The following is a 288,358-nucleotide window of genomic DNA, read 5'->3' on the forward strand; positions in this document are numbered from 1 at the left end:
TAACATTTATTATTAGGGGCATACTGCCTACCATTAAAAGGATCAATGGATTATTTCATTTTTATATCAGAGATCCTGATTAAGAGTACCTCTTCCCTTTTGTAGTTTTTGGGGAGTACAAAGCAAAAGACAGAACAGGATAGATAAAATAATGGAGTTGAGGACAGTATAATTGACTACAGAGCTGAGGCACAGGGAACAAAATGACTGGTTGAAAGTTTGGTAATGATGGGCAAACAATGACCCCTTCCTTCCAACCTGAGACATTATTTGAGAACAGATACAAGACAGTGGGTCAGACATTTGGACAACAAACCAGATGTCCTTGAAGGATGGTTTTGTGTTCACACATATTCCCCCAAGGTCAACTAAATTACTTGAGGCAAGATTAAATCAGTGATTAGCAGGGTTTTTAAACTTAACCTATCATAGACCATTAAATAGAGACAAAGAACCATGACTTAAGTAGTTACAGGATAAAAGCAATTAATTGTAAAAAGGATCAATAAATAAGTGATACAAGATCAACCTTCATTTTAATTCTGATTATTTGTAGATTCAGGTTTAATATCATAAAATGAAAACTGGATTTAGAGTCTAAATCCCATCTCCTACAGTCTATCTGTAGGAACTTGGACAAGTCACCTCCCTATGCTTGCCAGTTTCCTCAAGTGTAAAAAAAACTAAAAAAAAAAGTTAGCACCTATTTCCCAGATTGTTGGGAGATCAAATGAAATAATATTTAGAAAGTGCTCAATACTTTATAGTGCTGACACATAGTAGGCACTTTATAAATATTAGCAATGATTGCATTTACAGTGTGGTTACTATTATCACCACCAATAGGTGCTAAGCCTCTCCATAATTTGTCCAGTTATTCTTTACAAAGTAGGTCCTGTTTGTTGCAGATGCTATATATGAAGTGTTTTCATCATAGAAAAACTCAGGGTTATTTCACAAAGAAACTTTGAAGTAGGCTCTTTGAGTTTCTAATTGGAAATTTGGATAGAAAGGAGTTTTAGTAGGTTATAGCATGATCCTTTTATATTCAAATAGTTGTACAACTCATTTTGTCCTTATCCAAATTGGCAGCATATCGATGTTGATGTTTGTCCTTCATTCTCAGAGAAAACCATGGCCTCAGGGAGGTGATGTCATGACAAGCACATGAATTAGATTTGAGTGAGGGCTAAGTTACCAGCTTCACTTTCTTCTCCAGTGGCTCGTTTTAAGGGGAACCCTATAAATTCTTCAGTGATGCTTTAAGTAGTAAAAAGAACATTAAAGTTGGAGTCTAGAACACCCAGGTTTGAATTTTGGCTCTGTTGCTTGTAAAACTTTTGGGTTAAATCTTTTAACCTCAGTTTTCCCATAGGTAAAATGAAGGGGCTCATAGGATCATACATTTAGAACTATAAAGAAACTCAAAGTTCATATAGTCTAACCCTCTTATTTTACAGATGAGAAAACTAACGACCATGGGGGTTCAGTGACTTGCTCAGGGTCACATAGCTAGCAAGTAATAGATTATAAGTGACATCATCTGATTCTAAATCCAGTCTCCCCCCTCCCCCAGTATATTGCTTCTTCAGTGGATTAGAAGACTGCAGGCAAGGGATTTCACCTCTCTGGACCTCCGTTCGATCACTCATAAAATGAAGGAAGTGGTCTAGTTTCCTTACAATGCTAAATCTATTATCCTATGAATCCAAATCCAGTGGTGGGAATTTCAAACACCATAACAGGCAAATGGGGGAGATGGATTAGGTTCTTATTATACCTTGTAAGGGACCACCTACTCATTGGACTAGTCATTATTATAATGGCATTTGGGGAGAGACATCTCAGAGAGAGAGTGAGGAGAGAGCAGGAGTGGAAGCAGGAACGAGCTTCTGCAAGCAGCATATCTCCAAATCTTTGTATCTATTATCACCACCACTTTCCCTCTAATTTTCTCTTCAGCTTGTAGAGATTCTCAGAAGGGTGGGGAGCATCAGAGTCATCTTGGAGAATGACTTGCGTTCTTAGTATGTCCAGTCAGCACATTTATAATCAGCTCCAGGAATCACAAGATTCAGCTCCAGGAATCACAAGATTCAGGGAAAATCAAAAAGCTGTTTCTCATTGGTAATCGGTTCCCCCTTTGGGGGAAGGGAATCAGGAAGGAGGGTGAAAGGCTATAGCCTGATGAGAAACAGAAGAGAAATGAGTTTAGAAGATGGCAAAAAGCAACTGAAGAGGTAAGCTTCCAATCTAATGACAGTGTCAGAGTAGCCTCATTAGAAATTTGAAATTTGGAGTTCTTATGTCCAAAGGGCAACAAAAATGAGCACACCCTTTGATCCAGCAATGGCACTACTGGGTCTATACCCTGAAGAGATGAGGAAAAAGGGTAAAAACATCACTTGTACAAAAATATTCATAGCAGCCCTGTTTGTAGTGGCAATAAATTGGAAATCAAGTAAATGTCCTTCAATTGGGGAATGGCTTAGCAAACTGTGATATATGTATGTCATGGAACACTATTGTTCTATTAGAAACCAGGAGGGATGGGAATTCAGGGAAGCCTGGAGGGATTTGCATGAACTGATGCTGAGTGAGATGAACAGAACCAGAAAAACACTGTACACCCTAACAGCAACGTGGGGGAGATGATCAACCTTGATGGACTTGCTCATTCCATCAGTGCAACAGTCAGGGACAATTTTAGGCTGTCTGCAAAGGAGAGTGCCATCTGTATCCAGATAAAGAGCCATGTTTGGACAAAGTTCAAGGACTATTCCCTTTAATCAAAAAAAATATCTTATTGTCTGATCTTGTTATCTCGTATACTTTTTGTTTCTTCCTTAAGGATATGATTTCTCTCTCATCACACTCAATTTGGATCAATGTACAACATGAAAACAAAGTATAGACTGACAGATTGCTTTCCATGGGGTGGGGTGGGGGGAGGGAAGTAAGATTGGGGGAAAAATTGTAAAACTCAAATAAAAGCTTTAATTAAAAAATGAAGGAAAAAAAAAGAAATTTGGAGTTCTGATGTCTTTGAAGACCTGAAGTAGACTGATAAGGAAGTAATGCGAAAGAAGCATGTACAGGGGAAACAGTACAGGAAAAGAGATGAGTTCAAATTCTGGCTCCTATACTTACTCACTGAGAGGTTATTTTCTCGTCTGTAATATGAGAAAAGGTGGCACAATGGATAAAGAACCTAGTCAGGAAGACCAGAGTTCATATGGACATATAATAGCTGTATGACCCTGGTTAAATCACTTGACCCTGTTTGACTGTTTCTACCATGAGCTGGAGAAAGAAATGGCAAACTGTTCCAATATCTCTGCCAAAACACCAAATGGGTTTCATTAGGAATCAGAAATGACTGAAACAACTAAACAACAACAAAAACATAAGAAAAGTAATACTGACATACTACTTTTTGGAATTATTGTGAAGAAAGCACTCTTTGTACATCTCAAAATGTCATTTAGAAATGTGTTACTATTAAGATCTGATCCCAAACCTCATGAGCAAGGTACTTCAGCTCTCTACACTTCAGCTTCTTCACTTAAAAAATGAATGGGTTAGGCCTGATGGTTGCCATGATGCCTTCCAGTACAATGATCTTATTAAGGTTACTTGAGTCTCATTCCCATTGCTTAGATTTCTGCTCCTACTTTCCCTAGTGTTTTATATTTTGTAGATGGTGTGCATTACTTCTATTCTTAGTATACCTTGCAAACATGTCAGTCATCCTAATAACTTCTGCTACATGTGTGGAAAATTTACTTTTAAACCTCAGAGAGGAAACTTTAATCCTCTATATAAGAAAACCTATAAGCTCAATTGTGGTTATAAGATAAGTGATCAGGATAAGACTTGGGTCCCTCACCTGTGTTAGTGCTACTTATGTTAGTCTTCTAGATGGTTGAATATGTGGCTTTACTCATTAGTAGTTCAAATTAGTAATTCCATTAGTAATTCCAATTACTTAGAGAGAAAAATATTTAACATTTCTATTTTTGAAAATAAATATATCAGGGATTTTTAAAATTTAATTTAATGTTGTTTTTTTTTTTTTAGTTTTTGTAAGGCAATGGAGTTAAGTGGCTTGCCCAAGGCCACACAGCTAAATAATTATTAAGTGTCTGAGGCCAGAGTTGAACTCAGGTACTCCTCACTCCAGGGCTGGTGCTCTATCCACTGCAACACCTAGCCACCCCGATTGCCTTTAATTTCAACATATACAATATTCAAATTTGCTTAGCTGTAAGACCTATTTTAAATAGGCAAGAACTAGCTATACTGAAACCATAAGAAATCTGGAATTTGGGATAAAGAGGATAAATTTAAAGGCTTGATATGATAAATTCAGAATGACAGGATAAGAGCTGGTAACCTACCATTTGAAGCAATCTTTCCTTCAGATCCATATTTAATAATTAAAATATGTCTAAATGCTTTTGTTTCTATTTTTAATTTATCCCAAAATCAAGCTGATATTTTAGTTTCTACACTATAAGAGTGATTCAAAATTATATTTAAAATGTGAAACTTTTCCTGAGAACTATTGAGTATGAGTAGTGAATATTCTTAGAATTTCTGTGGGGATCTGAAACTGATTTTTTTGTTTGAATTATAACTTGAACATACCAAATATTGATTTTTTTTGTGAATGGAACAGCATATACAGAAAAAAACGCAAACGTGTTTAAAAAAACACTCACCTCAAAGAATAGAGCTGATTTCAGGAAATAAAAATGTGGTAAACCAAACATTGGTTAGTCCTAAAAAAAATTTCTTTACCACCATTGCACTTTAAACTTGGTGAAAATTTTTGTCAAAAATGATGAATCAAAATGATCCAGTTTTTTTAATCAGAAAAATAACTTTTCAAGGATAAATGTACATTCATGTGAACTATGCATAAAATATATTATGTTATCAGACATTGGTTCTTATGTGATTTTCAACATTAAATTTGTGGGTCTTCAAATAGAGGAAGTGAGAGATGTATATTTTGTAGAGATGTATATTTTGAAGAAGTTTAATGAAAGCAAATGAGTTAAATTGAAATTATTTTTTAAAGTGATCAAAAACTTTTTTTCCCCTTGGAAGGGAAGACTACAAAAGAAAATTTCCATGATGTTCTCAAATTTTTCAAAGTTTTGTTATCTAATATATTTCCCAAAGATCTGTTCCCTTCCTGAGATTCACATTAGCACTTTTTTTCTGAAAAACCTGTGTCCTCTCAGTGGTAAGCACTGGGAACACTTTCATCAAGAAATCTCTACAATTGAAAAGCAATGCCAGAGTGTCTTCTAATTAGGGTTGGTAATTAGGAGGAGCTAGGTGGCTCAATGGATAAAGCACTGCTCTTGGAGTCAGGAGGACAGGAGTTCAAATTGAACTTCAGTCACTTGACCCTTCTAGCTATGTGACATTGGACAAGTCATTAACCTTGATTGCTTTGCATTCAAGGCCAAATTCAGTCATCTTTATTGCTATCTGACCACTAGCCCTAGGGGAAAAAAGTGAGGCTGGTGGCTTAGCACCCCATCATTCAAATCTAATTCATGTGCTTGTCACGGCATCACCTCCCATGATGTTATGATCTTCTTCGAGAATGAAGGCTAAACATTAATATTAGAAATAATGTTGGGATAAAAACCAACAGTAAATCACCAGTACCTACATTTTAAAAAAGCTAAATGGACATAATTTTGTTTTGTTTATAAATTTTATTTTTATAATATAAATACTATAAATAATATAAAACAATTCAAATTTGCTGCTGAGTTCTCTCCTTCTAAAGGCTTCCCTAGCTCTATGTTCAGGTGTGCTGATGGGCACAATCTTTCTCTAAAGAGAAGTGTCAGGGTATTTTTCTTCTATTTTTTGCCTCTTTATTTCTATGGCCTAAAGCTTCAGGAAGATTCACTTAAAGCCAAAGTTTGGCTCATGTCTAAAGTTTCCCCAAAAGAAAATAGAAAGGTATTCAATATGCATTGTAGATCAAGTATAGGACAGCTATTCATTTACCCCACAGAAAAGAAATGCTAAGAACACAAAAGACTATAGGCATGAATTGACAAAGACTTAAACACAAAGCAGTAACTTAGAACTGCTATTATACTCTACTGGGAGATTAATATTTAAAATATCAAACCATGAAGTATTTTGTGAGATCTTTGAATTAGCATTTCACCTTCACCTTGTCACTATACTGTCCATACAGCTACTTGAAGATCCATGCCTTTTGGCAAGCCAGGTCATGGTTGCAGTCATTCCTCCTGTTGGTTATATTCTACCAACATAGAAGAATCATCACAGAACCTCTTATAGTATAGATGGTACTGACTAAAGGGCCTAGCATCCACGAGATATCACCATTCAGGTCTATCTATTCTCAGAGAAAGAAAGGCAAAGCAGAAGAGATAGACCGAGAGGGCTAAGAAAGTAGACTCAGGTCATACTTGGGTTCCTTTGAAGATAAAATACTCACCTAGTGTGGAGAAGGAAAATCCCAGAAAATTACATGACATCTTCAGAAGAGAAAAAGAGACCTCCAGGTAATGGACAGTCAAATATTTCAAGTTTACTAGTAAGTAAGCAATCCTCTAGGATGCATCTTTGAGAAAATAGTTCCTCCAGGTCACAATTTACCACTCCCACACAGAATGATGAAGGGAAGAAAAGGTTGCAGGTAGAGCTCAACCAGAAACCTTTGGTTGTAAATGTTTATTTATCAAGGAGTTCACGTGAAAAGGGCCAACATGTCAATGGAAGGTCAAGGGCAGCACCTGTGGTATTGTAAGGATTTCAAGCATGTTCCATGCTTGTAGCCAGAGCTAATGGGAGAAGGATCACCTGGATTATGCCTGTTACATATAAAACTTTGATTCCCATGAACATGATTCAAGATAGACTAAATTTGAAGCCAGAATGGAAATTTGAAATCAGCACAAAAAAGGATTGACCTGTTTTATGAGTGTGTGTGTGGGAATCTGTTTTTCTTTTTGTTCTATAATGGAATAAGATTAGAACATTCTCAATTAAAACATACTAGATTAAGTTTTTTTTTTTCCAAATTGGGACAAAAAGGAAAGTTAGTATTTTCCCAGTTCAAGTATATTGACACTTTTACCATTTATTCTCTGTCAAGATATTAAGAAACACTCTTTTCTCCAGAGCTAAGGCCCAGTCAGCAGGCTTGCCCTGAACTGGACATAACACCACAATCCTTTGCATTTGCCTTCTGGATGATCTCACCTTCTAGAAAAATCACAGTTACTGTATTGCTTTGACCAGCACCAGGTGTCTTCTGAGCTCAAACACTGGTTATGTTCTCAGGTTAGAGGTTGGTTTGACCCAAGTTCATCACCAATGAGTTAACAAGTATTTATTAAATCCTACTACATGGTAGGTACTATAAAAGGTGCTAGGGACACAAATATAAGAAATGAGTCATTCTTCCCAAAGAGCTTACATTCTCATGGAAAAAAAATACAAATAGAAAAAATGTTTATGTATACATATACATATGAATATATATGAGCATGAAATTAATATTTATATGTATGCAATTATATTTAAAGCAATCAAGCAATTAACATTTATTAAGTGTCTCATAGTCCTTTTTGTCCACCCCCTCTATGGTTCACCAGTTTTGTACTTGGAGATCAAACTTTCTGTTCAGCTCTGGTTGTTTCTTTTTTTTTTTTAGGTTTTTGCAAGGCAAATGGGGTTAAGTGGCTTGCCCAAGACCACACAGCTAGGTAATTATTAAGTGTCTGAGGCCAAATTTGAACTCAGGTCCTCCTGACTCCAGGGCTGTTGCTCTATCCACTGTGCCACTTAGTTGCCCCAAGCTCTGGTTGTTTCAATAGGAAAGTTTGAAAGTTCCCTGTTTCATTGAAAGTCCATCCTTTCCCCTGAAAGAGGATGTTCATTTCTGCTGAGTAGTTGATCCTCAGTTGTAAACCAAGATCTTTTGCCTTCCAGCATATCATATTCCAAGCCCTAGGAGCCCTTAATGTAGATGCTGCTGGATCCTGTGTAATCCTGACTACAGAGCCACAGTAATTGAATAATTTTCTTCTAATTTTTTTTTGGTACAGTTTTATTTCTTCCTGGGTTCTCACAAAGTCATCAGCTTCTTTTAGTTCCATTCTGCATTTGAAGGAGTTATTTTCTTCAGAGAGCTTTTTTATCTCCTTCTCCAGCTGGCCAATTCTGCTTTTTTAATGCATTCTTCTCCCCATTTGCCTTTTGTTTTGCTTTTTTCATTTTGCCCAAACTGGTTTTTAACATATTTTCTTCAGTATTTTTTTGTATTTATTTCTCCAAGTTGCTGACTTGGTTTTCATGATTTGTCTGCATTACTCTCATTTCTCCTCCCAATTGTTCCTCTACTTCTCTTAATTGCTTTTCAAAATCTTTTTTGAGCTCATCCATAGTCTGAGCCCATTTTTCTATTTCTCTTGGAGAAATGAGTGTGTGTGGGGGAATCTGTTTTTGTATACAGAAGCTTTGATTTTGTCATCTTCTGAATCTTCCATAGGACCAAAGTAATTTTTTATGGTCATATTCTTCTTTTTCTGTTGTTTGCTCATTTCCTCAGTTTATGACTGATTTACCACACTTCCAAGGCTTTGGGGGGTTTGGGGGACAATCCACAGGGATTTTAATTCCTCCAAGGTCTTATGAGCCTCCAGGACCCTCCCACATCTGCCCTGGAGCTGTGAGGATGGTCCCTGCTTGGCTATGGTAGTGTGGAAGCCCAAACTGCAAACCTGGATCTGAGTGTGGGCAAACAACTGAGTCCTGCTCCAAGGAGAGCAGAGAGATTTCTGCAATCTCCCCTGACCCCCTTACCATCTATGGTGTGAGAGTTCTGGACATGCTGGATGGCTCTACAGACTCCCGCTCCAGGTTCTCAGCACAGGGCTGCTCTGAGGCCAGAATTCTCTCACCACCCCTTCCAGCTGTTTCCAATGATTAAAATGCCCCCTCTACTACAGATCCAGGCATCCAGCCCAGTTGTGCTGTGCTGTGGCTGTGGTTGTGACTGTGGCTGTGGCTGTGCTGTGGCTTTTTCCAACCCCAGTTCCTGGTGGAACAGATCTGTTGTCTGTTCTAAACTGTCTTGGACTAGGAAATTGTATTACTCAGTCTTTCTGTGGGTTCTGCCCCTCTAGATTTTGTTTAGAGTCATAATTTGATGGCTTTTGGAGTTTTTTGGCGAATAAGTTTCTGGGAAATCCTGCCTTCACACTGCCATCTTGGCTCTGCCCCCAAGAAAGTATTTCTTGAATTGTTAATTGGTCCATGGTGTCACTCTTTATACCTAAATCCTGTATCCATTTTGACCTTATTTTGGTATAGGTTGTGAGATGTGGGTCTATGTCTAGCTTTTGTCAATGCATTTTCCAGTTTTTCTAACAGTTTTTTGTCAAAAGTGAGTTCTTTTCCCAGAAGTTAATGTTGTTGGGTTTGTTAAACAATAGATTACCATAGTCATTTAATGCTTTATTTTTTTCACCTATTCTAGTCTATAGATCCATTACTCTATTTTTTTTTTTTTTAGGTTTTTGCAAGGCAAATGGGGTTAAGTGGCTTGCCTAAGGCCACACAGCTAGGTAATTATTAAGTGCCTGAGACTGGATTTGAACCCAGGTACTCCTGACTCCAGGGCTGGTGCTTTATCCACTGCGCCACCTAGTTGCCCCCCATTACTCTATTTCTTAACCAGTACCAGGCAGTTTTGATGTCTATCACTTTATAATATAGTTTTAGATCTGGCACAGCTAGGCCACCTTCCTTTGTGGTTTTTTTTTTCATCAATTCCCTTCATATTTTTGTCTTTTTGTTGCTTAGATGAATTTTGTTATTATTTTTTTCTACTTTAGTAAAATAAGTTTCTGGCATGTCATTGAATAAATAATTTAATTTGGGCAGACTTGTCATTTTTATTACATTAGCTCAACCTAACCAATAACAGTTGACACTTTTCTAGTTATTTACATCTGACTTTATTTATGGGAAAAAGTATTTTGTAATTGTATTCATACTGTTTCTGGGTTTGTTTTGGGAGTTGGATTCCCAAATATTTGATGTTGTCTGCAGTTACTTTATCTGTGTTTTCTTTTGGCAAGGTAATGGGTTTAAGTGACTTGCCCAAGGTCACACAGCTAGCTAATTATTAAGGGTCTGAGGCTGGATTTGAATTCAGGTCCTTCTGACTCCAGGGCCAGTGCTCTATCCACTGCACCACCTAGCTGCCCCTACAGTTATTTTATTTATTTATTTATTTTTCAGAAAGATTTTATTTATTTTGAATTTTACAATTTCCCCCCAATCTTGCTTCCCCCCAACCCAAGGCAGTCTGTTAATCTTTACATTGTTTCCATGGTACCTGCAGTTACTTTAAATGGAATTTCCCTTTTTTTATCTCTTGCCTTTGAACTTTGTTGTTCATTTATATAGAAATGCTAATGATTTATGTGGGTTTATATTGTGTCCTGTTGCTTTGCTGAAGTTGTTAATTATTTCAAGTAGTTTTTAGCTGAATTTCTAGGGTTGTCTAAGCATACCATCATTTCATCTGCAAAGAGGGAAAGTTTTGCTTCCTCCTTGACAATTCTAATTCCTTTAATTTTTTTCCTTTTCTTACTGCTAAAGTTAACATTTCTAATATTATAATGAATAATAGTGGTAACAATGGACATCCTTGTTTCACCTCTGATATTATTAGAAATGCTCCTAGTTTATTCTCATTGCATATAATGTTTACTGGTTATTTTAGATAGATACTGCTTATTATTTTAAGAAAAGCTCCATTTATTCCTCTACTATTTTGTCAAGACTTTTTCAGCATCTATTGAGATAATCATGTGATTTTTGTTGGCTTTGTTATTGATATGTTCAATTATGGTGATTATTTTCCTAATATTGAACCATACCTACCTACCTGGGATAAATCCTTCCTGATCATGGTATATTATCCTGGTAATATCTTGTTGAAATCTCTTTGCTAAATCTTTATTTAAAATTGTTGCAACAATGTTCATTAGGAAGATTGGTCTATAATTTTCTTTGTTTTGGCTCTTCCTGGTTTAGGTATCAGCACTATATTGATGTCATATAAAGTATTACACAGAACTTCTCCTATTTTTAAAAATAGTTTATGGAGAATTGGAATTAATTGTTCCTTAAATGTTTGAGAGAATTTCCTTGTAAATCCACCTGGACCTGGAGGTTTTTTGGGGGGGGAGTTTATTGATGATTTCTTCAATATTTTTTTGAAATGAGGTTATTTAAGTATTTTATTTCCTCTTCTGTTAATTTGGGTAAGTTATGTCTTTTGTAAATGTTGTTTTTTTTGTTGTTTTGTTTTAGGTTTTTGCAAGGCAAATGGGGTTAAGTGGCTTGCCCAAGGCCACACAGCTAGGTAATTATTAAGTGTCTGAGACTGGATTTGAACCTAGGTACTCCTGACTCCAGGGCCGGTGCTTTATCCACTGTGCCACCTAGCTGCCCCCTATTTTTGTAAATATTCATCCATTTTACTCAGGTTGTCAATTTTATTGTCATACGGTTGAAAAAAATAGTTCTGAAACATCTTTTTAATTTCCATTTCATTGTTAGTGAGTTCAGCCTTTTCATTTTTGATACTCATAATTTGGTAATATTTCTTTTTTTTAAAATCAGATTAACCAAAGGTTTATCTATTTTATTGTTCTTTTTTCATAAAATCAACTCTTAGTTTTATATATTAGATCAATGGCTTTCTTACTTTTAATTTTATTAATCTCTTCTTTGTTTTTCAGAATTTCTAGTTTGGAATTTAATTTGTTCTTTTTCTGGGTTTTTTAGTTGCATGTCCAATTCATTGATCTCCTCTTTCTCTATTTTATTCATATAAGCATTTAGAGTTATAAAATTTCCTCTAAAAATTGCTTTGCCTGCCTCCCATAAATTTTGGTATGAGATCTCATTGTTGTTATTTTCTTGGATGAAATGGTTGATTATTTCTGTGACTTGTTTGATCCACTCTTTCTTTAAAATTAGATTATCTAGTTTCCAATTAATTTTTTCTTTATCTTTCCATGGCCCTCTATTACATGTAATTTTTATTTTATCATGATCTGAAAAGCATGCATTTATTATTTCTTCCTTTCTTCATTTGATTGTAAGGATTTTTATGCCCAAGTACATGGTCAGTTTGGATATAGGTGTCATGTACTACAGAGAAAAAGGTATATTCTTTTCTATCACCTTTCAGTTTTCACCTGAGCTCTATCTTATCTAAGTTTTCTAAGATTTTATTCACATTCTTAACTTCCTTCTTGTTAATTTTGTGGTTAGATTTATCTAATTCTGAAAGAGGGAGATTAAGGCGTCCCACTATTATAATTTTGCTGTCTGTGTCCTTGTAATTTGTTCAGTTTCTCCTGTAAGAATTTGGATGCTATATCACTTGGTGCATATATATGTTTAATAATGATATAATTTCATTGCCTATATGGTACCTTTTAAGAAGATGTAGCTTCCTTTCTTATTCATTTTAAAGTCATCTAGTTTTGCTTTGGCTTTGTCTGAGATCAGGATTGCTACCCCTGATTCTTTTATTTCCACTGAAGCATAATATATTTTGCTTTAGCCTTTTACCTTTATCTTGTGTGTATCTCTCTACTTTAAATGTGTTTTTTGCAAACAACATATTCTGTTTTTAATCCATTCTGCTATCTGCTTCCATTTTACAGGAAAGTTTATCCCATTCACATTTACAGTTAAAATGACTAATTCTCTATTTCCCTCTATACTATCTCCATTTATACTTTCCTCTTATTCTTCCTCACTAATATTTTGCTCCCTTTCCCCTTTAACTTTTCTTTTAAATTTTAACTTATAGTTTACTTTTATTTTTATCCTTTGCCTTCCCTTTTATCAGTTCCTCCCTTTTGGGGATTTTCCTTGACAAATTCACTGAAGTAGTTTGCCATTTCCTTCTCTAGTTCATTTTGCAGATGAGGGAACAGATGAGATGAGGGAACAGATGCAAGCAAGGTTAAGTGACTTGTCCAGGGTCACAAAGCTAGAAAGTGTCTGAGGCTGGATTTGAATTTAGGAAGATGAGTTCAGTGTTCTAATCATTGTACCACCTAGCTGCTACATGAGCGATGCACAAAAAATATTAATGGCAGCCTGATGAAGAATGGATTGGCAAATATTTGATGGCTCTCATGTGGGAAAAGAATTAGACTTATTCTTATTAACCCTAGAGGTAAAAACTAGGAGCAGTGGGTGGAAGATGAGACCAATTTAGGATTGATGTAAATGAAAACCTCTAATAATTAGAGCATTACAAAAGAAGATTGACCTATACCAGAGAGAGTGGGTCAACCTCTAAAAATTTTTGGACACAGACTGGATAATCACTATGTGGGTATGTTGTAAAGGTATTTCTTGCTTTGAGATTCTGTTAGTTATAACCTGCACATTATATTTCATTCACTATACTTTAAGATTGAGAGTAGAAGGGGAGCTCAGAAGTCAAATCCAACATCTCATTTTATAGATGAGGAAACTGAGGCCAAGAAAAACTAAAAGGTAGTAAGCATCAGAGGTAGGATTTGAACCCACAAAACCTGACTCCAGAGTCTTTGTGCTTTTCAGTATACCATATTGCTTCCTGGCTAGCATAGTTTTAATGAACTTGAATTGTGTTGTCAATTTGTTATTCAAAAATAAGCTTGCAACTGCATCTTTATTCCTGAATTAAAAGACTAATAATATAAAGAATAGTTAAAATGCCATAAAATAATAAATCATTGACTCCTCTTTCTCTATTTTATTCATAAAAGCATTCATTTATTTATAAGCATTTCTTAGATCACAGGCCTAAAGAAGGAGGAATAGTAGCCCTTTTTCCTAATCCAATTTAGTTCATGTATACCTAACTATCATTGAACAGAATCCACTCCAGAAACAGAACTACTCTTTCCAAAGATACAGGCTCTAAAGATTAAGAAGCCAATGGAAACAGGTTGCTCTCCTCTGTGTGGTAGGGGAGCAGGATGTCTTCTCCCAGAAGCAGAGCCCTGACATCGGCCATTTGGATGCTTCCATTTTATGTAATTTGAGCATGCACAATAAAGCTCTGTTGCACACACATCAACTCTATACAATTGTTATACCATTTTAGAGATGGGAAGGAGAAGACTCAGAGTTATTTATGGAGTAATTACCCAAAATGTGTAGTGGTTAGTTGATTGGTTCTTGTCTTTCATTATTGAAGAAGACCACTTTCCAAGGTTCTTCCCACTAAGTTATACTAGGTTTATATATATACATTTATATATATACATAGGTTCACTATATGAATCTAAGAAACATACATTTTGGCAGTTTATTAATTTAGACAGAGGTGCTTAGGGTACCACATGAAGTTCAATTTAGTTTAAAATCACCCATCTGTGAGAGTGTGAGGACCAAAAAACGGCAACAGATATATAATTCCTCTTTAGGGATTCTATAATCCTTTTCCTCTTCCAGAAATATAACTTTTTATCACCAGAAGGCCTAAGCTAAAAGGGAGAGAAAGTACAAGCCTCATACCACTCTACTGACTATGTGGAGCTCAATGAATGAATATGGTTCCTTGAGGATGGATATCAAATATATCATGGCACTTGGAAATTTTCTTATTTGGAGGGATATCCTAAGCTCATTCCCCTTTAAGAGAGAGTATTATATAAATTCTGATTTTATGAGAATGCTGTATGCTTTTAAGGAAAGGGAGAATTGTACGTCTCAGTGGTGTTTTGGTAAATGCTTATAAAAGCGCTCTTTGGGAAAAAATATTCAAGACATACTTTTAATCAACAAAACAATAAATCAAACCCTGTTGTATAGCATTTGCCAATTTTTGAGGTATAAAGGCTCACAATGAGAATTTAACAATTGACTCTCTGGTTCAAGCTGGCTCCAGCACACCCTTGATACATCTGATCCAAGGATTGAAGTTGTCTTAATTGGCCTGAACATCCCTTAATCAAGGCCTCAGGCATAAGAGGGGATATGAAACTGATGGGGAGGGAGGGAGGAAGAGTCAAGAAAAGGGTCATGTTTTCCGGGTGTGGTGGGTGTGTTTTTTCTCTTCCGCTATTGTTATCATTGTGGTAAGAACGTTATGGTAGTTGAATACCCGGGAGAGGAAGCCCTGGAACTTCCTGTTGTCTTACTTTGCAAAAGTGTAATTCTGAAAAAAGGGAAGAAAAGAATAAAAAAAGGGAAACTCCTCTGGTTTGGGGAAGCCAGCCTCTACCCTGGAGATCTGTCAAAACTGCCTTGTTCCTGGAGGTTAAGGAGAAGGGAGATAGTTGGGAAGGGGACTGTATTTCTCAGAAAAATGGGAAATGGGAAAGTTAATTAAATTTAGGACTGGAGTCCTAAAATACTCAAGTCAAATATGATCTTTGAAATAATTTTGATTTAAATTTATATAGTGCTCTGTGGTTTGCCAAGAACCTTGGTCTTGCTAAGACATCACTTTTAGCAGATCATACCCCTGCTCAAAATTTACCAGTGATTCCCCATTATCTACTAAATCAAGTCTAAACTTGACTTTCAAGATCTCTGAAGATATCCTGGAGTCTCCCTACTTATTATGTTTTATTTCTTAGTTTTGTTGTTTTTTAGTTGTTTTTGACTCTTCTTGACCCCATTTAGAGTTTTCTTGGCAGAGATGAGAGTGGTTTGTCATTTCCTTCTCTAGCTCATTTTGCAGATGAGGGAACTGAGATAAACAAGATTAAGTGTCCAGGATCACACAGCTGGTTAGCATCTGAGGTATTTGAATTCAGGTCTTCTTGACTACAGGCCCAATGCTCTATCCACTGTGCCACCTAGCTGCCCCAATTTATTTCTCACTACTTGCCAAAATAAATCTTTCTCTCTAGTTTCCTCACTATCCCCTATTATATCAATCCTCACTTCTCTGCCTGTACTCATGCTGTTTGAATAGCTTGGAATGTTTCTGGCACTCATTTCTACCTAGCGACATCCTGTTTTTGAGTCAAAATCTTTCCTTGTATTCTGTTCATACTATATGCTTTTCCTGGATTCTATAGAAAGGACAATCTCTGTCCCTTGTTTGTTTGTTTCTGCCTTGTTAGGAAGTAATGATGGTAATGAATTGGTGAGAAAAAGAAGAAAGGAAGAGGAGGCCAAGAAACTAGATTTCAAGTTTTAAACTAATGATCAAACTGAACCAATGGACAAAGGTAATGCTTATAACTATTTTGGCTTTCTCCAGGCAAGCAAGGCACACTGAGAATAAAATATCAAGGAGAAAGCTATCACTAAATATGTTAAAAGACATTGGCTTTCTGAAAACAGAATTCAATAACAAGAGTTCACTTAAACCTATAAACATCTCTTCAATAACAATCCTAATGTACATTTGTGGAACAACAAAAAACCAGAACATAATAGATTTGGAATATTTTCTGACAAAATTCATATGATGTTATGAAAACACAAGGCCTGATATCCTGAAATATCTATAGAAAACACTTTGGGGCAGCTAGGTGGTATACAAAGTATAGGCCTTGAAATCAGGAAGACCTGAAATCAAATGTGGTTTCAGATATTTGCTAACTATGTGAACCTGGACAGGTCACTTAACCCTGATTGCCTAAAAAAGAAAAAAAAAATATGAACCACTTCCTTGCCAAAAAGGAAAAAAAAAATTTTTAATTAAAGTTTTAAAATTTGTCTTTTAATTTAAAATTTTGTCTTCAAAACAGTTATTTCTCCTGTGACAAAGAAAAGCAATTAAGCAAAAACATCAGATACAGATAAATAAATAAGTCAGGGTTCATAATCTTATCATTTCTTCCTTTACATCTCTTAAATAAAGAGGAAGAGGTCTAATAGAGTTTATCAGAGCACATCATAAATGAGTAAAAAAAAATCCATAAAACTACTTCTGGAAAGAGGAGATCTCACTTCTCCAAACAAGAAGAAGGGCCAATAATGGGTTGGAATGACTGAAAGTGTCACATTGCTGATGCTTCACTCTTTGGGCAGATGCAACTTCCTTATATGGAGAGGTTGAGGACCCTGCTTCCAGTTGAGTCATCATGACATGTCATGGTGGTATCTTGGAGACACTGTGGAGCATGGTTAGCCATTCTATAATTGGTTCCCATCTTGTAGCTGAAATTGGATGTATTTTCATAAAAACTGAGTCAACATCATTCTAACCCCTTTACCTCATGTTCATTGTAGCTGAGCTCTGGTGATAGGACTTTTTCACTCATAACATCTGAAAGACAATGCTGTCTTGGGGTGCTCTCCCCTTTGAGTCCATATTGGTCTGTGAAAGGACTTTGGTCCTTGACTTTGTGTTTGTTCTTTTCTATACTAGGTGAAGGGAACACATTTTCCAATATCACAAGTTTCAAATTCACAGGAATTTGGAAGCTTCCCTCCAGGCCAGGAATTTCAGTGATCTCAGTCTCAATTAATTGGACCCTGTCCAGTTGAAATTGAAAGAGGACTTATCTGGCAGTCAGGTCACATCTGGACATGAATCTTATAGGACCAAGTTGTAATAACTAAGTTGATTCTCAAAGTAATGGAGAGCAATGTTTGTATATTTGTTCTTGCTATATCTTTGAATTAAATATCCCTTTGTTAGAGAAAATTAGTATGAAATGATTAGACAGAACTGAAACTTGTCACTAAGGGTGGGGAGAACATAATCAGTGGAGGTTTAAATATAGGAGAGAGGAGAGCATATCCACTGTCAAAAAGCTGACTACTACAAGAGATGGTGCATCCTCCCAGAAACAGTAGTTGGTGCTATGCTTCTCAGTTCTCTTGCCTTGGATCTCTTGGCTGCTTTGTACTTGTATCACCGGGTCAAAGAGTTATGTACATTTTAATGACTTTTGGCATGTGATTCCAAATTGCTTTCCAGAATGACAACTAAAACACAGCTCCAACAGTGCAATAAATGAACCTCTCCTGCATAGTATAGTTCCTAGTCTATCAAGTAACATTTTCCTTTTCTACTATCTTTGCAAATTTGGTGAGAATTAAGGAAGAACCTCAGAACTTTTAAAAGTAATATTTTAAAATATTAACTCATCATGAAAACTAAAAGGTTATACAATATATTCTACTTAAAATGCTTGAATTAACTTTCTTCAGAGTAACTGGGTGGTACAGTGAATAAATTACTGGGCCTGAAGTGAAGAAGATTCATTTTCCCATGTTCAAATTTGGCCTCAGACACTTGCTAACTGTGTTACTCTGGGTGACCTGAAGAATAAAATGCTAGATTTATCTTTGTCAAGTGAACCCCATACACAGTCAGGAAGAATTAGACCTCAAAAACAATTAAACAATAAAGTTTCTTTTGTTGAAGAAGAAAGTTTTCAAAAAAAAATTGAACTGGTAGTTTTAGTATAGAATAAATAATAGAGTTCTACTAACATGCAAGGTCTTGGTCCAAAACTGTGTTAACATGGTGTCATCTCATCTAAAATCTAAAAGAAGACTATAGCAGTCATACATCACATTGGCCACCAAAGACCACATGCTGTCTATAAGTCAGTTATTACAAGTGATAGATCATCTACTCAGAAATAGCAACTGGTACTATGTACCTTGGCTCTACTGAGAGAGGTATCTGATAGGAATGCCACTCCATTTATGTCTTGCTGATCATTGAGGAACAGGAGAATGGAACCTACTCATTTACATATCCACAGGGAATATCAGGACCAGATGCTGACATTCCTCACCAGGACTATTTTCTCATTTCTGGTTGTCTTAGTGCATGGAGGTCAACTTGTTTGGTAGTCTTGAGACTGACTGCTATTACAGAATATTTTCACATAAAGATCATGGAACCCAACTAACAGCCTCTGTTGTAGTTTTGGGTATTTTATTCTGTTATGTGCAATAATCAGAATATGATAAACTAATTAATGTTTGTATCTTCTTCATATAGGTCTCACCTTAATGCTCCATATCAATGCTCCTATTTCCTAATGGTACACCTAATAAAGGCCCAACAAGGCAGCCAACAAAATATTTTATTGGAGTTTCCAGAGATCAAGAAACTTATCTACCCCAAAATGTCACTCAAGTTTCCTAATTATGACTCCAGATTGACATTAAAATCTGATTTATCCTCCAATAGGTTGTGGATAATTCTATTCATCTTTAGTTCTAATATTTTTGTAAATACTGCAAAATGCCCCATGAAGGCTGGATAATCCTAGTCTTAGGCATGGATAAATTCTTTCATTTTGGCATCAGAATGTCAGTTCTCTAACATGTTGATTAAGGGTTAGAGTGGGTCTCCATCAACACATCTCTCTTCTGTTTTAATGAGTGGCCATTTTCATATTTGTGAGTGGATTTAGAACAGCTCCGATATTTTATTAGTATGTGCATCAATTGCTGGTATATATATGGTTACTTGAGAATCATAAATAAATAGATGTTTAGCCTTCCCCACCACTTTCTCATTCTAATATTTATTCTTTACTTTGTAACTCGGTTTGTTGTAACTCAGCTAGTCATACCAGCTTTTGAGGTACTTTACATATAGAACTTCCATCTTGGAGCCTATTTTACCTGTATTTCTTTTTTTTTTAGGTTTTTTTTACAAGGCAAGTGGGGTTAAGTGGCTTGTCCAAGGTCACACAGCTAGGTAATTATTAAGTGTCTGAGGTCAGATTTGAACCCAGGTACTCCTGACTCTAGGGCTGGTGCTCTATCCACTTTGCCACCTAGCCACCCTTCGCCTGTATTTCTTATCTGTCAGGGTTGGTCCTTAAAGATGCTATATAAAGTCCTATAGTTCAATACGCTAGTTTTATACATGAAGACACAGAGACCCTGGGAGGTTATCATATAATATCATAAGAAATAAATAGTAGGGTCAGAATTTGAACTCAGGTGTTCTACTTGAACATCTAGAGCTTATTTCAAGATAACATGCTACCTGTTGAAGTTTTGTTTTTCATTGTTACAGTTAGGATGATGTCTTTTCATACCTGGACTATCCCCTAACTGTTAGATATCCTCTTCCATCTCTCAAATGATACTGCTCAAGCTGTAGCTAGAACTCAGAGGCTTCAGGGGTTTTGCCCAGAGATGAATGTAAATGGGGATTTCCCTCAGGAATGCTTAGGGTATTTCCCTGATCATAGACTGAGTTTATCTATAAACCTTAATATATAGAATTATTCTCCCCACACTTTTATTGTCGCAAATACTAATGAATCTTCTCTTTTAGCTCCCTTCTTTCCTTTAGCATTTTAAGCTAAGTAGAATTTCAAGGGATTTGTACCCAGACATTATGTTTATAGGCTAAGTTCCGATATGGGTTTCCTGTGCCAATTAGCCTGCTAATGGTAGAATATAATAGGCTTGAACCAAATTTTAGAATATCCACCTTCAGCCAAGTCATTTGGAAGGAAAATAAATTTCTTGCCACATACCACATCATCCAATATAATCTAGTTTAATGGTTTTCAGTCTTGATGTTAACTCAAAGTCCCAAGAATTAACTATCAGTTTATGTTTTAAAATAACTTCCTGGAGGAATTAAATAAGACAAATGGTCTGGGAATGGTTTTAGTTATGTTTTGATGAGCTTTAAAGAAGAAATAAAAGAGAAGGAAAAGAGAATACTCTAGGCTAGAAAGGAGGGGGAATATGGGGATAATATGTTTTGAGCAAGTAGTTTATTCATACAAAGAAAGGGTAGGGGAAATCTTTAACCTTTGAACCTCACTTTGAACCAGTCAGTGGAGGAAAGGACACACACACACACACAAACACACGCACACACACACATTCTCACACATAGTTTGTTGTATATATACATTGAACTCAACTGGGGGATGAGGAAAGAAGAGAATAAGGAGGGAATTTTGAGGGAGGGATTAGTTATAAGCAAAACAGACTCAAGTTTAAAAGAAGCAGGATTGTAAATAGTTTTTTAAAACAAGGAAAAAACAAAGGGTAAGAGCCTGTGATTGGGATCTGGATGGGGGAAGAGAAAAGAGGGAAACAGAAGCTAATTGTAAAAGACATAGACCATAGTGGTGATGAGCACATGCCTTTCCTACCATCTTTTTCTTTGAAAAGACAGTATGAAGAGCAAAGAGAGGAGAACATATTAATAGAATGAAGAGGGAAAATGATCCATTAAAAACAAGAAAATCTTTAAAAATATTTTTTTTCTAAGGAACATATCTCATACATAGGCAGAATATGGGTTTTCTAGTTAGAATAATTTGAGCAGTACCCCTTTGTACACAATAATCTCCCCCATCTAGATGCTCTAGTGCCTAAACTTTTACCATTAGGGATTCATTCTTTGATTTGATATTACCCTCTCCAGGCATCCTATTTAAAAAACACAGATATATCTGGGAAAACCATAACCAGTAGTAACCAAAGAAAATGGAATTTTAGGTTCTCAACTCAATTTTTCTTCATCTCTTGTGTCTGAAAAGTTCTTATTAAAAATAAACTTAAAACTCTTTATTCATAGTCTTTCTTTTTATAGAGGTAGATGTGTAGGTCGTCTACTGATTGTATTTGTCCTATGATTCCACAGAGTACTGAGCAAGAGTTGAAAAAGCAAGGCTATTTGCTACTGGTTAAAACTATATAGGAAAGTATGCACCAGAAATTGTTTCATAAACAATTAAGTAACAAATTTCATCAGAACAAACTTTTCTCTTATGGAACCATCTTGGGTTCTGACCAATTGTTTATCTAGTCCAGTAATTTGATTTTATAAAGGAAGAAATAGATCCAGAGAAATGAAGGATTTACACAAAATGTCAAAATTTTGTAGTGGCAGTTTATGGACTAGAACCTACCTTTCCTAACTCCCAAATTTGACATTCTCTTTTGCTACACCACGTTGCTTCTAATCTTCCCTGACTGATTTATCTCTATCTTCCCTTCAAAAATTACCTATTTTCCCTGCCTTCCTCCATTTTTAGTTCCTAATTCTGTTTTGCATCCTCTTCTCTTTAAAAGCCTACCAAGAATTCTCCCTGGTTTCTGCTTAACTTTCATTTTATACTTACTAGTCTTTTCCCCTTTTCCTATTTGTATCACTGGAGTTCCATTACCCTGTCATAAATGTACTTGAGAGAAAAGGGAAAGTTTCAGAAGCTTTTGTTAGTGTTGCAGCTGTTAACTTTCATATAATACAGTCATTGACCTGCCCTTTGGAATATTCTGAGACTAAGACTTCAAATAATTTGGAGAATAATTGAATACACAAGACTCTTTCTAGGTACATGTACAACATGGCCATGTAAATATAGACAAATAGGAAAAGTCATTCAGCTAACTACCCAACCCAGAGCTGTACTGTTCTGCCACAAAGAAGAAGGGGGAGGGAATAAACATTTATTTTATGCTTATTAATCTGCTATGTGAGATACTCTGTGCTAAGCACTTTACAGATATCTTATTTGATCCTCACAACAGACTTTTAGGTTGAGGTAGGTGTTATTATAATTATAATTTTTACAGTTGAGGAAATTGGGTTTGAAAGACTTGTTCAGGATCACACAGCTAGTGAGGGCCTGAAGTCACATTTGAATTGAGGTCTTCCTAATTCCCACCCCAGCACTCTATCCATTGTACTACCTAGCTGCCAACAAGGTCTCACCTGTCTCTTTTTTGCCCTTTCCCCTATCAAGGCATTCAAATGTATACCTATAGTATAGGGGCAGAGAAATGGAAATCCAGCCTAGACAAACGAGCTATTTCTACTCTTAAAAGTAGCTTAGGAGTTGGAGACTGAAGCCCTTGTTTAAGGACACTGGAAGCTGCTACTTTCCTGGTCCCATAGTTGAATTACCCTGTCTCTTTGTGAGCATCTTCCACCCCCCTACCAAGACAACTTCTTTACCCTTCTATGACCTAGAAAATGGTGTTATCTGACCTCCACACATGTACCTGGGGGGAAGAATATGGACAATCTTTCTGTAATTGGTATGCAGTGTGAAAAGATCACTGGTCTTGACAAGAGAGACATGGATCCAAATCCCTCCTCTGCATTTAATAATCATGAACAAATCTGAGATCTAGTTTTCTTATCTGTAAAAGGGGTATAAGAATACTTGCAGTACCTGCCCCTATAAGGAACAAATGAGATGACAGCTATAAAATGCTTTTACTATGCTATGTAAATGTCAACTATTATCACCATCTACCATTGGCTGTTGTTGCTTGGATACCCTAGAGATAGTCATTCTTTGTGACTAAAAGCATATACCCCATGCTTTAATGGCCAAATGAGACAATATTTGTAAAGTATTAGCATTGTTCCTGTCACATAGTAGGAGTATAATAAATTTTTGTTGATTGATTGGCTTGTCAATCAGTATTCCTCACAGAGCTTGAAAATGTCTAGCTAGGGAGATTCAAATCCAGGTCTTTGTGACTTGGGGGTCAGTGCTCCATTTTTTATGCCCAATTAATGAAGCCACCTCCCTACCTTGACCTAAGACAGAAGCTTGAATTGAAAGTCATTTTGATGAGTAACTGAGTTGTATGAGCAAGATCCCTTGGACTGAAATTAGACACTTGATCAGCCCTTTTCTCCAACTTACCCTATCTTAAGGTTTAGGTGCCATAGTAGAATATTGGGAAGAATTGAATCCTTATTGTTATGAACTAAATGAATTACCCTGAGCTCCACTTGGGATACCAGGGTTGCGACAGCCAATCCATTGATGTTCAAAGGCTATGTTCAAGGTTATATTGATCACTGCTAAAACTTCCCAGCCTGAGTGATTTCCCTCCACTGAAATGTCATTGGAATGGTTTCCTCTTGTCTTATAGTGGAAAGAACCAAGGATTTTTAATCAGAGAACTTTAGTTCAAATTCTAGCCTTTGGCATTTACAAACTGCATAACCTCAGGCAAGTTACTTTCCCATTTGGAGACCCAATTTTTCTTCAATAAAACTAAGAACTTGATAGGAGAATATTGCATGCATTAATAGCAACACTGTGTGATGACCAACAATGATGGACTTAGCTCCTCTCAGCAGTTCTGTGATCAAGGACAATCCTAATGGACTTGGGATGAAAAATGCCAACCACATCTAGAGAAAAAACTATGGAGTCTGAATGTAGACCAAAGAATACTATGTTCACTTTTTTTTTTTTAGTTTTTGCTAGGCAGTGGGGTTAAGTGACTTGCCCAAGGCCACACAGCTAGGTAATTATTAAATGTCTGAGGCTGTATTTGAACTCAGGTACTCCTGACTGCAAGGCCAGTGTTCGATCCACTGTGCCACCTAGCAGCCCCCTATGTTCACTTTTTAAAATTTCTTTCATATTTCTTCTTTCTCATGGATTTTTCCCTTTTGTTCTGATTCTTCTTTCATAACATGACTAATACAGAAATATATTAAACATGATTGCACATGTATTATCTATATCAGATTACTTGCTATTAAGGGAGAGAGGAAGGGTGGGGAAAGGAGGGAGGTAGAAAAATGTGAAACTCAAAAGCTACAAAACAATGAATATTGAAAACTCTTTGCATGTAATTGGAAAAAATAAAATAAAAATTTATAGTTTAAAAAAAGGCATTGGACTAAATGTGCCTTAAAGCTCTAAATCCTGTGATCCTCTGAACTCTCCTCTTAGGGGATCTCCCTGAACCTACTGTCCTTATAGAATGAAAAACAATAGCAGACTTAAGGCATCAATAATGTACCACAACCAAGGTTATGGGTGAAAACAAAATGGTCCCCTATACAGGTTGCATCATAAGCAAATCAACTACTCCCTACCATTCTATTTTTTTTTTTTTTTAGATTTTTCAAGGCAATGGGGTTAAGTGGCTTGCCCAAGGCCACACAGCTAGGTAGTTATTAAGTGTCTGAGGTTGGATTTGAACTCAGGTACTCCTGACTCCAAGGCCAGTGCTCTATCCACTGCGCCACCTAGCCACCCTACTCCCTATTCTTCTTAAAACTGTTCACCCAGGGGCGGCTAGGTGGTGCAGTGGATAAGTACCGGCCCTGGAGTCAGGAGTACCTGAGTTCAAATCTAGCTTCAGACACTTAATTACCTAGCTGTGTGTGGCCTTGGACAAGCCACTTAACCCCACTGCCTTGCAAAAAAACAAACAAAAACAAAACTGTTCACCCATCCAACAGATCTTCTAGGATTTATTGGGGGGAAAGCATGGAGAGCATGAAGGAAAAAAGGTAGAATACATTGAACTTATTTCAAGGTCTCACAAAAATTGCCTTTCAATATCATTGATTCAAGTATGTTTGAAATAATAGAAAAGGCATAGTCAAGAATGTAGTGATGAGAGTCATTGCTCTCTAGCTCTTTGGTGTAGTCTAAGACCTCACTTAGTTCACAAGACAGCTCTGCTCAACAACAGTATGATGTGACAAAGTCTACACACTTACCTGCTATTTCTATTTTGGCAAGTAGGAAAGAGGATAGAGGTAAGAACTATTAAGAGCCCTCTTGTTTCAACAAAAGATACTTTCTAATAAATATCCCAAACCCATTATATAGTAGTATATTTCCTAAACTGATAATATAGTTAACACTCTTGAAGTTTGATTGCTATTACTTTCATCTGGGTTGAAGAGGAGACAACATGTACATTTGGAAGAGTGTAGAAATAGTCTAAACATGTAGAAAGTTGAGAAAACTGGGGGACAGGATAAGGGAAGGACTTTTAGAGAGGGGTGTGTGGATTGGAATTTGGGAGAAGGGGAGAGAATGAGGGGACTTTTGGAGGGGTGTGAAGATTGAGATTGGGTCACTAGGGAGGGAGTGGGGAACTCTTAGAGGGGTGGTTGAAGGGGGAGAGTGAGAGGGTAGAGGGAGAAGGCAAGGTAATAAGGGTAAGTAAAAAGAGAGCCTGAAAAAAAATACAATAATAAATAAAACTAAGATGGAGGGAAATTCACAAATAGTAATTCTAACTTTGAATGTGATTAGACTGTTCATAGCAGTTCTCTTTATGATGGCAAAGAGTTGGAAACTGCAGGGATTCCCATCAATTGGAGAATGACTGAACAAATTGTGCTGGAATACTACTGTTCAATAAGAAATGATGAGCTCCATGATCTTAGAAAGGCATGGAAAGATGCATAAAATGATGAGGAGTGAGTGAAATGAGCAAAATCAAGCAAACATTGTATAAAGTAACATCAATACTGTTTTAAGAACAACTTTGAAGGAATAAGTCATTTTGACTATTATAAAGGCCCAAATTAACCATAAAACTCATCTGAAGAAAGACACTATCTGCATTCAAAGAAAGAACTGATAAATAGAAGCATATAGAATAATTTTACATATATGTATAGCCCATTTGTGTCTAATAATAGCCATCCCTAAGGCTGGGGTTGGGGTGGGGGAGGGAAGAAAAAATTTACATGATAATTTTATTACATATTTAAAAGAAATAGCAAGTTTTACATAATAGATTTGTAGTTTTATGTGTATTCATTCATCTCATTTATTATAGTATGTTATGGTAATGCTTATTTTATTCCATAAATTCAAAATACAATAAATTAAAAAAAAGAAATTTAATTATTAACATAAAGGATGAGTATCTTTGTATTTGACCCAATATCACTCATTGTATTCGATCCAAATGGTTTGCATCCTAATATTTAGAATATATTGCTGTGTGAAATATTTTAAAATTTAAAATGTCATAGTGCTTGTGGTTTTTGGGTCTAATGTCCTAGTGGATTTCTTTTATTTTACATCTTCACATATTTCCATATTTCTCTAAAGTCTTTATATTTGGCATTACTTATTGTACTATTCCATTACATTCACACACCATGGCTTTCTCAGACTCTTGCTGACATTTCTATTATGAGCACTGGCACTGTAATGTTACCCTGTGCCCCCTATATTCTTCTCTTTTTGTCTTGGTGACTATTTCTTAGTCTCCCTCTGTTTGTCTTTCTCTCTATCTCTGTCTCTCAAGGACTTTGCCACCATGACTAGACAGATAGATGCTTCTCATCCTGAAGCATCCCTTTGCCTCTGTAGCCCCTTCTCTCATTGGGGAGCTCCTCCTAGAACCTCCATTGAAGAGAGACTCAGGACAGCCTTTTTTTTTTTTTTAAGGTTTTGCAAGGCAAATGGGGTTAAGTGGCTTGCCCAAGGCCACACAGCTAGGTAATTATTAAGTGTCTGAGGCTGGATTTGAACTCAGGTACTCCTGACTCCAAGGCCGGTGCTCTATCCACTGCACCACCCAGCTGCCCCGGGGACAGCCATTCGTCATTCCTCTTCTAGCTCTGACTCTCTAGACTTCACCACTATGCTATGTATGCTATCCACACAGGTGCTTTCTCCCACTTTTCAGCTCCTTTAAATGATGTCTTCTCCATTAGAAAGTGAGCTTCTACAGGCAGTTTTCAGATGAAGAAATTAAAGCAATTTCTAGTTATATAAAATATTCTAAATCATTATTGATTAGGGAACAGAAATTTAAAATGACTCATACCTATCAAATTGGCTAAAATGACAAAAAAGGAAAATGATCAAAGTTGGAGGGGATGTGGGAAAAGAGGAAACCAATGCCTTTTTGGTGGAGTTGTGTACTGACCTAACCATTCTGTTTTTTTTTTTGTTTGTTTTTTTGCAAGATAATGGGGTTAAGTGACTTGCCCAAGGTCACACAGGTAATTATTAAGTGATTGAGGTAGGATTTGAATTCAGGTCCTCCTGACTTCAGGGCCAGTGCTCTATCCACTTCACCACCTAGCTGCCACCAATCTAACCATTCTGGAGAGCAATTTGGAACCATGTTCAAAGGACAATAAAACTGAATACCTTTTGATTAATCAATATCACTACTAGGTCTATATCCCAAAGAGATAATAAAAAGGGGGAAAATGACCCACATGTTCAAAAATATTTATAATAACTCTTTTGAAGTAGTAAAGTATTGGAAATTAAGAGGATGCCCATGAGTTGGAGTGTGGATGAACAAATTATGGTATATGACTATAATGGAGTGCTATTGTTCTGTAAGAAATCTTGAGCAGGCGGACTTCGGAAAAACCTGGAAAGACTTGCATGAACTGATGCTGAGTGAAGTGAGCAGAACCAAGAGAACAATGTACACATTAACAGTAGTATTGTATGGTGACTAGGTGGTGCAGTGGATAGAACACCGGCTCTGGAGTCAGGAGGCCCTGAGTTCAAATTTGACCTCAGACACTTAATAATTACCTAGCTGTGTGGCCTTGGGCAAGCCACTTAACCCCATTGCATCGCAAAAAAAAAAAAAAAACTAAAAAAAAGATGAACAGTAATATGGTGATCTGGTCAACTATGATCGATGTAGCTCCCCTCTGCAGTTCAGTGATTAAGGAAACTCCTAAAAGCTTTATGATAGAGAATGCCATCCACATCCAGAGGAAAAAACTATATAGTCTGAATGCAGAGCAAAACATATTATGTTCACGTTTAAAAACTTTGTTTTTTCTTTCTTGTGGTTCCCCCTCCCCTTAGTTCTTTTTTTCACCACATGACTAATATGAAAATATGTTAAACATGAGTGTACATCTACAACTTAGATTGTTCACTGCCATGGGGAAGGTGGAAGAGAGCTTGGTAGAAAAATATAGAACTCAAGAACTTATAAAAAAAGATAAATGTTGAAACCTATCTTTGCAGGTAATTGGGAAAATAAAATAACATTAAGGAAAATAAAATAAAACAAAAGGTGAGTTTTTTGAGGGTAGGAACTTTCTGCATGTATTAGTATTTCTAGCACTTAGCACAGTAGCTGGCACATAATAAGTGCTTTATGAAGTCTTAGTTTTATGCAATAAATGCATAAGAGAAATGCAAGCAAAATCCTAGAGGAGGATATCCTCAGTATCACTGTATAGAAGAGTGTTCTCTCCTGCACAGGAGCTCCTGCTTTATATTGACACTAGAGGTGAAAAGGTAGATATGACAGACAATGCTCATATGTTTCACCTTGCAGGGAAAATTGGAATAACAATGCAAAGAGCACTTTGTGACTATTACCAGATCATACTCCCTTGCAAATTCATGGACATAGCTTGTTTGGATACCTTTATTCCTAGTCTTCCTTTCAGTTAGGATTCTACATGTTATGAAAATTCCACCAAACAAGTCATAATTTATTTTTTATTGACATTTTATTTTTCCAGTTACATGCTGTGCTAGTTATTCTACATTCATTCATTTGCAAATTCCTAAATTACACATTTTTCTACCATTCTTCCTTCTCTTCCCTTTCCTCTTGGTAGCAAACAGTCTGATAAAAGTTGTACATGTACACTTGTATTTAACATATTTTCACATTAGTTATTTTGTGTAAGAGGAATTAGTACTAAGGGGAAAGGAAAAAATATGATAGGAAAGAAAAACATAAGAGAAGTTTTTAAAAAGTGAACACACTATACATTCAGATTCCATAGTCCCCCTGCCCCCCCCGCCGTGTGTCTATCCATAATTGGTCTCCCAGGATTGTCCTTGATCTCTAAACTGCTGAGAGGTGTTACATCCATCACAGTTGATCAACTCAGAATGTTGTTAATGTTTACAGTCTTGGTTCTGCTCCCTTTACTCAGCATCAGTTCATGTAATTCTAAAGAACAACCACTCATAGTTTTTTAGATAACAATAGTACTTCATCACATTCATATATCATAATTTATTCATTCATTTCCCTGTTGATGGGCATCCCCTCAACTTTCAATTCTTTGCCATTACAAAAAGAACTGTTATAACTCCCCAAACATTACAATTTTTGGTTTCTAATGGTTTAATGGTTTTGTTTTCTAATTGTATTGGTATTGCTGGGTCAAAGGGTATGATCAGTTTTATTGTTCTTTGGGCATAGTTCCATTCTCCAGAATGGTTGGATCATTTCACAACTCCACTAACAATTCCTTAATGTCCAATTTTCTCATATCTTCTCTAACATTGATCATTTTTCTTTTTTGTCATCTTAGTCAATCTGATAAGTGTGAGGTGGTACCTCATGGTTGTTTTAATTTGCATTTCTCTAGTTAAGAACGATTTGGAGCAATTTTTCATTTGCCAATATATATAGCTTTAATTTTTTCATCTGAAAATTGCCTGTTTATATACTTTGGGGGTATGCAAGTCATAATTTATTAAAATAGATTCTATCCTTTTCCCCATGAGATTCTTGTCTCCTCAATTTGGCATAATCCAAAAGGATTGTATATACTCACTTTAATTATAGATTAGAGTTCACTTGCTGAATGGAATCAGAGTAAAAGATATAACTTTGAAACTCTCAAGTTTCTGAATCAACCAAGAAGGTCTGAAAGAGTAAGGTCCCTCTTGCTACAAGGACTCCTGTTAAGATCTGTGTTTCTAATTCATTTTTTTTTCAGCATCTGGGAGCTGATGCTCTCAGAGATCTTTTATAGAGGTCCATTCCCCCCTTACCCCATACATATCATAGTTTAAGAGAATCATTTCCTTGAGTTTCTAGTGGCAATGTCAAGGGAAACATTCATTTGTTAGGTGACCACCAGGAGAAAGCCTTTTGCTTCTGATAATTGAGCAGGGGAACCAACTCACCCATAGTTCCAAGATAAGGAGTGATCTTCATCTTGTTGACATCTGGTAAGTCTTTCTTGCACTGCTGACATTCCCTTATACTACTGTCAGATTTAAAACTGACTACTTACCTTACAGTCAAAGCAACCCATCCTCTATACCATGAAGCAGCTCATGGTCTATGTTCCGTCTCCCTCTTCCCTTTCTTGGTACTTAAAACCTTATAGAGTTCCCTCAAGCCTTGAGAGCAGGGGGGTAAATGTTTAACAATTGTCTCTCCAGAAAAAAAAATTGAAAACAGGCATACTTTTAAGTTTAATAATCTATTAGTCAAGGAAAAACAAAATAAGATCAGAAAAAAACAGATTAAACCATATTATAAAATTCCTATTCTAGATTTTCTTCCTCTATTTATTTCTATGTCTTAAAAGTTATAATTGGTCAAATCAGTCTATGAATTATATCTTGTTTAGCATACCATATTTCCCCATGTATAAGACACTCCCATGTATAAGACACGCCTTAATTTTGGGGCCCAATATTTGAAAAAATGTATTACATAAAGTTATTGAACTCAAGTTTTATTCATCATGAAATTCAAGGACCTTCTGCTCATAGATTTCAGGCATCTTTTGGGCAAGTCTAGTGCATGGATGCATGCTTAATCCATTTCTTTTCATGAACCTGAAGCACCCATTGTGTCCTCCTTTGAAACCAAGTGACTTCTTTTTCATTAGCAATTCTTCTGGCCTCCTGCTGGAGACAGGAATTCCAATGGTCCTTTGCTCTTCAATACATCTCTTCAATTCCCTCTCAAACTCAGGCCATTTTTCTGACTTGCCTCTCATGACCTTCTTCTGCCATGGAGTTCTCAGTAGGGTTTCTTCTTCCTGTAGTCTCATATTGTTTTCTCAGTTGAAGGAGGACCAAATTGATGTTCAGCAGCTCCATTTCCACTCACTTTTGCAAACTTGTTCACTTTGAACTTGAAAATCTCTTCTGAGTCATTTCTGGGCAGAACGTGGCAAAATGTAGCCTAATATATGATGACAAATGCAAAACAATGAGCACAAAGACAACAAGTACAAAAAAGTGGGAAATGTAAGTAAAAAAAAATCTACAACCACTGTATAAGATGCTCCTGGTTTTTAGATCCCAAATTTTTTGAAAAAGATGTGTCTTATACAGGGGAAATTATAGTAGGTCCTAACATTGACACTCAGTAAGTGAGAACAACTTGAAAATAGTCAAACAGAAACTGGACCCCTGAATTTTTGCTCCTAAGGGAGAGTTTGTTTTTAGCAGAATGATTTTTTTTTTGAGAGTTGACACAAAAGTCAGAAGAAAATCTAACAAAAACCCTGCATTAACGTAACAGTTGGATTTGGTGATACCAAGAGCTAAATCACAAACCCCAAAACACAGTAAAATCTATTCATAATTTGGGTTGTCTATATGCAGATGTTGAGACATCAGGCACCACCCCCACAACTGCATGAAATTACATAGTCTTTTGTTTAATCACCTCACAACTCCACTTTCTTTCCACAGTTAAGACCCAAATAATGGTAAGAATCACCCACTATACAATGCCTGCTATTGAGAAAAAATACAAAAGCATAAAGAGAACAGTATTTTGGGAGCTCAAAACAACTGCTCAAAACAACCAAGCTCTAGTTTTTCATCTGCCTTATTACAGGCTGTGTTATTGCCTAGCAAAATTCTAATTCTGTAACAGAGAGAATAACATATGATTGGTCTTTCTGGGTACCTGAATCTTTTAACATCAATTAGAAGAGTCAGGAAGGTAAACAAAGTTGCACAAAGTTGCACAAAGTTGCACAAAGGCAAATATTGAAATAATTTCAATGAAACTTTTTGCAAATTCCAGTTCATTATTTTTGAAATTTATATTGGGGTATGGAAGTGCATACTGGTTAGTTCCGAGAAATTTATAGCTTTGTCCACCAGATATCTTCAGATGCCTTGGACAATAAAATCCATAGTCTTTTTAAACCTGTTCTAATTTTTTTTGGTGGGTTATGAGATGGGGGTAATGTCAGAAGCAACTGGAGCAGTCTCATCACAATGCTGCAATTTGCTGCATTATTCAAGGTCTTCAGGCCATGTAATCCTAGAAGTGCCAAATTAATTGCTTACAGTCAGAGTATATTTGGTTAAAAATTTGGGACAAACTATTAATTAGATACATGCAAATGAAAACACTCTGAGATACCACCTCACACTTATTAGATTGGCTAATATGACAGAAAAGGGAAATGATAAATATTGGAAGGAATGAGGGAAAACTGGGACATTAAGGCATTGTTGGTGGAGTTGTGAACTGATCCACCCATTCTGGAGAGCAGTTTGGAACTATGTCCAAAGGGCAATAAAACTGTGAATACCTTTTGATCCAGCAATACTACTACTGCCATACAGTGGTGAGTTTCTGTTTGGGGAGTGACCTTGCCTCTGACCTCCTGTGATGAATTTGCCCTCTCCATTTCCACTACAGCAATAGACTGGTCATAATGTCCTGTCAAATTAGGGGAAAATGTCATATTGTAGATCATTTTCACGTATTTGGGAATAACATTTGGTTAACAGGTCTGGAATGCTGCTATTTATAGACAATATAGTTATATATAGATATTGGTAACAAGACTAAATTGTTCAAAATGCTCTCATTATTTTATTGTCCTCTAAGACATTATTTTACTAAAATTCATTTCTTTATTTTTATCTGTGGGGAACTTTTGACTGGGCTCAGTGGCAGAGCCAGCAAGGTTACCCTGGTAGCAGTCTCTGTCACTTCCCTTGCCTTGTACTCCACAGCATCTTCTTCAGTTGGCTTCGTGGCTAATGGAAGAAATTGCTCTTTTCTGCTGATTATTAGACTATGTGATTGTAAGGAGAAGAGACAGTCAGGATGTGAGAGTGACAAAGGCAATGTGTGGTGCAGGGTGCTGGACTGATCAGGGACTCAACCTCTCTAAGCTAAATATTCACATTCAACAGAGCAGTACCCCCAAGGCAAAATTAATGCCAAGAGATTAGAGTGTCTCTCTGAGCAGCAACAGTTTGTTGCTAACTTAAAGAAAAACTGAGCCAACACACAGTTGGTAACAGTGAAGCAGAAAAGGAGTAGGCAGCTTTCAGAGATCTGGTGTACAGCCGTGCATTTGTTCATCTGGCTTAGAACACAAACCAGCACTGGTTTGATGAAAATGATGGGGAGATACAGAAGCTACTAAATGAAAAATGAGGTTTACCAGTAGGATAATTCATGCAATTCTAAGGAGGCAGCATTTAATTCCATCAATAGTAAAGTACATGCCAAGTATAGAGAGATGCAGGACTCTTGGCTCAGTAAGAAGGCACATGAAATTCAATTTTATGCCAAAACACTTTTATGATGCCCTGAAGGCCAATTATGGGTCAAAGACATATGGTGCATCTCAAGCACTCAGTGATGATGGATCCACATTGATTTATCATAGGAAAATGATCCTAGAGAGATGAATTGAATACTAGAGAGGTGGTTCTTAACAGACCATCATCCATCAATGTAGGAAAACATTGACTATTTACCTCAAGTTGAAGTCAATCAGTCCCTAGCTGAAGTTCCAACTGAAGTGGCAAAGCACCTAGTGCTGCTTCTATTCCAGCTGAGATGGCGGTGGGGGGGGGGGGGGTCCATTGTTCATCCAAAAACAGACTGAAATTTTCTAGGTTATATGGCATGAAGAGGTTACCCCTGAAGAATTCAAAGATGCCTTCATTGCCCATCTCTATAAAAGTAAAGGGAATAGATTTTTTGGTGACAATCACAGGGGTAATTTTTCTTTTAGTCACTGCTGGTAGGATTCTTGCCAGAGACCTTCTCAACAGGATGATCCTTCACCTGGAAGATGGTCACCTCTACTTCTTGGCAGTGTGGCTTCAGAAAGGGTAGAGGAACAGTGGATATGATATTTGCTGCCAGACAACTCCAGGGAAAATGTTAGGAACAGAAGTCTGTATACAATATTTGCAGATCTGACCAGGGCCTTTGATGCCATTAAATCTTGAGGGCTTGTGGAAAATCATGTCAAAATTTGGTTGCCTGGAGAAGTTCATCAGTACTGTATATCAATTTCATGACAGTGTGCGTGCCCAGGTTCTAGATGGTGGACAATGCTCTCGAGATTTCCCAGTCACTAATGGAGTGAAACAAAGATTTGCCCTTATTCCCATGCTTTTTAGCATGTTTTCAACTATGTTATCAGACTTCACTGAGGTTGAACATGGCCTCAAGGTCAGCTGCCATATGAATGACAAATTCTTCAACTTGTAAAGATTACAAAAGCCAAGACCACAGTGGAGAGAGTGTTGGTACATGATCTTCTGTTTGCAGATGACTGTGCACTCAATGCAGCCTCTGAAGCTGAGATGTAACAAAGTATGGATTGATTCTCTTCTGCTTGTGTTCATTTTGGTTTAACAATTTGGTCTAACAATTAACACCAAGAAAACCCAAGGTTCTCCCTCAGTCAGCACCACACCATCCATATGTGGAACCATCGATTACAGCAAATGGAGAAATTTTGAGTACTGTTGACAAGTTCATTTACCTTGACAGTATTGACAATGAGATTGACATTTGCATTGCCGGGCTAGCTCAGTATTTGGGAGGCTCCAAAAAAAAAAAGACTGACTATCAAACTGATGGGCTGCAGAACTGTTGTGCTGACCTCATTGCTATATGCCTGTGAAACTTGGGCAGTCTACCAGTGCCATGTCAGAAAACTGAATTTTTTCTATTTAAATTGTCTTAGGAAGATTCTGAAGATCACCTGGAAAGTGCAAGCATTCACATAGGAGTCAGAAGTGATACAGGGACACCCTGAAGGTCTCATTGAAGAGATTTAGAACTGTTGTACGTCATGGGAGAGAGTGGCACAGGACCACCCAGCATGGTGTGCCCTCATCAGTGAGGGGGCTGCACTCTATGAGGAAGGCAGAATTGAAGCAGGAGGAAGGAAATGTGACATACGTAAGTTTAGAATAAGTACCCCAGGTGTTTATGTGGACTATTTGTGCCCAACCTGTGGTAGAGCATTTAGAGCTTGTATTGTTCTGATCAGCTGTAGTTGGGTACACTGTAATTTGTCTCAAACAAAGTGATGTCATTTTAGTCTTCTTTGATAATTGAAGGACAAGAACCAAATCCAATTCACTTGGAAGTCATGATCCTCTTAGAGAATGAAGGACAAACAATAACACAGCAGGAAGGGTAGTGTTTTTAGTGCATGTAGTAGAAGGCTAACTGCAAACTCTCTTATGATAGATGGTAGGGTACCAGAAGTAGGAAAAGAAGAAAATAGATGCATAGCTAGAGAGTTGCCTCACCAGTTGCATTGACAGTAATTCCTGATAGTAATATTGCCAGAAGTAGTATTCCTTTTTAGTGTTGGGAAGGAACATCTTTCCAACTGAGAAATCACATTTTTAATGCTATATAGGGTTTCATGTTTTCTGGTACTATGATGTACTATCTGTCAGATTCCTAAACATCCTGGATTCCATTTCTAGGCAAAATCTCCCCTAGGTAGCTAATCTATATGAATTTAATAGCTTGGGGAAATAGAAAAAGTGAATTTGCAAACTTATTTTTCTTGTTCTTCTAGTTTCCAATCAGTCTGTTATGTTAATATGGGAAAGTGACACATGAGGATTCACAAATAATAGGAGTGTTTGCTGCTTGGTCTCAGTGAAGAGATATGAGAAGGCACCTCCTTTCCTTCTTTAAAAAGGTGTGGAATTATAAGTATATAATATGGTAGTGATAAATATATTTTTGATAGGTGTTTAACTTTGCTCAATTATTTTTTCCTTCATCTTTTATATTCTTTGTTAAAAAGAATAGTTCTGGTGGAAGGAGAAGGGGGATGAGAAAAGATAATGGGAAATGAAAGTGATATAAAAATAAAAGATAGCAATACAATTTTATTTTTAAAAATGAGAAACTTAATCTAGATGATCTTTACAATTCCTTCTGGGGCAAGCCATTTAACTTGCCTGGGATTCAGTTTCATCTATAAAAGGAAGGGATTGGACTAGATGATCTCTGAAATCCTTTTTAGCTCTAGCTCTTTTCTTTCTGATTTAAAATCTATGATCTTGTAATTCCACGATCATGGTAGAGAACAATGCAAAAGAAATCACAGTGGGAATCATGTTGATACCATCTGTTGAGCTGTCAGAACTAGAGGAGATCCTACCTATTAAGGAACCCTAAGAGATAATGTCTGCTCAGAGTCAGTAAGTCAATGAGGATCTCTAAATAGGTTTTTGGGAAGTAATTTGCTTATTGGTAGGTATCATTATTTTCTTTTCTTTGTATAATATAAAACATTTTGTGAACTTGGTACTTGCAGAGGAAATTACTATTAGAGCACCATGTGGGTTTCTCAAATTTTTGTGAGTGGGTGCAACAAGGCAGAGAAGTGAAAAGAATATTTTCATCCTTTCTGTCACCTCAAAGACACTGACATAGTTGTCAAATTGAGATTCATAAAGTACAGGTATAAACACATCAAGTCCCTGAAAGATGTTTCTTTGGCTTCCTATTTCAATCTAGAATAAAACACAATTCCTTCTAATTGGCATTTGAAGCCTTTTTTATCCTAACTTTCTTTCCAGGATTATATATTATTCCTCATCATCTACTATATTCTTGGTTTACTTCCTGTTCACCCCACATCCTGACTCTCCCTTCACCATGACTTTGCACTGGCTGTCACCAAGTCTAGAAGGGTCTTCTCCATGTCGTCCTCTTACAATCCTGATTCGTTCATTTGTCATGAAGCCTTTCCTGATCTCCCCAGTTCTTAGTATTCTACCCCCATCCTGAAATTTGTTGTCTATAACATGTATTGACATGTCTGTAAATGTATTGTTTTCCCCCATTTAGATCCCTTAGGGCAGAGACTTTTTCTGCCCCCTCACTTTTGTTCTCTACTGCCTAGGGCATTGCCTGGCATTCAGTAGATACTTAATAAATACTTACTTGCTTCATGAATGATGACTCAAGAATCACAAATGCTATAGGGTGGAATGATGTCCCCCTAGTTTTTTTATTATTTGAGTTAGAATGAAGGCTGCAGGAACAGTATAAGCTTTTTTTAAAAATCACAATTATTCCTGTGTGATATTCATTAGGCTCATGGGACTTCAAGCTGTAAGTGACTTTGTTGGTTATCTAGTCCAACCTTTTAGTTATAGAAACTGAGGCCCAGAGAGATAAAATGACTTGCTTTTAAGCAAGTTTGGTTACAAAGCTGAGTCCTCTGGTTTACTGTGTTGGAGGATTGCTCATCCCTTGTCTATGCTTGATCTGGACACATTAGTGACTTTTAGCTAAAAGATATCTATCAGAATCTCTCTTCTTGAGTCAATCCACTTTATGATGCAAATTTCCTCAACAGTTTCTTTCCTTTTTTGTTCCAAAGCTGGGTAATGTGGTAGAGTAGGTTCATGCTACCACAAACACAGAAACCCCCAAATGCAGATTAGTCTGTCCGGCAGATTCAGAGTTTCAAAGAAATCAGAAAAAATTCTAAATAAAACAGGCTTGTGCTTCTAACAAAAAAATGGGAATTGAAAAGAAAAAAAGGTGAAGTAACTAGCAATTTAAATAACTTACCAGAAGCTCACTTAACATTTAGTATACCATTGCTGATGGAAAGGGTTTGTCAAATGACTTTACTCATTAGTTCTGTGAATATTCAAACCAAAATATCTTTCCTTGGCCACTACTCCCTCATATATGTCATTTCCTACTACTGAAATCTAAACTCTTGAGCACAGGGACTACCTTGCTTGTATTTCTATCCCTAACACTTGGCACAATATTTACTACTTTAGTAAGTTCCTATAAAACATATTTTAATTTACCCACCCATTCATCCTTTCATTTATTTCTTATTTCCATGAGAATGAGGACTGAGAGGAGATAGAGTTAGTAAGCCTGTGTGGTCCTAGGAAAGTCCCTTAATCATTTTGAGACCCCATTAACTTATCTGTAAAAAGGAAATAATAATAATAATAATAATAATAATAATAATAATATTTGAATTCTTAAAGCACTATATATGAAAAATTTCTCCCAGTTCTCATGCAAGTACACATTTCAATAAATACTATTTACATTGCAGGTTGCTTTGCATAAAGAATGAATGAGAGTGGGCCTATAAGGGCCATCCTATATAGACTATGCCAGAGCTCCTTTGACAATTTATAGGGAAACCTTTGACTCAGTACTGTGTGGGTTTGCTGCTCTGGGTAGATGAAGCAAACCCTGAATGGTCTCTTGGTCTTGTACCCAATGATGCCTGAAGGGGACAAGGAGAGGAGCCTAGTCAAAGCTCGAAAAGGCTTCACCACTGAGTCAGGAGAAGAAGCCAATTCAGCAGACTCTCCAAGTTGCATTGAATAACTCTGGGACTTCCCCAAAGGTTAGTTTTTTCCACTTATGGCAACTGCATCCATATGACAGCTAAAGCAGGGGCATGGCTAGATGAGCTAGCCTGAGCCTTGGGGCTCCTACATTTCTTTTCTTTTTTTTTTTCCTTCTTTGTCTTTTGTAAGTGACTGTATAAGACTAAAGAAAGTCTGAGGAGGATGTCTCCAGCCTTGGAGATAATTTTGAGAGTTTGAGAGGTAAGAGTTCCTAAGTACATCAATTGGTATTGCCAGAAATAAATAAGTTGTCTCCTACATTCACTTTATTTTATTTTTTTTTTATTTTTTGCAAGGCAATGGGATTAAATGATCTGCCCAAGATCACACAGCTAGGTAATTATTAAGTGTCTGAGATCGAATTTGAATTCAGGTCCTCCTGACTCCAGGGCCGGTGCCTCTATCCACTTCACCACCTAGCTGGCCCTTCCTACATTCACTTTATTTATTTATTTATTTTTTGCAAGGCAAACGGGGTTAAGTGGCTTGCCCAAGGCCACACAGCTAGGTAATTATTAAGTGTCTGAGATCGGATTTGAACCCAGGTACTCCTGACTCCAGGGCCAGTGCTTTATCCACTACTCCACCTAGCCGCCCCCTACATTCACTTTAGAAGAAGACCACTGATGAGAAAGAAGGTAGGTCCAAACCCTGTCTTGTCCTGTTCTAGTAGCTGGCATGAATTTGGAAGGAATAGTTTGGACATGAAGAGCTGATGTAAAATATAAAATACCATTTCAGCAGTTCCTCCAAAATGCTTTCTGTGTGATAAGTATTAAGTTTTATTCTCTTTGGATATGTGAAAACATTTTTTTATGTATAGAGGAAACAAATAACTGTCCTGTACCACATGTTTATATATAGCGTTGTTCTCATTTACCTCAATGGTAAGGAATAACAAGTTCACATTTGCTTCCTCCTTTGTACACTAATATATTTTTCTACCCTCAGTTTTAAGCTACTCATTCTCCTTTCAATTCTTTTCTCCAGAACTCTTATTTCATTTAGAATTTCATTTTGTTTCATTTCTTCCAGATAGTCTTGTGATCCTTGTGGTCAGATCTTGTACCATGGCAGGTGTCACAAGACTTGGCCACAAGGAGGAGTTATCTGGTGATGGTCAGTGCTTATACCACACTTCTAGAGCACTGATCCTGGAGTCAGAAGGACCTGAGTTCAAATTCAGCCTCAGCCTATTTACCTAGCTGTGTGACTTTGGGCAAGTCACTTAACCCCATTGACTTAAAAAAAACCCAAATCCCCAAAACAAAAACAAAAATATATGGGCAGTGCTGCTATTCAACTCTACTAGGGAACAAAGCTAAAATCATGGTAGACAAAAGTATAAAACTAGAACTTCATACCATTTCTACTGAACTATAATTGGGCAGCTAGGTGGCACAGTGGATGGAGTGCTGGCCTAAGAGTCAGGAGCAGCAGAATTCAAACCTAGCCTCAGACACTTGACCAGCTGTGTGACCTTAGACAAGTCACTTAACCCTGATTGCCTTAAATCCAAGGCCGTCTCCAGTCATCCTGATTCATATCTGGCCACTGGATCCAGATGGTTCTGAAGGAGAAAGTGAGGCTGGTGACTTAGCATAGCACCCCCTCACTAAAAAAATTCTTGTGCTTGTCATGGAATCATTTCCCTAATGTCATAGTTTTCAAGATTGAAGGACAAACATCATCAGCAATCAGAACTATAATTAGTAAATGAATGTATGAGGAATCTTTACCTGGTGCCTTAATTTTTGTCTTCTGCTTTTCTGTTTTAATTTTAAGAATTAATTTCTTCCCCTCATTATTTGCAGGTCTCAGAGCAATCATCTTTTTTCTATGAACCTATAGTAAATATAAAGGAGTTTTTGGATTCATTAGATTTCACTTTGGAGGGAAGGAAAAAAAGAAAAAAGTATGAGAGGGAAGAAATTTAAGTGAACTTTTAGCTTAACCTGCTTACCCTCATTTTCTTAAGATGAGCAAGTCCTGTAGTTAGAACGCAAAATAAAGCTTAAGATATCAACTTACAGGTCTGGCATTAACCAATCAGTTTCCTATTTTACTTAATATAAATCTTTCCTTTCTACCATCTGTTCTTTGATCTGTAAATCATGTTCTTCCCTTATTTGTTCTTTAAAATTCCATTGTACCTGATCTGTTTATGTAATCAGACCCTATATAATGAATGATATTTAGGACTAACTGATTTTTGAAACAGTAAATCCTGTGCCCTGAGTATAACAAAACTGTAGTCCCCATCTCTGCATCACTGATTGTATCATTGACTGCAGTAACTAATCAAAGAATCCTCAGACACATTTTATCTCAATAACTGATGACTTCAGATGAAGTATTTTAGGTCAGATTAAAATTGAGTTTTCCAGTCCAGTAATGCCTGTACACGAGGTAGATTTTTAGGGAGGAAAAATTGACTGACCAACAATGTTGCTGAAAATTGTAGACAGGCAGATATTTTGTGCATTTGTCTGTCTGTTTTATCTCTTGCTTTTGAATAACCAGTTAGATATTAACTGTTGAACTCTAGCCACACTTATATACTGAAGAGCATGTTACTATGATTCAGAAACCAAAAGCCAGGATTTGATTGTTTTAATGGTGTAGGCTCCTCTTTTTCTAGATGAACAACCAGGCTAGGACTAGGATTTATCTGAACCTAGTGCCCCCTTACCTTATTCTTCTCAGGAAAACAAGTAAGAGATTTGTCTGACTGATTGCCTACCATTTGTAATTACTATATAGCCTTGGCTAACTTCTTAGTTTAGATTCCTGGATAGTTCTTTTTCTGGCCTCATCTGAAATAAATCTCAAGGGGGCAGTAAAATACTATCACTGAAAATATAAATCTGATATCTCAATTCTGCCTTGAGTAGTCATTGATCTTCAAGACATTCCTTGAGTTCAGGTAACTATAGTCTGGTTTTCATAATTATAGTTTGTGGCATTTGCCTGTAGATTTGGAAACTTAATTGTTCCTGATCAAATCTATTCCTTTTCTAGAGATAAACCCTTCTAGTTGTTTCTCAGCTAATCAGAAGAGCATTCCTTTCAAAGAAACCAATTTGTGTAAAACCTGGGTGTGACATCTTGTGAAAATCTCTAAACATTATTAATATCTAAAACGACATCATTGGCCCCGAGAAAGAGTCTTTGATTTTGAAACATTGCATATGCTTGTTAATTGTTGAAGCTTCATACCCAAATCAGCTCTCTTTGATGTCTGTAATTATTGGAGTTCTGATGTTAAGCTTGTCTTTTCAACAGGATTTTCCACTGACCCTTTGAGTAAACTTTCAGTGGAACATGAGTCTGAGAACAGCAAGAAGACCAGTAACTTTTTTCCTCCTGAAAATTCCAAAGCTTTCAAAAAATATACAATCACTTCTCTGTGCTTCTAATTCTAAGAAGGTAGAGAATACATAAGATAAGAAGGAAAAGATCATTTCTCCTTTGCAGAAATTTACAGCATTGTGATCTAATTAGAGACTAAATTTGTGAATGGAAGAGAAGTTTGTGAACTAAATTATGAAATTCTGAAAGATCCTAGGAGATTTTGAGGACTGCATTTGCCTTGAATTTGTTCACACAAACAGCACACCCTTCAATTTTTTCTTCTCTGGAAAATGACAGAAAATATTCATAACTTAAATAAAACTGAAGCTAGTCTCTAGTGAACAATTTTTTTTGAAATGAATAATTACAGAGATTCTGATCCTTTAATGTGAACAATTTTAATCCATTGCACATAATAGAAACATAATAAATATTGATTTATTGTTCAAGTAGTAAGCCAGTGTTTTCTTTCTTCAGGGCCCTACTCAGTGAGGGCCAATGATCCTCTTAGGAGTTTTTGTTACCTCTTTTACAAAATTCCATCCATCCTTTCCTTTATTTTTTTGGGTAGTCACCATTTTTGTGTGGTTTGGAGAGTCTATCTAGTTTGACCTGAATGAGATGATTCTTAGGCTCACAGATTTGAAGATATAATGAACTTGATTTCCTCATTTATAAAATGGAGGTAGTTATAAATTATGATACCTCTCATGAAGCCCAAATGCTAGAGAGTATACAAAGAAATATAATCCATAAGATTCTATGTAAACATATGCTATTTTTATTATATTTTTAAGTTCCATAATTTTCTGGAACTTCTTCCTGAACTAATGGTGATTTCACTCTTCTTTCTCATCTTATACATTTATTGTTGGGTTGTTTTCAGTCACATCCAACTTGTCATGACCCTAGTTGGAGTTTTCTTGGCAACAGCATTGGCATGTTCAGCCATTTCCTTTTCCATTTCTTTTTTTTTTTTTTTTGCAAGGCAAATGAGGTTAAGTGGCTCTCCCAAGGCCACACAGCTAGGTAATTATTAAGTGTCTGAGGCCAGATTTGAACTCAGGTACTTCCTGACTCTAGGGCTGGTGCTCTATCCACTGAGCAACCTAGTCACCCCTCCTTCTCCATTTCTTATGCATAGTAAATAATAGTTCTCCTGTGTATGTCTCAAAGCTTCTCACTAATTATCCTTTCTGTAGGGATGGGGGCTTGATATATGGGGGCAGTTATAGTGGGGGATATGGACCCTGACCACAGACCACATACATGGGTCCCTAAGGTCCTTCTGCTAGATGGGAAAAGATGCAGAATTTGAATCTGGGACTTTTGACACAGTCTGATGTTGTTCTTCCTACACTGAGATGATGTGGGAGCAGCAGAGACCACCAGGGAGACCCTCAAATCATGTCACAGAGGCAGCTGAACATTCCTCCCAGGAAGGAGACTGATCTGCCTACCAGGGATCCACCCTCATTCCTGAAGATCAGGAGAGCAGAGTGGGTGATATCATTTGATGCTTGACTCTCCACTTCTCTATGTCCCAGCATTCCTCCTTCTTCTTTACCCTTGTGGGCTCCCATTGTTGCTGGAATTCTGGCTAAAGGTTTCAGGGGTTCCAGCAAATATGAAAGAATTCACTTATGATCTATTCTGACTCAGAAGAAATGTTAGGGACAAAAAGGTTTTTAAGTATTGCTGTGCTTAGCAGAAGCTAAGAGAGAGGAAAATAAAGACAATTGGAAGCCATTGATCCCTAAGCAACATAAATATCCATGAGAGGATGCGCAAAAAGGAAAGCTATAGGAGTATGAGACGTTATTTAGCGGATCACACTCCCCCAGAGTGGACCACCCTCCCAAAGGAAGACAACTCTCTAATGAACAATTTTAGCAATTCTAGCAAATAATTTTACTTCTTAATTCAAATAAAGATCAAAGAGTAATCAAAATTTAATTTAACAAGATTTTTACCTTGCCACTATATATCTTCTGTTAATAATTTAACAGAACTTAATTGTCTAGGTAAATCAGAAACAAAGTTATCTTAAAGAAATTAAAATAAACTATATATTTGAAAGTTAAGAAGAAACCAAATTAGAAAAGTTTTGCCTAAACTTTAGGGTCTCAGGAATTTATTCCAGTGGGGGAATCTCTAATTAATTCCATAAGAACATCCTGGTTGGGTAAAATAGTGGAGGCTTCCTCCAAGATAGAATCAAAGGGTTTATCTTGTTGAGTAAAAGGCAGACTAAAGGCAGGTTGTATTTACACAACCTTTAACGGTTTCTTTGGCCTCTAAGGGGAGAAAGATGTTTTCTCCAACTTGCAGTTTCCATTTTGTTCAGGGAAAAGTAAAAGTTTTACAATTAATCGGTATTTTAAGAAATGTACTAATTTGCAAAAAAGGAAATGAATAAAGAAATGAAGAAAACCCGTTCTGAGAATAGACTGGAATATACGTTGGGGAAATATAAAGACAAGAGACTGAGGACATAATGAAGTATTAAATTAAGAGTGTGGAAAACCAATTTTGAAGTTTGGAGGACTTTAATAAAAATCCTCAGGGTAAAAAAGAAAAAGTTTGAGAAGCTTTTGGATATCCTTGAATAGGAAGGTTTCTATGCTTGTAATTTGTGAACCCTATTTGGAGCAATGTTTGTTAGCTTTAGCTTTGTGATCTCTTGAGTTTTGTTTCACTGATCTAGATATTTTTTTATTTTTTTTATCATGAACAAAGTCTTATTTATGTTAGCTCTTCTTTTTTGATTTCTCTATTTTTCTAATTACATGTAAAAACAATTTTTAACATTAGTTTTTTAAAATTTTAAGTTCTAAATTCTCTCTCTTTCCTCTTCCCACTGAGAAGGCAAAGAATTAGATAGTTATACATGTGCAGTCATGCAAAATATTTCCATATTAACCATATTGCAAAAGATAACACAGAGCAAAGCAAACAAATACACAACTCCAAGGAAATTAAAGTTTTAAGAAAAAGTATGCATTGATCTGCATTCAGGACACCATCCTTTATTTCTGTAAATGTGAATGGAATTTTTTCCTCATTAGTCCTTCAGAATTGTCTTGGAGCATTGTATTCCTTAGAATAGCTAAGTCATTCAGAGTTGATCACAATACAAATTGTTGTTACTATATACAATATTCTCCTTGTTCTGGGCATTTCATTTTTCATCAGATCATGTAAGTCTTTCCATGTTTTTCTGATGGCATTCCACTCACCATTTCATATAGCACAATAGCATTCATCACAATCATATACCACACTTAGTAACTTTGGACAGTTAGAAGTGCAGTGGATAGAGCATTGGTCTTGAAGTCAGGAGGACACGAGTTCAAATATAGCCTCAGACCCTTGACACTTAGCTGTGTGAACTTAGGCAAGTCACTTAACCCTGACTTTCCTGATCCTCCTTAATGCTATTTTCCCTTTTATTGTTATTTTGAGTTTATTTTGCGAGTACCTTTCTTGGACACAGTTGATTGAAGGTTGTGTCCCCCATTTGACTATGAGGAACTTAAGAGTTGGGACTATTTTTCCATTTTTTTTTACCTCCTTAGCACTTTTGAAGAGTACCTGGCTTATAGGTGCTTAATGAATACCTGCTGACTTGACTCTAGGCTGGAGACTCTTATCTCCAGTTCTGGATTGTTTTGGGGGGACCTTAAGTATTGTTCTTTCTTGACTGCCTCCCCTGTGCTTTATCCTTTAGAGTATCATTAAAGTCGACAAAGCACAAATGGTCTTGTTAGTGCCATACACTGAGTCTCCAAAAAGCCCAAGTCCATATGGCAATTCTTAGAGCCCCCCAAATATATATGGATATGTTTCTTATGTGTATGTACATGCATATGTAAATGTATATATATATATATACATAAAAATAATTTTTTTCTTTGAGGGCACAGACCTACTACAGTTGTTGTCTTCTCCCTAGACAACACATTTTGTCCAAATTCTGTTTTCTTATTCTTAGAGAACAATTTAATTTTAAAATTTTAGGTGAAAGTTTTTCAACTATTTTTGTTATCTGGCCTAAACACTTCTAGTTTCTTCCTTTTGGGATGTGATTTGATGCTAACCATATTCCTCTTCCTTTGGAAAGTCAATTTGGTGTTATACAAAAAATACTGCAATTAAGAGTCAAAAGACATGAGTTCAAATTATGTCTGAGAGACACAAGATCAAATCATGGTTCTTATGGTTCCTGGGTCACATTGAACAGTTGCTTAAATTTTATGAGCACTAGTTTTCTAAACTGTAAAATGTAATATTTATGTTGCTCACTTGGAGTTGTAAGGAAAGTATATGGTAAAAGGGTCTGGAGATGGAAATTGCCCTGTCAGCATCCTTCTTAAAATGTGCTACCAGAACTCCAAACACTATGTCTGAACAGAGACTAAACAGGGTAGAAGCCAGTGAGGCTTGAATTAAGAGATTAGACTTCTACTGAAGCAGCCTAAGGTTTATTTAGGGTTGAATGGGCAGCAGCTGACTAGTGATCAGCTAAAACCACCAAGTTTTGTATTTTGTTTTTAGAATTAATTACTGGTTTAAGGTAGGTCCTTTATGTAGAAGGTTCTCTGTACCTGGGTGAAGGATTTAGCATTTGTCTCTGTATGATTACTTTTAATCATGCTATCTACCATGTCAAGATAATTCAGAACCTCAATTCATCTTAATACCTAGTTTACTGTTTTCATCCAAGTCATTGATAGAAATCTGAAGAAGGATGGGCTTATGTAGTTAAACCAGAAACCGCATCACCAAAGACTTTTATCCAACAGAGCATTCATTGATATTTTTACATAGTTAATATTTAAACAGCTATGAATCAGCCTTATTATTCTATCATTTGGCCCACATTCTTTCATCTTAATTCCAAAGATAGAATTAGATACTGTCAAATGCTTTGCTGAAATGAAGATACAATATGACTTTGAAAATTGATCATGCCCTTTAAATTATTAATAAATACCTTTATAAAGATACAATGATCTATTTTAGACAGACTTGTCTGAATATTAGCAGAACTGGAAGATTTATTATCAATTGCAAATTCAATTTAAAGAACATTAGTTTTTTGTTTTTGTTTTTGTTAGGCCGTGGAGTTAAGTGACTTGCCCAAGGCCACACAGCTAGGCAATTATTAAGTGTCTGAGGTCGGATTTGAATTCAGGTCCTCCTGACTTCAGGGCAGGTGCTCTATACTGTACCACCTAGCCACTCCAAGAATGTTAGTTTTTACATCTTTTTTCCTAGAAGCAGAAGAATAAAAGTAGTATAAAAAGAAAGGTATCTTATTGCATGTCATTTTGTTTTCAGAGAATCCCAAGGCATAACTAACTTCAGAGGACTTGAGGGGGAAAATATGCCTCCTGCTATCTCAGCACAGAAATGGTGTGGAATGGAACATTATCAGATACAGACAATATGTGAATTTTTTGGTTTGACTGTATTTATTTGTTACAAAAGAGGGTTCTATGGGTGTGGGGATTTTCTCATTGGGAAGTGAAAGTGACATCAAGAAAAGAGCATCATGAATGACTTCATATGTATAGTATGGGTGTCATGTTTCTTGGTTTCTCAATAGATGAGGGAGGAGCTGGAGAAAGGGAGAAAATATGGAGTCCAAAATAGTTTTTTAAAATTAAATTAGGAAATAAAGTCAACTGCCCTCCAAGCTAAAGAGAAAAAAGAATAGAACAAAAAGAATGGAACATCAACAGAACATTCTAAAAAGAAAAAAGTAGATCAAAGGGAGTTAGAGGTAAAGAGACTTTGGTATCACCTAGCCCAGGTCCCCTAGTCTACAGAGGAGAAAGCGGGAGCAAGGTAGTAAAGTGGCTTGTCTAAAATCACAAAAATAGTAATGACAAAATGTCAGATAGAGAAATGCAGTGAATTTGGCATCACAAGACCTGAGTTTGAATTTTGGCTTTGTCAGTACCTGTGTGACATTATACAAGTCCCTTAGCTTCTCTGGCCTTAGTTTCTTCACCTGTTGATTGACGGGATTAGACTAGATGACCACTAAGGTACCTTTCTGTTCTAGATCCAGATTCTCCTAAGACTGGAAACTTGCTAGCGGTTTTTAACTTGGCACTTTCTAGTCTCTGGTACTTCTCTGTATATAGAAAAGATTAGTGCTGCTGGAAAACATGGCAGATTAAACAGTCAATGATTTAGAGAGGAACTCCCTTCTCCCTCCCTTTCAAACCACAGAGTCCCCCCCCCACCCCAGCTACCACCAGGGATTTTAAAAGGACAGGGAAATTGCCCTGCTTTGCCCACATTCACTGTCTATATAGTTTATTATTGTGTCTTAGGAAGAATATGGCCCATGATATTATTATTCTCTTCCCCCCCCCCCCCAATGCATTATAATCTTAGTTGCATAAGCAGCCAAAATCCATGGCTAGTATCCAATGACTAAATCCAAATTTGGTTTATTAAACTTGAATCATTTAAATCTGCTTTCCTTCCAGCTTTTGTTCTCCCTCTTAGTTCAATCTCAGCACTCATATTCAAGCAAAATTTGGAAAGATTAAAATGGCCATCTGGCTTTAAAAATGTTGTCACTTATACACTGAGAAAACTTAATACTGCCTTTAAAAAGATAATAGTTCTTTTTGTACATTGACCAACACCTGCTATTTAGGTGCTTTTTAAAATACTTTTTTTCAATTACCAAGCATTTATTTTCTTACTCTCCCACCTCACCTTCCCCCCATTGAAAAAGAAAAAATAAGAGGTCTAAAGGAGTCAGCTATTTGTCTTCTGAAGAGGGAATGAAGCAGAGTAAACAGTATTGGTTTCCCTTCTGTACCACCCTCCAGTTGGGAGAAGGTATCAGCCTGTGAAGGCAGAGAATTGATAAAGCATATGAATCATTCTAGTCTCATCAACAGACATTGCTTCTTGCAATTCAGATGGATCCTGAGGGCCTCTGGAACAGCCATCTCTGGCTCCCCAGGGTTGCTTTTCAGCATTCTTGTCATTAAGGAGTGGCAAGTTGACTCACAGCTCAACCCACACAATGGAAAAATACCCCAGTATAAGACTCTCAGCTGGGATACTATTCTGGTTCGAATATCTACCATTCTGCCAGCCTGAAGGACAAGGTCTTTGGTTTTAACCTTGCCCCCAGGAACAGAATTTCATTACATTTCTCAAAGCTAGCCCAAATGTTAATGTTGACTGGGACCAAACATCCACATCATTATGGGTCCCAGATCCCAAAGTTCTGCATACTGTTGTTTACTCTCTTCTCTGTTACATTGCCTTTCTTCTAGGATTTAGGGACACCACTTTGTTCTGATTCTCCTCTTACCTACCAGACTACTCTTTCTCAGTCTTCTTAATGATAAGAGCCCCACAGGTATCTGTCCTAGGTTCTCTTCTTTCTTTATACTACTTCCCTTGGGGAATCTTATCAGTTCCCATGGATTTAATTATCATTGTTATGCTGATGATTCTCAGATTTGTCTATTTTGCTCTAACCCCTCTGAACACCTTCAATTTTGCCTCTCTGAATGTTCTTCACACATCTCAAACTGGGTATCCAGGAGACAACTTAAATTCAACATGTCCAAAACCAGAATCATTATCTTTCCCCCTAAATCCCTTCCTTTTCCTTACTTCCTGATCACTGTAGAACACCACCATTCTTCCAGGTCCTCAGGTTTGCAACCTAGGCGTCATTCTGGACTCTTCCTATCTCTCAACCTTCATATTCAATCTGTGGATTTCATCTTTGTAAAAGCTGTAGAAAACACTACCTTTTCTCCTCTGATACATTAAATTAGAGTCAGGAAGACTGGAGTTCAAATCCAGCCTCAGACATTTCATACTTACTAGCTGTGTGACCTTGGGCAAGTCACTTAACCCTGATTGCCTCACATCCAGGGCCATCTCCAGTTGTCCTGGACCCAGATGCTCTGGAGGAGAAAGTGAGGCTGGTAATTTTGCAAATCCCCCCCCTCACTCAAATCCAGTTCATGTGCTTGTCATGGCATCACTTCCCTGATGTCATGGTCTTTTTAGAATGAAGGACAAAACATCATGCCTTTATCTCATTGTGCCTAACTACTGCCTGCTCATGGATCTGCCTACCTCAAATCTCTCTTTTCTTCAACCTATCCTCCATTTAGCCACTAAAGTGAATTTCCTTAAGAGCAAGTCTGATCATGTCTCCCCTCCAAACCCCACTCAATAAACTCCAGTAAGGCTCTCTTCCCTAATTGTCCAGTCACTTCTTACCCCCTTCAGAATCAAATACAAATTCTCCTGGAGCTTGAAACTCTTCATAACCTGCCTTCTCTTGTCTTTTCCCTCAGTGAAGCTGGCCTTCTGGCTATTCCACAGAGAACTCCATCTCTTAGCTCTGGACATTTTTTCTAGTTGTTCTCTGTCCCTGGAATACATTTCTTTAATCCCTCTGCCTCCTGGCTTCCCTGGCTACCCTGAAATCTCAGTTAAAAATCCCACTTTCTGCAGGAAGCTTTCCCCAATCCTTCTTTACTTTAGTGCTTCCCATTCTTTAATTATTTCCCATTTATCCTTTATATAGCTTGTTTGTACATATTTGTTTGCTTATTATTTCCCCAATAAAATAAAGCTCCTCGAGGGCAGGGGCTCTCTTTTGTCTCTTCTTTCACTTAGGATTGCACATAGTAGGCATTTAATAAATATTGATTAACCAAATGGCTAACATTCTTGATGATCTCTCTGATAGGGTTTTATACATAATGGTTTGATGATTTTAGTCTCCCAAAGTGATTTCTTACTGTTGTTTAATTGTATTTCCACTAAAGTTTCATTACTTTGCTTCATAATGAGGGCACAGAGGTGACCTGAGGTAATGCTGAGGGAATGTAAACTCTGGTACATACTACCAAGTTGGAGAGACTTCAAATATGTGACTCTTGATGATCTATATTATCTGTAGTAAGAGGTCTGGCCTAAGTAAGGTTGGAGATACTTATCATGAGAAGGCTGGCCATTAGGTGAGGAGTGCTTTCTGGCCCAAGGAATTAATTCATAGACAGTTCCCTAAAATGTAGAAGAATTAAGACTTGCCTAGGGAAGGGAATCATCCATTTATAAAATAGGGATCATTGAAGTATCAGGAATCCATTTAATTCTGATTGTGACTAATATATTTGTATTTTATTTTTTTTTAAAGTCAAGTTAGTCTAAAACCAAAAACTGGGCCTTCTATCAAGTAGGAGCTTTCAGAATCTTGGGGGAGGGGGTACACATTTAATATAATGGACCCCAAAATTAAGTGAGAGTGACATCTAGTGGCAATTCAGTAAACATGTTCATCTCAGTCTTGGGACGGCTCTAGCATGTCCTCTTCCAAAGGTTTGTTGAGACTGAGAATTTCCAGGGGAAACCATCCAACAAAAAACTTGCCTAATTATCTAGAACCAATATTAATACAAAACCCTTGTCTGACTCCTGCTCTCATGCCACTACTCCAGCCCATCTGCTGCTCAGATGTCAGTGATCTTTCTAAAGCCCAGGTCTGACTATGTCCCCTCCCTTTCCCATGGCTCCCCCCTCACCTGGATCAAAAGAAAAATCCTCTAGCCTTCAAAACCCTTCATAAACTGACTCCTTGCAGCCTTCTCACACACTCCTTCTATGAACTCTGGGAACCAGAGCTCCAAGCTCTAGGCATCTTTGTTCACTGTGTCTCCTCCTTGCCTCCTGACTTCTTTCAAGTCCTTGATAAACTCTCATTCTGCAAGAACTCTTTCCTTTATACTAAAGCCTCATTAACATCTCTTGCTTATTTCCAATTTATCTTTCCTATAGCTTTTTTTTTTACCTAACAGCTATTGTTATTATCAATAGCTAACATTTAAAGAGCTTTTTTTTTTTTTTGCAGGGCAATGGCGTTAAGACTTGCCTAAGTTCTCACACAGCTAGTTAATTATTGTCTGAGGTTGGATTTGAACTCAGGTCCTCCTGACTCCAGGGCTGGTGCTCTATCCACCTAGCCACCCCTGGAGCTCTTAATTATACACACAGAATATATATACTGTGTCACTAAAAACTTTACATGTATTATTTCATTTGATTTGCACAACTCTGGGAAGGAGGTGCTATTATTATCATTTCTATTTTGCAGATGGGGAAGCAACATGAGAGGTTAAATGACTTGTTCAGTGTCACACTGTGGGTGTCTGAGGCCGGATTTGAACTCAGGTCTTCTTGAGTCCAAACCCTAGGCTCTATCCACTGTGCTCCCCAGCTGTACATATTTGGATGTCCTTTCCTCCATTTGACAGTAAGTTCCTTGAGAGCAGGGACTGTTTTTAACAGGGCTACTTCTGCTGTTATATTTTCCAAAGAATCCAGAATGATCTTGGTATGTGGGAAGAAGACGCTCTGCATAGAAGAACATATGAGACAATCTTATTCTATTAAATTAAATGGTTTGTGTTCGTGTGTGATCAATAAATGATAATATTTAACTGACAGACTGATTGGATCCATGATGGTTGTGAGGGCTCGAAATTCTCGGATAAAACTGGGAACGGTTTCTTTCTGGATGCCTTTTCCCACAAATGTGCTTGTGAAAGTGAATTTTTCTGTACTTGTTGCTCTGAGATCTAAATACTGAAAAGTGTTGAATATGGAACTCAAGTCTTCGAGTGAACTTTCTTCACATCAACCACACTTCCAGTTTCTGAAAGCCACAAAATGAGCCCCAGCCCTTTCACTACATGCCTCAAAATAGTCCAGAAGCCAATGTACAAGGGTAGCAAAGTCCTTTGAGCTGCTCAGTTTCACAACCCAAAGTCATCCTTGCCTCTTCCCTGTTTCCTCTGCTTATTCAGCTCCCACAATGTCCATCTGTCCTGTCTTCCTTTTTCACAGACACTCCTCCCTGGTCACTATGCCTCTAGGCTTTCCCCCTCTCTACTCCATCCTTCAGACAACTACCAAACGGACAGATCTGACTACTCACTGCCTTGCTCAAATAGCTTGAAATACATTACGTGACAATAGTGTCCTCTAATTGCCTTTTACATTGAAGCATTGGGTAAACCTTTCTTGCTTCACTTCCCATTATTCCTCCACATTCATTCTAAGGTCCAGCCAAATTGACTTGCTATTCTTTGAATATGACAATCTATTTTTTTTTTGTCATAAGTTGCCCTAAGGGCTAGTATATTTTTCTTACTGACCACTATCTCTTGGAATCTTAATTCCCTTCAGCTTCAGATTCAAGTGCTACCTTCCAGAAAAGGTCTTTCTTTATCTCTCTAGTTCTGTTTGCCTAACTCACATCTACCATTAATTTTATGGGGACTAATAGCAATAGACCCTGTTGTAAAGAAATGCAAGCCAAGTCAGAACTTTGAGCCATTTTTCTGGCTCCCTGCCTTGATTTTCATCAAAGTTTTACAACACATTGCTTAACTCTCTTCTCCCTAATCCTCTCCCCTCTTCCTCTCCCTCCAAAGCTTAGTGCCAGCCTTGTATTTAGGATAAGTACTGTTTATAGGTAAGGAGGATATGAAGAGACGTCAGCCCATTGGTACTATGGAAAGACCACTATCTCTGGTGTGTTAGAAGTCTGGGTTCACCCCACCCCATCCTAGGCATATCACATACCTTCCTGCTTCTCTATTAAGTTGAGGGAGTTGGACCAGATTCCTTCCAACTCTAGATCTTTGTTGCTTTTATCTTGAATCTCTCCTTAACAAGCCTTCACCTTATGCCCAACTGAATGACAGAATTCTACCTGGGATTCTAATGCTGCCTTCTCTCTCCTTCCATCTTTTTCAGGTTTTGAAGATCTGGTCCTGAGTCCTAGACTCTGTGGCTCTGTGAATTCCTGATGCTTCCTGATCACCTGCCTTGAGTTCCTCACATTATTTGCTTTTTCTGGTTTTCAGGTTCTGATTATTCCCAAGCTTGCTCACCAATAAATAAACACCATCTATTGGTGGGATTGTGAAAAGAGGAAAAAAATGTTTTTCAAAGAAAAGATAATGCTAGACTGATTAGAAATGAATTGAAAGAATAGAATTGAAATAAATATTTTATTTAGTCTAATCAAGGTAATAGATGTTCTTCATCTACTTGGTCTTTTCTGTGTGGATGAATAGGTCAAGCAAGACTCCATTGACTTAATATCTCTCAGGAGAATTTGGCATCTGAAAGACTTTACTATTTATAAAGAATCTCTACTTAACTTTAACCCAAGCTGGTTCTCTTCTATCAAAAGTGGTGAAGATCTTAACCAGTTTATAGTTCTTTTTTCTTCAAATGATATGTTAACAGAATTATTAAACAAGGTTACTTCTACTGTTATATCTTCCAAGAAATCCAGAGTGATCTTAATATGTGGGTGGAAGATTCCCTGCTGTAGAAGATATAAAAGGCAAACTTTTATTCTATCAAATTGAGTGGTTTGTATTTTTATGTAATCAACAAACAGATCCCTGCACTCTACATCTTTCACTTAGTTGTGAGAAAGTAAATGTGATCCTTTGTTGAATATTGCTTAAGAGTGTGTTTAAGGGGCGGCTAGGTGGCGCAGTGGATAAAGCACCGGCCCTGGAATCAGGAGTACCTGGGTTCAAATCCAGTCTCAGACACTTGATAATTACCTAGCTGTGTGGCCTTGGGCAAGCCACTTAACCTCATATGCCTTGCAAAAAAAAAAAAAAAACAAAACCCTTAAAAATAAAAAGAGTTTGTTTATTCCCTACTAATGCTGATCCAGGATACCTTCAATTCATGATTTGAAGACTTTCATAAAAAATTTATGTAGATGTGAGAGAGGCCATAGGGTGGTAATAATTGAAGTTCTCAGATTTCATTATGCATTTCAATGAACAGTATTCTGCTGGTAAATATTTAACAATTGGTTTTCCAAAGGAAAAAAGTATGCATGATACACTTTTAAGTTTAGTCTATATTACTAATATTTTATGCATCATTTTTTGCTAATGAACAATAAAAAAATCGAGCCTTGATTTATAGCATTTGCTGATTTCCAAGACATAAATACTCACACTGAAAATTTAATAATTGACTCTTGAGAGTTGATACTGACTCTGGCGTAACTCTGGATGAACACCTTACAGAGTCTGTCCAGCTAGAAGTAGTCTGGGAAAGTCAACATTGTAGGAAAATAAGCTGAACCCAGACTTGCAACAACTAGGTAGTTAGTTGATAGAGCATTGGACTTAGAGTCAGAAAGACTCGAGTTGTACTTTTGCCTTAAGTCATTCATTAGCTATGTGACTCTGAAACTCTCTTGGCTTTAGCTTCCTCATCTGTAAAATGTAAAAATGGATATAACAGCACCTACTTAGCAGGGTTGTTTTGAGGCTCAAATAACATGCAAAATGCTTAACAAACCTTAAAGTGGTATATGAATGCTAACTATTATAATTAAAAGGATGAGAGTAGGTGACTTGTTTCTATAAATTGCAGGGCTTTTTTCTTTTTTAGTGACTTCAAGTTCCTCATTAAAGGTCTGTATTTTCAATACTGCCATCTTACTGTGTTGCTATATGGCAATGAGATGCCTTTGAAGAATTAATAAATATTATACAGAGCAATGGAGAGGCACTTGGTGGGTGGGAGCAGGTTGCAAAATGTAACAAGGAAGTCTGAAGGATGCATTGAGGAATTGTATGAATGGAAAAGATGGACTGGTAATCTTCTAGAAAGAGGGATGGATGACAGATGGATGACAGCTAGGGTAATCCACTAGTGCTTTTTTGACAATGAGAAACAAGGACAGCTTTTAGCATACTGGTTGGACCCCCTTACTTTTGGGAAATCATGGACAAGAGCCACGTACACAATGGGCAGATGTGGAAAGATGAAGATTTGCACTGTTGGAAGGCATTCCTGAGTCATTGGAAGCCAAGATACAGGGTTAAAAGTCAGACAAGGATAAAGGTACCTTCTGAACAGGTAAGAAGTGTTAGTTCTAACAAGAGTAATTCTGGGGAGACTTTTTGACATGGTGGAAATAGAAAGACTGATAGTTTTTTCAGTATATTTCATTATTTATCAGATGATTTCTTGGGGCTAACTATGTTATTAGTCTGTAATGTTTCTCAAGTGTTCCATTAAGTTTCCACATTTTATTTAATCTCTTTATCTTCTCTAGCATCTGGTATGGTACATTGTGTCAAACAATTTGTACACAGTACATATTTGATGTTTACTTGTATAAAATATTCTTAATCAGTTCATTAACTTGCCAATTTATCATTTTCAAATTTTATAGTTTACTTTTTTCTAGACACATTTGCTTTTTGGTATAAGAAACTGAACTTATTTAGTACAATTTCTAAAAGACAGACATCAAATTGAACAAAGTAATAACAAGATTGTTCATGTACATACCTCCTTTTCTTCTGTGCATTTTAAGAAATGTTTTATTGAAGCTTAAGAAATACTTGTTTCCTTCCTTCCTGCAGCATTGGAGATGTGAGTTACCCCTCTTTGCAGGTCCTCTGACTTCAGATCCCATATTCTTCCCATTGTACAATGCTGTCTCCCAAGATAGAAAGAATAAGTGGTGTTCAGCCTGGCAAGAAACAGCCTAACAGGCTGGGGAGGGGTGGGGCAGGGCTTTTTAAAGAAGAGGGACAATGGAGAAGGAAAACGTGTATATTTTTTCCTCTATCTGCTAAGAGACCTGGACTCAAGCTCTCTCAAAGACTTGCACCCCCTATGTTCCTGGGGGATTTGTTTATTGGTTAGTATTCAAATGACATTTTATTTCACAGTTTTTAGTTTTGCTTCCCTAATTGAATCTGAGAAATCCTTGAGAACCCTGTCTGTTTTATATACAAAAGCTAAGTTTTACCTTTTAAAAGAAAAATGCCTGTCTGTCATCACTGATAAAAGTGTAAGAATGAATAAGTAGGAGTTGTGACAATTTTTCTATTTCTTTAATAAATGATTATTATTATTTTCTTTAATGAAGTACTTTGAGCTGACATGTAAAAATTCATCTTCCCTAAGATCCAAACTTATGAATTGGACAGACTATTCTAGTCACTCATTTTTCACTATCTACTTTTTGTAGCGTCAAGAGTTCAGAATTGGGGGATGCCTATCTATATCAGCCTTTTCCTAACAGGCCAAGGTCCCTGATTTATCATTAGAGAACATTTGTTTGTATCTGTAGAATACCCCTGGTCATACTATACTTGGAGTAAATGATTAAGAAATACCAGTGTACACAATGAGTACTCAATAAATATTTGTGGATTGGAAAGTAACACAGTCAAATCTGTTTTGGCCCAATATGTACATTTAGTGTTCACTCTGTAACATCTGAACAATATTGTCTGAAGTCATACAGATTTCTTGGAATCCCAATACATTTTAATCTTGTTTAGTATCAGAATTCATCATCTGACTCTGCATCCCAACTACAAGACTGTAGCTGCTCATCTTGTGGGAATTCTATTTCAATATCATAGACAAAATCTGGATCATCCTTCTTTTTCTGATTCTTCTTAAAGAGTTCGTCCATAATGCTCTTCCTCTTTGCAAGTTCCTTATCATCTAGTTTGTTCAGGTCTTCCTCAGGATCAATGGATGATTCCCGCTGAATTTGTTCCATAGTTTGATCCAAGGTCTGCCCCCATAGAAAACCTTTTAGAAACGTGAACAACTTCTCTAACTGTTGCAGAGACACACCCTCAAGGTAGACCTTGTGTCTTGGGTTATACTTCAGTTGTTCAGCAGCTCTACTACAGTCTGGGAAAAAAAAATATTTACACTGTCAGTGAAGGAGAAAAGAAACAAATCCTTAACTTGTAATGGGCTACATCTAATGTGGTGTCGGTGCTACAGGCTGTGGGTTTTGATATTCTTCCCTAACCCAGGGTAGTAGAGAGGCTGCATTATGCAATGGAAGGAATGACTTGCAAGTCAAAAGCTTAGCTTTTGAGTCCCTGCTCTAACATATGCTTACAACCTGTGTGACCTCTGGCCAGTCCCCTTATCTATAAATCAGAGATAATGATACTCTAAGTTTTATGGCATTAAAGAAATATTTGATATTATTACTAGGTCTCTGAAATCAGGGAGAGGAGTGGTTTTGTCTTCAGATGTTTTGTGAATAGCATAATTGGTGTTGAATACATTTTTATTGTTGGACAGATGTCCAATTTGTCTTTCCTTCTGCTAGAGACAAGATTGAGTCATTTAGAAGGCAGGGTTAAGTACAAATTTTAGCTGGCATTGCTTAAAAGTAAAGGGTCAGTGTACTGCCTAAGAATTTATATTTTTACTATGATAATTATGTGAAAAGGCGGGAATTAATAACACTTCATTTAAAAAATTTGGATTTGTCATAGTTTGAGGTATGGGAAATCAAAATCAAGGTGAACATTGGGACATGCATTGCTCATTAAATTCTGGATTAGCAAGTTGTTAGAAATTTTTAGTTCTATAGCTTAACTTACTCCTTTGATTTTTTTTTTTCCAGACTAATTGAAAGAAGTGGGGATTGCTTAGTCTGGATGAGAAATTATGACTTTTTTTCAAATATCTGGAGAGATTAGATTTTTTTTTCTTGATCTCAGAAGGCAGAACCAGGATTAATAGAAATTAGTTGTAGGGAAGAATATTTTGACTTAATATGAGAAAAAGGTTCTTCTGAGTCCACAATGGGATTAACTAAACGTCCCATAAGGAGAAATCTTTTCCACAGACTGAATGCTGACTTGCAGGGGATTCTACGAAAGAGATTCATGATTTAGGTGCCTCTTGAGTTCCATTTCAATTCTTAAAAGTCAATTCTAACAAAGGTGAGTTAGGGTGGGGAAGATGCAACATTCGATACCTGAAAATTTGGAAAAGTTTCGGATTGGCATGATACGCTGGCGATTTTTATCCTTGGCCTCCCCTTGATAGATCAAAATGATGGCCGGAGGCTGGAATTTAATTCCACATTTCTTGGCAGTGTACATGATTCTTATCCACGGCTGTTGGGCAAATCAGAAGGAATCTGATGGAAGTATTCTAGTTAGGCGCATAATTGACTTCCTGATAAAGGAAAAGAAGATTATTTCAAATCTATTTTCTATTCAAGTAGCTGATGTTCCTCGTTCTTCCTCACTTCATAAGTTAGTTCTAGGGATTCAGGGAAACGAAGAGATTTATTATTTCCTCTTTGGAGTAGTTCAGCAAAATTTGGTGGGGGCATTTATAGTTCACCAAGAGGTGAAGGTTTCTTCAGAGAACTGGAACATTCCGTATCACCCCTAGGTTGGCTCTGGATTCCTGGGTCGACTCTGGAATCTAAGGTAACCTCCCGGAGGAGGGTTCGTTCAGCAGGTATCCCTAGCGAGGTGGTGTGCCTCAGAGTTCGGAAGGCCCGGGCTGCACGCCCGAGGCAGGTTGCACATACTGTGAGCACAAAACTCCCAATCTGTAAATGAAGGTAACAGGACCTCGTGGGAATCGTTGTGGGCCTAAGAGTGTTGGCACGGGGGCTGCACCTGTCCGGAGGTGTGTCCAGTAGCGGAGAGCAATCTAAGAGGTCCAGAACTGTCTAGGAGCTCTAGGACGGCAACCTGGAGGGTCCGGCCCCACGAGGGGGGCCCGTGCCCCGGGAGGGAGAGCGGGAGCGGAGGGCCGCGCGGGGCCGGGCGGCCCCGGGGTTACCTGGGGGTCCAGGAGGAGGTGGAGTGGGCGAGGACCGGACGCCGCGGCTCCGGCTCTCCTGCGACTGCGCGGCCGGGGCCATCACCGGGGCAACGGCGCCGGCTACGTCCCCCCGGCTCCCGGGGGCGGGGCCTCTTGGGGGCGGGGCGGAGCAGGCCGGCGCTTGCTGCCTTGGGCCACAAGTCACGTGGGTGAGGCGGGGTGGGGCCGTGTTCGCGGGAATGCGCACGCGCCGTCCTCGGCCCCTCCTCCGCCGGGCTCGCGGCTCCCTCGGGGCCTTCCCCCGGGCATGCTCCCGCCTTTCCCTTTGCCCGTCCGCTCCGGCGCCCGGGCTCCTCGCGCGGGCGCCGGGCTCCTGGCCTGGGGGGCGGCCGTGCTCCTCAGCTGCGCCGCTGCCAGCCGCTCGGGTAAAGGGAAGGCAGAGGGAGGCTTGGCCCGGAGCCCGGGGCGCCCAGTTAGCAAGGCGGGACGAGGGCTGGAGGGGCAGAGGCCCGCACCTCGGCGGCGCCGGGCCTCGGGCTGGCGCAGTGCCCGGATGTGGGTGCCGCCGGGGCGGAGGCCGGAAGGGGAAGGACGCTGTTCCGCGTCGCGCCTCTGACGTCTTCCGGGCCAGATAACAAGCCTCCCCCGACGCCCGGAGAAGCGGCACGTGCGTGCTGCCGCGCGGGCGTCCGCCGCTCTGTCAGGCTAGGATGCGGGTCCGAGCCCGAACACACCGGTCCAGCAGCTTGAGCCGAGACCCCGCACCTGGGCACACCCACAAGCCCCCCTCCCGAGCCCACCCAGGCAGCGCGCGCAATCTGGGGAGGGTGTTTTTTTTAATGCTTTAATACGATTACTGTCTGCCTGGCTAGAAATGAGGAATTTAGAGGCAGGACCCACTTCTAAATCGAACTTGCTGGGGAACACATCTGGCAATTTAAATTCCAATATTAAGTAATTGGACTTAAAAAAAAAAACCCTTTCTTTGCCCATAACATCTATTTTTCTTGCATATCTTAAAATCATAATTCCTGTGGAAACCTTTCGGTGTAGTATCGGAAGTTTGGTCTTTTTTACAGTGGAGTTTACTAAGCACGCCTCCAAGCCTGCACTCCCTAGTAAAATGAAATTGCCTCAAAAAAGCCCTGTTTTAATTTCAGTTTTGAATCTCCTTTTGCATCAAGCAAATATAATGTGAACTCTAGCTTTATGGAAAAGGAAATAGGGCTTCTTAGATTTTTAAGAGATTCACAAATTGTGAATAGGGAACTTTTCCAAAGTATTTGCAAATGTCAGTTTTGCAGTTTTGTTTTCATTTTTACAACTTTAAACAATTTTTGCCATTCATTCAATAAACTCATTTGCGTATAGAATATTGGGATAGCTAGGTTGATAAGTGGATAGATTGAGGACCTAGAGGCTGAAAGGTCTAAGTGTCGCTTCATCTTGGGCAAGTCACTTAACCTTATTTGCCTTAGTTTCTCATTTGTAAAATCAGCTACTGAAGAAAATGATAAACCACTAAAGTATCTCTGCCGAGAAAAATCCCAAATAGAGTTCTGTGGGGTGGAAATGACTGAATAACAATTGTTCCGGGGAGCTTTGTTGACTTCTTAAACTACTTTATTACCAAATTTCTTGTTACTCTTAGATTTACAAATTTATAAATCATTTTAAAACCGTCTTTTTCATTTCTTCTCACCTTTCCAAAGAACATATAGACTATTTCTATTTTTATAACTATGAAGACTGAGAAAGAAATCACCAGTATTTTCAAGGAGGTTGCTGTACCTAGAATTAGAATGAAGAGCACCTAGGTCTCTGGTTATATTTTCAAATATTTGATTGTCTTGGATTTACTAGAATTAGATGAAGTTTCTTACATTTCTCTTTAAGTAAAACTGAAAGTGTCCCAATTTTTAAAAAAAAACAAACCATATTATTTAAGGAATTCAGGATCAGATTTTCCAGAGAAGTCAGTTGAGAAATTTGTTGCAACTTTTTTTTTGATTTTTTTTTTTCAAGGCAATGGAGTTAAGTGGCTTGCCCAAGGCCACATGGCTAGGTAATTATTAGGTGTCTGAGGTCGGATTTGAACCCAGGTTCTCCTGACTCCAAGGCCAGTGCTCTGTTCACTGGGCCACCTAGCCGCCCCTGCAATTTCTTAAACAAATGTTCTTTTCAGGTCTTATTACCAAAATATATAGGGGAATCAACTTTGTCAGTTTCATAAAAGGTCTCTTTTGATTGTTTTTAGGAAAAAATGCCAATTGCTCGGAGATTATCCTCATACAAGAAATTGTGAAAGATGGCTTTCACAGGTAAGTTTTCTTAATAAATTGGTGGTCACCTGTTTCAGAACTTTGTTTTGTATAATTCTCGGATAAAGTAAATTACTAATATATTTAGGACATCTGAAATCAGGTATTCACTTGGTCTGTTGATGTATATCATTCACTGATTCCTCTGAATTGTGTTTGAGAATAGATATAGAAATAATTAATTGAGGGAAAAAAATAACATTGGTTTCAGACCGTATCATCCTCCCTATAATTTGTGTGGTACTCTTACTTAGGAAGGATATAGCAAGACATCAAGTATGACTACAAAATAGCTTTTTCAAACCACTTTTACTTCTTATGTTGTTTCTCTGTTAATTATGCTCTATTTATCCCTGTATAAGAAGGGGCACCTAGATAGCACAGGAGATAGAATGCTGTTTGGCATGTCAAGAAGATTTCTTCCCAAGTCCAAATCTGACTTCACTGTCTGTGTGACCCTGGACAAGTCACTTAACCCTGTTTTCTCAGTTTCCTCATCTGTAAAGAAGGAAATGGCAAATTACTCCAATATCTGCCAAGAAAACCTCAAATGGGTTCATGAAGAGTTATATATTACTGAAAAATAACTGAACAATAATAATTTATCCTGTATATAACATATTTGGGGACAGGGTCTTTTTGAAGAAATATTAAGAAGCAGTTCTGGGGCAGCCAGGTGGTGCAGTGGATAGAGTACAGGCACTGGAGACAGGAGACCTGAGTTCATATGTGGCCTCAGAAACTTAATAATTGCCTATGTGACCTTGGGCAAGTCACTTTTACCCCATTGCCTTAAATAAAATTTAAAAAATAAAGAAGCAGTTCTTATGTAGTATATGAAAAAGCAGGCTTTGCAGAAAAAAGGAGAAATTGAATGAATAACTGGACATTGGGAAGAGATCAACATTTAGGGACAGGAGGAAGAACATAAGATGTATGGTAACTAAAAAGTGTTAGTTGAGTTGAGGGAAACTTAGGAGAATTATTTGGGGAACATAATGGGTTTTTGAAAAAGTTATAGCATGATTGTCATAATTTGACCATTATGTGAAAAACCTTTATCCAAATAATTCATCAATATAACTTTTCTAAAGTTAGTACGGCTTAATTTTGATGACATGAAGCATAACCTATGGTTCCTAACTGAGAACTGAATGAAGATTATTTATTTTAAATTTATTTTTCTTTTAGAGACTTTCTAATAAGAGTGAAACTTGGCACAAATATTGAAAATTCACAGACCTGCAATGTTTTGATTAAATATCACCTCCCAACAGGATTATATGTGGACCCATATGAGTTGGCTTCATTACAAGAACACAATGTGACAGAGGTATAGTTATTAAGTAAATTTTGGATGTGGTTATTAGGTAATTTTTTTTTGAATATTTTACATCAGAGATGCTACAGCTTGTGGAGAAAAATAACATTGTCAGCCAGGAGATTGTCTTAATTATTTGTTCATTTTATTAACCATATCTTGAAAATATTTCAAGAATAATATCAGAATTATATATATATCAAAATATGTGCGCTTGTCAGGAATAATAAACACTTAACATGTATCTAGGTCTTTAAGAATTTATTAAGTGCTTTCCTCATAACTACCTAGAATAAAATTGTATATGAGTTTTATTTCCCTCATTTGACAAATGAGGAAACTGAGGCATGGAGTAGTTATGGAGGAAAGAAGGAAACAAGCTTAGATTAAGTGTTGATTATATGCTAGATAATGATACAAATACAATCAAAAGAATGACAATTCCTGCCCTTAATAAACTTACATTCTAATGGCTAAAGAAAAAAAAAAACACTAAAGAGAGTGGGAAAGGATGGGGTGGGAAATGTACCTGAAAAGGAAGGGTGAGAAAGCTGGAACAGGGGTGGAGGGGAATAAAAGCTGACAGGTTCCTCTACTAAATAGAAGCTCTAGGAGGAATTGTCAGTGTTGGTCCTTGTGGAGGGTCATCCCTGGAGGAATCATCCAGGCAGAGAAAGGCTACTGCAGGGTGAGGAGGCCTAACATTTTAGGATGAGTTGTCATAGAGGGGGTTTTGTTATCTAGAAATTAGGAACAGCAGGGAGAGAAAGGAGATTTAAATGACTTTGAATATCACTACTTCCTTCTTTTCCTGCAAAGTATCTCTTCCTACTATTTTAAAGAGCCATTGGCAACATATATTCTTTTGAGAGTAGGCCTAGTCCCCTCATGAGAACTAATAATACGCTAGAATATACTGCCATCCAGGAATACCAAGAAGAAGAAATCTGGGCCTTGGCTCTTCTCCCCCCCCCCCCACCCCCAGCATCAAGTTTTGACCATTTTTTTTGTTTTATCCTAAATTTGGCAAATAACAACAAACATGAACATTTCCATATGTATAAGAGAATAACCAGAAAAGAAGATTTTATATGAAATAGCATGGGTTTTTGGTTGTTTTTTTTTAATATTTACTGAATTTCCCTCCCTAGTTCCAAAACTGTGCCACTTCTGTGCCACTTTCTGAATTTCTTATCTCTTCTCTTTGTTTTCTTTAAATTCTTCATTGACACTTTTCTTTCTTTTAAAAATTTTTTTTGGATTGTTATTGTTACCCCCCTTATCCCCAGATTTTTCCTTGTAACAAGTGACAGAGTCAAGTAAAACAAATCCATATGTTGACCCCTTTTTTTTTGTTTGTTTTTTGTTTTTTTGCAAGGTTAAGTCACTTGCCCAAAATCATACATCTAAGTAATTATTAAGTGTCTAAAGCTGGTTTTGAATTCAGGTCCTCCTGACTTCAGGCAGGGCCAGTGTTCTATCCACTGAGCCACCTAACTACCCCAGTTAAATGACTTTTAAGGGTTAGATGTCTTAGAATTTCTCTAATATCATGATTCACAACCTTGTATACTTTCTCCTTAAGTTAATTTACTTCTTTATAAAAGGAATTTGTAAATCAAATGTGATTGGGAACCATCAAATTATTGATACCCAGTTATCCATATTTATTGGGATCTCTTTCCTTTGGCTTAGCTGTATCATGGTTGTGTTCCTGTTCTGAGGGGCAAAGTAACTTCATGAGAAGTAAGGTTTTGGACCCAATTTGATGGGGTGCACATATACACACATATACCTACACACTCACAAATATATAACATATGCTCATGTATGTACATGTAATATACATGTGTATGTGTTTGTAAATAACTCTATATGGAGAGAGGTTTATTTTTGTTTTACTGAGTGGTGTTTGCTCTCCTTTTGAAGTAAATCTTTGTCTTAGGTAATAAGGACCAGATGTGTAGTATGGAGTAATTCTCTTTAATTTTTGAGCATTTTGAGAAAGAAACTAAGATGGGTTCATTAGAAACAAGTTATGCCAAACTAATCTCTTTCCTCTTTTTGATAGAGTTATGAGTTTATCAGGGAATAATCCTAATGTAAACACAGGATTATAGGATCCCAGGTTGAGAACTGGAAGGGAATTTTGAAATCATGTATTTTAAACCTCTCATTTTGCAGGTGATGAGATTTATAAACCAGAGTCAAAATAATTCAGAAAGTGGTGGAGCTAGGATTCAAACTTAGGCCTTCTCATTCTAAATTCAGTCCTTTTTTTTAGTGTACTGTGGTTTCTAAATAATAACATAAAGGAAAACAACCTATAAATGTTGCTCCAAGTCCAATGGTGATCTCTAAGGTATGAAAGAATCCTTAAATGGGATTCTAACTGAGATACTTTCTTGGGAATTAAATTTTTCCAAGTTGGCCGACCTCATCTAAGGCAGCTTTCCTGGCTTTCTCTTCTAGAGTCTTGGAATTTAGGATATTTTGATTTCAGCAAGGCATTTGACAATGGACAAGATGTAAAATGTACCGTGCAGGTTCATTTATGGGAATTCTTAGTCTAACTGGACAGAAAGATTGGGGATTGAGAACAATCTGGTTTTTGCTGTTTGCTTTTTTTGCTATTTGGTTTACCTAAAAATTTGATTCTTTAAGGATTATGATATTCAATCTTTGCTCCCAAATACCTCCACTAGAAGAATATTGTTATTAAAAAGAAGAGTTTTTGTTTCTAGAAACAGACTGGGATCTTTGAAAGCTCTGGTGCTTCCCAAATGGTATCTAGCCTACTCTTTCCCTCTTACAGACATTATACTTTGTGATTTTAACACTATATTTCTAGGATAACACTAGGATTTCAAAGTTTGAGTTTTTTTGTTTTTTTAGCAGCAATTTCATCCTGTTGCCTTACACTGAGCTTGTAGTCAGCTGAAAGCTCTAGGGTTCTGTGAATTGCTCTTAGGCTAGCTCTCTTAATTTACACACACACATACTCATGAATATAACATGCACAGCACATACATGCTCTTGTATGTATATGTAACACATGTGTGTACATATGTGTGTATATATTATTGAGTTTGGTAATAATTCTAGAATTTAAGTCAAAGAACCTTGTCAAAGTCTGGCTCCAGCAGGGGCTTTTGTGGGCAAGTCACAGCTTCTCTAAATATTGATTTCCCTAAGGACCAGGGATTAACATTGAAAAAAAAATGGTCTTGTTTTACTTATATGAATTTAATGGTAATCTCTGTGTATGTAGTTCCAGATTTAGGTCTCTATTCCATTCTTCTCCACCATTGCTCCAATCTCATATTTCTGACTGTCTGAGAGGTAGCATTTTTCTATTTGACTTTTTATTTATTTTTTCTCCGTCTTCCCTCTCCTAGCTTAAAAAAGCAAACCAAACCCTTGATTAAATAGGGAATAGTTAATTAAAACAGTTTCCTGAATTGTTGATATGCAATAACATATTTCTTATCCTGCATCTTGAGTCTATCACCTCTCTATGAGGAAATAAAGATCATATTTCATCACTAGTCCACTGGAATCATGTATGATTGGTTATTTCATTTATCAGAATTCTTAATTTTTTCAAAGTTAATTGTCTTTACAATGTTGTTATTACATAATTGTTCCCCTGGTTCTTCTCATTTTATTGCATCACTTCATAGAAGTCTTCTCAGTTTTTTCAGAAACTGTCTCTTTGAACATTTCTTACGGTGCTGTAATATTCCTTTGATTTATATTTGCTTTTCTATTCCCCTATTGGTAGGTGCCTCCTTAGCTTTCAGTTCATTGCTATTCCTCTCCCTCTAAGGCAGGTGTGTCCAAAATACAACCTGGGGGCCTCATGCAACCCACAGTGAAATTTTTTGTGGCCCTCTGTGGATTTACTAAATGCTTTAGTAAAGGAGCCAATGCAGAGTTCTCACTAAAATGGCAAATCAAAATATATTATCTCCTGTTTCAATAAAAACTTTTAAAAGGAAAGTTGGGGGGCAGCTAGATTGGCACAGTGGGTAGAACATCGGCCCTGGAGTCAGGAGGACCTGAGTTCAAATCCATTCTCAGACACTTCATAATTACGTAGCTGTGTGATCTTGGATAAGTCACTTAACCCCATTGCCTTGCAATCAAAAAACCCACCAAAAATTAAATTAAAAAAAAAAGTAAAGTTGGACAGCTTGGCTATAATGTATCTAAATCTGTTAGTGGCACCAGCAGTTTTCTAGTATACAAGACTCATAACTTTAGATTTTATTTTTTTCTTCCTCTTATACATCATTAGTTGCTAAGTCCTGTGGTTTCTCCCTCCAAGATAACTTTTGTATTTGACCCCTCCTCTCTGTTTCCCCTGCAACCATGTTTATTTAGGGACATCGCTTTTTTTCTTTTAATTTTTTTCACATTGCTGCAATAATCTTGTAAAAGTAAACATGATCCCCTCTTCCCCCATAAATATAGAGAAACCTCAATAAAAATAAGAGGGAAAAAAAAGTGTACTTCAGGGATTCATCTCTTTAACAGTTCCTTGATGATTGTCTAATCCTCTCCAATATATCCACTAAACTAATTCTTGATTAATTTAATGAAATGCTCTAATACTATAATATTGCCCCCTCTATTTTCAAACTTTCATTGATTCACTTTTGCCTGCTGAATAAAGTATAATCTCCTGATCTTGGTATTCAAGTCTCTCTCTATAACCTGGTTCCTCATTCTGTTCTCCATGTTCATTCAAATGAGATTAAACTCTACCTCCTGGTTCTGCCCTTTCTAATCTCAGTATCATTGTTCATATTAGGCCTCTTGCATGGAACAGATAACACAATTCCCTTTCCCTCTTCCACTTCTGCATATTGAAATCTCTTCCTTTCCTTCAAGATGTTGCATACTCATCCTAGGGAGGAAAGGTAGGCCTATCCAGATATTCTATTGCATCTCAATATGACTATTACTTGTCTCACTATTATGCTTTAGGTCACCCACAATTTTGGTTCTTCAGAGATTCAGGTATTCTATAATTCCCATAATATATTATCTAGAAACTATTGTTATAAAAAGATAATTGTGCCAGGGAGTAGTTTCATATCAATGAAAGCAGGTATAATTTCTCAGTTACAGTCCTCTACAGGAAATTCTAGATTCAGTTCATTGTTCATCTGCAGTGCCAATCAAGATATGTGAGCTGATTGATTGACTATCCAATTTAATTTCAAAGTTTGAATATGGGCATGGGCATTTTTCACCTATTAACATTTTCCTATGGAAATTTTCAGCTGAGTGTTTTAAGTGGTTGTAGACCACTCTTCATTTAGGAGACTCCAAATATTCCCAGACTTGGTACAGTACAACATAATTTGCAATTTAAGAACATAAGGTGAACCTTATAATCTATCAGGAATTCCTCTTGCATTTGGACTTTACACAGGACATCTGCAGGCAGAGATAATTTCTGTGCTCTCTGGGTCTCTGCTTAATATTGGTTAAACTTAAGTAATAAATGTTAATAACCAGTCAATGTCTTTACCTTTATTTGTTTCCCATTTTTTTCACCAGTAGGTCTGTTGCTTAGACCTTGTTGAGGTGGCTGTACTTGAATAGTGTCTTCATCTGATCTTTTTCCTTCCTTTCAATTGGGTGCTGATTTTGACCTTTATTATAATTACTTGATGTCTGCACACATGCCCACTCTGAAATAACTTTTGTGTCAATCACTTGGCTTTTAAAGGGGAGTCCACTGAGTTATTTTTGTGATGATGTTTGACCATGTCTTGCTTCTTCTGCTTCTCTAAATAAGCTATTCATGATAGATACACAGGTGGTTTCTCACTATTCTCTAAGGCAAGTCTTTGACCTCTTTCATGTCTCCAAACCATAGTTGACAACATAATTTGGATGTCTTCTTATGTGCCACTTGGAAGCTCTTGTCAGATGCATTGTAAGATTTCTATATTTAACTAACTGCAACATATGTTGGTTTGTTAATAGTCGTTATCTTTATGGTCATCTTTTTCTTTACATTTGCTCCAACCACTGAAAGATGAGATGACTAAGTACCCCAATAAAAGATGTTCCTTTTTGTAGGTGGACTCTGACTTCCAACTTCTTTGTTGGTTTTTCTTAAAGAAGAGTCTGGTTGACCCATTTAGGTGGGACTTCTTTCAACCTTCTGATTTCATTGATACCTTCATCTGGGGATCTTGGAAGACTTTATAAAGAATGTAGTCTCTGAACTGAAATTCTTCTCTCAATTTCATTATCTCTAAAATGAGGAGGTTTGACTAGGTCAGTAGAGGGGAACATCCTGCCCATAGCTCATATAATGCCTGTGGTCTGGTGCTGCCATGGCAACCAAAGGTGAGACTTGAAATTCAGTAATCTAGGAGCTTTTTAGGGGTGAATTAGTTAAATATTTGACAAATTATAGCAGGGGAATGATGTTATAAATATCCAAATGGCCTTTGTCAGAAAAACGGTTTCCCACCCTTGGACTAGATGATCTCTTTTTCCAGGGCTAAATCCTGTGTTGGCTTGGTGTTATGTACATCTCCCCTGAGCCCTCACTATAGCTTGGCATTAGTTATAAGACACTATTATTATAATTGCCACTTAACATATCTTCGTTTATCTACTTTTTTTCATCTATTTCTCCCTCTATTACTGCTGTTGCCATCATCATCACCAGCATCATCATCATCATCATCACCACCACCATCAACACTGCCACCACTTTAAAATTTCCAAAGAACTTAATAAATATCTCATTTGCTCCACAAAACAACCTTGGGATATAGGTGCTATTAATGCTCCATTTTCTCAAATGAGAGTTATAAAAAAGTGCTAGACAAATAGTAGGCACTATTAAATGCTTATTCCCTCCCTTCCCATATTAACAGATGAGAAAACTAAGGCATGCAGAAGTTAAGAATCACACCATTAATAAGTATTTGAGGCTGGTTTTGAATTTAAGTCTTCTTGACACAAGGTTCAGCCCTCTAGCTACTGTATTACCTAGCTGCCCTGGCCTTTTTGTTGTCTAGTAGGTAAAGTTCAGACTCTCTAGAGGACTAGAAAGTAGCTCTTTCCTATCTGGCACTATACACCCTATCTTCCCAGATTTATAGCATACTCTTCTATTCCTCCACATGAATTCTATACTCTAGCCAAACTATATTTCTTGTCCACGTCCTGTACTTTCCTGATCACAAACTTTTGTATAATATCCTTTAGACCCAGAAAATCTCCTTCCTTTTCCTTTTGCCTATTGAATTTCTAACTATTCTTTTTTTTAAAGATAACTTTTTATTGACATGTTTTGTTTTTACACACCAGGATTTCTCCCAGTATCCTTCCCTTTTCCCCTTCTAGAGACCCAGTCCATGTAAAAGTTAATATTTTTAAAGGAAAAAAGGGAAGATACAGGAAAGGAAAAAAAAATCAGCAAAACTGATAATACATCAAATTCATTAAGTAATATATCAAAAAAAGTCAGAAAATGTATGTAATATTCCATACTCAGAGACTTTTCTGAAAAGGAATCAGTTAACCATCTGTTAAAATCTAATTTAGATAATATCACCAGGAAGCCTTTTTTAATCTCTCTCCTTTAGGCAGTTTAAGGAATTAGCACTTCTCTAATGTAAATTAATTTTTGTCAATTTTTTGTATTGTCTTGTATTTTTTTTTTTGGTATCAGTTATTTTTCCTTTATTTGTGAGAAAGGATCTGGTTTTATCTAATTCCAATATTGATTGCTAAACTCTATTACCATCATGAGTTACCATTTTTGTTGTGTCTCACATCATAATAATTTTTAAAAAATCCAATACAGTCTGTATACTATGTGAAAAACAGAACTAATTGCCTACACACTGACAATTGACTTCCTGATCAGGCTGACCACGGCACTTTGTCTTCTGCATGATTCCCTTATTTGCCCCTGTGAAGAACAGGAAGCTATTAGTATGACTTAATCACTTTAGCCTCCACACTATCCTTTTGTTTTTCGGGTTTTTTTTTTTTAATAGTAATAGATAGCACATAGATTTGGTAATACTGGCATATTTTCACTCTTTCAGGAAAATATTTTATTAACAAAACCAGGATACATTGATTATGTCAATGTTCATGCTCCTACTAGGATGAATTCTGGCAGCCCTCTTTTTCCAAGAACTTCCTTGGGCTGCAGTGACTTTGCATGTAGCAGCCTCAGCAAAGACTTGGACATAAGAGTCATTTTCTTTTAACTAGCCAGTCTTAATTAAATAGAGTTCATATCTTTTCCTCTGTAGATTCTAGGGTCTCACTGATTTTAAATGGAAGGAAAATTACATCCTTACTTTCATCAACCTGTAATTGAAATTTAGTAGTTTCTTCAATTATGGATGTAGGAAGTAGACCAAAGTAATATTAGACAGTAGATCATAGTAAAATTGGGCTTTAGTGACTTGTGAAAGGGGGCCATTAGAGAGAGAGAGAGAGAGACAGATAGACATATAGACACATATGCAAGATTAAGGGCCCCTACTTTAGGAGAATATAACTCCTACTGGTGTGAAGAGGTGAAGAGAAAGTTTAAATTGAAGAGGAAAATCTTATTTTTCTTTCTTAAAGTCTGAGGTATTAGGAATGGGGAGAAAGTTATATGTTGAATAGGGGGAAATATGCTAATTATTTCATTTTTCCTGCCTCTATATGAGTAGTGAGTCTTTGGGGAATTTTTTTTTCTAGATTGTTTTCTCTCTTTACAGGCAATGATAATTCAAGATACTATTGACTTAGAAGCCCCTGACTATGCAGCTGAAGAATTTGATGTCTTTGTTTATGCTAAATCAGATTCCCAGTGCTCTGAGTGCTTCAGCACGATTTTGCCTGTTCACTGCCGGTATCACCATCCTGAGGAAAAAGAAGAAAGAGCTTTTGTGATGGTGAAGAATCCAGAATTATTTGTCAGTTGTTACAATGGTAAGTATTGTTTTTAAAAAATGCCCCTAAAGTAAGATGAACAAGTGTGTCATTGAAAGAGAGGATGGACCTTTGATCTCTTTGGTACAAGGACCTACCTTTCCTTGATGGGGAAACTCACTCTACCAGTGCAGGTTGTACCTTTTTGTGCCTTAAAGTTTTAGAGGCTTGCCCAGAACACTGAAAAATTAAGTGATTTGTTCACAGCAATGAAGAGGGGGTATGTGGCTGAGGAGAACTTGAACCTAGGTCTTCATAACCTCAGTGTTAGCTCTCTAATACTGCATTCTGCCTCCTCTTATAGAGAGTCTCTCACATACTTGAATAATACAGTTAACTTTTAATTATTTTTTTAAATTGAGTTTGAGAATCTCTTTTAACTTTGTTGCTTCTCTGTGATATGAAGTAACTGAATGTAGAATGAACCAAGTGCTGATGACTGTTAAGTACTGATAATGCTGTAAAATTTGGTAACAAGTTTATGATCATCACATATTTTGTTTCACTATATAAGAATATAAAAGTTGTCAGATTGGGTCATTTTGGTGATATGCTTTCCTCTTAGATGATGACTTCAGATTGTTAGAATTGTGTCACCTGAACATCCTAATTTTCATTAAAAAATCGATTATTTAGCTATCAATATCTATGAATTTTAGTTTTTTTTGGGGGGAAATTATTGATATTTTTAGTCTAAAACCATTTAGAGTTATGAATTCCATGCCTGTAGAATCTTTTTAGACAGAAATGGTACTTTCTTATTCTAAATTTCTTTCTTTAAAACTTCACGGAGATTTGTCCCTAGTTCTAGTTCAGTGGAACTGGGTAAACAAGTTCATGTTCAGGGCAGTCAGATAGTAAAGTCAGTGAAGTGAATAGCGTGCCAGACCTGGAGTTGGGAAAACTTGAGTTCAAATCTAGTCCCAGACAGTAGCTGTGTGGCCCTGGGCATGTCACTTAACCCCTGTCTATTTCAGTTTCCTTGGTTGTAAAATGGGGATAATGATATCTCCTAGGTTGTTTTGAAGATTAAATGAGATAATATTTATGAAGTGCTTATCACTGGATCTGGCCCATAGTAAATACTTATTGATTAAGCTTGTCCCTATTTGTTCCTTTCCCTTCCCTCCCCCAGCCTTCTTATATTACATTATGAAAACATAGAATAGACTGCTCTGTTAATCATCATTAAAAAAACGAATAGGGGGTTGGCTAGGTGATGCAGTGGATAGAGCACTGGCCCTGGAGTCAGGAGTACCTGAGTACAAATCCGACCTCAGACACTTAATAATTACCTAGCTGTGTGGCCTTGGGCAAGCCGCTTAACCCCATTGCCTTGCCCCCCCCCCCAAAAAAAAAATATGAATTAAGCACCTAATGTCTGAAGCATGCCATGCTAGATGTTGGACACTAACAGAGATAATTGTAATCTACTCTGTTACATGATAAGTGCTTTTGAAAATCATAAGATGGGGCAGCTAGGTGGTGCAGTGGATAGAGCACCAGCCCTGGAGTCAGGAGGATCTGAATTCAAATTCGGCCTCAGACACTTAATAATTATCTAGCTGTGTGGCCTTGTGCAAGCCACTTAGCCCCATTGCCTTGCAAGAAAAACTGAAAAAAACTTTAAAAAAAAGGAATTGGAAAATCATAAGATGGATTGCTTTATGAAGTCTGCTATGCAAGGTTTCCATTGCAGGTTGAGATGTGTATGAAAATCAGGAGGGTTTAAATGTATGTTGGACTGATGCATATACATAAAATGCCATCCACAAACATATATTAGGTGCTTACTGTTCCAGGCACCACGAGATACAACTATAAAGATGAAATGATAGTGAAATGAAGCAACTGGTCAAAAAGACCTTTGCTAGTGTTTAAGAGATGCTGATATTCATCAGTAGCGTCACATAAAAGGTTTTCTTTCTCCTATCTTAAGTGAAGCCTTTACATATCTTGTTATTTCTCTTTTCTTAGATGTTCCTTCTCTGAACTGCTTGAAGCAGTATGTTATGGAAGCTCCTTGTTCTGTGAGAAATAAGTATATCTGTCAGTGGAACAATGTGAAGTATAAATTGGTAAGTTGATTTTTAAAAAAATGTTTATTCTTAATGCTATGATGCTTCTGTCACAGTTAGTTAGTGAAGTTTTAGGACATGACCTATGAGAGGTGATTAGTTTCTGCCTCCAGTACGGAAAACCACCTTTTAGGTTTGTCAGTGTCTCAGCCGACTCCTTTCATCTCTCCAGAATCATCTTTTCTTTCTTCCAAAATAACCAATTTCTTACCTCCAGCTGTTGATTTTTCTTCCATTCTTGGTCTCCCTTCTTCTTCTGAACTTTTAAATTTTTTATGTCTTTGTTTATAGTTCTTTATTGTTGGTGTTCAGTTATGTCTGACTTTCTTGTAATTCCATATCAGATTTTTTGGCAGAGAGACTGAAATGGTTTGTTATTTCTTCTCCAACTCATTTTATAGATGAGGAAACTGAGGCAAACAGGGTTAACTGATATACCCAGGATCACACAGCTTATAAGAGTCTGAGACTGGATTTGAACTCAGGAAGATGAGCTCTCCTAACTTCAGGCTTGCACTCTATTCACTATACTATGTGACTGCTCCAAGCTATTTCCAATTCTTTTTTAGGCCTTAATTCTGTGTAAATAGTATATGAAGCCATTTTGCATCAAAACCAAATAGGTTTAAACTTATACATGTAGCTTATAGACAGATACAAAGTGGAATTATATCACACTATTATAAGTAGCTGAGTGGATAGAGCATAGAATCTAGCAATTAGGCAATACTGACCTAAAATGGGGCGGCTAGGTGGCACAGTGGATAAAGCACTGGCCCTGGAGTCAGGAGTACCTGGGTTCAAATCCGATCCCAGACACTAAATTACCTAGCTGTGTGGCCTTGGGCAAGCCACCTAACCCCATTTGCCTTGCAAAAATCTAAAAAAAAAATACTGACTTAAAATCCAACTATAGATACTGTGTGACCTTAGGTAAGTCATTTAACCTCTATTTGTCTCAGTTTTTTTATCTGTAAAATGGAGATATCATCATCTATCTCTAAGGTCTTTATGAGGTACAAATGAGATACTATTTGTGAAGCACTTTGGGAGCCTAAAAGTTATGTAAAATCTAATGATTATTAATATTCTGATATTTGAGACATGTTAATCTTAGAGGCAGCTATCAGTAGATAGAGAATGGGGCCTGGAAGTCAGGAAGATCTGAGTTTAAATCCTGCCTCAGTCAGTTATTAGTTGCATGACCCTAGGCATGTAACTTAACCCCTATTTATCTGAGTTCTACATCTGTAAAATGGGACTAGAGAAAGAAATGGCAAATAACTCCAGTATCTTTGCCAAGAAAATCCTATAGGTCACAAAGAATTGAATGCAAGTGAACAGTGACAACAGTAGCAAAGTCATTGCTATTAGAAGTCTAGCTTTCTTACTTGGTTGATAGACAGCTTTATGCCATAGAGACGTGTTCAATATACATGTTACTCTTTTGTAGTGGAGTACCTTCTTAGAGCTAGAAAATTATTTGGGTGTTCAGGAAACTAAGATCTCTTGTTATCAAATGAATTGCTATTGACCTATAGGTGACTAAATTTTTGAATGCTACAATATTGCTGGGAAGTTATATTTGATTTATAAGTCCATAGGGAGTGGGATTAAGTTATAGTGTGATGACAAGGGTAAATTGGTAGTGGAAAGTTCTGGGAGATAATTTCACCATTTTAAAATAATGTAAAATTGGCCCTTAATACCTTATTCTTTTGGGGCAGCTAAGTGGTGCATTGGATAGAGCACCGGCCCTGGAGTCAGGAGTACCTGAGTTCAAATGTGACCTGAGACACTTAATAATTACCTAGCTGTGTGGCCTTGGCAAGCCACTTAACCCCATTGCCTAGCAAAAACTTAAAAAAAAAAACCCAAAACCTTATTCTTTTTAAGAAGTTGCTTTCCTCAGTGGATTTTTATACCTCCTTTTCCCCAATATACTTTTTAAGGAGTTGTTTTATTTCTTGCATAATTATAATTTCTTTTTCCCTATTTTTCTTCTACCTCTCTCATTTGATTTTTTTCCTCTGAGGCAATGAGGTTAAGTGAGTTGCCCAATGTAACATAGCTGGTAGGTATTAAGTGTCTGAGGTTGGATTTGAACTCAGGTCTTCTTGACTCCAGGGCCGGTGTTCTATCCACTGTGCCAACTAACTGCCCCTCTCATTTGATTTTTAAAATTCTTCCAAGAGAACTTTCTCTTTGATACTTTTTCACATTTAGACACTGTTCTCGTCTTCTGAGTTTGTGTTTTGTTCTATCCTGTTACCATAGTAGCTAACAGGGCTTTTTTGTTTGTTTTTTTGCAAATTTTTCAGCCTTTATTGTGATTTTTAAAATTGACCTCTGCTCCTGGGGCACAGGGGTACTGTTCCAAACTTCTTGTACTGGAGGCCTGGGTCTGGTCATTGACATGCTGTCATCTCACCTGTTGGGCTGAGGTTGCTAGACCTAGTCTAGGGGCCTCCCAGTCTGTCAAGCTTGACCACTAGCCTGTTGTGTTGGGGCTGGAGGCCTCTCTGCTGGCCTGCTGAGCTGGGACAGTGGGTCCTTGGTTGCTGATTTGTCCTGAAGCTAGGAACCTACCATTGGTTTTCCCATTCCTTCAGTCCTTCTAAGTTACCTTGGGCTGGAAAATTGTTTCACCCTGTCCCTTTGTGAATTCTGTCTCTCTAGAATTAGTTTTGAGGTGTGATTTAAAGTTATTTTGAGGGAAATTAGGGAGAATAAAATCATTTTTTTGCTTTTTTTCTTCTATCTTGGCTCTGCCTCTTTCCTTAATACCTTAGATGAAATTTGAAGTCAACCTATTAGTGCATATTGCATTATTTTAGATGATGTCTTTTTTTTTAAAGTCACAATGAAATTAATGACTTTATTGAGGTAGTTATGACCCTTATAGATATGATTTATTTTAACAGTGAAAAAGAATAAATTGATTTTGAATTTTATGAAGCTTTCAGGCATTGTTTAGTCCAACACATTTTACATAAATAAGGAATCTGATCTAGAGTGTTAAGTGACTCCTTCAAGGTTGCACAGATGGTAAAGCTAATTGTTATATAGATTAGATGAATACCAAATTTGTGGTGACATGAATTTAGAAATGAAGTATTTGATTAATTTTAAAAGAAAACAGACTATTTCTAATTTACCTAGCATATTTTTAGGGTTGTCTATTTCCATGAGACTTTTGAAGCTAAATTGACAATAGGAAATTAGCTATAGAGTGTATGTAGGCAGTGCTTCTGTTGAACTGGAAAATTAGTTTAGTTGCAAAAGACAACAGTCAGTTGTGAAAGTTCTTGAGTAAGATTTTTCAAGTTGGGGAAGAAAACAATAAGATAGAAGAATGATGAGAGATTTTGTAGTTTGGGTGTTAATTTGCTACTTTTATTCTTTCAGTATTTCCTAGCATAGACTTCCATTCAACTTTTATTTTATTTTTTCTCAATTGCATGTAAATACATTTTTTAACATTTAATTTTAAAAATTTTGAGTTCTATATTCTTTTTTTCCACTGCCTCTCCCCTATCTTGAGAAGGTAAGCAATTTGTTATAGATTATATATTATATTTTGCAGTTATACAAAAATTTCCCTATTAGTCGTCTAACATATATATTACTTAATGAGATTCTTGTAAAAAAGAAACAGATCTTTTTAGAGTTAGGTTACTTATATAGACCAAATAAAACCATTGTAAAAAATTGAATTTTATAAATATATTAATATTGCTTAAGGTAAATATGGTAGCTGCATTGAGATCTTGAGATTTGTTACTATTCAAACCTCAGTTATAAGGTTCCAAGAAAGCCTCCATAAATGTGACTTTAGCAGTGAGGTTGGGAACAGGAAATATAACCTTGCATCATAGAATAAGCTGTTCATCAAAAGAACTTGCATCAAACTGCACTTTTAAAATTTAGTTTGATAATTATTGGCTGAAAGAGACTCACCAGAAAAACAACAAAAAAATCAGCTGATAATCACCTTCCCCCAATTTAGAGATTAAAAGTGATTGTAAACACTCCTTTGATGAATGAGTGTTTACAGTGATCCTATTATCTTAAACTTAACTTGTCCACCCTCTCTCTCCATAGGCAAATCAGAATGCTATACTACAAGTTCCAGTGGGGCTAAGAATACATTGTCTCATCGTATGTGTCCTGACATTGCTTGTTACAGTCTTATGTTCTGGTCTCATCCTTACAGCAGTCTTCAAACATGGTCATTTCTCCCTGTGAAAATGTAATATAATGATTTGTGATAGTCTAAAATTATGGCATTCCTTTTTAAAAAATATGTTGTTTTCCATTTATATACAATAGAAGTTTCTGCCTGTCATTTTTGGGTAAGGTTTTGAACTTTACAGCCCCCCCCCCACTTTCCCTACCTCCCCCCAGAAGGCAATCTAATAAACTTTACACTGTTTCCATGCTATGCATTGATCAAAATCATATTCTTGAGGAAAAAAATAAAATATTAGAGATAGCAAAATTATGTAGTTCATAAGACAACTTAAAAAAAAACGAAGGTAGTAGTCTTTGGTCTTTGTTTTAACTCGATAATTCTTTCTCTGGATAATATTCTCCATCACAGATAAGCCTAAAATTGTCCCTTATTATTGCACTGATAGAATGAGCAAGTCCATCAAGGTTGATCGTCACCCCCATGTTGTTGTTGTTAGGGTGTACAATGTTCCTCTAGTTCTGCTCATCTTGCTTAGCACCAGTTCATGCAAGTCTTTCCAGGCTTCTCTGAATTTCCATCCCTCTTGGTTTCTCTTTGTTCAGCCATTCTCCAATTGATGGACAATCACTCAATTTCTAATTCTTTGCCACCACCAAACAGGGCTGCTATGAATATTTTTGTACAAGTGATGTTTTTACCCTTTTTCATTATCTCTTCAGGGTATAGACCCAGTAGTGGTATTGCTGAATCAAAGGGTATGCCCATTTTTATTGTCCTTTGGGTGTTATTCCAAACTGCTCTCCAGAAAGGTTGGATGAGTTCCAGCTCCACCAACAATGCATTAGTGTCCCAGATTTCCCACATCCCTTCCAACATTGATTATTGTCCTTTCTGGTCATACTGGCCAATCTGAGAGGTATGAGGTGATACCTCAGAGATGCTTTAATTTCCATGTCCCTAATCAGTAATGATTTAGAGCAATTTTTCATATGACTATGGATAGCTTTGATTTCCTCATCTGTAAATTGTATGGCATTCCTTTTAATTGATGGCATTGTATTTTAATTTTTGTGAAACCAATTTAATAAAAAAATATAGAATGGTGTTTTGTAATTTCACCCAATTTTTACTTAAGGCTGAAATTTAATGCTGAATTTGTGCTCGGTAATTTTTAAGTGTCAATATAAACAATTTAATTCTTTAAATGAATAAATTATTTTTTAAAGAATAGATCAACCACAAGACTAAATCCTTTGAGAGTAAAAAATGTCTTATTTATCTTTATTTTTTTCTATATGCAGATAGATGAATTTCTTATATTTTTGTCATTAATAATGTTTTAAAAATCAGGGAAAGCATGATAGATGAGGAACCACAATATTTCTAGTCAGACATTGATTGAGGATTAATTTTTTTTGAAAAACATTAAAAAACATCTAGAGGTTTAGGGAGAAATAAAATTAACACAAGAGATTATTATTACCAAGAGCAAAACAATATATTCATAGCATTCTATTTCTATCTTTTATTATACTGCTATCTATGGTGGGGAAGGGAAAATATTAATCGTGGGGAAAGAAAAATTAGTGAAGCTACTTAATAAACTTTAGTGTAAGAGAATTGTGAAGAACACAACTCAATCTGCTTCTTAAACTTTTTATAAAGTCAGTGCTTTCTATGAAGTCTTGTGTGTTTCAAGATTAATTTACAGATTGATTTTTTAAAAATGGAACTAGTCACTGATATATTTGGTTAAAAAATGGGAAATAAGGCTAGCAGTAGGTGAATTTCAAAATAATACTGTGAAATAAATGTGCTGCTAATGAATAAATCAGGATATATTATTTTTTAAAATGTGTTTTAATTTATTGTATTAGATATTTCCTAATCAGTTCTAAAACTTTAACATTCATTTTTTTTTTTTAAGTGTCTGAGGCTGGATTTGAGCTGAGGTACCCCTGACTCCAGGGCTGGTGCTCTATCTACTGCGCCACCTAACTGTCCCAACATTCATCTCTAAAAATTTTAAATTCCAAATTTTCTTGCTCCCTCCTGCCTGTCAGTCTTGCCCTGACAGGGAATTGATTAGGAAATATGTAATACAATAAATTAAAACACAGAACCTTATCTTGTACAATATCAGGCTGCCACACCATTTCCAAACCATTTCTGGCACATCCCCCCACCCTAATTTCTAACTCATAGGTAAATAGATGATAGGTAGATTGACAAGTAGATAGACAGATAGACGTACACATTTCTCTCTCTCTCTCTCTCTCTCTCTCTCTCTCTCTCTCTCTCTGTCTCTGTCTCTGTCTATATTTTTCTTCTGTTAGAATGTAGGTTTCCTGAGGGCAAAAATTGCAGTGCCTATCACATAGTAAATGCTTAATCAAGCATGTTTTCTTTTCAGTCTAATTCAGAATAAGAGTTCAGTTTCTGTCTTTGGCCTGATAATTGAAAAGACAACATTTTTATAGGTAAATTTTTTTAAAGAGATTTATCATTAGAAGGATAATTTTTAATTGTTAAAAAGTTATTAAACCACAAAGTTGTCCAAATAATTTTGTGACTTACTAAAGTCCTTGCTTCTAAGTACAGTATGTCTCCTGGAATAATTTTACAAGTAGAATCAAAGAACTCATTAAGTTGTAAGAGACTTAAAGATGACGTAGTCCAGCCATCACACTTCATTTTACAGATGTGGAATGCATATTAAGATAGGAAGTGACTTCTCTGGAGCCACACTTCCAAGCTAGTTATATAACCACAGAATATTACCAGTTGGGTAGGACCTTATTGATGAATTTATTTCCATTTCCTTATTGGACTCTAGCTGAGAAAATTGAGATGGAGACTAAGTGACTTGTGCAAGGTCATATAGATAAAATTATGACTAGAGCCTAATTTCAGCTCAGTGTTGAGTCTCCAAAACTGGATGTCACAAATCTTTTGTCTCTACCAGTCTCTGAAAAGCAGCCAAGTATACTATGGGCCTATCTTATTGCATTCTGATTTATTTTTCTTTTGTTCCTTTTCATTTCACTACTCCAAGTCAAATAAGGAATGAGGTGAGGATGGGGAGCTAAAAACAGTTCAGTGATCATTATACTTGATTTCGGTGTAAAAGGGAGAAGATGAGGGAAGGTGGATCCAAATTTTGAAGAAGGTGAAGTTTTAAAATCAGAAAGATTCCTCTTCACGAGTTCAAATCTGGTCTGATACCAGCAGGGTGACCCTGGAAACCAAAATGGGGTCAACAAAGAATTTACCGGACGTCGCTTAAAAAATGAAGATTTGATAGGAAAAATACGAAATCATTGTTTTGGAGGTAAAGATTTGGGTTCAGGGGGATGGTTAGGTGGTGCAGGGGATAAAGCACAGGGCCTGGAGTCAGGAGTACCTGAGTTCAAATCGGCCTCAGACACTTAATAATTACTTAGCTGTGTGGCCTTGGGCAAGCCACTTAAACCTCACTGCCTTGAAAAATCTAAAAAAAGAAAAGATTTAGGTTCCGGAGGTGGCATATCCCTGGAAGAGATGGTAACCCTTGCCAACCTTACGGCGACATCGACTGCCGGCTGAAGCGAGCGCAGACCCAGCCGGGCTGGGGTAGGCCCTTTCGGAGCCCGGGGATTGGACGAGCACGGCGCGGCCTCTCCGGACGTGCAGGAACTACAAGTCCCGGCAGGCTCTGCTCCCCGGCACGCCGTGGCCAATGGCGTTCGAGGAGCTCGGGTGGGCCGGCGGCCTGCGGGGCGCCGCGCCCGCTGACTCCGCCCCCTCCGCCGGCTCCCTCGCCCCCTCCCTCCTCCAGGGCAGTGGCCACGCGCGGCGGCGGCGGCGGTGGCGGCGGCGGTTCCGCTTCCCCTCCGGCTCCGGCGGTCGCCATTGCCCGAGGCCGCCCGCCTGCCTTCCCAGCGCCGGGGCGCACGGGCCGCGGCAGGGCCCCGGGGAGGCGGCTCTCGGCGCCCCAGCCACCCTCGCCTCCCTCGCGGCGCCCGGCCGGGGCGGCCAGCGCGGGGCCGCGGCGCGGCGGGCTCGGGAGGGAGGCGCCGATCGGGCGCGGCGCAGGGGCGGGGACGCGGCGCGCCGTGGCAGCGGGTAAGTGAGGCCGGGCCGGGCCGGGCCGCCCCTCCGCCCGGGCCCGCTCCTCGTGCGCCTCTCCTCGCCCTTCCCTGCCCTGCCCTGCCCTTCCCGCGCGGCCCCGGGCCCGGGTGTAACCCGCTCCGGAGCCCCGCCTTCTGCCGCCCGACCAGCGGGCCCCGGGCGCCCTCCCTCGCCACCCCGCGTACCCCGCCCGCTGCGCGGAGGGCACGGCGCACCCCGCCCGCTGCGCGGAGGGCACGGCGAGGCCTAGGCCAGCCGCGGGCGGGCCCCGGCCCCGGCCCCGCGGTGCGCGTCACGGCTTTCCCCCGCGGGCTCCCACTCTTCCGCTCCCAGGAGCAGGCAGCGTACTGAGGCCCGCCACAGCCCCTGCACGGTTTGTTCTTGTAGCTCGTCCAGACGGAGCGCGACCGACGTCTCTCGTTACACCGACTCAGTGCGTAGTCATTTTGCAGGCGAGTGAAGACTTGTCCCGCCTCGCCGGGTTCCGTAACTTTTGTCAGAGACTTTAACTTTTTAGAAAAGAAAAGGAAGCCCGCGTAAAAATCTGATATTACAAGACTATAGGTTTAAGGAGACACTTTTATCCTTGGCATTTTAAATTGCACTTGGCACTGTTGATGGCTTAGCAAGTTACACATTTTTTAGTCGTCCGAAGAAAAAAAACATTTCCCAAAAGAACATTGAGTTATGGTAATGTTTACACGACTGTTGCTTAATAAAGAAAACTAAGGACTGGTGAAAAATTTTTTTTCCCTTTCATCAGCAAAGTTAATTTTTACTTATTCAATATGGACCTAGCTATTGAACCCAAGGAGGTGATCCATTCGGGTGAATTCGTGTGGTCTTCTCACAGTTACTCCTGAAGACCTAAAAAATGATAAAATAGCACTTTCCCAAGCATAATAAAAATCATTAGCATTGTAGCCTGTGTTCATCTCATGATTGGCTGAACTACAATAAATAGCCGAGTCTGGGGTGTCCAACTGTTTTGCTTTTCTGGATAGGATCCTGTACAGAATTCAATACCTATTTACAAACATAAGGCAAGCCGCACTAGCACCTGCAGGTCACAGGTTGAACACACCTGGCCAAGATCTTAACTTCTTTTGTATTTTTAATTTTGGTGACCTTAGAGACACAACCATTTGTACATACGTGGTTAGTGGTTAATTTTTTGATAATGGTGGTTCTGGAGTATATGAGACGTTGGAACGGTTAGAGTTCTTTAAAATTATTTTTTTTACAGCAGTTGCATATGCAACCTCTGACTCTTATTTAGGAAATTATAAACGTAGAATTATAGCCATCTGGGATGACCTCAAAGGTCATCTAGGTTAATTCCTATATTGTGCTGATGAGGAAGTAGAAGCTTAGAAAGGTGTGTACAGTGATTTGCTTAAGGTTATTAATCTAATGAGTAGCAGAATCAGTATTTCTGACTACTTTCAGGTTTATAAGACTGGTAGTGATTTTTCTACTGTGGAATGCTATCTTGCTTCTAGATATTCCTGTCTGGTTGATACCTAGGATCCTGTGTCCAAACAACTTAGAACTCAGTGATATAACTGTTATTTGACAATTGTTTATTTTTTTTTTTTGGATTATTAGTATGTTTATGATGATTGCAGGGTCAAGCACAAGCTGCCACCAGGTAAATAATGTTCATCCTTCATTTTTGAAGACCACGGCATCAGGGAGGTTGATGCCATGACAAACACATGAATTGAAATTGAGTGAAGGGGTGCTGTGCTTAGTTACATGCCTCACATTTTCCTCCAGAACTTTCTGGGTCCAATGGAGATAAGTCTGGATGTGAGGCAGTCAGGGTTAAGTGACTTGCCCAAGGTCACACAGTAAGAGTCAGGTGTCTGAGGACAGATTAGAACTCCTGCCCTCTTGACTTCAAGGCCAGTGCTCTATCTGCTGGGTCATCTAGATGCCATGATTAGTTCAGCCAGGATACCTCATTGACGATGTTTGTCCTTCATTCTCCAAGATGCCCATGACATCAGGGAGGTGATGCCATGACAAACACATGAATTGAATTCAAGTGAGGGAACTTGTGCTAAGTCTCCAGCCTTACTTTTTCCATGGCTATCTGGGTCCAGTGGCCAGAAATGGATCTTGATGACTGGAGATGATTCTAGATGGGAGGCAATCAGGGTTAAGTGACTTGCCCAAGGTTACACAGTTGTTAAGAGTCAAGTGTCTGATCCAGATTCCACTTTTCCAACTAGCTACCCTTATCTCATTGACATGGTTAATAGAGTAGCTGACTTTTCCATTAGAAAAGTCCATTCTATTTTTTTTTTAACAACACATTTGGTTAGGATATGTAGAATTTTATATTCCTGAGTTTTAAGATTTTAGACTTTAGGTACAGTTTGGTATATTTCTCCACAGATCTTTTAGTTGTTATGTATTGATTAACCCCAATTTTAAGTAAAATGCTTAAGTAAAGCATTCATTTAATAGCTTAATAAAATGCTTCTTTTTAAAAATTTTATTTATTTAAGGCAATGGATTTAAGTGACATGCCCAAAGTCACACAATTAGGCAATTATTAAGTTTCTGAGGCCAGAATTGAACTCAGGTCCTCCAGGGCCCATGTTTTATCCACTGTACCACCTAGCTGCCCCTTCTTTTGACGCCTGAATTTATCATGGGTCACAGAATCTTGCTAGTATTTTTGTCCTTTTGGTGTCAGAAATTGTTAGATAGCTTTTCTGACTCTTAAGCAGCTTCCCTCAAATCCTTTGATCTTTTATTGGTGCTCATTTGATTCCTTCTAAGCCAATTAAAAAGAATATATTCAGGTGACTTGGCTCCAAATCTGTACTACTGCCCTACATTGTAGCATTCATCTCCCATAGTCTACATTGGAAAAAGAAAAAAAAGTCATAGGAGGTAGTGTTTCCTATCCCTTGGGTCAGAGTGAGCCTTTAAATCATATGTTCTTCAAGCATTTTGAACCACAATTTATCAAAAAAATCAAGTGTGAATAATAATGTCTTGTGATAGTTTTGTACTTTTTGCTGCATCATTTTTGTCTAATTTGATTTTTTTGCTTTTTGGGATTAAAATGAGATCTTTTGTAATTAATAAACTACAAATTCATTTGAAAGCTTTACTGAATTTCAGTAGCTATATTTTGTCTTGAATTTTCTCAGTGGATATTGATAATATAAATATTACATGTGAGCATCCATGAAATTTTCTGACATTAAAAAAAATTCCTCAGACTTGGCATGATTGGGAATTCGGTTCACTGTAGCAAACATTTAAGTGCCATCAGAATTTTGCTGTCACTCGATTGTCTTCAATTAGAAGGGAATTTAAATGTTGATTTACTTGCTAGTTTTTAAGCTTCGATTCCTCCCAACCCCTGTCCCCCAATCCACAACCCAAAAGACAAAAACCTGAAGCTGTTTTAGAGCTTGGAAGGGACTTCAGACATAATTTAATGCAAACCCTTAATTTCATGTTTAATCGTTTCCATAGCAACCAACACAATAGCCTTGATTAAGTACAAAATGCTTTCTGAAATCTTTGGAGTTAAACAACTAATCATTCTTGGATGTATCTTTTTAATAATAACTTTTTATAACAAATACAAAACACAGAAATTTTGTGAGTATTTAGAGGGGTAAGAGTGAAAATAGAATATTCCTGTGATAATTAAGATGAAAATGTTAAGCTATGGGTGGTGCTGCATTCCTGTAATCTTTGTTACTGAGGAAGCTGAATTCCGTGGATCACTTGAGTTTTGAATTCCTGTTCTAGCTTGGCTAAAGTCGTTAGAGTGGCACTAATGTGGTGAACCACCTGGGACTGCCTCAGGAAGTATAAACCAGCCCAGGTTGGAAATGGAACAAGTCAAGAAGCTCGCTTGTTGATAATAGGAGGATTAGGCCATTGATTGGTGGCAGCATTTCCATCCTGGATGGGATCTTTCCCTCATCCCCCCCCCCCCCAAAAAAATAGTTCAAAGGAAATATAAATATGATCTCTGCAATAAACATATACCAACTGGCATCATATCTGCTAAATTTTTAGACTTTTGTATTTGTTAAAATTTTAATACTCTTAAAATTTTTTAATTAGCTTTTTTTCAGTTAACAAGCAGTTTTCTTCTCTCTGCCCTTCCTGATACTTTTCCCAATTTAATACTCTTTTACACTGTGTTTTTCATGCTATCATGAGAAGGAAAGATTTTGTTGAAGTTGTACATTTGTTTCAATGGAAAAGTAAAGAAGATAACAAATGCTATTCAGCATTTTTAAAAGCATTCTTATAGTACTTAGTTGAAATAGTTTAAAAATAGTTGACAGTTTGCATTGGAAAATTGTTTCCAAATTTCATGTTAAATCTCCATATGTAAAACAAAAAAGCTGAATATTGGGTTCCAAAGTAGTCTTATCTGAGTTAGAAAATTGCTTTCATTCTTTTTGAGTTTTTCTTTGGTCCTCTCATTGAAAGGTTCTACTTTAGCTGAAGCAGCAAGGTACCCTGAGGAGAGAGATGGAGGCCTCTCTGATAGAGACAGCCGAGGACCCTGAACCACTGGATGGGCTAAAAATCCGGTTCCTGTAGCCACCCCAGTGGAGAAAGGGCAAACCATGCCATCAGCTGACCAGTGGTTACCTTCAAGATATACAAACTTACCTAGCTGAAGCAGCAAGACATCCTAAGGGAGAAACAGGAGGTAGATGTGGCAGGCAAGTCAAGCCACTCAATATTTGAACCCCCACTTCTATCTCAGATACTGATGATGATAGTCTGGGCCCCAGGTCCTTCATGTAATGTAGCTATCACTGTGGATAAGGGGCTCAAATTGTTTACCACTTTTAATACTAGCTGATGATCATCCACCACCACTTAAGGAAGATAAATCTAAGCACCCTGGAAGTTGTTTCAACCCTAGATAATGGGTCTTGCTTCCAGCCCTGCATCCAGGGAAGCAATCTCAAGAGGAGATAACATCTGTGGCTGCTGGAGCCCCATCTCTTCTCAGCAACCACAGCTACTGAAGACCAGAGAAAGAAATTATTGCCACTAAAGTTTTTGGCACTGTCAAATGAATCAGCATCAGAAATAGATATGATTTTATCAGTGGAAATGGCATTAAAGAAAGATGAATTGCTATTTGTTTTGCTTTTGTGTCTTAAGGACCATTGAATCTTTCCATCTGACTTGCTCCTGAAACATACTCTATGTGCTATTCCTTCCATTGGAAGGCTGAGTTCCTTGAGAACAGAGGCTGTTTTTCTTTTCCATGTGTATCACTACCTCTAAGCACAGTGCTTTGCAACTAACTAGGAGGTAGACACATAGAGCCTGCCTGGGCTGGGGTGGGGTGGGACAGGAAGACCTAGTTCAAATCTAGCATCAGACATTTCTTCAGGTATGGCCCTGGACAAGTCAATTTTGAATGGGGCTAATAATAGCATGTCTCTGACTTGTGAGGATCTAATGCAATGACTTGTAAAGTGTGCTTAGGATAGTGCCTGGCAAGATAGTAGGTGCTTAATAAACATTTATTTCCTTCTCTTCCTTTCCCTTTCCCTTTCTCATAAGTACTTAATCAATACTTTTTGACTTATTCACTAGACCATCACATGTCTCATTAACCAAGAAATAACTTTTAAAAATTATTTTATTAAATATTGAGACTGTGATTAGAAGAAGCTAAATTCTATACCAATGTTATGCTATAAGGCATTTTTGGAGAATTTTTCATTTGCGCTGGTCAGCATGGTTATAGGCTGTACTTAACTCATCTTGTATTATTAGTCTCTTCTTGTTTGTCTTTTCTTCTGTTGTCTTATGATCCCTTTTTTCTGTGTTTATATATATAAAGGGAATATGTCAGTTTTTTCGTCAATTTTTAGAAAAACAAAAATTCTCTTGGGGAAATGAGTGAATGTAATGTTACCCTTCTCTATTACTGTGGTGAAGGTTGGCAGTAGGACAGCTTGAGGCTTACAAAGACATTTGGGGGCGGCTAGGTGGCACAGTGGTTAAAGCACTGGCCCTCGAGTCAGGATTACCTGAGTTCAAATCCGACCTCAGACATTTAGTAATTACCTAGCTGTGTGGCCTTGGGCAGGCCACTTGCAAAAAAACCTTAAAAAAAAAGACATTTGGGAAAGTCATTTTAAAACTGATACAGAGTAAAGTCAGCAGAACTAAGAGGACTATACACACAATTATTTTAATAAAAATGTGAAGGGGGAAAAAACCCACTTCATCAAAATTCAGATCAACAGTGCCCAAGGTTGGCTTTGGAGGACTGATGATGATACACTTCACAGGCAATATAATTCAGTAGTTAGGATACTGGATTTGGAATAGATGGCCTTGCTGTTCAAATATTGATTCTGACATTTACTACCTGTGAAACTTAGACAAGTCACTTTGCCTTTATAGGCCTCAATTTCCTCATCTGTAAAAGTCAGACTTTGGACTACATGACTTTAAAAATTTTTAAATTTGGTGCGGTTAGGTGGTGCAGTAGATAGAGCACTGGCCTTGGAGTCAGGAGTACCTGAGTTCAATAATCACCTAGCTGTGTGGCCTTGGGCAAGCCATTTAACCTCATTTGCCTTGCAAAAACCTAAAAAAAATTTTTTTAAACATTTTTATCTTTTTTTAAACATAGTATTATAGTTTACACAATATCCCTTTCCTAGAGAGCTATTCCATATAGTAAATGATACTTGTTAAAGAAAAATAATAAGAAAAAATGAGTTAGCAGGATATTGAAAAAGTGAAAATGTGCAGCAGTTGTGGTCCCTCCCAACCCTTCAAAGGGATGGGATGGGCATAACTTCTCATAATATTTTCAAACCATGCTTGATCTTTTAATTTTTCAATATTCTTTTGACTGCTTCTGCTCTTCATCAGCTCATGTAGACATTTCCGTGCCTCCTTGTATCTATCCATCATATGCATAATTATATTGTTCTTGTGCCACAATTTGTTTTATTTTAAATTGGTTGTTTTCACAAAATATTTATAGCTGCACTTTTTGTTACTAGAGAAGGTAAAGTTGAAAGTAGAGCTAGAGGTGTACTAAAATTTATAAAGTGCTTTATATAGATGCTGACTATTTTAACAGTTGAGCGAAATGAGGCAGGGGGAAATTAAATGACTTGTTTTTCTTAATGTAGCTAGTAGTTACTGAGGCTTAATTTGAATTTGCATCTTCTTAATTCCTGGGAAAGCACTAGCCTGAGGGAGATTAGGGAAAGGCTTCTTGTAGTAGATAGTTTGAGCTAAACCTTGAGGGAAAGGAGCAATTCTGGGAGGCTGGGTGAGGAGAATGAATGCATTCCAAGACTGGGTGATCAGTACTAGGAGAGAGATGTCAGGTAGTATGATGAGGAGTAAAAAGGTCTATTTGGTTAGAACAGAGTGTATGTGTGTGGAGGGGAATCATGTATAAATGAATCTGGTAAAAGTGGCTTGAGGTCAGGTTGTGTAGGGCTTTAAGTGCCAAACACAAATTGTCCTTGAAAAGTTAGGGAATTTTTGTAGTTTTGAGTAGGCAAGTGACTGTAGCTATGCTTGAGAAAAGTCACTTTAGCAACTATGGGAAGGACGGACTAGAATGGTGAGATTTGAGCTTTTTAGGAGAAACTCTTGGAATTCATTGGTGGTGAAAGGTAGCTGTGTTAGTAGAGAATGGGGAAAAGTAGATAAATAAGTTACAGAGGTAGAAAGGACAAGATTAGATACTGATAAGATGAAAAGTGAGTGAAAGTGAAAAGTTAAATTTAATACTCTTGTTGCCAACCTGTGTGAATAGAAACTTGTTTGTACTTTTAGCAGAAAGAGGAACTTAAAAGAGTAGGCTTGTAGGGAAAGATGACCAGTTCTGTTTATTGGACATTTGAGTTTGAGATATCTTTAGAATATCCTTTAAAAAAATGATATTCATTTCTAAACATTAAATGATTTGGGGGGGAGTGAGACAGGATATTTAATTTTGGGAGCCATCTGTATCAAGATGATATTTAGAACTATGGGACCTAATAAGGTCACTAAAAAGAGTTCTGAGAGAAGAGAATCTGGAATTGAGACTTTGATGTCTGAGATGTCTGGTGAGCCAACAAAGGAGACTAGTTGAAAGAGAACATGGAAAGAGAGTATCCAGGGGAAGAGGGTAGTCAACTTTGTCAGATGGTATGGAGAGATAAGAAAGATGAGGATTAAAAAAAAATAATAATAATTCCTCTGTTTAGAGATCATTGTTGGGGACTGTAGAGACAGGAAGACCTGAGTTCAAATTCAATCTCAGACACTTAATATTTAGCTATATGACCTTGGGCAAGTCACTTAACTCCATTGCCTTGCAAAACAAATTAAAAAAAAGAGAGATCATTGGTAACTCCAGATTAAGTTGAGGTATGGTTTTGGAAATGACATTTTTTTTTAAAGATAATTTAGGGTCTATTTTTTTAGGAAGTTTTTATTTATTTTTAGTTTTACAATTTTTCCCCTAACCTTGCTTCCCTCCCCTTACCCCCCCCCCCCCCCCCCCCCCCCCCCCCCCGTGGTCTGTTAGTCTTTACATTGTTTCCATAGTGTGCCTTGTGATGAGAGAGATCATATTCTTAAGGAAGAAACAAAGTATGAGATATAGCAAAATTACATAATAACAGTTTTTTTAAAATTAAAAGTAATAGTCTTTGGTCTTTGTTCAAACTCCACAATTCTTTTTGTAGATACAGATGGTATTCTCCATCGCAGATACCCCCAAATTGTGCCTGATTGTTGCACTGGTGGAATGAGCAAGTCCCTTAAGATTGACCATCACTCCCATGTTGCTGTTAGGATGTACTGTTCTTCTGGTTCTGCTCATCTCGCTCAGCATCAGTTCATGCAAATCCTTCCAGACTTCCCTGAATTCCCATCCCTCCTGGTTTCTAATAGAATAACTGTGTTCTATTACATATATACCACAGTTTATTAAACCATTCCCCAATTGAAGGACTTAATTTCCACTTTGCCACCGCAAACAGGACTGCTATGAATATTTTTGTACAAGTGATGTTTTTTACCCTTTTTTTTAATCTCTTCAGGATTTAGACCCAGTAGCTGGGTATGCACATTTTTGTTGCCTTTTGGGCATAATAGAAATCACATTTCTTAAGTATTGTGAAGGGAATGAGGGAGAAGTGGAGACAAAAAGTTTTTTTTTTTCCTAGGAGGTTTATGCTAAATTGGAACCTTTAACTAGTGATGGCAAATGGTCCATTGAAGTTTTTTCTTTTTGAATGAAGGGAAATATATACATGTTTGAAGATCATAGAATGAGGAAACTGATGCATTATCTGCTTTAGAGTCAATTTTATAAAACAAGTATAAATGTTAATTTAATTTAATCCTCAATTTTTGTGAGCTAGTTAGGAGCCTTGTAACCTAGCAATTTGTCTGTGAAAGGGAAGAGGCATACAAATGTGGTAGCTTGAAGAAATGAAAAGATCAGGAGAGGGTTGGTGGTTTTTGTTTTTCTTTTTTTTAAAGGAAAGCTGGTCCTGTTTATAGGTAACAGGAAGGGAGTAGACCAGGAAAGATTGAAAGAGAGCATGATTTTAGAGGCAATCTGCTGAAAAATGGGAGGAAGAGATAGCAACAAGGTTCATGGAGAGGGTTTGGCCTCGTTGAGGAGAAGGAGGGTCACCTTTAATCTTAGTTTGGAGCAAAGGAAGACAAGCCTGGCAGATGATGCATCATGGTTTTTAAATGTAAAGGGGAGAAAAGGGAGCTCATAATTTCTCAGCTGTCTTCATGAGGAGTGAGAAGGTGTGATGTGACACTGGGAAGAAGAGAGAAGGTTTTGAATAGTTTCCATGGTTTGTGGGATGGGGGATTCATAAAAGAGACATAGTCTTGCTGTTTAGAGGGCCCAGTTGAGATTGAGGAACCAGTCAGTACAGTTGTGTGAATTTTTCCAGTTTTGTTAAGTAGCAGGAGAAAAGGGGTTAAAAGGGGTTAAAGAATAAAAGATACTGGAGAATTGAGTTAACTAAAGCTTTGAGACTGGGAAGGAAGGACAGGGAAACAAGAAGGGGCTTTGATGGGGGGGTGGTAATGAAAGGATCAGAGGAGAGGGCATGATCTACTAGGGAAATAAAAAAGGGCTTTGATAAACAAAAGATGGAAAAGGATTCTAAGAGGTGGAGGTGAGAAGGGTGCATTCAGGTATAGGAGATGACCAGTTAGAAGATACTGGAAAAGGAAGATGGAATGCTTGAATTTGGTATTTCAACCTTTTCTACAATGTATTCAGGATATGAAGGGAATAATAATGTGCAATAATTTTGGAACCAGATTCTGGGATACTTAAAATGCTACACTGAGGAGTTTGTATTTTATCTGAGAGGGATTAGGGAACTTCTGAAGCTTTGGAAGTGTGGAAGTGTGGTCAGGTCTCTGTCAAATAAGACCCAAGGGTACTGTATATTTCAAAAGGAAGGCTAGTTTAGGCAAGAAGAGATCAGGGTCTTTGCATTTTCAGATTCTATAAGAAACAATATAAACAAATAAGGGTTGAATATGAAAAGCAGTTGTCTATATTAGAGAAAGTGAGGTGAAATTGGGCCGTACTTGGTTGATGTTGGGGTTTTTAGCAGAGACATGATCTCTGCTCATTGGAATTCATTCTCTCTTTAACATTTTTGGCATGAAATCCCTTTAGTGAAAATCTGCTCAAATGTATTAAAGTTCTTCCTCTAAGTCTAAGATTTGATGACTACCAAAATAATACAGTAAAATCATTTGAGTTTGGAGTAGAGCCACTCCCCAGTAGAAAATAGGAAATCACAATAATGAATAATAAGTTGGTAATTCTTTTTAAATTTTTAATTGTTAACTCTGAAATTTGGCAAGCACCAACAAAACATTTTCACATAGAAGATTAGAAAAAAGATTGCATGTGAAACTATGCATCCTATTACATACAGTTTGGCTTTTTTTATAGTATATAAGAGTATGTTTATCTATATATGTCTACCTCTGGACTTCTGTCTCATAAGGATTTTAAAAATATTTCACTTACAGACTCTCTTTTGCACCATTATCTCACTTCTCTTTCTCCATCAAATCCCCCATCCCACCCAAAAGGCCTTTAGATATTTTTTGACCCTTATTAGCAAAACAAATTCTTTTTAAAAAATCATTTTCACTTATTGATCTCTTTTATTGTAGATTTAGCAGTGTTCTTTTTTGGTATACAAGAAAATCAGTGACAATTCCAAAGGATTTTAGATAAAAAATACCATACAGCTCTAGAGAAATCTGAATGCAGAAGGAAGCTTGCTATTTTTTTTTAACTTAATTTCATTTGGTCTATTTTCTTTCACAATGTGACTAATACAGAACTGTTTTGCATGACTACACATATGCAACCTACACTAAATAATTTGCTCTCTCAATGAAAGGGAAAGGGAGAGAATTTGGAACTCAGAATTTTAAAAAGCAAATGTTAAAAGTTGTTTTTACATGTAACTGGAAAAAAATTTTTTTTAAATCCTGTAAGACAAGGTATAACTCCATGATGTAACTTGGAATCTGAAAGCTATGGAATCTGAAATGCCTGCCAGCTTTCTGACAGTGGTTTATTTATTTATTTTTAAACTAAGTTTCTTTTGAAGCATTAATCACCATTATGGATATTCTGTGATCTAACTTTTTAAAGCAAGTTTCCCGAACATTTTTTATAATAGTTCATTCTTTTAAAATAAATCATTCTCAACTGTAATAGTCATTTTACTTAGGCTAAGAAGAACTTTGTTGTAATAAGACTTAGCACCTCGATATTTCCATTACTTTACTTGTTTATAAATTATAATTACTATGTGGGAGTGAAAAGGGGGTGTTAGAACTTTCTCCCTTTCAGGGTCAAGCCCTGAATTCTGGCCTCTCCCACTTCCTCCTCTTCCTGAGGCGTAACCCAGTCTAAACCCTGGTCCACTAAAGTCCAGAATGTTCACAGTGTTGTTTTGTGTACATGTAACTCTTATTAAAAAGTGATGGTATTGGGGGTATGGAATTTAAAGAATGTCAGAAGCAATCATTTCAGAATACGAGGTCTTTGGTTTAAGTTGCCTGATTGTGAAGTTTTCAGAACTAGCTCCTTTGCTCAATGCTCACTTGGATTTGAATGTTGTCATCAGGTATTATTTTTACTTTTGTTACATAATTTTTTTGCCTTTTTTCCAGGTGAACTATCCTTTTCCTTTGACTTTCATTGGAAATTACTTTGATGTAGTGTAACCAGTTCCTTTGTTGTTGGAATTAGTGAAACCACTTGTCTGTGTCTATTGAATCTATTTGTCCCTAGTATTTCTTTTTTTTAAATACTTTTTTTAGATGAGCTTTTTATTTTTTATTATTTTTAAAATTTTATTTATTTAATGCAGTGGGGTTAAGAGTGACTTGCCTAAGATCACACATCTAGGCAATTATTAAGTGTCTGAGGTTTATAATTCTTTTTTCTTTTACAAATTTTAATATCCTTTTTTACACGTTGCTTTCATTTCACATATCCCTTTTCCCTCCCCCACTGATAGCAATTCTGTATCTAACAAAGTTTTAGAAGGAAGGAAAACACTAATAAGCACCTATTATATGCAGTACAATAGATGTTTTATTCTTTCAGTTGTCTTTGAATTAGTCTGGTGAAGTCTGCTGCTTCTTTACCAACTTGACTTTAGTATGCATGTAAGCTTTATTGTTTTGAATTTGAAGGATACTTGTAACTTTGTATTAGAGTGGTCCAAAAGTGTATTGGGATGTTGGAGTATCTTTGGAGGTGTTAGTGAGGTTTCCTTCAGTGGATTATTTAGTGATAGTTTTGTTGGAATATTATAGAAGAGCTTCCTGTTCAGGTACATTATAGACTAGATGAAGCTCCTTTCAACTCTGCAATTCATTAATTCTGTCTAGTTTTTCCAGCTCTTCCCTTCTCAAAATACTGAGGCTCCCCTCCCTAACTTCTTTGGAAAACACAGTTCTACTCCATCCATATCTTCCTGTACCATCTGGTCATCTCTTTGAAAGCAGTGCTTTCCATAATAGATATTATTTGACAACTTTTTTTTACAGTAGTTTCTGAATTTCCACAACAAATTTCTATAACTCATATAAGTTTTGTCAGACTTTTAAAGACTGAATTTCATGATACCTTCTAGTTTAAACAAATGACAGATGGAATTCACTTCATACTCATTTAATTTTAAGAATTTTCTAAACTTTTTGCTTCTAGTCTCAGTCTCCTCCAGTCCATTCTATATCTCATTGCGAGATTAATTTTCCTAAGAAAATAATTTGCTTGGTCACAAAAGTCGGGGCGGAGCCAAGATGGCGACAAGAAAGGATTGAGTCTTAGGCAGGTGCTCCTGGCTCAAGGGCCAATGCTCTGTCCACCACCCAGCCACCCCTACTATTATTACTACTATTTTATTTTCTTTTTTTTGGTTTTTGCAGGGCAGTGGGGTTCGGGTGGCTTGCATGTCACATGGCTGGGTGATTGTTGGATGTATGGGGTGGATGTGGGCTCAGGTGCTCCTGGCTCCAGGGCTGGTGCTCCATCCATTGCGCCACCTGGCCATACCTACAATTATTACTATTTTTTTATTTTAATTTTTATCTCTCCCCTTTTCTTTATCGCTGAAGCAAGTCTATATTTGTGGGGGGGAGGGGGTATTTTGTTTACTCTTAAACAAGAATTTTTTTTAATGTAAAAAAACATTTGTACAAAATGAGAATAAATATTAAATAAAAAATATTAAAAAAGAAAATAATTTGCTCATATCATCTCCTGTTCAAATACTTTCACTGACTCCGCATTGTTAGTGTAAAGTGTTTGAGTCTCTTCCAGAGTCTGATCTCTTTTTTTTAAAATTTCATCACTTAAATCAATCTTTTGCCCTAGTCATAATGAACTACTGACTGTCTCCAAAATATATTGTAGTCATCTTGCTATGTTTTCTTTCTTCACTCCATTACTTTTGCCTTTATTGCCTGGTCTCCTTTGCCTTTCTTTGCCTATTGTGACTTTTAGCTCTCAGTTCTCAGTTCAAGCTTGTCTGACCTTTTTAAAAACTGTCTACTCTAACCCTTCATGGGAAATGCATTCTTTTTATCTCTCCCTGATTTCCAGTGACACCCATTTCAACTAATTTCATCTCAACTAATATTCATAGCAACTCTTTTTGTAGTAGCAAAGAATTGGAAATCGAGGGGATGCCTATCAACTGAGGAATGACTGAACAAATTGTGGTATAAGTATATGAAGGAACACTATTGTTCAGTAACTTATCTTTTAATTATTATGTAAGATTATTCTATCTTCTTTATGAATTGCTATAGTTTCTGTCCTGAAGGAAAACCTGTCTTGTCACACAGTATTGCAATGTGGTGTTTCCCTTCCCTTTTCTTTACCTTCTTCTATATGCCACTAGAACTGCACTTTTGAAGTTCATCAGTGATCATATATATATTTGGCTTTTTTTAATTCTAGTTTTCTTTGATTCATTTGCTGCACTGATACTTGGGCATCCCTTTTTCCTTTATATTGGGTAATAGGAAGATAACAGGTGAATCTACTACTGTTCTTTAAAAGCTACCATCAGAGTCGAGACCTGCAAGAAAGGCAGTTGGGTTGCCTGACAAGATTATTTGATCAGCTCTTTTGGTCATGCTTAAGTGACTTGAGGGCATTTCTTGTTTTTTCTTATTGATACTGCCTTATTATTTTTCCCCATTCCCTGCTTCTCTTTTTCTCTTCTACTGTTTACCTATCCCATCATCTGTCATATTTTTATCCTGGGTAATTAACTGCTGTTGCATTTTTGTTTTAATCTGTTTGGTCGTAGAATTAAAAGTGTTTAGTGTAAAAATTAGAACATAATAACAGTTCTGGGGAAAGTGTAGGTTAGAAAAATTTGGTACCCATATTTAAGTTGTTATTGTGAACTGAAAAAATAAGGTCTTAGAAGCTTTTAAAAATGTTTATTGATTTAAAATCCACTGCTATCCCAAATAACCTCTCATTATTGGATTTTGTTTTTTAGTTTTTGCAAGGTAGTAGAGTTAAATGACTTGCCCAAGGTCACACAGCTAAGCAAATATTGTGTCCAAAACTAGATTTGAACTCAGGTCCTCCTGACTCCAGGACCAGTGCTCTATCCACTGTGCCACCTAGCTGCCCCCTTCCTTCCCTCATTGTTAAAGAGAAGGATTATTAAAGTTTCTCCTAATCCATCTGACTTTTTTTTTTGAATCACTTTGGAGGAAAAGAATCTTTTTTTTTTAAGGTTTTTGCAAGGCAATGGGGTTAAGTGGCTTGCTCAAGGCCACACAGCTGGTAATTATTAAGTGTCTGAGGCCAGATTTGACCTCAGGTACTCCTGACTCCAGGGCCAGTGCTCTATCCACTGCACCACCTAGCCGCCCCCTGGAGGAAAAAGAATCTTCAACCTTAATGGTTTAGGGAAAAGTATGTTTTATGATATGTTGGATAGAAGATAAAGTTAAAATGGGTGTAGGATTTAGATGTAATAGTTTGCCTGTCAGATTTATGGAAAGTTATGACTAAAGAAGAGATAGAGAACATTATAAAAAACAAACTGGATAATTTTGATTACATTAAACTAAAAAGGTTTTGCCCAAACAAAACCATTGCAACCAAGATGAAAAGGAATGTGGTAAATTGGGAAACCATTTTTACAACTAGTGTTTTTGACAAAGGACTTTTTTTCTAATATATGTAGAGAACTGAGTCAAATTTATATAAAAAAATTCACTCCCCAGTTGATCAATGGTCAAAGGATATGCAAAGGCAATTCTTGGACAAAGAAATCAAAGCTATATATAGTCATTTGAAAAATTGCTTTAAATTATTATTGATTAGAGAAATGTAAATTAAAGCATCTCTGAGATATATTTCATACCTCTCAGATTGGCCAATATGACTAGAAAAGATAAAAATCAATGTTGAAGAAGATGTGGGAAATTTGCGACACTAATGCATTATTGGAGGAGTAGTGAACTGATTCAACTTTTCTGGAGAGCAATTTGGAATTAACCCCAAAGGGCAACAAAAACTGTTCATATCCTTTGATTCAGCAGTACCACTACTGGGTCTGTATCCTGAAGAGATCATGAAAAAGAGTAAAAATCCCACATGTTTAAAAATATTCATAGCAATGCTTTTTTTGTAGTAGCAAAGAATTGGAAATCGAGGGGATGCCCATCAACTGAGGAATGACAGAAGAAACTGTGGTATATGTATATGATGGAACACTATTGTTCTATAAGAAATCATGAGGGACAGGATTGCAGAAAAGCCTGGAAAGATTTGCATGAACTGATGCTGAGTGAAATGAGCAGGACCACAATAATATTGTGCACACTGGCAGCAACATGGGGTGATGATCACCTATGATGGACTTGTTCATTTCAGCAGTGCAGTAATCAGGGACAATTTCAGGGGACTTGAGATGGAGAATGTCATCCGTATCCAGAGAAGGAACCGTGGAATTTAAATGGAGACCATAACTTATTATTTTAAATATTTAAAAGTTGTCTTATGTATTATTTAATTTTGTTATCTAATGTCTTATTTTTGTATCTGATTCTTCTCTCGTAACACTTCAGTTTTGATCTATGTTTAGCTTGGTTGCAAATGTAGAGTCTATATCAGAATGCTTTATCAGGGGTGGGGGAGGAGAGATGGAGAAAAATTGTAAAACTCAAAACCTTACAAAAATGATTGGTAAAAACAATCTTTGTATGTATTTGGAAAAACAAAATATTTATATAAACAAAAAACACAGCTCAGCTACCACCTTCTTAAAAAAAAAAGATGTTAGGTAGCTTGAATTTTCTCATTTAACTTTTTGTTTTCTTAATTTCCCATCTGTATATTACCTTTCCTCTCCCCCACCTCATGTCTGTCATGCATTATTTACTTTGTTTGGATTCTGGTATAATTTCAACAATATGTGATTTGTTTTTTCTTTTAGTTTTACTGTATTTTTCCTTTCATTCAGCCATACCAAAGTATTAGTACTTCTTCATAGATAAGACTTTGAAAAATAAGACAATGTGATAGTGTTAAATCATTTTTTCAGACTACTTTTACATTAGCAATTCTGAAATGTCTATTAGTCTATTTGCACTGTTTGTTTTATTGTTTTCCTGTCTTAGTCCATGCGATTTAAGTCAGCTAAATAGATTAGATTAAATGGAGATAAAGTATTAGAAGGTTAACTATCCCATAACACAATTTTCTGACCTTGTAGGTTTCTTTGAGTGAATTTCTTTGAAGGCTATGCCAATTGAGTATAGTTTCTGCCTAGTTTTATTATTCTGGAAAGGATTCTGTGTAGTCTTAGTGATAGTCTACTTTCTGATGTCCAATGTAATTATGAAGAGGTTATCTACCTAGGTTGAACACTAGGTGGTTGGATTTTTTGATTTATTTTATTTTGGTTTTTTTGGACATAACTATACATGAAAACAAGTAAAAATCATCTTCAGTCTTATAGAATTCCCTTCCACTTCTGTAGTAATGATGGTGGAAAGGGGGTCAGAAAATAGTAAGAATTATATATATATATATATTTTAGACTATTGGTAAACTTTAACCTCCAGATTCTATTATTGTGAGATCTTTTCCCAGTAATTAGTGAATTGACAAAGAAAAAGGAAGACAAAGAAAAGGAAGTTGTAGTGAAATATAATGTCATAGTTTCTCTTTGGAGAAACAAATACAGGACTTGGTACTTAGTTTCATTGTGAATCGAAAGATAAGTTATATCTTTATGGTGTAAATTTGGAAATGGAATTTCATATAATATAGACAGAAGTCTTATAGATGCTTCTGTGCTCATTACTTTCTTATTAAGTTCCATGATTATTTTAAAAAGAAAGACCTCTTATAGGAAAAGACTAAGTGGATGAAAAATTCTGGATTAAACATTGTAAAAGGTTTGAACATTCATCTTCCAATATATTTTTTCAAATTACATATATATGATTGTATTACATACAATATGATTGTATTAATATATGCTATATATATTCTAAAACTTAGACAAAAGTAGAAATGTAAAAGGATGTGAATATATGAATATTTTAAAAAAGCTTATTTAATATACAATCCCCTGATATTTTGCCTCTCTGGGCAATTATATCTTAAAATGTGGGCACTCACTGCTCAAGTACTCCTGGGAAAATTCTCTCAATTCTCCCTATTACAGCTATCCCCTGTGACTGCTGCAGGTATCTTTAGAGAGTGTAGATTCTCTTGGGATGGTGGTTACTGACTAAGAGCTCTTCATACCACTTTTCATTTTAGGTGGAATTTAGTATGCAATATGTATGTTATTTTTCTTCCCAAATCTAACCTCTGTCAAACATTCCTGTTTCTGTTGAGAGCATCACAGTCCTATAAATCACCCTTTAAACTAGCCACTTCAGGGGTCATCCATGACTTTCACTCTCAATAACTTCCTATGTAAGCAGGGGTCAGATTTCTCTCCTAGCTTCTCTCTTGCCCTCATCACCTTTCCCCCTAGGACCTCCTAATTAGTTTCTTTGACTCAGACCTCTCCTCACTCCAATCCATCTTTTATATAGTATATAAAGTACAAGTCTGGCCTTATTCTATCCCTTCCCTTCCCTTCCCTTCCCCTAGCTTGTGGAGCACAACTGATAGTGCTAGACTTAGAATCAGGAAGAATTCATTTCAGATGCAGTCTCATAGATGTCCTAGCTGTGTCACCCTGAGCAAATTTCCTCAGCTTAAAAGGTGAATAATAATAGCATTACTTCATAGGTTATTGTGTGGGTCAAATGGGATCCAATGTGTAAACTACTCTCCTGGCTCATCATAGTAAGTACCTAAGAAATGTCCATTTTCTCCCACCCTTCTCATTCAAACTCTTATCTCTAGGATCAGACATAAACTCTATGGCATTTAAAGCTCTTCACAGGCTGGCTCCATCCTCCCTTGGCATGTTATTACACATTGCTCAACTTTCCACACTCTACAGTCAAACTGGCTTTCTTGCCAGTCTCTACCTAGGGTTTTGGGACAATTGTTCTAATTCTTCTTACCCTAAGAATACTGAGAAGCTTTTTAATCCTTCTCTTCACCTACTTTGAGAGAGAAACCCTTTAGATCCTCCTCTCAACTATTCTCATGGCTTCACTTTAAAAAAATCCCTTTTTTTTTTGTGAAACTTCCTTCACAGCTGTGGCTATTTTCAGGTGGCAGGGGAAGACCTGCAAGATTTCAGCGGAAAAAACAGCATTTTTCTCCTGTGCCACTCTCATTGTCACTCCTAGCATTCCTGGTTGAATAGCAGAAACAGGAAGAAAGAAATTACTTTCATTTGATCTTTGTCAGAAGTATGATTCCCTGTAAAACATTTTCCTAATTTCACTTTTGGTTTACCTTTTTGGAAAAAGTTCTTAAGTTTGTCCCTCTTCATATCACTCCCTCCCCCTTTAATTTTATCAATTGGATTTGGTTTAAATTTCAGCCTGAATATAACTTGACTCCTTAGCAGACAGCAAGCTTTACAACTTGCCTTTAGAGTCTATGGTTAAAATTTCCCAAGTACCAGGAATAGTTCTTAAAGGGACTGGTATCTATTCAGCAGTGTGTTATTTCAAACCAACATTTAAACTGAAAGTTTAATTGTTTTTTAAAAGAGAGAATTGGTTTTACTACGGGAAATAAACATATAACATGAAGAACTGAAATTTCCCTGTTTGGCAGTGGCTCATTTCAATGTTTATTGAAATCTGTACTTGTGAAGGCTGTCGTTGATGGCACATGAGAGCTTCATTCAGTTCAATTTAACAAACATTTATTAAAGGCTTGACACATAGAAATTTGGTTTTTGGATAATTTTGCTGTTGGAGTCAGAAAGTAAAGCTTAAGCATTAATTAATTCCAGGACCCCTTAGCAAATCACTTAAACTTCTCAAGACAACTCTCTAATACTTCTGTCTTTTTGAATTTTAGATTCTTTGGTAGAAGGGTAGAAGGAAACTACAGATCTTTCCATATTTGCCTATGTCCTGGGCTCATGCTAGCTGCTAGGGATGCAAAGAGGAAATGGGGGAAAAAAAGATTAGCCATAGAGTGTTGAATTCTTTAGTAGAAGGGTTGTGATTGGCATTGGACTTGTTCACATCAATTCTAAATCATGGATCTTTGAAGGCTTGAAACAAGTCTTTAAGTTTGTGATATTGGCAAAATTTTGTGGATTATTTTAGGTTTTTGCAAGGCAGTGGGGTTAAGTGACTTGCTCAAGGTCACACAGCTAGGTAATTATTAAGTGTCTGAGACCCCATTTGAACTCAGTTCCACCTGACCCTGGGCCAGTTCTTTACTCACTATACCACCTAGCTGCCCCACCCCCCATTGGCAAAGTATTAATTAATGTTAGGTGTTACTGATGCTGAGTGAGATGAGCAGAACTGGAACATTGTACACCCTAATAGCAACATGGGGTTGATGATCAAACACTTGCTCATTTCATCATGCAACAATCAGTGACAATTTTAGGGTATCTGTGACAGAGAATACTGTGTGAATATACTAAGAAAGGCAAATGTAGTCTTAGTCCTTAAGGAGCACATATTCCGCTGGGAAAGACAACATGCAAATAGGTAGCATTGGATATGGGTAAGATAATATATCTACTAAAGAGGAACTAATTTCAGAGGGAATGTATTGGGTGGGGGAACTGAGAAAAGTCTCTTGAAAAAGGTTGGATTTGAGCTATGTTTTGAAGGAAATCGGGAGGTGTAGAGATAAGGAGGGGAGGAGGTAGGAGGGTCACTGAAAAGTCATGAATTCAGGAAGAGGGTGATGGGAATATCATGTTGGAGGATAACAAGGTGGCTAATGTGGCTAGATCTTCGACTATATGGAGCAGTATAAAGAGAAAGAAGATAAAAAGAAGCTAGGTGATTTAAAGGCTTTAATTTTTAATTCTAGGGGTGATTAGGGGCTCTGAAGTTTTTTGAATTGGGGGCAGGGTTTACTTGGGCAGACCTATACTTTAAGGTCACTTTGGTAGCTGAAGAAAGAATGTACCAAAATGGGGAGCTACTTGAGATGGGGAGTCCAACTATAGAAGACTATTGTAATAATTTAAGCATGATATGATGGATACTTGTACCAGAGTAGTTACAGTTGTCGAGAGAGAGAATGGGTTATATATAAACTAGAATGGAAAAGATTTGATAACACATTGGATATGAGGAGTCAAGGATGACATTACATTGTGTACCTGAGTGAAGGGTAGTGGTACCCTCAAAAGTAATGAAAAATTGGAAAGAAAGATTTTGAAAGAAATTTAATGAATTCTATTTTAGAAATATTAAGATCTCTTTGGGACATCCAATTCCAGATGTCTACTAGGTAATTGGAGGTATGAAATTGGAGGTCAGGAAAGAGGTTAGCTGGAGCTAGATAAATAGAAATGAGAAGTGAGACAAGTGGGAGAACCAGAGATCAGTGTCTTCACAGGTTAGAGAGGAGAGAGCATCCAGGAGAATAGGATAATCAATAGTGTCAGAGGCTATAGAATGGGGAGAGGGAAAAGGCTATAATTTTAGCATTATTAAGAAATGATTGATAAATTGGGAGAGTATTTTCAATCAAATGATAATTTCAGAAGCTAGGGTGCAGATGATTTAGAAGTGGATGAGAAGAAAAGGAAGTGGAGGCACCAGTTATTGTTAGACTTCTCACAGTTTGACCATAGAGAACTGGGATGATAACTAAGTGGGATGATGGTTGGATCAAGTGAGTTTTGTAAGGGGGGGGGGGGAGAGAATAAGTGAGAAAGCAATCAGTAAACAGGGATTGAATATTTGAGAGATAATGAGAATGAACTGGTGTGATTGGGATAGAGGCAGAAATGCTGCAGGAAATGGGATAGAATAGGATCAAGTATAGATGGAGAAGGACTTGCTGGGGGCAAGAATAAAGAATATCTGTGAGATGGATGAAGTAGAAATGGTAAGGGAAATTTCTGAACAACATGAGATAAGGAAGGAGGGGAGAAGAAAGAACTTTGAACAGATAATCTCATTTTGAAGTATGGGGCAGAGATTGATTGGTGTTAGGCAAGATCCAGTTATAACATAAAATGAGAGGGAAGAGTAGTCAATACATTCTTGCTCAATGAATTATGTATGGACTTTTCCCTGAATCTCCAGTATAATATTTCCAGTTATCTTATCACCATCTGAATTTTACCTGCTGGCATCTCAAATTCTCTATATACAGATACACACTCACATCTTGAATTCATCTAGCTTTTGTTCTTGGAGCCTTTGGCTTTGATTTTTTTTTTTCCTCTTTATTTCTAAATATCAAGTGTCAATCAAAAAGCACTGATTAGTGCCAGCTATGTATAGGTTTTATAGCTATAATGAATGAAACAATTGCTCTTTAGGATACTAGGGAGTCAGGAAAGTTATGTAGAATGTGGTTTGTGTTTTTTTTCTTTTTGGCAAGGCAATGGGGTTAAGTAACCTGCTCAAGGTCACACAGCTAGATAATTATTTAGTGTCTGAGGTCAAGTTTGAACTCAGGTCCTGCTGACTCCAGGGCTGCACCACCTAGCTGCCCCAGATTTTTTTTAAAATATTATTTTAAGCAATCTTTAAGCAAATAAGGGGCAGCTAGGTGGCACAGTGGATAGAGCACCAGCCCTGGAGTCAGAAGTACCTTTGTTCAAATGTGGTCTCAGACACTTAGTAATTACCTAGCTGTGTGGCCTTGGGCAAGCCACTTAACTCCATTTCTCTTGCAGAAACCTAAAAAAAAATCTTTTCTGCCTTTCCATGGCTCTTTATTTCATGTAATTTTTATTTCATCATGTTCTGAAAAGGATACCTTTCTGTATTTGATTGTGAGATTTTTATGCCGTAGTACTTGGTCACTTTTTTGTGTAGCTTCCTTGTCCCTTTCTACCACCCAATGAGAAGATAAACAAAATGATATTAGTTATACATGTGAAACCATGCAAAACATGTATACATATTAACCAGATTGCCAAGAAAATGAGCAAAATATATTTCAATTTGCGTTTAGAGTTTCATTGTTTTTCTGAAGTTGGATAGTGGTTTTTTTCATGATAAGTCATTTGAAATTGTTTTGGGTCACTGTATTGATCAGAATAGCCAAGTGTTTCACAGTTGATGAACATTACATCACACTCAATCTCTCAGTTCTTCTCTCTGCATTTTGCATCAGTTCATATAGGTCTTTTTTTTAGTTGTTGTTTTTTGTCATTTTTTTTTGTTTTAGTTTTTGCAAAGCAATGGGGTTAAGTGGCTTGCCCAAAGCCACACAGCTAGGTAATTATTAAGTGTCTGAGGCCGGATTGGAACTCAGGTCCTCCTGACTCCAGGGCTGGTGCTCTAGTCATTTAAAGTATTTTTTCAAATGATGATAGATATCTAGTTTTCCTTTCTTCTAAAAGCTGCCTTTAATATCCTTTAATCATGTATCAATTGGGGAATGACTTGATTTTGTAAAAATTTTAACCAGTTCTCTTTTACAATTAAGAACTTTTATCAGAGAAATTATGTAAAACTTTTTTCTTAATATGCCTTGTCAATGATACTTTTTAGCAAAATGTAGTTTCTTTGATTATCTCTTTCAATTAGATCTATTTTTGTTTTTCTTTATCTGAGATCATGATTGCTGCTCTTGCCTTCTTCACTTCAGCTAAAGCATCATAGTCTCTGCTCCAGTTCTTCATTTCAACTCAGTATGTGTATTTGTGTGTCAGATATGCCTCTTGAACACAACATATCTAGACACAAATACACATGCAGAGTTGAAATATTTGCTTCCATTCTATACAGTTACTTCATCCCATTCACATTCACAGTTATAATTGCTAATTGTGCATTTTTCTGCCATGTCATTTTCTTCAGTTTATCCTTCTTTCTCCCCCCCCCCAAAAGGCTTGACTTGCTTCTGACCATTTCTTTTCTTCAGTCAAAGAATTTCCCCCATATCCCCTTTATTTCTTATCACTTTTCCTTCCTATCTCTTCATTGAGTAAGATAGATTTCTATACACAACTGGGTGTGTATATCTCTTTTTCCTCTTTGAACCAATTCTGATGAGAGTAAGATTCAAGCATTGCCTGCCCTTCCCCATTTTCCATTCTACTATGTAAGTTCTAATTTACATGCCTTCTTTATGTGAGAATAATCTATTTTTCTCATCCCCTATATTTTTATTTATTTATTTTTTTAGGAAATCATTTCAATGTGATCATCTCAAACCTGTGCACTCTTTTATGCAGAGCTTCCTCTTTACTGCTTTAGTAATGATAATGTATTTAGGAGTTAGATGTATTATCCTCCCTAACAGAATTGTAAAAACTGTCTATTGAGTCTTTTATGATTCCTTGTTTAATTTTTACCTTTTTATGTTTCTTTTGAATCTTGAGTTTTAATGTCAAAATTTCTGTTCAGCTCTTTTTTCAACAGGAATACTTGGAAGTCCACTATTTCTTTAAGTAGTCATTTCCCCTCCTGAAGGATTATAATCTGTTTTTGCTGGGTAGGTTTTTCCCTTGGTTGTAATCCTAGCCCCTTTGCCCTTTCAGAATATCATTTTAATTTCTCTCTCCTTTAATGTGGAAGCTGTTAAGTCTTGTCTGATTCTATAACTATGGTTCCACAATATTTGAATTTCTTTCTGCTTATATTTTCTCTTTGGTTTGGGAGTTTTGGAATTTGACTGTAATAATTCTAGGAGTTTTTATTTTAGGGATCTCTTTTAGGAGGTGATTGAATTCTTTCAAATTTTATTTTGTTCTCTGAATTTAAGATTTTAGGATAGTTTTCCTTGATAATTTCTGGAGATAAGGTGTCTAGGCTCTTTTTTTTTTGATAATGGTTTTCAGGTAGTTCAATCATTTTGGGGGGTGTTTTTTTTTTTTTTTGGCAAGGCAATGGGGTTAAGTGACTTGCCCAAGATCACATAGCTAGGTTTGAGGTCAGATTTGAATTCAGGTCCTCCTGACTCCAGGACTGGTGCTCTATCCACTGCACCACCTTAGCTGCCCCCAGTTCAATAATTCTTTTTTGTTGTTTTTTTGTTTTTTTAGGTTTTTGCAAGGCAAACGTGGTTAAGTGGCTTGCCCAAGGCCACACAGGTAATTATTAAGTGTCTGAGCCCGGATTTGAACCCAGGTACTCCTGACTCCAAGGCTGGTGCTTTATCCACTATGCCACCTAGCCACCCCCTCAATAATTCTTAAATTGTTTTTTTCTTTATTTGTTTTTCTAGTGAAATATTTTACATTTTCTTCTATTTTTTTCATTCTCTTCATACTTCATTTTTCTTAAAGTCTCATGGAATCATTAACTTAAGCTAATGCTGTAAAGGGTCTCTGAACTTGTCTTTTTTGAGTTCTTGGTATTTCCAGAAACAGTGAACCCAGAGCATGCAGGAGGCTCTGAATGTGTGTCAAGGGCCATGCTGACTACCCCCCCCCCCCAAAAAAAAACTACTTTGTTTAAACGAAACTGAACTTTATGTGTGTCCTTGGGAATCACGACAGTCACAAGGTATTCTCTGCAAGGCTTGTGCAACTGTGGGACCCTTATAGATAAGGAGACCATCATATCTTCATGGTCTGGCAGTTCCCAAAGGAAAAGAATGTGATTTTTGCATTGTTCTGCTCCTCTTTGGGTGCCCCTCTCCCACCTTTACTACCCCTTTCCCCTCCCATAGCATACTACTTTAGGTGGAAATTCTGAAATTTCCTTCTTCCTTTGTCCTACTGTCATAAATATACAAATTTCCATCTGAATTGTAAACTCTTTGGGTTCCACATAAACCTAGTTTTCTTCTAAGTTTTGAGACTTACCTGTGATTATCTTGTCTATTTGCTCAGTTCTAATTTTTAAGACATTTTCTTCAGTGAAGTTTTATATCTCCTTCATTTGGCCAATTTTGCTTTTCAAGGACTTTTAGTTTTCTTCAGTCACATCTTGTACCTCTTTTATTTGGCTTATTCGTCTTTTTAAGCAATTCTCAGTGGATTTCTATGCCTCTTTTACCATTTGGGCCATTTTTTTTTAAGGTGTTATTTTCTTCAGTATTTTTTGTGTGTCTTTCAATTTTTCTTTTACCACTTTTATCCCTTTCCTGAAAAGCTTCTAGGAATTCTTGCTGGCCTTGGGTCCATTTAGGACTTTTCTTTGAGGATTTGTTTTACATTGTTGTATTTGTCTAGGTTCATGCCTTGGTCTTCCCTGCCTCTGTAGTAACTTTTTTGGTTGTTGTTATTTGCTCATTTTCTCCAACCAGGAGGTAAGATTCAAGTTTTCTTTCTTAATGTTTTTGGAGTAATTTCTGAGGGCTATAGATTTTTTTTAATTGATATTTTATTTTTCTAATTACATGTTCTGAAAATTTTCAACATTCATCCACATGATATGTATATTTTTAAGTTTCATAATTTCCTTCCACCTTCTCTTCCCAACTTCCTCCCCTTGGTGGTGAATAGTCAGGTGAATATTGTATATATACACATTTGTGGTTCAGCATGTTTTTAGAGATTAGTCATTTTTTGGTATGAGGAATTAGGAGTAAGGGAAAAGAGAACTATTAGAGAAAGTTTTTAAAAAGTGAATGTAGTCATTCAGAGTCTGTAGGGGTTGTTTTGTTTTGTTTGTTTTTCTCCCTCTGGGTGGGGATAGCATTGTCCATTACAAGTCTTGTAGGGTTGCCCTTGCTCTCTGAACTGCTGAGAGGAGCTGTATCCATCCAGGTTGATCAACTCACAGTGTTTTTGTTAATGTGAACAGTGTTCTCTTGGTTCTGCTCCCTTCCCTCAGCATCAGTTAATGTAATTCATTCAAGGTAATGTTATTTGGGGATAGATTTAGTCGCTGCCCTCTTGTTTCTGCTCTGACCTTCATTTTGAAAGTGCTCTGTTCTGCAGCCATAAGTGCTAATGCTCCTTTCTGTCTTTGAGTGTAACCAATGCCCCTGCTTGATTGGGATCTACTACAAGTACTTCTCTTCATCTGGAACTGTGACCCAGAACTGCTTCTAGGCAATAAAGGTGCTAATTTAGGACTAGCTGGGTCCCATGCCTGTAAAGGATCTCATGTAATCCTGTCATCTCAGAACTGAGAACTTTCCAAAGCTGCTGCTAATGCTGCTACAGCTCCCTTCAAGGCACACCATTGGTGCTCCTGTCACCCTATATTCACACCAGTGTTACAGGCCTTATCTTAGGACTTAGTAAGTTGTTTTAACTGAGAAAAATGTTTCCCTCTGACCCTTTGCTGACTTCGGAACTTTGATTTGAGACATTATTTTAAAGTTGTTTGGAGGAGAATTTTGGAAAAATTCAGCTGGATCCTGGCTTGTTCTCTCTCCCATCTTCTGAATTTCTTTTAAAGAGAGGAATTTTATGAAATGAAGTTAAGAAGGAAGTACAGTCCAAGCATTGGGTATGGTGGTGGTGCAATGGCCTAAGTGTACACCAAAAGATGTTATCGTTTTCATGTTATTTTTTATTAATATAGTCTAATTTGTTTATAGTTTAATGTCGAACCTATTTGAATTTTTGTTATTAATTCTCTTAAGTTTCTGTAACAACTTCTTAGCTAAGTTTTTATTCAAAATTTTCATATCACTTTGGTAGAGATATATTGGTCTATAGTTGTCTTTCTTTCACTAACCTCTCAGAGAGAGGGTACCTACCTGGCTTAGGTATCTGGCCCATATTTGTCTTATAGGAATTTGTATGAATGCCATCTTGACCTATTTTTGAAAATATTTTATTTAGTAGTTAATTGTTCTTTTAATGTTTGATAGAATTCACTTGTAACTCCAATTCTAGAGTTTTTCCTTTGGGAAAAACTTAATGGCTTATGTTTTTTTGAGATTTATTAAAATTCTAAATTTTTTTTGGTCTCAGTCTCAGTTGTTTTATATTTTCTACATGTTCATACATTTCATTCAAGTCATTTTCACTATCATTAATTGGGAAAACTAGTTTCTGATAACTTTAATTTTTTAATTTTTTTATTGACAATTTTTTCCATTTTAAAAATTCAGATTATGAAATTTTTATTTTTCAAAAAATCTTTTATTTTCATTTTTAAAAAATTTTCATCTGTGAGTTGTTTGGATTTTTTTTGTCATTTTTCTACTTTTTTTTAGTTGCATCTCCAGTTCATCAGTATATTTTTTCCTCCATTTTTGCTTCTCAGTTTAGAGATATAAATTTTTTTACTTAGAATTACTTTGGCTGCTTCTCAAAAGCTTTGATATTATGTTTCATTATTGTTATTTTCTTTGAAATTATCTTTTTCACATTTAGGTCTTGGAATATATTGTTCTTTAAGACAGTGCTGTCCAACTTTGCTTTTAAAAGTTTTTATTGAAACAGGAGACGTATTTTGATTTGCCATTTTAGTGAGAGCTCTGCAGTAGCTCAACTTCATTTATTAAAGCATTTAGTAAACTCATAGGGGGCTGCATAGACTCTCGCTGCTAGCTCAGTTGCTTATGTCATTTATATGAAATTGTAATTACCTCTCCATTCCTTCTCATTTCTTCCATAATATGTTCTGGATTTTTAAATTTTGCTATCTTTTTTTTTAAACAAAACATAATAAATCTTTACCCTACCCTATTTATCTTATTTATACTTTGTCAGTAGGGCCTTTCTGTCTTCTCTCTTTTTAGACTGTAAGTACTTAATCTTAGCCTTTTCCATTTGCACCAAGTATTGACTTCTACAAGTTTTTCTTAAGTACTGTTCTTTCTCTTTCAAAGATTTTTTTCAGCCTCTGTCTTTTCAGAAATGGCTCCTTCATCTCTACTTACTGCCTTCTCTGACTTCCCTTAAGTCCCAGATAAAATTTCACCTTCCACAGGAAACCTTTGTCAACTTCTCTTATTTGCATAGAACCTGTCTATAGTGGACCCTTAATATTGACTGGATTTCAAAGAGATCTCAACCTTTTCCTTTCACTAGCCTTGCTCTCTATCCCACGTGACTTTTCAGGGAAAGAACTGACTTCATCGGGACGCTGGGCCCTTCTGATCATCTTAGTGGATTGCCATATTGACATATTGCCACAGAACCACACAAATATATCCTGCCCTGTCCTTTCTGTTTCTTAGTTTGTTAGGGGAGAGATTGTGTAGAGCTGAGCACCTTTACAGGTGCAGATACAGGGGTCCTGCTGAGTGTTCTTTGCTCCTTGGCTCTGGATGCTGGGCAGCATGCTATTATTGCACACTAAACAAATTTCTGTCTTTTGGATCTTTCTAGGCACAGGGAGGAGGTGGGGTGCTGTTTCAAGGAGGTAATAGGGTTGCTGAAGGGAGTGTGCTTGCTGGGCAGTGGGGGAGGAGATGCTAAGTTAGGGTGAGTATAATTGGCCTTTTCTGCCCTTAGTTCATAAAGTTTTTACCTTGTTTGGGTTTTTGGTGCCCTAGATCACACAGTCAGTTGAAATTGCTTTGTCTCTGGAACGTAATTTCTATTTTGCAGAGGATTGAAAGGTTCTGAGCAACCAAAAAAAATAAGAAGTCCTTTATTTTTGGTTACATGACCCAGATTTCTGTTTCTGTTGATGGAACATTTTTTGGTAGTCAAACTAATCTTATATTTTTCAGTTTTTTAAATTCAGCGGTAGAATTAAAGTTTGTTCTTCTACAAAGCAACACATGTGAAAACCTTCCTCTTTCCTGATATTTTCATCAAGTATGTTCTTCATATATGTATAGATCATTCTTTAAAATATTTTGTAAAAATAAGAACATGGGTTCATGAGTTAAGTTGTTCTGTCTTCATAATTACCTTTTACCTCTGTAATGAAAGTTTTTTATCACCTTCCAATCATTCTATCTTCATCTTTTTCATTTACAGTATCTTGAGAATAAGCCTCTAGTGTTTTTAAAATAGTTGAACAAGAATTGCTTTTATAGATATGTGGTCTGTTTCAGCTACTCTTCCTTTCTTTGTCTTTTGTGCCATTTCCATTTCTAATTTAGAATCCAATTTTTTTAATTGTTTTTTTTTAATTTTACAATTTCCCCCAGTCTCACTTCCCTTCTCCCACTCCCCCATAGAAGGCAGTTCAATCCAAAAGTCTTTACATTGTTTCCATGCTATACATTGATCAAAATTCAATATATTGAGAGAAAAATCATATCCTTAAGGAAAAAATAAAATATAAGAGATAGCAAAATTACATAATAAGATAACTTTTTTAAAATTAAAGGTAATAATCTTTGATCTATGTTTAAAATCCTACAATTCTTTCTTTGGATACAGATGGTATTCTCCATCGTAAAATTGTGCCTGATTGTTGCATGGATGGAATGAGCAAGTCTATTAAGGCTGATCATCACCCCATGTTGCTGTTAGGGTGTTCAGTGTTCTTCTGGTTCTGCTCATTTCGCTCAGCATCAGTTCATGCAAATCCTTCCAGGCTTCCCTGAATTTCCATCCCTCCTTACTTCTGTTTGTTTTTTAGTTTTTTTTTTTTGCAAGGCATTGGGGTTAAGTGCTTGCCAAAGGCCACACAGCTAGGTAATTATTAAGTGTCTGAGGCCGGATTTGAACTCAGGTCCTCCTGACTCCAGGGCCGGTGTTCCATCCACTGTGCCACCTAGATGCTTCACCCTCCTGGTTTCTAATAGAACAATAGTGTTCCATCACATACATATACCACAATTTATTCAGCCATTCCCCGACTGATGGACATTCACTCAATTTCCAATTCTTTGCTACCACAAAAAAGGGCTGCCATGAATATTTTTGTACAAGTGATGTTTTTACCTTTTTTTATGATCTCTTCAGGGTACAGACCCAGTAGTATTGCTGGATCAAAGGGATATGCACATTTTTATTACCCTTTGGGTGTAATGGAATCCAAATTTTATCAATGATTAAGTTTGCCTTTAGAAATGCTGGCATGTATTTAATTTGAGGCATGTTACCTTTTGCTCACATCTTTAAATGTTCTTGGGGTGACCTGTCTGGTCTAATTGTCACACCAAGCTTTCTATATATTCATTTTTCCCTCCACTGCTCCATTGCTTCAAATGAAGCAATATTGCTTATAACCTTCCTCTTCCATCTTCTATTCTTCTCCATAGTATTTTACAAATGAACTTAAGAGTAGGGTTTTGTATCATGTACACACTTGACATTTAACAAACGTTTAATTGATTAAACTGATGCACATCTCTTGATCATGTTTGTATTTTGAGTTGCTTCCTGGGGCTCTAAGCCTTCTTTAAGTGGTTGCTTTTATTAGTTAAGCTTACAATAAGAAACATTTCAATTTTTACTTTCTAAAAGTAACTTTTTTAATAGATCAGGTTGCATTATTAAAATTTGTCTTTTATCCTAATTTGATTCTGATTTTAACTTTGTCAAACAAATTAGTGATATACCCATACATAGCTTATTTAAGAAATTACTTATGCATTGATAACCAGTTATTTTCTATTAAGATAGTGACAGTTTCTGTGTGTATAACAGTGTTTGGTGTTTACTCACCTCCAGCACTTAGCACTGACTCAGGGCTTGGCACAATGTAGGTCTTTAGTAAACCCTTTTTTACTTGATTTGCCATGTTTAGTTCTGTAGGCATGAGATTTCTGAACAGACTGCTATCCTTTGGTGGCCTCCTTTCATAATCTTAAATCAGATTTTCTCACATGTACTGATTGTCTTTCCTTTGTAGTGAATCCCCTATTTACTTCTGGAACAGATGTTGGTTTTTAAACTGATGAGATTTTGGTTTATGCTCTTCATGAATATGACAAAATTAGACTACCAAGTATGATCTAAGCCACTATTGGGATGCCTTTTTCTAAGGAGAATTTGTTAGTTATCCTTCCTTTAAAGCTGTAGCTTTTTTATGCCCTATGATTTTATTTATAGAAAGAATAACATTGTTAAGATGGTTTTTTTTTTTTTGCAAGGCAATGAGGTTAAGTGGCTTGCCCAAGGCCACACAGCTAGGTAATTTTTAAGTGTCTAAGGTGGGATTTGAACTCAGGTACTCCTGACTCCAGGGCTGGTGTTCTATTCACTGCGTCACTTAGCTGCCCCTAAGATGGTTGGTTCTTTTGATTGAGTAATATGTTGTTTCTGGTCATTAGGTAAGACTCATCTATTTAGAGATCAGTATTTATAAGTGAACTTTAAGCGTAAAGTTTTTATTTCTTCGTGCTTTTTTTCCTGCTACCACTATAGAAACTGAACAGTAGGTTGAATGAATGTTCTGTTATCAAGAGCAAAATTTATGTAAAATGTCAGGTACTCTGAGGAATAAATAAGATCTAAGAATTTAAAATAGTCTTGGGACTATATAAAAAATATACAAAAACTTTAACAATAGAAGGTAGCACATGATTAGTGACAAAGGAGAGGTATACATGATTAATATGATCAATATGAGCTAAGACAAGTATTGTCTTTGTGCTCTTGAGTGATCAGAAAAGAGAAGACTATCCCTCAGGCATCCCGATCCTATATCTTTCCACTTGACTCAGATGACTGGAGGAGAAAGTAAGACTAGTGACTCCCCAGCTCTCTCTCTCTCATTGAATTCAAGTTCATTTGCATCTTTGGTATCCCATCTCTGATGTCATGGTCCTCTTCGAGAATGAAGTATAAACAACAACAATGGTCAGAAAATTTGAGTTGGGTGGTAAGGGATAGTTAAAGGTTTGGATAAATAGAAAGGAAAAAGTATATCTGTGGATATTGAGTATTCACATGAATATAGTAGAGGAAAAGTCGGACTGAAATATGGAAGGTTTCCTTTAAGTAGAAGAGTAGACTGAAAAACTCAATGTTAGCATTAGAATAGAAAAGGTCAGTGTAAGGATTTTAGAACCTGTCATGTGGACTCTGGAGATTCAAGTAAAAACATTTAAATAGGAGAGTAAACTATTAAGGAGGATGGTTAATACATAGGTTGCAGAAAATGTAGACAGCTTTCAGAGACTTGGTATACAACACTGTATATGCTCATTTGCAAATACTCACAAACATCAAGACTAATTTGATGAAAATGATGGGGAAATATAGAAGCTGCTAAATCAAAATCAAGAATTCCACAAGGTTTACTAGCAGGATAGTTCATCCATTTATAAGAAGGCAGCATGTAATTCTATCAAATGTAAAATACAGGGGGGCAGCTAGATGGTGCAGTGGATAGAACACCGGCCTTGGAGTCAGGAGTACCTGAGTTCAAATGTGGCCTCAGACACTTAATACTTACCTAGCTGTGTGACCTTGGGCAAGTCACTTAGCCCCATTGCGGTAAATAAATAAAACTAAAAAAAAAGTAAAGTACAAGCAGAACTTAGATGGATGTAGGACTCTTGGCTCAGTAAAAGGCAGGTGAAATTCAGTTTTATGTAGATAGTAACCATCTAAAATGCCTTTATGATTGCTGAAGGCTACTCAGTATTTATGAAATCACATTGATTAATGGCTGGGCCATGATCCCAGAGAAGGGATGTCCAAAATGTGGCCACAGTGATTTTATGTGGCCCCCTGTGGGTTTACTAAATGCTTTAGTATTAAAGAACCCTCACTAAAAAGGCAAATCAAAATATATTGTCTGTTGTTTTAATAAAAACTTTTAAAAGTAAGGTTGGACAACCCTGTCCTAGAGAGGTAAGCTGAACACTACTGTTCTTTTTTTTTAAATTTTTAATAATTTTCCCCCTAATCTTGCTTTCCTCCCCCCCACCCCCCCACTGAAGGCAGTCTGCTAGTCCCCACATTGTTTCCATGGTATATACATTGATCCAAGTTGAATTTGATGAGAAAGAAATCATATCCTTAAGGAAGAAAAATAAATTATTGTGCCTGATGTTGCGCTAATGAAATGAGCAAGTCCGTCAAGGTGGATCATCACCCCATTGGCTGCAAGGGTGCACAATGTTCCTCTGGTTCTGCTCATCTTGCTCAGCATCAGCCCATGCAAATCTCTTTGGGCTTCCCTGAACTTCCATCCCTCCTGGCCTCCAGTAGAACAACAGTGTTCCATCACATACATATACCACATTTTGTTGAGCCATTCCCCAATTGAAGGACATCTACTTAATTTCCAATTCTTTGCCACCATGAACAGAGCTGCTATAAATATTTTTGTACAAGTAATTGTTTTTTTAATACATTACTAGAATATTCTTGTTTAAGAGTAAACATAATACCCCCTCCCCCCAAAAAATATAGAACCTCATGAGAAATAAAGTAAAAGAAAGAGGAAAAAAATGGGTTTCAGTTTGTGTTCTGATACCATGAGCTCTGTCTCAGGTGGATCACATTCTTTATCATAAGTCTATCAAAAAAATTACTTCATATTTTTCCACAGTTGCTGTTGCTGCTTGTAATTCCCTCCATCCATTCCTCTTCACTACCATATATTATATTTTCTCTCTCCTTTCATTCTGTCCCTCTTCTAAAATGTACTGTAGGATAACTGAGTGGTGCAGTGAACTGATCACCAGCCCTGGGACCAAGAGGCCCTGAGCCCACATACCACCCCTGAGACCTTGCAACTACCTGGACCCGTGGTCCTAGACAGGCCACCCAATCCCAGTGCCTTGTAAGAAGTAAAAAAGAAAATGTGTTATATCTGACTATTCTCTCTTATGAGCTACCCTCTCTATCACCTACATCTTCCCCCTTTCCCCCTTCTCTCCTTTTTCTTCTAGATGTCTATACTCTGTTGAGTGTGTATGCTGTTTCCTCTCTGAGCCATTTCTGATGAGAGTGAAGGTTCCTTCATTCCCCCTCTCCTTCCCCCCCTTCCATATCATTGCTCTCTCTCTCTCTCTCTCTCTCTCTCTCTCTCTCTCTCTCTCTCTATATATATATATATATATATATATATATATATATATATATCTATCTTTTATATGAAATATCTTAGCCTATTCTTCCTCTCCTTTCTTCCTCCCAGTACATTTCCCTTTTAGCCATTGACTCCATTTTTACAACATATTATAACTTCAAATTCAGCTCTCTCCTGTGCTTGATCTATAAAAGCTCCTTCTACCTGCTGTATTAAATGAGAAAGTTCATATAAGTATCATCAGTATCATTTTTCCATGCAGGAATACATGCAGTTCATCATCATTAAGTCACTCATATTTTCCCCTTCTCCTCCACTCTCTATGCTTCACCTGAGTCCTGTATTTGAAGGTCAGACTTTCTGTTCAGTTCTGGTTGTTTCAACAGGAACATTTGAAATTCCCCTGGTTCATTGAAAGTCCATCTTTTCCCCCTGGAAGAGGATGTTCAGTTTTTCTGGGTAGTTGATTCTTGATTGCATTCCGAGCTCTTTTGCCTTCCAGAATATTATATTCCAAGCCCTACAAGCCTTTAATGAGAGTTGCTGTTAAGTCCTGTGAGACCTGTGAGATCCTGATTGCAGTTCCATGATATTTGAATTGTGTCCTTTTGGCTGCTTGTAATATTTTTTCTTTGTCTTGGGAGTTCTGGAACTTGGGTATAATATTCCTGGAATTGTTTTTTTTTTCTCTTTCTGGGGGAGATTGGTGGATTCTCTCCATTTCTATTTTTGCCCTCTGCTTCTAGGATATCAGGGCAATTTTCCTGTAGGAATTATTTTAAAATGAGGTCAGGGCTCTTTTCCTGATCATGCATGACTTTCAGGTATTCCAATAATTTTAAAATTATCTTTCCTGAATCTGTTTTCCAGATGAGTTATTTTTTATTGAGATATTTCATATTTTCTTCTAATTTTTCATTCTTTTGGTGTTGAAGTATTGTGTCTTGATTTCTCGTAAAGTCATCAGCTTCCTTTAGCTCCATTCTACATCTGAAGGATTTGTTTTCCTCAGAGAGCTTTCTTATTTCCTTTTCCATCTGGCCAATTGTGCTTTTTAAAGCATTCTTCTCCTCAATAACTTTTTGAACTGTATATCCATTTGACCTAAGCTGGTTTTTAACATGTTATTTTCTTCAGCATATTTTTTAGATTTCCTTGACTAAGCTGCTGACTTCTTTTTCATCTCTCTGGTTTCTTTAACCAATTTTTCTTGTATCTCCTTTACTTGATTTTCAGAACCTTTTTTTGAACTCTGTCATAGCCTGAGCCCAACTTCTGTTTTTCTTGGAGTCTTTAGATGGAGGAGCTTGTACTTCCTCATCTTCAGACTGAGTATTTTTGGTCCTTCTTGGGATCATGGGCAAAGTATTTCTCAGTGGTGTTCCTTTTTTTCCCTCTGTTTACTCATTTCTCCAGCCTGTGCCTGGTTTTAGTATGCTTTCTGAGCTTTTGAGTATTTTTGGGACACCTCCTCCACACACCTCCAGTGTGTGAAGTTCTGACTGCTCTCCTAGTCTGTGAATGACCACAAGTGCAGGGGGTTGGGGCCCTGTTCTATTTGGGGGTCCTAGACCACGATCAGGATCTGAATGTGGCCAGAGTCCTGTTCCAGGGATAGAGGACAGACCTTGGCAGTCTCCCTCAACTCCCTTATCTTCCATGGGCTGAGCACTCAGGGCTCAGCTGCCTGGAGGCTCCTGCTTGCTGGCTCCATGCCTGCTTCCGTTTCCTGGATCTGGGCTGCTGCTGCCGCACTGACTGCCCTGAGGACCTGGGCTTTACGCTTGCTCTGGTGGAGGTCTTCCTGCTGCTCCTCCAAGTTGTGCCTGGTGCTCCCCTGGGTGCAGGTCAGGAAACTGCTTCTGCTACAGGGAGCCCCAGCTCCCAGGCACCCTGGGGCTGTTTCCAGGAGGCTGAACTTTCTTTACTCTGGTGGGGCCACCACTCTAACCCGGTGGAGCAGAGTTTTCCCACTATTTTCCAGGTTACCATGGGTTGGAGAATTGCCTCACTGGATCTTTCTGTGGATTCTGTCTCAAAAATTTAGAGTCATAATTTTAATATTTTTGAAATATTTTGGAGAGAACACCTAGGAGAGGCTCTTCTCCTTGGCTCCACCTCCCTACCATAGTGTTCTTAACAGATCATCATCAATCAATGCAGAAACCATTGATTATTTACCTCAAGTTGAATTCAATCTAACTCTGGCTGAAGTTCCAACTAAAGAAAAGGTTTTGAGTGCCATTGGACTTCTTTCAAGTGGCAAAGCACTTGGTGCTGGTTCTATTCTAGCTGAGATCTATAAGATTGGGGGTTCATTGCACATCCAAAAGCTGACTGAAATTTTTCAGGTTATATGGCATAAAGAGGTTGTCCCCAAGGAATTCAAAGATTCCTCTGTTGTCCATCTCTATAAAGGTAAAGGGAATAGATTGTCCTGTGACAATCACAGGGATATTTCTCTTTTAATAACTGCTGGTAAGATTCTTGCCAGAGTCCTTCTCAAAAAGCTGATCCTTCCCCTGGAAGATGGTCACCTCCTGAAAGCCTGTATGGCTTCAGAAAGGGTCACAGAACAGTTGATATGGTGTTTGCTGCCTGACAACTCCAGGAAAAAATGCCAGGAACAGAACAGAGTTCTGTTTACAACATTTGTAGATCTGACCCATACCTTTGATACCATCAGTCAATAAGGGCTTATGGAAAATTATATCAAAATTTGATTGCCTGGAGAAGTTCATCAGTGTGACAATTTTATGAGTGGAGAGAGATGTTGGTGTGGGATCTTTTCTTTGTAGATGACTGCACTCAAGGCTCCCTCTGAAGCTGAGATGCAATGAATTAATGGATCATTCTCTGCTGCTTGTGCTAATTTTGGCCTAATAACACCAAAAACTCCAGGTGCTCCATCAATGAGCACCACACCATCCATATATGGAGCCATCAGTTACAGGAAATGGAGAAGTTTTGAGTACTGTGGACAAGTTCACTTACCTTGGCAGTGTTCTTGAGCTGCATGTTGACAGGTGTGTGTACACACACACACACACACACATACACGTGTCAGAGCTAGCTCAGTATTTGGGAGGCTTCAAAAGAAAGTGTGGGAGAGAAGAGGTATTAGTCTACCCACCAAACTACAGAGCTGTTACGCTGACCTCATTGCTGTATGCCTGTCAACGATTCCCATGATCATGATCTTTATACTTCTGCTAAGGCTGATTTCTTTCCCTGTTAAGCACTTCCTTCTTTCTCTCCACCTCTTGGAATGCCTGTTCTCTTTCTGAACTGGCTCAAGCACTACTTTCCACTAGAAGCCTTTCCTTATTTGCTAGTTCTCTGCCTCAGCTGTTATTAATACTTCTTGAACTACCTTGTATTCATTGTGTATCTTAAATATATTTACTTCTATATGTGTATGTGGTTGTTTCTCCAATTAGAATATAAGCTTTTAAGTGTAGAGTATTTCACTATGTATATCAAGCAGAGACTTAATAATATGTACTTATTGAATGATTGAGCTCTCCTGTGATTAAAATTTAATAACTATTTTGCTTGTTCCTCCTATTAGATGAGTATGTGAACTTGTAAACTTCTCTCTCCTTCTGGATTCTTTAGTAATAGGTCTCTTTTCGATCAAATTTTAAAACTGGCAATTTTCATGTCTTTCCAATAAGATTTTTATAGCATCTTGTTTTTGTTTTATTGTACTATTAAGAATAAGACACCAACACAGTACTTTTGTCAGCATCTTGTATAGTTCCCCATGTACAGAATATGCATGATAAATGTTTGTTGATTTTGATACTCAGGTTGCAAAACAAAAATGCAGTAATCACTCTGTTAGTATTTTCAGATTTATCCTGATTTTAAAAGAAAGTCTATAATCCTCTGAGTCATGACTCTAACTTTGAAAATAACATTGCAGCTATGTTTGATTTGACTATCAAAAAGCAAAAAAAAATGGGTAATTTTTTTCCCAATTACATGCAAAGGTAGTTTTCTACATTCATCCTTTTGTAAGCTTTTGAGTTGCACATTTTCTACTATGATTCATCCCTTCCTTCCCCCCTCCTCTTGGCAATGAATAATCTCATATAGATTATACATGTATAATTGTTAAACATATTTCCATATTAAATTATGTTGTGAAAGAAGAATCAGAACAAAAGGGGGAAACCATCAGGGGGAGAAACCATTAGCAGAAAAAACATAAAGCATAAAACAGATTTTAAAAACTGAAAATAGTATGCTTTGGTCTGCATTCAGACTCTAGTTCTTTCTCTGGATGTGGATGGCATTTTCCATCACAAGTCCTTTACAATTATCTTTGATCATTGTACTTCTGAGAAGAACTCGGTTCATCATAGTTGATCATCACACAGTGTTGCTGTTAATGTGACTGGTTCTGCTCACTACTTAGCATGTCTTTCCAGGTTTTTTGAAGGACTTTGCAAATATTTAGAATATTAAATTAATATTTTATGTTCCTTGAAGACAAGACCTTGTGTCTTATTTTTCTTCTCAAAGATGTTTGGATACTCAAACATGGTTTAATAAAATGATCTTTTTTAGGAAAACTCTTGGAGATACTTTATTTTTGATTTTACAAATTTGGAATTTTGGTTCAGGCTTTGCTATTTAGCTATCTAATTTTGGACAGTGCTTGTCTTTGAGCCTCATTTTACACACCTGTGTTGTATGGGATTTATATTTTTACTGTCCCACCCCCAATTGGCTCTTCTTGAGGGGGGAGTGGAGGTGGGAAAGAAGCCACCTGTCACTATGCCAGTGGGCCAGTATGTTAAAAGGAATTCCCTGAAGCACTTAGGAAGCTGCTAGCACTGCCAAGGCAGGAAGAAGGTCAAACAAACAGATTTTTTCAGCACATACTTGTGAACAGAAACATCCCTGGCAGGGGAAGGACATGTTGCCTTCAGGTAGAGGAGATTGGAAGCAGTTTGGAGAGAGGCAGCTAAAAAGGCCAGAACAGAATTCGAAGGGTAAATCTTCTCAGACCCTAGTAAAGGGAGTTAGGCATGACTAGAGCCTGATATCATATCTGCCCCACCTTGGAGGAGGCTCCAGGTCAGACAGGAAATTAGGCAATCCTAGGGTTTTTAGGAAAGATGTGAATGGTGAAATCACTGGAACTGTTTTGATTTTCATGATCTTGCAGCAGAGTAGGGAGATCAAAAGGTCCATCCAGTTTTCAAGCTACTTCCATCTTTAACATTTCATGATTTAACATGATCTTTTATGCATTGTGTTTAAAATTGTGTAAAAGCTCATTAAATTGAATTTCCTGATCATCTAGATTCTTTTAAGGTAGCTTTTCCTTTAGAAGCCCTTAGGATCTTAAATTGAGAGTTGGAACTCCTTAAGATAATATTCTTTCTCTTGTCTTTGCCTGTTGTCAAAGTTCCTCCCCTTCTCCATATATATATGTTACACACACACACACACACACACACACACACACAATTTTTGTAAGACATTGGGATTAAGTGTCTTGCCCAAGGTCACACAATTAGGTAATTATTAAATGTCTTGAGTTTGGATTTGAATTCAGGTCCTCCTCCATTGTGCCACCTAGCTGTTCCATCTCCCTATATTTTATAATAAACTTTTCCATCTTTCTAACACAGACCACAGGAGGCATTTTCTGAAGCCTTTCCATTGTTGGCACTTTTTTACCCTATTAGAGTTAATTTATCTTGACACTGTGTACCATGTTTTTTATTTAGTTATCTGTGTATATATTGCCCCTCTCCTCAACCCAGACAAGCTCTTTGTGGGAGGGCCTATTTCCTTTTTTTCCTTGTAGCTCCAGCACCTTATGTAATGTCTTGAACCTCTGGGCAGTGGACTTAACCTAGTTGTTACAAAATTGAATTTAGGTTTGGAAAGGTTTAGGGAATCGCTTGGGGTCATATGGATAGGAATTAGCAGAATCAAGTCTTGACTCCAAATTTATAACACTTGTGTTTCATTACACTCACCTTCTTAGACTAGTTATTACTATAATAACCTGAGCCAATAAACATTAAGGGCCTACTGTATATGCCAGGTACTATACTAAAGTGCTGGGGATGAAAATAGGAAAAAAACAAACCATGGAGCTTACAGTCTAATAAAAGACCAAACACAAAATGTTACCCAAAATCGGGGCATGGTGAAGTCAGAGGCCTCCCAAGGAAGTGCATTCAGGCTAGACATGACTAAGTAGGGGTCTCAACTTCAATGGAAGTTTGGAGCTCAGGATATCACTCTCCAATTAGAAAGGCAGAAAGAAGATGCTGCTGCTGCTGCTGATGGTAAAGATATGTCAGCAGTTAGCTTCTAGGAGTATGGTGAAGAATTCAGGCAGAAAAGTCCCAAACTAATGCAATCAAGTAAGAGATAAGAGGAATAATCAACTTCATGTAAGTGGGTGCTATGTGTCTATTTGAAATAACAATTTTTTTGGCAAGGTGAGTTGGAAAAAGGCTGAGAATTATCATTCTGTAATATTTAGCATAATACTAAGAACTACATAGACTGCAGAGCTAAATACTGGGTTCTTTATTTTTTTTTAAAGCAAAGTGGCATTGGCTTTAAGATACTGTGGCATTCTATGACCATTCTTGTGTATGTTTTTCATTGTCATTAGAGTTGAATACTATTAAATTTATTTTTCTACTGACATTTCAATGCAAATATGTATTTTTTAGCTTCAAAATCTCTTATTCAAATGTGGAGGTTGGCAAATCTGGTAGAGTCATGACAGATTAGTTAGAGCAAAATGTTGACTGAGTTCATGGAGTATGTGTTTATATTGGGTAATTTTGAGAGGAGGCTAATCCAATTATTATTCCCTGCCTTTCTCAAAGCTGTACTTTATTATACTTCTGTTTAGTTAGAGCCCTTAATCTTTCGATATCTTGGATTACTTTGGTGACTCATCAAACCTGTGGATTCCTTTCACATAATATTTTTAAATGAATAAGATATATACGGTTATAGAGAAAACCAATTATGTTGAAATGTAGTTATCCAAATATTTTAAAAACTAATTTATGATACAGTTCATATCTGACTGTGATTATGGCAATTTGAAAATAGTGGTATTTCTAAAAAGGATATTTTAAGGTAACTGAAATATGATAAATATCTTTTAAAATTATTGATAAAGTTACAGATATAGCTAATACTAGTGTCATTTGTTGCCTACAGTTATAATTGAAGAAAATTCTAAATTTCAGAGGTTAATGAAAATAAAAATAATTTTTTTCTGTTCAGTTAATACCCCCCCCCCCGGAAATTTATTTATGCATAGACTCTTTGGGCCCCTGTGAACTCCAGATTGACTCAGTTGATGTATAATGGGGCTTACTCCTTCCTACTTTTTCTATTCTTAGTAGTGTTTTATATTTTTCCAATTACATGTACAGATAGTTTTCCACACTCATTTTTGTAAAATTTTCAGTTCCAAAATTTTCCTCCCTTCCCTCCTCAAGATAGCAAACTAGCTAATACAGTTTATAAATGCATACTCATGTTAAACATATTTCCATGTTTTTCATTATTATACAAAACTACCTTTGAATTTTGGCTGTGGTTATCTTTATACAAGGTATACTAGGATAAGTGATTTGTAAAGTGAATTTAAATCATAACCAAATTCTGTCAGCACATGAATTTGGTTACTAATATGTCCTTATATAATCAAATTATCATGTCCTATAGATCAATAGATAATTTTGGCCTTGAAAAACTTCTTCTCTTAGTGAGCAGAACTAGAAAAAACATTGTACACGTTAACAGCAACATTATGTGATGATCAACTATTATGGATTTGTTCTTCTCAGCAATGGTCAGAGACCATTCTAAACAACTTGTGATGGAAAATAACATCCATATCTAGAGAAGGAACCATGGAGTCTGAATGTATACTAATACAAAGCATACTATTTTCAATTTTGAAAATTTGTTTATGCTTTTTTTCTATTTTTTTGCCCTCATGTTTTTCCCCCTTTTGTTCTGATTCTTTCAAAACATGATTAATATGAAAATGTTTAACATAGTTATACATGTTTAACCTATATTGAATTATTCATCAAGGTTAGAAAGGGAAGAGAGCAAGGGAGGAAAATGTGAAATTCAAAACCTTACAAAAAATGAATGTTGAAAACTATCTTTGCATGTAGTTGGAAGAATATATACATTATATATATATTATATATATATATACACACACACACACATATATATATATATACATATATACATATTTTTTAAAATCCCTTCATTTAATGAGGTAGTTGGTTTTTTGGGGGGGGGATAGTATTTAGGAAATCCATTTAAGTTATATTTATTCATCTCTTCAGTAAAGATCAACATTGTGTTTTATTAGAGAGAACCTAGGTTTCTGAGGAGCTGTGCAAACAAAATTCAAATAATCAAACATCTGCCATATTCCAGGCAATCTGTCAGTTGATAGAAGGAGCTGATGTAGAAGTCTTGAGTACTTGGATTCTACCTTACCTTTTGACTTAGACTAGCTATATGTCTCTCCAGACAAGTCACTTTATCTCCCAGAGCCTCAGACAATTCTCCTAAGCTTATAAATTGTCAAGAAGACTTGGACTTAAATTGAGAGAGGGGAAATTACTCTTTAATACTTGAGGATTCCTTATATATTATTGAGATAAAAGGTCTAGTTTCTATCCCCTAGCTTAACAGGTTTTCTTACCTTTATCCTAGCTTAACAGGTTTTCTTACCTTTATTCTTCTAAAGAGTATCACTGTTGTATTCTTGTGAATTCTTTTCTAATTTTGAGAGGGGGGCTAATCCAGTTATTCTGCTTTTGTGCTGCTTTTATGCCTTTATTCTATGGTACTTTCAGAGTCTGGAAAGTGTCTGTGTCATTAAGAAGCAGATTTTGGAGATATGGAATTATTGTATGATACTTTTACAAAAACTTAAATAGATTATGTTTTGATAGGGAAACAATTATTGATAAACTGATTATCCTTAATCATCTATGTGTATAATTAGATCCGTTTATCAGAGCAAAGATAAGAATTAGTAAAAAGCAAGAAGAAATGAGAAAAAGTGGAGCATACAATGAAAACTCAAACCTGAACTATTGCAACAGTTGACAAGGAAAAAATAATAGAGAATAGAAATGGCACTGACATTGATTACAGTAATTTTGTATTGATGTTTAGTGTGTCTTAATCTTCTGCAGCAAGACCAAAAGAGAATGAAGAGGGTATTTGATGGGTATGAACAGGCCACAACACATCCACACTTGAGGGATTTCCAAAGAACTAAAATAAGGTGTGTCAGTGATGGGCTGATCGTGTGGCAATATTTAGTTATTAAAAGTGAACAGACAGCCAAATTGTAACCTCCCAACGTGGAAAGAAAGTGAAGAAGTGGACTCCTAGTATATTGGGTGACATCCCTGGGGTGAACTTATTGGAGGACATGGAAGAGTCTGACAGGATGAATGTGTTGTGGTCTTCATTGTTCAAAGGAATTTCTAAATAGATGAGATCACAGATCACTTTGATCATTGGCATGATTTACAACTGAAAAAATATTATACTGTTTCCTTTTTATGATATTTTCACAAAATTTTATTCTTTTTGTTTATTTCATGGAATTTGATACTTAAAAGGAGGTCTTAGAAATTAAATTTTGGATGGAATTATTGAATAATTTCCCAGCAGTTAGGGCTGTCTAAAAGTGTTAATGGGTTACCATCACTAGAAATTTTAAAGCAGGGATTAGATGGCCCTCTTTAAGTATTTCTATGCTGGGGGCGGCTAGGTGGCATAGTGGATAAAGCACTGGCCCTGGAGTCAGGAGTGCCTGGGTTCAAATCCGGTCTCAGACACTTAATAATTACCTAGTGGGCAAGCCATTTAACCCCATTTGCCTTGCAAAAACCTAAAAAAAAAAAAACCAAAGTATTTCTATGCTGGTACAAGTTGATATATATCACTTCTGAGGTCCCTTTTGATTCTGAGACTCTGGAGATGTGAACAGTTACATCAACCTTATAGTGTTTAGAGATTCAGTTTCAGAAGAGTCATGCTAAGGTCTCTGCAACATTTGAGTTTACTGACTTGAACCAATCAACAGGCATTTATTAAGTGCTTATTATGTACCCTAGTTATTGGGAATATAAATACAAAGAGTGAAACGGGGTATTTTCAAGACAATTAAATTCAGACTTGGATATGTTTAACTTTTTTATAGTACATCTTAACTTTAAAATACCACAATCCCTGATTAGAAAGCATAGTGCCTTAGTCACAAAAATATTTTGCTTTTCAGTAGTTTGAAATCATGGATCTGAAAAGAAACTAATTTTCCTCAGATCTAAAAATTTCCCATATTAGACATCTTTCTAGAGTTTTTGATTTAGTTGTATGCATGGTGCGGCGATGTTCTAATTGATACAGGGCAGCTAGATGGCACAGTAGGTAGAACTCTGGTCCTGAAGTAAGGAGGACCTGAGTTCAAATATGGCTTCAGACACTTAATATCTGTGATCTTAGGCAAGTCACTTAACTGATTGCCTCGCATCCAGGGCTGTCTCCTGGACCCAGATGACTGCAGGAGAAAGTGAGGCTGGTGGCTTAGCACAGCAGCCCCTCACTCAAATCCAATTCATTGTCATGCTTGTCATAACATCTCCCTGATGTCATGATCTTCTTTGAAAATGAAGGACAAGGGGCGGCTAGGTGGCCCAGTGGATAGAGCACCAGCCCCAGAGTCAGGAGGACCTGGGTTCAAATCCAGCTTCAGACACTTAATAATTGCCTAGCCCTGTGGCCTTGGGCAAGCCACTTAACCCCATTTGCCTTGCAAAAAACAAACAAAAAAAAAGAATCTTAAGTGATTTATTATTTTTTTTGCAAGTCAATGGCGTTAAGTGACTTGCCCAAGGCCGCACAGCTAGGTAATTATTAAGTGTCTGAGGTCACATTTGAACCCAGTTCCTCCTGACTCCAGGGTTAGTACTCTATTCACTATACTAATCTAGCTGCCCCAAGTGATTTATTTTTAATTAACATCTATCCAAAGTATTCAAATTATACTTGTTATTCTTTATTTGACACTTGTGATAATAAATTTAGCCCAACAATGTTCAGGGTAACAGTATAATTTCCATTAGTTTAAACTGACTAGTTCTGGATACCCCTACTTTTTTTCCAGTGCTATTAGATATTTAACTATCCCCAGCCTCCTCAACTAAACAATGAAGCAATTGTTTGTATTTGAATCTTGCACTGTTGAACAATGGGCTTATTAGAAGGGTACAGTGTGTTTTGTGCAGGCTTTTTTGTTTCACCCACTTGTTTTTCACTGAAAAGTTAACTGAAAGTGAAAGGATTTGAAATAGAAATACTACTTTGCAAATGGAGACACTACTTTTGCTGTCATTTTAAACTGATAGGTAAAGGAAAATTTAAGAGCCCTACAGTATGCTTTGTATATATTTGGTTGAGATACAGGGTAACATCATATCATATCATATATCATAAAATTATATCAACTTGAAATTTATCAACTTGATAATATTATTTGATACTGTCAATAGAAGTTATGTAAAAGGTTGTAGATTTACTGGCTAAGAACTGGAATGATGGATCAGTGCAATAGATTAGGTACACAAGACAGTAGTAAGTGACCATAGTAAGCTGGTGTTTGATAAATCCCAAATCCCAGCCTTTGGCACAAATACTCACTGTTTGACAAAAACAGCTAGGAAACCTTGAAAACAGTAGGGTAGAAACAAGGTATAGATATATTTATATATACCAGGATAAGCTCAAAATGAGTCCATGATTTCGGTATAAAGGGGAATGCTATAAGCAAATTAGAAGAACAAGGAATAGTCTACTTGTTAGATCTATGAGAACAAAAGAAATCATGACCAAATGAGATGGAAAGTATTACAAAATGTAAGATTGATTATTTTGATTATATTATATTAAAAATGTTTGCATAATCAAAATCAATGAAACTAAGATTAGAAGGAATGCAGAAAGCTGGGAAACAATCTTTACAGTAAGTGTTTTTGATAAAGGCCTCATTTTTTTTAATTTTTATTTTATTTAAGACAGTGGGGTTGTGACTTGCCCAAGGTCACACGCTAGGCACTTATTAAGTGTCTGAGACCAAATTTGAACTCAAGTTTTCCTGAATCCAGGGCTGGTGCTCTATCCACTGTGACACCTAGCTGTCTCAAGACCTCATTTCTTAAAAATAGAGAGAACTGAGTCAAATTTATAAGAATACAAGTTATTCCTCAGTTGATAAATGTCAAAGAATATGAGGAGGCAGTTTTCAGATGAAGAAATCAACCCTATAGGCTTATGAGAAAGTGCTCTAAATCACTTAGAGAAATGCAAATTAAAACAACTCTGAGGTACCAACTCACATCTATCAGATTGACTGGTATGGCAAAAAGGGAAAATGATAACTGTTAGAGAAGGGGGGGGGCTAGGTGGCATAGTAGATAAAGCACCGGCCTTGGAGTCAGGAGTACCTGGGTTCAAATCCGGTCATCTAGTCTCAGACACTTAATAATTACCTAGCTGTGTGGCCTTGGGCAAGCCACTTAACCCTATTTGCCTTGCAACAAAACAAAACAGAAAAGTAGGAAGTTTGGGACACTAATGCAGTGTTGGAGGAGTTGTGAACTGAGCCAACCATTCTGGAGAGTAATTTGTACTCAAAGGGCAACCAAACTGCATATTCTTTGATCTAGAAATACCACTTTTTAAATGATCTCTTTGTGGTATTAACTATATATTCTAAAGAAATTATAAGAAAGAAAAAGGACCAACATATGCAAAAATATAGTGGCTCTTTTTGAAGTAGCAAATATTGGAAATTGAAGGGATGCCCACCAAATGGGGAATGTTTAAAAAACTGTAGCATGAATGTAATGGAATACTATTGTGCAATAAGAAATGATGAATGGGCAGATTTCAGAAAACCTGGAAAGACATGTGCAAACTGATGCAAAATGAAATGAACAGAATCAGGAAAATATTGTACACAGTATTAGCAGTATTATGTGATGATTAACTAAGAATGACTCATTTCTTCTCAGCAGCACAATGATCTAAGACAAGTACAAAAGACCTGTGAAGGAAGATGTGGATAGCATCCAGCTAAAGAACTGATGGCCTCTGAATGCAGATTGACGTGTACTTTTATCACTTTATTTTTTGTGTCTTTCTTTTGATCTGTTTCATGACTGTGACTAATAGGAAATGTTTAACATGATACCACATGTTTAACCTATGTAAAATTGCCTTCGATTTTTTTGGAGGAAGGGAGGGGAGGTTAGGGAGAAAAATTTGGAACTCAAAATCTTGTAAAAATGAATGCTAAAAATTGTCTTGATATATAATTGAGAAAAATCCTAGTTAAAAAATTATAGATTACATTATAGATTCTATAACAGAATGATAAGTCAGAGATCTAAGTCATGTAGCAGCTGTTGTTTTGTTCTTCATTCTCAAAGAGGATCATGACATCTGGGATTTGATGCCATGGCATTCAAGTGAATTGGATTTAAGTGAAGGAGGACTGTGCAAACAATCAGTTTCACTCCCCGCCCCCTCAGTGGTCATCTGGGTCCAGTGACCAGATGTGAATCAGGACATCTGGACATATCTCTGAATGCAGTAAGAGACTTTGACCTTAAACTAAGATTTAAATTAGGTCTCAGTTTGACTGAGGCAACACCCATTCAGTGATCTAGGATAGGTTAGAAAAAAAATTAAGCAAAGAATGGCCTCTTTTATCAGTCTGGGAGGGGAAGACCCTCAAGGTTTCTGTCCAGAAAAAATTAGAAGCAACTGCTATTAAAATTCATTGTGAGCCACTTTGGACCCAAACCTAGACCAAGTGGGATTTAGTCTGGGATCTATTACTGACGAGTCATTAAGAACCAGAATGATTTAGGGCTGGTAAACACCAAAATATCTTGCCTGATTTCAGAGATCAAAATTTAAATTTACACAGGTAAAGATGTGATAGACAGGTGTGGACTGAAGGAAGGAGGGAGAGACAGAGAGCCACAGTTACATTGAGTGATGAGTCAGAGGACTAAGGTCATGTAGCAGATAGTGGTAGAGGAAAAAAATATATGAAAAATTCTTCTAAATTTAAGGTTGAAAGCTTTCAACCTTAAGAAAGCTTTTTTTTTTAAATAAAATCATTTACCAGTGATGTACAATGTATACACTGCTTATTTAAGCATTAAGAAACTTGAGAAGGCTAGGCATAGTTTCTGATGACAAACAACATCCACATTTACAATTAGTTACTGAAAGACCACTATGTGCAAGAAATTGACAGGTACAGAAGCAGCTAGGTGGCCCTGGAGTCAGGAGAACCTGAGTTCAAATTTGGCCTTAGACACTTAATAATTACCTAGCTGTGTGGCTTTGGGCAAGTCACTTTACCCCAATGCCTTGCAAAAACTAAAAAAAAAAAACAGGGAAAAAAAGAAATTGACAGGTACAAAGAGAAGTAAAAGTAAAGAAATGTAAACTGTAATCTGTGCCCACAATGGGCTTCTATTTCTAGATAAGGAGAAAAAAACTTAGAAGCTAACAAAGAGGGAGGGAGGGAAGAAATGAACATCAATATTGCATCTTCTGTGTCAAGCACAGGCCTAAGCTATCCAATGAGTGCAAAGCTCAGAAAAGGGAGAGGTCACCCTTGGTCTTCAAAATAGACAATTGAGGTGAGAATTGAGCTGAACCTTGATGGATTGATAGGCTTTGGATAAATGGAAAGGAGAGAGCAGACCATACTTATCATAAAAGTGATATGAATAAAAATATGGAAATGGGAAATGATTTGTTATATTTCAGAGACAGAGCATATTTAGACCAGAAGGAGACCTTATCCACTGCAACACTCATTTTTCAATTGAGAAAACTGAGGTCATAGAGATATTAATTTGTCCAAATTACAGCATATTATAAGCAACAATAAATATGTCATTTTGGTTCGAACGAGTCTATATTGTATGGAAGTGTGAGATTAAACTGCAGAAGCAGATTTGAACCAGAATATACAGTATTCAAATGGGGAAAAAATGGATTTTCATAATTTGTAGGCAATAGGGAACCACGAATGTGATTTTATTTAGTTTAGCTATTTAGTAGTTTGTAATTTATCTGGTGGTAGTAGTATGTAGAATGGATTAGAGGAAGGAACATGTATGTAGGGGAGACTGGCAAATAAAAGAATAAAGAAATAAGAGTCTGCAACTGGGTTTAATGGCAGTGGTGTCATTGTAACATTTAGTCTCTTGATGCAAAATTAAATGTGTAAAGTAGGACAATTTATACTATAACATCAACATTGTAAAATTTTTTAAGTCTTGAGTATGTGCAGTGAACATTCGTGATTCCAGAGTACCTATGATGAAGCAACTACTTATCTCCTAACAAGTGATCATCTAATGTGTTGAATGGTGCCAAGATTTGATTTGTCTGTACTTGTTTTGAGGGTTTTGCTTTTTTTTTTTTCCTCTTTTCAGATGGGAATATGAGGCAAGGACTTAGGAGAGGGGAAAATGCTTGTTAATTGAAAAAATACAGTATAATTAAAAATAATAAAGTAAATGCACACACACACACACAAATAGCAAAGTTTTGTATTAAAACAAATGTCTATCAATTTGATCACATAAATGACTTCAGAGCCTAAATATACATATATAATACTTCCATACATGCATTTTATTAATGGGTTATTTAGATACTTATCCATGACTTAAATTTGTGTGATGATGAGATGGTGTACTTACATACTTAAAAACATGCATTTTATTTATTGGGTATTTAGTTGCTTATCTCTGACTTTAATTTGTATAATTATTTGATGGTGGTTTCTATAAGTTTTAACTGCATTGAGAAGCTAGTTAAACTTAATTTTAAAAAAGCATTATAATCAACAGAATGGAGGGCTTGAAACTTTCTGCCTGTATATTAGTTTCTACACAGTCTGGCTGACTGTGTGAGGAATGGACAGTAACAATAAGATTTTCAAACAATTGATAATAGGGCAGTTGCTAAAAGAACAGGAAGAGATATGTGAGGAACCACTGAAATATGCACATAGTTCCTCAGAATTTAGGGGACCAGGACTATTATAGTTGGATATGTTATATGTTACTCCCACTAAACTACAACCTACCCCAACTAGTTTCTTTGCCTTTGTACTGACTGTCTCATATATGAAATACATTCCTTCTCAAATCACCTCTTAGAATCCTTGACTCATTCTGTGCAATATTTTTATATGAAACTTTTCTTTCTCTTAAATGTTACATTTATTGATATTTTTCCCCCCTGAATGATCTGTTACATTAACACTATTGACCATTTTCTCCTGGATATTCTTTCCTTACTGGGCTCCCCCCCCCCCCCCAACACTATTATCTGATTCTCCAGTCTAACTGCTTTTTTTTTAGTTTTTTTTTGCAAGGCAATGGGGTTAAGTGGCTTGCCCAAGGCCGCACAGCTAGGTCCTTATTAAGTGTCTGAGGCCACATTTGAGTTCAGGTACTCTTGACTCCAGGGCTGGTGCTCTATCCACTGCAACACCTAGCTGCCCCAATCTAACTGCTTTTTCTCAATCACCTTTACTTGAATTATTATCATTCACATCAAGACCCAGTCTTAGGGCTTCTACTTCTCTCTTGACATGATCTCTTGATGACCACACTAGCTCTCCTGTGTACTTATTATTACTAAGTAGATAATTTCCAGTTATGTGTATCCAGCCCCACTCACCTGAGCTCCATTCATGTATAACCAATTGCCCATTTGGACATATTACACTAGATTTCCTGGAGACATCTCAGACTCATTGTTCCTCCAAATAGAATTCAGTATCTTTCTCCTCAGACCCACCTCTCTTCCAAACTTACCTACTTCTGTCAGCACCACTATCATTCCAGCGTAGCAGGTTTGTGACCTTGGTGTTATCCTTATTTAATTAAATAAATTTTTGCCATTTTCTTCTTTAACATCTCATCAGACCCTTTCTCTCCACAAATAAGAATAATAATAAATATAATAATAATAATACTTTAAGGTTTGCAAAACTTTTTGCATGGGTTAACTTATTTGATCCACTAACACAACTACTATACGCTTGCCTAAATTTTTTTAGCAACTTACCAGTTAGTCTTTTGCTTCAAGTCTTTCCCCATTCAGTTTACGCTGCCAAAGAAATTTTCCTTAAGTGCAGATCTGACCATATCACTGCCCAGTGATCTCTTAATTCCTCTAGAATCAAATATTATAAAGTCCTCTTTTCAACCCTCATTTTACATTACCCCTTCTTGCACACTTTGTGACTCACTCAAACTGGCTTTCTTTCTATTTTGCAAAACTTGATACTCCCATTTCCATACCTTCAACTTTATTGCCCCATGCCTGGAATTCACTTCCTCATCTGTACCTTATAGAATTTCTGCTTTTCTTGAAGTCATGTACCACCAGCTCCTTGAAGCATTTTCTGCTCTCAACTAGTGAACCCTCCCTATTCTTCATGACCTCCATCTAAGCAGAGATACTGGAGTTCTTTTCCATTTCCTTCTCTAGCTCATTTTACAGTTGAGGAAATTGAGGCAAATAGGGTGAAGTGACTTACCCAGGGTCACTCAGCTAATATACTATCTGGAACCAGATTTGAACTTGGGTCTTCTTGTCTCCAGGCCTGGTGCTCCATGTACTGTGCCATGTAGCTGCCTTATAGTCTGTATATCCTTATAAATGTGCTTGTCTCTCTTGTTAGAGTATAAATTTCTTGGATGATTTTATTTTTTATATTTGTATCCCAACCTAGCACAATGTCTGTCTTGACACAGAGGTACTGAATAAGTATTTATTGATTTGTGATTCCCCCATCTCTTTTTACCTCTCCTCCATCTACTTCTCTCCCACCTCAAATTAACTTTATTGTCTTACATAACAATATACATATTATTTGCCTGGTTTAAACTCCAGTGGGCAAGGAATGGGCACTTTTTTTGTTACTGTGTCAACCTTGTACATACCTAGTGCTTTTTAAATTGTTTAAAATTGCTTGATGAACTAGAATATCAAGTAAAAGAAAAATATTTTTTTAAGTTTATAGTAGAAATTTAAAGAAAAAATGGAAAAAAGAATCAAATTGCAAGTTTTAGAGTGAAATTAAGATGTATAGAACTAGGGATAGTATAACATGGGGGAGCCAGCCTAAGAATCCAAAAAAAGCTAGGAAGCACACCTTTGTCACATACTTTGTCACATACTTACTGGTTGTGTGACTTTAGGCAAATCAGGGAATTCCATATATCTATGAAGTCACAGGTTCAAAATGAGCTAATGTCATCAGATAATAGTAATTATAATAAGACAGCATTTATATAGTACTTAAGATTTGCAAAGTAATTTACACATATCTCATTTTATCATCACAGCAAACCCTAGGAAGTAGAGTTCATTTATTATTACAATACCTCTTTGTACAAATGAGGAAGTGTAAGTGACTTGCTTAAGGGTATTCACCTAAGTGTTTGAGGTAGAATTCACACAGGTTTTCCTGATTCCAAGTTCAACTATGCAGTTTATCTCCTAACTACTTCTGAAGCCTGAAATGTTCTCAGAAATCCTTTTCAGAATTTGTACAGAAAATTTCCATAGTTCTTTCTCCTCCTCTAAGCTTAGATTTCCTCAAACCAGTCTAAGTAAAAAAAAATATTTCCTTTACTCAACTTTGTAATTGTGGGATTTTCTTTTTGTTTTTAAGTATTGACACATATTATTTCTTGGTGGTGGTGGTGGGGAGCAATATGTTGTATTTGAGGCACAATGTGGATTAAATAGGCCCTTTTAAATTTGCCTGGTATTCTAATCATCATTTGTACTACATACTCTTCCCTACTATGTTGAGCACGAACTTTCAAAGCTTATTTTGAACTCCATGAGACCTTTCCTAATACTCCCCATGTAATTATGTGTATGTCTCTTCTTTCTGGATAGAAAATAAGCTCCTCAAGGATAGAGGGACTGTTTCATTTTTATCTTCTAACCCTAGCACAGTGCCTAAGTGCTTATTAGTTAGTTGATTGTATCTTTGGGAACATGCCATAAGAATTCCAAATAGTTGATTTATGACTGACCTTTGAGAACAATTCACTTCTAAGGAGAAAAAGAATGTCACAGAACCAGTTTCCATTAATATTGATTTCCTAAGAGCTTGAAAGTTTTTGTTTAGATTTTTTGTTTCTGTTGCTGATTTTAAGAAAAATATTTACAGATTGGGCAATTAATATGCTGAAGGGTATAGTACAAGGATTTTTGATTATTATTAATAATAACTAACAATGCTTTTAAGTTTTATAGAGTACTTTACAAGTATTATCTTGTCTCATCTTTATAATAAGCCTATTAAAAAGGTGTTACTGTCTCTATGGTTAGAGAATTCAGTCTGAGGTAAATGACTTATTTAGGACACTCCCTCATATCTAATGAGTGTTTGAGGTAGGATTTGAACTCAGGTTTCCTGATTCATGCTTTAGTTCTATTCACTACCATCCAGCTATCTCATTAAAGCAACTGGTGATGTTTACCCTGAAAAAGGAAAAAAAAAATGTAGGAGTAAAACTTTTGTGGGAGGGAGAGCACAAGGAACAAAATAGTTTTCAAACATTTAAAGTGGTACGACCTAAAAGAAGAATTAGATTTTTCCTGCTTTATCCCCTAGAGAACAGAATTAGAAGCAATGGGTGAAGATTACACATTTGAGCCTAATATGAAAAACATTCCTAATAATTTGAGCTATTCAAAAACATAATGACTCAGGTTCCTCCTGAGTAGAGATCTTTAAATATAAGTTGGTCATATGAATTGAAGAAAGGATGGTTTTTTTTCCCCAAATATGGATGATTTCTGATGTTCTTTTCAACATTTGAGATTTTCTGTGGAAAGTATATTTCTAACAAATTGGTAGCATTTTCTTAAGAGAGGAGTATTAATTTTTAAATAAAAATTCTGTTCCTTGCTAGAAAGTAATCTACTTGTTTCTCAAAAGTTTTCCTTCCTGATGGTATTTGCGTATTTTTGTTCTATTTCAGGTTTTTGTATAATTATTCTGAATCATGTCTGATAACGGAGAATTGGAAGACAAGCCTCCAGCGCCTCCTGTCCGTATGAGTAGTACCATTTTTAGCACTGGAGGAAAAGATCCTTTGTCAGCCAACCATAGTTTGAAACCTTTGCCATCTGTTCCAGAGGAAAGGAAGCCCAGGAATAAAATCATCTCCATATTTTCAGGCACCGAGAAAGGTAAGATTCTACAATAAGGGGGTGAGTAGAAGTATTAATGACTTGTTTCCTAGTATTTATGAATTACATTGACACTCATTTTGCTTTGATTTTGTTGTAAGAACTGGAATGACGGGGCAGCTAGGTGGTACAGTAGATAGAGCACTGGCCTTGGAAGACAGGAGGACCTGAGTTCAAATGTGGCCTCAGTCACTTAATAATTGCCTAGCTGTGTGACCTTCCTCGGGCAAATCACTTAATCCCATTGCCTTAAAGAAATAAAATCATATTTTATATGATAAAATCATACTTGTACTTGAGCCCTCACTGTCTGAGTTTATTTCCAACTGTTCATCCTATACAATAATAGAAATACCACCTTAAATGTAAGTGATTCCTGTTAAACTCTACTTAATAATATCCTGTAGGCTATGATAATACATCTCTGGATTGGTCTCCTTATAGTTGGAAATGGGACAATAATTGATGGACATACAAGTTAATGAGAATTGTTTAATTTAACTGATAGTGAACCTTTTGAAAATTCAGGAAGTTATAAAGGTTAGTCCAAGCAGTAAGCCCTATTAATTAGGTGTTTAATACTTATTAATTTCACTTGAAGTTAGATATTATAAACTAGAAAAAAAGATTGCAAACAATGCAAAAGCTTAAAACAAATGAACCTTTCTTTTTCCTTTGTTCTCACTTATTTTTGACTTTAGGGAAAGCATTTTTCATTTGATTCATTTTTTGGAAGACATATTTTTGAAGTATATTTAAAAGGACAAAGGATTATCTCCAGAGTACAAAATTGAATTTAGACCAGATTAGAGCAAGATCAAGGGATAAGCCAGACCACAGTCCTGGAAAGGAGTAAAGGAATGGGATGGGAGGAAAAAGAATAGGCAATAGGAAGGACTCATAGGTTACGTTTCTTTTAATTTTTTTTATTTAAATTATTAAGTATCCTGAATTAGAATTCATTTATCTATTGAATATTTAGTCAGGACTTGAGGAGATCGAGGCTTAGTCACTACCTTCTTTCAGGGACCTTAATTTTTCTTGATGATGATTCTTAGTTGGTATACATCAATATTAATTCACTGAAACCTGACAGCATGTCTTAGAGATGTCTATGTCTAGATGGCAAGTAGAAGTCATATATTTGCTCATTTGGTTTTGAATGGGGAGAAGAAAAAAAAAAGGAACTTCAACAAATATTTATTGTGAGAATCTTATTTTTCTTGGCATAGTCAGGTATAAGGAAGTAAGATAAAGAATAAAATCAATAAATATTTTTTTTATGCCTACTACTTATAGACAACTGTTAAGTACAAAATATCCTTTACTTAAAGGCTTAATGGGGTTTTTTTTGGTTTTTGCAAGGCAAATGGGGTTAAGTGACTTGCCCTAGGCCACACAGCTAGATAATTATTAAGTGTCTGAGGTCGGATTTGAACTCAGGTACTTCTGACTCCAGGGCTGGTGCTCTATCCACTGCGCCACCTAGCCACCCCTACTTAATGGTTTCTTCAGGGGCATTTATATATTATAATATTTAATTAAAATATAAGACTATATATATATATATATATATATATATATATATACATACATACATACATACATATACATACATATATATACACATATATGTATATATATACATGTGTGTGTGTGTGTGTGTGTGTATATATATATATATATATATATATATATATATAATGCTAAATTTAATGATAGAAACATTAAGCACTATAGAGTTCAGTGAGTTGACCAGGTTTTTGGAACAGACTTTTTGGATAAACTACTCTTAATTATGGATTCTTTCTCCTACTTCTTTGCTTTAATTGAAGTAAACACAATTCAGCTTACCATGTCTCTCAATAATGTCATCTTCTTTGACTCTCTCAATTAGTAGGACACTAGAAAGGATTGGATCCAGTGCTCTGTGGTGCCTTTTTCAGATTACTTGTCTCTCATTTCCTTTGCTTTTCTTATCATTTAACTATGTTTTATCTTCTAAATCATTGCTACTATATTTTATTGTCTTCTTTTTTACCTTCTTAGATTACATTTGCCTTGCACATTACATTCTAATCTCTTGTCTCATCTATGGTGATTTTTAGAGTTTAGTTGATGCATCTGACTCAACCTTTCAATTGTTTCCCTGCTTTAATTCCATTTCAGCTTAATTTAGTTCACTTAACCATCTGTTTAGAATTGACCATGTACAGTGAATTTTTTTAGAAGTTGGAATAGAAAAATGAAGCAAGAAATAAAATCTAGCTTCAAGAAGCTTATCATCTGAGGAGAAAGAAATATGTACATGTAACTAGTACAATATAAAGTTTATTTTATAGGAGAGGATCAAACTGGAGGACTTGACAGATTGAAGAAAGGAGGAATTATGTGCCTTCTAATATTCCCTTCAATTCAACAAACATTAAAATAGTCACTTGTAATGCTTGGGAAGCAACATGCTAGACACTTTGGAGACAAAGAAAAAAAAGTAAAAAATCACCTCAAGGTGATTCTGTAGCATTAGAAGATATAGTAGATATTCAGATCAATAAGTACAAAACAACTTAGTTGGAGTGATAGAGAACATTATGGCTTAAGGGGAAATGTAGAGGGGAGAGGGAAGAGTGGGTGGGTGCTCAGGAAAAACCTATTATTAAAATATGAGATGCTTCTCAAGTGAACTCTTGAAAGTGACTAATTATGTGGCAGCTAGGTGGTGTAGTGGATAAAGCACCTGCCTTGGAGTCAGGAGTGCCTGGGTTCAAATCTGGTCTCAGACACTTAATAATTACCTAGCTGTGTGGCCTTGGGCAAGCCACTTAACCCCATTTGCCTTGCAAAAACCTAAAAAAAAAAAAGTGACTAATCATAATCAAAGGTAGGGGTGAAAAGGGAAAGCATTCCAGACGTGGTTAATAGACTATACAAAGAATAGTAATGGGAGCCAAAATGTTGTAAATGATATATAGGCCAGTTTGACTGGAACATACAATATGATAGGAGAGAATAAGGCATAGTATAACTCATTCTGTAAAGGTAAGTTGGAGCTATGATAATAGAGAAAAACAACTTTGAAAGACTTTAAAACTGATTTATATAATGATAAACCATAAATCTTAAAATTGAAGATGAAACATACTTCTTACCTGACAGATAAACTTAAAATGCAAGAGACATATTTTCATATATAACTAATGTGAGAATTTATTTTGTGATTTTTATATAGATAAGTATTAAAAGATTTGTTTTGGGGGGGTTTCTTTTTTTAATTTGCTTAATGGAGGAGCATCTTAGTGGGAGAAAGAGATTAATAAAAATTACTTGTTACCTGAGGAAACAAGAGAATGAGAAGGGTATGACGAACATGTTTCTATACTGCAAGGAAGGAACTTCTGGGAAGTAAGAGTGAAAATTATGGAGAAGAGTTGGGGGAACCCCTTTAAGAGGTAATCTCCCAAAGGAGATAGAAGGAAATAGGGATTAATGGTGGGCAGTATAAGGTGAAAAGTTGGATATGAGGAGTTCACAACAAATGAATTTAATTTTCTCAGTAAAGTATGAAGCAAATTTTCCTCTGCTGAGAGGGAGGAGATAAGAGAAGGCTGTGTGGGGAATTGAGGAAAGTAGAGAAGTTTTGGAAGAGATGCTGTAAGGAAAAATAGAAAGAACTAATGTTTGACAGTGAGGGCCCATTTGAGATTATACATCATATCGTGACTTTCTGGATTTAGCATAAAAATAAATCAGAGAAGGGTTTTGATTGGAATGGTGAAGAAATAAGTGATTCCAGGGGAGAGCAGTAGAACTGGACTGACTAACTGTAGGGTCAGAAGATCAGAAGGAGACCAGAGTAGGGAGTGATGAACTAAGAAGGTAAAGTAGTGGGGGGACTTAAAGTAATTTTGAGGAAGAGTATGAGTAAGATGAGTGAGGCAAAGGAAAAGATGAAGGCTAAGTTATAGTCTAAGAAAAGAATATCATTGTTTCTACACCATGGAAGTGAAACAATTATAGGTGATAGGTGAGACTAATATGACAGTCTTTGCATATGGCAAAGATTGTGTTGAAGAAGATAACATTCTAGGAAGTGAGGATGTTTGAGGAGATATAAATGTAAATGCTGAGATCCCTAAGTATGAAGGCTGTGATTGAGATAAAGAGAAAAATCTGAATTCCTTGAAAAAGGAGAAGATTGACCAGAGATCTGGGTTTGGTTTCTGTAGGTCACTGCAACCAGGACTTAGATAAGATAACAAAATGGATAGATTGTTGAGTAATAGCAACAGAAAGTAGGAGTGTTTGGAAGTTGCTGTGAGGAGCAAGAAAGAATATGCCTATTCTATGATCTATTCTAGCTCTTCTGACTTCAATGTATTAGGAGGTATGAGTGAAAGTATACATTTATTGTAGAGAGGGGGGCCAGTTTCCATGCCAAGTTTCCATGAGTTTCAAGAAGATGGAACAATGGTGAGAGGAAGGTACTCAATACAGAGTTCAGTTTGTTCATGAAAGATAAGTTTCTGGAAGCTATAATTTAAGAGCATTGATAGAACTGAAGTGAGTGAGTTTTTGCATAGATAACCCTTGACTCTGAATGACAAAGGTTCAGAGAAATCCAGAGAATTCTCTCTTTTATTATATACCCCCTCATTAATTTGGTAAAGTCCCTGATAAGATATTGATTTGATTTTTTTCACTATGGCTGTGGGGGCATGAATAAAGAGAGGCGATTCTATCAAGGTGACGTGATTTTTGGCAACTGATTGGATTTAGGTGAGAAATCAGTCCACATCTGAGCTGAAGTCTAGGCTGAAACTACTGAAATTCATCTCTTTATAACTACCAGTGAATTTCTAATAGTCTCATCAAATGGCGTTTTCTGTGTCTTCATGTTTCTTGACCTCTCTGCAGCATTTTGACATTTGTTCCTCTTCTCCTGGATACTTTCTCTTTGAGTTTTTTTAAGTGTCTGGGACTGGTTTTGAACTCACATAGATGTGAGGCTCCATACTCTTTATCTACTGCATCATCTCATTATCCTTCTTCAGTCTCTTATCCACTGACTCCTTCCTCTTCTGTCTACAAACATTCCTCTGTTTCTCAACCCTAAACATCCCAAATAGCCATCATTCTAGATCACTCTTATTCTAGTCACAGTTCCTTGAGAAAGCATCTATTAATTCCTTTCATTGCCTATCTAAATCTTCTGTAATCTCTTTTGATATTATTGAATTGAAACTATTCTCTAATGATCTTTATTTACCAAATCTAATAGCCTTTTCCTTATCCTAATCCATCTTGATATTTCTGCAGCCTTTGACACTTGATCATTTTTTTTTATGAGATATTCCTTCTTCTAGATTTCCTTATAAGAATTACAAGTTCTACTTATTTTAGTTCCCCTTGGTCCTCTTTTGTTGGATCTTCATCCAAATCATGCACACTGTACAGGAATGTTTGTTCTTGATTTCCCTCTGACTTGGTGATCTCATCAATTCCGAGGGTTTCAATTATCTCCTTGCAGAACATTTTAAGATTTATATATCCAATCCTAACTTCTCTTCTGAGCTCTAGTCCTGCATCATCAACAAACTTTTGAATATTTTGAATATAATGTCTCATTTGGCATATCTAACTGATAATGTCCAAAACATTGCTCATATTTCCACTGAAGCCTTCCCCTCCTTCCTAGTTTTCCTGATGCTCCTTGGTGTAGACCCTCACCATCTCAGTCTTGGATTACTGAAATGTGTTTTTAGTTGGTCTCTCCCTGTTCTAATCCACTCTGTTCAATTGTTGAAGTGCTTTTCCTAAAGTAAAAAGTCGAGTTATCTCCCTGTTTATATCTAGAATTAAATACAAAATCCTCTGTTTGACTTTTAAAGCCTTTCATATTCTGCCCCCTTCCTGTCATTGCAGTCCTCTTATACTTTTTTTATGGTGGGTGAAAGATGAAATGGTTGAGGAAACAATTTCATAATTCCAAGACTATTGGTTTATTAAACAATACATGTTTAATTGCCCAATAAATTGGAACCAGTTAATTGTCTTGTTTTAGCTTTGGTATTGGACTCAAAATGTAAGGGGAGAATAGATTTTATATAGTAAAGCAATTAATCAAGTGACCTATTTATTAATAGAAAATAGTTAGCAAAGATAAAATTAGGTAATTTAATTTCTTACTGGAGGAAAGATTAGGGATTTCCCAAATTGGGAGGAATGGCGCGCATAAACTTGTCCGTTAATTATCTTCTTTTATAATCATATATCTTTGATGTTCACAAGCAGCTAACTCTGATGGACTGGCCATATTCAAATGTCATGTGTGTTTGCCTAAAAGACTATTTTATGAAGAACTCACACAAGGCATGTACTTACATGGGGGACCGAAAAAGAAGTACAAGGACATTCTCAAGACATTCTCAAGATCTCTGAAAACTCTGGAACACTGTCAAAGGACTGTCCAGCATGATGTGCCCACATCAAAGAAGGCTCTGTGCTCCATGATTTCTGACTATATAGCATCGCTGTTAAAACAATATATTATTAAAAAGATATATTTTTGTTTCAAGAAAAGTCTTTGGGAAACACTCCACAGATATCAAATTCTATTCAAACTCTTCTTTCTATTCAGTTGTGGGCCCTCATTAATATCCATCTATAGGACTGCTCTAAGAGTCTCTCTACTGCCAGACCAGCTCTCTGTTCTTTTTGTTGGTTGATCATACAGTAGAGGTTCTTAATCTGTGAGGTTTGCCATTGTAGATTCTTAAATCTCTGAAATTCATTCTAGCTCTAGATAAATGATTCTTTATATTACTTTGTTTTAAACCTTCCTTCTTATTTCTTTTCCTTAGCTGTCTGTTCTGGTCTCCATACTGTGTTGTTTCCTCTTTATTTTTTCTTTGTTCTTTAAGATAGAGTTTTTGGAGATTTGTATTTGTAATTTTTGGAGGTGAAGCCCATTTTCTTGGAGAAGGAATCCTAATATTTAAATTTCTCATAGACAGAACTCATTATAAGAGACTAAAGAAATTGCTAGTTTTGGTCCCTTTTTGCCTTTTGCTTTCCTTCTCTCCTTTTACATATTTTCCTTTTATCCTTTCACTCGGGGATCTTAGTCAGAGAACTACAGCAATGACTAATTCCTGAAGACTTGTCTATCTCATGAGCTCCTCATCAACACTGTCTTCCAATTACCTAACCAAAAATAAATTTCATGGATGCACCCTTGCAGCAAACATTGGTATTTAATGACTGTCATTTTTAAGAGGAAGAGTACAGAGGAAGTGTGGGAATGATGAAGAGTGGTTAGGCTGATCATAGACTGAATATTTTCCAAGCTAAGTATTTGTATTAATAAAAACTATGGTCCCAAAGCAAAATGATTATTAGAATTCTTGATGTCAGCAGATTAGAATGCTTCTCCCAGCAGGAAGTTATCTGTTGATAACTTGTAGGGAAAACTGGAATAACAGTTGTCAATAGTGGAGCAGAAAAGGGATGAGTAGCTTTCACATGTATAACACTGTATTTACTGGGGTCAGTACAGTTGCAAACACCAATACTGATTGATGAAAATGATGGAGAAATTCAGAAGGTGCCAAATGAAAAAAACGAGAATTCCATAGGGTTCAGTAGTAGGATAGTTCATCCATCTCTAAGAAGGCAAGATTTGAAGCAATTAAAAGTAAAGGACAAATGAAGCTTAAGAGATATGCAGGCTTCTTGTCTCACTAAGAAGGCAGATGAAATTTAGTTTTACAATAATAGTAATAATCCAAAGAACTTTTATGATGCCCTGAAGGCTATTTATTGGCTAAAGACTTATGATTCCTCTCTCATCTTCTCTGCTGATAGAGCCACATTCCTTTGTGATATCCTGTAGAGATGGACTGAACACTTCCATAGTAGTCTCAACATACTTTAATCAATGCTGAAGCCATTTACCTGAGGTTGAAGTTGATTCTCCAACTGAAGAAAGATTTTTGAAAACTATTTGACCTTTCTCCTATTGCAAAGCCCCTGGTGCTGATTCTATTCCAGCTGATATTTATAATGGTGGTGGTGGTGGGGCTGTCCAAAAACTGAAATTGTCTGGGTTATATGGCAAGAGATTATCCCCCAGGAATACAAAGATGCCTCTATTGTCCATTTCTGTAAAGGCAAAGGAAATGTCCTATGACAGTCATGGACAGTCTCTCCCTTAGTCATTGCTGACAGGATTCTTGCAAGATAGTTTGATCCTTCAAATGGCAAGTAGTCATATACTTGCGAGTCAGTGTGTCTTCAAAAAGAGCTGGGGAATGTTTGATATGGTGTTTACTGCCCAGTATCTCCAGGAAGAATGCCAGAAGAAGAACTGAGCTCTGTACACAGTATTTATTGATCTGACCAATTCCTTTGATTATGTCAAAATTTGATTGCCTGGAGAAGTTTATCAGTATTATATATCAGTTTCATGATGGCGTATTTGCCCGGGTTCTGTATAGTAGATACTACTCTCACACTTTCCCAGTTACCAATGGAGCGAAACATTTGTATGTTTGCTTCCCATGTGTTTTCCATGGTGATTTTAGCCATGTTGTCAAATGCCTTCACTGAGGATGAACATGGCATCCTCAACCACTGTACTGATGGTTAATGATAAGTTATTTTATTTGAAAAGGCTATAAGCCAAGACTAAAGTGGAGGGGAATATTGGTGCATAATTTTTTGTTTGCAGATGATTGTGCTCTCAATGCAGCCTCTGAAACTCAGCTTCAACAAAGTATGGACCAGTTATTGGCCTAACAGTTGACCCCATATAAACGCGATGCTGTACCAGCCATCACTAAAGCATCCATGTAACCATCAGTTACAGCAAGTGGAGAAGTTTTGTCTACTGTGGATAAGTACACATTGAAACTGAAGTTGAAGCTTGAGCTTAGTATTTGGGAGACTCCAAAGGAAATGTGGAAGAGAAGAGATTAGACTGACTACCAAACTGAAGGTCTACTGAGTTGTGCTGACGTCATTGTTGTATGTCTGTGAAACCTGGACAGTCTACCAGGAAACTGAATCATTTCTATTTGAATTGTCTTAGGAAGATTTTGAAGCTCACTTGGCAGGATTCTGAAGTTCATTGAGGTTCTTTCTCAAACTAAACTGCCAAGCAATCAAACTCTACTTCAGAGATCACAGCTCTGATGGGCTGGCCACATTCCAGTGCCAGAAGTGTACTAAATTAAAAGACAACACTCTCAAGTTCTCTCTGAAGTGCTTTGGAATTGATTGCATGTCAAAGTAGAAACACTGGCATAGGACCACCCAGCATGGTATGACTTCATCAGGGAAAGTGCTGTGTTTTATAAGCAAAGTCGAATTGCAATAGCACAAAAGAAGCACTAGATGGGTAAATTTAAAGAATCCATTCTAACTGTTCATAGGGCCTTTTGGGGCCCCATTGGGGGCAGCTAGGTGTCGCAGAGAATAGAGCACTGGCCTTGAGTCAGGAGGACCTGAGTTCAAATTTGGACTCAGATACTTAATAATTACCTAGCTGTGTGTCCCATTGCCTTGTAAAAACTAACAAAAAAAAAACCCAAACCAGAAGATAAAATGATCTTGTGCATTTTTACAGTAACCATTTTGATGAAGTAAGTCATTGTTCATATTCAGTCAAATTAAAAGCCTTTTATTACGGACAAAGGATACACAGTTTTTATGCTTGTTATTTTGTTTTGGTTTTTCTCCAGTGGGACGTGTACTGTGATTGAGCTGAAATCATTTCTTTGACTAATTTTAATTTAGAGGTTTTTTGGTTGATGTTGAGAACAATTAAAATACTATTATATTGAATATAAATTATATTGAATTGTTATGAATGGTTTTGTACAAAGATGTTTCAGTTCTTGTTTCTACAAATATAGTGTTTTATTGACTCTTGTAACATTTTCTTAAATAAATCATCTAAATATCTAAAGGATGTATCTATACTCTAATATACATATATAACCAAAACAAAACTTGCAAAAAGAGTCACTATGGGGCGGCTAGGTGGTGCAGTGGAGAGAGCACCAGCCCTGGAGTCAGGAGTACCTGAGTTCAAATCCGGCCTCAGACACTTAAATAATTACCTACCTGTGTGGCCTTGGGCAAGCCACTTAATCCCATTTGCCTTGCAAAAACCTTAAAAAAAAAGTCACTAGTTAAGATGCTATTTGATTGTAAAATAGCTAGACTATCAGTTCTTCCTTAGATTGGAAATGTGATTTTTGACAGAATAGTCATTTTAATATTTTTATCACAGCAAAACATCTTGACTGACCAAGGATTTAATCGGTTGTTTCTGAAGCAGGAAGGAGCTAACAGTAATCCATGAATTTAACTCTTTTATAATTTCTCTTTTGTTGTAACAAAGATAAGTCATAACAGTGTACTCTATGCCTGTTTCTAACCAACAGGGACCTGCTCTATGTAGAACAAGCCTAACTGTACTATACTTCAACTATTTCTGAATCAGGAATCAAAATGCTATCTGCTGAATCTTTTAGGCAGGGAAAAGAGTTCTTCCAGTTAAAGGGAGGAATCATTTTAGGTTTAGGATTATGGCATACCACATCTTTAAACCCCCATAATTAAAAAAAATTTAAGGCCTAAAGTATGTTAGAGTTGTCTACTTTGAGTACTTGAAATATTTGCAGCCACTGCTTTTCTCATACTCTCCCTCTTGGCAGAACACTGCAGCCTCAACCTCACATTTTTATGATGAACTGAAGAATGATTTTTAAACTTTTTCCCAGTGGATTAGTGAGATGTACATTTATAGGGGATAAACAGGTTCTCCTCCTTATTGCAGTCAAGGTATCTTTGAGAAAAGATATCTCTGTCTTTTTCTCTCTCTCTTTCCTTTCTTAATTCTTTTAATTCTTGGCTCCAAAAAATGGTGCAGCAGTATTTAAGTCATCCTGTTTGTCAAATAATGATGTTTCAAATTCTAGTGCTTTTGTTCAGTATATCATGTTAGTAGACCTTACCATTTTATTGTTTTCTCACTTTTCTACATTCAGTATCCTTTAACCTACTGCATCAAGTAAGCATAGATCATTTTAAACAAAAATAAAATGAGGGCTCATGGAATTAGATTCTGAGGCTATTTTTTTAAAAGAAAAATGAATATCATATAAATCTGGTATTAGTTTTTTTCCTTTTTTTCCCTTTATCTCTGTATGGTTCACTTCTTAACATATTTTAGATCTTCTTTGTATCCTTCTTAAATTATGAACTTTTTACCATCTACTCTTATCTTTTGGTACAAATATCCCTTAATTAAAATAAACTTATCAGATATATTATTGAGACTTACATCTAAAAAAAAGACTTAAAGAAAAGGTTGATTGGATGGGGCAGCTAGTCAGTACAGTGGGTAGAAAAGGTTAGTTGTACAGAATAAGTAAGAATCATAGGTAACTTCTGAAAAGAATTGCTCCTGTAAAGTGATTTTTAAAGATCAGTAGGAAGTTGGAGACAGAGATTTTAAACTGATCTTTATAGTGATTTAATAATGAAAGTAGGAGACAGAATGATAACCCTGGATGGACAGTAAGTGCAGGCAAATAATTTTTAAAAAATTGCTTTAAGGCAATGGGGTTGAGTGATGTGCCCAAGATCACACAACTAGGCAATTATTATGTGTCTTGAGATAAGATTTGAACTCGGGTCCTCCTGTCTCCAGAGCCGGTACTCTATCCACTGCTCCACCTGGCTGCCCCCAAGGAAAGAATTTTTTTAAGAGTTGGAAAGATCTGATCATAGACTTTGAGGTGCTGTGACACTAATTGAAATACTGTCTCTGACAGTAACTAGCTATTTCACACTGGGCAGGTTACTTAAACTCTCTTGATCACAGTTTCCTCATCTATAAAAAGAAATTCTCTTAAGATCCTTTGTAACTTAACTCTTAATCTATGATTCTTTGTAGGCAACAAGAAAAGAACCAGTACTTGGGGAGAAGAGTCAAAAATAATTGAGTGGGAAAAAGTCCCTGAAGGAGAAGGGAAGTGATGATGAGGTTAAGGGTATCATAAGAAGGACTGTCTTATTTTCTGGTACTGAAGCTTAGGAAGAGTAGGGGTAAATATTTAGAGGTTTTGATGAAGGGGACAAGAAGTTCTTTACCTTAAGTATTACCTTAAGTATTTTCTGAATGGCATGAGTTAGAGTTTGGAGTGTGGAGGGAAGGTTTGGAGCAGCCACTGTAGGATGTGATTGGCAATCAGATGAATAAAAGGACTGCCATGTTGCCACAAAAGTTAATTAGCAAGCATTTGTATTAAACTGAGGAAATATGGTTTCATGATTTTATTTGGCTACACCAACTCAGATTAAGAAGTATTGAAGGTCTATGGTGGGGATAGCCAAGATTTGAGAATTATGAGTACCTGAACAGTAGAAGAATAAAGCCTTAAAGGATTTAAGGGGGAGGACTGTGCCTCTTTGAGTATGAAAAGAGAAGACAGGACAGTGAGGTCAGAATAGGAATGATAGACTAGAGGAAGGGAATGAGATTAAAGGGTCAGAGGCGGCGGCGGCGGCGGCGGCGGTGGTGGTGGTGGTGGTGGTGGTGGAGGTGGAGGAGGAGGAGGAGGAGGAGGAGGAAGAGGAGGAGGATGAAAGACTTAGAGGAGTGAAGTAGTGCTAGAGAGCTCTCTGACTGGAAGGTTGTAAAATTGATTAGAAAGGAAAAATTCAGAAGATGAGATCTTGAAGATCAGTTTTGGTGATGATGAGTTAGGTGGCTATGGTAGAATATTAGGATAAGAGTAATACCTAGCATTTATGTAATGCTTTAAGGTGTGCAGTATGCTTTACAAATAACTCCAGGAGGTAGGTACTATTATTATTCCTATTTTATAGATGAGGAAAGTGAGGAAAGAGGTCAAGTGATTTGTCTAGGCTCACACAGAGGCTAGGTTTGAACTCAGGTCTTCCTGACTCCAGCTCTATCACTCTTCCACTGTGCCACTTAGCTTTTGATTTAGGTGTATATTCCAGGAGTTGGGGAGACTGTTGAACTAGTAGTCCAAGGAGTTTAAAAGTGAAAACTATAAACCAGGTACTGAACTCATTGATAAAGGAAATAATGGCCTGAATGTCAGTACTAACAAGGTTCTGGTTAGACTCTTAAATACTCGAATAGATCTGTAATCTTATCAATATTATGAAGGTACCAAAGTATTACTTTGGTGCTTCAGCTTACTCTTTCTGTGCAACCATTCTATCTGTCTAGACAGGATCATAAAAATAGAGCCAATTTCAAAGAGGTTTTTGAGGAAGAAACACTGGGGAGCAAAGAGTTTTGATCCATATGTCACATAACATGAATGAAAGAAGTGTCCAAGACTTTAGTGGAAAAGGATATGGGATATTTGAGATAAATATGTTTCATTGATTTCCAGAAATAGAAGGACTATAAAAGACGATTTAGGATTAAGAGGAAGATTGATAACAGAGCATGGAGAATTTAGGGGAAGGCCTTTTGAAAATAAAGATGGGGACTAGAGTAGTATGGTGCTGAGCTGAATAAAAATAAGGTATTAAGGCCTAATCCCATTTCCTCATTTTGCCCCATATTTATAAGGAGAAGGAAAAAAGCCTCAGAATGGTACTCTCAGAAACATAGTAGAAACTAGGGCTGGCTATTAGAATCATAGAATTAGTTTGTGCAGTTCAAAAGTTTGAAATGGAAACTGAAGCTTGTGATCAGGAAACCTCTTTTACTTGAGGAACTCTATCCAAGTTTTTATTGAAATAATAGGCAATTTATTTTAATTCATTATTTTAGTGAGAGCTTTGTGGTAGGATGGCTTCATTTACTAAAATATTTAGTAAACTCACAGGAGGCCACATAAAATCACACTGTGAGTCACATGCAGCATTTTGGACAGCCCTCTTCTAAGCTATATAAATGATGTATTTCTGTGATGCTGCAACTTCTTCAGGCTTGTCCAGAATGAGGTAACCAAGCCCAAGATTTACAAGTGAAACTGTCCTTACATAGCAAAGTTAATTTGTGATCATTGCTCCCAGAAATGATTCAAAACTCACACTGCCTCTCTAGCTTCCTGAACTATTCATTTTTTATAATTTTGTTGTATCACCCCTACCTACTGTGCCTGTGCCATTGCTGATAATTATTTTGCCTTTAATTGATTGGGAACAATCTTCCATTACTTCTTGTTTGTTTGTTTTTTGCAAGGCAATAGGGTTAAGTGCCTTGCCCAAGGTCACACAGTTATAGATAATTATTGTGTCTTTCCATTACTTATTTTTTTTACTGAACTTATACTTCATGTTTGTTCCCTTTTCTGTGACTTGCCAATTTTCTTTCAATTCTCCACCTTTTGCCTTTGCTTCCACTTTATGTAATTTCTTCAGTCTGTATCTGATCAGAAAAAAAAATCCCTTTAATGTCCTCTTATCCCAAGAAATTTATTCAGAGTAAATAAAAGAAAGGGATATCTTTGTGTGTATCTGAAAAGTACTTGGTAAATATTGACTTAGGAAAATAGCTCTGCTAGAGCTATGGTGTTGACCTAGTTCATCATTGTGATATATGATAAATTTTTTCCTTAATTAATTGCTTGTGGCACCCTTCCAGATAATTAAAAATTTTTTCTTTTCTTCCTCTTAATGTACTTTTAAATTGAGTGCCCTACCAATCAAAATTCCAAAAAATTACTTTAATGAGTTAGAAAAAATTGTAAGTAAATTCATATTGAGAAATAAAAAGTCAAGAATTTTGCAAAAGAAGCCCTACCTGATCTAAAATTATATTATAAAGCATCAGTCATCAAAACTGTCTGGTATTGGCTAAGAAATAAAATGGTGGACCAGTGGAATAGACTAGGTGCAAAAGCAGGAGGTGATTATAGTAATCTGCTGTTTGATAAACCCAAAGAGTCCAGCTATTGGGATAAAAATTCTCTCTGATAAAAACTGCTGGGAAAATTACAAGTTAGTATGGAAGAAACTTAGATTAGACCAACACCTAACACCCTTTACCAAGATAAGATCCAAACGTTTACAGGATTTAGACATAAAAAACAATACTATAAGCAAATTAGAAGATCAAGGACTAGTTTACCTGTCAGATCTATGAAACAAACTAGATGATTTCAATTACATTTAAATTAAAAAGCTTTTGCACAGATAAAATCACTGTAACCAAGATCAAAAGAAATGTATTAAATTGGGAAACAATCTTTACAATTAATGATTCTGACAAAGGACTCATTTCTAAAATGTACAGAGAACTGAGTCATATTTTTTAAAAAAAAAAGCCATTCCCCAATTGACAAATGGTCAAAGGATATATAAAGGCAATTTACAGATGAGATCAAAGCAATCCATAGCCATATGAAAAATTGCTCTAAATCATTAATTATTAGAGAAATGCAAATCAAAGCTTCTCTGAGGTACCACCTCACAACCTCTCAGACTGGTCAATATGACCAGAAAGGTTAATGATCATTGTTGGAAGGGATGTGGGAAATCTGGGACACTATTATATTGTTGATGGAGCTGTGAACTCATCCAACCCTTCTGGAGAGCTATTTGGAACTGCACCCAAAGGGCAACAAAAATGAGCATGCCCCTTGATCCAGCAATAGCACTACTGGGTCTATACCCTGAAGAGATGATGAAAAGGGGTAAAAACATCACTTGTACAAAAATATTCATAGCAGCCCTGTTTGTGGTGGCAAAGAATTAGAAATCAAGTAAATGTCCTTCAATTGAGGAATGGCTTAGCAAACTGTGTTATATGTATGTCATGGAACACTATTGTTCTATTAGAAACCAGGAGGGATGGGAATTCAGGGAAGCCTGGAGGCATTTGCATGAACTGATGCTGAGTGAGATGAGCAGAACCAGAAAAACACTGTACACCCTAACAGCAACATGGGGGCAATGATCAACCTTGATGGACTTTGTTCTATCAGTACAACAACCAGGGACAATTTTGGGCTGTCTGCAATGGAGAATACTATCTGTATCCAGATAAAGAGCCATGGAGTTTGAACAAAGTTCAAGGACTATTCCCTTTAATTTAGAAAAAAAATCCAGATATCTTATTGTCTGATCTTGCTATCTCTTACATTTTTTGTTTCTTCCTTAAGGATGTGATTTCTTTCTCATCACACTCAATTTGGATCAATGTACAACTGGAAACAAAGTAAAGACTGACAGATTGCTTTCCGTGGCGGGATGGGGGAGGGAAGTAAGATTGGGAGAAAAATTGTAAAACTCAATACTCAAATAAAATCTAAAAAATAAATAAATTGATCCATATCTTCTTGGCGTCCTAATTCTATTATAAAAATGATCCAAATTTGGGTCATCTGATTTGACCTCTATAAAACCTGAATTCTTATTACTTTTTATTGTATTTATATTGATATTTATATAATTATAAATATATTTTGCAAGTATCTTTTGAAGATATTTTAATTATCATTTAGATGTAGCCTCTGTTAGAACCATATGGCATTTAATGTGATGTGAAAAAAGCACCAACTGGATATCAGGAGACCAGTCTTCTAGTCCTCAATTATGCCACCAATTGGCTATATGAAATAATGTTTGTATAGCATACTGTAAAGTATAAAGCACTCTTTATGTGTTTGTTGTCATTACTGTGTTGTGTGGTGACTAATTGAAAGAAGAAATAAGGGGTTTTAGTCAAGAGCAGTGAAGACTTAGCAAGAAATGTGACACCCGTTTTTAAGTATTTGAGGGGCTGTAATGAATTAGATTATGAGACTGTTTGGCTTTGCTTCAGAGTAGAACTAGCAGCTTCAGGCAGAAGGTTCATAGGGTGGCTTGAGATGAGTAAAGACTGATTAATAATTAAAGTAGTCTAAAGGAAGATTTCATTAGTAGATAGTGTGGGTTTACCTTCACTGGAAGTCTTCAAGCAAAAACTAAATATCTTTTGGGGGATATTTTATAGGACATCCTGTGTAGGTACTTTTTGGACAAGATGGTTCTAAATGTCCCTTCCAACCTGAAATACTGTGATCTGGGGTTGTGCCAGATGTCTCTTAGTCTTCAGTATTTGCACTGTTTATACATCAGGATTATTATAAGGAAAATATTTTGTAAAAGTTTTAAAATAATATATAAATTTGTTTTAATTGTATTAATTATAAATTCAATTACATATCACAAATACCTATTTGATATACATTGTATTTTGTGTGGTGCTGAAGATAGACAAAATCTAAAAATAGTGCCGCCCACAAGGATTAAACACGCTCATGTTTAAATCTGGGTAGCCTTTAAAATTCTATTTCAGCTCCAACTCTGTTAAGTAAAGCACTTTCCAAAGATTTGAGAATACAAAGAAAAGAATAATAATCCTTAAACTTAATCTAAGAGAGGTCTGTATGGGGATGTGTGAAGATTTTATGTAAACAATTAAATATGAAATATACTTACATTTTTTCAGGGAAGTAGAGCTCTAATATCCTAGGAAATGCTTTCATGTTAGAGGAGGCATTTGAGCTAAGCTTTCAGAAAAATTAGGGATTCTGTGAAGATGGGAAGAAAGGAAGAGAGAAATTAAGTCTGGTGAGGATTAAAATGAGTTATAATTTGGATGACTTGAATTTGGATGAATTGTCTAAGGGCCTGTATAGTTGTCTTATATATAGTTAATAATAGAGACTTGACATTTTCAGAGAGAGGCTGGTGTGGAATGTATAGATCCATGAGTCAACTGTATAGAGTTGTTAGTTGAATGTGTGGATGCTGATAAGAATATCCAAAGTGTATGTTTAGGAAATGAAATGAAAGAGTTCTTTGGATAGAGCCTAAAGCATCACTCGTGTTGAGGCAGGGACATTAATTATTAACTAAAATCTGAAATTGAGGAGTGACCAGAGAGGTAGCAGAACTGAGAGTGTTAGAGAAACTCAAGGAGAAGAGACAGTCTAGGAGGAGGGAAGTTATTAACTGTGTCAAAATTTACAGATAGATCCAGGGTGAAAAATAAACTGAGAAGAGGACAATAGACGTGGCAATTCATAGATCATGGGTAACTTTGGAGAGAATAATTAGAAATCAGAAGCTTTACTGAAAAAACCTGAAAACTCAGTACAAGTCAGAAAATGGAAACTTCATTCCCAGATCAGGAGATGGTAGGAGAGAAACATAATGAGCATGCTTATGGTGGCAAAGCAGTTGCTTTAGAGACAAGGGAAGGATTGACTGGTCATAGAAGAAATAGATATTTTCTCCCCTTAACCTGTTTTCAAAATTGCCTAAGCAAGACCAGTATCCAGCCCAGTATATACTTCAAACCTTTCTGGATTCAAGTATGGAAGTAACTGCCCTGTTTGGCAACTGATAATCTCTGTCCCTGAAGATGTCCAAGTAGAGCCCAGTAGATAGATACTTGCTGTTAATATAGAAGAAATTATCTAGCAGGTAAATTGTTGGGCTAAATGACTAGGCCTCTTCCAACTCTAGTGCTCTATGAGTCTACTTCCTTTCATTCCCATTATCTCATAAATCATGTCACTCTTTCCCTTTCTTTGTGTTCAGTCTTTGTTTCCTTCCATCTTTCAGTTCTGTTTTGTCTGTAAGGTCTCAGCCTATTTTCTGTTGATCATTTTTTGTTTTCATGAAAATCTGTTGTCCCCAATAATTTCTAAATTTAAAAATTATTTTAATTTGTCAACAGAATGAATATTTTTGTCAAATTGAAAACTTTGTTCAAGAAAAAGATGGGTTTTTTTTTCATGTAGGAAGTAAGAAAAAAGAAAAGGAGCGGCCAGAAATTTCTCCTCCTTCTGATTTTGAACACACCATACATGTTGGCTTTGATGCTGTTACTGGAGAATTCACTGTAAGTATAACTGACTGTAGTTTCTCATTGTGTTCTCATAAAATTTAGTGCTTCAGTTTTACTTTTCAGAATTGAGTTTTTTCTCCCAAGATATGTTTTCTTTGCTTCTTCGGAAATATTGCCAATACTATAAATCAGTGATAGTTTCTTGTTAACCATCCAGAATAGATTGAGAAATGTTTAATGAAGATGGATAAGCTGAAACATAGGAGGATTAAGTTGTGACACCCCAATTTAATGAGAGTAATCTAGGGTTGAGGGATGATTACATTTGAAATTATGTAAATTAAAAGTGTGACTTACATTGGATCAAATTGATTTCATGTATGACAGTTTGATATGTCAGCAGACAGTGCTGTTCATTTAATATCTTTTCTCTAGGGAATGCCAGAACAGTGGGCTCGATTGCTACAGACCTCCAATATCACCAAACTAGAACAGAAGAAGAACCCACAGGCTGTGTTGGATGTTCTGAAGTTCTATGATTCCAATACAGTGAAGCAGAAATATTTGAGCTTCACCCCTCCTGGTAAGACTATAAAAAGGCAGTGAGGCTTCCTCACAAAGTTGTAAAATTTAAAAAGGAGAAAAAAAAAGAAATGCTCAGATAATAACGTATATAACTAATGAAGGAAAATGTAGCTCTAGAATATGCTACTGATATTTTTCTCTCGAATTCCTCAACCACTGCAAGGGGTTTACTAAAGTAAACAAATTGCAGTAGTAGACAGGCACACATAACAGGCTTGTCTATTTTTTTGTGTCATTTGGGGAAAGAGACAGAGAGGGATTAAAATATTTATTATATTTGAAAAGATGGCTTCTAACCACTATGGAAACAAGTCATGAAAAGATGTACCAAATAAAAATCAAATATATAATCCATTGCTTATTAACTAGTCTCAGTAAAAAGCTCATTTTTGTATTTATAGCTTATTATTCTGCCCTATTATATGGGAGGAAGGGGGTTGGGTAAGATTTTCCTATATATTATATGATGTAGTTGGCTCTGGAGACAGAACAACCTGAATTCAAGTTTGGCCTTGGATATATAGCCTGACTATGTGATCCTGGACAGGTCACTGAATCTTTTGGTTGTTGAGGTAACCTGGAGACTCTCAAGTTGCTGAGAAGGGACTGCTTGATGAGAGCCTAGGCCCTGCCCCTTTCCCTATCCTGAGATAAAATTGATATTTTTGTTGATGATTATTAAACTTATAGTAACAGTTTAAATAAAATAAAAGGAAAGGTGCTTGTAGAGAGTTTGGATGTCTCATAGCTATTAAGTGTGAAGTGTCATAGCTGTTAAGTGTGAAGAGGCCAATTTTGAACTGAGATCCCAGAACTCTATCTACTGCCCCACCTAGAATTTTCACCAGTATCTCTTATCTTCCCTTTAGATATATCCACTCCCCAAAGTATGATCACCAACCTATTCACCAAAATAGATAGGGATAACCACTTTCTAAGTTTCTGAAAGGAAAAGAGTGATTAGTAATGTTGAAAGATAGGAAGATTGTGCTCCATTGTGGGATATTCACATTTAGCTCCACAAGTAGAATATGTTATTTAGAATTGTAAAATACAAAAGAATTTAAACACATTAAATATCTAAAACTACAGGCTTGAGAACCTGAATATCTAAAGTATAAAGTAAAGCTTCAAATTGGCAAGCCTTCTCTTAATTAATCCAGTTCCAGTAATCAACTTTTGAATTTGGGTTATTTAGAAGCTTCCTGAGATCACATAGTAAGTAACCAGATTTATAGTTCCTTTTTATTTATTAATTTATTTATTTTAGTTTTTGCAAGGCAGTGGGGTTAAGTGGCTTGCCCAAGGCCACACAGCTAGGTAATTATTAAGTGTCTAAGGCTGGATTTGAACTCAGGTACTCCTGACTCCAGGGCTGGTGCTCTATCCACTGCACCACCTAGCCATCCCTTATAGTTCCTTTCTGTCAGGGATTCCATTTTAATTGGTATTTCTATGTGGGGCTTTATACATTGGTTATACAAGAAGGAAAGGAGTCTTTTACCACACCAATCTAGATCTCTTAACTGTAATTCTCTTGACCTTAATCCATTACTAGTAAGGGGTCTTGACTTAGCTTTCTACCTCAGGCACTTCTGATAAACTAATTAGTCTGTATAAGTAAGTCACCTTTGAGCCAGATAACAGATTTAAGATACTTTCAGTTTGCATATTCTCCAGAAACTTCTGGGCTTCCTGGAATTTCTAAAAAGGAATTATAGATTTTCTTGGCTGTGATTTATACCCACATTTTGATAACAGATTTGGCATTTGGAATTCTCAGGCTAATTATTTGATTGGCAACCTCCAAAGCCACTTATCATTCTGGGCTCAAGGATTCATTCTTAGTTCGATCAAGGTGCAAGTTGTCAAAATATGGTGGTTTGGAAATGGAATTTGTTTCATTGTATTTTTCCTAGAATATAGAAATGGCTTAGAGTTATTTAAAAGGTTCTGGTCAGTGAGAGCTCTGTTATATGAACTTTACCACACTTTTATATGTAACTCCAGTCAGTTCATCAGTATACATTCTTTCTGGATAAGATAATCTAATGTCACAGTTACTATTAGGATCTAGGACCCAGTGCAACTTTGTATAAGACCAGTTTTTAACTATTTGAGGCATCTAGTTGATTCTTTTTTTTCTCAAAAATTAATTCATCTTGAGCTGAAAAATCCAAAGACTACGGCTTAATTTGCTTAACTTGAAGTTTCCTTAAATTCATTTTTCTCCTCTTAATTAGGTCAACTCATCTTTTAAATAAGAATATTTAATTTAATATTTTCTTTCCCTTTTTAGAAAAAGATGGTTTCCCCTCAGGAACACCAGCAGTAAGTTTTCGTTTTTATTGTGGTTCTACAAATTGTCATTATATTTTTGCTATTTAATAAAGGAGTTGTCAGTTTTTAATTTGAATTCTAAAATAAACTATAGAACATGAGCTTTGTGGGACCATGTAAATTAAATAAGTGACTCAGAAATCAAGAGTCATTCATCAAGCACTTACATGTCACATACTGTACTTAGGATTAGGGATAGGAAGAAAGCCAAAACTCCCTTTGCTCTCAGGGAGCTCACAATCTGACTGGCAGTCTATATGATTTTTGACTTCTTGATAAGTGCAAGAAACCATTTTAAATCCGTGTGACTTTGGGTCGTAGAATCATAGGTTAAGAGCTGGAAGAAATCTTAGAGTTTAAACACATCTAATTCCCTCATTTCACAGATAAGAAAACAAGACTGTAGAATGTAAAGAGACTTAAACCAGCACCATGAACAAGACTCAAACTCAGGTCTTCCTTGCCTTAGCTTTTAATCTACTACATCCCACTGCATTAATGATTTAACAAATGACAAGTAAAAGTCATTCTGGCTATGTTCCTTACTGAAATCATGTAAGGGAAAACCTAAAGTTAGCAAGTTTTGTATATTTTGCAAATATATTTTATTCCTTATTTATGTACTTAGTGTAAGTCAGAGGTAGGCTATTAGTAGCTTCTGATTCTACCAAATTGCTCAAATGGTTCTTAGTTAAGTAAGATGAACCAACAAGACTGTAGGGATAAGTAATTTGGTCTATTAAAGGTTTTTGTGCAAATGGATCCTTATTAAAAAGTTTGTTCTGACTGTGTTTCTTAATTCTCTTTTGTTTAGCATATATTGGCCAATTACAATTGTAAATTCCTGGGTCTAGAGTGAATTAGAGAGTTCATATCTAATGGAATGTAGAAGCTTGTAATGGAAGACAATTAGTATAAACAGATTCCTGCATTTTAATCCCAGTTCTTCTTTCAGCTATTTATATAATCTGAATCAAATCATTTACACTTTCCAGGCCTTTTCCCTCATCTGGGAAATTATAGAATATACTGAATTCACTGTACAATTTTCTTTATTTTAAATGGTTTTATGACTCTTAATAAGGTTTTTATTATATAATAATCACAATGTTAAAAAAGCAGTTTCCCAGGCTTCATTTCATTCATGTTATGTGTATGTACTATTTCCCCCACTTGATAAACCCAGCTGAATACAAAAAGCACAGAGACTTCAGCAGCAGTAACAGAAGAAGATGATGAGGAGGAGGAGACTGCCCCACCTGTCATTGCTCCTAGACCAGATCATACAAAATCAGTGAGTGTGTTATGTGTTGATGGTATCCTGTTGGCTTTGGTTTATGTAGGTTATAGAAATCTTCCAACAACTGATCTTTATTCTAAAAACCATTAGACTTTAACAAAATAATTTTGTACCATGATTCTATTTAGAACATGGCCTATATTTGAAGACTACCTGTAGAAAACAGACTTTTATTAAGAAGCAAGCAGGCCCTTTTAAACCCATGTATAGTTTCTGCTTTAGAGGGTTCAACCATGTCCATACTTCAACAAGTACCTTTTTTGATTATTCCAGAATTTTTATTTCTAGTTACCACTTTTTACCCAAACTTCACTCTTGCATCTTCATATATTTCTAGATATTTCCTCTAGGAGTTTTACCAATATGTCTGCCTAACTATTTCTTGATTAATCTACAAGTTGTGGATCAAGTTCCAACTCTTTATTGTTTCTCTAACAAATCAAACCATCCTGACTTATAGTCTGTAATGAACAATTTAGCTTAGTCATAAGGTTTTTAAAAATTGTTCTTTGTTGGGGTGGCTAGGTGGCGTAGTGGGTAAAGCACCGGCCTTGGAGTCAGGAGTACCTGGGTTCAAATCCAGTCTCAGACACTTAATAATTACCTAGCTGTGTGGCCTTGGGCAAGCCACTTAACCCCATTTGCCTTGCAAAAACTAAAAAACTAAAATAAAAAAAAAATTGTTCTTTGTTTCCTTTGTGTGAAAGTATTTAGGGAAATAAAAGCCCTGAGGCCCATGTTTTATATTGCTTTAAAATTTACTATAATATCTAGGTTTAAACAATTGCTAGGTTCTCCAGTTTTTCCATGGAATATTCTTTTAGTTTTCCCAGATCCTTAGGTTCACTAGTAGGTGATAAGATTTTTAATAACAGGTATAGAGAAGTAAACACAGGAAAGTCACAGAACAGAATGAGGAATAGGAGTTCATTGCTGAAGGCTCTGTGTAATTTTGTTTCATTTTAGTAAGTGGTGACAGCCAGAGAGGGGAATTTTATTTATTGGTTGATTAAACCCTAAACTAATTGGTAAAATTTCTGGTGATGATTGAAATTGAATGAGATAAAAATTACTCTTTTTTTAAATAGAAGCTTGTTTCTTGGAGAAAAGAATGGCATTTTATGGAGATTGAATTTTTTTTATAATTATTTTTTAGTACATCTTTTTAAAAATATAATATCTCAGGGCAGCTAGGCAGCACTGTGAATAGAGCACCGGCCCTGGAGTCAGGAGGACCTAAATTCAAATCAGGCCTCAGACAACTTAATAATTACCTAACTGTGCGACCTTGGGCAAGTCACTTAATCCCACTGCCTTGCAAAAAAAAATTAGATCTCTAGACTTTTTCCCCTTAATCTTTTAAATACAGTCTAAATCTTGTTCTAAAATGAGAAGATACTGTGTTCATAGATCTGCTACCCTCTAAATGAATTATTAAATATACTGCATTATTATGTGGTTTGCAGAGACAAATGCTGAAAATATTAACCTTTCAATTGTATGAACACTAAAAAAGGACCAAAGATGATTTTAGTATTGGTTAAAATCAAACTGGAATCATGCTCAACAATTAAGACCTGAAAACTTTGTACTTGAGTAGTAAATTTTATCTCCTCATAGATTTACACACGGTCTGTAATTGACCCTATTCCTGCACCAGCTGGTGATTCTAATGTTGATGGTGGTGCCAAATCTTCAGATAAACAGAAAAAGAAGACTAAGATGACAGATGAAGAAATTATGGAGAAACTAAGTAAGTTTTATAATTCTTAAAATTTTCTAAAAATGGTGCCATTTTTGGTTTCACTTTTATATGCTGTATTCTACTTAGATTGAATATAGATTGAATATTGATTATTCATTAGCAGTGTTTTAAGGTTAGATTATATTATAGCAGCTGGTGACTCAGAGGATAGAATACTGGACTTGGAGCCAGGAAGACCAGAGTTAAAATTCAACTTCAGACACTTATTAGCTATGTTCTGTTACAGCATTTACCTCCTAGAGTTGTGAAAATCCAAATGGAATAATATTTGTAAAATGTTTAGCATAGTACCCAGCACATAGACATGGTAGGTACTTAATAAAGTGTGTGCTTACTCCTAGGGTAATAATAGTTCCATCTACGTTTTATCTGGTTATTATGCTAGTCCCCTGTTATTTAAAAGGTGGTCTTTATTAACTAACAGTGATGTCTCTCAAAGGCATTCTTATTTAGAGTAGTAGGTCCTTCTACCAGGGTTTTCCCCATATCTTTGTATCTTCCAGTGCTTGGCACACCTTAGATAATTATTAAGTGCTGACTGATTGGTTGGGGCCTCACACAAAGGCATAATGTAGTTAGAATGGCTATATGAGGGTTTGAGTTTGCTTTACATGTGAATTTTTATAGTGGTTAGAGTGTTGGGCCTGGAGTCAGGAAGACCTGAGTTCAGATATTGCCTCAAGAAATTTACTGGCTGTATCATGCTATTAACCCTATTTGCCTCAGTTTCCTCATGTATAAAATAAGTTGGAGAAGGCAAACCACTCCAGTATCTTTGCCAAGAAAATACCAAATGGAGCCAGGAAGAGTCAGGCACAACTGAAATGACTAAGCAACAACAAATTATTTTTGGAATCTACATTGTATGGTTTTCAAGTAAAATTTTCTATTAGACTTCATTTTTCTACCTATCTTATTTTCCAGAAATAGGGATGAGGGCAAACATGTAATACATGCTGTGCCAAATGGAGAATTCCTGGGATTTCTAGGAAATTTTGGCAAAACAACCAGTGTCTTTGAAAAACATTGATTTATAGAAATAAGAAAATAATTTTGTATGTAATTTATTTTCCTGCTGGTTTTTTTACCTATTGCTTTCTGATTTATCAAGCATAAGGCAACCTGCTCCACTTTCCTTTTTGAGGTGGACGCTATGTGTGGGGATGCTTCATAATAATGCTTATTACCTTTTTTTCTTTTAGAAGAGTGTCAGCACTTTTAAAGAATATACATGTAATGTAGGAAGGAATTATAGGATGTTTTCCTCCACTTTTAATTGAAATTTCTTAAGTTTCATAAGTTTGAGTTCATTGACTTTATTTTAAATTTGTTTTATAGGTTAAAAAACTAACAAACCCAAATATATGTGATGAACAGAAAGGAAAATTCTTTCTGGAGTCATACAATTGCATTAAATACAACTAATTTTTTAAAGCATATATTAAATTTAATGGTAGTGCCAGCACTTCCTTGTCAATATTATTATCTGAAATTCTTTCTGATCTCTTCTGCTTTGATGGCATTGCTGTTATCATCTTTCCACATTTCTTTATCTCTGCAAACAAAAGGCCTTTTTTAAAACAATAAATATGGTCTGGCAAAAGAAATTGTGCACATTAGTCATGTCTGAGAATATATGGTTCTGTGCCTCCTGCTTTTTCACTTCTCTGCCCTTGTAATTTTGACAAAACAAGTGCCTACATAATTGAATACTTTATGCATAGAGTTACTGTTTTAAAAACTTTTATTTCTTTCTATAATCTTCATTAGTAACAACAATTGCCAATACGTGCCACAAAATGAAATAAAAGTAAGCATGTTGACGTTTTTATTACTTTCTTTTTTAATCTGAGTGTTAGACAATTTCCATTAATGTCATAGATACCAGTGTGAAATGTGTTTTTAGAAAAATGGTATAAAATTAAATTTTGTATACTTAATGAAAATTTAATTTGTGCATCATTAATTAAAACAACCTGGAATTAAGAGTCAGTAAAAAGATTACATTTATTTTTCAAGATATACTTATATACATATTATAGTCTATTGCTGCTTCTTTTTCAATGGGTTTTTCTTGTCTTTTGTAAGCCTGGTAGCATTTTTTGAGAATACTGATCTTTTAAAAAAAATCTGAAATGTTTTTGCAAAAGAATGGTACAGTTAAAACTTTAATTTTTAATAATATTTGAATGGGCTTTCATTTTTTTTTTAAACAGGAACTATAGTCAGCATAGGTGACCCGAAGAAAAAATACACCAGATATGAAAAAATTGGACAGGGGTAAGTATTCATAAAAATATTTACCAATATATATCATATAATTTGGCTAGCTTGTTTTTTTTTATCATCATGCTCTTACTAAAAGTAATGACTTTTTGGCTTAGAGTAAGTAATAGTAACTAGTTGAAGCACATTTAAAATGGTGTTAGGTTTTGTACTTGTTGTTTGTGATTATTTTGTAATTATTTTGACTCAAATATTATTTTCTTTTTGTTTGTGAATATGGATAGGTGATTAAGGATTGTTGGTGAGTGCAGGTAGTAAAAAGAAATTAATTCACCTAGTCATCATAAGATGTAAGATACTATATAAGAAAATGGCAAATTATATTGTCAGGTTTGTAACCATGTATGTACAAGAGGATGTGAAAATATAACAGTAATATCAAGATTTGAAGTAGCCAGTGTATACCATCACAATGTAATGATTGTGAAAAAAATTTGGGAATGGGTCAGATTGACTTGGGATTTAAACTGACCTGAGGAATGGAATCTGGGCAATAAACATTCTTTTTTATGTAAGAAAAATTTAAAAGAAATTGCAGGTTAGATTTCTGTTCATTTTAATTTAGAGCAGGAAAATGCTTTTCCAGGGATCTTAATTGTATAAATACTTAAAACAAAATTAAATGTGGTATAAATTTGCCTTCATTATCTTGCTGTGAATATAATGGTTCTGCTTTTTTTAATGAATTCTTGGAATACTACTAATTTTGAAAATAAGTTATTATAGTTCTTAGCTTTTCTTGTTGATATTTTTATATTCATTTAACCATTCATTTATTAGATATGTATTTAGTGCTCACTAAGGCATGACACTCTTCTGCCCTTGTTCAGGTAGAGATAGTATTATAGAATTTTAGCAAAACATTTTTAATATAAATATTTTATTTGTTTTCCAATTATATACAATAGTAGTTTCTACCTATCTTTTTTTGGTAATATTTTGAATTTTACGATTTTTCTCCCCTACCTTGCTTCCCCTACCCACCCACCCCCACAGATTATTTCCATGCTATACATTGATCAAAATTGAATGTGTTGAGAGAAAAATCCTCTCCTTAAGGAAAAAATAAAATATAAGAGTAAAATTAAGTAATACCTAAGACAATTTTTTTAAAAATTAAAGGTAATAGTTTTTGATTTTTGTTTAAACTCCACAGTTCTTTCTTTGTATACAGATGGTGTTTTCTATTGTAGATACCCTAAAATTGTCCCATTGAGGTTGGTCATCAACCCTATGCTAGCAGGACATTTTTTAACCATATTTTTAAAGCAAAACATGCTATGTTTCGCTTATAAATAAGTGAAGAGTTGTGATTTTTAAGGAGTAATATTGGAAAGGGGATCTATCCATTGCTTTTTTGGTGAAAAAAATGTTTCAAATACAAAAGTTTTAAGCCTTTATGGAAAACTTGCTAAGTTTTTTTTTTAGTCCTTCCTATCATTTCATCTTTTTTCACTTGTGTTAAGTACATTTTTTGACTATTTTTGGTCTTTCATTCTATGTGAAAGATTATAGTAAATACCAGGTCAGCTTTGAAGATAGAAATAATGGTTTCAAGTACTGCCAGTGACATAAACTAGCTTTGGCTGTGGGCAAGTCACTTAACCTTAAACTCATCAATTATCAGTAGAAAGAGTTTTCTCTCCTACAGTTTTTTTTTACACCAATAACAGACTGAGAAATATTAAAATGTAGTATTTTAGAAATTCCAAATTTTGTCTTTTCTTTTATTATTGCAGAGCTTCAGGTACAGTTTTCACGGCTACAGATGTGGCATTGGGCCAGGAGGTAGGTACTCTTTAATTTTAATCTTTCCTTATACTGGAATTAGTATATGAGGGAAGTTATCAATAAGAAAACTTTTCAGTACTTTCAATTTGTAATTATTGTCTGGTTTGAATGAGTGTGTGTGCATGTGTGTGTATAATTATTTTTTTGACTAGAACACAAGTTTCAAAAAAGAAATTTGTATCTCTACCCAGGTAACACTGAAGGAAAATTTGTTATTAGTTGCACATGATAGTGGGTAAATCAACCCAAAATGAATTAAATTTTTCCTTCAATTTAGCATTGTGCTAAGCAGTGTAGGCATATAAAAATAAATAAATAAAAGCTATGTGCTCTTTTCAAAATAAGTCAATTAATTTAAAAATTGTTAAATTTTTACTAAAGGCCAAGCACTGTGCCTTTAAGCCCTGGGGTTACTAATAAAAACAAGTCAGTCCCTGCTCACAAGGAGCTTGCATTCTAAAGGAGAATAGTACATTATAGAGAACAATGCTCAGGAAAGAGTATTTTTGTTAGAAAGTTCAGGACTAATAGAAACATTTGACTGCTTTCAGTCCTAGAAAGGGGGTTGACAGAGGAAGGTGAAACAAGTTCAGTGGCAAGGCTGCTCCTAATAAGATGGTTGGGGAATAGATCCTAAGAGGCATCTATCTACCCATCAGAACATAGAGGAGACCAGGAGGGTGGGGTAAGTGGATGGAGGGGACAGATCTCAGCAAAGAAAGGCTTAAGTCATTAGGGGATCATGTCTGTCTTGAACAAGTCACCTTGCAAGAAGATGGTCAGGATGATAATTTATTTTTTTTATTATGTCAAAATTGATGTTTTATTGTGAGCCTCATAACATCATTTTGTCAGACCTTTCCCACTTTTTTTTCTTTTATTAAAGGTTTTATTTGAGTTTTACAATCCCCCCCCCCATCTTACTTCCCTCCCCCACGGAAAGCAATCTGTCAGTCTTTACTTTGTTTCCATGTTGTACCGTTGTTCCAAATTGAGTGTGATAAGAGAGCAATCATATCCTTAAGGAAGAAACAAAAAAGTATATGAGATAACAAGATCAGACAGTAAGATATCTGGGTTTTTTCCCCTAAATTAAAGGAGATAGTCCTTGAACTTTGTTCAAACTCCACAGCTCTTTATCTGGATACAGATGGTATTCTCCATTGCAGACAGCCCAAAATTGTCCCTGATTGTTGGCACTGATGGAACGAGCAAGTCCATCAAGGTTGAACATCACTCCCATGTTGCTATTAGGGTGTACAGTGTTTTTCTGGTTCTGCTCACAGGATGATAATTTAGATTTACATGGGTTCATTGAGGTAGTTAAAATAAATGCTCCCACTGAAAGTTTTAAAGGAATGCTTTCTTTCTTATCTTAGGATGAAGGAGGCCTCCTCCTTGTTTCTTTTTATCTTGTTCTTTCTGTGAACTTTTGCCATCTTTCATCTTTCCTTCTGTATTGGATCCTTCCTCTCAGCCTACAGACATGTCTGTATCTCCCTTATCCCAAATAAACACTAAACCAAAAAATTTCGCTATAGATGCTGCTCCTAGTTCCTTAAAATATGATATTCTCTTCTTTCCCTTGATTACCAGACTTTTAGAAAAAAGATTTTACTAAGTTCTTCCATTCATCACAGAGATTTGCTTCAGCTTTGATAACTCACATCTCATCAGTACTCAGTTGCTTTGCTCCTCCAGCCATAACTCTCTCTTTAGGAGAACACAAAATCCCATCATCTCTCCATCCCCTACTGTTCATAGAATTTTCTTCTTAAAAAACTCTTGTGACCTGTGAGCTTTTCTTGGTAAATATGCTGGAGTGGTTTGCCATTTCTTTTGTACAGCTCGTAAATGTCTGAGGCTAGGTTTGAATTCAGGTGTTCCTGACTACAGACTCAGTGCTGTCCACTGAAACACCTAGCTACCTATAGATAATTAATAAATGTTTATTGTAGTTTTTTTATTCCTGAGATCTTTGGTAATTTCAGTCTTTTAAAAAAATCTTTATTTTCCCCCTTTTTCTCAATTACTCTTAGCTCTTTGGTAGATTGGATTTGAAGGTCTCTTTCCATGTTGGGCATCAATTTATTAGCATGTCTCCCCTCTTAAGTGATTGTGGGAGGACAGAACTGGTCTTTGATAGATGCTGAGATCTTTCTCTTTTACTTAGTGGAAGGTCACAGAAATCTACCATAGACATGTCCTGAACCCTCTGTTTCCTTGTTGTCTGGTCTAGCTCTGTTGAAGCACAGAACATGGTCATGTTGGTATTGCAACCTAAATAAATTTCTGCCATTTTGATTTCTGACACACAGGGAAAAAAGTTAGTAGGGTTAGGAATTAGGTTGAATTCTGGTGCAAGGGTGATTCAGTTGATATAGTTTCACTTTGGAGAAAGTGGGGTGGGCTGGGAAGAGATGTTGAACGAACATGTTAGGAAGTAGCCTTTTCCTGCTGTTAGTTTGGCGGTTTGGATTTGTTTTATTTGAGTTCTTAGGAGTTCATTTCATGGAAGTAGTTGAAATTCCTTTATCTCTTATTTAGAAGTCTTAAGTTCAGAAAAAATTATCTAAGCCTTCATCTCACTGATCGCATGAGTTTTTCCCTCCTTAGCTCTTGACTAAGATAATCAAGGTTCTCTAAAACCTGACTCCAATCCACTTTATATCCTTAGCTCATATAACATTCTTTCATGTATTCTATCTTCTACTTAATACTAGACTGTTCTCATCCTAAATTTCCCAGTCCAGTGATTTTACATAAATGAAATTCCTTGCCTGGAAAAAGATGTCTCTTCACTCTTGACTAATCATCTTTTGAAGTTGTTCAAGACTCACTTTGGGTGCTAGCCTCCAGAAAGATGTTCCTCTTTCTCCTTGTACAGTTGTCTTTATCTCTTTAAATTTCTAATAGTTGCCATCTCACTTTACCTTTTACCAGTGTTTATTTGTCTGTGACTCTCCTGTTCTCTCTTGATTCTATCTCCAATTTAGATTTCAAGGTACTTGAGAATGAGGGATATGTATTATATCATTGTTGAATCCCCAATGCCAATGTATAGTCTTTTGCACATAGTTAAGTGCTAATAGTAGTTTCTGGTTGTGTCAAAAAAATATGTGGCATGGACTATGGATGTAATAAGAATCTAGAGAAGGAAAATATGGGGAGATGGGAATAGTCAAGGAAGAGCTAAGAGGTGGGTAGAATTTGTAGAAGCAGAAAGTAGAGAGGAGTATTTCCAGTGAGAACAGCATAAACAAAAGAATGGAAGTCAGAATGAGTTTCAGACAGTACACTACTTAGTGCAGAAGGATAATGTCACAGAATACTGGAAATAATATTGAGGAAGTAAAGATAAGTTAATTATGAACATTGACTGCCAACTTTCTTTGGCAAAGAGAGGGTTGGCTATCAATGTGATACGTCAAATTATTGTCATACATGATGAATTTGATAGTTGCTATCCCAGGGAAAGTCTTGAAGAAGATATTCAGGTTTTGTGCCAGCTCAGACATACTTTTTACTCCATGAGGTTGATCAGACATATTTTAAACAGCTGTCAGGATTTGTAGTCAGCAGTAATAAGAGTATACTGTTATAGCTTTTAAAATTGAAATTAAATTTGTCTTCAAAAGCAAAATGTGACCCCCAAAAATGCCCCTTTACCTATTTTTTCAATACAAGAGAAAATGACTAGTTCTAAAACTTTAGTTATGAATTCATATATGGTTATAATTATTATTTCTAATAATAACTTAAATTTCTTCCTGCTGAAATGGGAGGTTAGAATATATTTTGAGTACCAAAAAACTTGATATGATGGAATTAAAATGTAATCATCCCTTTAAAGTGCTTTCCAAACTTGAGAAGTTCTGTGTAAAATGTTAGCTGTTATCTTCATCCTTATAATTAAATTTATATAGAGTTTGTTGAACTGTGCATTTTAGGATGAGACTTTTTCTTTTTTTAATTGGATAACTAGAGGGACAGACTATCAATGTGTTTAAAAGCACATTTATTTTTAAATAAATTTATAGTGTTTTAAAGTTGGCTGAATGCTTTACATATCCTATTTCATTTGGTCCCTCACAACCCTGTGAGATAAGTAAGTGCTGTAAATCCTTAGCCTGATTTATCAGAGAAGAAAACTAAGACTCAGAGAGGTTGTCAAATCCTTGTCACACAATTGGTGAATATTTTAAATTTGAAGCCCCGCCCCGCCCCCCCCCCCCCCCCGGGCTTTCCTTTTCCCAACCCCAGAACTCGAGTAACTCTTCTTCTCAATCCATTGTTAATCCCTGAAAATTTGGTGCTTGTATTTTAGAAGAAACATGCTATAGTTTTCTTCATGAATACATCTAGTGAATGGGTTTACTCTGGTTTAGAAATTCTTTGCAATTAGAGGACTCTTAACTCTTCAAAATACATGTATCTTAGTTCAGTGCCATGTACTTTGAATATTCCATTCATATCTGGGATAGCTTCTTGTTCACTATCCTGCTTAAATTAATAAGTGCTGATGTTGACTCTCTATAATGTTTAACTGTTCTGACTTTAAAAAATTTAGAAAGTTCCACTCTTGTTTTATTCTGTTCTGTTGTTAACAGGTTGCCATCAAACAGATAAATTTGCAGAAACAGCCTAAGAAGGAATTAATCATTAATGAAATTCTTGTAATGAAAGAATTAAAGAACCCCAACATAGTCAACTTCTTAGATAGGTAAGTTTGGGATTAAAGCCTGGTGATTTTTCTTTTGTTGTGCAGATAATTAGGTACAAAACTACAAAAGGCCCCCCACCCACCCCTTTTTGTGTCTGCTGCAAATGAACCATCCAACTTTAGATTTAGACCCTTAGTCCATGTTTCAAATTCTATATGATCATTTTCTTGGCAGATAGTATGCTTTTATATACTAATGATGTGTTTATTTGACTCTGTATAAAGTGAGTTATCCCATAAAGGTGAATTTTCCAGTTCTGAAACATTCTGTTAACCATTTTAAATGAAACTGTAGTATATTTTGGTAAACTAAGGTTATCATTATAGCCATCAGTTATTGTCTATATCATGTTGAAATATAGTAATTTTTCTATCCCCTTGCTATCAAATTGGCAGCTGTCATTTCTTTTTTCAGGATATAGTAGAGCTTAGTAGTCTTCTATGATTTGCTACTTTTAATTTGTGATTTGGATTTTTTTTTTTTTTTTTTTTTAGTTTTTGCAAGGCAGTGGGGTTAAGTGGCTTACCCAAGGCCACACAGCTAGGTAATTATTATGTGTCTAAGGCCGGATTTTTGGATATTTTTCTTAAGGATTTTAGAACTACATGTTTGTTGGGTCTGTAAGTTTTGGATAATGTTTTATGGCCTCATAAAGTAAAGTAAATGGCCATTATGTAATATTATGTAAATAAAAATATTAAAATTGTTCTTACTATCAATTTAATAAACAACCATTGTGAACATGTCAGTATACAAAACCCAGAGAATTATAAGTGAAATAAGTTCTAGAATACTGTTTTTTTAAAAGTACATTTAACACATGATACTATAATAACAAAACTATCTTTTTTGTTGCCTACCCAACATCATTCTATTCCTTTTTATGTATTTTAAAATGTTCTGTTGAGAATCTTTTTGTTTTACATCCCTGTAATTACCCATTATACCTTTCTAACTTCCCCCAAAAAGCAAAAAGCCTCTTGTCTCCCATATGACAAATAAAAGTATAATCAAACAAAACAAATCCACACATTGACTTAGACCAACAACATATGTCTCATTTGTTCCATCATGCCTCTGCCAGTAGGTGAAATGCATGCTTCATTATTAGTGTTGTGGTTTTATGATTGGTCATTATTACATTGTTTAAAAATTCTTTCAGATTTGGTTTCCTTGGTATTGTAGTCACTGAATACATTGTTCTTCTGACTCTGACTCTCTTATCAGTTCATTCATGTCTTTTTACATTTTTCTGAATCTTTGCTTTCAATATTTCTTAAATTGCAGTGCACCTGTTCCATAATTTATTCAGTCATTCACCAATTAATGACTTTGCAAAGCACTTTTGTTCAGTTCTTTTCTACAGTAAAAAATACAACTATAGATATTTTTGATGTGTGTGGGTTCTTTTCCCTCTTTCATTGACATCTTTGTGGTATGTGCCTTACAGTGTTATCACTGATTCTAAAGGTATGCACAATTAAGTGAGTTTTTGGTTACAGTTTCATATTGTTTTCTAGGATGATAGACCAGTTCACAACACCATCAAAATGCATTAATGTTCCTGGTTTTTCAAAGCTTCTCTTTCTCATAAAGATTTTATTTATTTTGAATTTTACAATTTTCCCCCTAATCTTGCTTCCTTCCCCCCACCCCCCACAGAAGGCAGTCTGTTAGTCTTTACATTGTTTCCATGTTATGCATTGATCTAAGTTGAATGTGATGAGAGAGAAATCATATTTTTAAGAAATAAAAATAAAGTATAAGAAATAGTAAAATTACATAGTAAGATAACAGTTTTTTAAATATTAAAGATAATAGTCTTTGGTCTTTGTTCAAATTCCACAATTCTTTCCTTGAATACAGATGATGTTCTCCATTGCAGATAACCCCCCAAAGCCTCTCTTTACAGCTGTTGTTTTCCTTCCTCTTTTGTTAGTCTGATAAGTTTAACATAGAGCTTCAGAGTTGTTGTCATTTGCATTGCTCTTATTATTTAGTGATTTGAAATTTTTATGAGGTTATTAAATTAATAGTTTGCCTTTCTATTTTGCACCTGCCTGTTCAAGTCCTTTGACCATTCATCTCTTTGGGAATGTTTCTTGTTATTTATTTGTATCATTTTCAGTGCCCTTTTTTGAGTGCTTTGTCACAGTTCTTTCACTGATCCTCTTTAGTTTAATTATTGATTCTTGGAAAGTGAAATGCTATAATAGTTTTCATTATATTGTTTATTTCAATAAATGAATGATAAATTAAGTGTAAATTCTATGGGAGTGAGGATTCCATTTTAATGAAAATTTCAGTTTGGATGATTCTTAGTGGTCAAATGAAGATTGCTATGAATCTGATAGAAAAGAATATTTATTGTTTCTTCTACTTTTAGTTATCTTGTAGGGGATGAATTATTTGTGGTAATGGAATACCTTGCTGGAGGATCTCTTACTGATGTTGTAACAGAAACCTGCATGGATGAAGCACAGATTGCTGCTGTGTGTAGAGAGGTGGGTCTTATGCGTTCTTTTTGGTAAATGGGCAGATGGGGGTGCAGGAGGGAAGGAAAGACTATATCTTTGTTTCAATAATATCACTAATTATGTTTCTAGGACATTGCATTATAAAAGTTTTCTTAGGAAAAAATTCTTTAAAAATTATCTCCATTTAAATTTACTTTATATGTGGGCCTTTCAGCTACCTTAGGAGTAATCTGAGAGCTCACACATTACAATATTTGAGAGACCACCAGAGAACTCAGATTAACTGTCAGTAAAACCTGTAAAGCTACAGGTTTCTGCTTTTTAGCTGTACTAATCATACAAAATGAATTTAAAAATGAGTTCTTTGCTATTAGCCTCCCAACCCCAACTCCCTCCTCCCCTTCTTCTTAACTTAAGGTAACGTCTTTTTGTGATCTAACTTTTCTGTACCACTTGGTGTAGATCAGCAGTTCTTAAACTTTTTGATGTCAGAGCCTCTTTATACCCCTGAAAATTTTTGAGGACCTCCTTACCATGTTAAAAATTTAAACATTTCTAGAATTATTTTGAAAATAGTTTTAACTTCAATAACTTCCTAAAAGAGTCTTGGGGACTTGGGACTCCCAGGGTTCCTAGACTGCATTTTGAGAACCACTGGTATAGATTAAAGAGAACAACTGACTGGTTATCGTTGACATTCACTGTCTCCTAATGTGCTCCAGAAACATTCACACTAAGGGCCAGGTTATTGAAGGTTAATTTGTGTAGAAGATTTCACTCTGATATCAGATGATTAAGTGGATTAAAAACTATTTGTCCATATATAAGAATGAGCACATGATCTTATGTTGCTCAGTTTTTGTTTATCTTGAATGTGAGAAATAATCATTTTTGGGGTCTTGAATCATTGATTAAATTACATTTGTAGGACAGACTGAGAAGTATAAAGGAAAGTAATTCATATTGAGCAAGTGTAAATGGTTGCTCCCTCTCCCAAAGCAAGGACTTTTCTAATTTTTGGAAATTGACAGAATCTTTAGGAAGGGTGTTTATAAATTTCTACTTAGAAATTTTGATTTTATTTAATCTTAAGTTTTTCTGTCTTGGAGTGAGAGGAAGAAGAAATGGTTATGGAAGTGCATAGGATTATAAATTTAGAACTGGAAGGAGTCTTTTAGTTTATCTAGTCCAGTACCCTCTTTTACTGTTGAGGGAATTGCAACTCAGCAGTAAAGGAATTTTCTCAAGTTGCTTAACTCTGGTAGGCAGAAGGCAACTTTCAAATTCTAGTATGCTATCACTTATGTTCTGTAAATTGGATTTGAGGACATAAGAATAAAAGTCTGAACATGTCTGAACAATTCAACTGTATTTTCTAGTTGGAAACAAATAGTTTTGGTAATCGTACACAATATAATTTGTTTTCTGTTTTCTGTTTTTGTCCTCTTCTGCTTACCTCATACTCTTTTAGTTTAATGCATTCATTTATCAAGCAGTTTTTTTCCTAGCTATGTGTTTGTGTCGTGTTCCGTTAATAAATTCATTAAGCCAGAGATTGTCTCATATTAAAATTATCTTTCTTGCTACCTAGAATATTGTTGTATGTATATAGTGAGCATTTAATGAATAGTAAATGAATAAATTATTCTTTCTGAGAATTTGCCTATAATTTTAAATATGTGAAAGATGTTATGAAACCTGGCTGTGGTTGCCTTCAATAGAAGAGAAAAAAGAAAACTTCAATTTTGTTTATTAGATGGGGAAAGAGCAACCCAGGGGCACTCACATTTGTTCAGATAACTCATATGCAGTTAGTGAATTTGAAAATTGAAGTGAACTTATTACAAGTTCATTCTTTTAAAAAAAAGTTTTGCTATTACATTTCATTTTTTTTTGCAAGACAGTTATTTTTCTACTCCCAAAGACAATTTTCCCTCATAACAAATGACTATAGTTAATCAGCTAAAATAGCTTGCACATTTGACTTTCAGGAGGGAGGATTGTTTCATCATCTAGCTACTATGAAATTTCAAAAACAGAATTTGAACCCAAGTCCAGCTTGCTATTTATTGTGCTGTGCTACTTCTGCATTTAATCTGAATTGGTATGCCTTTTAGTGTTATTTTCATTTATAGTAGTAATTATGTGTACTGTTTCCTAGTTCTGCTTTCTTTGTTATGAATCACTTTATATATTTCCTTGTTTCCAAGAATTAGTCATAGGATTCTTATTCTTTAGTTTGTACAGCTTTTCATTCCCTAATCCAGGGTTCCCAATTTGTTTCCAGGTTTTTTTGTTTTTGTTTTGCTACATAGTGCTTTTTTTTTTAACTGATGAGTCAATTATGGAATTTTAGAAATAAAATGATCCTTAGAAATAATGTGTTCAACTTCATTTTGCACATTTGGAAACTGCACAAGTATGAACAGATTTTTCTCTAGAACCACAGACTAGATGAGGTTCATATACCAGATGTAAGTTTGAAGAGACCCTAGAGATCATCTAGCCACCAATCCATGTTTGAGAATTCTTGTGGCCCATAAATTGATTTAGTTTTTAAAGTAATTATTATTATATATGTTTTATTGTATTTTTATTTATTTTACTAAATATTTCTCAATTGCTGCTCTAGTGTGATCCCCCTGTTCTAGAGATGAGGCACCTTTGGGCTCAGAGAGATCAAGGGACTTGCCTGAAGCCAGACAGTTAAAGTGAGGAGAAAAGAGCCAGAATTTGAACCCGAGTCCTGGGATGCAGATCTCGTCCTGGTAGAATCTACAGTCTTTTGTAAAAATTCTAAGCATCACAGAAGACATTAAACATTAGAAGGGTCTTTGAGTTTTACTGCATAGCTTGAAAAATATTTAAGTATATTGTCTAGTCCTGACCTGCATTAAGAAGTAGGGCTGAGTCTATGGTTCAAGGCATTTTGTAGTTCAAGGATTTCTGTATTTGTGCTCACATCTTGGCTTTTAAACTGATTACCTTTGTGATGCTGAACATATCACTTTTGTCTCTCAGCTTCAGTTTCTTCATCTACAGAAAAGGAGTAAGAGATGGGTTAGGTGATCTCTAAATCCCTTCCATCTCCAAATTTAAGCCTGGGATGCTAAATTGACATTGCTTCGCTTTATTTCTCAATGTATTTCTTAATGTCAGTGCTTAGATTTAGTTTTTCTTTGAAATTTGTTGGGTAATTTTCCTATTTTAAGTTTTGAAAAAAATCAACTTTTCAAAAATGATATTGTAATAATGATTTTTTCTGTATAAGTATGGTGGTGTGTTGGTGGGGTTTGTCACCTTTTATTAATATCACTCCCTTTGAGCCTTCTGAAGGATGCTACCACATCTCAGTGGATTTGAGCATCAATTGAATTCTTCTCAGCACTTGTTTCCTATGTGGATTTTTTTTCCCCTCTTACTCAGTGTTTACAAGCTTTGGAGTTTCTACATGCCAATCAGGTGATTCACAGAGACATCAAAAGCGACAATGTACTTTTGGGAATGGAAGGATCAGTTAAACTCAGTGAGTAAAAAGTGACATTTTTCTTTTCTAATTTCTGCTACTTCCAAAGAAGTCATTACTACTGACTACAACTGCTACTGATTATTTTTGCTGCCTCATACATATAATACATATAATACACACACAGGCTAGTGTCTTTTATAGAGAAGAATCTTTCTTAGATTTTCCAAAAAAGGTATTTAAATTGACAGTGCTGGTTTTATCTCATTATATATTTTTTTCTTTTTGACCAAGGCAATGGGGTTAAGTGACTTGCCCAAGGTCACATAGCTAGTTAGTAATTATCAAGTATTTAAGGTCAGATGTGAACTCAGGTTCTCCTGACTCTAGGGCCAATGCTTTATTATGGCGCCACCTAGCTGCCCTGACTACAGTTTTCAGAAAGCTTTTTTAATCTTGCCAGTCAAACTCATTCTTTTGTTTTCAGTATGAATCTTTACACTTTGGAAATTGACAAATGCTACAAATCTGGGCCTTATTTATTGTTTTCTTTATTGTCAAAAATATCCAGTGATGAAAAAAATGTTAATGCAGATTAAACTTTTCTGAGAGCTAGTTAGACATTGACCAGCATACTTCTGCCTGGGAGTGTCTGTAGCATATGACATAAATCTCCTGCTTCAAAATCATAGATAAATATTATAAGGTATTAAAAAATAGGATCATGGATTAGTCTTAAAACTAATCTTAAAAGAGATCTATTATAATTCTATCATTATACAAAAGAGAAAACTGAAAAGAGGTTAACAAGAGAGATCACTCAATTAATAAGAATCTTTACATCCTAAACACAAACCTAAGTCTCTTGGTCTTCTCCAATAAAGCTATGGATTTTTAAAAAACTTTTTAAATACCTTTTAAAGCCTTTTAAAAAGCAATAGATTTAATAGAGTATAGAATGTTATAAATAACAGTTAATATACAAACTGAACTGTACTGGAAGATCCTCTAAGTATTATAGGCTAACTCTAAACTGTTGTTTTTGCTATACAGCCGACTTTGGTTTCTGTGCTCAGATCACCCCAGAGCAGAGCAAAAGAAGTACCATGGTGGGGACTCCTTACTGGATGGCACCAGAGGTGGTCACACGAAAAGCTTATGGGCCTAAAGTGGACATTTGGTCTCTGGGAATTATGGCAATTGAGATGGTGGAAGGTGAACCTCCCTACCTTAATGAGAATCCCCTGAGGGTAAGCAGACTTGGATTTTTACTTCCTGGCATAGCTGAGATCCTCCAGGCCTATTTTATATGAAAACCAGGAGAATGTGGGACTGAATTGACTTTACACAGAGCTATAGAGTTTGCAAAAACACTTTACACCTATTATTTCAGTTGACTGTTGGAGCAACTCTGTGAGGTAGATGTTATTACCCCCATTTTTATAGGTGAGGAAATCGAATTTAAAAGAGACTAAGTGACTTGACTGGGGCATGCAGAACTAGAAAGTGTAAGGCAGGATTCAAACCCAAGACAGAACTCTGTGTCTCTGTGTCTGCCTACTGCCTCTCCAGTTTGAATTAATAGTCGCTAGTTTGAATTCAGTCTTAGTAAAAGATACTAAAGTATTTGATTGAGAGTTTGTTGATGTTTAAGTTTTTAAATCGTTTCCGATCTTTAAATGCCCCTCCTCTCACATACGACACTAATTGCCATTCTAGGGAATGGTCTTTTTGGAACAATGCTTATCCTTTAAAAAAGATTTTCAGAATTATAGAGCTTGCTTTTGTTGGTTCATTTATAAAACAGAATTACCATATGCTTGTCAAAGTTGGAACTCCTTTGTCTCTGAATTTTAATCATACTTCATAATTTTCTTATTGTTAGCCCTTTATTAGTAATTTGATCAACATATGAATATCATATATTATTTAGATTATATCAGCCAGAAAGTTTTAAGGTTCTGCAGTACAAATCATAGGCTTTTTTCGTCCTGCCTACGTGGGCAGAATGTTCAAGATGGAAGGAATTTTAGAGGACATGTAGTACAATCAGATTATTTTCCCCAGAAGACATTTAAGACCTTCAAAAGTCATGATAACAATAATATTATTAACAGATGTGTATGGAGCCACTATAGATGGCTTAATATGTTTAGGGGTAATAATTTGGGTTAAATTTAGGGTCCTATGTATAAGGTGCTATACTATCTTCCTGATCAATGAGTTTTCAGAGCTCACAAGTTTGACAGTATTGTTTTGGTTTCAGGCCTTGTATCTAATAGCAACAAATGGGACTCCTGAACTTCAGAACCCAGAGAAACTCTCACCAATATTTCGAGATTTCTTAAATCGGTGTTTGGAAATGGATGTGGAAAAAAGAGGTTCAGCCAAAGAATTGTTACAGGTAAGTTTGTTCATAGGGAGGGAACTTACCAGAAAGTCTTGGCTTTTGGAATCAGAAATAAAATTGTAACCATTTCGCAAATAAAATGGTATTTGGGCTTCTGTAAAATTGAATTTTTACACCTTGACCTGATCAGTGCTTGCACTAATGTATTTGTAGTTTATGGAAATTTAGGCCTTGTGGATGTTGGAAAAACAGAAAATATTTATTTTTCTAATTGTTGAATCTATTTCCACAGGAGTCCTTCTTCTATGCCTCATTGTAGTTTTCAGGTTACCCTTGAGTTTTTGAAGGTTAAGCCAGAACACAGGTTCTCTCAGGTTCTAATAAGCTGAAAAGTCTTTGTGTAAAATGCCAGAGATAGTGTCTGCTGATCAAGAGCAGTCCAGCTCAATACAGAGCCCCAATGTTGTAGGCTAGAATAATCCATAAAATGAAGTGGTAGAATTAATCTTAAAGGTAGAGGTTACTAAGAATTGTACTGTTCTTACTGTTTCTATAACCATTAATGTAACTGTTGGTTCTCTACATGTGAGGATAAAAATCTACATCCTTATTGATATCTTGGATCTAACAGAAACCAGAAGACACAAGGAAATAACTAACTGGAATGATGGCTTACAAATTCTCATCAGAGAGGAGAATAAAAAAATTGACCTAAATGACTTATCATGCTTGTAAAAGGAACAAGGGATATCATTTCATCAGTGCTTTGTAGGGCCCATATTGACTCTAAGCAAATGTGCCACTCTAAATACAGTTGTTTCTTACTACATCAAGAGGATGGGTTCATTAACTGATTTGGATTCAAGTATCATTGCTATTAGGTGACTTCTAGATCTGTCTTACAAAAAATCTTCTATCTCCTTGCCTCCTCTGGCTCTTCCTTTTTCTGACCATCCTCCACACAGCTGCTAACATGAGATTCCTAAAATAAAGCTCTATACCTGTCTCACATGGATCAGAAAGTTCCAATGCTTCCCTTTTGCTTCTACAATCAAAAACAATTTGGCTCCAACCTGCCTTTCTAGACTTAGTGAACATTACTCTATTTACAGTATAATTAACATTAACATTACTCTATTTACTCTATAATTAACCAGTATAGTTATGATTGTTGTTGCTCATATGCTACTTCTGTCTACTATTGTTATCCTTGCCCAGTCTTACTAATGCCTCAATTGAACTTTTTCCTCAACTTCAACCACTTAGATTCTCTAGATTCTTTGAAAGTGTAGTCCAAGTGGCCTTTCCTAATTAATACTAAGTAGAGGCACTGTTAGACCTTTCATTCACCACAAAGAATATCATATACTTGTATTTACTTTGTCTATACAAGGTACCCTAAAAGTCTTAGTGTGATTTATAGCTTTTCTGGCTTTAAAAATTTCTAAAACTATAACATTGCACTGAAACTTTCCGAACACTTTTTGGTATTACGTTTTTGTGTTCATATTATTTCCCAGTAAGATATAAACCCTTTGGATGATCCCCCCCCCTCCTTTTATAGTCACAGTGCCTGACCCAGTATCATAAATGCTTACTGATTTGGTGAAAAAATAGAGGCAACTTCATGATATATATATGAAACAAAGTTAATACATACTTTGATGTTTTGTGACTTCAGTACAAAAATGGATATGGAGAAGATGATAAAACCATTAGAAAATATGGTTTAGGATCAAGAACTGTTGCATAGACTATTTATAATCCTTAATCTTGTCCACCACTCTTTTCAAGAAGTTAAAAGATGATAAAGATGGTGAGCCCCCAAGTGTCTTTAAAAGTGAAATTAACTGTATCTTGTCATGAAGACTGGTTATGGATGTAGTCATTTAAAAATCAGCTATCTTTTTTAAGTTTATCAGCTCATTAGAGCAAAAGCTCAGAATAAATAGCACGTCTATGACAGAAAATTATAAAGACTATACTATATACATATGCTTTTCCTTCAAAATGTTAGAGTAAAAAGATTGGTCCTAATAATTTCTTAGAGAAGTTAAATCAGTGCAAAGTGGTCCAGATTAATAGACTAAAAGAACCTACAAGCCATCTGAGTTAGCAAATGATATTAACTAGCAAGATATGGCAGCTAAGAACAGTGTTGATTATAAGCTCATTTTCAAAGTAATTCAGAGGAAAGATAGTAGAAGACTCAGTAGTAGTTAGTAGAGAAGAACCACTGATGATCAATTAGGTAGCATGCTTTAGAGTTCTAGTAAGTTAGAATGGGCAGTTAGGTGATGTAGTGTATAGAATGCCAAGCCTGAAGTTGGAAAGACTCTTCTTTCTGAGTTCAAATCTGAACTCAAACTATTACTAACTAGCTATGTGACCTGCTCAAGTCACTTAACCCAGTTTGCCTCAGTTCCTCATCTGTAAAATGGGATGTAGAAAGAAATGGCAAGCCATTCCATCTTTGCCAAGAAAACTTTTAAGTGTGGTCACAAGAGTTGGAAATGACTGAAATAGAAGAACAAAAGCCTAGAATGTCCAAAGAATGTTTTTTAATTAAACTAAAAGATGAACAGTCATGAATGGTATAGATTTTGTATTATTTTTCAAGTAATGAGTTCTCATCAGTAGCAATAGTGAATCTACCAGATTAGAACTCTCCTGTCTCGGTATTTAGATTTATTGTTGGGAAGTGGCAGTGATGCTTAAGAAGATGAGACTATGGTCTTGCCAGAACTACAACAAAGACTGGAAATGAGACAAAAAGTTTCCTAGGAATTGGGTCATGATATCTCAGAGAAGAATTTCAAAATGAATTAAATTTATTGAAAAAAGGACAAACTACATGTCCCATGCAAAACATCAGCAGTAATCAATACATGCACCTTTTTTTATCTGTACTTATTAAAAGGGAACAGGTAGGTTTTTAATAGATGATTTTCTATGCCATACCTACCTCTTCAATTTACACAACTGATTGGAGGTATAGGAAACAAGGTTCTGTTCGTTTTGCTTTTAAAAAGAATTTCACAACTGTAAATTTTCAATAATCTATGGAATTTTGTTATCAAAGGAGGTGTAAAACAAGGAAAGATTTTTTAAGATTTTAAGATTTTTAATTTTTAAGATTATGACCATTTTCATGGAATCTGTCTTGAGCAAAGTCCAAACAAAAAAGGATTCCTTATTGATGCTTACATTCTCTAAGTGTTCTATATATGGATTATATCTTAATTGCATTGAACTCTAATACAGGATCAAAACTTCTCTATGAAATTCCCAGAAGTGGGAAAAGAATTGACCTAATCATCCAGACTAGAAAAACCGGATGGGTAGCATATAGTGCCCATACATTGACATTCAGCTAGACATATAGCCCATGATATTTGTTAATATAATTATACATTGCCTTGGACAGGAATAGACAATAACATAAACCCAGAATTGAGAAGGTCTAGAATACATTGGGAAATGCTGTTGCAAAAATCTGTTTCTCTAACATCAGTGCTGTGATGAATGGCTCCAAATCATGAAAAACCACAGAGTTGGAAGAATCAAATTTACAAGTAGTCCAAAGGAATCCAGCCTACTCCCACCCACCCATCCCCTGCCAAAAAAGACACATTAGCTTGTATATGTGTATATATATAGATGCATATGAATTTTGCATATATGTATATATGTATATGAATTGAATGATCAGAACACGTAATGCTTGTGAGTGGTCCCTTCAGGCTCAAAATTCTAAGATCCTATGGCTGAATAAGAATAGTGAATACAAGTGTTTTGGGTTAGGTGGTACTATAGTTAGAATACTGGGCCTAAATTCAGGAAGACTCATCTTCATGAATTCAAATGTGGTCTCAGATAGTTGTTACCTGTGTTGGACCCTGGGCAAGTCACTTTTTGTTCTCTTCAGTTTTTTCGTCTGTTAAATGAGCTGGAGAAGGAAATGACAAACACTTCAATATCTTTATCATGACTCCATTGGGGTCTGAACAGTAGTAACAACCAATTGCTTTAGTTCAGTCACCTTTGAGATATGAAGAGGATCAGAGGAACATCATTTCCATTGGGATCAGTGAATCCCATGCGAAAAATTTATGGAAAAACAGCAGTGAGAATCAAGCTTAGATGGGAAAATTTGATCTATATTATTAAACTGTTCTACCCACATTAATGAAAGCACAGATCCATTAAAGCGTCAAATATTGGTGAGTTCGTGACTAAATAAGCATTATTTCAGTGAAAATATAGATGCTGGTTCAACATATTCCAATTTGTTGTATTAACTCCATTGTATAAATACTTACTCTTTTGGTTTAATTGTTTGTTATAAAAGCAGTCTTTAGGATTCAGTGAAAAGAGTGGCTTGTAAATTTATCATTCTATTTTTTTTTTTCTTCTGGCAGCATCCCTTCCTGAAACTGGCTAAACCGTTGTCTAGCTTGACACCGCTGATCATGGCAGCTAAAGAAGCAATGAAGAGTAACCGTTAATAGCATTGCCATTTGTGGCCTCATCTTTCTTTTGTCATTTTTTTAAAAAAAGAAGTCTTTTTAATATATACAATTGTTACTCTTTTTAGGGGTTTGAAAAAAAATGTCAGCATACTGGAGTGGTTGGGAGGGGGGGAACCAACCCACACTCCCTGGAGACATCTAAGAGAAAATTAAAAAAAAAGAATTATTATGACTCTCAAAACAACCCCTTTTTAAGGGTCCAAGACAAATTGTGGACTGAATCACTGGCCTTTCACATTTCTGCCAACAACCCAACAGTGCCATTTATCAAGCTTGGAATTTGCATTTTATTTTATTTTTGCTGACTTTGCTGTAACAGATCCCATTCATTGTACCCTTTGGGGTATTTTCAATACTTGAATGGCAGATTCAGGCTTTCAGAGAAAAGCATTTGTTTGATCTGCTAGTCTCCTCTCCTATTTTTCCCTGGCCTTCCTATTCCTTTACCTGCTCTTTTTGGATTGCTTTGAGAAGTTTTTTTTCTCATGCCTAAATTAAAGCAAGTGTGATAGATAATGTGTACCTCTTTATATTAGAAAAGAGGCTTCCTATGATTTAATTTTGTGTAGAAGCCAGGACCAGCTACTTAAAGCACTGTTGCAGTCAATGGCATTTTAGTTGTTATAAACCATTTTTGAGGAATGGAAGGTGGGTTTTTTTTTTTTTTGCCCTTGGGGAGAGTAAAATTAAAAGTACCTTTTCTAGAAATATTGTGATTGGTGATATTTGGAGTGAAAGTTACAAGTAGAGAGAAGGAGGATCTTTTTAACTAAATCATTGAGGCAAAGGAAGAGAACCCCATTGATAATTGAGTCCCTACAATTTTGGTCTTTCTGTTCTTTGGATTTGTGTTGGCTGCAGTTCAAAGTTATCTATCTCGTACTATGTTCTTATTTTGAAAACCAAATGGTTTGTTCTTATCCCAGCTTGAACTCTTTCACTTTGACTGGGGTCTTTTTTTTTAACTTTCTTTATCAAATAAGTTTGTGTATATGTTGTAACTTTTTTTTTAATCCCCAGCGGTAAATAATGCAGTAGTAACCATTGGTTTTTTTCAGGATTTCAACATTAAATACCTTTTAAAATATATGTTCTCCATTTAAAATACACAAATAATTTGATGTTTTGGGGAATATTATAAGTTAAAGACTTGAAAATATGTGAACTGAAACTTGGTATTCCCAGAAACAGTTAGTTGTGATTATATCAATGAAAAGAGTAGAGAAGCTTAAACATCTCATAGGGATGAAGCTTGTTAAAAACTGGGGAAATTCTTCTTGAATTATGAAAAGGTCCCAAAACTTCACCAATATTTTGCTGACTAGGATGATATGAGTAAGTAGTTCTACAAATACTGCTGCTAAAGACCTTGTAGATCATTTCATTTACTGAGTTGCTATAGGCTTAAATTAGGAGGTAATCAATGATGGGTCACTTTGAATTCATGTGAGGTTCTAAATTTCATGTACCAAGAAATTAGAAAAGGGAAGAAAATAAAGAATGAAAACTCTTTTGATGTCTATAAGGCATCTTTTCTTTTGAAAAAGTTGACTCCTTGATTGAAATTTTTAAAAGAATTTTGATGTTCAGAATCATCTCTCATCTATAATGTTCATTATTAATAGAATCCTTTTCTTAGAAGTTGTACTACCTTATCTAAAATGCCAGGAACTTAAAAAAAATTCTTTTGGCTCTTGCAGTTATGTGCTTCTACTCAACATATACTAGAAGTGCCAAATCATGAGTAAGAAAAATTAAGTATTAGAAATACTTTCATAAAAATGGGAAAATAAGCATTTTTTAAAAATCTATTTCTTGTCATCATAGGAAGTTGACCTATACTTTATTTCTTCTGTCTAAGATATAACTATGATAAATAGAAGTGACAGCCAGAAAGGTTTTCTCAAAAACCAAAAAACAAAATCTTTTAACTAGAGCACTTAGTAGAATGATCTCTGATTTCACTATGTCTTTATTTTTATTTTTCTTGGCCCTTCTGCAGTACTTTTATTTCATCACTTTACAGCAACAAAATGCCTTATTCCCTTTGAAAAACTCTAGTGCCTCTTGAGTTTCAACTTTTTTTACATTCTGCTTTGTAAGCAGTCACTAGGTAGATTTTTATAAAAAAAGATACTACCAATGGAGTAGGGAAATGAAATGATCAGTTGCATTTTGATCATTCCTCAAGAAGGCAGTTACTTTGGATATTGAGTTTATAAATAACTTCTATTTCTATACATGAGCCATAGAAAGCATGTTCACTGGATACAATGTCAGTGCCCCTGTTTTTAAGCACATGACTCAGCAAAAAGGGCTTTTTGGTTTATAGGAAGAGTTTGGAATTATATTTAATCTTTTTTTTTTTTTAAGTGATGATGCCCTCCATGTCCATTGCTGGCAGTGGACCGTGCATCATGAAAATCTGACTCCTGGGATATGGGACCTAAACCCCAGTCTGTTCTTTACTTATTATGATAAACTAATCTGTCATATGAATATACTTTGATTATTTCTGAAATTTGTAAATTTTAAACAAAATAGAGCAATAAGGAATTGTGATTTATTCATTTTAAACAATTAAAATGTCCTCCTGATCTTGTTGAAAGAAAACCATTACCTGAATCAAGATTCATGTTTTTTAAGCAATTGCCTTTTAAAAAAACTATTTTTGTTTTCACTTTGGGTTGAAATGTCTCATTCAAATCCAGGAATTAATAGTTGAGCTCTGTTATAGGGTATTATATTGTAGTACTTTACTTAGCACTACAATGAAAGCTGTGACTTCTGGTGGCCATTAGGTTACTTGTCCCCATTCTCTGGTGTCACAAACTTTAGGGATAGATAATCCCAGGAAGCCATGGAAGTTCTGAGATTGTTTTTTCTTGTTAATTGGTGAGCAAGTAGAATCACTGGGATTACATAAACTTCTCTGATCTTCCAAATATATCTGTTAAGCTGCTTAAACTTAATCAAGCCAACCACCAATCCAAAATTAACCTGTGCCTTTTAATATAGTTTTAAAATTATCTGTTGAGTCTTTATTTTGGGGGACCCTTGAACTCCTGAGGTTAACTGGCTATGATGTCTCCTAGCTAGATATATTATCTTAGTGAGTCTCAGACAATAGTGTAGAGAAATAGGAGGAGCAGAAAAATTGGGTGCTGCACGGAATTGATACCCTTTCAGAAATCTCTTAAAAATCCCCAAATATCCAGTGAGTATCTCTATATTTCAATGTCCCATTATTTTAGGTTATAGTTATAAACATCCAGATGAGTATTTGTTTTGGGTGTTTTGCAGTGCAATTTCATAGCTTTACTTTGAAGTGTAACAATATGAAAACCAGATGTCTAAGGGAAAGTTTGCAAATCCATCGTCTTCCTGTCTCTGCCCTGTCCCTCCAAGTTTAACAGTTTTTTAGAGTGTATAAATTCACTCAAGCAACCAGTATTTATTGAGCACCTACTAGAAGCAAAGTGGTATGGTAGATGTACAGGGCTTCCATCTTAAGGAACTTTGCCCTCTAATTGGTTCACTACACTAGCCTTTGCAGAGTAGAGAGGCAGTAAAAAATGTAATTAAGCCAACTAACTGTTCTTAAATTTTAGTTTTGTAGTAAAAGGGTAGAAGCAAAAACAAATCTTGGGAAATTTGTTGTCTTTTCTCTCTCCTTCCTTATCTTGGCAGATGGAAATGGACTTAGGTGCAAGTAGCTCTCTTATTTTTATTGTCTTCAAATTTTATGTTGCCTTTTGTTTAATTTAATCCCTTATGTTATTTAATTGTTACTGCAACATTAACTACTGTATTTGATGTTCAATAACTTTGTTATTTTCAGGGCTAGAAATAAAATTTTTTTAAATGTTTGTTTATCCCCTTCCCGAATTTTTATCTTTTTGGACCAGAGTAGCTTTAAAGAATAAATGTTTAGATTTCTAATAGGTTGTGGGAGAGTGTGCTCAGTGTTTATTAAAATCTGAATTCTTTTTTTAATACAGCTATAGCATGAATTTTGTCTATAATATTCCAATCTTCTTAGGTTTCTGGGAATGTGAGTTAGAAGCATAGGCTTCCCCTGATCAGAACTGAGTTTATATGAAATTCTCAGCAACTCTTTTCTGACTGAAGTCCAAGAAAACCACAATGAAGCTATCCATATTCTGTACTCAGACACCATCAGTAGACTTAGCTGAATCTTGGAAGTTTAAAAAAAAACAGGACAAGGAACTTAGTGTGATTTATATGCCACTTTTTCCTTTTCCTTTTAAACCAGATCTGCCAAATCATTTGTGTAGGAGGGGAAGTTCCTGGAGAGGAACTTCCTCAGCCAATATTGATCAGTCCCTTTTCTGCAGTTTATCATCTTAGATTGCTTGGTGCACTCTGAGGTTAACTAATTTTCCCAGGATCACACAGCCTCATGTCAGAAGCAAGGCTTAAAGTAATTGCTTCCTGATTTTGAAGCCAGCTCTCCATCCACTTTTACACTGCTTCTTGTGTGCATGTCTCATGTACATTATTGAAATGAAAATATTTTAAAGCAACATTTCATTAAGAATTTATTTGGAATAGATGTTGTAAAACTGACACAGTACAAAAACTTCTAACATTTAACTCATCCATGATTTCCTTGATTTCCACCCATGTTACCTTCCTGAGAAAAGGATACCTATATCCATGACAAACCAGGCATTGATCTTTGCAGGTGATGGTGCTTTCCTAAGTTGATTTTATGTCCTTGGTAATCAAGTTTAGGGTACAAAGGAAATTTAAGACTGAATTTGTTCCTTTTCCCCCCTTTCAGCAATAGCTGATAAAAATATGACACTAATTGTAATGTGATTTAATTATTACCTATCTGGGTCTCAGTTTCTTAATCTATAAAATGAAGGAATTGAACAAAATAAATTTTAAGGTTCCTTCTAACTAAAAAAAGTATTCTCTTCTGATTCCAAATTCATTAGAATTTATATGCTTTGTTTGCTAAGGAATGACTGATAGTTATCTAATTTGGATACAGGAATTGCTGAGCAGGGAAACCTAGTGGTGTGGTGGATAGAATAAGGAAGACTCTCGGAAAAATGTTGAACATCATTTTGTCTCAAAGAATCAATTGGGTATTGTGAATGCATAGTCTTTTAAAATATATAGATATTTATAATCTGTATTTTTGGGAGAGCTTTGTAAGAGCAGATCAAATGCTGACCTGCTTATGCTCTTCAGAGCTTCACATATTTTACAATTGATGTATGTAGTACTCTGTGCTGGGCATGTTGTCTCCTGTTGGAGTGCTTTTGTTAACACGATAGCCAGTTTCTTGTTTTTTTTTTTTTCAAAAGAGTGCAGTTTTTCCCTTTAACAAATATAGATATAAGTATAGGCCCCAGTTATACACCAAGGTGCTAGACATGTGCTAACAAAGAGTTAAAAACTTAGCAGCCTAGATTTTAGAGCTGAAAGGAAGCTCAGAAGTCAGTTGAGCTTTCATGTTACAGGTGAGGACCTGAAGCTGAGAGAGGAAGTGATTGATCCAAGATCATGTAATGGTTATTGGGAGAACTTGGGTTTAAGCTTCGTTTGTTCATTCCAAATGGAGCAGTTTTTCCCGCAGAAAATAGAAAATATACATGGTATAATTTCAAGGAGTGAAGACTTAATAACTTAGGGCATCAGGAAAGGCTTGTAGATGGGTGACACCTGGCTGGAGATTCTGAAAGTTGGAGGTGAAGGGGTACATTGCAGATGCAGAGAGTCTCAACATCGCTTTTGTGAAGATCAGAGTATTTATATTGCTTAAGGCTCTTTAGTTGTATGCTTCCTCTTTACTGTGCCTCCCTTCCCAAATCCCTTTGTCTCCCTGTTTGATGTGTTCTATAACACTGTATTCAACTCTATTTTGTCCCTTTAGGATGAATGAGGTTAACCTGATGCCTGCTTCTTCCACCCCTTTGTGTATGTCTGTGTTGTGAATACACACATGGAGTGTATGGTATATGTGTTGCCCATGTAGGTTATGTATATGTCCATATGACTTGTCTAAATGTGATTCACAGGAAGTCGTGAATACATCTTTAGATTCTCATCCACTTCTTTGATTCCTGTCTGAAGGGTCACAGGAGAAAATTGTCCCATTCTGTTCTCAGAGGGAGAAATCCTGGACTAGAATTAACCTGTCTCCTCAAATACTGCTACTCCAGAGGAATATATTTTATTCTTTGGTTCAAACTATCTTTAGTATACCTTAAAAGACAAGAATGTAGTTTAGTTTACATCAGATACACTTTTGATCACTTTCCACCAAATGTTTTTTTAATACTAAAACCCATTATTAATGAATAAATCTTTTTATCCTGGGAAAGAGCAAAGAAATTGGAGAAGTTATAAAGATTAAAATATATTCAGACAGTTCAGAGAATAAATAATGTGCATCTCACTTAGAGCAAATTATTTCAGTTCATCTGAGAGAGAAATAGTCCCCTATCTCACCCAAAAGGAAATTATTTGCTTTCTAGGGAGGAAAACTGGAAATGAAGAATTTGTTGGGGGAGGAAGGAAGCCATTGGAGATAACTTTCCCCTATATGATTTATAATCCTTCCTTTCCCCAGATTGATCTGGAACCACCTGTGTCAAGTTCTGTCATTTCTCAAACTCTAGCACTAACTCCACCCCTTACATAGGCATGCAATATTAAATGTTCATCCTCTCCACTGAGGAGAGTTTGATGCAAATGATCCATACAGGGAGTCACTGGTACATAACCCAACCTTAGCATGCCATTTGATTCACTGCTTTATATTTAATTAACTATAGCTTCATAGCAGTCTTCACTAATATTTCCTAATTGAATAGCTCAAGTGCTCACTCCATTTCATCAAACTCAAACTATTCAGTGATCAAGAGAAAATTTTCTCACTAATTTATGTTTAAATAAATTGCCAACTGTTTATACTTAGGTATCAAACAGTTATTAATACATATTTATATAATTGTGTATATACACATAACGCAATCTCCAAATCAAAGGTGTCAAACTCTTGCTTGCAGTGGCAGACAAGTTCACTGGAGGAGCACAAAATCTAATTGGGAAAGGTTTAACAAAATGAAATAGAGATGATATCAATTTGTGGTTTTCTAACACAATATGTGAATGACACCACTGCTCTAAATACTATTTTGTTTGTAAGCAGCACCACTGTCAAGTAACAGTCTAGTGACCAGTTGAATCCACTTTACATTCAAACCTCATTTTATTGCACTTTGCAGATAACATTTTTTTTTCACAAATTTTTTGTTTGTTTTTGCAAGGCAATGAGGCCAAGTTACTTGTCCAGGGTCACACAGTTAAGTAATTAGGTGTCTGGGGCTGGATTTGAACTCAGGCCCTCCTGATTGCAGGGCTCTATCCACTAGCTGCCTCATTTTTTTCTGTTTCAAACTGATTTTAAAGATTTTATTTTGAGTTTTACAATTTTCCCCTCTACTCTTACTTCCCCCCCCCCCCCCACAGAAGGCAATCTGTCAGTCTTTACATTGTTTCCATGGTATATATTGATCCAAATTGAGTGTGATGAGAGAGAAATCGCATCCTTAAGGAAGAAACAATAAAGTATAAGAGGTAGCAAGATCAGACAATAAGATGAGTTTGGTTTTTTTCTGAATTAAAGGTGATAGTCCTTGGTCTTTGTTCAAACTCCACAGTTCTTTGATACAGATGGTATTCTCTTTTTTTAAAATTTATTTTTATTAAAGTATTATTTGAGTTTTACAATTTTCCCCCAATCTTGCTTCCCTCCTCCCCCCCCCCCCCCCCCCCCCCCGACAGCACTCTGTCAGTCTTTACTTTGTTTCCATGCTGTGCCTTGATCCAAATTGGGTGTGATATGAGAGAAATCATATCCTTAAAGAAGAGACAAGAAGTCTAAGAGGTAACAAGATCAGACAATAAGATATCTGTTTTTTTCTAAGTTAAAGGGAATAGTCCTTGCACTTTGTTCAAACTCCACAGCTCCTTATCTGGACACAGGTGGTACTCTCCTTTGCAGACAGCCCAAAATTGTTCCCGATTGTTGCCCTGATGGAATGAGCAAGTCCTTCAAGGTTGAACATCACTCCCATGTTGCTGTTAGGGTGTACAGTGTTTTTCTGGTTCTACTCATTTCACTCACCATCAGTTCATGCAAATCCCTCCAGGCTTCCCTGAAATCCTGTCCCTCCTGGTTTCTAATAGAACAATAGTGTTCCATGACATACATATACCACAGTTTGCTAAGCCATTCCCCAATTGAAGGACATTTACTGGATTTCCAATTCTTTGCCACCACAAACAGGGCTGCTATAAATATTTTTGTACAAGTAATGTTTTTACCCTTTTTCCTCATCTCTTCAGGGTATAGACCCAGCAGTGGTATTGCTGGGTGAAAGGGTATGCACATTTGTGTTGCCCTTTGGGCATAGTTCCAAATAGCTCTCCAGAAGGGTTGGATGAGTTCACAGCTCCACCAACAGTGTAATAGTGTCCCAGATTTCCCACATCCCTTCCAACAACAATCATTATCCTTCCTGGTCATACTGGCCAATCTGAGAGGTGTGAGGTGGTACCTCAGAGAAGCTTTAATTTGCATTTCTCTAATAATGATTTAGAGCATTTTTTCATATGGCTATGGATTGCTTTGATCTCCTCATCTGTAAATTGCGTTTGCATATCCTTTGACCATTTGTCAATTGGGGAATGGCTTTTTCAGATGGTATTCTCCATTGTAGACAGTCCCAAATTGTCCCTGATTGTTGCACTGATGGAATGAACGAGTCCATCAAGGTTGACCATCACCCCCATGTTGCTGTTAGGGTGTACAATGTTTTTCTGGTTCTACTCATCTTGCTCAGCATCAGTTACATGCAAATCCCTCCAGGCTTCCCTGAATTCCCATCCTTCCTGTTTTTTGGGGGTTTTTTTGGTTTGTTATTGCAAGGCAATGGGGTTAAGTGGCTTGCCCAAGGCCACACAGCTAGGTAATTATTAAGTGTCTGAGGCCGGATTTGAACTCAGGTGTTCCTGACTCCAGGGCCAGTGCTCTATCCACTGCTTCACCTAGCTGCCCCCCTCCTGTTTTCTAATAGAACAATAGTGTTCCATGAACCACAGTTTGTTAAGCCATTCCCCAATTGAAGGACATTTACTGGATTTCCAATTCTTTGCCACCACAAACAGGGCTGCTATAAATATTTTTATACAAGTGATGTTTTTACCCTTTTTCTCTTCAGGGTATAGACCCAGTAGTGCTATTGCTGGGTCAAAGAGTATGCTCATTTTTTTTGCCCTTTGGGCAGTTCCAGACTGCCCTCCAGAAAGATTGGTTGAGTTTGTTAGCTGCCCCATTTTTACAAATTTGTGGTTTGTGACAATCCTGCATCAAGCAATGTGCTCATGTGTCTCTCACATTTGTTATTCTCACAATATTTCAAACATTTTAAAAAATTTCATCTATTATGGTGAGCTCTGATTATTGACCTTTGATATTACTATTGTAATTGTTTTGGGGTGCCATGAATTATGCCCATAAAAGATAACCAATTAAGGTTATCTTTTATCAATTAAGATAAATGTGTATTTTTTTAGTGCTCCATCTGACTCCCTCTTCTTGGGCCTCTGTATTCCCTGAGGCAGAACAGTACTGAAATTAGACCTATTAACAACCCATCAATGACCTCTTAAGTGTTAAAATGAAAGGAAAAGTCAACTGATTGGGGCACACTTAATTAATGTTTTAAGAAATTGCCATAACCACCCCATCCCTCAGCAATCATTACTCTGGTTGGTCAACAGACAACATTGAGGCCAGATCTTTCATTAGCTAAAAAGATGGCAATTTGCTTAAGGCTCAGATGATGGTTAGCATTTTTTAGCCATAAAGTTTTTTTTTTAATTAAGATAGGTATTTTTTAAGGCTAACTTGCACATTTAATAGAATAATAATATTGTATACTTGGTATAATGAAAACATCACTTTTGATATGTACGAGTGAATCAAAAATTTTGTGTGAGTATTATGATAATTCACTTTATTGTGGTGATCTGGAACTGAAACATTATCTCTCAGATATGCCTGTACTTACCTGGAAGCTCAGTCTCAATTCAATAATGGCAAATAATGATTAAGGTGCATTGACATTCTTTAATGTTTCTCAGGATAGTCCTTTTTCTCTTCAGTAATAATGGTAATAATCTTTCAGCTTGTTTCAAGGTATTTATAAAATTCTTTTTATTAACTGTTATTCATTGATTTTAAAATTAACACAAGATAGATTGCATAAGAATCTGTGCTTAACTTTCTCTTACATTTACATGGATTCTTCATATATATATATTCTCTCATGGTATAGAGAAGAAATACATCTTAACTCCATTATGAAAAGTAACATGGAATAAATTTTTCATGGCTCTTCATGGATCATGGTATAAACACATCTCCATACCTCTATAAGGGAGACTTGCTTCACCCTGTGTCATTTTTTCAATTCAATTTTCAAAGAGCTTCATGGGTCACAAGTCCATACATCTTATACCCTGACTCCATGAGGAAAGTTGTTTCACATCAGACCATTTTTAATTGTTGCTACCAATTGGCAGTACCAATTAGTATTCTCCCAGTATTCTACTTGCATTTTAAAATTCAAGTAAGTCTCCATGGGATATGAATTTGAAAAAGGGAATACATGCATGAATATAAATTTAAGAAGCAGGAAAACAGGATATTTAAAAGGTGGGCAGAAGCTTACTACTCTGTTGGCTTTGGAGATGTATGAAATAAGACATTTTGCTCTGTGGCTATGAGAACAGGGAAACTAGGAAAGAGTTTCCTCACCCACATGGGAGGAAGGATGAATGACCATGACTGCTTGTTTTATATTAAAATGAGGATTATTACACACACCAGTTAAAGGAATGCCCAGGATTCTTCCCTTTGCTTCCACTTTCTATAGAAATGGATAATGTACTGTGTATAATATATTATGTGTGTATACACACCTAAAAGTGGTTCACATAACGGAAAACTATACTCGTTACAGAGTATTTACCAATGATTGTATAGGAAATTTGAGCTTGTTGTCTATTTAAATGTGCCATACAGAAAAGTTACATATTTTTATGAGTAGTACACTTTATAGTTTAGTAGTGGGCATAGGGAAGGAGGAGATTATAGAAAATGCTAACAATGATCTTCAAGTTCTGAATGCATCTTGTATTTTGGTGATGCATATTGTTTAGAGCCTAGTTTATAATTCATGAATAACACAATCAAGTTTTCCTCCATAATATTTCTCTTGAGCATGTGCTCCCTTTGTTTGTTGTATCAGAAAGGGAAGAGTTTGCAGAACCCTTACATCCTACTGTTATTGGAGCAGTTTCATTTTTAAGCACTTAACTGGGCAAAGCATTATATGTTACCTTCTCTCGAGGAGCTCACATTCCTATGGGGAAGACAACACAAATGAAAAGTTTTTACAAGTCAGAGGGAGAAGTCTGATGATTGCCTCCTTTAACATAATTTCTATTGATGAACCAATACCCATTTCTTATGTTGAACCATTTGACACAATGTTAAGGACTTTGGTGGCAAGAACTTTCTTTTCTGAGTCTTCAGTAGTTGTGCCTGTAGCACTTGGATCAGTTGCCGGGCTGCCCCTGTACAAGAAGTTGTTTCCAAGATGTTAGCTACTGGTGCCAAGTGGGAAGAAATGTTATGTCATTGTGGATTCAGGGGCCTGGACAGCAGTTGTTTCCTACATATAACTTGGGGAGTGAGGGAGAAAACCGTGAATCCTGGTTAAATTCAGACTTGACTAACTATGACCCTACTAGGCAAGTCACCTTTCTAAACTTCAGTCTCATTTGTAAAATTATGTAGATTAGATTTGACCTCTAAGGATTAATCCTAGACTAAAGCTGAATGGGACCTTAAAGTGCATTAAACCCCCCAACTCAAAGCCAGGTGAGTAAATTGAGTTCTACAGAGGTGAAGAGTCCTAAGGTTACAATGTGACAGAGCTAAGGTCTTTGAATCCAGGTTTTATGACTCAGACTAGCACCAGAGAATAGTGTCCCCTCTATGTTCAAATGAAAACCTGCTTTAGGATTTTTTTTTAACTTTTACACCACCCTCCATATTAAACATGTTGAAGCATCTCTGCAAATTGAATCTTAAGTTTTATGGTGCTTTGGGAGTGTCTCAATTTTGGGTTTCTGTAATGCAACATTGGTGATCCTTCTTAACCAGGGTATTGATAATTCTAAAAGCTTTGGTGTATTGTACCTGGCACTGCCAGTGCTTAGCAGTACCATGAAACAAGAAGAGCTCACTTTGGTGGGGAAATATTTAGTTGTCTTTCTTGAAGGTTCATTTCATTATTAGATGACTTATATGGAAGCATAGTCAAAAAAATGTACAGAAACAAAAGCTAACTATTTTACTTCTTGTTTGCAGCTCTGCTAAGTTAAATGAGAAAAGAAGGTAGAAATGGTTTAAATTGGAGGATCTAATTATTTTTTCTCAGATAATTTGAAATTTTGACATTGTGATTACAGTTACTGAGGAAATATGGTGAGAGTTCTATTCTTTGTTATCTGCTTCATCTCTTATCAGAGGTTAGTGAAAGTTGGCAGAATGAAAAACAATTTTGGCTATTCTTGGATAGTAAAGATATATTAGAACTGGATTCAGTGCATTAGTTCTGAGTTGGATGAGAAAAAGAACCATGGAGAAAAACCCAACTGATCAAAATAATATCTAACACATATATGATACTTACTCCCTTTCAAGTACTATGCTAAGCACTTTATAGTTACTCTCATTTGGGAGGTAGGCATTATTATCCTATTTTACAGATGAGTAAACCGAAGCAAATAGTCAAATGACTTGCTTGGGGTTATGCAGCCATTAAGTATCTGAGGCTGTATTTGTACTCAAAACTTTCTAACTCTAGGGCCAACTCTGGTTGCTCCACCATAACTACAACCTGTTTTACATGGTTAAGAAGAAAAAGATGGTTTTTAGGGAGTTTTTTAGCTATTTCTTAGAAATTTGCCTAGCACAGATAACATGGCTTGAAAGTTTGAAATTCCTATCCCAAACAGATTAGATAATTTAAAAGTCTTTTTACAAACAAGAATTCCTTTGTCATTATTAGCCTTTATTTTGTGTCTCTTGTTCCTTTTGGTTGACTAACCAAGCTGTAGCTATCTAAGTATTATCTGGGAGGTCCCTAGTGGAGTGCTTCAGGTATTTCTTTTTGACCCTGTTGTGTTTAACATTTTTATCAGTAACTTGGATGAAAGCAAGATGTTATCAAATTTGAAGAGGTGAGATTTGAGCCTTATCTAATAAAATGAAATCCAAGATGAATGAATATAGAGTTTGACATTTGGTTTTAAATGTCAACTTTGCAAGAGTCTGGACAAAGCATAGTTAGAAAACAGTATTCTATTTTGGTTAAGAACATCACCATCTTTCCAAGTATCCTAGGTTTGTATCCTCCATGTTGTTCTTCTCACCCTCCCTCATCTCACAGCCAACCTTGGGATTTATACCACTGCATTCTCCCCTTTTTCCTCACCATTTTAGTTAGGGGCCCTTTGTCATCTCTCACCTAAATGATCACAATAGCTTCCTAATTGGTCTTTCTGCCTTTAATATCTCCCATTCCCATCTATCTTTCACTCAGTTGCCAAAATGATTTTTCTTGAGCATAACTATTATACTACTTCCTTACTCATTCCCAATGGCTTTCTTATCTCTTGGATTGAATTTAAACTGCCTTTTAAAACCCTTAATATTTTTGACTCAGCCTATCAATCTAGGCTCCTTTTTACATTATGGAAATCCCCATGCTGAAATCCAAGCTGAACCAGTCTTTTTCTCCAGTGTGTTTGTGTGTACACATACATACACATACTTGTGTTATTCTTTGTATTTGTATTCCCAGTGCTTGTCCTTGGCCATGAAGACAAGAAATAGTGTCATATCTGAGGAGCAGCAAGATGGACAATGCAAATGAATGGCAGAATGTGTTTATTATGTGTACAAGACTAGAAAGATAAGGCCAAATTATAAATGCTTTAAAGTGCCCCAAAAAGATGTGTACATTTGATCCCATAGATAATAGGGGGCTATGGGAATTTATTTAGTAGAGAGGTGTCATAGGCAAACTTGCACTTTAGGAATATCACTGGCAACTATAAAGCAGGTGAATTGGAGTGGGAAGAAATGAACTAGTAAGGGCAAGTAGGAGGTTATTACAATAGTACAGGCAAGAGGCGATGAGAGCTTGAACTAAGATGGTGGCTATTAAAGTGGCCAGAAGGGAATGTATTTGAGAGATTCTATGAAGATAGAAACTGCAAGATTTGGTAATTGATTGCATATGATAGTGAGATGGATGTTGAGGATGGTAGGTTATCAGCCTAGATGACTGGAAAAAGGGTGCTAACTTTAATAGTAATAGATTTAGAATTCAGAAGAAGGATAAGCTTTTGGGAGGGAAGATAGTTCTGTTTTGAATATATTGACTTTAGCATGCTTGTGAGAATTTGAATTTAAAATGTTTAATAAGTGATTGAGTTTAACATATACATATATATCAATAATCACAATGAGGAGATCAAGAGATAATATAAAACTGGGAGTTACATGAATATGGGGATTCATAATGATTCATAATTCATAATGATTTATCTCCATAGGAGCTAATGAGGTTACAAACTGAGCAAGTATAGATCTTCAAATTTACATATACTTTACTTTTCAGTTCCCTTCATAGCCAAAAATGTGTTGGAAATCATGATACAAGAGTAAAAAATGAGAGACCCAAAGTTTATAGATTGAACTTGTCTAAAGAAGAGAATCAGATGCTGGATGTCACAATCAGATGAGACTACAGAAGATGATTATATTAATGGACATGAAAAGGCTGGTTACTAATGTGAGAGTCATTTCTGAATCTGCTTTTTGATGAAACCCTTGACTCTTAGTCGCAAGATCACAATACCAAATTATAAGGAAGAATAAAAATGAGTTGTGCATGTAGTAGGAGAAACGCCACCCTAAAAATATGAAGTCTTACTTAACTTTTCGTGTACATGCACCTGTATATTCATGGTATCTACATAATTATTACAAGTTGTCTCCCACATTAGAATGTGAGCCTCTTGAGAGCAGATAAAGCACTGGGCCTCAAGTAGGAAGAACTAGGTTCAATTCTGTCCCCAGGTCCTTGGCAAGTCATTTAACCTCTGTTTGCTTCAGTTAACTGAAATGGGGATCATAATGGTACCTACCTCATGGCTGTTGTAAGCATCAAGCAATAATTTGTAAAGCTCTTAGTCCAGTACCTGATCTATAAGTGTTTAATAAGTTCTCTTCTCCTTCTTTCCTTCCTTCCCTCAGTGCTTGGTGCAGTGGTGACAGTAAGCACTTAATAAATGTTTGTTTACCATTAATGTTTAAAGAAAGAAAATAAAAGAGCAGGCATTACTATAAACCATCATAATTATCCAAGAAAATTAAACCAATATGAATCAATAATCACAAGATCAAGAAAACCTAGAAGTCAGCCAATACTTGATTTTTTAAAAAAAATTTTGAATTTTTTTTCCTATTACATGCAAAGATAGTTTTAAGCATTCATCTTTTGAGTTCCACATTTTTCTACCTCTTGCCCTTTACTCCCCCACCCCATGACAGCGAATAATCTGATATAGATCATATATTACAATCATGTTGGACATTTCCATGTTAGTCATGTTGTGATAGAAGAATTGGAACTAAAAGGGGGGAAAACCATGAGAAAGGAAGAAAAAACTTTAAAAGTGAAAGTGGTATGTTTTGATCTGCATTAAAGCTCCAAGGTTTTTTTTTTTTTCTTTTTTTGGATATGCTTTCCATCACAAGTCTTTTAGAATTGTCCTAAACTGCCAAGCGGAGCTAAGTCCATCTTAGTTGAGCATCACACAGTGTTGTTGTTACTGTGTATGAGGTTCTCCTGGTTCTGCTCACTTCCCTTGGCATCAATTCATGCTAGTCTTTACTGACTTTTCTGAACTCTGGTCACTCATGTTTTTTTATCGAGCAATAGTACTTCATAACATTCATATACCATAACTTGTTTAGCCATTCCCCAATTGACTGGTATCCCCTCAATTTCCAATTCTTTGTCACGATTAAAAAAGGTACCATAAATATTTTTGTACATGTGGATTTTCCTACTTTGTTATGCTCTCTTTGGAATACAGATCTAATAAGAATATTGTTGAATCTAAGGGTTTGCCATAAACTTTCTCCTCTACTAATAAGAATGTTGCTGATAAAAATAATTAGACTTTATATACTGGCTTAAAAGTCTCAACTACCTTGTGAGGTATACTCTGGATATTTTAAATTCTTATTATATATATATATATGTATATATATATATACATATATATATATATGGAAATTGAAACATTTGGGATCATAAAACTAAAAAGTATTAGAGGTGGAATCTGAATCCAGGTTTTCCTTAACACTTCACCTTGCCATGTTCTCTCCAATATGCATATTTGACCATTGACACTGTAGTCCTGTTTTGCTTCAGGAAGAAACAAAAATTATACTAAAGAAAATAAAGACAAGAACAGAAAAGACTCGTACTAGAGTCAATACAATCTTGAGGTTCTCAAAGGGGGGGAGAGGGGATGATTATGTTATTAGTATAAAAGGGATCAAGAAATGTATCTATTCATCTCCAATAAATCTTTAGAGAATAATCTTTACACATATGAGGTATTCACAGTGAAATGATGTTAAGGGAATAGGAGGCATTCACAAATACTCTTCTCCAGTAGACCACTTCTTTAGTCACCCTCTTGATTGACTAAAAAGACCAGTGTATACAAGATGCCACCGTTTTAGGGGGGGGGTGACTTGTCAAAAAATATTTGACTTTGTAACTAAGATACTCCCTTCAAAGTTTCCCTCATTCCGTTTCTTCCCTGAATACATCAAAGTCTTGAAAGAGCTAACAACTGAGATGATACTGTCCAACGTGGAAGCTATTCATATCCAGCATGTCCTAAAACACTTCCCAAAGATACTTACCACTATTAGGGAGAACTGCAGAGTCCAAATGGAAGGATAAAGTCCTCCAGATGTTCTAGTTTTTGGATGACTTGATTCCATCAAGTATAGGAGCATTTCAGAGTATTCATTCAGCCTAACTTTCCACTTGGGAAAAAAATGAATGAAAAATTCTTGTGATATAAACTGATCTGCAGCAAGATAGACAACCCAATAAGTATGGTTGCTCAGTGGCATATATCTTAGACTGCCAGTGAATATCAAACTGACTCCAGAATTGACTAGGAGAAGAATTTCCTAATTGCCTTTGGGAAATTGTGTAGTGCTTTAATTTTTTTTAATTTAAAAAATTCTTTGATCTTATTAGGATCAATATTATTGTATTACATTAATTTCTTAATAAATTTCTCCCCATTGTGTTAGTCCTTGTAACAAATTGTTTTTGAAAAGGGGTTCAGTGAATGAGCCTTTATCCCTTCGGTGTAGAGGAAAGGGTGTCTTTCTCAACTCTTCCCAGAGTCAGCATTGGTCATTATACTGACACAGTGTTCACTTTTGATTTTTTGTATTCTTTCCATTTGAACTTCTATAACTCTGTATATTTTTTTCATAATTTGATTTACTTTATTATCAGTAAGCATTTATTGAACACCTACTGGGAGTTGCCCTTATTTTGGGGTGCTCGCAGTCTAATGGAGAAGACAACATGAGAATGATTATGTATACACAAATTATTTAGTATAATTAAGAAATAATCAACAGGTAGAATTCCCTAGAATTAAGAGGGATTGGGAAAGACTTCTATAGTTTTTTAGTCTCCCTATAATTCTGTGATTTTTTTCATTTACATGATGTTCATATAACACAATTTCTTTTGTCATTTAATCAGTGGAGAATTACCTGATTTCAAGTCATTTAAAAAATTTTGAAGTCATTTTTAATCACAAAAGCTTATGCAGTATTTAAAAATTTTTTAAAATATCTTTTAAGGTTTTTTTTTTTTTGCAAGGCAAATGGGATTAAGTGGCTTGCCCGAGGCCACACAGCTAGGTAATTATTAAGTGTCTGAGACCAGATTTGAACCCAGGTACTCCTGACTCCAGGGCCCATGCTCTATCCACAGCTCCACTTATCCACCCCCAGTATTTTTAATGTTCCTTATTTAGCACAAAGGCTTGTATTTTTTAAGATCATGATGCCTTTGATGATGCTGTGTACATTTGCAAATCACAGAATGCCATAATCTCTAAAAGATTCAAGCTGTATTTTCCCTAAAAGACAAAGAAGATGCTTGTGGTGTGTGAACAGGCCAAGGAAGATGTGAACAGGATGAATAGCATAAACAATATCAAAGAGAGGTGATTAAAAAAGGAGACTGGTTAGACATTGGCAAGAATGGAGGTTGTCATACCTAGTCTGGGCACCATCTTGTGTACTCCCTTGCTGTCCACGTAAAGTCAAGAGATCCAGAGGGAGACCTTCAGCATGTTGGTTGGATTGTAAAGGAAGAAATGGAGAAATCAAATGGTTGTGATGTGGAACTATATCCTTGGAGGAAGGATCTTCCTCAAAAAGAGTATCCCAGACCTATGGATGGAACAAAGTAGAAAACCTTTGGCAAGAGGGGCATTGACTTAGAAGTAATTCTGACTTGTCCATCTTTGGCCTCTGCTCGGAGGCAGCCAGGTGGCTCTGTGGATAGACCACCAGGTCTGATGTCAGGAAGACCTGAATTCAAACCCAACCTCAAATACTAGCATTGTGACTCTGGGCAAGTTACTTCCCTTTGACTCAGTTTCTTTGTCTGGAAAATAAGAATAATAATAGCATCTACCTCCCAGGATTTTTGTAAAAATCAAATGAGAGCAATTACAAAATGTTTAGCACAGTGTCTGATATATAGTAAATGTTATATAAATATTGGCAATGAAAATGATGCCCTGGGCCTCGAGTCAGAAAGATCTGAGTTCAAATCCTGTCTCAGATATTAGTTGAGTGTCCTCCATCATGTCATCTAATTTCTATCTCAGTTTCCTCAACTGTAAATGGGGATAATAATAATAATAATGAATATGTACCTTACAGGGTTATTATGAAGATTAAGTGAAATTAGATATATAAAGTACTTTACAAATTTTTAAATGTCACATAAATGCTAATTATGTATTCTGGGCTGGTCATCTATTTTTTGGAAATAAGTCATAAAGTAAATTTCTAGGAAGAAAAAACATTGATTAAAAATAATGTAACAATTTTATTTTTGCTCTTCCAAAGACTGTTTTTTTTTGTTTCAGCACACTCCAGCTATGGTATCGATCATTTTTATGTTAGTTTGAATGTACTTTTGAGTAATTTCTCTAGAAATGTAGCTAGTTTAACATGGGCATGTTGGTTTATTTATTTTATTTTATTTTTTTTGGTTTTTGCAAGGCAAGTGGGGTTAAGTGGCTTGCCCAAGGTCACACAGCTAGGTAATTATTAAGTGTCTGAGACTGGATTTGAACCCAGGTACTCCTGACTCCAAGGCTGGTGCTTTATCCACTACACCACCTAGCTGCCCGGGAATATTGTTTAAGTCTTAGTTTCATTGTCTGTAAAATGGGAGTGAAAAGACATACTTGACTTACCCCAGTAGGTTGTGAGAAAAGTGTATTATAGACCACTAAGCACTGTCTGAATATAAGCAACTTTAAAAAAAAATTATAGCATGGTTTTTATTGTGGCTTTTTAGAACAGAATTAGCAGCAGTCTCTTTTGTCTCCCCACATCAAGGTTATAAAAAAATTCATACATCCCCTTTCATAAAGCTAGTATTCATGAGCATCAGTATTTGTATCACTCTCAGTATTTCAGAAGTATCAGGTAGGTCACTGCCCAGAAGTCGGAAATGAATGAAAGTACTATTTTTATTTATAATGAATATTAAGCTTTGCGTGTCTGATGCTTTAAGCAAACTATTTCTGATCTTCCAGGTTAATAGAAAAAGTAGACAGTTACTGTGGTGTGACTCACCAACTCTTGTCTGGATAGCCACCTCTCTGACAGGTAGCTCTCTCCTGTTGGAACATTTTAGTTCAAGGGGAAAGAAGTTTTTGAAAGTCAAATGACTGATGGGATTGTTGATAAGGGAAAACATTCTTGGGGTGTGCTCTGCCCACCTCTTGCCATATGTGAATTTTCTCTCCAGCCTCCTTGACCTTGTGGACCTAAATGTTAGTTTTGCCACGTTAGCTTAATATCCACCTCTATGTTAAAAGAGGTGGGGTTTCCTGACCTGCTTTCTTGGTGTGGTACTCTCTAGACACTCCCTTGCTTCTCCTAGCTAGTGAAGATTTCTGGATGGCTGGTTTGAATGTCTCCCTTTCCTTCTTTTTTATTATCGTGACCCTCTGTGAAGGAGCCAGAAGAGTTTCCAAGATGTTTCTCCCCCAGAAAATCTATAGCAACTTTGCAGGGGAGCTGGCAAGTGCCTTCCAGTTGTGTGCCTGCTGCCTAGAACTAAGGATGCTAGTGGAGATCGGGCCCTGGGGAGGTGGCATTGGCCCAGATGTGGTCCTGACTCTTCTCTTCCTGCTTTTTTTGATCCATGGTGTGTCTTTTGATGGTGCCTCTGCCAACCCAGCGGTGTCTGTCCAGGAATTCCTACTGGCGGAGTCTTCTCTGTGGACTACAGCTGTCAAACTGGTGGCTCATTTTGTGGGGATGAAAGCTAGCTGCATTCTGACCAGTCTCTATTGGTCCTGGGAATTGACAGATTTTCATCTAATCCAGAATCTGATTGCCAGAGACTGCAGCTCCTCCCTCCGGACATCAGTGGCCCAGGGCACCTTGGTGGAAGCCACCTGTTCTTTTGTCTTCCATTTAACTCTACTCATATTTCAGAACAGTTTTTTTATCTACAGAGTGACAGCTGTGGCTCTTATTGTCACCATCTTGGCTTATACAGGTGAGAGAATTTTTTTTCTTGAAAGCCCAGGGGCAGGTGGAGAGAGGGAGGAGGAGGAGGTTATCCCTGGAAGAAATGTTATCCTACTGGAGAGAAAAGTATTCATTTGAATAGAAATAGAAATAATAGAAATCAGCTAGTCTAATGAAATTCAAGCAAAGTGTGTCTTAAGAAATAAGAGAATTTGTTGATTTTCGTTTGATCATTTGCTTTCTATTGTTTTCTTGGGCATAGTGCAGGTGACCAAGAGGTAGTTGAAAATAGCATGTGTGTATATAGTGGGGGTAGAATAGGAAGAATTGGAAAAAGAAAGTCAGGAAATCTTTGAAATTGTTGGGCTTTGGGGTGGCTAGGTGGCGTAGTGGATAAAGCACCGGCCCTGAAGTCAGGAGTACCAGGGTTCAAATCTGGTCTCAGACACTTAATAATTACCTAGCTGTGTAGCCTTGGGCAAGCCACTTAACCCCGTTTGCCTTGCAAAAACCTAAAAAAAAAAAAGAAAGAAAGAAAGAAATTGTTGGGCTTTGTTTTGCTATTTGGAAGAGGGGGCTAAGAATCAAATCTTACATTCATTTAGCTTTTGATGAAGTGATTCCCAGCCCTAGTTTCAGAATGATTCAGTTAACTCAAGGGCTATCATGAAATTCTCCAAACCAAATGAATTTTTTTATTCAATTTAATTGAAAAGTCAGACCATACTTTGGGGCAGAGGGAGAGGGAAAAGGAAAACAGATAGTTGTATTACAGTGATAGAACAGGTAGGAAGATTATAGGGATAACTCTTAAGGATCCGGGGAAACATTGGGAGCAAAAGTAGAGTTACCTGGTTTAGGGACTAAAAAATAAATTCTCAGATTATTATTTATTATTAATTGTTAATTATAAGTTAGCACAGTGTCATTGTGGCATAATGGAAGTAGGGCTGAGAGAGGATAATCCAAACATATTTGTTAGGGTTTGCAAAGTTCTTTTCTTACTCCTAATGTACATGTAAACACACCCGCTTTCCCCCATTTTACAGATCATGAAAGTAAGTCTATGAGAATTTAAGTGACATGCTTCAACAACTAGATGTCTGCCATAGCATTTTAATCCAGGCTTCCAGATTTCAAATTCAATACTTTATTATGAAATGTGTAACTATCATGCTGCCCCTTTAAAGGGTGGACAGTTTTATGGGGGAAAGAAAGGTTGGAGTTCATAACTCTACTCCTCTTAGAACTTCTCAGGGAAAAACTAGACTGAGAAATTGAATTCCTTTTTAGACTGTAGGTTTGCACATATGTTGAGATAGATTAGTTGGCTTTAATGTTGTGCAAGCAAACATTTTTTCCCTTTAGTTTCTTGTATTGGAGAAAAAGGGGAGAGAGAATAAATGAGAAGGAAATCAGAATTTCTCAAGGCTGCTAAGTAGACCAGGGTACTTTAGAACCAAATTTGTTATCTTGAGTTATCTATTTGATTGATGTGGTGCATGCAGGACAATATTCTAAAAAATCTCACATTTTCCTCTTTGTGGTAAACTCTCCAACTAGGACTATGGAGAGGTGGATGAGGTTCTCTAGGGAGACCTAGGTGTTATCTAATTGCCAGCATCCCTGGAAGAAGCAGCAAATCCACAATGGAGTCCATGGTCTGAAATTACTTTACAAGTTAGTTATGGGGAGGGATCCTTTCCAGGGACCCTTTGAGTCTGAGGATTGTTTGAGATAGTAACAGGGAAAGGCCACTTCAAGCCAACAGAACCTGGTCACTCTGGATTATTTTTTCCACAGCTGGTCCATTCACTTCTGCCTTCTTCAACCCTGCCCTAGCATCATCTGTGACTTTTCACTGCTCTGGAAATACTTTAACAGATTACATACAAGTCTACTGCTTAGGCCCTCTTACAGGTAAGAAAAGCTTAAGGGACTGTTTCAAACATTTTTATCAAGTTTGTAGATTTGAATCTGTTGAGGATACAGTTGGCAATGTGAGGATCACACATTAAGAAATGAAATAGGGGTGGCTAGGTGGCATAGTGGATAAAGCATTGGCCCTGGAGTCAGGAGTACCTGGGTTCAAATCCAGTCTCAGACACTTAAAAACTACCTAGCTGTGTGGCCTTGGGCAAGCCACTTAACCCTGTTTGCCTTGCAAAAAACCTAAAAAAAAAAAATGAAATAATTTTAGAGACCATAGAATCCAAGGCCCTAGTTGGAGGCTACTAGGTGGTACAGTGGATAGAGTGTTAGTCCTAGAGTCAGGAAGATCCGGGTTCAAATCTAACTTCAGACCTTTACAGGCTAAGTAGCCCTGAGCTAGTCCCTCTCTATGCCTCAGTTTCCCTATCTATCAAATGAAGATAATAATAACACCTATTTCTCAAGGTCATTGTATGATAGATAATGTTTATATAGCAATTTCTAAATATTAAAGTGCCATATAAATGCTAGTTATTGTTGGTATTGTTGGCATTATTGGCATTATTATCTAAAGAAAAGGAAACTGAGGTCCTTTGATGAAGTCTTTTGCCCAAGGTCACTTAGTAAGTAGCAGCGACAGAATTTGAAATCGTATCTTCTGGTTATATAGCCAGCATGACAATATAATGATCCTATGATCTTGTAGTAAGAGATATTTCTAGGACAGATGATATTTAGGAAATATTATATATATATGTATATATAAAAGAATATACAACAATATAAAATCTATACATATGCAAATTCATATAATAGTATATACTCTAACTGACACATGTAACTCATGCTGTTTTTGTTCCTATATGTAAGTTATATAATGGCTATATATAAACATGAATAGAAGTTCATATAGATATGTCAATACAATGATGGTAAAAATAAACATATACATAAAAATTAATCTGTACCTTATATAAGCAAACATAGGAATCTCTAAGTTTGCATACAAGTCTATATATATAGTGATAACGACTATAACTATGTGTAAATATATACAAATTCCTGTATGTTATGACTAAATATGTAAATATATAAGTAATTACAGGTTACAATGAATATGTAAAACAAACATATATAAGTATATATATGACTATACAGATATCTATATGAATATATGAAACCATAAGTTCACCTCTCAGTGCATTTGATGACTATAGGTATATATATATATAAAAGCAATTGCCTTTTTTAAACTTTGGATTCATTGGGCCAGAGGGCAATTGGGCCAGTGGATTAGCACATTATTTAGAGTAATAATTTTAATACCTTTCCCTATTATGAGACTAAGAAACGAGTAAGAAACAAAATGGAATGTCTCAAACATTATCTTATATTTCCCATTCACCCTCTGATGTGGGTCTGAAGGAGCAGTGAAATAGCCAAAACTTATGTGGCCAAAAGGAAATTGAGAAATATATACCTTGGTAACCATAGACTACCAAATGTTGAATATTTAACCTTTGAGTAACTGAATAGTATTTAATAATAGTTTCAAGTATTAATATAAAGGTCTAACTCATGGAAAAGTAAAGCCATATAAAGCCATGCTGAGATCTAGGATACTCCCCACTGAGGAAGGCCTATATCATAAGTGACTGTGTACAAGTCACTTAATTTCCCTAGGTTTCAGTGTCCTCATCGAAGATGAGGGGATTAGATTAGACAACTTCTAAAATTCCTTTCAGCTCCTGATCAATAGTTCTAGGATGGCATCCTTTACACATATGTTTACCTCTGTATTTTCGGACTGGATCTGTGATAACACCCATGTGGGTACTCTCTCTGTCACTGGTAGATGGTGATAGGAATTTGTTGCTGCTTTGCAAGTGACTTTCATGATCTGTTTAACCAAAAACATCCATCTCTGGTGACCAATTTATTAAGGAGCTTCTCATATTGAGCTAGAATGCAGTCCAGTCTATCGCTGGGACCCATTAAGCTTGGTTTGTGGTCTCTTAGTTTAATTAGCATTTTGTTATTTGTTTTTTGCAAGGCAGTGGGGATAAGTGATTTGCTCAAAGGTTACACAGCTAGTAAATATAGTGTCTGAGGCTGAATTTGAGCTCAAGTCCTCCTGATCCCAGGACCAGTTCTCTGTCCACTGCATGACCCAACTGCCCCCTTAATTAGCTTTAGAGAACCCCAGGTCTCCTCTATCTCACTGAGGCTCTGGAGGAGTCTTGGAGAGGGGAAACCTGTATTGCAAGGGTAGAGTATTTATAAGACAAGCTGGACGGTGACTTCAAAGGCCTCCCTAGACTACTCATAAAATCTTTTTCTTTTCCCAGGGATGGTAGTGGCAGTCCTACTATATCAGGGCAACATTCCCCGGTTTTTCCAGAGAAACCTGTTTTACTATCAAAAGAGCAAGTATCGGGTACCCAAGGGGAAGCCAGCCTCCATGCCCAATGGGACACAGAAACAGGAGAAAAGTACCAAGAGGGGGAAAGAAGAACCCAGTCAGAAAATGGCATGATAGCAACTGTTCTGGAGTCAGAGGACCTGGGTGTGAATTCTGCCTCTGCCATTTACTACTACCCGGGTGACTTTGGGCAAGTCATTTAAACTTTCTAGATCTCAGTTTCCTCATCTGCAAAATGAAGGTGTTTCAATTAGATGAGCTCTGAGGTCCCCCACAGCTCTAGATTGGTGCTGCTCTGGTCCTACTAGATTGTGACAGGTGTGCCCATTTCCTTGGCTTGTCATTTGATTGGGTGAATGGATCATTAAAGAAGAAAGGAACCACGGAAAACATGACTGACTTTATATTTCCAAATCAGTTGAGCTGGTTGAGAATGTTCTCAGGCAGCAAACAGTATACAATCAGATCCCCTAGACTGAGCAAGGGGTCTTCACTTCCTTGGGTTGAGGTCTCCTGTGAGAATTAGGTAGAGCCTATGGACTCCCCTCCCCAGAATTGTGTTTTTAAATGCACAAAATAAAATGCATAGGATAAAAAGAATGCTGATTATGTTGAAATACAGTTATTAATATGTTAAATAAAATACATGAAATCTCCATTGAGTCTCTTCCTTCTCTCCTAACAAAAGTATGGCCCTTGATGGGGTTAGAGGTGGGAAGAAATTATTAAAATACTAACTAAACCTGTTTGTTTTCTTTGTTCCCAGAGGTTTGATGAAGGTGTCTGAAATCCAAAAGTAGAGGGGCAGTGATGAGACTTCTCAAGGAAGGGAGTCTCCTCAACCTCCCTAAGCCCCTATGATTGTAAGTCGTGGAATACAGTTAGCATGTGGAGGGGCTTATGAGATATGATTGGGATGGTGACTCAGCGGAGTCCTGGGCATGCTGGACCCAGCACCAACTAGGTCCCAAAGCCAATAGTTAAAATTTCAGTGTGAATATTTACATCTTGGAAATCCAGCAAATACAAATTAGGGCTCGATTTATTTATTGTTGTGCTTGATTAGACTTAAGAAAGTGTTGAAGAAAAGACTAACAATGCAGAGGAAACTTTAAAGTGTATCCTAGGTATTCTGGAGACTCAGTTGTTAAGCATTTACTAGTTTATAAGCCATGAATTGTAGGATAGTTGTCCTTAAGGGACAAGAACCTGATAGATTCTGGGGGAAAGGTCTCCCTCAGAGTTGGGGTAAATAGTTCCTGAGTAGGTTCGTGCATGCTATGGTAGGAGTAGCCTCCTTGGGGAAGATTAGTAGGTACTGTATATGGATTGGATTGATTATTTCAGGAAAGGTCTGGGTTGCCCCTTGCCTTTCCAAAACTATTTTAAGACTTCCAAAAAAAAAAAAAATACAGAGAAGAAATGGGAGTTAGGGCAAATTGACTTGGGAATGAGAAGACCAAGAGACCAACAGGGCAAAATAATTTATCTGTCTTTTAGGATTATAGCACAAAACATGGCAGCCAGATCTCTATCATTATTATCAAAATTTGCTATGAGAAGTGCTCTGAGCTTAGTGGGACTCAGGGATCTAAAGAAGTATAAACCAAAGTCCCTTCCTAAAGGATGCATAGAAATTAGTCAGAGAGGACACATGCATATGAAACTATACATTGAATAAATAATACAGGAATTTAGGGAAAGGACCATAGAATTCACTTCAGAATCAGAACCAGGTAATCTTGACCACTCCTATGATCATAAAACTTAGAATTGGAAACGATGTCAAAGCCCATATGGTCTAAACTCCCCCATTTTACCACTGTGTCTTTTCTCAAGAATATAAATATATAAACTATAAAATGAAATAGAGGAGAGTGAGGTATAGAAAAGGGAAGTAGGTGGTAGAAAAATGTAGAATCATAATTTTGCTAAAGGATGATTGTTGAAAAACTACCATTGGAATTGGAATTGAAAATTATGTAATTGGAAAAATAAAATTTCGGTTAAAAAGAAAAAAAAAAGAAAAGGGAAGTGATTTCCCTAAGGCCATATAGTAAGTGGTAACATGGCACATTGAGAATTCTGACTCATGTCCTCTCATTCTTAATATTCTCATTCAATTTGCTGCCATGGGCCAGGATGGTCAAGAAAAGCTTTATGGAATTAGATGGGACTTCGACTGACTTTTGAAAGATGGTAGGATTTAAGAAATCTGGATTTGAAGTTAGACGATATGGATTCACATTGCAATCTTGCAACTTAAAACCTGTGTGACCTTAGACAAGTCACTTGTCATATCTGGGTCTCAGTTTTCTTACCTATGAAATAGGAGAGTTGGACTGAATAATCTTTAAAGGTCTCTCTCAGCTCTAACTCTGATTTTATGAAGAGTGGGGAGAATCATCTAGCACCCATGTATGCAAAGTCACCAAGGGAAGAATGGATGTAGCTAATCTTAACTTCTTTTGGGACCCTGGCTCACCTCTACTTTCTAATTTTTCCTGAATGGATTAGAATGTTAAACTGAATAGGATATTGAACTTACTGATTGTTGGAACATGTAGGACTTTGTGTAGGAGGACAGAAGGATTTAAGATAGAATTTATGGAAATTTCCTGATTAGCAGGATTGTTGATATTTTCTATTATGTTATGGAAACTCCCCATGTCTTTGCTTATGCCATTGAAGGCGTTATTTCCTGGAAGTGTCTCTCTTTCTCTGAAATTGGTTAGGTATGTCCCTCTGGTACAGGATGGTAGGCTTTGATGGTCTCTTGATGTCTCTTTCTGAACAGATATCCTGTTATTCTTCGAATGGGAAATTCTGGGAACATCCCTTGAGGGTGATGCTTATCATGTTCTCACATCCAAATCCAGGGTTTTTCTTGGTTCGTTTGTACTTATAATACCTACTTGCATGTTCTGCAAATATAGAATAAGTAGCAAACTGAAAATCCTGTTTTGCCTGAATTGGAATAAAAAAATAAGAATGGGAGAGGCAATAGTAATAGCTGATGTTTATCATAGTGTTTGGCACATAGAAAACACTTAAATGCTTAATCATTCATTCAAATTTATGAATGGTTTTAGAGGTTTATAAGCATAAGATTTATAAAGTACTCTATATGCATTATCCCATTTGATATGCACAATACCTGATGGTTGGGTGAGAATGCTGTTATTATTCCCTCTTTATAACTGAGGGAACTGAGCACAACTAGTAAGCATCAAGTAGTGGGATTTGAACCTTTTCCTTATTTTCCTTATTCCAAATATAGCATTTTATCTGTTATTCAAGGTTGCTTTTCCCACTGGGCCCAGTATCTATCCTCTCTTGGCCTTTAAATAATCAACTGCATCATTTCATCTCAGTTATTAATGCCTTTCCAATCACATGTCTTTTCTTTTCTCTAAAACTTCCTTTTTAGTCTCCCCTTACCACCAGAAAGACCTAGCTCTTGTCCCCATGCCCCTATCTCTGATAGCTTTGATGATTTATTCCTTTCTGCCAAAACATTCCACATTCCATTGTCCAACATTTTAAGCTTTTACACAACTCCTACTAACTATAGTCTAATGTTACCCCATTGATGGCTAAATTTCTCAAATTGCCTCAAGCTCCTTATTGCCCATTCCCCTTCCATATCTCCCTACTTCCACCCCATTATGATATGAAATTGTACCCTCTAAGTTCATCCATGAGCTTTTTCTGCCCTAATATGGATTTTTTTCTTTGTCATCCTAACTGTTTGGCTTATATTTCCTTCCTTGTTTTTTCTACTTTCCTTATTCTTTTCTCTTGCTGCTTTCTCTGTTCTTCCATCTTTTAGTCTATATCTTCCTCCACATTTTTTCCAGAAAACAGTACTTTTCCAAACTACTAATTCTTTTCTAATTCAGTTCTCTTTTTCCTTTTGACTTCTCAAAAAAAAATCTTAATAGTCCCTGTTCTAAAGGAATTTACATTCTACTAGGAGGAAAAAAACATGCACAGATAAATAAACATATAACATATATGCAGTAAGTATAAGATTATTTCAAGGTTGTGGGGAAGCATTATCAACTAAAGATTATAAAGCATGTTTTGTGAAGTCTGACTAAGGCAAACTTTGCTACCAACCATGTGAGTCTTCTGAATAGATCATTAGGAAGTGACTGAGGCTGAGAAGGTAGAAGGGGGGGGGTATCCCTAGTATTTTCCGAGAATGTGCATGCTGGAGGGAGTAAGAAGAGGCTGAAAAGAGTAAATAGGAAAAGCAAGAAATCTGGACAAGGGCAATGCAAGGGGGTTATTGGAGGAATGTTAATGTAGGGATGAGGAAGTTATATCTAATGTGAAAGGCAATGGGAAGCAAATGGAAGAAACTATGATAGATGGAATTAATTAGATTATGATCATGGAGATGGAGTATTTTTAAGTGGGGGCATCCTGTAAAGAGAATGAAAGGATACAAAAGAAGGAAGCTACAGATTTTAGACTATTGCACATAATAGACTCATTAAATAGTAGTACAAAAGGGCAGCCATTTAAATCATGGGAAAGTTAAGATTGGGATGGAGAATTGAATTTGGGAACAGATGAGTGGGAGAAAAACTTTAGGGCACAAAGATTGCATTTAACAAGTGGAAATGACAAGTAGGAATGACAAGTAGGGAACAGTTGGTTAGTTATGTGACAGATTGCCTGTGATTTTATTACTTTGCTTTATGAATTCCCATCTTGTCTTCCTCACTAGACTCTTTAAAAGATATATTGTCTTTTAATGTTTAGTGCAAGTCACCATGATATAGTGAATAAAGGGGCTGACTTTGAAGCAAGAAAATCTGGGTTCAGGTTTTGCTTCTAAAAAGTCCTGCCTCTAAAACATACTAGCTCTGTGTGACCACAGGCAATTCACTTAATCTCTATGACTCCCAAGCAACTATTTAAATTACAATTTTCCAATCTTAATCATCAGAGGAAATTTCCATCCTTGGATATGGAAACATATATGTGTGTATGCACACATAAATGTGTATATGTATGTATGTGCATACAAACACACATATATATGCCACTTTGTACAGTACTGGCCCTGGAGGTACTCAATACCTCTTGAATGAACAGTTAAGTGATGGCAGGACATTCTCCTTTGCAGAATCACTTTAGGTATGTGACTATAAATTGCCTTTTTATTTTTGAACCTTAGTTTTCTGAAAAAATGGGAGTTGCCAATTTCATAGAACCCTGATAAATTCTGTTGAATATCTCTGCTCTCTTGAGAACGCACATTTGAAAACAGCTTTGCAATCTAGAAAAAACAACGGATTAATCATATTTGCCTCTTTCCTTCTTGATTTGCTGAGCAAATGGTCTAGTGTCTATGAGTTCTCCCTGGGGTGGCAAAGATACTGATCCAATTAGGCAAAAAAGACATTATTTCTAGGCTTGGGAACTGTTGTATGTAAAGGTCCATCCACCACTTTTATGACAATTTGCATCTCCATCAGTTTTAAAAAGAAACCTGAGTATGATACCAAGAAATGGTAATGTAAAAGTCTTTAATAGGCAGCAAATATTTTTTTCTGCTTCCTGGTCATGGAAGACTCTCCTAACTAATCATCATTTTCAGAAATATTTTTATAACTGCTCACTTTTTAAATTGTCATGACATTTTTCTTTATCTGGTCATCATCTCTGTTATGGGTTTACTTGAAGATCATGATCTTATTTTAACCAAAACTCAGTTTTAGCCTTACCAAAAACCTGTGCCTGGCAGAGGTTCCAAATATCTTTTAGTATATAGTTTTTGGATTGCAGCACTCAGGATTCCATATATGTGTTTGTGTGTGTGTGTGTGTGTGTGTGTGTGTGTGTGTGTGTATAATTTTAGATCTTCTAGGTATTTTGAGGAATCTGAGATCTATTTGTTTAGTACTTCAAAAGGAATAAATTATTGTTTCTTCTCTCATCAGGGAGAGAGAATGAAAAAAATTCAAATTTCTGTTTGGCTGAGAGTATTTACCCCCATGTTCAACTACTAAAGAGTCTCATACATGTTGAGTTTACTATTTCATGTATCCAGCTAATGTCCACATGGTTGTTTATCCAGATATCTATCCCAGATTGTAACTTATTCAACTGATGTTCAGTACTCAACAGTGTCCAGAGCATGTGGACCTTGTGAACACGACTGCTTTATGTTGATGGCCCATAAGAACCCATGCCAGTATCCTCTCCTGGTTCTTAATCAACCACAACTTGGATCAGAAAAGAGATCCCTAAAATGCTTAGGAATGGCCCTTGAAAGATCTCTGCTTTTTCATGCCATGGGCCTTGGAGCGTTTCTTTGCCTGGATGAGCTGGAGGGCTTTTTGGGGAAATTGCTTCTTGTATAGCCTTTCACTATATTGGAGTTCAGGCAAGACGAGACTCTGGCAGGTCTGTTTTGTTGCTCTGTCCAGTCCATGCTTTAAGTTGTAGCCAAGAATTCTAGCTTTTCCATACTGCAGTGGGGCTAGCAGCTTGTCCTGGATCTCCCAAGAATGGACACTTTGCTCACCCTGGAGGCAGGTCTTTGCCAACTGCATCCGCCGCTTCCTCAGAGCAGTCACCTCTTGCTGCAGGTACTCCCTGTCCATGCTCTGGTTAATTCTTTCCCAGAAGGTATGATTAAAATGAAGGTAGAGTTCCCAGTCCAATTTGTTCCAACTCTTGATCTTCTGAATGGTATTAGAAGACAATGGAGAACGGTAAGAAGCATCTTGTTGATTGATGGGGAATGACACGACATCATCCAGGCTCCAGCAGAGGGCGTCTTTTAGCAATATCATTGATTCATCAAAATATTCTGCAATCAAGATAAGGTCAAATTGGTTTTCAATGATCTGGGCAAGCAACTGAATGTACTGGGTGGAGGCCTTTCCATTGTGGTTAAAACCAAAGTCAAAGGTCATGAGATTTCGGCTGTAATGACTGTCAGGTTTCAGGGGATCATAGAACTGGCTTGTGTGATTTAGGAAGTCATCCAGGCTCTTGGCATTGAAAAAGGATGAAGTACCCTTGAAGTACATGAAGGATGACTCCATGAGGTGAATGGGATTTCGGAGGATGGAGAAATAGAAGGTGTCCTCTGGCATGACCCTCTGAACCTGAAAAAAGAAAGTAAAGGTGAAGAAATTGATGCAGGGAAATGGATTCATATTTGACTTGAGGGGATTTAGGTTAAAATGCTAGAAAAAGCTTCTTAGTTTAATCATTGTTTGATACAATGTGGTCTTTCTTAGAGGGATTTTAAAAGTTGAATTGTCTTCATCTTTTTGGAAACTAACCATTGGAGGTCCCTTCTAGTTCTAAGATTTGTGAAGCTATCATTTGTGAAATGTATGATAGCATAGTGGGAAGAGCCTTATCCAAACACCTGGAATATATATCCTAGCTCTGTCACTTACTGGCTGTCAGATTGGCAAGTTACTTAACTTCTTGGAACTTCATTTTCCCTATCTGCAAAATGGGGTCCTCTCAAGATAAGATCCATGTTGTATCCATCTAGATGTCCTGTATTTGCTCAGAACAGCAAGGGAACAAATAATTGCATCTAAACTACTGAGTTTCCAACATCAACAAGTCAGGGATGGAGACCAAAAGAATGTATATATGAATTTTTTTCTTCCCTCCCCTTTCTAAATTCCTGGGACTTGGGGCAGCTAGGTGGAGTAATCAGGGCAGCTAGGTGGCATAGTGGATAAAGCACCAGCCTTGGAGTCAGGAGTCCCTGGGTTCAAATCTGGTCTCAAACACTTAATAATTACCTAGCTGCAGGGCCTTGGGCAATCCACTTAACCCCATTTGGCTTGCAAAAACCTAAAAATAACTAACTAACTAACTAACTAACTAACTAACTAACTAAATAAATAAATAAATAAATTCCTGGGACTTACCTCCTTTTGCAAGAACCTCATGTGGTGGCACATGATGTCAAATGAAGTACTTGTGCCATCTGTGAATCCCTCTACCACCTCAGCCACAAAATAGAAAGGATAAAAGAGTTGACTGTATTGGTTGACAGGAAGAGCAAAGGTGAGATTTCGTTGTTCTCCATAACGGAAGAGGATGTTCATTATGGTGCTGCTGGCACTCTTGTGAACCTTCAGAAAAAAGATGTGGGTCTTGGGTGTGCAGACTGCCTCTTGGGAAGAGGTAAGGCTATCTGGCAAACTAGGAGTCAGAAAAGGTGAAACTGGAGTCCTGGGCTTTGTTAACTGACCCTTAAATGACTTTTTTGGCCTCAGAAGTCTTCCTTGAGGTTGGACCCTAGTGGTGTTTTTTAGATCAGTTAACAATTTACCATATTTTTGGTCTGTGCCCTGAGGATGATTTTGTTGGAATCCACCTACTGAATCAAAGGATCTGCTTGCTGAGTTCACAACCATTTCAATTTCCATTCCCAGTTCTCTTTCTTTACTCATGATGTGTGCAGCCTTGGGAAGGTCCCCAGAGCTCTTGATCCAAGGAGAAGTCCAACCTTTGCCTTTGGCTGCTTTTTTAGAACCCCATGATGAAGGTTTTAGATACTTGGGGATGTAAGAAAGCCACCATGGATCATCAGAGGCATTCTTCTCTGGGTAACTCAGGTCATTCTGCAGTTGCAAAGGGGAATTGAGTGCCTGGTGTTGCTTCATTCTCTGCAGGGAGACTTGAGTTGGGGTTATTTCAGTGGGACTAATGGGAACACTGCTCACGGGGTGAGAAGACAATGTGGAGTTGCGGCTCTTCTGAACCTGGGATGTCTGTTGGAGGTTGATATTTTGCTGAAGGACAAGATGTTTAATTTCCTGTTTGCAACTGCAGTTAGAAAGGGAGAAGATCAATGTTTTGGATAAACCCAATGATGACAACAACAACAACAACTGACATTTGTATGGGCAAAGCTCTTTTCAAAGAATGATGTTGAGCCTCACATTGATTTTTGAGGTAATAATCTCATCCCTATTTTATAGATAAGGAAACTGAGACTCAGAAAGTTTAAATAATCAGTTTGTTTTTCTATGGTGCAAAGTGCTTTCCATATGATATCTGACTTGATCTTCACAATATTCTTGATCTATAGGTGTTTTTCTTTATGACCTACATTGTAAAGGTCACAAGAAAAGAATGAACCCAGAGCTTCCTGATCCTTTACTTGAGTCTTTTTTTTTTTATGCATCTTTTAAAAATATGATTAAAGGACTACAGGGTGTTTGAACCTGCGCTGGTTACAGCGTGAATGTGACCTAGAAAGATACTATGGCCTTTCTTAATGATTGGTTCATACTAAGTTAACTTCCTCAACTATAGAATTCCATCCTCACACTACCTTATCTGTTGGAGGTTTCCCAGCATTTGGAGAGAAAGGCAGAGTATACTGATGAAAGTGATGAAAATCCAGAATCTCCCAAGCTGGCTGTTGGGCACCAGTTGGACCTTTCTGTGAAAAAAAAAAAGCAGACAAGCAAGAAAATAAACAATGCAAGGTTCAATCTTTTTTTAAAATAACAATTTAAAAAATAATTGTTAGGAACAGTTTAGAAAATCTTTCTTCAGGTGGCTAGGTGGCGCAGTCGATGAAGCACCGGCCCTGGAGTCAGGAGTACCTGGGTTCAGATCCGGTCTCAGACACTTAATAATTACCTAGCTGTGTGGCCTTGGGCAAGCCACTTAACCCCATCTGTCTTGCAAAATCCTTAAAAAAAAAAAAAGAAAAGAAAAAATCTTTCTTTTTTTTGTCATGTATAGTAGTACCTCCACTCCCCTTGAAGTTATTTTACATTTATTTTGCCTATACTTGTAAATGTGCATGTTGTCTCTCTCACATAGATTTTTGTTCATAAAGAAAAACAAATTAAAAAACTGACTTCCTGGGAATTTCTTATTTATTCTTAGATATTGGTCCACTAATTTGCTTTTCAAGATAATGGAAGTTGCTAAAAAGTCTCAATTTGTTTAAGTGCCAGTAATACAGTAGATTAGAAGGATCAACCTAGAGTTCTTATCTATATGGAGTTTTACATAATTCAAAGCACCTGGATTACAGACCAACCAATGATTGATTAATTTCACTGACCCCACCTCTCTCTCTCACTTTCCTTAATGCCACGATGGCCTTTTTCTCAATGCCAGGAAATGTGTTTTTCAAGGTAACTCTCTATTTGAAGAAGATAAGGCCACCGGGAGACTCAAGAAAGGACTTTTCATTGCATAAAAGGCTGATTTTGACCTAAAGCTAATTGAGGAAAGTAACTTAAAAGGAGATCTTTGCAAGAAACCACATTCAAATAAATAGCCTAGTTTGAGGTCCCATGGAGCCTTAGAGTTCCTAAAGCCTCGGGAACATATCTAAGGATATGCCTTTGGAAATGTTTGATTCTGAATGAAAACTCAGAGGCCACATTTTTCTGAGTTGTTATACAAAGTCAAATGGAGCATTGGCTTTGGGGGTGAGATGACAAATCTTCCAGTGAGGCTTACTCCTTATATATGGATAGGCTAGAAGAATTGGGGAGGCTTCATAGAGGCTGCATTGAAGGATATTATTTGATCAGTTCTAATTATTGGAAAATTGTTACTGATACCCAGCTTACCATTACTTGTTGTTATTCTTAGTTCTGGCCTTTGACACCAGACAGAACAAGGCTAATTTCCCTTATTGTTTTTCAGTCATTTCAGTCACCTCTGACTCTTTGTGACCCTATTTGGTATTTTATTTTCAAAGGTTTTAGAATGGTTTTGCCATTTTCTTCTCCAACTCATTTTAAAGGTGAGGAAAATGGGGCAAATAGGGTTAAGTGACTTGTCCAGTTACTAAGTTTCTAAGACAGGATTTATACTTTTTCAAAAACCTGAAGACAGTTATCTTGTCTAGTCTCCTCACTCTCAATCTTCTCATGTCTTCTCCAAGATAAACATTCCTAGTTTCTTCAACTGATTATCATATAACATGAACAGGAAAACCCTGGATAGTAACAACCATGAGTTGCATTGTAAGAATGGTGTCAAAGTCAAATAGAAAACTGTATATAAGGATAAATGTTGTCTTAGAAAACCATACATTAACATTGTTCACATTTTATTCTGTTTTTCTTTATTTTGTTAAATATTTCCTAATTACATTTTAATCTGGTTTAGGTCATGCTTGGGAGCCTGGGCATGCCCTTGAGTTGATATGCTGGACCTGGAGTCAGGAAGACTTGTGCTCAAATCTTTCTTTAGACTCTTACTAGTTTTTGACCCTGCACAGATCACTTAAGCACTTTCATCTTCTGTTTTCCTCAACTGTAAAATGAGAGGGCTGAATTTAATGACTTTTTTTTTTAGGTTTTTGCAAGGCAAATGGAGTTAAGTGGCTTGCCCAAGGCCACACAGCTAGGTAATTATCAAGTGTCTGAAGCCAGGTTGATGCTTCCCACCTAGCTGCCGAACAGAATTTAATGACTTTTAAAGTTTTATTGATATGTTTTATTTTTATACCACAAACATTCCCACTTCTCAAGAGATCTCCTGTAACAGAGTAAAGCATAATACCATGACATCATCTCAAATTACATGTAATATTCCGCATCTATGGTACCCCTTTTCTCTTTTTAAAAAATTAATAGAAATCTAGTTTGCTTCCTTAGCTCCCATTCCACTGGGAAAAGAATCATTATAACAAATTTGCGTGGTCAAAACATATTTCTTCAGTGGCTATATATGAAAATATGTACTCATTTTGCACCCCAAGTCCATTACCTTTCTGTCATACAGAGCATGTTGTCATCCTCAGTCTTCTGGAATGATCTAAGTATTGACTAACACTCTTGCAGCTTCCAAACTTGTTTGCTTTACAGTATTGTTATTATTGTATAAATGATATTCCTAGTTCTGCTCCTTTCTTCCAGTTCATACAAAAGTCCTCCATGACTTTGAAGGTCTCCTCTGGCTCTTAACTGATGATCCTGCAACCCTTCTCTAATTACTCTTCTTGAATTATGGCAGGGCAAGTTGAAACAAATGATGATATTGCATACCTGCAACAACGCAGCTTGTATTTAGGATGTCCTCACCCTGTCAGGAAGCGTCTTTGTGCCTTCAAGGCAAAGTATGATGAGCTGAAGGAAGCTGAGCACATGGCTATTGAAGGAATATCTCAAGGAAGTGCTGTTTAATCTTGGAAAGTGAATTCTATTTCTTCCTTTCTCATCACCTATACTCTGGACATTTCTGCTACACCTACAGAAATATATATCCTAGGAGACCTTAACTACTGTGGCATTCAGCCTTTGGAAGGATTAGCTGACTCAGCAACCTCTCCCTCTGATTGAATGGCTCCTCCCAAATCCTCCAGAACATTGAAGAAAGGCTCTCCATCTATGTCTTCATTTCTCCTCAGGCTAGGCTCAGGACTTCTCTACCATGCTCCTACCCTCATCAGTCTTAACCCATCACAACCCACTGAACTGTAGCTTATGTTTCCTTTTCTGTATGGTCCTTACCCATTAGAATGTAAGCTTTCTGAAGGCAAGGAACTATCTTTTTGCTTGTATTTTTGTTTACTTGTGTCTGACTCTTTGTGGCTCCATGAACCATATTATCTCTAAGGATTTTCTTTGCAAAGATACTGGAGAGGTCTGCCATTTCCTTCTCTAGCAGATTAAGGCAAACAGAGGTTAACTAACCTACCCAAAGTCACACTGATAGTGTCTGAGACCAGAGTTGAACTCAGGTCTTTCTTACTCTAGGCCTAGCTTAGCACATAAGCACTTGTTGTTTGTCCTTTATTTTATTTTAGGTTTTTGCAAGGCAATGGAGTTAAGTGGCTTGCCCAAGGCCACACAGCTAGGTAATTATTAAGTGTCTGAGACCAGGTTTGAACCCAGGTACTCCTGACTCCAGGGCCAGTGCTCTATCCACTGTGCCACCTAGCTGCCCCTGTTTGTCACATCACAGCATGACATTATTTATGACTTGTGCATGGATTAGATTTAAGTGAAGCAGAGTTGCACAAAGTCATCAGCCTCACTCACTCATCCAGTGTCTTCCAGTGGCAAAACATAAATTAAGATGACCATTAATGGTCTGCAATACACTTGTTGACATTGGAGATATCCAAGCTCTAAGCCTCCACAGTGTCTGGTCCAGGCACTTTCATGGCCATTTGAACAAACTGTTTTCAGCCACCCATTCCTCTGGGGGAAGTCTTTAACATGTTTGCATTGAACATCCCTGTAATTCACTGATGAATTCGGCTGCCTCCAACCTGGTTTAGCCCGTCTTACCAAGATGATTTACCAAGGTGTGGCTGCTGAGCATGCTATAGATTCTTGGAGCCATCGTTGAGAAGGTGAAAGAGTAGCCCTGAAAAAAGTCAGCAAGCCCTCACTCCAGAAACTCTTAATAAATGCCAGTTGATCCACTCGCTATTGAGTTTCTCCACTGAATACTTCTTCTCTTGGGGGTTGCTCTGAGTCTATTATGTTACGTGCTTTACTGTAACTCTGATCAGCAGGATATGGTCTATCAATTCAACAGGCATTCATCAAGGGTCTGCTTAGCAAGTAGAGAACCCCTAAGATTGCTATATTCGATCCAGTTAGTTTCCATAACAACAGAATGCACCCCTAATCCTGACTCACATTTTGCTAATTTATGCCCTTAATCACAACAGACACCTGGAAAAACAGGTATGTATGTAGGTATGTATGTATGTGCCTCTTAGAGGCAGGCATTAATTCCAATGCTTTGTTTGTTCATTTGGAACTTGGGGAACTTGGGACTGGAGAAATGGGATGTTAATAAGTTATTAAACAGTTAACCAAAGGAAGTTGACTTTGCCTTAACACAGCAAGGAGACAATAGCACTTAGTTTCTATAGGACACTCCCCTCATTCTCCACCTCGCTACCTTGTCTTTATAGGGAAACACAGAATACAGTAGCTACTTTGTCTTTCATTTACAGGGGCTGACTTCACATGGGAGAGCCGTTATCATGCCCTTTAGATGACCAGAAAACTGCTTGAACTGAGGCAGAAGCCAATTGGTTCTCAAGGACAGCGTTTTTTTGTCTCTTAAGGAAAATGAGTCCCTGTTTAAGGGAGTGGGAGGTGGGTGGGGGTGAGAACCTTGATCCTGTCACACCACCTATTGGGAAAATCATTTTGGGAAAATAACTTGTATCCTAGATTAGATTAAACTTTTATTAAGGGTTTGCTAGGTACAGGGGCACTATGCTAAACATGGGAAATACAAATATGAACCAAAGAAAGATAATCTGTGACCTCAAAGAGCCTAATGGGGGAAAAATATTTTTGATTAGTTGAAATATTAGAATTCAAAAGTTTTAAAAATTCAGTAGAATTATGAACACTTAAAAAATAACTACCAAACAAACCAGGACTTTCTACTTATGGAAAAGAACCTAGAGCTGGAAGGGATCTTTGTGATCATTTCCTCATTTTACAGACAGGGAAACTGAGACCATGAAGAATTAATTGATAAGCTCAAGGTTACATAGGAAGTAAATGTCAGAGGTATTTTCAAAACCAATCAATGACATCTCCACATGATGTTAATTTATGATGTGTGTGGACTAGATGCACAAAGTCACAGCCTCACTCACTCATTCTTTCAGAGTCTTCCAATGGCAAAACAAAAGTCAAGATGACTGTCAATGCACTGGAATATAAGAAATGACCTTATTGACATATACATATTCTACATATACAGATACTACAGCCCTTGTTCTTCTCACTGTGTTGTTGAACCAAAAGATGAACCAAAGATGAAAACAAATTGCCAGATTTCAGAGACTGACACAACTTTGCTTATTTACTCTTATCCTTCAGCTTTTTTTGCTTGAACTTAAAATTGAACTTGACCCTTGATTTGGCTCTGTCACCCTGGCTAGGCCTTCACTACAACCTTAAAACTTAATTACTTATTTAATTCTGTTTGTGTTTCTTTCAGTGGGGATAATAACCCCTATCTCCCAAGGTTATTGTAAGAATAAATTGAGGTGATATTTGCAAAGTATTTTGCAAATCTTAAAGTGCTATAAAAATCTATTTTTATTACTTTTACTATTATTTTTGCCATTACTATCATTTTTTATAAATAAAAGTATTACTACTTACTTATGACTTAATATTTTTACTATGACTATTCCTTTTTATTATTATTATTATTATTACTATTATTTCATAAAGTATTACTTTCTATTACTATTATTTTTACTATTCCTTTTACTTTATCAAGATTACTTTTACTAGTATTATCATTACTTTTACTATTACTATTGTTGCTGTTCTGTGCCTCTGATGGCCATCTGGATCTCACATTTGGTTCAAGGGGAGGGAGTGGAGGCTATGAGTCATGAGTTCTGACCAGGATGGGACACTGGGGATATCCTGGTCAGTGAAGTGGGAACTCCCTAAACTCCCTTCTGGCAGGAAAAACATCTTGCCTATTTTTTAAATCTTTTTTATCCTTCAATAGTCAACAAGATTCTTTGTTTTTTAGGTGTCTGCCCTGGATCCCATTCCAAATGAGGGAAAGCTCTAGTTGTGGCGTCTCATTATGAATTGCTACTTAGAGATAGATTTTCCACATAAACCAACCTTACTTGGATAAAAGAGCTCAATAAGGGCTCACTTGCTAAGGATCTGTCAATATTTCAACAAAATCCAGCAACTAACCCTAGAGGCCCATCACATTTACTGATGTATTGATTCTCTCCCATGGGGCTATTGGTCAGTTATTTGATAGGCTGAGCAGCATGTAGGCCTAAAGATGGATGTTTTCTGGTCCCTGCTTTGTGAATTTGACCTCCCACAGCAGTCTGATCACCCTGCCTTGGTAGCAGTGTCACTGGTGTCTCATTTTCCAGCCATGAGCTGGAGCATCACCCAATTAATCTTGACATGGTCTCCATCTCTTTAGAGAGACACAGGCTGCCCACCTATAGATTTGCCTCCAAGGCAATATGAACCAGACCCAGTCATTACACATCACAAGGCTTCTTGAAGTGACTTGGTCCCTCATGTGGCACTGTCTGCTCTCTTTACTACTCATCCATTGTATTGGAAGTTTAGATCACCAGAGGAGGAAGATTGACCTGTTGGGATGGACTCCTCTGGAGGCTACTGCTTAATGTTATAAAGTGGATTTGTCCATTCCAGGGGGTCCAGCCCTCATAGAGTCCCCCTCTTTTTTTCAAGCATGAAGCTTTTCCTAATGTTTTCAACTACTCATGCCTTCTCTCCCTAGCTATTTTGTATTTAAATAAATCTGTATAAAATCATATATAATAACAATAGCTAGCATTTATATAAGCACCTATCATGTGCCAGTTACTAAGCTCTTCACAGATATTCTCACTTGATCCTCACAACAACCCTGAGAAGGAGGTGCAATTATTATCCTCATTTTATAGTGAAAAAGTGAGGCAGAGAGAGGTGAAGTGACTATCCCAAGGTCATACAACTAATAAGTATATAACCACCTACTATATGCTACAACTATTATCTCAGTTGATTGTCACAACAAACTTGGGAAGCAGTGTTATTATTATTCCCCTTATACAGTTGAGGAAACTGAGATAGAGACTAAATGACTTGTCCAGGGTCACACAGTTAATAAGTATCTGAGGCTCAATTTGAACTCAGGTCTCCCTGACTCTAGAACACATTATATGCTTTCCTAGTAGAATGTCATATCAAGAAGACATGAGTTCAAATTTGACCTCAGACATTCACTAGCTGTGTGACTCTGAGCAAATCACTTCCCTGTTGTCTGCCTCAATTTCCTCAACTGCAAAATAAAGATTATAGTAAAAAGCTACCTGACAAGGTTATTGTGAGAATTGACTGACAAGCCTGTTAGTACACAGCCAGTGTCTAATAATTGCTTGTTCCCTTCCTTTCTTCGTAATAAGGAATTATTTCATTTTTTGTTATATGAATCACCTCTCACAGTGCCTGCTACATAGCAGATGCTTTATAAATGTTTCTTGATTGTTTGAAATTCTATAACTTAGGCTTCTTTAGTGTTGACCAGCATTTCAAAATGATGCTTTGATGTGGTCTTTTTTCCTTCCAATATATTAGATTTTCAAGACAATGTCTTTTCTATTCAATAAATGAAGAAAACGAAAACTTTGCTTTCCAAACACCTCCTCTGAGTTTGACATTGGATTCAGGATTCTAGAATCTCTCTCTTCTGGACACTAGTTTAGATGATTGCTAGGAGCCTAAGTAGTTGATCAATTTATGAGGTTAGCAGTGAGCTAGATGACCTCTGGGATTTCCCTCCCTTCTAGCCTTAGTGGTCTCATATTTCCAAGTTAGCTGTGTAGTAATGTTGCCATTCAGGTTCTAATGGCCAGCTTGGCCACCGCTTAGTGATACCCTTATTGTCTTTGGGTTTAAGCTACCACTCTCTCTCCTCTGTTTGGAGGATATTTCCTACTTACTTCACTTTTATTTATTCCATCTCTTCCCTGCTTCTTCTTCTCCTCATCAATGTACTTGACTGACTTTGGCTGGTGTATACAGTAGAGGATGCCTTGGAAGGGTTTTTAAATGTATTTGGTGAGTGCAGATATGAAGGCATGTGTATTATTAGGGAAATAACATATATATTATTAGACCAAGTCATTTGAGGGCTAGCAAATCTTGTGTTAGGATATCTCAATACCAATATGTCTTCTCTTCATTCCAGGCTGATTTTGAGCTAAAATCATAGACCTCAGAGTACCACAAAGTTGATGGAAGTCTTTGTAGAGTGCTAAATTAGAGGTCAAGCTATGACCCAGAAACAGGAGAACCTGTAAACCATCATTATTATTATTATTATTATCAGAGAGATTGCCCAGGTGTCTCTTGCAGCTAAGTCAACGGTGTAATGAAATGTCCAGAGTCTACCAAGAGACACTTCCATCCTTTGCTCCTTTGCTCTCTCCTCCTGCCAACTCCCAAGAGATGATGTAGTTGTTTGGTCATTTCAGTCATGTGGATCTCTTTGTGACCACCTTTGGGGTTTTCTTGGCAAAGATACTAGAGTGGTTTATCATTTTCTTCTCCAGTTTATTTTACACATGAGAAAACTGAGGCAAAGAGTGCTACGTGACTTGCCCAGGGTCATAGCTGATAAGTTTCTGAGATTGGATTTGAATCAATGAGGATGAGTTGACTCCAGGACTGGCACTCTATCCTCTGTATCACCTAGTTGCCTCCCAAGAGATATACCCAGAATAAGATGAAGAAAATGTATTTTCTTTCATTTTTGCCTAACATATTTAACCCTAGTAGAGTCAGCAGAACAAGTTCAATTCCTCACTTGGCTACTTACATACTTCCTTTGTGATCAAGAGCAAGTCACTTCACTGATTCTTATACCCTATACATTTGGAATGAAGATTCTTTTCCTGCTCTAAGTCCTATGATGCCAGCTGTTATCTGACTCCATCAGATAATAAGCTATTTGTATGCTTTTCAGATTTTCCCCCTTTCTGAGGAAGTCAGACAATTAGAGTACATTCACAGACTTCATTCTTTTCCATCATTAAACAATAGGCTTATTAATAATATCCTTTCAGATTTATCTAGCATCTTTCCCCCAGAAAACCCAAATCAGTACATACTAATAGAATTCCAGATGAGAGGAGGAAGGGCCAAATCTAGGCAAAATAGTAAAAATTACATTTTAAAGTATTTTCTGTACTTTCTCACTTCCATTTTTGACCCACCTTTCTCTCATCATGTCTCGCAGATGCCCAATCCCCTCATACTGCTCCTTTGGTTGTTTAGAGTCCCCTCCTTTGAGGCAGATCTGTGAAATAGTATCCCCTTAAGGCTAGCTTGGGGAGAGGCAGGTTGTTAACAATAAAACAGCACTGTATTCTGAGGTAGAAAAACCACTGTGAATGGCAGCATGTGGTCTTGAATAAGTCAATATTCTTTTTTGGGGGCCTCAGTTTCTTCATCTTGAAATATATAATGTGAAGGATTAGGACAACCCAGTTTTCATAACTAGGCCATCCAAATCAAGAAAGAGTACTAAATATTGAAGATGATTGGGAAACCCAATGGGGAACCATGGTGGATCATTGTTCCAGCCCAAGATTGCAGATTCTTCCCACAAGAAGAGTCACAGGGACCATGACAATGACTGTAACCCTATTGCTTTTACCCTGGACGGGATCCTTGATTTAGCCCTTTTTGGAGTACCTAGGTCTGGGAAATGGAAGGATTGGGCTTGATAACTTCTAAACATCTTTCTAGCTCTAAATTTATAATTCTTTCCCTCTCTCTTCCATAAAAGTATACCTGTGTTCGATCAGAGTCTTGCATCTAGTCATTTTGTAAATTTTATAAAATATATATGTATATATATATATATATAAATTGTACAAAAATTTTATATGTAAATATAAAATTATAGCTAATTTTATAAAACTAATAACATTAATGGTAGGTGAGTGCAGTAGCAAGAATGTTGAATTTGAAGGCAGACAACTTGGCTTCCAGTCTTGGTTCTGCCATATCTGCCCTGTGCTACCCCTCTGGGTCTCTGTTTCTTTATTAGTAAAAAGAAGAGATTGGGTTATATGATCTCTAAGGTCTTTACTAGCTTTTAATCCTATGATCTTATGGTACTAAATAGTCTAGTAGCCTCTTTTTGTAAACTTAGTAGTAATAATGATAATGTCTGTGGTGGCTAGGTGGCACAGTGGGTATAGCAGCGGCTCTGAAATCAGGAGTACCTGAGTTCAAATCTAAGCTCAGACACTTAATAATTACGTAGCTGTGTGGCCTTGGGCAAGCCACTTAACCCCATTTGCCTTGCAAAAAACCTAAAAACAAAAATAATGATAGCATATGTAGAGCACTATAAAGTCTGCAAAATACTTTACAAATATTCTCTCTCATTAAGATTAAGTGACTTACCCAGGGTCACATATTTAGTAAGTGCTTAAGACAGGACATGAACTCAGATCCTTCTGACTCAACAGCCAGTGTGCTATATACTGTGCCACCTAGCTGCACCATTAATATTATCTCATTTGAGATGAAGTCACATTCACTGATGAAGAAATAAAATATTTTACTATTTACCCAAATTTATGCTAAAAAACTGAAATCTAAATGAAATGGATAAATATTTGTAAAAATCATAAATTGCCTCGATTAGCAGAAATAAAGAACTTAAATAATCCTGTCTTAGAAAAATAAATTGAAATGGGTACAGTAACAGCAACATTGTTCAAAGAATAACTGTGAATGACTAAGCTACTCTGGGTATTATAAATATTCACATCAGCTACAAAAGATCTATGAAGGAAGATGTTATCCATCTCCAGAGAAAGAATTAATAAATAGGTATGCATAGTATGGTTTTACACAAATGCTTGTGTGTGTATATATATATATATATATATACATATATATATATATATATGTATATATATATATATACACACAAATCTATCCATCCTTCTATTTATCATTTATCTATCATCCATCCATCTATCATCTATCTATCTATCTATCTATCTATCTATCTATCTATCTGTATCAAATGGTAACTTTTGCTAGTGTGGGGTGGGGGGAGGGAGACAGCTTGGAATTTATACTGTAATAAAAGTAAATTTAATTTAAGAATTCAAAACAATATGGAATACTTATCTGAAGTCCTGTAGAGTGAAGAAATTGGAAACAAAAGAACAACAAATACTCTAACTATATCATATAATTAAAGATTATAACTACAAAAAAACACCAGTCTAAATGTAAACACAAAGTCTAAAGGTATTTGAAAATAAGAACATTGCTATGTTAAATGTAATATATCTATATTTTTGGTTAGGTTTAACAATAAGTAAATAACAGAAATTTTATGGACTTGTGGAATCATTTGACATATTTTATTATTTTTGCCATTTTTATAACTTTATTTTCTCTTGGATCTGTCTAGATAAAGTTGAATATTTGTATCAGATACATGCTAGTAAATTTTTAACAATGGTCTTTGTGGAAAAAATATGCTCATATGACTTTAAAGTTTACTTTGCATGATATTTTCTCTATCATTTTCATAAGTCCAGATAATTGATAAAACAATAAAAAAGAAAAATAAATTGAACAAGCCATAAATAAATTTTGAAAGGAGAAATAAAAATAGGATTAGATGGACCTACAAGGGAATTCTATTGAATATTTAAAGAACAATTAATTTCTATACCACATAAACTGGGAAAAAATAGGAAAAGAAATGGTCCTACCAAATTCTTTCTGTGACATAAATCAGGTTTTGATACCTAAACTGGGGAGTCAAAATAGAGAAAGAAAACTATAGACCAATTTTTTTAATGCAATTTGGAGCAAAAAATTTTATAGAAAATACTAGTAAGGAGATTGTAGTAACATATTTTAAAGATCCAACATTATGATTATTAGATTTATATAGAACTACAACATAGGGATGATATTGGGAAAAGTATAAATATATTTGACCAAATTAATAATAATGGTAATAATAATAATAATAATAATAATAACCTTATGATTATATCAAAGAATATAGAAAAATCATTTGACAAGATTTATCCATCCCTATTGAAAATGCTAGGCAGCATAGGAATCAACTTATCTTTCCTTAACATGATAAGTAATAGTTATCTTTTAAAAACATTTTTGTTTTAGAAAGACAATGGAGTAAGGTGACTTGTCTAAGGTCACAGAGTTAAGTGATTATTAAGTCCCAGGTTGGCTTTGTCTGAGTCCAGGGCCAGTGCTCTATCCACTGCACCACCTAGCTGCCCCAAGTAATACTATCTAAAACCAAGAACTAGTATAAGAGATAAACTAGAGGTCTTTCAAATAAGATCAGGAGTAAGGCAAAGATATTTATTATCACCATTACTATTTAATATAGTGTTAAAAATGATAGCTACAGCAACAGTATGAGAAAGAGAAACTGAAGGAATAAGCATTGACAAAGAAGAAACAAAATTATTATTTTTTTGCAGATTATATGATGATTTGCTTCAAAAATCTTTTGTCATATAGCTAGTATCTGAGGTCAGATGTGAACTCTTGAAAATGAGTTTTTCTGTCTCCAAGTCCAGCACTCTATCCACTATACCTCCTAGCTAGCCAGTAAAAAAAATAATTGAAGTGATTTAAAACTTCAATAAAGTTGCAGGATATAACATAAACTCACAAGAATTGTCAGCATTTTTGGATATCACTAACAAAATTCAGCAGGAAGAGACAGAGAATTCCATTCAAAATAATCACAGACAGTTTAAAATATTTGGGATTCTACCTGACAAGACACACAAACAGGAACTATATGAATATGATTACAAAAAGCTCTTTTATGCAAATAAAGACAGATCTAAATTATTGAAGAAATTAATTGCTCATGGGTAGACTAAGTCAATAAAATAAAAATGACAATACTACCTAAATTAATTTGCTTATTTGGTACCATGCTAAGCAAACTACAAAAGGATTACTTCATAGATTTAGATAAAATATCAAATTTCATCTGGAGGATCTAAAGGTCAAGAATATCAATGGAAGTAATGTATAAAAATGGGAGGGAAGAAGGCTTAGCAGCACCTATACCTCACACTATACTACAAACTCACAACTGTCAAATGACTTGGTACTGCTAAAGAGGTTGACCAATGGAACAGATTAAGTATACAATATGAAAATGCAAACAAACTTAGTAGTCTACTGTTTGCTAAGATCTCAGCTATTGGAACAAAAACTTGCTATTCAACAAAAACTTATGGGAAAACTGGAAAGCAGTCTGGTAGAGACTCGATATAGACTAAAAACTCATATTGTACACCAAGTCAATCTCTAAATGGGTGATTTAGACATAAAGGGTAGTATCAAACAGAGAAGGGACACATGGAAGAAATTACTTTAAAGGTCTATTACTAGATCTTGGAAAAAGTCATAATTAAGAAATAAGGAAGTTCACAGAAGGTGAAATGGACAAACTTGACTATGTATAATTTTAAAAGTTTGTGCATAAGCAAAACTAGTTCAGTTAAAATTAGTAAAAAAGCAGGAAATTGGGAAAAAGATCTTTGCCATTAGTTTGTCTGATATGTATGTATATGTGTAATTCAATTTTATAAGAATAAGACCCCCCAAAAGCATGGGGATGTCCATCAAGAACCATTTCTTCAGAGGAAGAAATTCAAATTATCAGTGGCTCTGTGAAAAAATGTTCTAAATCATTATTAATTACAGAAATGCAAATTGAGACAACTGGAGCTTCTACCTTGTACCTATTGAAATAGTGAAGGAAAAGGAAAGGGGAAAAAAAGGAAAAAAGGAAAACAAGAATTTCTGGAAGAGCTGTGGGAAAAAAATAGGTACACTGGTACACTAATACACTATTGCTGGAACTGTAAACTTGCCCAACTATTCTGGAAAGCAATTTGGAACTATGCCCAAAAAGTTATTAAATTGCACTACCCTTTGACCAGTGATACCACTGCTATTTCTAGACTCCAAAGGGATCAAAGAAAGAGGAAAAGATCCTATATGTGCAAAATTATTTATAATCCCTCTTTTTGTAGTGACAAAGAATTGAAAACTAGGGGATGTCCATCAAATGACTGAACATGTTATAGTATACAAATTATTGTGATACAGGAAATAAGGAAGGGAATGTTTCAGAGATGCCCGGGATGAAGTGAGCAGATTCAGAAGAACAATTTAAACAATAAGAAAACTATTGTAAAGATAATTGACTCTGAAAAACAAGCAACTTTAGAAGAATTAGATACTGTTCAAGACAATGCCTAGCTACATTTCCAGAAGACTAATGATGAAACATGCAACTTATCGAGAGAGAGAGAGAGAGAGAGAGAGAGAGAGAGAGAGAGAGAGAGAGAGAGAGGCAATGGGCTCAAAGTACTAATGAAGATATATGAAAATATATCTATCTTCAACCATATCCCCATAGATAAATAAATATAGAGACAGATATATCTCTAGTTACTTCTATAGTACATACACATACAGAGGTTTATATATGTATATGAATATACACATACATACGTACATGTTTATATAAGTATGTTTTTGGGTATAATATAGCCAATGTGGAAATTTGTTTTGCTTGACTACACATGTTTGTAATGAGCTTTTCCTTCTTTCTCAAAGGGTCAATGAGAAGGTGGGAGGGAGAAAATATGGAACTAAAAATAAAATAAAATAAAATTGCATTTCACAAAACTATCTCATTTGGTCCTCTCAATAAACTTGGGAGGTAGGTGCTATTAATATCCCCATTTTACAGATGAGGAACCTGAATTAGAAAAACAGTTAAATGACTTGCCCAAGGACACACAAATAGTAAACACCTGCATGGCCAGATTTGAATGCAGGGCTTCCTAACACCAGGTCCAGCACATTTTGAGCTGTGCCACTTCATTTGCCCATAGAAATTTACTACTTTAATCAAAGGAATGAATGTATATGAAAGAAATTAGGAATCATTGTAGAAAAATAGGGAAGCTATTTTGGTATCTGTCTAGTTCCCCTAAAATCATACCACACAGATATTCTCTTACTCAAAAGAGATTCCCCAAATGAATTCAGCAAAAGACAAAACTAAGTGTTGATGCAGAAATGAAGGAACTTGGAGCATCTCAGTGGATAGAGCACTGGCCCTGGGGTCAGGAGGGCCTGAGTTCAAATATGACCTCAGACACTTAATAATTATGTAACTGTGTGAACTTGGGCAAGCCACTTAACCCCATTGCCTTGCAAAGAAAGAAAGAGAGAAAGAAAGAAAGAAATGAAGGAACTCCCTTATGTTTCTCCACCATCACTTAACTTATAAATGTCAAGGGTAGGGGAGTTGTACCCAAGTCTTCCTTCCAAGGTCCAAGACCAGTTCTCTATCCAGATCTTAGGATCAAAGGTTTGGAACTTTGGGGAGGGACCTCAGAGACATTGACTCCAACACCCTTATTTTACTGCCTGAGGAATTAAAGGGAGAGGCAGGTTGATAGAATGGAAGAAGCCTTGGATTTAAATCAGGAGACCCAGATTCAAGTTCTTGCTGTGATATTTGCTAGTTGTGTGATCACAAGAAAGTCACATATTCTCTCTGAGCTTCCATTTCTTCATCTGTAATTGTGAGCTAATATTATTATAATCATCTCTATTTCTCCAAATATACTAGCATCAACTCAGAGGTTTGGAAGGGAAAGAGTCATTGGGTAAGCACCACATTGTTAACCATTTGGAGGTGGTTTAATTTTACTTATAAGAATTTATTCTTCTGCATAAGACACAGAAAGAGTAAGTTCCCCTCCCCCCATTGTACATATGGGGAAACTGAGGTCCAGAGTTTGCATTTTAACAAGGCTTTGGTAGGGTTAAAACAAAAAGTCAGATCTTCTAACTCTAGATCTGCTTTTGTTACTTTGTGCTTTCTTTATCAGATATGAAAGTTAATTTAAAAATTTTCCTATCAGATATGAAAGTTAATTTAAAAATTTTCCTATCAGATATGAAAGTTAATTTAAAAATTTTCCTATCGTGTTTCCAATTTGCCATTGTCAATCCAAGTTTCAATAAGGAAAGAGTAAATAAGAGATCAAAAGAAGCTAATCTTGTTCTTAGTAAATATCTATTACTGAATGCTTCCCCCCACCCCGATTTCTCAATTAATTTATCTTAGGGTTCTTAGGAAAGAGAATCATGGACACCCTACTAGACATGCTGGCAGTAAAGACCACTTCGTTAGAAAGGTAAGGATGAGACCACTTTCTTTTTTTAAAACAGATTATGAAATTTGATTTTCCAGACATTAGTAAACTAGAGAAGAATGTGGAATTTCCAATTTTCGTAGAGAAGTAAATGGAATTTCTTGGAATTAGAAGTAGAATAGGGACTGGAGGAATGGTGGTGTTTGGTGGAGACAGCAGGGGAAGTTGGGTCACATTTTTTTTCTAGAGTACCTTTTAATAACATAGAAGATCTAATGGAGCCCTCAGGTAACTTTTAGGAGGTACTATTTTTGATGAATTAATGTAGAAAATTTCAACAAATTGAAATAGTTTCTTTATACTTGGCTGGGCAACCTCAGTGAGGCTACTAGGGATTGACTTCACATTATAGGTAACAGGAAAAAAAATGACACTTTTATGATATCTGTTTTCTTTTCTAGGTAATGGGTTTCAGTGACTTGCCCAAGGCCACACAGCTAGATAATTATTATGTGTCTGAAGCCAGATTTGAACTCAGTTCCTCCTGACTCCAGGGCCGGTACTCTATCCACTGCACCACCTAGCCGCCCTCTTTTATAATATCTGTAAAATAAGGGTGCTGGACTCCATGCCTCTGAAGTCCCTCCTCAAAGTTCCAAATCTTTGATCCTATGATCTAGGACCAGCATATCCCACTGGACAGAAGGCTAGTCTTGGAACCAGAAGACTTGGATTCACATTCCCACCCCTGACATTTACAGGCTATGTGACTCTGAAAAGTCAATCAGCATCTGAGTGCTTTGGACAACTTAGACCACAAGTTTCAGAGAAGTTGTTAAGTTGTTGAAAGAGGAAGTTCTTGACTGGGAGCTTCTGATATCAATGAAATCACAGGTCCCATGATTATCTCTATGATCTTATATATTTGCTGCTTTTTCAAGATTGTATGTCATGAAGTTTCATAATAAAAGAAAGGCTTATCAGAGATAGTGAAATCTGAACTATAGAATATTTTAGAGAAATGTAGTTTTATTAGTCATTCAACAAATTTTATTTTACATAAATAAGTTATATACATGTGTAATTTACATATAGTTATCAGAATGAAAAGTGACAGTTTAATCTAGCATTCATTAACCAGAAACCATCTTATACCTTCTTTAATGAATAAAATCATTAAAAATACAATAATCAATATCAAAAAGAAATTTCCCTTAAAGTTAACCATCCCACCTCAGCTTTAAAAAACCTATTAATTTGTGATGCACAGCTAAGAAGTAGGTGTAATTTTGAATCAGACCAGATCTAATACAAGAAGGTCTTTACCATAAAAGAATATGAGGGGGAAAAACTGAGACAACCCCAATAAGTTTCTCTCTGTGAAATGGTGGGGGCAGCAAAATACCTGGGAATTATTCCTGATTTCCTTAATTCAAAGTTTGCTTTCTCTACCACCATAATTCCAGGAGATATTAGATGGGACCCAAACTGATATTTCCTCAGAAAGAAGTTATAAAAGATTCTCCACTTCTATCAAGTTGCTAATAACTACTTTTGCTTAAGAAACAAGACCTGCAACCATGTGACTAAAAGGCATGAAACAGAATTTCTTTTCCTATTTTTTTCTCTTTTCTTTTCCCCACCTTCTTTTTCTGTTTTGTCCACTCTGCTTCTCTTTTCCTCCCACTCTTTTGTCTTCACCTGTACTTCAGTTCTTTTTCTTACCCATTACCTTCTTTGACTCTGCTCAGAAGCAGCTCCAAAGGGGAAAAGAACTTCAAAAGAATGAGATTGAAAAAAAAAGATTTTTGAGTCTCATCTACTTACTTCAACACATACATGATGCTCTTCTCAGAAGGTGTACCTTTCTCGAGCACTCCCAGATTAGTCTGCTCCAACATGAATCTATACATATTTAAATAAAGTACTAGATCATTCCTTTCCCTGGAGAGATTAATTGTTCAAATAACTCCTCCTAGTTAATCTCAATTAGAGAGAAACAAATATCATGGAATGAACACACACACACACACGTGCACCATGTAAGCCTAACTAAATCAATATTGAATCACTTCAGAACTTAGGGGAATGGCCAGTTGTGGTCTTGGGGAGTGTTAGGGAATGGGGCTTTTAAAATGTGCCTTAATTTTTCTTTCTATTTAATAGTTGTTGTTCCCCTTTTTTCATATGCCAAGAAGGGCAAATGGGACAGTTTTAATTCTTAGCTTAATGCATTACTATAGTTAGTCTTTGGGCCATGAGATAGTGGTGGTTTGCAGAGACAGGGCAAGGAGCTAGACCTGAATTAGGAGACTTTGGTTAGGCATTGAGAGTAGGCTGAGGTCTAAAGAATACTACTTGCCAGCTAACCTTTAAGGAAGAATAGGGATCTGGCTCCAGATGAATAAACTTCATGCATGTTAAGTGTATGGGTATACAAGGAGTACTAATGCTTCTGCTGGGAGGGTTAGTTAAACTGACTTTAGTGCTGTTCATCAACATTTGGTGCCTATCTGGCACTCAATATTCACCTATAATTCCAAGAGACTATATAATATGCACAGCAGACACACCCTGGTAAACCATCTCAGCAGACAAGCTAAATTAGGCTGAGCCTCAACCTAATGAGCTTCAAATCCACTGGGGAATTAGGGGGATGTCTACCCCAGTGGAATAGGAAGATGAGAAAAATTTCTTCTGGTGACCATGAAGGCAGCTTAAGCAAATGCTGTAGAGTACTTAGAGTTGGGTCAGACATTGAAGACTCCAAGGTCATCTGCTACATTCTGTGCCATTGCCAGTTGTTCTGACTTTGCCACTGGATTTTGAGAGAAAGTGAGACTTATAACTTATGCAACTCTGCCTCACTTAAAACATCATCCCAATCTTCAAAAATGAAAGAAAATAGCAACAACAATAATAGCAACATTGGGTAGAGAAACAAATTAGGATCACCAGTGGATTAGCAGTTCTTGCTTAGGGTAAGACAACTCTTTAATTCACCAGTAGATTTGAGACTCATTGGCTACCCTCAACTTAATTAAGCCTGTCTGCTTTACCAAGATGTTTTTGCTATGTGTACTATAGTCTCTTAGAATCATAGGTGAAAATTAAGTGCCAGGTTACTGTGCAATTACTCTGCAATTACTGTTCCTGTAATTTAAAAAAATTAAATTTGAACAATGGAACAATGTACTCATAAAGATTATGTCACAAGTGCAACAAGAACTGTGTTAATGAACATGTAGAGTACAATACTGCAAAAAAAAGAACAGCTTATGTTGCCACAGACCTCAAGAACTTAACTCCTCAAAGACCTATTGAAGTTATGTAGATAGTAGCTACTGGTCCGTGTCTGGAATCCAAAAAATTCAAAATTGACTATGTCTTCAGAGACAAGTGAACTAGAGAATGGGGTGGCTATTCAACTGAATTTAGCAGTACAATGACAAAATAAAGTGATTTGTAAACATTTGACTGGTTCATCAGAGCCAGTGAGATTGCCAGAAATCAAAAAGTAGGGAAGGGGAAACATCCAGGTAGTAAAAGAATCAGGTTCAGGTCAGTAGACACAGGATTCTAGTAACAAAGATATTTTGATATGAAGGTCATCAGTTCAAGCCAAAGGTATTTTTATATTTCTGTCATTTGGGCATATCGCAGGGTACAATCAGATTGCAAGGAAGGGCCACACTTGGCACCTTAATATGGGAATAAGAGACTTCTTTAATTTGCTATATACCTGTCAGAGTGATTGACTTTGTACAAAGACATTGTGATAAATAGGACAGATGTTCTAATGGCAAGGCAACCTGGAAAAGGTTAAAAACCTTCAAGTGTTGGGAAAATTCCTCCTAACTTCCTCTTCCTACAATTAAAAAAAAAACTCTCCAAGTCATTTAGGTTAGATGTAATGTTAGAAGTTGAATTCATGGCAGATGTGAGGCAGCAACACAAAACCAATGGAGATTTATGCAGTTACAAAAGATACCATCAAGGACATGTATAAACAAAAAAGAGGGTGGATTAGTCTTGTAAAAGAAAACAAGCAACTTGTGTATTGTACTAGTATCCATGGAATATTTAAAGACTTGGAGGAAGATTTCCAATGTGGTGGGTAGGTTTCTATAGAATTTTTGAAACAACATGGGCAGGATGAGAAGGCATGGATGGTCTGCTATCTGCACTGGTGGAAAGGAGATTAATGAGATGGATGGATTAATGAGATCCATCCAAATGATAAAGTGAAGTGGAGCTAGAAATGATAATTAAGTCTGAGGGTGGTGAATCACAGTACCAAATTGGTAAAACTTTAGATCTTGTAGTCCAATAATATATGAACAGCTTATGAGGCAGTTGAGCATTCTATAAGAGTTCCTAGGACTTAAATGAATTGTCATATTTATTATTTTTCATTGGTGATTTTTTTTAGGTTTTTTTGCTAGGCAAATGGGGTTAAGTGGCTTGCCCAAGGCCACACAGCTAGGTAATTATTAAGTGTCTGAGACCAGATTTGAACCCAGGTATTCCTGACTCCAGGGCCGGTGCTTTATCCACTGCGCCACCTAGCCACCCCCTCAATGATATGATTAAAAATTAAATTTTATTTTTTTTCAGTTAACAGATTTATTTTCTCTTCCTCCCATTCCTTTCCCACCACTGAGAAAAAGAAAACAAAACCCTTATAACAAATATGCAGTTAAACAAAACAAATTCCTACTTTGGTTTCATCAAAAAACGTTCTCATTCTATACTCTGAATCCAACATCTCTATTAGAAGGTAAGTGGAATACTTCATCATCAGTCCTCTGGAATTGTGAGCAGTCATTGTATTGGTCAGAATTCTTGAGTCTATCAAAGTTTTTATTCTTACTGTATTTAAATAAATCTATTTATATATTTGAAAAAAATTAGTGGATATGGGAGAGAACCTCAGTGTTGCTTTAATTTGCAATTCTCTTAGTAATAGTTTGAAGTTTTTTAAAATGACTTTTGATAGTTTGAATTTCTTCCCTTAAGAACTGCCTATTCACATACTTTGGCAATTCATTAATTGTGAAATTGCTCTTATTCTAATAAGAGCCTATATTTTTATTGTATTTAGATAGCTTTCTTTTATATATTGGAGATCAAAAGTGATGCAAGAAAAATAATTTGAAAAACATTGTGGATGAGGACAATGAATGAGATATAAATTATTTTGATCACATGTCCCCTAATAGATCCAACTTTTAAGTATGGGTTGGGAGTCAGATCAAAGAAATGCTGTCTTATTTTTGTTTTGCTTTGTTTTACTTTTCTTTTATAACTATGTTTTGCTTTTCCTTTGAGAATTTAAATACTGTATTATTTGATTCTTATACATTTAATAATAATATAATTTTATTGATTGTGGTACCTTTAGATAAATAGTTTCCCTGTTTATCTCATGACAATTTGAATAACATTTTTTTTCCAGCTGCTTTTTGAGAATCACTTGATGCATAATAAATTTTTTGTTCTGTATGTCTTTATTTTTAAGCATCTTTCTTAGATTCAACAAATTATTGGGTTTTGTTTTCTTAGTCATTCTGCCATTCTTTTTCTTTTTCCTGAATTATTTAATCCATTCATATGTAAGGTTATGAATTTTAGCTTTGTATTTTCTTTCATTTATTTATTTTGTATGTGTTTTTAATCTATTTCTTTTTGTAAATGGATAACTATTCCAATATCTTTTGCCAAACAAACCCCTTGGAGAGTATTGATTTGCTCTGATCCATGAGGTCACAAAGAGTCAGACACAACTGAGCAACAATAATAAGAGAAACTATAGGAATATATTGACATTAGTAGAACTATGAATTTATGCAACTATTCTGGAAAATAATTTACAATCACACTGAGAAAGTGACTGGAATGTATATATGCTTTGATTGAGACATATACCCTATGGTAAAAGATGAAAGTATAGTAACACTTTTGTGCCAACTCATCAATTGCTAAATAAGTTGTGAGATATTAATATAATATTACTAGAATAGTGGGATATTACTGTACCATAAGAAAAGAGGAATTAAGAGTTCAAAGAAATTTGAGAAGACATAAAAGCTGATACAGAATGATATGAAAAGAGTCAGGAGAATAATCTGTACAATAACCATAATAAAAAAGGAAAACAAGATACATCAGAACTTTCATCATCATCTTTATCATCATCATCATCATAGATAAATACTTTAAGATTTGCAAAGCATTTTACAAATATTTTCATTTTATATTCAACAACCCTGTGAGATAGAGGCTATTATTATCTTATTTTACAGATGACAAGATAGAGGCAAACAGAGGTTAAATCATAGGTAGTAAGTGCCTGACATGGAATTTCAATTTGGGTCTTCCTGATTCCAGATCTAGAGCTCTTTTACTACACAATGTACCTGCCCTATCAATTCAATAAGCAATCTTATTTCATTGGATTTTCAAGATTCCAAACAAATAGCACCTATCTCTTCTAATGTGCCCTCTGGAATGCCTGTTCTATAGGCAACACACTTTTTTTCATCCTAACTCTTTTTCTCTCCCACTCCTTCCATCTCCTATTACTGAAACCTGACTTTCCTGATGACATAGACTCCTTGATTACCCTTTTCAGTATTAGTTGTACCTACACTGATTTCTCTTGGCTTACTGGCCAAAGTAGGGAAACTTGATTACTCCTTGATCCCATTTGCCACCCCCAGATTTTCTTTTTACTTTCTTTACTACCATAACCTCTCTTCTTTGAGATTCATGAGATTCAGGATTTTGAACTCATTCTTCAATGAGTTCAGTACCTGAGTCAAAATTTTTTTCTCTCCTCTTCAACTCTCATACTTGGGGATTTCACTATATTTATGAACTCTCCTTCAAAGACTCTAACTATTCAGGTTCTTAATTTTCTTTCTTCCCATGACACATTCCTCTACCCTATCTCAGTCACATACAAAGGTGGTCATACCCTTGATCTTGCATCACCAAAAAATATAACACCTCAGTGTTGAAGAATTCCAAAATCCTCTTATCTGAACATAATCTATTGACTCTTTACCCCTCCCTTTTATTTCCCTTTACCAAGACATATTCTTTATCCACATCATGACCTCCAGTGCCTTTACCCCTCAATTCTCTCCCAGGTCAGCTCTCTTGCACTAACTATTCTTTCCTTTTTTCTCCTTCTTGAACCCTTTGTGAACTAATTCAACTCTTTACTGTCCTATTTTGAGTCCCTACCCCTCCATTATTATTTTTCTGGTTATACCTTGCTAAGCCTCATCATGGATGACTCCCATCATCTGCTGCTTTCACTTCTACACAGGTGCTACTAAGTGAAGAAGAAGAAAATCATGCCATCATTTTGGGTGAATCCATTGCAAATGTATGTTATGTAACTTCAACTGGGACTTCACTGCTGCAAGGCAATCCTACTATATGTGCTTTATCAACTCACTATCTCCTTCTCCACTTTGATTTTTCCAAACCATTTTATTCTTCCTCAAGTCTCCCATGGCTCCCACTTCTCTCATTCTCTCAACTGAGAATCTGACCCCATATTTAAAGAACACTTTGAGGTCATTTACAATAATTTCTCTCTTCTTCCCTCTCTCTTATTGACAGTCATAAGCCTTCCACTATCTTTTCTTTTCCTCCCATTTCACGTGATGAGGAGACCAACTCTTCTCTCTCTACCTGTTCAAGCAATCGTATTCCATCCTGTTTCCTCTAGCAAATTTCCTTTTTTTGTCATCCCCACGCTATCATTTATTTTCTTTTTTTCTAAGAAAGATTTTATTTATTTTGAGTTTTACAATTTTTCCCATAGTCTTGCTTCCCCCCACCCCCCCACCCCACCACAGAAGGCAGTCTTTACATTGTTTCCATGGTATACATTGATCTAAGTTGAGTGTAATGAGAGAGGATATCATTTATTTTCAATCTTTATCTACTGACTCATTCCCTACTGCCTACAAATATGCACATATCTCCCCATTCCTCAAAAAACCCTCAGTTCATTTTTCAGTCCCTACTACCACCATCTAACTCTTTTGTCTTTTGTGGTTAAACTGCCTTAAAAGTCTGCCAAGAGGCAGCTAAATGGTGCATAGAGCACCAGCTCTGGAGTCAGGAGGACCTGAGTTCAAATCCAGCCTCAGACACTTAATAATTACCTAGCTGTGTGACCCTGGGCAAGTCACTTAACCCCATTGCTTTGCAAAAGCAAAAGTCTGTCTAATAGGTTTCTCCACTTTCTGTCTGCTCACTCTCTTTTTATTTTCTTATAATCTGGATTCCAACTTCATCATTCCACTGAAATTTTCTCTTCAAAGTTACTATTGATCTCTTTATTGCTTAATCCAATGGCCTTTCTACTCTCTTCATTCTCCTTGCCCTTTTTGAAGCCCTTGACACTTGATCATCATTTTCATTTAAAAATATTTATCTTAATATTTATTTTAAAAACTTGTTCTAAGTCATTTTACCCCCTCCCCTCTCCCACCAGCTGAGAAGGCAAGAAATGTGAAATCAATTGCACATGTGAAATCATGCAAAACATATCTCCAAATTAAGCATGTTGTAAAAAGAGTAAAAAAATAAAGTGAAAAATTATGCTTCCAATCTGAACTCAAGATTCCACCAATTCTCTCTTGAAAGATGGGGAACATTTTTCATCATGGATCCTTTGGAATAGTTTTCTGATTTTATTAATAAGAGTAGCTAAGTCATTCACTGTTGATCATTTTAGAATATCACTATTACTTGCGCAATGATTTTCTGATTCTGTTCATTTCACTTTGCATCAGTTCATTTAATTTTTCCTAGATTTATTTGAAACCATCCTGCTTGTCATTTTTTGAAGCACAAACTTGCTTAGCCATTCCCCAACTGATGGGCATCCCCTCAAAATCCAATTCTTTGCTAACACAAAAGGGTTGCTATAAATATTTTTGTACATTGGGCCCCTTTCCTTTTCCTTTGATCTCTTTGGGGTAAAGACCTAGTAGTGGTATTACTTAGTAAAAGGGTATGCATAGTTTGATAACTTTTCAGATATAGTTCCAAATTATTCTACATAATCATCAATTTATAACTTTGCCAACAGTGTATTAATGTCCCTTTTATTCCACCTCCTTCCCAACATTTATCATTTTTCTTTTCTGTCAGAGTAACCAATCTGATAGATGTAAAGTAGTACCTCAGAGTTGTTTTAATTTACATCTCTATTCAATAGTAATTTGAACTTTTGATATGACTAGAGATAACTTTGATTTTTTTTTCTTCTGAAAACTACCTATTTATATCATTTATCAATTGGGGAATGATTCATATTTTTATAAGCTTGATTCTGTTTTCTCTATAGTTGAGAGATGAGGCTCTGATCAGAAAATCTTGCTGTAAATTTTCTTCCAGTTTCTTGCCTTCCTTCTAATCTTGGCTATATTGATTTTATTTATGTAAAACCTTTTTAATTTAACGTAACAAAAATTATCCATTTTACTTCCCCAAATCTTCTGTCTTTTGCTTGCTCATAAATTCTCACCTTTCCCATAGATATGATAGGCAACATTTTCCATGTGTCCCCCAATTTACTTTTTTTTGAGGTTTTTTTTTTTTGCAAGGCAGTGGGGTTAAGTGGCTTGCCCAAGGCCACACAGCTAGGTAATTATTAAGTGTCTGAGACCGGATTTGAACTCAGGTACTCCTGACTCCAAGGCCAGTGCTCTATCCACTGCACCACCTAGCCGCCCCAGTTGTTTATTATTTCAACTAGTTTTCTTAGTTTTCTACGTATACTATTACATCTGAAAATAGAGATAGTTTTGTTTTTCCTCTTTGCCTATTCTAATTCTGCTAATTTCTTTTTCTTGTATTAATGATTTAACAAGTATTTCTGGTACAATATTGAATGGTGGTGATAATGCATGTCTTTGATTTATTCTTGATCTCTGAGAAAGCTCATCTCCTTTACAGATAATGCTTGCTAATGGTGTTAGATGGACACTGCTTATCTTTTTAAGGAAAGTTCCATTTATTCCTGTGCTCTTTAGTGTTTTTAATAGAAATATGGATTGTAGTTTGTCAGAAGTCTTTTCTGGGGGGGATAGCTAAGTGGCACAATAGCACTAGCCCTGGAGACAGGACCTGAGTTCAAGTTTGGCCTCAGACACTTAATAATTGCCTAGCTGTGTGGCCTTAGGCAGATCCAGTGACTTAAATAAATAAAATTTTTAAAAAAGGAAGTCTTTTCTGCAACTATTAAATAGTCATATGATTTCTATTGTTTTTAGTTGTTATAGTCAATTATGTTGATGGTTTTTCTAATTTTGAATCAGACCTTCATTTCTTGTATAAATACTATTTGGTCATTGTGTATGATTTTTGTGATATATTGCTGTAATTTCTTTGCTAATATTTTATTTAAAGTTTTCATAATATTATTATATAGTTTTCTTTCTCTATTTTTGCTTTTACTGATTAAGGTATGAGCACCAAAAGGAATTTGTTAGAATTCCTCCTTTGCCTATTTCCCCACATAGTTTATATGGTATTAGAATTAGATGTTCTTAAAATGTGTGGTAGAATTCACTTGAATTTCCCTGAATCTCTCTTCTCTCTAGATTTTTGGGATACCACTCTCTTCTGGTTCCCCTCCTATCTATATGATCACTTCTTAGACTTCTTTTTGGGATCCTTATCTGTCATACCCTCTGACTATAGATGTCCTTCAGGATTCTGTCCAAAGCTACTTCCCTTGGTCATTTCATCAGTTCCCATATATTTAATTAACATCTATAACCTGATAATTATTAAATTATCAAATCTTTCTTTCCTGCTCCAGCCTCTCTTCTGCATTTTCAACTGCCTTTTAGATATTTCAAATTATATCTTAAATTCAACATAGCCAAAAATGAACTCATTGTCTTTTCTCCTTAAACCACCCCCATAGATTTCCTATCATTGTTTGTCCTTCATTTTTTTTTTAAGACCAATGACTTCACAATGTTATGGTCAGGGTACAGTGTGTTTGACTGTGTTTGATCAGTCTAATATGATTTTGGAAGATTCTACCACAGACTGGACATATGTAATCCCTTAAATCATTTGGATGGAGATATTTCTGGATTTGTGCAACTCTTATTTCCTTTGTGATTCTACTTTTCTCATGGTGTACAATGTCAATGTTGTCTTTGATACAGGCTTGTTATGTTGTATGGTCCTGTGCCAGCATCTCCTATAACTCATAATGGATATTCATATTCTCCAGAAAGTCCTTGTTCTATTTCTTCTGACTACCATGTGAATGCTTGCCTTGTGTAAGTTCTCCATAAAAAGGCCTTTAAGGTGAGCAGATAGTTGGCATTCAGGCTATGTGGTCAGTCCATTGGAGTTGTTCTTTTTGCAGAAGGGTTTGAATGCTTGGCAGATCAACCTGAGAGAGGATCACAGTGTCCAATAACTTATCTTGCCAGGTAATTGTCAGAATCCTTCTAAGACAATTCAAGTGGAAGTGGTTTGAGTTTCAGGCATGGTGCTGATGTCCTGTCCAGGTTTTATAGGCATACAATAATGAGGCAACATAATAGCTCTACAGACTTCCATATGCAACCTAATCCTTCTCTCCTACTCTTTCCTTTAGAAACAACCAAATACTGAGCTAACCCTGGTAATACATGCCTGTCTTATCTTCTATGTGTGCTTCCCTGGAAAGTATACAGCCAAAGTAAGGGAATTTATCCAAAGCAATCAAAATTTCTCCATTTTCTGTGATTAATGGTTTCACTTATGATATTATGGTGCTTCCTGGTAAAGAACCTCTGTTTTCTTTTGATTGTTGGGTCACAATTAGCATAAGAGGCAGAAACTGGTTCTTACTCTGTTGCATCTCAGCCTCAGAAGCTGCAGCGACTGTACAATTATTTGTGAACAAGAAGTCATGCATAAACTCTCCCTCCATTGTGGTCTTGGTCTATAGCCTGATATAGTTTACCATCAGTGTGGTAGCTAACTTTTATATCTTGAGAATATCACAGAAAACATGCTAAAAAAGCACTGGAGCAAACACATCGCCCTTCTTCACTTGGTTGGTGACTCGGTCTGAACTCATGTGAGCATATCATCATGAAAAGGATATAAAATACTGATGAATTTCTCCAGATAGCCAAATTTCACCATGCTCTTCCTCAAGCCCTCATGACTGACAGACTCAAGGACCTTGGTCAGGTCAGCAAACTTTGTAAACAATTCTCTGTTCTGCTCCTGACTCTTCTCCTGCAGCTGTTAGACAGTAAACCCATGCAACCATTTCTTGGTACTTCCTGAAGCTATACTAGCTCTTGAACAGATGACCATCTTCCAGGTAAAGGATCAGTCAGTTAAGGAGGACTCTCACAAGAACCTTGAAAGCAGTGACAAAGAGAGAGATTGTCCTCTGATTTTTATAGGACAATGGAGGCATCCTTAATCTCCAGGGGTTTAACCTCCTCCTGCCATATAACCTGGAAGATTTAGTCAACTTTGGTATGAGCAATGGACCCCCTGTCTTGTAGATGTCAATTGGAGAGTTTTCCACTTAAGAGAAGTCTGATGACATTCAATACCTTCAGTTGGAGGTTTGACTAGAGAGGAACTGACAATAACCTGAGACATATGGTCATGGACTTCTGCAATAGTTGATGATGGTTTGTTGAGACCATTTCTCCAGGATTATGTCTTTACCACTTGATTGTTGTGGCTCTATCAGTGCTGTGTTGAGGATATCACCTTCTTCCCAGTCCCTAAGGCTAGCAACCTAGGTGTTTTCCTCAACCCTTCACTCTCTCTTTTACCCACTCCCCTCCTCCCCCATCCAATCTGTTGCCAAGTCCTGTTCACCTTTGCAACATGTTTTGAATATACCCCCTTCTCTCTTTTGACATTGCCCCTAATCTAGTGCAGGACCTCCTCATCTTATGCCTGCTAATGGATCAGTCAACGTCATATCTCTTTTCACTCCATTCCATCCTCTATTTAGACACCAAAGTGATTTTCCTAAAAGGCAAGACTCATTATGTCAGCTCCTTACTCAATACATTTTAGCAACTCCCAATTATCTTCACAATCAGATACAAAAAACTCAGACATTCCCAGCCCTTCATAAGATCGCCTCCTATCTTTCCAGTCTTATTACTTATTCCCTAACAAACACTCTTCTATCCAGTATTGCTGACCTTCTGGCTATTCCACAAATAACATACCCCATCTCTTGTCTCCAGGAATTTTTCCTGGCTATTTCTCATGCCCGGAATGGTTTCCACCCTTGTCTCAACCTACTGCTTTCCCTGACTTCCTTTAAATTTTAAGTAAAAGCCTATCTTCCTCAGGAAGTCTTTCCCAACCCCTCTTAGTTCTAGAGCCTTCCCTCTCATTTCATGTGTATCTTCTATATGACTTATTTCTATATATTTGTTTGCTTGTTATCTCCTCCATTTGATTGTGAGCTCCTTGAGGGCAGGGATTTTTTCCCCTCCTCTTTCCACTGTCCCTTGATTACTTCCCTAGAAATACAGAACCCATGGCCTCTGACTGTTCTGTTTATAGGAAGAAAAATAAACTATGGTATATTTTCCATTGGCTGCAATATTATGATTAACTCTGTCTTGTGTTTGAATATGGGTTTTTTCCCCCTCAGCAAAATTTTCTCCATAGCTCAGAATAGTCATTGATGGAGCAATGGCTCCCTCTAGTGGATCTTTTTATTTTTCTGAGTCGTAGATTACCCCTTTAGGCTTGGACAAATTCTCCAAATAATAAAAACATTTTTGTGCATGGGAGCTAAAGAAGAAAGTGGGAAAGTTTTTTTGTATTTTTTTTAAGGTTTTTTCAAGGCAAATGGGGTTAAGTAGCTTGCCCAAGGCCACACAGTGTCTGAGACCGGATTTGAACTCAAGTACTCCTGACTCCAGGGCTGGTGCTTTATCCACTGCACCACCTAGAAGCTCAATATCTGTTTAAAAAGCTTACCAATGAATCAATAATAAGACTAACATGGATTATGAATCCAATACAAATTCCAAAATTTGAATTATTAGCAACCAAATCTCATAAATAGAAAGTGTTAAAAAGTAAATAAGCATTTTTATACTATGCATAAATTTGGATAAAATAAAATAAAATCGATGTTTGCTCTGTCTTCCTCTGAATCTTTCAGAAGTCTTGTTTATCCATATCCATATGTGTGTGTGTGTGTGTGTGTGTGTGTATGTGTACATATATATCTAGTCAAAACATCTTTTATTCTGATATAAAAGTATGTGTGTATTGTCCATGTAGGTTATGTGTACCCATTTGGGTTTCTATAAATGTGTGTTCCAGGGAGGTATGGATCTGTCTGTCTCTCTATGTATCTATCTATCATATATTATTCTATCTATCTGTGTATTTATTTAACTATCTAATCTTTTTCTCCAAGTGAAATTTTGTTTCAGGAGGAAAGTAGAAAATTGGGGTGATCAGGTTGAGTGTTCTACTCTCTTCAGAGAGGTGATAATAGACTGGAATTATATTGCTAGACATAGCACTCCATCCCATTTTTAATCTAAGGAGAATAGTTTTTTGGTTCAAACTATGCTTCAAGTCCAGGTCCATTGACTAGTTTATATCCAAAGGCTTAACTTTCTTCTCACTAAATATAGTTTTACAAAGACCATCACATATAAAGCTGATAGCAAACAGAGACCAGAGAAATTATGCAGATGAAAAGACATTGGATAATACACAGAATGATTGAGCTCTCCCACTGGCAATGAGATATATCAGTTTAACCATAAGAGAGAAGGAGAGAGTCTCTGATTCTTCTCAGATGAAAATTCCTCAGGTCTCTTACTATGGTAAACTGGGAATAGGGACATGATTGATCCCTATTGGATCTTCCACATGTCGATTCTTCATGAAGTCTTTCTTTTCTTCCAGTGACCTTTCCTTGAACCCAGAGCCATTTGTACCCTCTCTTTGCATCAGAAATCAAACCAATCAAACTACCAACAATTATTTTATAGAGCTATTAAAAATAGTAACAAAATTCATCTGGAAGAACAATCAATAAAAACTTTACAGAAGAAGGTAGTCTAGTCCATACTAGATTTCACTTTGTGTTATAAAGAATAACTATCAAAATAATTTGTTACTGACTAAAAAATAGAGTGGATCCAGTGAAAGAGATTACATACAAATGACATTATAGTTTATATCCATAGTAATTTAGTATAATAAAGATCTGAACTTTTGGAACAAAAACTCATCGTTTGAGAAAAACTGCTTGGAAAACTAGAAAATAGTATAGCAAAAACTAGGATAGTTTGATTGGTATGACACTGAATAAATAAATTTAGGTAGAGTTGCCATTTTTATTATATTGTCTTGGCCTTCCCATGAACAATTAATATTTTTCCAATTACTTAGATCTAACTTTATTTGGGGGAAAATATTTTGTAATTGTGCTTATTTATTTCTTGGATTTCTCTTGACAGATAGACTATAGTTATTTTAAGTGGAATTTTACTTTTTATTCTCTTGTTGCTGGACTCTGTTGGTAATATATAGAAATGTTGATTTATGTGGATTTATTTTGTATCCTGCAAGTTTGCTAATGTTGTTAATAATTTCTAGTAGTTTTTTTAGTTGATTCTTTAGGGTTTACAAAGTATAATATATCTGCAAAGGGGGATAGTTTTGTTTCTTCATTGTTTATTCTAATTCCTTAATTTCTTTTTCTTTTCTCATTACTATAGGCAACATTTGTAGTACAATATTAAATAATAGAGTTGTTAATAAGCATACCTGTTGTACACCTGATTGTATTGGGAAGGCTCCTATCTTATCCTCATTACAGATAATGCTTGTTAGTGGTTTTAGATAAATATTGCTTATAATTTTAAAATAAGCACCATTTATATCTATGCTCTCTAATATTTATAAAATGACTGCTATATTTTGTTAAAAGCTTTTCCTGCATTTGAGATAATCATATTATTTCTGTTGGTTTTGTGACTGATATGATAAATCATGTAGATAATTTTCCTAATATTGAACCAGTCCTGCAGTACTGAAATAAATTCCAACTGGTCATAAGTGTATGATCCTTGTGCTATATTGCAGTAATCTTTTTGCTATTATTTTATTTAAAAATTTACATCAATATTCATTAGAAAAATTAATCTAAAAAGAAAAAAAGAAAAATTAATCTATAATTTCCTTTTTCTGTTTTGGCTCTTTTTGGTTTAGGTATCAGCACCATATTTGTGTCATAAAAGCAGTTTGGTAAAATTCCTTCTTTACCTATTTTTCTAAATAGTTTACATAGTATTGGGATTGATCTTAAAATGTTTGATAGAATTTGCTTGTGAATCCATATAGTTCTGAGGATTTTTCCTTAGGAAGTTCATTGATGGCTTGTTCAATTTCATTTTTTTAAGACCAGATTATTAAGTATTTTATTTTTTTCTTCTGTTAATATGGGTAATTTATGTTTTTGTAGATATTAATTCATTTCATTTAGAATGTCAAATCTGTGGCATATAGTTGGGCAAAATAGCTCCTAATTGTCTTAATTTCTTCTGCATTGATGTGAATTCATTTCTTTCATTTTTTTTTAAAGTTTTTTTTTTTTGCAAGGCAAATGGGGTTAAGTGGCTTGCCCAAGGCCACACAGCTAGGTAATTATTTAAGTGTCTGGGGTTGGATTTGAACCCAGGTACTCCTGACTCCAGAGTCCGTGCTTTATCTACTGCGCCACCTAGCAGCCCCTATTTCTTTCATTTTTGATACTTGTAATTTAGTTTTCTTCTTTTTGTTTTAAAATTAAATTAATCAATGGTTCATTCATTTTATTTTTTTTAATATAAAACCAGTTTTAGTTTTATTTAATTAGTTCAATGGTCTTTTCTCTTCTACCTTTTAAATCTCATCTTTGATTTTTCAGGATGTCTAATTTGATATTTAATTGGGCATTTTTATTTTTTTTCTAGTTTTTTTTTAGTTGCATATTCAGTTCATTGATCTGCCTTTTTTATTGATGAAAGCAATTAGAGATAAATTTTCCACTAGGTACTACTTTAACTGCATCCCATAAATTTTGGTATGTTGTCTCATTGCTGTCATTTTCTTTAATGAAATAATTGATTGTTTCTATGATTTGTTCTTTGACTCACTTTTTAAAATTAGATTATTTAATTGATTTTTTATTATGGAATGTAATTTTTATTGTATTATGATCTGAAAAATATATTTATAATTTTTATTTTTCTATATTTGGTTACAAGATTTTTATATCCTAATACATGATCAGTTTTTGGGTAGATGCCATATATCACTAAGAAAAAGGTAAATTCCTTTCTATTCCCATTCAGAGAGCTATCATATCTAGCTTTTCCAGAATTTTATTCACCTCCTTAACTTCTTTCTTGTTTCCTTTTTTGGTCAGCTTTATCTAGTTCTCAGAGTGGAAAGTTGAAATCCCTATATCATCTATTTTCTCCTGTAACATTCATTTTTTTCCCCCAAAATTTAAATGTTATGTCTTTTGGTACATATATGTTTAGTATTGATATTACTTCATTATCTATGGAACCTTTTAGGAAGATATACTTTCCTTCATATCTATTTTAATTAGATCTGTGCTTTTGCTTCTTCTGAGATCATGATTGCTATGCCTACTTTCTTTGCTTTAGCTGAAGTATATAGATTTTGCTCCATTTCCTTTTTATTATTAAAGATTTTATTTGAGTTTTACAATTTTTTTACAATTTTTCCCCATCTTACTTCCCCCCCCCATGGAAAACAATCTGTCAGTCTTTACTTTGTTTCCATGTTGTACATTGATCCAAATTGAGTGTGATGAGAGAGAAATCATATTCTTAAGGAAGAAACAAAAATTATATGAGATAACAAAATCAGACAATAAGATATGTTTTATTTGTTTCCTTTTAATGGGAAAATTCATCTCATTCACAATTATAATTATGATAACTAACCCATTTTCCTCCATGTTAATTTCCTCTTATCACCCTCTCTCTTAACCTTTCTCTCCTCATAAGAGTTTTGCTTTTGATCATCATCTTCCCCAATCTATCCTCCTTTTATCAGTCCCTCTTCCCCCTTCAACTCTCTGCTCCTTTTTACTTCCTTATAAGGTCAGATAGATTTCTGGTATACAACTGTGTTTACATGTTATTCTTTCTTTGAGTCCATTTTGATAAGAGTAAGATTTAATCTTTGCTCTACATCCCCATTCCCATCTTCTCCTTCATTATAAAAGCTCGCTCATACTTCTTTTATGTGGGATAATTTACCCTATTCAATCTCCCCCCTCCTTCTTCCAGGGCAATTTTCTTTCTCAATCTTTTATTTTGTTTTTTGTATCATTCCATCAAAGTCACTTTATCCCCAAACCCTCTTTCTAAAAATATTCTTTATTTTGCAATTCTCTTTTAGTATTTTAATCACTCTTACAGTATTAAAATTATTAAGAGTTATAAGTATTATCATATTATATAAAAATAGAAACTGTTCAACATTATTGAATTTCTTATATTTTCTCTTTCTTATTTTTTTTAACCCTTTTATGTTTCCCTAGAGTCTTATATTTGGAGGCCAAATTTTTTATTCACCTCTAGTCTTTTAAGTAGCAACACCTGAAAGTCCTTTATTTTGTCAAATATTTTTTTTTCCCCTCCCCCTGAAAGATTATATTCAATTTTGCTGGATCAATGATTCTTAGTCATAATTCTAACTCATTTGATTTCTAGTACATCTAATTCCTAGTGCTTGGTACTTACTTTGGGTGTGAACTTGGGCAGTTGCTCCATCTCCTTAACTATAAAATGAAAGGAATAGACTATATAACCTCTGAGATCCTTTCTAGCTCTAACCAAGTGATCTATGATCAACTAGGCAAAATTCATTAATAGTGATCCAAATATTGGTACCACAAGATGTCACTCTCTCTCTTAGAACGACTTGACTGCTCTACAATGAGTATTTTGCAGCTGCCTAACTTGTTTGATTCAATCTTTGTAGAGCTCATGAAATAGCCTAAATAGGCAAATGAATTTAAAGATCTAAGAATCGTGAATGAGATATTTTATGGGGAGAAGTGAATTTGCTATGAAAAACTTTAAGGAGCAAAGCAATATCCATTTAGAGCAGGGGGAAACTTTAGAGTTAATCTAGTCCAAGCCTCTCACTTTACAGGAGAAGAAACTGGGGTGAAGAGAAGGAGCCACAGAATTTGCCAAAATCATAAAGAATGAGTAGCTTGAATTAGAATTTGAATCCAAGACCTGTGACTCCTATTCCAGGGCTGTTTCTACCATATCACATTGACTCCAACTTAACACTTTTTTGTTTCAAGAAAGAAGATAGTTCAAGCTACAATAGAATAGAATTTTTTAAAATAAGTGTTTATTGACTATATTTTGTTTTTGCATAATAGACATTTTCCAATGTGTCCTTTCTCTTTTTCCTTCCAGAGAACCAATCCTTATAATAAAAAAGGGGGAAAGAGTTAAGAAAAGTTAACCAATATATCAAAAAATATCTGACATTTTATAAAGTATTGTACGCCCATAGTTCTCTACAGCTACAAAAAGAGAAAGGGAGATGCCTTCTCATATCTCTTCTTGGGGTGGGGGAAAAGTTAGTTATTATAATTATAATAGAATTTTAAAAAGTGTATAAGTATCTTGTAGTAAGCAGTTGTTGATTGATGTTTTGTCTTAGGGTTGAATTCATGAATGAATGTCAAGATTCTTTATTAAGTGCTTATTATATGCCCAATATTATATATTGAGGGATGAATTGACAAAAGTAACAACTAGACAATCCCTTCTTTCGAGGGGCCCACACTCTATTGGGGAAGATAACTAGTGTAGGTGAGGCCCATAGAGTCTGGAGGTCATAAGGATGTGGTTATAGGACAGGTAGCAAACTCTGGCAGTCCTTAGGATGCATGAAGCTTCTGTCCCACAGGAGCAGATCATGGAATTGTCCACCACCATTGAGAATCTAAGGTAAGGGGGTGGAATTTGGGGCTTCCTTCTGTCAGGGAAGGAGAGGGGAGAGGGTCAATGTATGAAGAAGAGGGGAAGAAGGGAAGGGAGCATTGGCAGGAAGATCCTGTAGACTCTGGAGTGTCAGACTGCTAGGGCCTAAGATATATGTATCTTAACCTAATGAACTTGGCTCTGTCCTTTTTGTCTCCAAAAAAAAAAAATTCCAAAATGAAATTGGGTGAAAGTCCTTTGACCCAGCTGTCCCATTTGGCCCAAAGAAATCTTAGAAAGGGAAAAGTACCATGTATACAAATGTATTTTTGGGATGGCAAAAAATCTATTAAGTGATAAGAAGAATTGGGAGATTGGTTGAATAAACTGTGGTATGTGAATATGATGGAATACTATTATGCTGGAAGAAATGAGAATAAGTTTTAAAGAGGCATGGAAAAACTTGCATGAACACAATCAGAGTGAGATGAACAACAACAGAAAAACATTTTATATTTTAGCATCAATATTGCAAAAATGACTTAATAACTCTATTAATTAAATGCATGATTCCAGAGGACTGATAAGTAATGATATGAAGATGTTAAACTAATAGATAATATTCCAAATAATAACATTTTTAGATATGACCAATTTGGAAATTTCTTTTGCTTGACCTTACTTATATGATACAGAGGTTCTATATTTTTTTCTTTCTGTTTTTTTTCCTCTAGTGGATGAAGGGATATGTTAGAAAGAAGAAATGAATGATTGATAATTGAAAAACTAAAATAATTTTTAAAAGTCAAATAAAACCACCAGATGGTAAACAGAGTACCAGGCTTACCTTCTGTTTTCGGACACACTGGTATGGAGATGTGGCACCTGGAAAGCAACTGAGCTTCTATGGGAATGAAGAGTGGTTATGATGAGGGGAAATTGTCCCTGCCACAGATTAGAAGAAATGGGCTTAAGGGGCAACTAGAATAAATTTTACTGTCTAACTTCCTACAGGTGAGGGAATAAGGGGTCAGTAAAGGCTGTAGATTTGCTTTCACTGGAACTTGCCAAGTTTAAGGTGATTTAGTGTCCAAGTGTAGGGTGACCTAGTATCTAAACCTGTGTATTTCCTAAATGATCCCTTTTAACACTAGGATTCTAGAACCCTTGAACATGACTCTTTTCTTCCTTCCCCTTCCTCCCACACCCCTTACCCCCTGCAAAAATTTTTTAAAAAGACTCTTGAATTTTCATCACTTGGATGTCATCACTAATGCTCCAGAATGGAAACAGGGAACTTGGTCATCTTTTCCTTGGCCTCCTTAACTAGAGAGGCTTTTTTAGGGAAACAATAGCTCCTAAAATATAAGGAAGAGAAATGGAAGTTCCATGCATGGGTATCTTAAAAGGCTGTTAATCATTTGATAAACTCCTACTGTTACTCAGGTCTCTAGGCTGGAGTTAGGGTTAGTGTGATGAAAGAATTCACAGACCCTGGAATGCAAGGGTAAAAAAGAAAATTTTATTAAAAGTTCCAGCAAACAAATAATGGACAAGTGATAGAGAAAACTAGTCAGTTAAACATCTTATAGAGAGTTATGGATTCTTTAAGAGATACAACCACATGGAGAAGAATTCACAAAAGTAAGCTAGTTAGCTACCTGGTCAAATCTCATAGGGAAAAAGAGGGCAAGCTGAGGACTAGATCCTCCTTAAATGTGCTTCTGTGGCAGCATTTAAGAAGAGGTTAATGTAGCATCATTAACATTAACAACAAGAGTCATGTTCAAGGGTTCTAGAATCCTAGTGTTAAAAGGGATCATTTAGGAAATACACAGGTTTAGATACTAGGTCACCCTACACTTGGACACTAAATCACCCTAATGTTAATGTTGCTCATGAATAGCTGACCTGCCTGATGGACCAGTGTATCAGACCAAGGTCAGACATATGACTCCTGTTAAGTCCAAAGTGGTTTAGGATTCACAGGGCATAAGGATACATGGGGGTCTCTATAAAGAGAATCGAGGGTTTACAAAAGCTAGTATAGGAGGAAAAAACTACTTTAACTGAAAAAAATTACAAAATGGATGCAAGTACAATATTCTCTGTGCTCAGAGTTCCCCTGCTTCACTACTATGTAGTAGGCTCGATGTAGGCTCGATCCTGCAAATATGAATAGTGAATTAATCTCTATTTGTAGGGGATTTACATTCTAATGAAAGGGGTCAAGAAGTACAAAAATGAGTATGTACAAAAATAAGTAGAAAGATTAAAAATACTAAGTATTTAAAAAGAAGACAGTTTGAGATGGAGGGCAAGGAAACTATCATCTCTTCCTTTCCAGCAAAATGGAACACATATCTATATTTGATGTTCTGATAAGGGACTGGAGAGTTTAGACAAAAGGACAGAAGGGTTTGGAAATGCTTGATCTGGCCCTGGCCTCACCAGGGAGATTTACTTCTGGACCTGATTCCCTGGGGACAAGAGAAGACTTGGAGGGGACAGGATGACAGTTCTCAAGTGCTTGTAGGATTGCCATGTGGAAGAAACATTAAACTTGTCACTTTGGGGCCCAGGGTGAATAAGCCAGAACAATGAGTGGAAATTGCTCAAAGATCACTGTAGGCTGCATGTCTAAAAATACTTCCTAACCATTCAAAAGTAAAATAGGTTGGTGGCAATGCATTTCCTTCTCATTGGAAATCTTCAAGCAGAGATAGAGAATCACTTGTTGGGTATGGATACAGTAGAAATTGGTAGCATTAGATTGTTGCTTCCAATTGGAAAACTCCATCATATTTGTAATGCATTGGTTGGCTACCTTCTCTATATCCTTTATTGATTTTTCTCTGGTTGATCATTCACCTAGGGCTAAAGCTAACAGGCAGGTGGCTTCAGTGTTATAACAGAGCAGGAGAGGGGAGCAGGAATATCCTCCATTGTGTAACCTTCCAAGGATTTCTGTGAACAGATTTGCATTTAGGGGAATTGTACTCAATTTGATTCATGGTATTAGGGTTTCCAACAAGGAAGGTGGTGGTGAGGTCTTGTGGCTAATACATCAATGCCCAAAAGTGATATGGTCTGCTGCTTCTGTGTACATACTGTACAACCTGGCTTAGATAGGGAAGATTGATGCTTGGGGCTGTGAGTGGGCAAAGAGTTCATAGGGTGATAGGTTCAAGGTCCAAGACCTTGGTCACCAAGAACATCGTAGGATGGTAGATAGTGCTGTAAGGGACATCAGAGGTCATTTAGACCATCTCCTTCATTTTTTTACAAATGGGTAAATGTAGAACCAGAGAGATTGACTGGTCCAAGATTTTAAATAGCAAAACTAGATCTAAACTTGAGTTCTCTGACTGTAAATCCCAGTATTAATTACTTTGTGTTCTGATCTTCCAAATCAGTTCAAAGAGGGACTAGTTAAGGAATATGTCCATGCTGTGGGGAGGCTTAAAAAGCAAAGGGAGATGGAATAGTGGACAGAACTATGGAATTGGATTCTAGGTTACTGAGTTTGAATATCATCTTGGCCAGGAGGCTAGGTGGTGTAGTGAGAGGTTAAAACTCTTGGTCTTGGACTCAGGAAAATCTGGGTTCAAATTCAACCTCAGACACTTACTAGCTCTGAGACCCTTGATAAATCCCATAGCCTCCCTCAGCTTCAGTTTACCTAACAGTGAAATGGGGATAGTAATAACAGTTGCCTTTCACTGTGGTTGTGAGGATCAAATGAGTTAACATAGGTAAAGCACTTTGTGAACCTTAAAGTGGCCAATAAATAAATGGTAGCTATTATTAATTGATGATATGATATTGGATAAGTCCCAGAACCTCAGTCTCTTTATCTATAAAAAGAAATGGTTGAACTGATGGCCTGTAAAGTCTCTTCCAATTTCATTCTATGATCCCTCAACTAAAACTCATCATTCTATTATAAGGCCAGCTAAGTGGCACAGTCAATAGAGAACCAGCCCTGGAATCAGGAAGACATGAATTCAAATTCTGCCTCAGACATTTACTAGCTGTGTGACCTTAGACCAATCATTTAACCTTGATCACCTCACATCCAGGGTTATCTCCAGTCCTCCTCATTCATATCTGGTCACTGGAGTCAGGTGGCTCTGGAGGAGAAAGTGAGACTGGTGACTTAGCGCAGCATCTGCCTCACTCAAATACAATTAACTTGCTTGTAATGGCATCACATCTTGTAATGTCATGGTCTTCTTCAAGAACAAAGGACAAACATCATTATCCTCTTCCTCCTCCTCTCTTCCTCCTCCTCCTCCACCTCCTTTTCCTTCCTTCTGCCTCCTGTAACAGATAGGACCTGGGATTGGTCCAGATGGACATTCATAGGGGTTCAGTTATTTATTGGCTAGATAAGAAAGCAAGAGACCTGAGAAACAGAAAAGAGGAGTGGAGGGAGCCCTGGATGACCTAGGTTTGCCAGCTCCAAAACTTGTTAGCTAAGAGGATGTGGGCAGGTCAATTTTGAATCTCAACTGTGAAGTGGGTATAGCTAACACTTGTAGTGCCTAACAGGAGTGCTGTGATTTTTTTTTTTTTTTTTGAGGATTTAGGTTTATAAAGTACTTTTGTTTGTTTTTCTCTTTCTTTTTTTTAAAAAGTTTTTGCAAGGCAAATGGGGTTAAGAGGCTTGCCCAAGGCCACACAGCTAGGTAATTGTTAAGTGTCTGAGGGGGATTTGAACTCAGGTACTCCTGACTCCAGGGCCAGTGCTCTATCCACTGTGCCACCTGGTTGTCCCTTTACAAAGTACTTTAAATGATCTCACTTTAATCTCAAGATAATCTTGTGATATAGGTGGTGCAGATATTTTTATCTCCATTTTACAGATGAAGAAATGAGATTCAGAGAGTTTTAAGTATTTTTTCCCCTAGGGTCACCCAGTTATCAAGTATTAGAAGCAGAATTTGAAACATAAGTCTTCCTGACTCAGATTCTAGTGTCATCTTGCCTTTGAATGTGATTTACTATTATTCTCTCTAATTTTTGCCACTGACTTGCTGTATGGCCTAAGGGCAAATATTTTATTTCTTAGAGTCTCTAGTTATTTATCCAAGGGCTGAACTAGATCATCTCTAAGGTCTCTTCCAGCTCCAAATCCTATAATTCTAAAGAAATGGAGATAGTTGGTCCTGGTTGCATGATTCCAGACTTGGGGGGAGCTGGGGAGTGGGATAGGGTGAGTCATTCACTAAATATAAAGAACTCTGATTTGTTTAGAAGGAAGGGGAGGAGAACTCTGAGGTTCCAAAGTCAGTGTAGGTTAGCTCAATTAGAGCTAGGAAAGTATCGCCAGGACCAGGATTTAGAGGGCTGCCATGGGAACCAGTTAATTTGACTCATACACAGTCAATCCTGACTCCTAACCCTGGTCAGTCATGCATGCTATTAATAACAAGGGAAACCAGGAAGAAGAACATTGACTGCCCTGCTCTTGGAAAAAAAATCAAAGTCTATTTCTTTGACAAAAATAGAAACTTTCCCACTAACTTGGGTCATGTACCCTAGGTCTGATGCTATAGGGTCTGTGACTAAACCTCCAAAGGACCCATTTGTCCTTTTAAAGAAATATACAAACTAATCTTACAAAAAAGGATAATCTTACAAAAAGGATTTAAGATTCTTGAAATAAAGAGAAAAACTTTATACTCATTGCTTCCTCCCCTGCTTTCTTTCATTCTTTACCTTTCTCTCTCTTCCCATATGCTTCTGTTGCTACTGTTTCAGAGATGAGTGCTAGAGAAAGTCCAAAACTAAGCAGATTTAGCAGATGTGGGTGTCTTTTCTAATATTTCTTATATGTTGTAACTGCAAAATGGTGATTAACAACTTCTCTTTCTTATTAGAGAAGGGTTTCTTCTCAGCATACTCTTTTCCAACTCTTTTGAGAACAATTGTATTATTTTCACAGAAATATGGGGCAATGTGATGTTGAAAACAATTCAATCTTCAGAATAAATTCTATTTGGTCAGAAGCATAACTTGGAAATTTTTCACCATTGGGAAAACATAGTTGAATTGGCAGGCATCGATGATGGCCTGCCAGAGTGTAGAGTCATGTTAGGAGAAGGGGCACACTGCCTCCCTCTCCTCACTGCCCCACTCTCCACCAGTCTGTGATTTTGCTATCACCATCTGCCAGGCTCTTGAGGTGGCAAGATCACAGCAGGGAGGATGTTTACAGCCTTTAACATGTTGGACCCTGAGACAAGATCCAGCCATCTAGTTCTAGTATAATAGCTATCACTGATTGCTTCAATTGATGATGTGAGAAAAAGACATTCAGAAGACTAAATAGAAATATCAATTTTTCTCAAGCTGTTTCAATATTGCCTAGCTGTATTTTTAGCTTTCATTTTTTAGAAAGATTTTATTAATTTTGAGTTTTACAATTTTCCCCTAATCTTGCTTCCCTCCCCCCACCGCCACAGAAGGCAGTCTGTTAGTCTTTTTTTTTTTTTTTTTTTTTTAGGTTTTTGCAAGGCAAACGGGGTTAAGTGGCTTGCCCAATGCCACACAGCTAGGTAATTATTAAGTGTCTGAGACTGGATTTGAACCCAGGTACTCCTGACTTCAGGGCTGGTGCTTTATCCACTAAGCCACCTAGCTGCCCCTACTCTGTTAGTCTTTACATTGCTTCCATGTTATACATTGATCTAAGTTGAATGTGATGAGAGAGAAATCATAGCCTTAAGGAGCAAAAATAAAATTTAAGAGATAGCAAAATTACATAATAAGATAAATTTTTTTTTTCTAAGTTAAAGGTAATAGTCTTTGGTCTTTGTTTAAAAAATTCTTTCTCTTGATACAGATGGTATTTGCCATCGCAGACAGCCCAAAATTGTTTCTGATTGTTGCACTGATGGAATGAACAAGTCCATCAAGATTGATCATCACCCCCATGTTGCTGTTAGGGTGTACAATGTTTTCCTGGTTCTGCTCATCTCGCTCAGCATCAGTTCACACAAATCCTTCCAAGCTTCCCTGAATTCCCATCCCTTTGGGTTTCTAATAGAACAATAGTGTTCTATGACATACATATACCAATTGTAGTTTTTTTAAGGAAAAAAAAAATTACCTGCCAATTATTTGCCAAGTTCTGTGTTAAGCTCTGAGGTTACCAATAAATATAAGCAAAATAAAAGCCTACCCTCAAGGAAGTTATACACTAATGGAGACAGAGCTTTAGGATTTTTCAAACCTTAGACAGAAATGGATGATCCCAGTCCTAATTTATTTATTTGTTTGTTTATTTGTTTACATACACACACACACACACACACACACACACACACACACACACATATATTAGGTTTTTGCAAGGCAAACGGGGTTAAGTGGCTTGCCCAAGGCCACACAGCTAGGTAATTATTAAGTGTCTGAGCCTGGATTTGAACCCAGGTACTCCTGACTCCAGGGCCAGTGCTTTATCCACTAAGCCACCTAGCTGCCCCTAATTTATTTTTAAAAAGACCATTTATACATTACCAGCTTCCCTCACTGTGAAATAATTTATTTTAAGATGCTAGTCTTTCTTTTCCCCAGGGCCTGCCTCAGGGTCAGCTCCCTGAGAGTTTAGATCAGAACTGGAAAAAAATAAGACTCTCTTGGATCATTTGACAATGAACAAAAAGAGAGTTACTGAACCATGGCAAGAGAAATATATTAAAAGGAGACCTTAAGGACCCCTTAAGTTGATTTGACTAAGCAAAGCTCTTAACCATCATTTTCCACTAGCCTCAAATCAGAGAAGGTGGGAGCTCCTCATGGCTCTGCTGTACATGTCCAGAAAATGATGGCAGGAGCCTGAGCCTTCAGCCCCCTTGGCCAAGGAAATGTCCAGGATGATCTCAGTGCTTTTAAAGGAAAAAATAATTCAGTTTGCACAGGGGGAGGAGTTAGGATATTGTTCCTATCACACTCACACAGGTTCCTGCACTCTTCTGAACCCTACATGATTGTCATTAAACAATCATTTCAATAATTTAGAACTACAAATGACAGGTCTGATGGTTTGTCCTTTAGGAAGTGAGTGAGATTGCATGCTCTTCTTCTCTAGTCACATCTTCTAGCAAATATTTGAACTGATTGGGAATAGGGAATTTGAATGGAAGAGGAAAAAGGTAGACTTTTTTTCCTCAAAAGTTCAGCTATTGAAAAAGGAAGCCTAGGTGCTAAGAAGTTTGTGGGATGGAGAAGAAGGCAGGAACTGACTGTGGCTTTGGGAAAAAGGAGTGTTAGATGTTTCTAACATATATAGGACCCCTGCAACCTTATAAAAAATAAGCCACCTTTTTCTTTAGAACCGTAAGAATCATGGAGTGATTTAATTGTGGCTGTTTGATACTAATTTTAGCTCCACTATGAGATACTGTTAACCATTAGCCTAATCCTGTTCAACAATAAAGAGTAGGCAATAAGTATTGCCAGGTTACACCTACAGTGCAAAAGCTGAGAGGAATGTGGGAAGGGACACGGAGAGATCTTCATCTCCCTGCTCTACCTTTTTGTGAATGGCAGTGCTAATATTAGTCCTACAGTGGGCTCTGTGTGGATTTAACCAATTAAACTTTGTTTTACTCATAAAAAATCTCCATTCCTCTCCCTTCATACTTCATTTCCATGGGAGCCTGGTACAAATCGTGAACCACAGAAATAATGGTTCAGTTGTATAGAGTACTTCATTCACTACCATAGAATAAAAAGGAATAAAATGAAAACATTGAACAATTGCCAAATGGCAAGATTTAGGAAGTCCAGTGAGTCTTTAGGGCATGACCCAAAACCAACTGTTCTTGGACACAGTTCATGCACTTAAGCCTCAGATGGTCCCCCCAGAAGTTGCAAACATCCCCAAGCTGAGGCTCCTCTCATGACCTGAGAATCCCTCACCTGTGGTTTTCCTTACAATTTCCCAAAGAGTCAAAGTCTATGGGGAATTCAAGAATCAGGACTGCTTCTAGATGCTAATACTTTTTATTGGCACTGGAATTAATTTTTGATCCTGCCTTTAGGTTGCTTCTTGGCATGCTTTCTCATTGTCTGGGATAATATGGGACTTCAGTCAATCCTTGTCACCTGTTCATCAATAGTGGAGTGGTAGAGTAGAGCCCAGAGCAGGCTAGGAAACTGCTCCTCTGGCTTCCATCATTCCCTCTTTATGAAGAATAACTCCACCAACCATGCTTCCATATTTCTAACCTGCTGTTTACCTCCAATTCCTCTATTTTTTGACTTTTTTTCAATTTCTTGGTTGCTAAGTATAGTGGCTATGCCCATGTTGGGAAATTTCATGGCTATCACCTTAGAGGAGATGACTGGTCTCTAGGATCCGACTTTATCCCCTATTAAAGAATAATATGAAAACAGGAAACTTATTTTCCTACTCTAGTTATGAATCACTTGCAGGACTTAGGATGTGATGACCTCAGCTACTGATTTATTTTATAAAGTTATTTTTAGTAGTTAGCCACTCTTGAAGATGAATTCAGATTTTTAAATTTTTAAAAAGTGGTATTAGACAGAGAAGCTAGGTGGCATCAAGAAGACCCGAGTTCAAATCCAGCCTCAGGGACTTAATAATTATCTGTGTGACCTTGGGCAAGTCACTTAACTTCAGTACTTTACCAAAATAATAAAAAAAATGATATTAGAGGTTTCTCTGACAGAGGCAGCTAGTTAGTTCAGTGAACAGAGTTCTGGCCCTCACATGGGGAGCTGAAGTACAAATGCAACTTCATATACTTACTAGCTGTATGATACTGGCCAAGTCACTTAACCTATGCTTGCTGTAATTCACTGGAGAAGGAAATGGCAAGTCACTTCAGTGTCTTTTTCATGAAAACTCCACGGACAGTGTTGGTGTGCTACAGTCCATGTGGTCACAAAGAACTGAACAAGACAATAGCAACAGAGGATTCTCACATAATTTCAAGTGAAGTTGGGGACACCATGATCGTACTGTCTCTCATGACAATATTATTTTCTTCTAACAATAAACTCTAGGACTTAGCTTGCAGGCATTTCTCTGCTTGGTTTTAATTGCTCACCTATTTAAATCTAAACATCTTTTCTTTCCTCTGTCCTTCCCAAGGAGCACTCATCTACCTAGCTTGACCTTCAAGGAAGAACATAGACCTCCCATTGAGTCTTTTGCCTTATTCATTGAAAGCAAATTTACTACCTGTGTAACTTTGGGAAAGTAATTTAACTTATGAAAATTAGGGAGTGAACTGGATAAGCTCTGTAAGCATTAATATCCCCTCCTGACAGAGAAGAAAACTCCCAAGAAAGTTTCAGTGACAAGAAGTAGATCCCAATTATCCTGCCTTTGAGGCCAGTGTTCTTCCTATTTGTTATTTTTGTAGGTCCATGTGTATTTTTTTTTAAGGATTTTGCAAGGCAAATTGGGTTAAGTGGCTTGCCCAAGGCCACACAGCTAGATAATTATTAAATGTCTGAGGCTGGATTTGAACTCAGGTACTCCTGACTCCAGGGCCAGTGCTCTATCCACTGTGATACCTAGCGGCCTTAGTCCATGTTTTTGAAGAAGACCAATGATATAACAAGGTGATGTCTTAACTCTTGTGGGAATTGGATTTAAGTGAGGCAGAATGGCAAATAGTAATCAGCCTCACACTCTCTTCCAGAGTCATGGAATTCAATGCAAAGAAAGTGGTCAAAATAACTGGTGCTGGTCCAGGATGCAGAGTGTGATTTTGTTGTGTCTTTAATGTCTGACTAAGCTCTAAGTGTTCTACAGTACCTATTACAGCTGCTTTCATGGCCAATGGAATAAGTTGTTCTCATTTGCCCATTCTGATGGGTAAGTCTTCATCTGTTTGGACAGATTTGAAGCTTGGGATACCTTCAACCCAGTTTAAACTGACTTCTGATTTACTGGGGTGTGGCTACTGGACATGCTACAGCCTCTTGGAGCCTCAAGTGAGAGTTGGGTAAAAGATAGACATCAAAGGTGAGCTCTGACAATGGCTCAATAAGATCTCACGCCAGAGAAGCTAATCCTCCTTGAACACTCCACTAGTATATACCCTATGTTTTCTATTTTCTGTAGTGAAATAACTTTGTCTCTGGGCTTTTGTAAATATCTCCCCCTTAATAATCTTCTCCAAACACAAAGCTTCATTAAAAAAAAAATTATGGATGTGTCCTCCAATGTTAAGCCTCCCACCCACCTGCCCTAAACATGAATAATACACACACACACACACACACACACATACACACAATTCATTAGAAACTGTGAATCTTAAAACTGCAAAAACCTTAAAATAGAGGGTTACAACAAAATTGCATGAGGGTAATGACCACCCCAAAATGGGAGAGGCAATACTTATGCAAAAACAAAGAATAAGGAAAATTATTAACCTCCTTTGTGACCTGAAATTGAAGGTTGCCCAAATTGCTCCTCAAAGATTATTATCTTTGTTTATTAGTATCTGATGAATTATTGTCTCTTCCTGGCAGGACAAGTCTTCCAGCTTCCCAGTCATTGTCTCCCTAAGTTTGTAATTAACCTAAGGAGAGATACCCAGGAGTCTTGGTTTCTTATATAGTGGTAAGGTGTCTGATATGTGAAGGTTGAGTATCCTCTAAAGAAATCAGTGTTTTTATCAGGAATTCAGTTTTGAGAAACTTCTTATACTTTTACAATATGAATTCATCCTGAAAGGTTTTGGAAAGGCCTGATCTTTCTCCCAGAATAAACCATTTAAAGTACTTAATGAAAAAGTGATTTTCCAGCATAAGTTTAAATTTCCTTTGGTGACAGGGATAATGTTGCTTACATATTAAGGGACTCGGCTCTTAGTCTTCATAACTCTTAGAAAAGAGATAGACCAAGAAAAATAAAAAGAAAGCACTACAGAAGAGGAGATGAACTATTTAGTTCTTTGATAAGCGTACAACTACTTTGAGCTCCACAGCTTTTGTGGGTAACTGATGGATAGAACCACATGCAAAGACTTGGCCACTTCTCAGGACTATGTACCTTGAGAAGGATTAAAAAGAAACAAGGAGACTGGGAAACTTTCTATAAAAGGTCTAGTGTTTTTCATTCTCAAAGATCCCTCCAGTTCTGACAGTCTGTGAACCTGTGTGGGATAAAAATCCACTTAAAAAATAGAGACTCCTCTGAACAAAAAAGAAAGTTTATTTTGGCTTTTCTCGAGAAAGGGGCACACTCCAAGTCTCACAAAGGTGGTGAAGATCAAGGAGCTGCCCTGAATTGACAGTCAAACTAGATAATATGGCCTTAACTAGATCCCCTCCTCCTTCCTATTATCCCTCTCTATGGATTCATTGGTTAGTCTTCAGAGTTACATTCTACTTGTGAAAATCTACCCCAGCAACAAAGAAAAGAATGAAAAGTTTTCATAAAATATTAGCTCATTGTCCAGATGGTGAAACCTTCAGGATTATAACTGTCTTATTGGAGTAACAGTCTACTTATCAAACAAGAGGAGTCTTATGAGCTTTGTTGTAATGCAAGGTTTTTCTCATGGGAACAGTCTACTGTTCTCCCAGTTAAGATAGTTTTATCATCAAATAGGTGACTAACTAAAAATGCAAGGTCACTTTAACCTGTTTTGTTCATTTTCCTCATCTAAAAGCTAGAGAAAAAAGTAGCAAACTACTTTAGTATCTTTACCAAGAGAACTCCAAATGTGGTCACAAAGAGTCAGACTAGATTGAACAACAAAATACATGTACAATCATGCAAATCATAGTTCCATATAAGTTGTCTTGTGAAGGAAAACTTAGACCAAAAAAAGGAAAAAAATCCACAAAAAAATAAATAAAAAAATATGCTTTGATCTGCATTGACACCAATTCTTTCTCTGGAGGTAGATAGCATTTTTTTAAAATTTATTTTTATTAAAGATATTATTTGAGTTTTACAATCCCCCCCCCCAATCTTACTTCCCCCCCACCCCCCCATGGAAAGCAATCTGTCAGTCTTTACTTCTTGGGTGTGATGAGAGAGAAATCATATCCTTAAAGAAGAGACAAGAAGTCTAAGAGGTAACAAGATCAGACAATAAGATATCTGTTTTTTTTCTAAATTAAAGGGAATAGTCCTTGAACTTTGTCCAAACTCCACAGCTCCTTATCTGGATACAGATGGCACTCTCCTTTGCAGACAGCCCAAAATTGTTCCCAATTGTTGCCCTGATGGAATGAGTGAGTCCTTCAAGGTTGATCATTGCCCCCCATGTTGCTGTTAGGGTGTACAGTGTTTTTCTGGTTCTGCTCATCTCACTCAGCATCAGTTCATGCAAATGGTGGATAGCATTTTTTCATCATGAATTCTTTGTTTCATTATTTTTAAGAACATTATTTTTAAGGCCTTATGTACATATATATAGACAGAGTCCCCAGGAAGCTTGCTTTAATAAGATCTGACTAATTTGTAATTAAAGAGTCTATTTATTGTCTATTTTTATGCTTTTGAACAGTTTGTTCCAGTAAGGATAAACATACCCCCTAAAATCTTGTTTACACTCTTAGCTTAGCAAACATTTGGGAATGTGGACAGGAAACTGAGGTGAACTTTAGCCTAATTGTTAGCTAATTATCACAAGATTTGGAATTAAGATTTTGCTGTGAGTTTTAAAATCTTAATGAGAATTAGGATTTAGTACAATGGAGTTATTTTAATATCTCAGTAGACTGCCTACAGAAATAACTTTTTGTGAGTTTTAACTGGTTTAGGAGTGCATGTTTTGGGGTCAAAGAACTCGAGTTCAAATTCAGGTACTTTGTGGGACTTTGGGCAAGTCTCTTTCTTTTTTTTTTGTTTTTGTTTTTTAGGTTTTTGCAAGGCAATGGGGTTAAGTGGCTTGCCCAAGGCCACACAGCTAGATAATTATTAAGTGTCTGAGAATGGATTTGAATTCAGGTACTCCTGACTTCAGGGCCCGTGCTCTATCCACTGCACTACCTAGCTGCCCTTGGGCAAGTCTCTTAAATGCTCCTGGACCTCAGTTTCTTCATCTGTAAAATAAGCAGATGATCTTTAGTTCTACAATTAAAGTACTTCAAGTTCTAAATCTAAATCTTTCAACTGCCATTGATGAGTTCCTCTTAGGGCCTCCAATTTGGGAGGGGATCCAGGACTTCCTGGTGGACTTTTTGAACTCTAAAATGATACATTTACTTCTGATTCATCTTGAAATTTCTCTCAATTTCTGGAGCACCCAACTTGGAACATCCTCCTACCCCTGCACCTTACTCACCCTGGAATATCTGTCTGCAATCCTTCTCAATCTCTTCCCCTCTTCTTGCTCTAAAGTTTCCTCACCTTGGAAGTTCAGTTCATCCCTGCATTATTGGAAGCACATCCTCTCCTGTGACCCCTTCTTGACTGGTGCCTCCAAGAATCTCCATTGGAAAGAAACACCCAGACCAGCCATGTCTTCATTCCTCTCCATATTTTATTCCTTCCTCTGGACTTTTCCCTACCACACCTCTGTCTGTCTGTCTGTCTCTCTCTTTCTCTCTGAACTCTGAATGTCTTTATTGTTTTTGCTTCTATTTGTCGTTTTTTATCCATTTTTCCCAAAGAGGATTAAAGACATCGGGGTGATATCTTGACTTGTTAGTGAACTGAATTTAAGTAAGGCAGAGTTGCACAAAGTTGTCAGTCTCACTGTCTTTCAGAGTCATTGAAGTCCAGTGGCAAGACAAGAGTCAAGTTGACTGGTGATGGTTCAGGATCCAATGGATGACTGTGACTTCTACAGAGTCTGACCATGCTGTAAAGTAGTTCACCACATTTACTTCAGTAACTTTTATGACCTTTGAAGCAAATTGTTTGCATCTGGTCCTTCTGCTGGAGGAGGTCTTCACATACTTGGGGTAGACAACCCCCAATTCACCAACAAATTTGAGACCCATAGAACATCTGCTGAGACAGTTTTATGCAGTCGCTAAGCAGGCTCCAGCTTTGTGGAGCCATAGGTGAGAGTTGGTGTAGGCAAACAGGGATGAGTTGCCCTGAGCTTGTATTTATTCCTGATACTTTGAATAATTTCCAACACATTGTAAGCATTTTCTAAATGCTTTTGGATGTGATTAAACTAGATTTAGAGATATCAAATAATTGTGCACAAGGGGGTTTCTCTAGTCCTCACCCAAGTCCATGGTTCTAAAGAAAACTTGATTGAGAGTTCCAATTTGCATTTTCAATGGGACAGGGGGTTGGAAAGAGGAGAGAAGAGAGAAGAGAGAGACAGGAGACAGAAGAGTCAGAGTTGAGGGAGGGGAGAGAGAGAGACAGAGAGAGAGAGAGAGAGAGAGAGAGAGAGAGAGACAGAGAGACAGAAGAGAGACAGAGAGACAGAAAAAGAGGAGAGCTATGGTTTAATATTTTTATAGTGTCTTTGTTCTGCACAGTATGGTAGTAGTGAAGAGATTGCAGGACTCACTGTCAGGACCAAGATTCAAGTTCTATTTTGGACATTTACTAGTTATGTGATCATGGACTTAATTACTGTGAACTTCAAACAACTAACACAATAAGTTACAGACAGATTGCCATGCCACAGTGGAGACAGCTCCCACATTGACAAAATCCCAAGTCCTTAATTTATTAACATATTTGTCCCTCCGGGGAACTCAAAAGATTACAAAGAGATGAATGTTGAAAACCACCTTTGTATGTAATTGGGGAGAAAAAACTAACAAATATATTAGTCTCTCCAGAAAGTAGTATTACTCTTCATCTGTCTTCCACTCCCTAATGCTTACATATTGAAAATATGTAAAGAAAATCTGCTTCATCACCCAGTAACCACAAAACATCAAAAAAACAAAGTACAAAAAAAAAGAAAAGAAGGGAATAGGTTGAAGATGTGTGTTTTGAGGATTTCTTAATTTTCCTCATGAACTTTAAGCCCACTTCTTACTTGATAACTCACTAGACAAAATTAACTATCATCATCTGGCTTTACAGATTAAGAATGTGATGTCTAATATTTGTTCTGTATTTTTTAAACAATTTTCCATTCCAAGAAATATGCTAGAAGATGTTTTGTTTGTTACATTGTGTGAAAGGCCAAGAAAGCTTTGCTTGCTTCTTTTCTCTTCTAGACCTTTCCTTGAGCCACTCTGTTTCTTTTTTCCTATACAGACTCTTCAGTCTGTCCTGATAAACAATAATAACTTAGATTGATATAACACTGTACAAAATACCTTCCTTACAAAAACCCTGTGAAACTGTTATTGTAAAGATTGTTTTTCTCTTTTGGTAGATGAGGAAGCTGAGGCTTCAATAGGTTGGGAACTTATCCAAAGTCACATAGCTTAGGCAGGATCATGATTCAAACTAATGTTTTCTGACTTGAGTCTAGTTTCAGGAAGCCTAGTGTAGTGTGGTAGGAACACTGGAACTGGAGTTGGGAGAATCCAATTTGAACTCTGGGTCCAAATATCTATTTCTAATTGTATGACATTGAATAAATTGCTTACTTTTTTGGGGTCCTAATTTCCTCATTTGCAAAACAAAGGGTTGGACTAGATATATTCTCAGGAGCATTTCATCTCTAAGCATTATGACCTTCAACCATTTTTTCATTAGATGATATAACCATCTGTGCCTACCTTGCTGCCTAAGTGTCTCAGGTCCAGAGTGAGATTGGCTTCCAGTGATGATAGCAGCTTTGGTCCTGTGAAATGTATTTGATAGCAATGAGATGGTTGCCTCTATGAAGTCAACCTTATTGCTCACTGGCATTAGCCAAGGATGAGTGACCTGTTTGTCAAGCCAAGGGGAACCCTTGGATGGAAGAGAATTGCCTTACTTCATCTTCCCATGAGGCAGCTAGGGGCACAGTGGGTATAGAGTGCTGGGCCTGGTATCCGGAAGACTTGAGTTCAGATACATCCTTGGGCACTTACTAGCTATGTGACCCTGGGTGAGTCACTTTACCCTGTTTACCTCAGTTTCCTCATCTATAAAATGAGCTGGAGAAAGAAATGTATCTTTGCTAAGAAAATCACAAATAAGGTTACAAAGAGACCAATATGACTGAATAAGAACTGAAGACCAACAAAAATGAAATCATTTTGGTTTTAGAATGATGTCTGTGGGCACTGTGATAGAGAGAGGAATTGCTATTCTCAAGACTTTTGTCTTTAGGGTCTGAAGATTTCTTGGCTCTGATTTGTTCTGTTTGACTTTCAAGATTTATGGAATAACTATCCCAAAGATAGAGCTGATGGTATCTGAATACAGACTGAAGCACTTGTTTTTTCCTTTTATTTTTCTTGAGGTTTTTCTTTCTGTGTTTGTGTTTGTGTTTGTGTTTGTGTGTGTGTGTGTGTGTGTGTGTGTGTGTGTGTTTGTGCATGTGGGATTATGTTTACTTTTACAATGTGATTATTGTAATGTGAAAAAAATAAAATAATAAAGAAATTTAAATTCTTCTTTTGACTTTGAGCAAATCACTTAACTTTTGTTCCTTGCTTTTTTTTAATTCTTAAAACAAGGGGATCCACTTAGATAGTTTTTGAGATTGCTTCTAGATCTATTTTTTTTATCTTAGTTTCCTCATCAGTAAAACGAGTGAAGAAGGAAATGTGACACCACTCTAGCAACCTTACTAAGCAAACCCCAAATGAGCTGCACACAACTTAAATGACTGAACAACAAGTAAGATTTGTTAGAGAAAAGGTCATAGAATTAAGGGTAATGCTGACTTGCCTAGGATTTTATATTGAACATTTGACATAGGTACAACTTGAACCCAGGTTTTCTTGACTCTGAAAAATTTCTTTTCCCCCCAAATTGTACCTAGTTTGGAATTTATGCTGGTAGTTCTTTTTGTTTTGACTGTTTTTGCTTAGGTAATTATTGACCCAATGATAAAAGCAATTTATTTTAAAATAATTTTATTCTCCCCCAGGTACATGTAAAGGCAATTTTTAACATTTATTTAAAAAAAATTGAGTTCCAAATTTTCTCCCTCCCTCCCTTCTTCTTTCTCCCTGGGACAATAAGCAATTAATACTGATTATACATGTTCAGTCATGTAAAGCATATTATATTAATCATGTAGTTAAAGAAGACAGGAAAAAATGGAAAAAATACAGAAAGTGAAAAATAGCCTTCTTTGATCTATATTTAGAGTCAGTTTTTTCTCTAGAGGTGTATAACATTATTTTACCATGAATCCTTTGGAATTGTCTTGTATCATTATATTGCTGAAAATAGCTAAATTATTCACAGTTGAGCATCATACAATGTTGCTGTTACTTTATTCAATGCTCTCCTGGTTTTACTTCATATAAATTTTTCCAGGTTTTTCTGAAATTCTTTTCTCATCATTTCTTATAGTATAGTAATATTCCATTACAACCATATTCCACAGCTTGTTCAGTCATTCCTCAATTGATTAGTATCCATTCAATTTCCATTTCCTTGCCACTATAAAAAAAACTGCTATAAAAATTCTTTTTTTCAAGGAGGTCTTTTTTCCTTTTCCCTTTTTAAAAAAGTTTCTTTGGGATACAGACCCAAAGTATAGTTATATTGAAGGGTATGCATAGTTTTATTGCCCTTTGGGCACAGCTCCAAATTGCTTTCCAGAATGATCAGATCAATTCACAACTCTACCAATAGTATATGTGTCCCCTCCTACATCTAGCATTTTCCCTTTTTTGTCTTATTAGTCAATCTGATAGATATCAGGTGGTATCTCAGAACTGTTTTAATTTGCATTTTTCTGAACAATAGTGATTTAGAACCTTTTTCATATGACTATAGATGATTTTAATTTCTTTTTCTCAAAACTACCTTTGATAATTTTTAAATTGGGGATTGACTTGTTTTAAATTTAAATCAATACTCTATGCACTTGAGAAATGAGACCTTTATCAGAGACACTTGCTATTAAAATTGTTTTTTAGCTCTCTGCTTTCTTTCTAATGTTGATTACAATTGGTTTTGTTTGTGTAAAACCTTTTCAATTTAATATAATCAAAATTACCCATTTTACATTTAGTAATGTTCTCTATCTCTTGTTTGGTCACAAGGTCTTCCCTTTTCCATAGATCTATCAGGTATACTATTCCTTGTTCTCCTGGTTTAACCTAGTTTCTTCCATACTATTTTTCAGGTTTCTAGCAGTTTTGTCAAGTAGTGATTTTTTTTGTCCCTAAAGCTGAGATCTTTGAGTTTTTAATTTTTTGTTTGCAGTTTGATTAGTGTGGCACTAAATAAGTAAAATTAGTTTAGATAGAATTGTCATCTTTATTATACTGACTCAGCCTAACCAGGAGCAATTGATACTTTTTCATTTGTTTAAATTTGACTTTATTTGCATGAAAAATGTTTTGTAATTATTCCCAAATAGTCCCTGGGTTTGTCTTAGCAGGTAGATTCTCAATATTTTGAATTGTCTACATTTGTTTTATTTTATTATTTTTATAGGTAATCATTTTGTGTCTGAGATTGGATTTGAACTCTGGTCCTCCTGACTCCAAGGGCTGATGTTCTATCCACTGCATCACCTAGCTACCCCCTTCTACTTTTATTTTAATGAAATTTCTCTATCTCTTGCTGCTGATCTTTGTTGGTAATATCTAGAAATGCTAATACTATATATGGGTTTATTTTGTATCTTGCAACTCTGTTAAATTGTTAATAATTTCAAGTAATTTTTTAGTTTATTCTCTAGGATTTTCTAAGCATAACATCATATCATTTGTAAAGAGTGATAATTGTGTTTCCTTATTGTGTATTCTAATTCCTTTATTTCTTTTTTTATTATTGCTTATAGATAACATTTTTAGGACACTATTAAATATTAGATAAATATTAGAGGTAACAATGAATATCTTTGCTTCACCCAATTATATTGGGAAGGCTTCTAGTTGATCCCCATTAGAAATAATGCTTGATGATGCTTTTTAGTTAAACATTACTTATAATTTTAAAGTAAGCTTCATTTATTCTTATGCTCTCTACTGTTTTTAATAGGGAAGCTTTTTCAGTATTGGTTGAGATAATCATATGATTTCTTTTGCTTTTGTTATTGATCTGATCAATTAGGTATATAGTTTTTCTAATACTGAACCAACCTTGTATTCCTGGCATAAGTCACAGGTGTCATAATATATAATTCTTGTGATATATTGCTATAATCACTTCACTAGTATTTTATTTAAAATTTTTGCAACATAATTCATTATGGAAATTGTTCTATTGTTTTTCTTTCTCTGCTTTTGTTATTCCTGGTTTCAGTATCAGCACCATATTTATGTAATAAAAAGAATTTTTTAGGAATCCTTCACTTATTTTCCTAAATAGTTCATATGATGTTGGAATTCATTGTTCTTTAACTGTTTGGTAGAATTTACTAGTGAATCCATTTGTCCATGGACATATTTTCTTAGGGAGTTCTTTGATAGTTTGATCAATTTCTTTTTCTAAGATGAAGTTATTTGAGTATCCCATTTTCTCTCTTGTTAGTCTGGGCAATTTGTATTTTTGTAAATATTCATTATTTCCATTAGATCATCAGATTTATTGTCATACAATTGTGCAAAATAATTCTTAATATTAATTTACTTTCCTCTTCATTGGTGTTGAATTTATCCTTTTCATTTTTTATACTGACAATTTGGTTTTCTTCTTTTCTTTTCAAACCAGTTCTTAGTTTTATTTATTAGTTCAATGGTTTTTCTTATTTTCAATTTTATTAACTTCTCCTTTCATTTTTCAAGATTTACAATTTGGTATTTTTTAAAGATTTTTAACTTGTTTTTTTCTAGTTTTTTAAATGTTTATTCCCAATTCATTGATCTGCTCATTTTTGTATTTTATTGATGTAAGCATTTAGAGGTATAACTTTTCCCCCAAGTATTGCTTTGGTTCTATCTTATAAATTTTAGCATGTGGTTTCATTGTTGTCATTTTTCTTTCATGAAATTATTGTTCCTATGATTTGTTTGTTGACCCATTCATTCTTTATAATTACATTACTTAATTTCCAATTAACTTTTCATCTATTTTTCCGTGGCCTTTTATTTAATGAATTTTTTTTATTGAATCATGACCTAAAAAAATGTATTGAACATTTTCACTTTTCTACATTTGAATGTGAAGATTTTATGCCTAAATACAAGGTCAGTTTTTGTGTAGGTACCATGTACCCACTGAGAAAAAAGAATATTCTTTTTTATCCTCATTCAATTTTCTCCAGAATTATCATATTTAATGATGGGGAAATAGAGAAGTTGCTAAATGAAAAACAAGAGCTTCACAGGGTTTACTAACAGTATAGTTCATCCATTTCTAAGAAGACAGCATTTAATTCCATCAAAAGTAAAGTCAAAGTGAAGCTTAGAAAGATGCAGAACTCTTAGCTCAATAAGAAGGCAGGATGAAATTCAATTTTATGCAGACAGGAACAAACCAAAATACTTTTATGATTCCCTGAAGGCTGTTTATGGGCCAAAGACCTATGGTGCATCTTAATTACTCAGCGCTGATGAATTCACATTGATTAACAATAGGGGCATGATCTTAGAAAGATGGGATGAACACTTCCATAGTGCTCTTAATAGACCATCATCAATTAATGCAGAAGGTATTGACCATTTACCTCAAGTTGAAGTCAATCAATCCCTAGCTGAAGTTCCAACTGAAGAAGTTTTGAATGCTATTAAATGGTTCCTTTCAAGTGGCAAAGCATCTGGTGCTGATTCTCTTCCAGCTGAGATCTACAAGGTGGTAGGTCCATTACTCATCCAAAAATTGGCTGAAATTTTCCAGGTCATATGGCAGAAAGAGGTTATCCCCCCAAGAATTCAAGGATGCCTCCATTGTCCATCTCTATAAAGTTAAAGGGAATAGATTCTTGCCAGACTCCTTCTCAATAGACTGTTCCTTTACCTGGAAGTTGGTCACCTTCCTGAGAGCTAGTGTGGCTTTAGAAAGGGTAGAGGAACAGTTGATGTGGTGTTTACTGCTCAACAACTCCAAGAAAAAGACAAGAACAGAACAGAGGTCTGTATATTACATTTGTAGATTTGGCCAAAGCCTTTGATACTATCTGTCTTGAGGGTTTATGGAAAATTATGTCAAAATTTGGTTGCCTGGAAAAGTTCATCAGTATTATACTCAGTTCCATGATGATATGCATGCCCAGGTTCTGGATAGTGGATGATGTTCACGAGAGTTACCAATGGAGTAAAACAAGGATATGTCCTTGCTCCCATACTTTTTAGCATGATGTTTTTAGCCATGTTATCAAACTCCTTCACTGGGGGGATGAACAAGGCTTCAAGGTCAACTACTGTATGGATGGCAAATTCTTCAACTTGAAAAGGATGCAAGCTAAGACCAAAATGGAGGGAGTGTTGGTGCATGATCTTCTGTTTGCAGATGATTGTGCACTCAATGCATAGTCCCTGAAGCTGAGATGCAACAAAGTATGGATCAATTCTCTTGTTCTAATTTTGATCTAACAATTAATATCAAGAAAACACAGGTGCTCCATCAGCCAGAAACACACCATCCATATGTGGAACCATTGGTTACAGCAAATGGAGAAGTTTTGAGTACTGTGGACAAGTTCACTTACCTTGGCAGGGAGGTACACACTGACAATGAAGTTGACATTCACATTGCCAGAGTTTGCTCAGTATTTAGGAGGCTCTGAAAGAAAGTATGGGAGAGAAGCAGTATTAGACTGACTACCAAACTGAAGGTCTACAGAGTCATTGTGATGAACTTATTGCTATATGCCTGTGAAACCTGAACAGTCTACTAGCATCATGTCAGGAAACTGAATTGCTTCCATTTAAATTGTCATAGGAAGTCTCTAGAAGATCACTTGACAGGAGAAGATACCAGAAACAGGTCCTTTCTCGAGATAAACTGCCAGGCATTCAAATATTACTACAGAGCGTACAACTAAAATGAGTTGGACATGTTGTTATATTGCCAGATGTTGCTTGCCAAAAAACTCTTCTTTGGAGAACTCACACAGGGCAAACGCTTACAAGGGGGTTGGAGGAAGTGATACTGAAACACCCTGAAGGTGTCATTGCAGAACTTTATAACTGATTGTACAGCATGGGAGACACTGGCATAGGACTGTCCAGCATGGTGTACCCTAATCAATGAGGGTGCTACACTCTGTGAGGAAGGCAGAATTGAAGCAGCTCAAAGGAAATGCGATTATGTAAGTTTAGAGTGCCCACCTCAGGTGTTCACATGGACTATTTGTGCCCAACCTGTGATAGAGCATTCTGAACTTGAATTGGTCTGATCAGTCACAGTAGGACACATTGTAATTTGTCTCAAACATAGTGATATCATTTTGGTCTTTTTCAATAATGAAAGACAAGAACCAATCAAGAATCTATTCATTCCTAAATTCTTTCTTGTTTATTTTGTGGCAAATTTATCTAATTCTGAGAGAGAAGAGTTGAGATCTTCCATTAGTATAGTTTTTTGTCTATCATCTCTGTAACTTATTTGGCTGCTTCTTTAGAAATCTGGATGCTTTATTTGGTGCATATATGTTTAGTATTGATTTTTACTTCATTTTCTATGGTACTTTTTATTAAGGTGCAGAAAAGGAAAGTAACCTAGCTATACCAGATCTAAAACTATATTATAAAGCAGTAGTCATTAAAACTGGCTAAGAATTAGAGAAGTGGATCTGTGGAATAACTTAAGTACAAAAGAAATAGTAGTAAATGGCTATAGTAATCTACCATTTGATAAACCCATAGACTAGCTTCTAGGATAAGAACTCACTATTTGACAAAAACTGCCTGGAAAGCTAAAAAATAGTATGGCAAAAAATTAGGCATAGACCCACATCTCATACCCTATGCCAAAATATGGTCAAAATGGGTCCAGGATTTAGACATAAACGGGTGATACCATACACCAATTAAGAGAACAAGAAATAGTCTGTCAGATCTATGGAGAGGGGAGAAGTTTATGACCAAACAAGAGATAGAGAACATTCTAAATTGCAAAATGGATGATTTTTACAACATTAAATTAAGAAAATTTTGCACATACAAAACCAATGCAGTCAAGTTTAGAAGGAATGCAGAAAACTGGAAAATAATTTTTAGCAACTAGTGTTTCTGATAAAGGACTTATTTCTTAAATATATTGAGAACTCAATCAAATTTATGAGAATACAGGTCATTCTCCAATTGATAAGTGACAAAAGGATATGCACAGGTAGTTTTTTTTAGATGAAGATATTGGAGATATCTATAGTATATGAAAAAAATGCTCCAAATAGTTATTGATTAGAGAAATGCAAGTTGAAACAACTCTGAGCTATTGCCTCATACCTATCAGATTAACTAAGATGACAAAAAAAGGAAAATTATCAATGTGGGAAAAGTGGGACACTAAGGCATTGTTGGTGGAGTGGCGAACTTTCTAGAGAACAGTTTGGAATTACTCCCAAAAGGGAAAAAAGAAACTATGCCTACCCTTTGATCCAACAATATCTCTACTGGGTCTGTATCCTGAAGAGATCATGAAAAAGGGAAAAAGACCCACATGTACAAAAATAGTAGTTCCGCCCAAAGGGCAACAAAAATGAGCATACCCTTTGATCCAGCAATACCACTACTGGGTCTATACCCTGAAGAGATGATGAAAAAAGGTAAAAGCATCCCTTGTACAAAAATATTCATAGCAACCCTGTTTGTGGTGGCAAAGAATTGGAAATCAAGTAAATGTCCTTCAGTTGGGGAATGGCTTAGCAAACTGTGGTATATGTATGTCATGGAACACTATTGTTCTATTAGAAAACAGGAGGGATAGGATTTCAGGGAAGCCTGGAGGGATTTGCATGAACTGATGTTGAGTGAGATGAGCAGAACTAGAAAAACACTGTACACCCTAACAGCAACATGGGTATGATGATTAACTTTGATGGACTTGCTCATTCCATCAGTGCAACAATCAGGGACAATTTGGGGTTGTCTGCAATGGAGAATACCATCTGTATCCAGATAAAGAACGGTGGAGTTTGAACAAAGTTTAAGGACTATTCCCTTTAATTTAGGGAAAAAAACTGATATCTTATTGTCTGATCTTGTTATCTCCTATACTTTATGTTTCTTCTTTAAGGATATGATTTCTCTCTCATCATACTCAATTTGGATCAATGTACAACATGGAAACAATGTAAAGACTGACAAATTGCTTTCTGTGGGGAGGTAGGAGAGGGAAATAATATTGGGGGGAAATTATAAAACTCAAAATAAAATCTTTAATTTAAAAAATAGCTCTTTTTCTGTAGTAGCAAAGAATTGGAAACTGAAGGAATGCCCATCAAATTGTGGTATATAAATATGATGGAGCGCATAAGAAATCATGAGCAGCTGGACTTTAGAAAAGCCTGGAAAAACATGCATGAACTAATACTAACTAAAGGAGCAGAATCAGGAGAATATTATACCTATTAACAGTAACACATTGTGAATTGGATCAACCATAATGGATGCAATTCCTCTCAACAGTTCAGTGCTCAAAGACAGACCTGAAGGACCTATTATGGAAAATAATATCCACATATCCAGAAAGAAAAAAACAGAAACAAAACAAAAAAACTATGGCATCTGAATGCAGAACAAAGCATACTATGTTTTTAAAAAAATTCTTTTATGTTTTTTCTTTCTTCCTCATATTTTTTTCCCCTTAGTTCTAATTCCTCTTTCACAACATGACTAATATGGAAATATATCAAACATGATTGTACATATGCAACTAGATGAGGAGGGGAAATAAGTGAGGGTAGTAGAAAAATGTGGAATACTTAAACTTACGAATGGATGAACATTGAAAACTACCTTTGCATGTAATTGAAGAAAAATAAAATTAAAATAATAAAAAAAGAAATTTGGATACTATAGCATTTGAAGGATATATATTAATATTGATATTACTTCATTTTCTATGGCACATTTATTAAGATATAGTTTCCTTCCTTATCTGTTTTTCTTGTCTTTTATTTTACATTTTTAAAATTTACATTTTAATGTATTTACATATTACTAAAATAGTCTTGTTGTAAGAGTAAACATAATCTCCCCTCCCCCTCACAAAAATGAAAAAAAACCCCATGAGAAATAAAGTGAAAGAAAGAGAAAAAAATGTGCTTCAATCTGTCTTCAGATACCATCAGCTCTGTCTCCATCCATCAGAGAAGTTATTTCCATATTTTTCCACAGTTGTTGTTGCTGATTGTAATTCCTTCCATCCATTCCTCCCCACTCTCATTTATTATATTTTGTCTCTCCCATCACTCTTTCCCTCCTCAAAAGTGTGCTATGGGGCAGCTGAGTAGATCAGTAGATGGAGCACAAGCCCTGGGGCCAGAAGGCGCCAAACCTACATCCCACCCCAGAGACCCAGCCTTGTGGTCCAGGACAGGCCACCTGATCCCACCACCTTGCAAAAAGTTAAAAAAATGTGTTGTATCTGACTATCCTCTCAAATGATTTACCCTCTCCTCCATCCCCTCCATCCCCCTCCCCTCCCCTGTTCCCTTTCTCCCATCCCTCCTTTCCATATTCCTCTAGATTTCTATACCCTATTAAATATGTATGTTGTTTCCTCTCTGAACCATTTCTAATGAGAATGAGCTCCCTCATTCCCCTTCACCTTCCCCCCTTCCACTCCATTGCAAAAGCTTTTTCTTTTTTTACATGAAATGTAATTGTACATGAAATTTTACATGAAATATCTTAACCCATTCTACCTTTCCTTTCTCTTTCTTCCGTACATTCCCTTTTCACCCCTTGATTCCATTTTTACAATATATTATACCTTCAAACTCAGCTCCCTCCTCTGCCTTGTCTAAATATGCTTCTTCTAATTGCTCTATTAAATGAGAAGTTCACATGAGTATTATCAGTATCATCTTCCCATGCAGGAATACATGCAGTTCAACATCATTAAATCCCTCATAATTTACCTTTCTCATTCACTCTCTCTATGCTTCATCTGAGTCTTGTACTTGAAGATCAACTTTCTGTTTAGCTTTGACCATTTCAACAGGAACATTTGAAATTTTGCTATTTCATTAAATATCCATCTTTTCCCCAGAAGAGGATGCTCAGTTTTGCTGGGTAGTTGATTCTTGGTTGCATTCCAAGCTCTTTTGCCTTCCAGAATATTATATTCCAAGTCCTATGAACCCTTAATGTGGATGCAGCTAAGTCCTGTGTAAGTCCTCCACAATATTTGAATTGTTTCATTCTGGTTACTTTTATTATTTTCTCTTTGACTTGGGAGTTCTGGAATTTGGCTATAATTTTCCTGGGGATTATATTTTTTGCATCTCTTTCAGGAGGAGATTGATAGATTCTTTCAATTTCTATTTTGCCCTTTGCTTCTAGGATACTGGGGCAATTTTCCTGTAGAAATCTTTAAAAATGAGGTCAAGGCTCTTTTCCTGATCATGACTTTCAGGTAGCCCAATAATTTTTTAAATTGTCTCTTCTGGATCTGTTCTCTAGGTCAGTAGTTTTCCAATGAGATATTTCATGTATTCTAATTTTTTCATTCTTTTGATATTGTTTTATTATTTCTTGATTCCTTGCAAAGTCATCAGCTTCCCTTAGTTCCATTCTACCTTTGAAGGAGTTGTTTTCTTCAGAGAGCTTTCTCATCTCCTTTTCTGTCTGGCCAATTCTGCTTTTAAAAATAATCTCCTCATTAACATTTTGGACTGCTTTTCACATTTGACATAAGCTAGTTTTTAACATATTGTTTTCTTCAGCATTTTTTTGGATCTCCTTGACTAAGCTGCTGACTTAGCTATCATTTTCCTGCATCTCTTTCTTATTTCTCTTCCCAATTTTTCTACCTCCCTTATTTGATTTTTTTTAGGTTTTTGTAAGGCAAACAGGGTTAAGTGGCTTGCCCAAGGCCACACAGCTAGGTAATTATTGTCTGAAACTGGATTTGAACCCAGGTACTCCTGACTCCAGGACCTGTGCTTTATCCACTACGTCACCTAGCTGCCCCCCTTATTTGATTTTCAACATCTTTTTTGAGCTAAGTCATAGCTTGAGTCCAACTCCTATTTTTCTTTGGATACAGAAGCTTGAACTTGTCATCTTCTGAGTGTGTGTTTTAATCCTCCATAGAACCAAAGTAATAGTCTGTGGTCAGGTTCCTTTTTTTCTTTTTACTCATTTCCTCAGCTTGTGCTCTGGTTTTGTGGTGCTTCCTGAGCTTTTGAGTTGTTATTGGGACACACCCCCACAAGGACCTCAATTCCTTGAAGGTCTTATGAGAGGCTCTGACTTCTCTGCTGTCTGTGGATGACCAAAGCACACCCCTCTGCCCTGGTACTGTGAGGAGGGTCCTTGCTCTGCTATGGTAGTATGAGGGTCCAGACTGTGATCAGGGTCTAAATATGGACAAAGCAATATGGATAGTCTCCCCCCACCCCTTTACCTTCCGTGGGCTGAATATTCTGGGAGCAGGTATGGGGGGTGTACATGTTGGGTGGGTCTGTGGTCCTGCTTCCATTTCCTGGGATCTGGGTTGCACTGAGGGCCACACTAGTCTGGGTTCAGCTGACAGAAGTTTCCCTGCTGATCTTCCAAGTTGTGCTTGGTGTTTCCTGGGTTGGCAGGTCAGGAAGCTGCTTCTGCTAACACCAGCCAGCAATTTCAGGGACCCAGGTGCCCCGTGGGCTGTTCCCAGAAGGCTGGAGCTCCTTTGCTCCAGCAGTAATTCTGCTTCACTGCTGCCCCCTCCAATCCTGTGGAACACAGTCTTTCCATGATCTTCCAGATTACCTTGGGCTGAAGAATTGCCTCACTGGATCTTTCTGTGGGTTCTGTCTCTCACAAATTTAATTAGAGCCATAATTTTAAGGTTTTTGTTATATTTTGGAAGAGAGCTCCTGGAAAATCCTGTCCTCATGCTGCCATCTTGGTTCTACCTCCCTTATCTTTTAATCATATTTATTTTTGTTTTTACCTTATCTGAGCTCATGATTGCTACCCTGTCTTTTTAACTTTAGCTAAAGCATAAAGATTCTACTTTAGCCTTTTGCCTTTATTCTGTGTGTGTCTCTCTACTTCAAATGTATTTCTTGTAAACAACATACTATAGAATTCTGCTTTTTAATTCATTCTGCTATCTGCACCACTCCTCCCCTTTTTACTCCTACTTTCTTAGAGGGCAAGATAGATTTCTGTATCCAATTGAGAGTAGGTTATTCTCTCTTTAAGCAAAATCAAGAGAGAGTAAAGTTCAAGTAATTCTTTCTCTCCAATGTAATATGTCTTTTGTATTTCTTTATGTGAGATAACTCTATTTCTTCTTTCCCCTCTTCTCTCAATGCAATCCTCTTTATCAGTCTGTAATTTTTTTCAACCCATCTAGTAAATTTATATCTCTACTCTTAATCTGTGTCCTCCTTCTAACTTCCCTAATAATGATACAGTTCTTGGGAGTTACATCCCATGTAGGGATGTTAACAGTTTAATCTCATTGAATTATGAGGTTCTGTTTTCTCTTTCCTATTTACTTTTTTATCCTTCGCTTGGGTCTTATAGTTGGAAATCAATTTTTTCCACTCTGTTTTTTCATTCAGTAATGTTTGAAAGTCCTTTATTTCATTAAATATCCATTCTTTTCCTTGAAGGAGTATGTTCAGTTTTGAGGAATAGATGATTTTTGGTTGTAATGCACATTCCTTTGCCTTCTGGAATATCAAATTTCAAGCCTTCTAAACCTTTAATGTAGAAGCTGCTAAATCCTATGGAATCCTGACTATGTACTGTAGAATTTGAATCGTTTCTTTCCAGTTGCTTGCAGTATTTTCTTCTTGACCTGAGAGTTCTCAAATTTGGCTATAATATTCCTGGAAATTTTCAGTTTGGGATTTCTTTCAAGGAGGTGATCAGTAGATTCTTTGTATTCCTATTTTAAACTCTGGTTCTAGGATATCAGGGCAGTTTTCCTTGATCATTTCTTCTTTTTATTTATTTTTATTAAAGATATTATTTGAGTTTTACAATTTTCTCTCCAATCTTACTTCCGTCCCCCCACCCCTCCTTGATCATTTCTTGAAAGATGTTGTTAAGACTTTTTTTTGATCATGGCTTTCAGGTAGTTTAATAAATCTTAAATTATCTTTTCTTGATATATTTCTAGGTCATTTTTTAATGAGATATTTCACATTTTCTTCTATTTTTTCATTTTTTAGTTTAGTTTGACTGATTGTTTTTTTTTTTTAGGTTTTTGCAAGGCAATAGGGTTAAGTGGCTTGCCCAAGGCCACACAGCTAGGTAATTATTAAGTGTCTGAGGTGGGATTTGAACTCAGGTACTCCTGAGTCAGGGCCGGTGCTCTATCCACTGTGCCACCTAGCTGCCCCAAGTTTGACTGATTCTTAATATCTCTTGGAGTCATTAGTTTCCATTTACCCAAATCTAAATTTTCAGGAGTTATTTTCTTTAGTTAGCTTTTGTACTTCCTTTTCATTTTGGCCAGTTCTACTTTTTAAGGAACAGTTTTCCTCAGTGAATTTTTGTACCTCTTTTTTTCCCATGTTTTTGTGCTTCCTTTCACAAGCTATTGACTCTTTTTTCTTGATTCTCTTTCATAATTCTCTTTCTTTTTCCTATCTTGCCTTCTGTCTTATTGGATTTAAAAAATTTTTTAAATATTTTTTGAACTCTTTAAGGAGATCTTTTGAGACTGAGCCCAGTTATTATTTCTCTTTGAGGCTTCAGATGTAGGTGTTTTGGCAATGTTATGCTCTTCTGAGTTTGTGTTTTGATTTTCCTTGTCTCATAGTAGCTTTCTATGGGCAGTGATTTTGCTTTTGTTGCTGTTTTTCTCATTTTACATCTTATTTAGTGACTTTTAAAGTTGAATTCTACTCCTGTGGTACAGTCCCAAGCTTGTTGTCCTATATTTAGCCACTGATCTGTTGCACCAGACCTCTGGGCCTGATGGCTTGCCTGTTGCACCAAGGTTTCTGGGCTTAGGTGGTGCACAGGGCTCTCTGTATTTTCTTGCCAATTCACTTGCCTGTTATGCTAGGGGGTTGGAGGCCTCACAACTGAAACATTGTGCCACTGACCTGCTTCTGTGGAGTCACAGGGCCTTGGTTGCTGATCTGTTTGGAGTTAGAGGTCTTCCACTGACTTTTCTGGACACTGCCTGTGCTGAACTGCATTTCCTTTTTATCTGAGTGAGAAAGGTACTTCCTGTAGTCCTTCTAAGTTATCTTGGGATGGAAAATTGTTTCATTGTGTCCTTTTGAAAATTTTGCTACTCCAGAATTCATTTTGAAGCATGATTTAAAGTTATTTGGAAGAGTATTTGGGAGAGCTCAAGGAAATTCCTGCCTTTTCTCTTCCATACTGGTTCTGCCAATAAAAAGTTATTTAAAAAATAATTCAGTTACTTGTGACCTTCCTGGAATACCTGTATACACTGATAAGCTCTTTTAATTTTTCAGGAGTTGGGAACAAGAGCTGTTAAGGCACAGAAAGGAGTAGAACATGACAAACACATTTTAGGGACAAAAAATGTTTATTTATATATAATATTATATAATATATATTATTTATATCTATTTTTATATATTTCTGTGGTTACCAAAAGCTAAAGGAGAGAAAGAATAGGGGATTTAGCAGTAGAAACAATAGAAGCAGCAGCAGTCACCATGAGTGGATGAGCTGTAAGGAAAAGTATAGGGGCAAGAAGGTTTATTTGGGGGATCATGCCCCTTAAGAATGGACTGACAAATATTTTGTAAAATCATTCCACTTCTCCTGAGTTTCATGGGGAACCCATTCTTTTTTATATTAATTTTTAATGATGTGCTGTTTTCTTTTTAGTACCATAATTTCTCCCAGTATCCCACTTCCTTCCACTCATCCTTCCAGTCATCCTATAAAATAAATATTTTTAAGGGCCAAAAATAAAAAAGCAAAGGAGAAATCAGTGGAATGGAAAAAAAATCTGAAAATATTTGCAATGTACCATACTTTGTGCCTTCAAACCTTGGCAAAGGGCTGTGTGTCTATGCGTGTATGTATCTTCTCCTATCTCTTCTTTCAAGTTATGATTTTTTTTGTAACTTTGCAACATTCATTTTTGATTTTTGTGGCCTTTCTTTGAATTTATATCTTTGTAGTTGCTTTATAT

General features: G+C 36.3%; 5 protein-coding genes and 1 pseudogene across 9 annotated transcripts; 3 read left to right on the plus strand and 3 right to left on the minus strand.

Moving 5' to 3' along the window:
- Positions 1–32,085: 32,085 nt before the first annotated feature.
- LOC141505552 (frizzled-6 pseudogene) lies at positions 32,086–32,862 on the minus strand (annotated as a pseudogene).
- A 22,365-nt stretch (positions 32,863–55,227) lies between these two features.
- CEP19 (centrosomal protein 19) lies at positions 55,228–60,736 on the minus strand. 2 transcript variants are annotated; one of them, XM_074214781.1, is made up of 3 exons: positions 60,204–60,736; positions 59,380–59,582; positions 55,228–58,289 (listed from the first exon to the last, which is right to left on the minus strand). In XM_074214781.1, exons 2-3 carry the CDS (start codon positions 59,504–59,506, stop codon positions 57,928–57,930), a joined length of 489 nt encoding a protein of 162 aa, XP_074070882.1. In that variant the 5' UTR covers positions 59,507–59,582; positions 60,204–60,736; the 3' UTR covers positions 55,228–57,927. The 2 variants fall into 2 exon arrangements, with proteins under 2 accessions (XP_074070882.1, XP_074070881.1); XM_074214780.1 differs by having other exon boundaries at positions 55,229–58,289; positions 59,380–60,736.
- On the plus strand, positions 60,383–80,182 carry PIGX (phosphatidylinositol glycan anchor biosynthesis class X). Its single transcript, XM_074214779.1, has 6 exons — positions 60,383–60,610; positions 62,443–62,506; positions 63,698–63,839; positions 72,593–72,806; positions 74,784–74,884; positions 78,989–80,182. The coding sequence occupies exons 1-6, from the start codon at positions 60,493–60,495 to the stop codon at positions 79,130–79,132; spliced, it is 783 nt and encodes a 260-aa protein (XP_074070880.1). The 5' UTR covers positions 60,383–60,492; the 3' UTR covers positions 79,133–80,182.
- Positions 80,183–83,110: 2,928 nt separating this feature from the next.
- Positions 83,111–188,826, plus strand: PAK2 (p21 (RAC1) activated kinase 2). Of its 2 annotated transcripts, none has more exons than XM_074214783.1 (15): positions 83,111–83,183; positions 138,290–138,500; positions 157,295–157,395; positions 157,777–157,924; positions 160,226–160,257; positions 161,453–161,560; positions 163,187–163,319; positions 165,548–165,611; positions 167,357–167,405; positions 172,019–172,131; positions 174,519–174,636; positions 178,036–178,135; positions 179,129–179,325; positions 180,342–180,479; positions 184,847–188,826. In XM_074214783.1, the coding sequence occupies exons 2-15, from the start codon at positions 138,314–138,316 to the stop codon at positions 184,931–184,933; spliced, it is 1,575 nt and encodes a 524-aa protein (XP_074070884.1). In that variant the 5' UTR covers positions 83,111–83,183; positions 138,290–138,313; the 3' UTR covers positions 184,934–188,826. The 2 variants fall into 2 exon arrangements, with proteins under 2 accessions (XP_074070884.1, XP_074070883.1); XM_074214782.1 differs by lacking the exon at positions 83,111–83,183 and adding an exon at positions 83,516–83,641.
- Positions 188,827–192,767: 3,941 nt separating this feature from the next.
- On the plus strand, positions 192,768–220,016 carry LOC141507275 (aquaporin-12-like). Of its 3 annotated transcripts, XM_074214786.1 has the most exons (5): positions 192,768–199,938; positions 205,043–205,115; positions 205,693–206,016; positions 207,792–207,908; positions 210,269–220,016. In XM_074214786.1, exons 1-5 carry the CDS (start codon positions 199,885–199,887, stop codon positions 210,454–210,456), a joined length of 756 nt encoding a protein of 251 aa, XP_074070887.1. In that variant the 5' UTR covers positions 192,768–199,884; the 3' UTR covers positions 210,457–220,016. The 3 variants fall into 3 exon arrangements, with proteins under 3 accessions (XP_074070887.1, XP_074070886.1, XP_074070885.1); XM_074214785.1 differs by having other exon boundaries at positions 192,768–205,115; XM_074214784.1 differs by having other exon boundaries at positions 205,043–206,016; positions 210,269–220,015.
- LOC141505561 (galactose-3-O-sulfotransferase 2-like) lies at positions 213,383–237,987 on the minus strand. The gene is made up of 4 exons (XM_074211490.1): positions 237,914–237,987; positions 219,680–219,790; positions 218,265–219,168; positions 213,383–217,475 (listed from the first exon to the last, which is right to left on the minus strand). The coding sequence occupies exons 1-4, from the start codon at positions 237,985–237,987 to the stop codon at positions 216,615–216,617; spliced, it is 1,950 nt and encodes a 649-aa protein (XP_074067591.1). The 3' UTR covers positions 213,383–216,614.
- Positions 237,988–288,358: the final 50,371 nt, after the last annotated feature.

Source organism: Macrotis lagotis, chromosome 1 (assembly GCF_037893015.1).
Source record: "Macrotis lagotis isolate mMagLag1 chromosome 1, bilby.v1.9.chrom.fasta, whole genome shotgun sequence".
Classification (NCBI taxonomy): Eukaryota; Metazoa; Chordata; class Mammalia; order Peramelemorphia; family Peramelidae; genus Macrotis; species Macrotis lagotis.

What these genes read in the sequence shown, in the direction of transcription:
- PAK2 (XM_074214783.1), top strand. Translation starts at nt 138,314, where the DNA reads ATGTCTGATAACGGAGAATTGGAAGACAAGCCTCCAGCGCCTCCTGTC. An exon ending in ATTTTCAGGCACCGAGAAAG is followed by an intron (nt 138,501 to 157,294) that starts GTAAGATTCTAC and finishes TTTTTCATGTAG; the next exon opens with GAAGTAAGAAAAAAGAAAAG. An exon ending in TTGCTGCTGTGTGTAGAGAG is followed by an intron (nt 174,637 to 178,035) that starts GTGGGTCTTATG and finishes CCTCTTACTCAG; the next exon opens with TGTTTACAAGCTTTGGAGTT.
- LOC141505561 (XM_074211490.1), bottom strand. Translation starts at nt 237,987, where the DNA reads ATGTTGGAGCAGACTAATCTGGGAGTGCTCGAGAAAGGTACACCTTCT. An exon ending in AGCATCATGTATGTGTTGAA is followed by an intron (nt 219,791 to 237,913) that starts GTAAGTAGATGA and finishes TTTTTTTCACAG; the next exon opens with AAAGGTCCAACTGGTGCCCA. An exon ending in TGAGGTTCTTGCAAAAGGAG is followed by an intron (nt 217,476 to 218,264) that starts GTAAGTCCCAGG and finishes TTCTTTTTTCAG; the next exon opens with GTTCAGAGGGTCATGCCAGA.
- LOC141507275 (XM_074214784.1), top strand. Translation starts at nt 205,410, where the DNA reads ATGGCTGGTTTGAATGTCTCCCTTTCCTTCTTTTTTATTATCGTGACC. An exon ending in CACCATCTTGGCTTATACAG is followed by an intron (nt 206,017 to 207,791) that starts GTGAGAGAATTT and finishes TTTTTTCCACAG; the next exon opens with CTGGTCCATTCACTTCTGCC. An exon ending in CTGCTTAGGCCCTCTTACAG is followed by an intron (nt 207,909 to 210,268) that starts GTAAGAAAAGCT and finishes TTCTTTTCCCAG; the next exon opens with GGATGGTAGTGGCAGTCCTA.
- CEP19 (XM_074214781.1), bottom strand. Translation starts at nt 59,506, where the DNA reads ATGTACACTGCCAAGAAATGTGGAATTAAATTCCAGCCTCCGGCCATC. An exon ending in AAACTTTTCCAAATTTTCAG is followed by an intron (nt 58,290 to 59,379) that starts GTATCGAATGTT and finishes TTTTTTTCCCAG; the next exon opens with ACTGTAGTAGAGCTGCTGAA.
- PIGX (XM_074214779.1), top strand. Translation starts at nt 60,493, where the DNA reads ATGCTCCCGCCTTTCCCTTTGCCCGTCCGCTCCGGCGCCCGGGCTCCT. An exon ending in GTGAAAGATGGCTTTCACAG is followed by an intron (nt 62,507 to 63,697) that starts GTAAGTTTTCTT and finishes TTTTTCTTTTAG; the next exon opens with AGACTTTCTAATAAGAGTGA. An exon ending in ATTTGTCAGTTGTTACAATG is followed by an intron (nt 72,807 to 74,783) that starts GTAAGTATTGTT and finishes CTCTTTTCTTAG; the next exon opens with ATGTTCCTTCTCTGAACTGC.